Here is a 245,000-nt window from a genome sequence, read left to right as displayed (position 1 = left end):
TTTATATCTCCCTCCTTTTATTAATAACACTATCTCTCTCTCTCTCTCTCTCTCTCTCTCTCTCTCTCTCTCTCTCTCATCTCTCTCTCTCTCTCTCTCTCCTCAGTTGTTTTGGTCGTTCATTACCTCTCATATCGTTTCTTTATTTTCTTATTTCCTTTCCTCACTGGGCTATTTTCCCCTGTTGGAGCCTCCAGGCTTATAGAATCTTGCTTTTCCAACTAGGGGTTGTAGCTTAGCCATTAATAATGATAATAATGATAATAATAATAATAATAATAATAATAATGATAACAATAATAATAATTTAACCTGTTGCCGCTTGCACCAGACCGGTGAGATATCGTAGCATGATTTAGCTATGCTTTGTATTTTCCTATTATTAAATTATTCTTCATCTTCTTCTTCTTCGTCTGCATCTTTTCCCACTTTTATGTGGGGTCGATGTTTCTGGCCAGCTTTCTCCTTCTACCTCTGTCCCCACACTTCATCACCGGTTAATCCCTTTGATCGAAGGTCATCCTTGATACAGTCCATCCACCTTCGCTTTGGTCTCCCTCTCCTTCTCGTTCCCTGTACCTCCATTTCCATCACTCTCCTCCCAATGTACAGTTCATCTCTTCTCATGACATGACCATACCACCTCAGTCTACTTTCTTGGATCTTATCTGATAGTTTTCTAACTCCTGTGGTACAGTTACCTCATTCTGTATCTTATCACTTCTTGTCACCCCAGACATCCATCTCAACATTCTCATCTCTGCCACATCCAGTTTCTTCTCTTCTGTCTTCTTTATTGCCCACGTCTCCGCTCCATACATCATTGCTGGTCTCACAACTGTCCAGTGTACTTTACCTTTCAACTTAACCCCTATTTTCCTGTCGCATAGTACTCCACAGACTTTTTTTTCCAATTCTTCCATCCTGCTTGTATTCTGAGGTTTATTATTATAACTAAACTTTCCTTCCCTTTCATTGTAACTTACAAACTGGTGAAATTTTGTACTAGAAAAAAATTAACATAGTCTCCAAGTCTATAAAAGTGCTAGAAAAAAAATTAACAGTGGAACTGTGTTTATGATGAACAGGTTCCTGCAATATTTTATCATGAATCTTTGAACTATTGAATATAACAGACACCTCACACGTCTCGAACTGTCGACCTAACTACGCCATGACTCCTCGCTGCTGGGAGGAAGGGCGATGGTGGCTAGTACAACACATAAATATACACTACTGGGGTCTACGCAATGTCAGGCAGGGCAGCTAATCTGGACTACGATCCACCCCAGAAGCCAAATCAAAGTCCCTCAAAAGAAGGCAACCGTGTTACCCCATACGAATGGGAAAAAAGCATGCTAATAGTAGAAGATTTGAACTATTGAATATATTATTTTGTCTCTGTATTAACTGAATGTTTTCTCTTTCCAGATCATAAAAAACATGGAGTAATACTCTTTTAAGTTGGTGTCCAACTTACCCAGGCAACCAGCAATCAAGTGAAAAGGATGAATGTATGGGATTTGGCATGGCGTCTTACCTTTTGGACATGGATGATGCTCCCATCAGCCAACTCATTGGACTGTGGACGATGCGATAGGGGAGCTAACGAGCTGACATGTCCCCATAGCTTTAGCCCGGATCATTATGTGATCAAACTCACGGACGTTCGGGAATGGCCGAGAAGTAGTTTTCATTTGAAGTGTAAACATGATGCCCAGTCAGTTGACTTCTCATATATATCTGACTGTGACTTCTCTACTGTTAAATATGTTGAGTTACAGTGGTGCCCAATGCCTAATGGTTCTTTCAGCGAGATGTTTGAGCAGATTGGAATAATAGCTAAGAATGTGACGTCTCTTTCCTTTGTGAATCTTGGGCAGAGATATGAAAATCTTCAGGAATGGCATTTGGAAGGGTTAACAAATTTAAAAGCACTAGAATTTAAGAACAACGGTTTTACGTCCATACCTCCTCATGTCTTTGATAATACCCCAAAGCTGTTGCATTTAATGCTTGTAGAGAATCAAATGGAGACCCTCCCAGAGTCGCTCTTCCATAATACGAAAAACCTGACTAGGCTGGAGCTGCAGAATAATGGAATTGTAAGTCTCCCAAAAGGTTTGTTTGCCAATCTTACCAACCTTAGAAATATTAGTTTATGGGAAAACTTACTAAGTCAAATCCAGCCCGAGTTGCTGTCAGACTCACCAAAATTATGGTCTTTAGAACTCACCAAGAACAATATATCACAACTTGATCCAGATGTCTTTTCTGGGCTTCGAGAGATTAGGAAAATTCTAATTTCAAATAACAAATTAGAGACTTTCCCGGAAAGGGTCTTTCATGAATGTCCCAATTTAGAAAGATTGGAATTTGAAAACAATAGAATAACTGATCTACCAGATGATATTTTCAGTGAGAATGTAAACATCAAGAGATTAAACATGGACTATAACAGATTAACTCGATTGCCAGAAAAATTATTCACTAATATGAAAAATTTAGAGAATTTGAAGATGAAGCGAAATGCAATAAAATCGGTTCCGTTGGGGTTGTTTGAAGGATTAGAAAAGCTACAAGTACTGGACCTCCAGTCCAATATTTTGGAGGACTTACCGCCTGGCATTTTTGATGATCTAATTTCAGTTGATCTTTTAATCCTACAGAACAACTCTCTGAGAGAATTACCTGACGAAATTTTCGCAAACTGCGAATCTCTTACAGATATTTATCTGAGCTACAATAAATTGAACACCCTTCTTCCTACAATGTTCCCAAACTCCAGTCTTGTGTCTGTAATTGATCTAAGCAACAACAACCTCTCTTTCTCGTCTTCCAGAACAGAACTAACACACTATAACAAGACAATCACAGTGCAAGACTATTTCCCTCTGGCTCGCATGACGGGGTTGACCAGACTCCTTCTGAAAAACAACCAGATCACTGAAATGCCCTTAGCATTAACCACAGAGTTTGAGAATCTATCAACCCTTGATCTGAGCTACAACAGCATCAGTTACCTGGACCACCATGATCTAACCTTCAAATCCAGCAGTTTGAAAATAGACTACAGATATAACAACATTAAAGTCATCAATTTGAATTACATGAATTTCTCTACTGATACAAATAGTAGAGTTGAAATATACGTTTCTGAAAATCCTCTGGTTTGTAATTGTGAACTATATAAGTTTGCAGAGCTTACACGGGGAAGGCTTGGAGATGACACCGCATTGACTGTTGCAGATGCAAGTCAAGTCCAATGCTCCTATTCTGGAATGACTTCTTATGTCACATCTATTGATCCAACATCTCTGACATGCAAGTCGCAGAAATGCGTCCAAAACTGCACGTGCATGAAACGAGCACATGGCAAGATGTTCGTCGTTGACTGTTCCTACCAAAACCTCCAAAGTATCCCTCTACTGAAAAAAGAACATATACCAAAAGATGATGATTATGGAGTTACCTTGATACTAACAAACAACAGCATCACTTCCTTAGATGGCCTTGGAAAAGGGGAGTACACAAATCTCGTCAATTTGACCATCCCATACAATAAGCTGAGTTTCATCAGCGATACCTATCTGCCCAAACCCTTAAAGGTGCTCAATGTGCGAGGAAACAACATCTCGTCTCTAACAACGTCAGTGATGAAGTTCTTCAATTTATCTGATGTTCAGCTGAATTTAGGCAATAATCCCTGGAGGTGCGACTGCAATACTCTGGAATTACACAGATTCCTGGTTGACTCTGGTCAAAAGGTAAACAAAAAATCACCTTGGTATTACCTCTTAATATTTATACCTTTGCCTTTATTGGATATAATTGAAGTTAAAACCACATACAGTAATACCTCTGGAGTGGCTTTCGTAACACGATTTTTTGTTTGTTCCGTAACCGAAATACAAACCACGCTATTTACATTGGGTTTACCTTTTAGCGTAGCTGAAATGGCGAGCCATTAGAATTTAACGAGGGTGTATTACCCCCGCGCTAGTTAGCGGGGGTTAGGGGAGTGGTAGTTAGCTACCCCTCCCCCCCTCACACACCGGTGAACTGCTTCACTTCACTTTTGGCTCGGAGGATGGACAGACGTGCCTGTCTTCGTCCTCGCTTGGCAGCATTATTTGTTTTGTCTTTACTTAATCACTTACTTTTCTTTTACTCAATATATATATGTAAACATTTTTTCGTGTTTATGTATATATTTGAGTATAGAAATCAGTAAGTGTCCTTTTCAGAGTTTGTGCTTGTGTGTGTAGTGTACGATATCTCCGTGGAGCCCTCGGCAGTTAGGCCACCATGGTGTAATTTCATGGGTCGCGATCGAGTTTGACTACGGTCTTTCTCTCTCTCTTGAGGTCGTTCACCCTTTTACTACGTTACTTTTTCTACGTCTGAGTAGCTTCCTTCCCTTGTGGGTGGGGTTGCTACGCCGTACGTTTTGTCTCAATTAGTTTATGAATCTAATTGTGTTTGTTGATTTTAAAGCTTTGTAGAACGATTCCTTTCGGGGTTTTCGTTCTTTCTTTAGTGTTCATTCGTTTTTAAATTACATAATTACATAGTTACATAATTATAATTGTTATAATTCTGTTTTGGTTATAGCTCTCCTTCCGTGAGTGTAAGTGGTTGTGAGGGCACGTGCCTGTTGTGTCATTCTTGTTCCTTTCCCTCGGGATTCCTCTTCGGAGCCTTCCCGGTGGAATGAATGTTAACTAATGATTTTTGTTTTTATTTTCCACAGTTACCGATCTAGTTCGTTTCTGTAATGTGATAACGGAGTGAGCTGTCTTGTTGAGGCCTGGGGATTCGGCTGTTGCTGCATCCCCTATAGACCTTCGTCAGGGGCGTGTCTCCTTCTCCTGGAAGTTCTCCCGTGATGATTGACAGCTCTCCAGTTCATTTTAGAACACTCAGGAGGCTCGCCTCCTTGGGTGGAGAATTTTCCTTTCGAGGGAAGTTTTCCTGTCCAGGCTTGAGTTTTTCCCCTGTGGGGGTTCTTCTCTTGCCTTTTTTCGTGCGACTATGCTCTTGGTGCTGAGCGGTCGCACCTGCAGTTAAGCTCAAGGGGCTGGGCAACTGCAGGAGCCCCTCTTCGGAGGATTGCTCTTTTTAGGTCACTGGCTGACCCGTCTCTTCTACGAAGTGTTTCTCTTTCGTTCGCGAGAGAGTACACTCATAGAGACTCCTCTTCGGAGGACTCTTCTGCTGTTGTTGCTGTTGGCCGCCTTTGTCGTAAGGCTCACCATCCGCTACGTTGTAAGGGCCTCCCATCTCCCTATAAGGGTGCTAAGAGGCGCCTTTTTGAATCTCCGTATGCAGCCTGCAACTTCTTCTTCTTGACCTTCCGCCCCTGGTGCAGATGGACAGCAGTCTGACCTCGTCTTCCGATGAGCAACGGTCTTCCGACGGGCAACGGTCTTCCGACGGGCAACGGTCTTCCGACGGACATCGGTCTCCCGACGGACAACGGTCCCTTCGGGGCAAAGGGTTGCCTCCCACGGGGTTGCTTCCCTTGCGTGTCAGGGTTCCCCTGCGCGCTCTTCTGCAGTGTTCTCTCCTGCTCAGTGTTAGCGCACAGGCGCTCTCCTGCTCATCAGCGCTTTCCTGATCGCTAGCGCTCTCCTGTTCGCCAGCGCTCTCCTGTTCGCCAGCGCTCTCCTGTTCGCCAGCGCTCTCCTGTTCGTCAGCGCTCTCCTGATGATCGTCTCTGCTGTTTCTGTTGGTTCCTGTTACGCGCCCTGTGCGCCCACGTTCGCCCGCGCAATCTAGAACTTCGGTTCAGGTCTTGGACAAGGACTCTTCTTCTACGCACAGGCTTCCACGCGTTGCCTTCTGCTCGCCAGCGACCTCAGACGCGTCAACGTTCGCCTGCTCGTCAGCGATCTCCTGCGCGTCAACGATCACCATCGATCTGCCACGCGTGTCAGTTCCCCTGGACACCATCAGTAGCGATCTAGCGCTCGCCTGCTGTGGACCACGATCTCCGGTAGCTGAGTCTTGCCGTAGATCTTCCTCCTGCTCGCCAGCACTCACCTTTACTTCTGTACTTCTGTGCACCAGCTTTCTTCAATCGCCAGCGCACATCTGCGCGCCCTTTCCTGCCACGCACCAATGGGCGCCAACGGTTTTTCCTGACCGTCCAGGATCGCCTGATTAACAGCTTGCTTCAGTGCTCACCTTCCTGATGCACCTGCGCGCCATCCCTAGTCTCTTACGCGTTAGCGATCGCCTATGCGCCCGTGCTATTCTTCGCCTGCGCGCTAGCGTTTTGTTAACGCATCACCGCTCGCCAACGCGCCTTCACTCGCCTACGGGCCATCGCTCGTCAACGCGCCATCGCCCGTCAACGCGCCATCGCCCACCTACGCGCCATTGGTCTCCTGACCACCTGCGCTCACCCATGTGCCTGCGCGTCCACACGCCCACGTGCCCGCGAGCACATGCGCTCCAATGTTCGCCCGCGCGCGAACCAACGGCGTTCCGTCGCGCAAGCCGACGGCGTTCCGTCGCGCGAGCCGACGGCCTTCCGTCGCGCGAGCCGACGGCCTTCCGTCGCGCGAGCCGACGGCCTTCCGTCGCGCGAGCCGACGGCCTTCCGTCGCGCGAGCCGACGGCCTTCCGTCGCGCGAGCCGACGGCCTTCCGTCGCGCGAGCCGACGGCCTTCCGTCGCCCGAGCCGACGGCCTTCCGTCGCCCGAGCCGACGGCCTTCCGTCGCGCGAGCCGACGGCCTTCCGTCGCGCGAGCCGACGGCCTTCCGTCGCGCGAGCCGACGGCCTTCCGTCGCGTGAACATCGGGTTGATTCCTGCAGTATCCATTGATCGCACGCCTGTGAACTTTCGGATTCCGATCACCAGCTCTCGCCCTTCCTACCACGCTCGCCCTCCTTCTGCGCTCCTGCGTGCCCGCACATGGGCGCTTCCACGTTCGGCCACACGCAAACCATTGATTTACCATCGCGCGAGCGCCATGGCGATTGCGACCACGATTCCCGTCGGGGTTTCGCAACATGGCCAGCCTGGCGAGTCTTCTGGAGCGTATTTCCAGAACACGGTCTTCACCCCGTAAACGCAGAGCACGGCACATGCAAGAGCAGGAAGAATCTTCAGGGAGGTCTGAGCAACATTCTTCTTTCCAGAACCTGGGTTAGCCCTTCCTCGTCATTCCCTGGAAGGGTCTTGCCAGGGAGTTTTCCGTTCGAGATTTCTCCGTCGGGCAAGGGGTACTGGTTTACCCCTTCCTTTTCTCCATCTCGTGGAAGGGGCTTAGCAGGTCCTTTCCCTCCTCGGTCGCGACCCGAGGTTTTGTACAAGGAAGCTCCAGGAAGGTCATGGGTACTTTCCTCCTCTCGGGCTCTAGCACCTTGGCGTTTCGTCGCCAAGTTTCGATCTTGCGGGCAAGCTCGAGGTTGGACCATCTAGACGCAGTGTCAGAGGGCTTCCTCTCGAGTGTCTCATCCGTGGATGTCGACAAGCTCAGACACTCTTCCATCCTTGGGAAGAGCTTGTTTGTGCCCAAGGACAGAGACATGGACAGCGGTTGTGCGGAGGAAGTCGACTTCCGTTTTCACTCCTCCAAGGCGCTTTCTTCCAGACCCTGCAGGCCTCCAGCGCCTCTTCTTTCAGCCTCGTCGGCCTAAGTTATCGGACCGGCTACGGCAGCTAAGAAAAGGTGTCCAATAGCAGTCCCCTCCTGTCAGGGACAGATAGCACGGGAAGCTCTCCTGGGGGGGCATAATCCTAGAGGGAGCGGCAGAGTTCACAAACTCTAGGATTGGCATCCCCCCCTTGCAGGTCTCACGCTGGGAGGTTGCCTAAGGTTACTCATCCGGATAACAGCTTCCCGATGCCGATTCCTACACGATCTCCGTGATCAGCCAAGGATATTGCGCCTCGCTCTTACCATCTCTCCGTCTCTGTCAGCGAATTCAGTGTCATTAAACCTCTATGGCATGGGGTCGGCTAGAGTTTTGCCCGTTTGGGCAGAATGATCCATGCCTTAGGAGAAGGTCCTCCATAGGATCGTCGACGGCTTCACCCCCCAGCTTCTTCAGTCGATCCTTTCTCATAGGAAAGCATCTGAGACGGGAATTCCGTGGTCGACCTCTCAGCTCTGTTCAAGTTTGTCGAACAAACTTCGTCCAGCGTGGGACAGCAGTATCGATGAGACTGGTAACGAGGCGGCAGGTCTCCTTAGGCCCCGGATCGGAAGGACGGGTACTTCCAGTTTCCATTCCATCCATCTTCCAGGAAGCTCTTGGAATTCAGCCTAGACTTAAGATGCGGTGTGGCGATCCCGCCGCGGCATCGCAGGATTTCCTCCAAAGAACTCTCCCTGCTTTCCTCATGGCCGCTCGGGAGCAGGCTTCCGCCTCCTTAGCCTTTTGGAGGTCTGGTCAACTCCGGTAGGCTCGGGTTCGACCTTCTTCGACGCCGGGACAGGCTTCCGGGTCCTTACCATGAGTGAGGGATCATGGTAATTTGCTAGGAGCCTTCTCTACTTCTGCCTCAACGTCTGGGGTATCTAGCTTATGATATTGAGTCAACGACCTTACCACGTTGGAATCACCGCTTCTCGTCCGATCAGCGTAGTTAAGCAACTTTGGGCTGGTCAGTACTTGGATGGGTGACCGCCTGGGTACGCCAGATGCTGTTGCCTCCTTCTCCGAGCCTTCCCTTCAGTTGACTGTGGCAAGGCTGAGGAGAGTCGCAGTACCTGTTCTCAGTCAAGCAGAGCTTTCAGCCCTACCTTGGAACGTTTCCTGGGTTTCTTTTCCTCATTGACCCGTCTAAAGTCCCGAATGGTTGCCTCAGGATAAGTTCCCTGTGGGGCAGCCCAAGTTCCGGTGGTATCAAAGCAACAATTAACTGGACTTACTGGCCCCTATGGGACCATCGGAATGTTTAGACCTGCAATGGGTGTTGACCTATGGAACCTCTTGATGGGAGTGGATATTCTTGTCCTTTCCCCACATTTTGATGCTGTTCTCGGACTCGTCAAAGAAAAGGGGGGGGGGGGGGGCGCATGTTCTGGTTCAGGCCTATGGTCAGGACCTGAAGGATACCTCTCCATCATTCAGGCAGGCTTAGGGGCCGTAGTCTGGCCCCTCTACAGATCCTACAGTTCCTGCCGAGTCGCTCCGTGCGCGACGACTTCATGGTACTGGCGTATTCCAACCAGCAAGGGATGCATTTTCATACCTTCGCATCTTGGAGTAGAGATACTGAGATGATCCGAGGTCCTCTCTATACCACTATCGGCTCGCTCATTCCGGGCAGAGGAATGTTCTCTCCGACGATCTGAGCAGAGCCTCGCAGATAGAGGGTACCTGGGGGTCTTTGGCCTTTAGTGGCCAGCAAGTCCTGGCCTGGGGGACCTGGTCGCGACAGCCTGGAACTTCAAGCTTCTGCTGTTCTTCCCCCCAGTCTCAGACCCCAAGACTCTTTGGCAAAATGCTTTCCGGTGATGGTGGGACAACATCGACGCCTGCGTCTTCCCACCATTGTTGTCTGTTGAGAATGGGTCTCAACAAGACCAGGTTGTCTGTCAACCTTTCGATGGCCCTGAGAGCTCCACTGTGACTATACGCGGAACGGTTTCCGGACCCTCTGCTTCCCCTGACGAAACTCCCAGGAGAGCTTCTCCCACGGCACAGGCTACTCAAACAACCACACTACAACATCTTTCACGAGCCGTGGCATCGCTTCGGCTTCGCGCCTGGAGACACTATGCCGCCTCCTCAAGAAGAGACAACCCGCTACAGTCGCGGAGCGGAGGTCGCGTCACCTGCGATAGTCATCCGCAGGGGTCTACCAGGTGAAGTGGAGTCTTCTGTGGTTGGTGTCGTGGGAGAGATACCTCTTCCCTTGAGGCCTCTGCTCCAGCAATAACAGACTTATTGCTTTTCGGCGGGAGGGAACTCTTTTTCGCTCTCGGCAATGAAGCCTGTCGCTCAGCCTTTCTCTGGCCTTCAGGCTGAAAGGAATAGACTTTTTCCTTCCCGCTGGACCTTTCTTCGCTCATGCGAAGCTGCGAATGTCCCTGCCCCCAGTCGGAGTGAGACCTCCTCCATGGAGCATGGTTCGGACTTTTTAGTCCCTTAAGAGATCTTCTCAAGAACCATTACATCAGGCCTCTGATCGTATTCCGTCTTGGGGCTCCTGCTCACTCTGGCCTCGGCCAGTGTGTAAGCAATCTTCTTGGTCTCGTATGACTCCGCCCTTTCTAAGGGATAGGGGAAGGTAACATTCAGGTTCGCTCCTGAGTTGTTTGCTAGACTCAGAATCTTGGGGTCCCGGCCCTTCGGTCCAACTCCTTCAAGATTTCGAGTCACCATTCTGTATCAGATGACCCAAACCTTCTCCTTCTTGCCAGTAAAGGAATCGAGGGGTTATCCTTGGGAACAGCTGCAGTTTGTCCTCACGTGCAGCCGGGTTGGGAGCACAGGAAGGACACAGGGGAGAGTCTCCAGTATACCTCTTCAGCTCGGACTCAAGGACATTCATCTCGACCTGAATCCCGACCCTCCTCCATCACGTCGCCCTACAGCACGATGTTGGATACATCCCAATGTCCTTCGCCTTCGAGTAGTACTACTCTGTGACGCAGGTGCTACAAGCTGGAGTCTGGAAGCGTCTAATGACCTTCGCAGCCCGCTTCCTGCAGGACGTGACCCACAGGAGTATCGATACGTTTCTATCGCTCTGTGGTAGCTACACAACAGCTGGTCTAACCTCAGGCTCCTTTTTGGACAGGTAGCAGAAGGTTGAGGGCATTGTTATCAGGTTTTAGTCTGCATGAACGAAAGAAGTATGTCTGACCCTTACTTCTTTCTTCATCGTCCCCTCTACTGGGGAAGCAGCATCCTGGTCTCTGCATAGCTGACCTCAAACCTCTGCAGGTAAACCATGCTTCCTTGTGTTCCGAGTATTGAGTCAATACTGTCGCGTCCCCCATACCCTGACGAGGTGGTATTGGGAACATCCTAACCCAGAGTTCCTTCTGGAACTCCAGGTCAACTGCCTAGGACGGGTCACACTTCTTCCTTCACACACAAGCTTATGTAGGCCACACGTTTCCTTGCGGAGCAAGGAACTTGTGAGGTGCAGGGACTCCTTTTCTCGAGTGCGACTCACTCGGATTCTGAGTCCCCGGGTAAAGCCAAAGCCAGTATGGCTGGGGACTTTCCACCCTTCCTAAGGGGTAAGACATCCAATGTAAATAGCGTGGTTTGTATTTCGGTTACGGAACAAATGACAAATTTGGAGTTGATTTGTATTTTTCCTAACCATACAAACCTTAGCTATTTACACATATTTGCCCGCCAGCCCTGTCCCCCAAGACAAGTCCTACCTCTAAGTGAAGTGAAGCAGTTCACCGGTGTGTGAGGGGGGGAGGGGTAGCTAGCTACCATTCCCCTACCCCCCGCTAACTAGAGCGGGGAGGTAATACACCCTCGTTAAATTCTAATGGCTCGCCATTTCAGCTACGCTAAAAGGTAAACCCAATGTAAATAGCTAAGGTTTGTATGGTTAGGAAAAATACAAATTATCTCCGAAATTGTCATTTTTGTATGAAATAGAATCAAATACATTTTAATTATTCAATATACTTAACCTGCCATTGCGAATTAAGTTTCGTATCCTGAATATTTTTTCGTAATATGAGGTGGAAAATCTTTGTACGTCAGTTCGTATGATGAGTTTTTGTATTCAGTAAAGAAACTTTTGTATCCTGAGGTATTACTGTATATTACTTTAATAAATTTTCTAATATATTCTTGTATGGTTATACTATGTACTGTTTATACTATAGTAAATGTAATGGAGGCAATTTCTTATACATCAACAGGTTTTAGACATCCATGAGATAGGCTGTTCCAACTTTAAAGACGAAGGCCTTATCAATTTGAATGAAGAGGATCTGTGCCCGCTCATAAAGCAACCATTTGTAATTGCTAGCATAACAGCTGCTAGCATTATTTTACTAGTGATTGCTATCTTAGGTAAGTACAGTATGCCATTTCAATGTCCTTTTAGATTTTATTCATTGTTGGGCATGCCCTTCACTCTCCCAAGAGAGATTAGCTTACCAAACGTTCATCTGGGCTCACGAGGCACTAGAAGAGTTGGAAGACCCAGGCCTAACATTGCTGAGGACTATGAAGCGTGAAGTAGATGATGAATGGAGAAGTATTGATTTAAAAGATCAGGATAGAGATGACTGGAAAAATCTAACTGATGCCCTTTGCGTCAACAGGCGTAGGAGATGATGATGATGATGATGATGATGATGTATTTGCGGATTGAGTGACAAATGGTATTTAAGACTGAAAACCTGGAACTAGACAGAACCAAGAAGTTTGCCTAGCAGTAGGCAGAAAGTCCTCAACTTACAAACTTAATAGGTTTCAAGCTGTTTGTAAGTCGAACTTTGATCAATTTTGTCCTAGGATAGACTTTATGTAACTCGCATACCTATGATTTTCAGCTGCAAAGGTCAACAAATAGTCCCTTTTCACATTGCATATGTCGTCTTCTGTAATGCATTAAATTATATAAGGTCACTCCAAAATCAAACCCTTGTTCTTGGGTAGTGACATAGCCTCTGTACCATGACCTTCCACTGTCTTGGGTTAGAGTTCTCTTGCTTGAGGGTACACACGGGCATGCTGTTCTATCTTGTTTCTCTTGTTTTTTTTTTCTTAGAGTTTTTATAGTTTATATGTAAAGGATCTAACATAAGACATGAATGTAAGCTTCATTACCGATAGATAATTGAGAAAATTCTTCCGCTAAAGCATTTCAGTCTGATATAGGGTGCAAATGTTCAAGTTTAGGCTATAATAAAAGTTCCTTGCTGCTTATCACTTTATCATTAGATGATGGGGCTTCTTATACTGCATTTCACAGTATCTGATAAATTAATTCGTTAAGTTTATTTATTCTAATTTTGGATCTTGAAACTCACTTACAACTTTTACCCCATCATAGTGAGGAAGGAGATCAAACAAAGTTACTTTTACTGTTATGTATTATCCATAGACCTTAGGATATTCATTTTACCCCTTTTACAGTGATATGTGAGTATATGAACTGTTTAATTAATGGCTTTAATTTCTTTTTTATCGTAGGAACTGTGAGTTTTTATAAATTCAGGCAAGATATAAAGGTTTGGCTGTTTACACACCGACTACTTCTTTGGGCTGTGGCTGAAGAAGAAAAGGATGGAGACAAGAAATATGATGCCTTTGTTAGCTATTCTAGTAAAGTAAGTTATTGCAAATTCCTATTTTAAGATTGACTAATTTCCATAAAGTATTCTAGTAACTTAAGTCTTCGCAAATTCCCACGTTAGGATTGACTTATTGCCATAAAGTATTCTAGTTACCGAGTCTTTGCAAATTCCCATGTTAGGATTGACTTATTGCCATAAAGTATTCTAGTTACCGAGTCTTTGCAAATTCCCATGTTAGGATTGACTTATTGCCATAAAGTATTCTAGTAACCTAGTCTCTGAAAATTCCCATGTTAGGATTGACTAATTGCCATAAAACATTTAGGAGTTTGTGAAATACAGCTTCAAAGAATAGAAACAAGAGACCTAGCTTTATATCAAGTGTCCATATACCTTAACAGGAAATATAGATTAGCTGCCATTCCACTCTTTTAATGTTGATTCGAGTTGTGACCAGACAGGAGATATTTATATATGTACGAGAGTATTTTGACCGCTGGAAATACTTCAAAACTGCACATTTAATTAGTTACTACCCGTATTGAAATCCTGATTGCAACAATTTTTCTCTAATTAGAATAACTCCAAAGTCACTATTACAAAATTCTTACCAAAGAAATTCCGGCATATCCCTTATGTTATATAGAATTTAAAATCTTATTTTAGCATTACATTAATTGCTTAATACATGTATGTTTAACACTGTAAGTGCATAGTGCCAATTACAAACCTGGTTTTTTAACATATTTGGAATTGGCTATTTTTAACCCCCAATAACAAATTTATATAGTTTGCAGTAGTTAAGTCATTTAATTACACACTGTAATTCTGATAGTTTAAATTATTGGTACCTTTATTGGATTTGTCTTACTTTCACTTGAAACATCTCGATAGGAATTTGTCTTCAAAAGTTAGAACCTGAGCTTCTTACTTTACAAGTGGTGTGAAAGTATTTGCTATTTATTCTATTGCTCAAAAGCAGTTAAGGTATCTTTACCCTTGATTATCTATTTCAATAATATATACTAGCGGAACCCGTGTAAATTACACGAAATTATATTTTCAATACTAATTATCTTGTTCCTAACCTATACATGTTTGAATAAAATATCCCGAGATTAATTTTATAATCTACATACATACATACATACATACATATACCATGGCACTTCCCCCAATTTTTGGGGGTAGCCGACATCAACAAAGAAACAAAAACAAAAAAAAAAGAAACAAAAACAAAAAGGGGACCTCTACTCTCTACGTTCCTTCCAGCCTAACAAGGGACTCAACCGAGTTCAGCTGGTACTGCTAGGGTGTCACAGCCCACCCTCCCACATTATCCACCACAGATGAAGCTTCATAATGCTGAATCCCCTACTGCTGCTACCTCCGCGGTCATCTAAGGCATCGGAGGCAGCAGCAGGGCCTACCGGAACTGCATCACAATCGCTCGCCATTCATTCCTATTTCTAGCACGCTCTCTTGCCTCGCTCATATCTATCCTCCTATCACCCAGAGCTTCCTTCACTCCATCCATCCACCCAAACCCTGGCCTTCCTCTAGTACTTCTCCCATCAACTCTTGCATTCATCACCTTCTTTAGCAGACATCCATTTTCCATTCTTTCAACATGGCCAAACCACCTCAACACATTCATATCCACTCTAGCTGCTAACTCATTTCTTACACCCGTTCTCACTCTCACCACTTCGTTCCTAACCCTATCTACTCGAGATACATCAGCCATACTCCTTAGACACTTCATCTCAAACACATTCAATTTCTGTCTCTCCATCACTTTCATTCCCCACAACTCCGATCCATACATCACAGTTGGTACAATCACTTTCTCATATAGAACTCTCTTTACATTCATGCCCAACCCTCTATTTTTTACTACTCCCTTAACTGCCCCCAACACTTTGCAACCTTCATTCACTCTCTGACGTACATCTGCTTCCACTCCGCCATTTGCTGCAACAACAGACCCCAAGTACTTAAACTGATCCACCTCCTCAAGTAACTCTCCATTCAACATGACATTCAACCTTGCACCACCTTCCCTTCTCGTACATCTCATAACCTTACTCTTACCCACATTAACTCTTAACTTCCTTCTCTCACACACTTCCAAATTCTGTCACTAATCGTCCAAGCTTCTCTTCTGTGTCTGCAACCAGTACAGTATCATCCGCAAACAACAACTGATTTACCTCCCATTCATGGTCATTCTCGTCTACCAGTTTTAATCCTCGTCCAAGCACTCGAGCATTCACCTCTCTCACCACTCCATCAACATACAAGTTAAACAACCACGGCGACATCACACATCCCTGTCTCAGCCCCACTCTCACCGGAAACCAATCACTCACTTCATTTCCTATCCTAACACATGCTTTACTACCTTTGTAGAAACTTTTCACTGCTTGCAACAACCTTCCACCAACTCCATATAACCTCATCACATTCCACATTGCTTCCCTATCAACTCTATCATACGCTTTCTCCAGATCCATAAACGCAACATACACCTCCTTACCTTTTGCTAAATATTTCTCGCATATCTGCCTAACTGTAAAAATCTGATTCATACAACCCCTACCTCTTCTAAAACCACCCTGTATTTCTAAGATTGCATTCTCTGTTCTATCCTTGATCCTATTAATCAATACTCTACCATACACTTTTCCAACTACGCTTAACAAACTAATACCTCTTGAATTACAACACTCATGCACATCTCCCTTACCCTTATATAGTGGTACAATACATGCACAAACCCAATCTACAGGTACCATTGACAACACAAAACACATTTTTCAATATTAAACTTACCCGATAATCATGTAGCTGTCAACTCCGTTGCCCGACAGAATTCTATGGAGGGATACGCCAGCTATCACAATACTAGAAGGGGGTGTACTCACCAGCGCCACCTGTGGCCAGGTACTACAGTACTTCTTGTTGACACCTCCTCAATTTTTCCTCTGTCGTGCTTCCGGCAAGACGTTCTGGGATACGCTTATGATCTTGGAGTATTTTCACGGCTTTTGGTGAAGTATTTCTCTCAGATTTCGGCTGTCGCTTTACTGGAAAACTTCTATATTAGCTTAGATAGCTATTATTTAGTCCTGATTAACGGTTAATGATCTTTTTGCTTGATTTGGAATCCCCACTTGGCTAACTCTTTTGATTCAAGATGTCTGACATTTCACAAGCCCCTCCTCATAGACGATGTAGGTCTTGTAATAGGCGTATTCCGAAGGCCTCGGTAGATCCTCACACCGCTTGTTCTGACTGTAGGGAAAGGCCCTGTCAGTTAGAAGATCGATGTGAGGAATGCGCCGGACTTTCGGAACTTGATTTTGTCCGATTTCTTAAGTATTCAACCAAGTTAGAGAGAGAGAGAGTTAGGAGGAGTTCTTCTCGCTCTTCACTTTTTTCCTCACCTCATGATCCCCTACCTTTTCCTCCCCCTGTAGTGGCTACCCCCGAACCTACTATTTGCCCTCAACCTGATATGTCTGTTGTGTTGCGTGCCATTCAGGCTTTAGGCGATAAAGTAGAGTCAGTGGTTAGTGTTCATAAGTCTCTTATGGCCGAAGTCAAGGAACTTAAGGTCAAGAGTGCAGTGGGTGGTATTAGTGCCAGTGCTATGACGAGTGCTAGTGTCAGTGCAGTGCCAAGTGCTAGTGTCAGTGTCAGTGTGGTGCGTGAGGGTACTTCTGTGCGTGCCAGTCGTCCTCCCAGTCCGGGACCTCTTGCAAGCTCCCAAGCCCAGGGGAGAAGCAATGTCGAAGGGCAAAAGGGTTCGGCAGGCCTTGATCGGCGCACAGAAGTATCCTCGGTGGTTGCGGGCGTGTCTTCTAGAGACCGTCACTCCCACCTGCAGACGATTGAGCCCGTCTTTTACTCGTCTGCTGAAGAGTTGTCAGGCAAGAAACGTTGGACTCAGGTCTCAAGACCACTCAAGCGCAGAGTCCAGACCTCAAGAGCTCAACCTGGCTGCAGTCATTGGATCAGCTCTGACTCGCCGCAGTCATCAGTTGAGTGCACTCCTCCTAAGAGGAGTAAGGTACTGCCGCAACAGATCTCTGCTGTTAAGGCTTTACCTCAGCAGACCTTAGTGTCTGCAGACCCCAAGTTGACTCTACTGCAGTCCATGCAGTCACAACTGACGGTCTTGATGCGTGAGTGTCAGGCTGAGAAGGTTACACCTCCTCCTGCGATCGCTCCGCCTAACCGCAGTACTGCCTGCCAGGCGTACGATGTTGAGGCTCCTCAGGATACCTTAGCACGTTCTGAGTTGACTGTTTCCAGTGGTGTGCAGCTCCCTCCGCCTTCCTTAAGGCAACCTCAGCAATGGGAACAGGAAGCTTATTCCTTACTTCCTCCGCTTCCACTTGCAGTTCCACCAGTGAGGCAACACTCTCTTGAGGTACAACAACCTCTCCCATCCATGAGTCAGACTCCTCAGCTCTCGCTGCAGCGACCTCAACCCTCCTCAAGGCAAGCACCTCAACACCTTAGCCTTGCGCCTCAGGAACCTCAACTCGCGAGACAATTACTGCGTTCTGCGCAGCCTCTGCCTCATCGCTCACAGCTCACACCTCAGGAACCTCAACTCGTTCCTCAGGAACCTGCTACTGCGCATCCACCAACCACACAGCAAGCGCAACTCTTGAGTTCAGACACTCATGCCAGGAGTCAGCCCCCTCCACCCATGCGCCTACCTTCTGCTACTTCTTTGGATCAGCCTTTGCAGCCTGAGCCTCAGGTGTTCCCTCAACAGAGACTTGAGGAGGAAACCACAAGTGTTTTTGTTCCAGCTCGTGCTGATTCTGCTGTTCAGCATACCTTACCGATCTCTTCGCTACACTCTGGTGATGAGGTTTCTGATGATGAGGCTGCACACCTTGATCCCTCATCAGACGTGGATGAATCCAAGTCTTCTCCGCCTCCTATTGACTTTCGTAAGGTCTTGGCTCTTTTAAGAGAGGTATACCCAGACCACTTTGTCTCTGCTATCCCCCGCTCTCCGCCATCTGAGTTTTCACTGGGCATGCAGCCAGCTAAGTCTACGTTTACTAAGCTCGTCTTAGCTAGGTCCTCCAAGAGAGCGTTAAGGATTTTAGGGGAGAGGTTGCAGTCTAAGCAACAACTTGGAAAGACTTCGTTCATGTTTCCTCCGACTAAGCTCACCTCTAAAGCGGGCGTTTGGTATGCTACAGGAGAGGAACCAGGCTTGGGAGTACCTGCCTCTGCCCAGGCTGACTTCTCAAGTCTGGTAGACTCTCCTCGTAGAACAGCAATGAGGCGCTCTAAGGTTTGCTGGACCTTCTCAGACCTTGATCACTTTCTGAAAGGTGTTTTTAGAGCATTTGAGATGTTCAATTTCCTAGACTGGTGCCTGGGGGCCCTTAGCAAGAAGACCTCCCCTGCGGACAAGGACTCTGCCATGCTCTTGATGTCCTGCATGGATAAGGCCATTAGGGATGGATCTGGAGAGCTTGCTTCGATGTTTGTGTCAGGGGTTCTTAAGAAAAGGGAGCAGCTTTGTACCTTCCTTTCCTCCAGCATCACACCTTGTCAAAGATCTCAACTCCTTTTCGCTCCGCTCTCGAAGTTCCTTTTTCCCGAAGAGCTTGTTAAGGACTTGTCTGCGGCCCTGATACAAAAGGACACCCATGATCTTGTGGCCTCATCGGCTCGGAAGACTAAGGTTGCTACCTCAGTCCCCAGGACTTATCGCACCCCAGTGGCTGATACCCCTGCCACGAGATTTATTCCGCCCTTTCGTGGTAGAGCCCCCAGCCGAGGAAGCTCCCGTCCAGACTCTTCCAGGAGCAAGTCTAGGAAAGGTTCCAAGGCCTCTAAAGGAAAAAACTGACTCTCAACATCTCCAGACAGCAGTAGGAGCCAGACTCAAGATCTTCTGGCAAGCCTGGGAAAAGAGAGGTGCAGACGCCCAGTCTGTCAGTTGGCTGAGGGAGGGTTACAGGATACCATTCTGCCGCAAACCCCCTCTGACCACATCTCCCATCAACCTCTCTCCCAACTACAAAGAAGAGGACAAGAGGCTAGCGTTGCACCAGGAGGTGTCGCTCCTTTTACAGAAGAAGGCAGTGGTTATAGTCCGGGACCATCAATCCCCGGGCTTCTACAACCGTCTTTTTCTGGTGGCCAAGAAGACAGGAGGTTGGAGACCGGTGCTGGACGTCAGCGCGCTCAATGCTTATGTCACCAAGCAGACGTTCACGATGGAGACGACGAAGTCGGTCCTAGCAGCGGTCAGGCAGGAGGACTGGATGGTCTCGTTGGACCTGAAAGATGCTTACTTTCACGTTCCTATTCATCCAGACTCCCAACCTTTCCTGAGATTTGTTTTTGGAAAGGTTGTCTACCAATTCCAAGCCCTGTGTTTTGGCCTAAGCACAGCTCCTATGGTGTTTACGCATCTGATGAGGAATGTAGCAAAATTCCTCCACTTATCGGACATCAGAGCCTCCCTTTACTTAGACGACTGGCTGTTGAGAGCCTCCACGAGTCGTCGCTGTCTGGAGAATCTCAACTGGACTTTGGACTTAATCAAAGAACTGGGTCTGTTAGTCAACCTAGAAAAGTCTCAGCTCATTCCCTCCCAATCCATTGTGTACCTGGGAATGGAGATTCGGAGTCAGGATTTTCGGGCTTTTCCATCGGCCCCAAGGATAAGCCAAGCCCTAGATTGCATCATGAGCATGCTGAAGAGGAGCAGTTGCTCGGTGAGACAGTGGATGAGCCTCACAGGGACTCTTTCATCGCTGGCCCTGTTCGTCGAGCTAGGGAGACTCCACCTCCGCCCTCTTCAATTCCATCTTGCAGCTCATTGGGACAAGGGTTTGACTCTCGAAGCAGTCTCTATCCCAGTCACCAAAGAGATGAAGACCACTCTCTTGTGGTGGAAGACCAATCTCCTTCTCAAGGAGGGCCTATCGTTGGCTATTCAGACCCTCAATCTTCATCTCTTCTCGGATGCATCGGACTCGGGCTGGGGCGCGACCTTGAACGGACTGGAGTGCTCGGGAACGTGGAACGAGGAACAGGGAACGCTCCACATCAACTGCAAGGAGCTTCTAGCAGTTCACTTGGCCCTGTTGAACTTCAAGTCCCTCCTACTAGGCAAGGTGGTGGAGGTGAACTCCGACAACACCACAGCCTTGGCTTACATCTCCAAGCAAGGAGGGACCCATTCTAGGAGCCTATACGAGATCGCAAGGGACCTCCTCATTTGGTCAAGAAGTCAAAACCTCACTTTAGTCACGAGGTTCATTCAGGGCAACATGAACGTCTCAGCAGATCGCCTAAGCAGAAGGAATCAGGTCATTCCCACGGAATGGACCCTCCACAAGAGCGTGTGCAACAGACTCTGGACCTTGTGGGGTCAGCCTACCATAGATCCGTTTGCCACCTCCATGACCAAGAGACTTCCGTTGTACTGTTCCCCAGTTCCAGACCCAGCAGCAGTTCATGTGGATGCTTTTCTGCTGAACTGGTCCCATCTCGACCTTTACGCATTTCCACCGTTCAAGATAATAAACAAAGTCCTTCAGAAGTTCATCTCGCACGAAGGGACACGGCTGACGCTGGTTGCTCCCCTTTGGCCTGCAAGAGAATGGTTCACAGAGGTACTTCAATGGCTGGTCGACGTCCCCAGGACTCTCCCTCTAAGAGTGGACCTTCTACGTCAACCTCACGTAGACAAGTTGCACCCAAACCTCCACGCTCTTCGGCTGACTGCCTTCAGACTGTCGAAAGATTCGCTAGAGCTAGAGGCTTTTCGAAGGAGGCAGCCAGTGCGATTGCCAGAGCAAGGAGGGTTTCCACTCGTAGAGTCTACCAATCTAAGTGGGAAGTCTTCCGGAGCTGGTGTAGAGCCAATGCAGTATCCTCTACCAATACCTCTGTGACCCAAATAGCTGACTTCCTATTACATCTTAGGAATGAGAGATCCCTTTCAACCCCTACGATTAAAGGGTACAGGAGTATGTTGGCTTCAGTTCTCCGCCACAGAGGTTTGGACCTTTCTTCCAACAAGGACCTTCAAGACATCCTTAAGTCTTTTGAGACATCTAAAGAGCGTCGTCTACCCACTCCAGGCTGGAACCTAGACGTAGTCTTAAGGTTCCTTATGTCACCTAGGTTCGAACCTCTCCAGTCAGCTTCCTTCAAGGACCTTACCCTCAAGACTCTTTTTCTCGTCTGCCTTGCAACAGCGAAAAGAGTCAGTGAGGTTCATGCCTTCAGCAAGAACATTGGTTTCACGACCGAATCTGCAACATGTTCTTTACAGCTCGGGTTCTTAGCTAAGAACGAACTTCCTTCACGTCCTTGGCCTAGATCGTTTGAAATACCTAGCCTCTCCAACATGGTAGGTAACGAGCTAGAGAGAGTTCTTTGCCCTGTCAGAGCTCTCAAATTTTATCTTAATAGGTCAAAACCTATTCGAGGACAGTCAGAAGCCTTATGGTGTGCCATCAAGAAACCTTCGAGGCCCATGTCCAAGAATGGGGTTTCGTATTATATAAGGCTTCTGATTAGAGAAGCCCATTCTCATTTAAAGGAGGAAGACCTTGCTTTGCTGAAGGTAAGGACCCACGAAGTAAGAGCCGTAGCTACTTCGATGGCCTTTAATAAAAACCGTTCTCTGCAGAGCATAATGGATGCAACCTATTGGAGGAGCAAGTCAGTGTTTGCATCATTTTATCTTAAAGATGTCCAGTCTCTTTACGAGAACTGCTACACCCTGGGACCATTCGTAGCAGCGAGTGCAGTAGTAGGTGAGGGCTCAGCCACTACATTCCCTTAATCCCATAACCTTTTTTAACCTTTCTCTTGAATACTTTTATTGTTGTTTTTATGGTTGTTACGGTAGGCTAAGAAGCCTTCCGCATCCTTTTGATTTGGCGGGTGGTCAATTCATTCTTGAGAAGCGCCTGGGTTAGAGGTTGTGTAGAGGTCCTTTAGTAGGGGTTGCAGCCCTATATACTTTAGCACCTTTGAGTTGATTCAGCCTCCAAGAGGAACGCTGCGCTCAGTAAGGAAGACGAACTTAAAAAGAGGCAGAGTAACGGTTCAAGTCGACTTCCTTACCAGGTACTTATTATTTCATTGTTATTTGAGATAACTGTTATATGAAATAGGGATACTTAGCTATCCTGTAATCTTGTACACTGGTTTTCACCCACCCCCCTGGGTGTGAATCAGCTACATGATTATCGGGTAAGTTTAATATTGAAAAATGTTATTTTTATTAGTAAAATAAATTTTTGAATATACTTACCCGATAATCATGATTTAATTGACCCTCCCTTCCTCCCCATAGAGAACCAGTGGACCGAGGAAAAATTGAGGAGGTGTCAACAAGAAGTACTGTAGTACCTGGCCACAGGTGGCGCTGGTGAGTACACCCCCTTCTAGTATTGTGATAGCTGGCGTATCCCTCCATAGAATTCTGTCGGGCAACGGAGTTGACAGCTACATGATTATCGGGTAAGTATATTCAAAAATTTATTTTACTAATAAAAATAACATATTAAACAATCTCACCAACCATTCAAGTACAGTCATACCACCCTCCTTCAACATCTCAGCTCTCAGACCATCCATACCAGATGCTTTTCCTACTCTCGTTTCATCTAGTGCTCTCCTCACTTCATCTATTGTAATCTCTCTCTCATTCTCATCTCCCATCACTGGCACCTCAACACCTGCAACAGCAATTATATCTGCCTCCCTGTTATCCTCAACATTCAGTAAACTTTCAAAATATTCCGCCCATCTTTTCCTTGCCTCCTCTCCTTTTAACAACCTTCCATTTCCATCTTTCACTGTCTCTTCCATTCTTGAGCCAGCCTTCCTTACTCTCTTCACTTCTTTCCAAAACTTCTTCTTATTCTCTTCATATGAATGACCTAATCCCTGACCCCACCTCAGGTCAGCTGCCCTCTTTGCCTCACGTACCTTGCGCTTTACTTCCACATTTTTCTCTTTATATTTTTCATACTTCTCTATACTATTACTCTGCAGCCATTCTTCAAAAGCCCTCCTTTTCTCTTCCACTTTTACCTGCACTCCTTCATTCCACCATCCACTGCCCTTCCTCATGCTGCCTCCAACAACCTTCTTTCCACACACATCACTTGCAATCCCAACAAAATTTTCTTTTACTAACTTCCACTCCTCCTCTAAATTGCCAGTTTCTCTTACTTACACTTCGTCATATATAATTTTCAACCTTTTCTGATATTTACTTTTTACCCCTGGTTTTATTAGCTCTTCAACCCTCACTACCTCCCTTTTACATCCACCTACTCTATTCCCCCATTCTTTTGCTACAACTAATTTTCCTTTCACCAAAAAATGATCAGACATACCGTTAGCCATACCCCTAAACACGTGCACGTCTTTCAATCTTCCAAACATTCTTTTAGTTATCAACACATAATCCATTAATGCCCTTTCTACTACTCTTCCATTTGCCACTCTTACCCATGTATACTTATTTTTATCTTTCTTTTAGAAAAAACTATTACTTATCACCATCTCTTGTTCAACACACATATCTACCAGTCTCTCACCACTTTCATTTTCACCTGGTACGCCATACTTCCCAATGACACCTTCTACCTCTCCAGCGCCCACTCTAGCATTTAAGTCACCCATGACAACTACATAATTCCTTCTACCCAGTCCTTCTACACACCTAGTTAATTCATTCCAGAACTCATTCCGCTCTTCTTCACTTTTCTCACTACCTGGCCCATACGCACTGACAAACGCCCAACATTCCCTACCCACCCTAACCCTTACCCACATTAACCTAGATGATATCTCCTTCCATTCCACTACTTTACCTGTCATCCATTCACTCAGCAATAAAGTCACACCCTCTCTCTCGCTCTTCCCCTTTCAATCCCAGACACTCTACCAGACATTTCACCAAACATCACTTCACCCTTTCCTTTTATCTTCGTCTCACACAAGGCTAATACATCCATCCTTCTATTCCTAAACATACTTCCAATTTCACATCTTTTACTCTCTATCGTACTACATCCACGCACATTCAAACACCCCAAAACTAGAGTGCGGGGAGCAGTCACTCTCCCCCCAGCTCCATCTCTTTGTTGATGTCTCACAGGATGTAGATACAGGAGAGGAGGTTCCTAGCCCCCTCGTCCTTGTCCTCGTCTAGGTTATGGAAATTGTTAGAACTCAATTTTTTGTCTAATATTTAAAAAAAAAAGATTCAGGTGCTAAAGACAAAATTGGGAAAACTATATAAGATGTGCTTTGGTTAAGTAATCAAAGTCTAATGCGAATTTGTAAGAGTATACCATGAAATTATTTCCGTTTTCTGTAAAGCGTGAGAGACAATAAATAAACAACACACACGCTATCGTATTAATATCTAGATACTTTCTGAAAATGTCATGTTGAATGGTTTGGCCAAGAATACAGTGTATGATTTTCCTTCATTTATTCCAGGATGAAGAATTCGTCAACACCATTTTAGTTCCGGGTCTTGAAAACAAGGACCCCAAGTACAAGCTTTGCCTTCACTACAGAGACTGGGTCCCTGGAGAATACATACAAAATCAGATCCATCATAGCGTGGAAGAGAGTCGCAGGACAATTGTCGTCCTCTCCCCCAACTTCATCGAAAATGTTTGGGGCCACTTGGAATTTAAAGCTGCGCATTCTAAAGCGCTCAAAGACAAAACAAACAGGATTATCGTGATTGTTTTAGGAGAGGTAAGCCTAAATCCTTTTTAGTTATATCACTCTTCCTGAAAATTGATTTCTTTTTGAAAGAATCCCTAATAAAATGCCATTGGAATTAGCTATAGTATAGTATTCACTGAATAAATACTGGTTCTCTATATAAATAAGTTTTCCAAGACAAAAAATTGCAGTAAGTAATATGTTTTGACATTAAAGTTGTTTCTCACACTACATTACCTCATACCAGTACTTTATTCTGAAATTTTTGTTTACTGATGAATTGGAATACTGCATATAAGCAAAAAATTCTAAATAATTAATTAGTATAAATATATACTGTAATAGTCATCATACTTTGCGGGTGAAGTTTAATCGAGGCCATTTGCCCCCTGTTTCTATGCATGAAATTTCAGTTAGCCCAACTCACAAAAGTGTGGTATTGAGCGCATGAATGTTAGGAATAGATTCATAATAATATTTATTTAACTTTCTTCCGACAATCTAGCAAGTTTAGAAGCAAAGTGAATATGAATAATACTACAATTTTTTATGTGTATTTTTACTAGCTTTATAAACTCGGGGCATTTACCAGCCGCCCATTGAGATACTACCGCTAGAGTTATAGGGTCCTTTGACTGGTCAGACATTACTACAGTAGATCCTTCTCTCTGGTTACGGTTCTTTCCCTTTGCCTACACATACGCCGAATAGTCTGGCCTATTCTTTACAGATTCTCCTTTGTCCTCATACATTTGATAACACTGTGATTACCAAACAATTCTTCTTCACCCAAGGGATTAACTACTGCACTATAATTGTTCAGTGGCTACTTTCCTCTTGGTAAGGGTAGAAGAGACTCTTTAGCTATGGTAAGCAGCTCTTCTAGGAGGACACTCCAAAATCAAACCATTGTTCCCTAGTCTTGGGTAGTGCCATAGCCTCTGTACCATGGTCTTCCACTGTCTTGGGTTAGAGTTCTCTTGCTTGAGGGTACACTCGGGCACACTACTGTATCCAATTCCTCTTCCTCTTGTTTTGTTAAAGTTTTTATAGTTTATATAGGAAATATTTATTTTAATGTTGTTACTGTTTGTAAAATATTTTTTTTCCTTGTTTCCTTTCCTCACTGGGCTATTTTCCCTGTTGGGTCCCCTGGGCTTATAGCATTCTGCTTTTCCAACTAGGGTTGTAGCTTAGCAATTAATAATAATAATGGTGTTACTTCTGGTTTTGTTTTCTATGGCCAGACAGTCCATCAGTAATTGGTAGATTACGTCAAATTTGCAGCAAATATTTTTATGTTGAACAGGCTGACATGTCTTTTTATAGTTTATTTATGAAATATCAGTTTTAATGTAATTGTTTTTAAAATATTTTATTTTAATCATTCATTACTTCTTACATCGTTTATTAATTTCCTTTCTTCACTGGGCTATTTTTCACTGTTAGAGCCCTTGGGCTTATAGCATCTAGCTTTTTCAACTAGGGTTGTAGGTAAGCTAGTAATAATAATAATGTTGCATTGCTAGGCAATAACTGCCCATAATGCATCCCACTTGTATCAAGAGTTTCCTTATAACACTCCTCTGGTCAGACTTGCTGAGGCGGGACTTTTGGTAAATGACTCAGTTTTATATAGCTAGGAAAAATAAAAATTATATAGAATTTGTACTGTAGTTTATTCCTATGCGGATACAAACTCCCGAGTCATTTAATGGGAGTGATCCTTAAGGGGGAGGAAGTCTCTGTGAGGTAGAAGGTCTGCCCTCCTCTTTTTTTTTTTTTTAAAGTTATAATTACTATAGTAATAGCGATTTGTGCTTAATGGAGCCAGCTCATACAAGGCAGGACCTTCTGTTCCATTCTAGAGAGCTTTGCAAGGGTGAAGTGATATGAACATCAAGTGGCTTTTAATATGTTCAATATATCAGCCGAAGAAACATGAGGCATTCTTACCTGCATCAGGGGGATTTCAAGTGAGGGTTTGAAGTTCAAACAAAATCGCCATTTGCCTTTATACTGTACTGTACTCATAAACACCCTTATAATGCAGAGAATAACTACTGCCTGGGATAGCAACAGTTAGTTGTCCCATGAGAGCTTAACCTAGACTATTTGTTGTGCAGCAACAATGGTTCCTATGAAAAAGGTGTTTAAGGGCCTGTACGTGAAATCTTCAAGGTGGTGGTTCGTAACAGTGATTTGTGTCTTCCAGACTCTTGCTTTTAGAACTTGAGCTACCGAGTGTTCTTTGCGGAACGCTAGGGTTGCAGCAAGCCCACGTGTATCGTATGCTTGACGGACCCCCGTGGAGACACTTTCCCTGAGGATTTATTGGTTCTCATGATAGTTTCTCTCAAACAGAAAGAAATGGTGCTTCTGGAAACTTTCTTTTTGGAATAGCCAGTGCTCACAAACAGATTGAAGATTCTAGGTCTAAGATACAGAGTCCTTTTAAGATATTTACTTACTGCTCTTACAGGATATAGTAATATGTCATCTAGGTCGTCAGTTACCTCTTTGAGACAAGATCGTGAAAGAGTCAAATCTGATATCATTATCAACTGGATTTTTGCCCCCAATTCAGTAACAAAAGACAAAAATATTCTCTCCACCCTCTGGAATGTGACGTAAGATGAGATATACCATGCAGTTCACTCATTCTCTTGACCAAAGCTAAGGCAAGGAGGAAGACTATCTTTAGGTTAAGATCTCTGTCTTAGGCTTTATGCATAGGTTCATATGGAGCTTTCTTCAAGGCCCCGTAGGACCTTAGTCACATCCCAGGAGAGTGGTTTTAGTACTCGATGAGAGTGAGACTGCTCAAAACTCCTCATAAAGGCTGAGAGTTCCCAAGAATCTGAGAAGTCCACTCCTTTCAATTTGAATACTTGGCTCAAGGCAGATCGGAAGCCTTTCATTGCAGTGCCTGAAAGGGCCATCTTGTTCCTCCTCAGAAACACAAAAGTCTCCAATCAGGGGAATATTGGCCTTGAGTGGAGCAATATTCCTCCGGCAGCACCAATCACAGAAGATTTTCCACTTAGCTGGTAACCTGCTGTGGAAGACTTTCAGAGGTATCCGGAAAGCTGCTTTGAAAATCCTTTCTTTAGGAGGAGGAGGTGGATAGTCTCCAGCCATGAAGGGATAGGCAATGTACCGTCATGGAATTCTCCTAAGTGAGGTTGCCGTAGCAGTTTGTCCATTATGAAAGTTATTTGGTATTTCTGTAAGTTACAGCAGGTCTGAGAGGCAATGTACTGCCATAGAATTTTCTTGGAATGTTAGGATACCGTAGCAGGTTTGTCAATTCTGAAAGTTCTTTGGTATTTCCGAAAGTTCCAGCAGGTCTGAGAGGCAATGTACTGCCATGGAATTATCTTATGTTAGGATGCTGTAAAAGGTTTATCCATTCTGGAAGGTCTTTGGTATTTCCGTGATAAGTTCCAGCATGTCTGATGTGAGTACCACTCTGCTCCTGGCCACCTTAGGGCCACTAGCATTACTCTGACTCCCATGGATGTTTGGATCCTGTTCAGTGTCTGATGAATCAGACAGAACTTTTGGAAGCCATAGAAGTGTAGACCATCTCAGGGGAGTTGAAATGAATCTTCCATCACTGCAGCTTGGTCTGGGACTGGAGAGCAATATACCGGGAACCTCACAATATCACAAGTCTCTTTGCCACGAGAGAAAGCAAAGACTACTCTGAACCAACTGTTGTCCCTCAATATTGCAGATGGTCTGCAATGATGTTTCTCTTCCTGGGGATAAACCTCGTCGAGAGGCATTGCCTGGGACTTTGTCCACTTGAGAATCTCTACTGCTATGTTGCATAGGAGAGGCTACACCTTGCTTGGAGATGTAGGTCACTACCACGGAGTTGTCGCTGATCAACACTACAGAGTTACTGCTCAAGTCTTTGCGAAGTGGTGTAACACAAGTTGTGCCACTTTCATTTCCATTTTTGGAAGTTTATAGAAGCTTGTCCTCATCTGGCTACCCATGTACACTCTTTGGTGTAGACGCAACAGTTCCTCCTGTACTTATACCAGATGGCTCTGTCACTCATTGTCCAAAGGAAAAGGCAACCCTTTTGGCTTTAGAGTTTGAAAGCAGAGTAACAAGGAACTTGATCTTCCTCATTCTTGTTTTCCCGAGGCTAAACTAACTAGCTTAGCTTTTCAATCTTGTGAAATTAAGTAGGCTGACATGTCTTTTTATAGTTTATATATGAAAGAATAGTTTATATATGAAAGATCTGTTATAATGATGTTACTTTTCTTAAAATTATTTTATATTATTTTATTTTAATTGTTTATTATCATTTTATTTATTAATTTCCTTATTTCCTTTCCTCACTGGGCTATTTTTCCGTTGGAGCCCTTGGGCTATAGCATCCTGCCTTTCCAATGAGGGTTGTAGCTTAGCTAGTAATAATAGACCTGAGATCTGTTTCTTTCCCAGGTGAGTGCCCCATCCCTGTCGAGATGCCATCTGTGAACCGCATGTCCTGTTGGGAGGCGCTTGAAGGGATATTCCTGATAACAGGTTCTCCTCGTTCAGATACCACAGGAGGCCCGGTATCACCTCTTGAGGTGCTTGCAGCAGGATGGTCTGAGGCTTACGACCACTGGGTCTTTAAAGCCCACTGCACCAAGTGCAGATCCAAACTTCCCCAGGGGAACAAGTTCTTCTAACAAGGAGAGGTGACTTAACAACCTCTGCCAGGTCAGGAGGACCCCTTTCATTAAAGTTGCTACCAAAGTCCTGAACATTGACGTTCTTTTATCTGTAGCAGGGAAGGCTTTGGCATGCAGTGTTTATGTCCATGCCCAGATACCTGATGAATTGGTTGAGGATTAGGCTGGACTTCTGCAGGTTCAATTGGATCTCACGCCCTAAAGTGATCTGCAAGAGAACCCAATCGTCTAGGTAATCTCAAGAGCCCGATGCCCAGACTGAGACAAGGGTAAAAAAAAATGGTGAAGCCCTGAAGGACTGTAGACAGGTCAACGGACAGCACCTAGAACTGGAACAGTTTCTGTCAAAAGGGAAACCTTAGGTACATCCTTGTGGCAGGATGGGTGGAGACCTGATAGTAAACATCTTTCAGGTCTATGGTCAGATGATAGTTATTCTTCCTAATGGCCTGGAGAGCAGAGGTTAGTGCTTGCATCTTGAACAAAACTGCAAAATGGAGAGGTTCAAGAGCGAGAGGTCTATGACAGGGTCTCCAACCTCCCGTCAGCTTCTTTACCAGGAATAAGTTGTTTGAGGCAAGCCTGGAGAGTTTTAGAAGACTTTCTCCACTGCTTTTTGGCTTAACGACATGGAGACTTCCTCCACTAGGAGTAGCTCTTTTGATCATTTCATATACAGTAATATGGTTGGATACAATTCTTCGTCAGAGGAGTCTATGAAGGGGATCCGATATCCTGAATGGAAGACTTCTACCGTCCAAGGGTCGGTCCCTAGTCCTGCCACCTTTGCAAAGTGCTTTGTAGGCATCCCCCCACCAGTGGTAAGCATAACACGTCACCAATTCCTCTCCGACGAAAGTTAGGTCTAGGTTTCTGCCTCCCAGGCTGTTGTGCATTCATGGGAGGGAGGAGACTTCTCTGTTGGAGTGGTTGCCTAAAAGGAGAGTTCTTAGTCTGTTTCTGAGGAGTGGACAACTTTGGAGCCGCTGCTCTGCTCACCATGGGGCTCTGTCCCAGTCTCTCTTAACTTCTTGATAGCCTTATTCACATCCGAGGACTGACAAAGGGAAGGAGCATCTCTAGGGGACAGCTGTCCAGAGCATTTAACTAAGACAGCATCACACTACTTACAGAACAACTTCCCCCAACGAAAACATTCTGGTGGAGGAGGAATGCTATTGCCTTAATGCCAGATCTTGAGAGGTCCTTGAACTGTTCCCGTACAACTCATCATTGAGGTTCCTAGTAACGGCAAAGCGAGTGCCCCAGATCAGTGGTCTACCCACAAGCAATTCTGAATGGCTGACATGGTGACTGAAATCGTGGCTGGTGAAAGTTCGGTAGTTTTTCTGCTGGAACTGAAGGTGATAGGCTCCACATTTAATGTAAAAACGTCTGCCGTAGCAAAGGTAATGGCAGAAATTTTGATGATCTACTCGCTTTCAGCAAGTTTTCAGTAACGGAGACTTGAGTGTTAAAAAACTCAAGTTTGTCCTTAGTCTGGCTGGAAAGGGCCACATCAAACCTAAGTTTGGGGATCTGAGACTGTGGGAAGGTAGCTCCAATAGCGCACATCTAAACCTCTTAAATGGCAATTATGCTCATGATCATACATCAACTGAGCTTGTACTCACACACACGTGATAATATCCAGGCGAGAATGTAGACTTAACAAAGGTCTTTACTTTTCCTTTCCCTTGAGTAATAACGAGGAGGGGGCGAAAATTCAGTTTGCTCCCATCGTAAGATTGGTCGCCTGTCTTGATCGTGAAGCCGAGGAGTTGAAGTCTTTCTCGGAACTCTTTATGAGGCGAGAGGTCTTAGTGCGCTGCCATCTTTAATGCCTACGGTCAGGGCCATGTCTATGTCGTCTGCCTATCTGTTCTTCTACGTCCGATGGGGGAGTGATCCTTGGGAAGGGGGAGAAACTCGCACCCCTTGTCTGCTTCCTGTACCTGTAAAGAATCATCTGAAAAAGAGTTAAGTGTTCTGAAGAATGCTTATCATGATAATCATGATAGTTGGACAGTGTAAGAATGGTGTCTAGATGATTAGTGGGTTTGTCCCTAGTGAAAAACAATAGGTTCCTATTTGGGTAGGGGCGAGGTTTTATCTCTATTTTATAAAACTGGGGAACTCCAGATTTATTTTCTTGGACCTGTCGGCCTTCCCAGACTGCTGGGGAGTAATTTCACACGCAATGACGTCTTCATGTTTGGATACATAGACACTTTCAGATCTTCCAGTAAGGCTGCCTTGGTACAAGGCGAAACGACAGGCTTCACTCTAAGGTCCTTCAAGGAACGAGATGCTTTCACTGACCTAATAGGAGACACATTCAAGGGGGTTAATAACTTATCTGCATAGTCTGACAAATACAAACTCCCACTCAATACAGTGGTGTGGGTTAGGGAATCTAGACAGAACAGCATAATATGATGTACATTAGAAGCATCAAGTGGATCTGGCTCAGTGAGCACAGCTGCCATAGCTAGGGGATCCACAATAAGAACAGAGTCAATTTCATAATGCACTTTAAAACCAGGTGCGAAAGTGATAATGAAATTATGACCATCGTCCCCCGTGACAGAAACCCCATAGAGCTCCTGACATGAAGAACAAGGGAGATAACATCTGTAGCCAAAACTATCCTTTAGTTTCTTCTCACTGCTTACCGAAGGGAAAGGAGAGCGATCTCTTGGCTCGCTTATTTTGGCGAGAACGACATCTATCCCACTGGGAAGATGACCACTCCATACAATACTCGCATGGAGATTCCAACATACCTCTTTTTCCTCAACTCGACGGACATACCAGGTGAGGATCCATTTCAATCCTGCTGGTTAAGGTACCACATGGGCGACCAATATGGCCCGGGTAGGAAAGCATTTAATCTGATGTAGTTGAAAGCCACACACCAACTCACAAATAATGGTAAAGCAAGTGACAGGAAATGTCAAAGATACAAGCAAAACAATAAAAGGATGAAGAGCAGCAATGAGTCATGGAAAGCAGTTGCCTAACAACGCAAGATAATGTATCTGCCAATTACTTTTTTGTTGTCTGGCCATAGTAAACTAAACCAAAGTAATCCCATTAAAATGACTCTTTAGTTTGTATCTGCGTAGGAATACACAGATAAAAGCTATACATGTAGTGACTCAGGACTGAGGAAGTGGAGACACCTCCAACCGGAATAACTTGAAGTCCAAGACCAATTTTAAATTTATATTGCCACCTGGCTTTTGTTTGAGAGTCATGAATTTGGGGAAGTCTCAAAATTAAGTTCGCTTTATGGTATAATTGTTTCACTTTAAAGCAAATATTTAGGAATACCATAGTTTTTATAACATTACTTTGCTGGCATTCAAATCACGTGTTTATATTCTGTTCGACTGTAAATCACTAACGTATTTTTCTATTCCTAGGTACCACCAAAAGACGAATTAGATGAAGAGCTGAGGTTGTACCTTTCCACAAGGACTTACCTGCTGAAGAGCGACCCAAAGTTTTGGGAGAAGTTACGATATGCCATGCCTCACCCTCCAGATCTTATTAAGAAAAAAGAAAAGCAAGAAAAGATTGAACTAAGATGAAAGGAGAATAAAACTGCGTTAGATAGTGAAATGAAGCGTAATAGTACGTATTAAAAGTTGCCAGGTGCTCGACGTGACTTATGGAGTGAAGAGCGAGTGATATACTTTAGTATACTTGAAAATCTCAGGGTTGGTTGTTATTTTTGGTGTTGGTACTTGAAGGAGCTACAGCATTGACTAAACAATGACTAGGTGTATATTCTTGCTCATAATCAATGCCATTGTATTATAAAAGAAACTAGATTGGAAAGCTGTCAAACTAGTTTGATGGTGACATTGTAGAAAATAACGTGCTTTACACGTACAGCTTACGTGTGCTTACAATACCTATTCTGGATACATGATACCATACTGCCACAAGTGCTTTTACGTACAGTACTATGAAATAGTACAATACCCATTCTGGATATAAAATACTATACTACGATAAGTGCTTTAAGGTACAGTACTATGAAATAGGACTGATGATATTTCATCAGAATTTAGATTACATTTCTATGTAACAGATTATGAAAACTTGATTATAGCACTTGTAAAATATTGTAATAGTTTGCAACGAAAACAAACTAGGTTGTGTTTTGTAAAGTTACACAGGTATATATCAGATTTACAATATAGAATACTGAGCAAATATGCTAGATTTTCTGGTGTGAATACAAATGACTACTAGATAGTGGGCGATAGGAAAATTATAGCCATATCTAAATATGTAAAGTATTTGCTCAAACTCAGTTCAAATAAATATAAGTTTTTAAAGTTTTCAAAACTGATTTATAGGAACACTATTGGGCAAAGGGTTGAGCATAATACGGCTTAACTACTAGGCCTTATATAAAACCCCTGATATACAAAACTATTACTAGCTGTGGAGGTAATGTAGAAGGACTGTTCACACAGTATTTAAAGTTGATCTCTGAGTAAACATTGTTCATTAATGTACATTTGTAATAAAATATAGAAATTGATTTTTTTTTGTATTCCTAATGCTAGAACAAAAATTCTAGCTTTGTCTTGAAAAAGTAGTTCTTTGCCAAATAAAATTTAATACCCTGGATATCAAAACTTAATCATTATGTACAGGAATCAAAGATAAATCTACCAGGTCCCCACCTGAAAATTCAAAGACATTAGTGCAATTCTCAGCCTCACTAAGGAGGGTAGGAGACACTAAATTTTTTTGATGCACAAAAGATTGGTTGCCATCCTGTTATCGGTACCTCTGGAAAACTCGATAATGAAGGATCGGATGGTAAGTTCAGGGGTATAAAAAGGATGCTTCAATTTGCCTCCTTTCAAGGAGTGAGCTGTTGGAAGGGAACAATCCATGTAACCTTTTTCCTGCAGCATTTATAGTTCTCCCATTGGGAGAATGACAACTTTGGGCAGATATCACAAAGATCATTTTTACATCTCTTTCCTCTACATGTAGCACAAACAGGACGAGGATCAATTCCCACCAGGCTTGTGAAGGTGCCACAAATGTGACCCTTCAAGACTTACAATCTCTCAAACACTTGAGGTTTAACATTCTGAGTAAGGAAAAGTTCCACACTAAAAACTAAAGGAAGGTTGGCAACATTCAACCATTCGCCATCATAACCAAGTGCAGAGAACACACACAACCGTACAATATTGCATGGCCAACAATAATCATTCAATCTGGTCATAAGAGCTGCACCACAGCTAATCAATTAAATAAAGAGGGTTTGTATTTAGATAGGAACAAACTAGTTTTACAAAAAAGCAGCCAAATGCATAGACTATGTCACAATTATCAAAATTACTTTTTAACTTTTATGAATTAGTGACCACTCAGCAAACTTGGACAACCAGATGGAAGAAAGGAAATTGGAAAAGATCCACATTAATTTTCAAATAATAATACTTCTGACAGTTTCTGTCAATTCACAGTATTATGTGGTTGTTTTGCCGATGTGAAATCCTTATATGGCTGGTGTATCTCTAGTAGATAGGGTTAGGAACGAAGTGGCACCCTAGTAGCACCAGCCGAACTCTGTAAGAGTCCCTCGTTAGGCCGGGAGGAACGTAGAGAGGAAAGGTCCCCTTTTTTTTCATTTGTTTGATGTCGGCTAACCCCCAAAAATTGGGGGAAGTGCCTTGGTATATGGATGGATGGAAAACACCTTGAGTGAAAGCTTGTTCATGAGTGGAAGATCCAGAGAACAGTATAGATACCTTTAGTACAATGTCCCAACCCTAAATTATTGATACAAGATCAGCGTCCAAACTTCCTCCCCTTGCAACCAGGAAATAGACAATGGCTGCAGACGACTCGCCATGTAGCCCTACGGATGGTAAGGTCGTGATTAACAGTGAAATCTATAATGCCGAGAAAAGCTCTCAACTCAGGATCCACAAGTTACTTTACTAAAATACCAAAGAAAAGACATTTACAAACTAATGCTACTTATCAATTGTTTAAAAAGATTAGGACACTGAAAAACCAAATTTATCTTAATTTTTTATTAAGAAATGAATTTCCACTAATCTGAACAAAAGAGTAAGATAAAGATATATGGAATGGGAATATGATTTTACTTTATTGATACACAGCCTAGTGCTAAAGATAAAACCTAAAAATGTTCAACAAGTACATCTAAAGTCAAATAATATCCAGATGCTTTACATGTTGATGAAACTAAATTTTAAGAGCTCAATGTGAACTACAATGTCACACCAACATACACATCAACTGGACTACTGAGAAATGTGTGCTTTTCAAATAGAAGTTTAAAGTTTTAAGACAATGTAACAACACTGAAGTTACCTACCGCACAGGTAAAAAAAAAAAAAAAAAAAAAAAAAAATATGATTTAATTTGATTAATTTCCTAATTATCCTTGAGAATTTGATATGAAAAATGAAATGATGAATGATAACACTAACGGAAAGATATCTATGAAATTATGAACGTGATGATGACGTGACGACACTCAATTTACGGAGACTCTACGATGCGGCCGACTCCAACTCTGAAGCGGGAGTTTCTGGCTCCTCGTCATTGTAAATGTTCTCTGCCATTTGCCAGACCTTGAAATGAAAGAAAACAGTAGGATGTAATTTAAAAAAAAAAAAAAAAATCAAATTATTACTACCCTTATTATTTTTAATATTACTTCCTAGGCTACAACCCTACTTTGATAGCAAGATGCTATAAGCCCGGGGGCTCCAACAGGGAAAATAGCACCGTGAGGAAAGGAAACAAGGAAAAATAAAGTATTTTAAGAAGAGTGTGAAGAAAGCTCTGGGTGATAGGAGGATAGATGTGAGAGAGGCAAGAGAGCGTGCTAGAAATAGGAATGAATGGCGAGCGATTGTGACGCAGTTCCGGTAGGCCCTGCTGCTTCCTCCGGTGCCTTAGATGACCGCGGAGGTAGCAGCAGTAGGGGATTCAGCATTATGAAGCTTCATCTGTGGTGGATAATGTGGGAGGTTGGGCTCTGGCACCCTAGCAGTACCAGCTGAACTCGGCTGAGTCCCTGGTTAGGGTGGAGGAACGTAGAGAGTAGAGGTCCCCTTTTTGTTTTGTTTCATTGTTGATGTCGGCTACCCCCCAAAATTGGGGGAAGTGCCTTTGGTATATGTATGTATCAATATAAACTAAAAAAAATTCAACAAAACAAGAGGAAGAAAAATAAGAGAATAAGTGTGCCTGAGTGTACCCTGAAGCAAGAGAACTAACCCAAGACAATGGAAGACCATGGTACAGAGGCTAAGGCACTACCCAAGACTAGAGAACAATGGTTTGATTCTGGAGTGTCGGTCTCCAAGAAGAGATAAAGTGAGATTCTAAAATTGAATTTTGAATAAATAAATGGAGGAAATAAAAGATGGAAGACCATAAACTAAAAAATCTCACTGACAATCAGCTAAAAATTATTTCCTTGCAACCTTCCATAACTGGAGAAAAAAATAAAAGCAGGTTTCCATAACCTACTACAGTACCTCTATTCGTAATAAAATTTATAATTAAATTAAAACCACCTCCAGCATGGCAATCACCCAACGCTTGTGCCTCTACTTGAAAATTTATGATGAAATTAAAACCACCTCCAGCATGGCAATCACCCAACGCTTGTGCCTCGACTTGAAAATTCTCTATAGGAATATTCAGGGAAATCAGATTAAAAGATTCTGAAGAAATCTCAAGAAGCTAAGAATTTAAGGACTTTTAGAATTCTGCTTTTCCAACTTGGGTTGTAGCCTAGCTAGTAATAATAATAATAGAGTAAATGAGTAAGAAACTAAAGAATGAAACAAGAATGGTGTTAACCTGCTCAACAAAGAATATTACCACCACATTTGAACTTGGACAAGATGATGTCCCTCTACTAACAACAAAGCATGTGCAGATTGAAATTCTGTTAAGACCTCATAACCCTTTTACCCCCAATGGACATACTGGTACGTTTCACAAACTCATCCCTTTACCCCCTTGGACGCACTGGTACGTCCTTGCAAAAAAACTGCTATTTACATTTCTTTTTGCATATTTTTGATAACTATGACAAACTTCAGGCATTTTCCAAAAGAATGAGACCAACCTGACCTCTCTATGATGAAAACTAAGGCTGTTAAAGCAATTTTAAAAATATATATTGCAAAATGTGCTTGAAAAAAAAAAAGAGTGGGGGGTTAAGGGTTGGAAAGTTACAAATAGCCTGGGGGTAAAAGGGTTAACTATTTGACAATGAAAATCATGCCACTATGTCCCAGCTAATATGATACTTTTAGTATACTATCAGGTTAACAAAATCTACTGAATAACATCCCAAAACAGCATACAAGATACCTTGGACACTACATAAGCAGAAATCTAAAAGACAAACCTGCATTATGTTGTCTTCACTGACAGAACAGATAACCCACGGTTCATTTGGATTCCAGGAGAAATCGGAAATCTTGGCAGTGTGGCCGCCATGGATAAACTGAAAAATGAAGTGGCAATTACTAGATATTACTTAAATTACATCCTAAAGAACTAATGACAATCAATGGGGACATTCAACAGAAAAGTCAGTCAAAACCCTTGGCTCTATTAAGCACAACTTGCAACTCCGTTCTCAAAAATAAGAAGTTATCTTGATTAGGATCTCAAAAAAAAAGTTTAGATTAGGATCTCAAAAAAAAAAGTTTAGATTAGGATCTCAAAAATAATCAGTTATCTTGATTAGGATCTCAAAAATAATCAGTTATCTTGATTAGGATATCAAAAATAAGTTATCTTGATTAGGATCTCAAAAATAAGAAGTTATCTTGATTAGGATCTCAAAAATAAGAAGTTATCTTGATTACGATCTCAAAAGTAATCAGTTATCTTGATTAGGATCTCAAAAAAAGTTATTTTGATTAGGATCTCAAAAATAATAAGTTATCTTGATTAGGATCTCAAAAATAAGTTATCTTTATTAGGATCTCAAAAATACTTACAAGAAGCTCTGGAGGTCCATCTTCCGCATCCTCAGCACTCTGCTCTTCTCCAATTTTACTCAGATCCCACACGTGCAATCGCCGATCGGTACCGGAACTAGCCAATATGGTTTCATTATGTGGTGACCATTGAACCTGAATGGAATAATTGTAAATACAGGGGTATTGTACTTAACTTCTCACGCTAGAATTATAGTCGTATGGAGAGAATTTTCCCAATTGCAATCATGTACTACAATTACAAAGAAAAAACGTAACGTAAAACCTTAACTTATATAAGAATTCAGGCCAAGGTCAACTAATAAATTTAAAAGTACTTTTCCTGTGAAGAAAATTACCAAACCTAAAATCATTAAAAAAAATAATTTACAAATATTTAGTACTGAATTCATAAATCTTTAAAGAAATATTTAGTACTGAATTCATAAATCTTTGAAGAAATCATAAATGGAAAGTGGGTTTCAAAATAAAATTCTGAGACCTCCAACTGGCCAAAATAAATAAAAACAAGGGTTACCATCCATCAACAAACTAAGGAACAAAACTCCCGCCCCTTCACGACCAACTTTTCTCTTTTCACTCTCGGATCCTGCCGAGTCCTGCCACAACTACTGTAAAAAACACCCTCAGCCGCTCCAACTCGGTCAAGCTCACCTGGAACACCTCGTCTTTGTGCGACTCAAACGAGTGGAGTTTTAGCTTGAGGTTGCGCAGGTCCCACAAAGCAACGGTCTGTAAGGAGGCGGGTGGAAAACGATAGCAGTGAGGAGGAGTCGCACTCACACGCTCACCACACACAAGGTCACAAAAGTTTACTAACCTGGAAGATTTCGTCCTTGTGCATGGCAAATGAGTGAAGCTTCAAGCTCAGATTACGTAAATCCCAGAGAGCGACCGTCTGTAAGGGAAGTTGCATGTTGAACCGTTCCAAGAGCAGAGTTCTCATGCTTAGCTACATATCAAAAACTAAAACAATTGAGCTTCCCTTTGATATCAATGACATGTACATTAAGTTTAATATTACAGTTCTCAATGGGATTTCACAAATTATAAAAAAAAATTATATTTGTTCTACTTGAAAACACTTAAAAGATTTAAAAAAATTGTATTTATTCTACATGAAAACACTTAAAAGATTATACACAAATAGGAACTGGAAGGGTATGAATTAAAGAGGCAAAATGACATCTATTAATACATTGAAGGAAAAAATTAATAAAATTGGTAAATTATGATACATTAGTTCACAAACCTTTAAAAGATACCAGTTAGTTTAAATGCTTCAATTAAAAAAACTTAAGATGAAGTCTACTCTTCACATAAGTAGTATTAATTTAATACTAACTCCATCATAAAAAAAAAACTGGCCTTATACTGTGACTTAAGTCTCCTTATAATGCTACAAAGGACTTAACAGCAAATTTAAAACTTTTAACCATAATTCACAATATTTCTTATTCCATACAGTACAATGATGTGTTGTTAAATATAAGAACCTAGATAAATTCAAAGGAAAAGAGGTAAACTAAATTGACAGAAAAAGTCAAAGGCTCAACAAGTATCTGATGCAAACCGAGATAAGCAAGAGGAAATAAAAAGGGAAAGAAATAATGAAAGAATTAGGAAATGCAATTATAACATCAAATCAAAGCAATTTACAAAAATGCATACAGGTATACTGGAATTTGGAAAATGTAATACAGTCGGCCCTCTTTTATCGTAGGTTCTTTCTTTGAGGTTTATTTTTTTTTGCGACCGAGAACAATGCAATACCTATTAAACAAAATCTCATAAATATTGTGATAAAATTCAAGCTGGGCGTTGATTTCAAATAGCCTGCGCTCCCAAGTACCGCGAATAACAAGGGCCGACACAGTTAATGCTTTAACTAGTCCCTTGAAACCCCTCTTTCTAAAACTCTAGAACACTAAATTAATACTTATGAATTTACACATTCAGTGAATATATTGCTTGGCTTCATTCAAATATTTTTATAACATTTTCCACGTAGATCTTACCCGTTACACCAACTTTAAATTGAACACACTCCATGTACACACTAACTACGTCTGCTTCCATTCTATTGTGCATCAACACTTTAGCTCACCCTAGTAAAGCAATTTTTCTTTATGGGTAATGAAATCTGATCCCTTCCCAATTATTAACCACATGCTTTTTTGTGCCTTACTCCAAGCGCCTTGCTGAAGTAACATTTGGCAATAACTCATATTTGTATGCTCTAACAACTCTAGAAGGTAGCATTAGATAAAGTTTTTACTCTAATAATGGTTTTTGATTGGCCAAGTGTACTGCTGCCTGATCATGCGTCTTCCTTGATCTAATCTCAATTTCTTATCGAATTTCTCAGGAAATACCTCCACGCACATAGTAGAGGTTCTCGAGTAAGCCTGCAATGCCTTAGCATGTTGTTAGCCATGTGAAGCGTGCAAGATTTGGGATTATTTTCATTGTGACAAGACCTAGTCTCTTCCTTGCTACAGGATACTGCTTAACTATCCCAGTTTCAACACTGGCAGAAGTCACAACATTCAAAACATGTTAGCTATCCAACTTGTTTTTGAAGGCAGTGGGCAGCCAATCTCTCAATGCAATGCAAGACATTCATACCCGAGCTCTTACAAGGGAAGGAAGACAATGGTCATCTCTGGCATAGAGAGCTAGGTGATTTTGAACTTTCTCACTTACCTCCAAGTACAACAGCCATTCCACCACCAATTGATATATTTAAATTTGATTGAAAAAAAAAAACTTGCTGTCAATAAGACCTACACATTTAATCACCAGGTCAAACTACATACAAATTCAGCAAGCCCTGTGCCAGAGCTGACCAAGAAAGTGGTGATCTTAGCAACTTCATGAACTGCAAAGTGGGTAGAACAGCCAGCCCTGTTAGTTGCCATTATGGTCTCGTAAGGGTTAGGGATCAATAGAACTTCTTTTAAGCACTTGCCCTTTTAGTTCATGGCAAAAATGCAAAGGGCTGGACACAGTACCCAAAAAGAAACAACTCTCCACAATAACAGCATCCTTAGATTTTGACACTTTGCCTTGTTTACTTTTTGAGCACCCACATAAAGCTTAACTAAAGTACTACATGACTCGTGAACAAAAGGTCCAGGAAGGTAAGGAAACTACCTAGACTCTACAAAAAGGTAATTTAGAGGGTTAATTCCTGCATCTCAGAAATATACCTTACAGTCCTACAGAAAACAGCTAAAACAAGCAGTGCAGCCCCAACTGAAGCATCATTCCAACAATCAACTACCTCACAGCGGTATCTCTCGACTATCTTAAAATTTTTCTCAGACCAATGATGGCTACTAGACAATTTCATAGGGTGGGAACTCTGGGGAGGATAGCAAAAATTCTAATCAACCAATTTTCATCCTACAGAACCCGAAGTCAGTACTAAAGCCAAGCAAGTGACTATTCAGACCTACAGATGATTACAGCCCACTCCTGAAGGGTTTATGCCAGGCTTTAGGTAACCTTTCATTCTTTTTCTTAGATAGCAACTAATGAATTTTACCAATACTAGGATATAAGAACGAAGCAGTACTTTTACACTATGTGAAAGGTTAATTATGTTGCAAATCTTGTAACAAGGAGTTATCTGCCCTCAACCAACACCCGCACTAACTCTGTTCAGTTGTTTCAATGCACAGAAATTATTGTAGCTGTAACTTAGTCGAAGCACACCTCTACGTATTGGGAGTCGAGACTCAAAATAACAGGTTGGTGTAACCGAGATAAGCTTTACACGAAAATGCACCCTAAGATTATTGTTTGTACAAAGAAGTTTTATATTTAACAAAAACTACAATTTCAGTTAATCTACACAGTTAAGTTCACTAGTCTCGCTTTTATCTTTCTTGCGTTAAAAAAAAAAAGAAAAGAAAGTTAACAAGATAACAGATCAACAGATAATCTTCGACTTTTATGTCCGATTTAGTTTATATCACTTGCTGGTGACAGACATTTTACGTAGATTTTCTCAACGAATATAGTAATGTACTATACTGGAATTTTCTTTCTTGGGAACTGGGTCACAATATTTATATATATAGGAGGAACCATCGAATGGTGTCTAATACCAAAGACAATGCTACGTTACAAAATTGAGTAATAAGAAAAGAAAAAATTTCTTACAGCTATCTACAGTCAATTTTTCTTAATGAGGCGCATTTGCACCGACTCGCAGCGGTGCCCTTTTAGCTCGGGAAAAGTTTCCTGCTATCTGATTAGTTAGAATTATCTTGTCCAACCAATCAGCAATCAGTTAACTTTTCCAAGCTAAAAGGGCACCCCTGTGAGTTGGTGCAAATCTGCCTCACTAAATATTCGACTACAGTATAGTGAAAACCATTTAACATTGAGCAATGATATCACAACAAATGGGCACAATAAAAACATTTGTAACAAAATACTACAGTACTTCAAACAAGTAAAATTCAAACGTTAAACGGGGTCACTTACAAACTATATACGGCTTTTAGAAGACCTCACGGCACCCAATTTCACGAACGTTACGTACCTTATCTGCACTACCCGTTGCCAAGATAAACTCTGAATAGGGGTTAAAAGAAAGGCAGTTCACTTCCGCTGTGTGTGCATCGACGGTGTGTGAAGACTTGTTGGTGTTGTTGCTTCTCGTGTCCCAAATCATCAGCTTTTGGTCATCTGCTACGGACCCAAACAAGGACTCGTGCAAGAGATGCCATGCCACATCCTTCAAAAAGATCAAATTTAATCTTAAAAAATAATTACTGGAGAAAACTAAATCAATTAACCCTTTTACCCCCCAAGTTATTTGGAACTTTCTAAACCTTAACCCCCAGGAGTTTACTTTTTCAAGCACATTTTGCAATATATTTTCTTAAATTGCTCTAACAGCCTTAATTTTTGTCATAGAGAGGTCAGGTTGGTCTCATTCTTTTGAAAAATGCCTGAAGTTTCTCATAAGGTTATCAAAAATATGCTAAAAAATGTGAATATCAGTTTTTTTCCAAGACTTACCGGTACGTCCATGGGGGTAAAGGGAAGAGTTTTGTGAAACGTACCAGTACGTCCATTGGGGGTAAAAGGGTTAATAGCATTTTGGCAACATTTGATACTAGTTTACCTCCCAAAAATTTAACAAAGTCAATACCTCTACAACAGCTGTGTGGCCCGTGAAGATAGTCTTGGCATCAATTACTCTATTCTCCTTTGGAGTAGCATTAATGTCCCAGAGGCAAATGGTGTGGTCGTCCGAAGCACTGAGGAGATAGCCGTTAAGATTGGGATTCCAAGATAGACCGTACCCTTCCTTTTGATGTCCACGAAGCCTGAAAAGATTGAAAGCTACGATCAGAACTTCAGACTCACGAGTTTCAACGGGATCGAGTCTAAATGTCGCTGGTTAGCACAAGGGGAAACGATGAAAGACTTGTTCAGAAAAAAGATTGAAAGCTACGATCAGAACTTCAGACTCACGAGTTTTAACGTGAACGTCTAAATGCCGCTGGTTAGCACAAGGGGAAACAATTGAAGACTTTTTCAGAATCAAAGTTCCAATATTATTTCCAAATTTGTATTGCATAGGAGTTACTGCTAGAAGTTCCCCTCCATAAGCAGTATGTATAGTTTGAACAGAAATTGTTAAAATTCATAAAAACACTACTGTATTTACAGTTATAACCAGTCTCAGATGAATAACTACCATATAAAAAAAAACACCAACATCGAAGCCTAATTTCCCTGCAGATTTCAAAAGCACTCTTCCCTCATCAGTCGAATTTTTGTACCAACCTCATGAATAATATATTTTTACAATTGGTCATCTGCTTGATGCATTTTTGACCGTTACTGTTGGTGCAAACTATAATTGCGATTCCCCAAAACCCGTAAAATACCATTGTGGAGATGCAAGTGTATATAAAACCACAAAAACAGCAAATTACTGTACACAAATAGATGTGCATAAACCACAATAAATCCAATTGGAAAATACATAACACACACACTACCAAGTCTTCCTTACTTACATGAAGGGGCAAGACCAAAGACACTTGGACTTGAGTTACATAAGCAAGTTGTCGTTCACTTGCCCCACTTAAATCATAAATTATTAGTAATTTGTATTTTTCCTAACATACTTACCGAGAAACACTTTCTTAGGAGGAACCTGGAACCTCCTCTCAAACGACCAGAGTTTTGTGTAGTTTACCCTACTCCCATTTTCTATAATGGTAGGCCTAGCGGAGGAAAACGTGAGGGCAAACCAAGGTAGGCCGTATGCTTTCTTAAGTCGTAATCTTCAGTAAGTTTTCTGGTCGACTAGCACACTATCATTTCTTGAAGGACATTCTACAGTGAGTAATTATAGTACACTACAGGAAATCATTACATTAAAAATTCTATCTTATGCTAACCTCAAATCTGGATGACACTCCCCGGAAGGATCTGGCTTGGAAGGATGCTTTGTATAATCAAACACCAGGACATCGCTCGACGGTGTCTTTGTCGCAATGACGCAAGGGTTTTGAGGCATGTACCGTGCACGATTCACCTCCCCTTCGTGGTTGATCTTGATTTCAATTTCAATTTTCCCACTCACGGAACCAAAGCCGCCAAATTCTGAAAAGGTAAAAAGTTGCGAGTTATACACCTCCCCACTCAATGAATCCAATATACATAAAGTATTGGTAAGGATTGTTTTAATTTTTAACCCTTTTACCCCCAAAAAGGATGTACTGGTACATTTCACAAAAGCCATACCTTCACCCCCATGGACGTACTGGTACGCCCTTGCAAAAAAATGCTATAAAAAATTTTTTTTTCATATTTTTTGAAAATTTTTTGATAAAATTCAGGCATTTTCCAAGAGAATGAGACCAACCTTACCTCTTTATGCCAAAAATTAAGGCTGGTAGAGCAATTTAAAAAATATATACTGCAAAATGTGCTGGGAAAAAAATAACCCCCTGGGGGTTAAGGGTCGGAAATTTCCAAATAGCCTGGGGGTAAAAGGGTTAAAATATTCAGTAAAACATTAATTCAAGGTATCTTCATGACAAATCTGACCACACAATACCTCCTTTTTCGTTGTCATAGTGCGAAGCATCAAACTGTGCATCTTCATTTGGTAGCTGGACAGACGCAATAAGGAGATGGTTTTGCTCATCACTGGTGTGAGTTCCCAAGATCAATCTATGGACACTGTAATCTTTTCCCTCTGGCCTGAAATGAAGATAAATTACTATAAGACTATAAATTATTTGAGCAATTATAAATGCCACTTGAGATCACATATAGGAATACACATGTAAAAAATCTGAAATTACAGTATTGAACGTCAAAAAGGCTTTTTCCTCCGGCCTGAAACTACTATAAATCTCCAATATCTGGCCTATTTTCTCATTGTCTAATACTTAGCTAGTTAAGGACATTCCATATGTATGTATTACATTTAATGAAGTGAAAATTTATGTACTAGTTAACTAATTAAGTACTGTAATTGTACGGTACTGTTTGTTAATAACTGAATGAGCTTTACATATCACCAGACAAAACGTACCGTATTGCAAGAATGTGTTAATCTGTGAAAATTTTACGTACAAATAATTCAAAGCCAGACATTAATTTACTGTATCAAAGTAACTAAACTATTAAATTATATTAAGAAAATCATCTGATAACTCAAACAAATAAAACAAATTTACTCGAGACCTAAGCGATCAAAAAGTACTACAGTACATGCAATATACAAGGGTACATAAAAAATCTTTAACCATTGCACAATATACATACTTTTTGAATTCTATACATATTAACTGAAGTGTGTACTTGCATTAGCCTAGATATCAATTAAGTCTAAGAAAACTTGACCGAGATAGTACGGCCATGTAATAATAGCCTAGATACCAATGAAGTCTCTTGACCGAGATAGTACGGCCATATAACAAAAGGAGGTAAAACCAATCAAGAGAGCCCAGTACATGCCAGTAAAGGGAAGGAGTGTGGAACATCAGTGGATCGGATAGACGGATGTGGTAAGGAGAGATTTGGATGTGGAAGAGGAATGAGGGAAAAGATGCAAATAGAAATAGGAAAGAGGGAAGAAGATGCAAAGAGAAATAGATGGAAAATAGTAAAACTCGAGAAGCCGATCTTGCAATACCGCCAGATTAATAAGGTCGAAAGAAGAGATTGACAACCTCTTGGAATACTGCAGTTAACAAAACATACCTGGTCACATCTGGCAGCCATTGAGCTGTTAGAGATGGCCACTCCAGAGCATGGGTCATAACCAAGTCGTACAAAAAGGGAGTGTTTTTCTTCCATATTTTGTACTCCTCGTTAATGACTCTCTCTTCTACGGCATCGTCAAAGGTGTCTGCAAAAAAATTGTTAGCGATTATTAGCTTATCAAGTAGAAATAAACATATAAAGCACATGACATTTCTTCAAATTATTGTTTCTATAGATTAATAATTTGTTTGGACATTTATAAGGGTATGTGGATGGCTACATTTACATGCCAAAATTTAAGTTATGTAATTTAATTAGGGAAAATTAGTGTACTAGTTTACTAAATATATACTACTTGTACGGTATTCGTACGTCTCGATCAAAGTTGCATGATCATATATGGAAACAATTTTCATTTTACAGATATATCAGGAAACAGTAGCAATTTCTTTTACAGTATATATTATTTCCTACTACTGCAAACGTCATAGGCGAAACATTCAAGTGAGATTAGAAGGCACTAGAAAGAGTTGGAAGACCCAGACCTAAATGGCTGAGGACTATGAAGCGTGAAGGGGAGATGATGAATGGAGAAGTATCGATATACAGTAAAAGCTCAAAATATAGAGATGACTGGCAAAATCTAACAGAGGCCCTTTGCGTCAATAGGCGTAGGAGACGAAGACAATGATTAAACACATTCATACGTTTGCTGAAAAAAAAAATGCTATATAGTTACAGTACATGAAATGCCGTTTCTGAAAGGTAGAATTTGACTCGACTTGAATACAGTAGCAGTCCATTCTTGACGAGCATTCGATCCAGGCTTTTAACAGGCCGAGTTTTACCGTTTTCGCCAAAATCGAAGATTTTGCGAAGGGTATGTATTCACCCCTGACGTCGTTTAATTGTTTGTTTCTTAGTTGGTAGTCATGTTGGGTATGACCCAAGGATCAATCTCCAATATTCTGGAAGGTAGCCAATTAAACTTTTGGTGTGAGGTGGCAACCCTACCCCATGTGCCAGGGGTACCCAGCCACCTATAAATATACTTACAGATCAGAGAGCTAGTCGTGTGTGCAAAGTATCAATATAATGATACCAATTTCCTAATATCGCAAGAGGGTCTGCCCCTCTCTTTTATTCTTCTCCTGTACTTCTCTTTCTCCCTATTTCCTAAATCTTTCCCATCCCGAGTACCTGCCTTTGAGCTATAAACTGGATTGTATCCAGGGGTACTCTTCCTTTCCCCATATTCCCCACTTCCCTATTCTTATTATTGTTGTTGAGCTAATCACTTTCTTTTTGACAAGTAGAGAGCAGTTGTCTTCTCTCTCTCTCCTCTTCAAGGTTTAGCCATAGTACAGAATTATGTGAGGGGGGCCACCAAGCAAAATATTTCACTTTTCCCCCTTCCATACAAAATTTTCCAATAAGGCCCTGTACTGTCCAAACCCATTATCTTACGATATCACAATATCAAACTTTTAACGTGGTTCTCCTACATACAAGCCACGACCATGAGGGCAAAATCTAATTCTGTAGTGAAATCGCGTAACACAAACGACAAAAATGGTCAGAAGTCAATTACCTCCAAAATATTTGCAGACATGTTTGGCTCAGTGATGTTTTTCAAGTGACAATGAGATCTAATGATGTTACGCAATTTTTTAGCAATTCATTATGGATAACATATAGTTTTCATTCAGTATCATTGAGGAAATAGTGATGTTTAAATTTCTAGTTTAACAAATCATCTACGATTTTGGATTTGAAGCCTACAGTACTGTATACCAAAAACTACTATCGCTGACAGTGATGCCATGTTCAATGCAAGACCTATTCATTCTTACTGTAATGGTATACAGTACTTAATTATTTCAAGGCATAAATCGTTAGCTTTTGTGGTACCCAAATCCCAGTATTGACTTTTTTAGTTCCAATGCGTGAAATTATTTTCTTTATCGGTAAATTTAATGCTATACAGTTCAGTACTTGCAACTTTTAATCAAGAATAAGATAAAAATATTAGGCACACCTAAATTAAAAAGGTAGTTTTTAAAGGTCTTCAAAATAGCCAAATATCATAGATCAGAACAAAAACAGCCAGGGCACCCACTGACATATGTTAGGTTAGGTTAGGTTGCAGCCCTGTACCTCACACGACAAGCGATACGACCTCGTACGTCGAGTTAGGTTACAAGTTACAAGGCAGCCTTGTATTTTACACACACTATGCTTTCTCTCACCGTAGTCACAAGCCAGAAACCACTTGGACCAGAACAAGCAAAAAACAAACTTGTTTGTGAAGGCAAACAAGTTTCATAACTTATCATTGGCTACCAGTACCCTAACTGCAATATTTTGATAGAAAAGCTGTTGTCAAGATCCATATTAGAAGCCAGTATTAAATTGATGGCAAGTACCCCTTATTTATCATTTCATACAACTCTAAATCAAATCATATGACATTAACCAAGTCGGTCACTCGACGTGTTTGCCTTCAGATTCTGGAAACATAGCATGTTAGTTAATAGAGGGGTATATGCAGTTTTCAGAGTTTTTGTGCTGATGTACAATTGGTTGTTTTCGCGCGCCTCGGCCCGGGAAATAACTTGGGACTCGTGACGCCCCCTATTCCTCAAGGGAGTCGAGTATGTCGGGTATGACATTTCCAATGGAAATGGTCAAATTGTAGTTCACTTAATATACAAAAATTTTAAAATGTTGCAAATCCTGCCCTGATCTAAACTATAAAATATATTTTCAAATAATTAACCTAACATGCATTTTCTGCATTTAACTAAAACTACAAGAGACCTCAAACACAGGTCATAAATTGTCAATATTCTTAACAGACTACCCATTCATTTATATCATCAGTATCAGTGTCACATGCTAGAAGTTACCGTCGACCCAATAAAGGAAAAAAGAACTACGCATTGCGCAGTAATTAAACCCAGAAAACTGCTTATAGTCCTCTCTATAACATGTTACACTTTCAGAAAGGGATAACAAACAAATTGATTAACTTATCTGATAAAATGTCACATGAATTATTCCGTGTTGTATGAGACTGACAAATAAAGAGCCTACTTACCACCAACCTTCGGACGGGTACCTTTCCGTACGCTTGCCAACTGCTTTTCCGTCTCGGACACCACGTCTTGTGCGGTGGTAGCCATTGTTAAGTTATTCAACTTGATTGTCTTTTCATTCTGAAAGCATAACGTGTATTACAAAGAGAGCTATGAGCAGTTTCCCGATTGTTTACAGAAGTTGTGCCTTGCACGGTGTCATATCATGAAACATTGGGCCCGGGGAACACCTGGGCCTTGGCACCCGTAGATGACCAAACTGACAATTTTGGAAAGTTTGTAGATCCGCGGCCATAGGTTGGAACAAACATGGAACAGGGCGAAATCAATCCCAAGTTACTAAATCAAGAGATTTATCTAAACTAAAACAACCCACTTATAATATTATCTATGTAAACTTCATTACTAGGGATGAAAATGCCCTCGGCAATCTCCCAGTTCACTCCTAGGACATTACTGGGCGTGTCCACTATTCTACAAACTACACCAGATCTGTCCAATACAATAGCATGCTATCCATCAGCAGGACTTTATTATTATTGCAATGGTATACACATATTCCAGACATAGCACGAGGCCTAAGGAGGCATTTCCAATTGTAGGTCCCTCCTAGGCTGTTAAAAGGATGGTTATTATGTTTTTGCTCTAGTATAGAACAATATGAGTTAGAAGACAAACTGACAACCAAATACATGACATAAAACATTTTTAACCCATACCTTATAAGGAGACACTAACATCAGTGCCTTTTGTATATCGCTGCCAGTTCTTCCGTGCATTAAAAAGGGACACCGACTAACGTAAACTTTGCCCTTAACCTAACCTAACCTATGCTAATCTAACGAGGTGGGGGGCTAACGGCCCCTACAGTGTCATTCTTAATCGGCCGTTATCATACATACAGGTGCCCACTTTCACACATACACCCAACAACATCCTAATTCCTAATTTAATAAGTTCCTCGTGTTTTCATTAAAAATGGACATCAACTAACCTAAACTATCCCCCCTAACCTAACCTACAAGCCGTGCTCTTACCTACTTAACTAATGGAGGGAGGGGGGGGGGGGGCTAACAGCCGCTACGACCCCCCTTACACTGCCGTATTCTAAGTTAGACATAATAATACATACGGGTGGCCGCTATCATACATACACCACCTACCAAAATTATGCAATGCTATTGTTTTCTTCTAGTACTTTTTCCCATGTGGTGAAGTTTTAAATTACGAAAAATTGAGGAAAATAGCTTTACATGGAGCCTTTGTATATCAGCGGCATTTCTCCGTGCATAGAATATGAACACCAACCAACTTTAACCTCCTCTCCTAACCTAACCTACAAGCCATGTCCTTACTACTTGCCTAACGCCACCCTGCGACCACCATCCACTGCCAAGAGCCTTTGCATATCAGCGGCCAGTTCCTCATGCATTCCTTTAAAATGGACATCAACTAACATAAACTATCCCCCCTAACCTACCCTACAGTGTCCTTACCTACTTACCTAATGGGGGGGGGAGCTGACGCCCCCTAACACTGCCGCATTTTAAGACATAATACATGCAGGTGGCCGCTTTCATACATACACCCCAAATTTTCTATACGAAAAAGCTTTTTGGAAGGGAAGTTTTTCCCGTCTGTTACTATAATAAAACCGATTTTATAAGGTTTTTTCCTAAGCGAAAACTTATTACATTTCCGGTTAAATAGGATGTTTAAACTATAAGATAGTTTTTCTTGAAAATGACATTTTCGAGGCTGACAATTATTTAAGCGAGATAACCACAATTTTACCGTTCATAGGGGTCAAAATGGAGCAAGATCGAACAGAGGCCCTTACCTGTTGCCATGTCTAAGACAAGAGATGACAGTAGGATATATGATATAAGAGGAACAGAAATCCAGATATAAAATACGTCCCAACAATGAATTTTCCTCCGCCTTAACGAGTTTGTTTGGTTATAATGACGTCGCCACAACTCATACGGTAAGAAAGCCTTTGTCCGATTAATGGCGTAATTACATCGTAATTTCAATATTTCTAGATTACAAAATAATCTAAAATGCAATACTTAACTCTAGGAATTACCCAGAGGAATATATTAATAAATAAACCCCGTAATTACAAAGATCAAAGTCTACGAAAGCCTTTGTCCGATTAATGGCGCAATTACGACGTAATTTCAATATTTCTAGTTTAAAAAACAATCTAAAATGAAGTTCTTAACTCTAGGATTTACCCTGAGGAATATATTAATAAATAAACCCCTTAATAATAAAGATCAAAGTCCAGACTCAAATTTATTTTGAATCAACAACAAACGAAAAAGGCTTCGCCAGCCGCCAAACATAAAACTATCAAACGGTAAAACTCCCATATTTATGATTAAAAGGACAGTTTTACCTTCTGCCATTGAAAAATAACACCAGTATGTTTATATATTACCTTTGGCTGCTTCTTTCTCAGTCATTTTTCTCTGGAAATCACACAGTTTTATGAACAATCCAACCCGGCGCAATTTACGATCATATGGCGGGAAAGACTCTGTCTGCGCATGCGCACTTTGCCTCTTCCTATAATTATTATCAGGAAAGTAAACTATTTTAAAATATTCACACCGGTCTTTTATAATATTCTCAATTTAATGATTTATAATTACCGCTAAATTATTTTCCATGTACTTATTTATAATTATAAGAAGTTTTTTATGCAATAATACATCCATATATGGCAGATATTTAACAAGAAAAGCTGTCATGGAAAATACTATTTTAAAATATTCGCACCGGTCTTTTATAAAATTCTCAATTTAATGATTTAAAATTACAACTAAATTATTTTCCATGTACTTATTTATAATTATAAGAAGTTTTTTATGCAATAATACATCCATATGTGGAAGATATTTAACAAGAAAAGCTGTCATGGAAAATACTGGAACGCCCACAAAAGCCCGCGAAAGGAGTTTAGGGAAAAAATATGACAATGTTTTGGAAAAGTTCCAAAATAGTTGAAGGTGTAAAAAGCTTCAGCGCAAAATGAATATACCTTGAGTTTACATTTCATATTGCATATATATTGAATCAGGGTGATTTCGACTTATTTTCTATAGAATTTAGGTATCCATTTCATGTTCCGTTGTCAAAAACAAATGTGTTCATATTTTTGTCCTGATTGTATTGGCAGATGCAACATGTGCAATAAACAGTAAATGTTGCTTATAAATCTAACTGGAAAATTATATAATTTATTCACAATGACTACAACGGATTTTTACTTTTGACTCTCTCTCTCTCTCTCTCTCTCTCTCTCTCTCTCTCTCTCTCTCTCTCTCTCTCTCTCTCTCTCTCTCTCTCTCCTGATAATACATAAATTGTCGTTAGAGACAGACCAATACCTTGGAGAAGTTAGAGTCCTATAGACACTTATGACCAGCGCCCAAGCCCCTCCCCACCCAAGCAAGGACCAGGGAGGGTCAGGCAATGGCTGTTGATGGCACTAGTAGGTAGCCCTATAGGGTTCCCCCAAATACCCCATCACTTGCTTATAAGGATAGTTGCAGCTTGGGGGATCTCGAACCCCCGTCCACTAGACCACTAGGCAGGAACGTTTTCAGAAGGCTACTGGAACTCTAAAATAAATTGTTTGATTCTATTGTAAGGAGAATGAAACTTTCCTTGGGTAGAATTTTATATATCAGTGATTCTCGGCCTGACAGTTTAAGCTAGAATATTTGGACTGTAGACTACAGAAGTATAAATAAAGTGTACCAAGAAAAAAATATTAAGTTATATATTCAGATGTTAATGAAAATGTTTATCTTAGGTAAACAGGATTTTTAAAAGAAACTTGGAAACTAGAATAGGCCTACTGCAATAAGACTGTGTTGATAATAACTTTAGAAGATTAATTAATAGGAAGAAAAATGCCTGTGAAATACTATGTGGCTTTTGTCACTACGATAGATCAAAATCTATTTTGTTGAACAGGTTAACATAAGTCTCGTTCAATAGTTTATATTTAACATTTTAACATTGTTACTGATCTTATAATGTTTTATATTTGTTATACATTATTTATATACAGTTTATTTGCTTTTTTCAATTTCCACTGGGTTGCTTTTCCAATATTATTATTATTATTATTATTATTATTATTATTATTATTATTATTATTATTATTATTATTATTACTTGCTAAACTACAACCCTAGTTGGAATAGCAGGATGCTATAACCCCAGGGGCTCCAACAAGGAAAATAGCACTGTGAGGAAAGGAAACAGGGGAAACTAAAATATTAAAAACAGTAACATTAAAATAAATATCTCCTGTATAAACTATAAAATTTTTAACAAAACAAGAGGAAGAGAAATAATAATAATAATAATAATAATAATAATAATAATAATAATAATAATAATAATAATAATAATAATTTTCTTATCTTCAGTGTGCTAATATTTTCTCTAACCTTCTCATTTTAAGTGCCTGCAATTAACATCTAAAAACATCATCTCATTAAGCTGAATAATGAAAATCGTGAATACTTATTACATAATTCTGATATTCTACATTTCCCCACCCTTTTACCTCAATTTGATAAAGTACCATTTTTCACATAAGCCTAATTAACATTGAGTGAATCAGGTTTGTTTATGCAATCAATTTAGTCATCAGAATATATGAGTATGGACACAAGTGTTATACAAATTACAGCTTGTAACCAAAGTGCCGGGGTGAATGTATAAACCACGAATGTACAGTTGGCTCCATTAATTCCGGTACACTGACGTCTCCTTAGCCTTCTGTGAAGTGTACAGGAATTACTGAAGCCAACTGTACCAAAAGTCTGTGAAGTGTACAGGAATTACTGAAGCCAACTGTACCAACGGTTCTGCGAGCGTCATGTGCAACTGAAATTTTCCCTCTGTTTGTTGTTGTTGTTGTTGTTGTTATTGCATTATATCCTTCTACCTTACATTAATTCGTACGTCCTGTTTACCATGTTGCTATGCAACCTCATGTACTGGTTATTTCATAGTGCAATTGTGGACAGTTGGTCGCCAAATGGTATCACAGGCCACAGCACCAAACATTCCTTGAAAATATTCTGAGTCCTTGTCAAAAGATCCTTGATTTTCGTTTGTTTTTGTTTTTCCTTATAGAAGTTCGTAAATCCAGGAAAGAAGAAAATATTCTGAGTCCTTGTCCAAAGATCCTAGATTTTCATTTGTTTTTTGTTTTTTTTCCTTACCGAAGTCAAGGAAAAACATTTTAAAAAAAGACTCTTCAACCATCAGTTATTTAAATTAATTGCAGTAAAATAATAACAAAAGCTTTCCTCTCCACATAAAACAAATTAGAAATATATATATATATATATATATACATATATATATATATATATATACATATATATACATACATATATATATATATATATACACACACATATATATATATATATATATATAACGGACGAAATATTCAAATTGTACCGGTGTTATGCATTCCTTATAGGCCTAATAAAAATTATCATTATGTATACCTATGTGCACAAAAACGAACATAAATAGTTAAAGCTTAATCATAAAAATGCAAATTGGGTTTATTCAATATTTTATGGCGAATTATAAACTATCTTTATCCATCTGAGGAAAAAATGTATCTAGAACTTGAACACTTGCGATATCAACACAGGTGTTTAAAGAGTTTTAATGACTTAAGCAGAGTAATCACTTAAAAAAAAAAAAAAAATATGTGTTCAATCTTATGTGACATTTCAGTGAAAACTTTTTGCAAAATTTCACCGAGTATTCATAGGAACACATTTCTCTTAAAATATTTCATTCTAATTGCTAATTACTTCTCTTGAAGTTCATTTATTTCCTTTTTTCCTTTCCTCCCTGGGCTATTTTTCCCTGTTGGAGCCCTCGGGCTTATAGCAGGATACATTTTCAACTAGGGTTGTAGCTTAGCTTGTAATAATAATAATAATAATAATAATAATAATAATAATAAAGTTTTAAAGGTCACTCATATATGGTAGAGGCAAAGGACAGTGACTGAACAGAGAGAGAGAGAGAGAGAGAGAGAGAGAGAGAGAGAGGTTGTATTAATTCATATAATTGCCACATATAGTACATGAAAATAAAGTCACGCTCCTATTTCACAAGTGAAAGTAGTCTCTCTCTCTCTCTCTCTCTCTCTCTCTCTCTCTCTCTCTCTCACGTTTTTGAAGCTTCACTGCCTTTAGCCTACAGTATAAGAAATCCGGTCTAAGACAGTATCAGCCGTACCGGTAGGCCTATAGATTATATTATGTGTGTGCGTGGTCACGTTTACCAAAACAAATAATAGGCCTAGAGTTGTGCAAACTATTGTATCTAATTTCTCTTCCTCTTGTTTTGTTAAAGTTTGTATAGTTTATATAGGAAATATTTGTCTTAATGTTGTTACTGTTCTTAAAATACTTAATTTTTTCCTAATTTCCTTTCCTCACTGGGCTACTTTCCCTTTGTATAGTTTATATAGGAAAAATTTACTACAATGTTAATGTTCTTAATATATTTATTTTTTCCTTATTTCCTTTCCTCACTGGGCTATTTTCCCTGTTGGAGCCCGTGGGCTTCTAGCATCCTGCGTTTTCAATTAGGTTTGTAGTTTGGCAAGTAATAATAATAATAATAATAATAATAATAATAATAATAATAATAATAATAATAATAATCTTTTTCTCTCTTGGCTAAACAGAAAAGCTGTAGATACAGAGACAAACAGAGACAAACAAACAAACGCACCCAGACATGATCAACAGGTTTGCTGGTGTATTGACCTTTCATACAAGAATGCTTCGTAGAAGCGATGGCAAAGAAAGGCTGAGTGTCTACCGTTGGCCTTTTTTTTTATGAAACTTATGAATTTATCAAAATTTTGTGTTGTTTATAAAGTTTTATTATCTATTGTTATTATATGTTTACCTAAATGGTTCACACTATACCTTGGAGAAAATCTAAGCTACTAATTCACACTTTCTTAACTTTGGAGATTATTATTAAGCTACTAATGAAAGCACAATGGTTGAGGAATAAATATAGGCCCATTTGTAAATACAGAAATCTAACAATAGCCATATATAACAAATAGCGAATTAAATGTACAGTAACAAACAAGAAAACCTTGGAGAAAATCTAAGCTACTAACTCACACTCTCTTAACTTTGGAGATTATTATTAAGCTACTAATGAAAGCACAATGATTGAGGAATAAATATAGGCCCATTTGTTAATACAGAAATCTAACAATAGCCTTATATAACCAATAGTTATAAATGTACTGTAACAAACATTTTAATTAGCTATAATAGTCTGCTACCTTCGACTGTTGCCATGCTGTGAGTTGACATTTCTTGCCCTTCAGAATTCCGAAGTGAATGGAAGAAATCAAGTGTACTTTCGCTAATTTAAATGCTTAAAGGCCACCCATGTATGGCAGAGGCAAGGAACAAGACAATGCCCTTATAGACTGACCATATATACGTATGATCAGCCCCTCCATCAAACTAGGAACAAGGAGGGCCAGGCAATGGCTTCTGATGACTCAGTAAGATCTATAGGCTCCCCAAGGATGGCGAGCTTACAGACACTCTTCAGAAGGTAGTTGAACTATTAAAACAATAAGAAAAAAGTTCATTAATAAAATCTTCATTATTTTCTCTCATTGCATATTCATTAAGATATATCTTTGATTTCTTACAAACGCCAGACATGTCTAAGAACATATCTGAGGCCTTTGTCCTGCAGTGTATTAGAAAAGGCTGCATGTGTTGTTGGCATTATATATACATATATATATATATATATATATATATGGATTTTTTTTTTATTATCTATACCTCCCAAACTTTATTATCATAAGTCTCAGTCTAGAGATAAAAAAAAATAATATACACTTAAGAGAGGCACTTTAAACTTATCTCTTTCTCTATCTCAAAACTGCACTCACTGCAAATGCATTATCAAAAACACCAAGTTTATAAGTGAAAAAAGTATATATCAGCTGTCTATGACCTCGTCTGTTAAAAATATTAACTGAAGTGGTACAACCTGTCTGTCTCTACTCGGGATTTTCCTATTGTTTGAGGCTACATCTGAACGAGTCTCACAGACAGAATATTAATGTTGCTGATATTCAATGAGACATAGATGTTCTTTGTGGATTATACATTCTATTATACACATGAAAGACTCATTCCCCAGTATATTTGCTATGTATGTGTGTAAGCTATCTGTGTTTGTGTATGCATGACTGTATATTTCTATAAAGTGATCTATTTCTCTCAAAACCCATTATAATTAATTCAAATTGCATAAAGCAAAGAGAAGTACCCAGATCTACATAACAATGTTTGCTTAAACATCAGAGAAAAAGATGTTATAGCTGAGACAAGAGTATGCCTATCAGCACGAGTTTTTATGGAATAAATTGAGGATGGACCTGTACAAGATCCCCTCTCTCTCTCTCTCTCTCTCTCTCTCTCTCTCTCTCTCTCTCTCAAGTACGTAGGCCTATCAAAACGTGCTTTTATGAAATAAATTGAGGATGAACCTGTACAAGATCTCTCTCTCTCTCTCTCTCTCTCTCTCTCTCTCTCTCTAGAGTACGTAGGCCTATCAACACGTGCTTTTATGGAATAAATTGAGGATGAGCCGGTACATGATCTCTCTCTCTCTCTCTCTCTCTCTCTCTCTCTCTCTCTCGAGAACGTAGGCCTACCAACACGTGCTTTCATGAAATAAACTGAAGATGAGCCTGTATAAGATCTCTCTCTCTCTCTCTCTCTCTCTCTCTCTCTCTCTCAAGTACGTAGGCCTATCAACACGTGCTTTTATGGAATAAATTGAGAATGAACCTGTACAAGATCTCTCTCTCTCTCTCTCTCTCTCTCTCTCTCTCTCTCGATAGAGATCGGGGTATTCAAGTCTCACCTTGAAATCACCAAGTTGTAAAACCAGTTCTGTGTGGCAGTGACTGCTCCCCTAACGTCTTGTCGTTTAGTCGTTGCCAATTCTGGAAAACCTGCAAATGTGGAAGACTGTTCTCATTCCTGCGAAAATTTAGGTCTAGTGATATTTGATTCAACTTAGCTTAAAGCTAAACTTTACGAATAATGGTTTTCCAGTTGTTGTAAGTCGAATTTTAGTATATCTATTCTCTGGTTTACTTATTTTACTTTTAACACTTTCCTAGTCCTATGCCACACGTGGAAAAGTCCTTTGCCTTACAGGACCTACACGATTTGTTTGTATTATATATTCTAAGTATTTAGAGTATCGTATATATTATAGTGTATACCGTGTTAATTGTCAAATCCACATTATCGAAGCACTTAGAAAACAAGAAAAACTCAATGATCTTTAAGGCTTTAATATTATGTCTTCTGGATTTCTAGTGGGTACTTATTATATAGCCTTGAGACAACATATTTGAAAGCCCTAGAACATATATTAGACATACATAATGGCTCCAATAACTTAAAAACTATCTGTAACTATTATCGTGTTGACACGATCAATTGGCTGCACGATGTGTAGCAATTCTCTTAGATATTTTGGATAAAATTATTAAATATTTGTCCATACTTCTACTCAACCTAGTATGTTCTTAGAGCGTTTTAAAATGAGATCATGGATTAATTGTTCTCATTCGTAAACTAAGTTACCAGTTTGGTATCCCGAACTTTTAAAGATAATGATCATAGCTCTCTCAGTGAAAATGTTCCAAGATTAATTTTATCTGGGGGGCCTAGTATTGAACACATTTAATTAATTTCCGACTAATATTCATTACCATTGAACTATTTAGGTAGTTAAATATGCCTTTTTCAAGATTGAACAAAATTCTTCTGGGTAACATTTTCTATCCACTGCTTGCTTATCTTACCACTCTCATCTTTACAAAGTTCAAATTGTGTTTTTTTTACCTTTCCATAAACTGGTATTTACAATGAGGATGACATTTCAAGTTAACTGTACCTAAAAACTCTCTCTCTCTCTCTCTCTCTCTCTCTCTCTCTCTCTCTCTCTCGTTTCCTGCCTTTATATCAGTTTAGCAAAAGCAAAATTATTATTCCCATTAACATAATTATACATACTGTATATATGTGCCACAATTCTTAATATCATATTTGCAATATCTTTTGCAACATTACTCGACTGCGCATGTATATATATATATATATATATATATATCCTACAAGCGTTTAAACAGCTCTCGTCTATTTGTTCTATAAATATAACTGAAACAGGTGTTCACGACATGCGCAGTTAATGTGAGACAAAGACTATTGTATATTGTAAATAAAAGCATGTGAACTGTGTGCTTACACACACACACACACACACACACACTCAAAGAGCAAAGGAAAGAACAATGATGGTAATGACACTATGAGACAGAAGAACAACATGGATACGAGAACAAACTAAAGTAGAAGATATTTTAATAACATAAGAAAAAGAAATTGACATGGAGAGGATATATGATGAGAATAACAGCTAAGAGATGGACATTAAGAATAATAGAATGTGCCCCTAGAGAGTACAATAGAAACAGGAGAAGGAGGAGAAGACGATGGATTGACCAGCTAAGAACATTTGCAGTTATAGACTGGCATAGAAAGATCATTAACAGACATAAGTGGAAGGATATGTCCTGAGGCCTTTGTTCTGCATTGAACTGGTAACGGCTGATGATGATGATGATGTGTGAGTGAGTGAGTGTGTGTGTACTTGCAACATTTCTCGTCCTCTTGCTGCTCCCCACATTCAGGCAAATGAGATCAGCATAAGGATGAAAATTGCTTAATGACAGTTGACATTAAATGGACGATTAAAACCAGGAAACTGATAATGATGAAAATACGATTTACTGCAACACCCCACCCCCCTGGCCCTCAATTAAAGCCGTGAGCAGTCAATGACTCTCTCTCTCTCTCTCTCTCTCTCCCTCTCTCTCTCTCTCTCTCTCTCTCTCTCTCTCTCTCTCTTGATCATCCTACTTATACAGAACCATGATCTGTCTGACACGGATTACGATGTAGTGTGTATGAACGAAGATGTATTGATGTCCTGTAGGCCTACATGTCCATTTCTTCTTTTTTTTTTCTTACATGTTAGAATATTCTCTACATTAGTTTGTTCTCATACCCATGTTGTTCTTTTTACGTCTCTTAGTGTTTACTGTACATGAGATAATTTATACAGGTATAATGAGAGGAACTTAGTTATTCATATTTGCTCCAATCATATGATGTAAGACCCTGGATGTCCATACCGATGGCAGATGTCAATGTTTACCAAATACAATCAAGTTCTTATATACATAAGAAGACATCCTTATATCTCACTGTACTTTTGCAAAATGCAGGATTGCCTACAGCGAGTTACCTTTGAAATAGACTCTTCAAGCTGAAATAGGCCTGGGTATAATAAAATTAATAATAGTTTTAAGTTTTATTCACTATGTTCAATGCGGACGTATCATGCATAGGCCTACTTACACAAGTGCGCAAGATACGTGCACTAACTATTGTTCGCACATGACTTACGTCACGTGTTTCAACAACTCTCTCTCTCTCTCTCTCTCTCTCTCCTCTCTCTCTCTCTCTCTCTCTCTCTCTCTCTCTCTCTCTCTCTTCCTTTATATAGCTTGTTCACATTTGCTATGTGAATACCTTTCTTACCACAGTTTTATCTCGATTTGAGAGTTAAAAAGATAAATTTCTAGACTCACACATTAACAAATCAGCTAAATTTAAGCATATCATGATAACGTACAAACAGAGAACCTGCAAAAAGCATGAACGAATAAAAGCTTGACTGAGGCACCTAATTCAATTACGGCCACCCCTGGTGACGTCAGTGTGAGTAAAAATGGAACAGGAGATGCAGTGATTAGGGGATGAAGTGATAGTTTTTAGTGATGTCATCACATTTGATTGTTTAAAATGATTTAATATGAGTAGGCCTACATTACGTCATAGTTAAATAGATGTATACTTTTTTTATTTGAAAGAACAGGGGATAATATATTTAACAGCAGGAAGTTGTTGATACTGCAAGAAACCTCACCAAGGTCAAGGAACTAAATTTGTCCTCTCGAAGCTGGCACTCAACTGAGTATGAACTCTAGTTGTTAAATGTAAAAAAATTCACAACTATGTACGCCTAAACCATTTCTTGGATTGGTTAACAACATAGAAATAGTCTCAGAATATCCATTAGTTATCAGTTGATCATCCTAATAAGTGGCTGCAGCAATGAGTCGTAGACAGACGATAAAACAATCATCAAGTGGTTGGCTGCTCATCATGTTAAGTTGGCACCACGTGACATCGAGGTGGTAATCTGACATCGTACATCAGGCAGGCCAGTTCAGTTCTGTTCAGTTGTTGGGGGGAGGGATTCGCCTTTCCATCGGCACCTTTTTGGTTTTTATTCTTCATTCTAATTCTTTTATTTTCTTATCTCTTTTTTTCCACATCTGATAAATATATTCTTCTCTTTCCTCTATTCCCTCTTTCTTAAACAGCACGTTTCATATTATCTTCTGACATCGTACATCAGACAGGCCAATTCTTCGCCTTTCCAATGGCACCTCCTTGGTTTTCTTCTTTATTCTATTTCTATTATTTTCTTCTCTCATTTTTTCCACATCTGATAAATATATTCTTTTCTTTTCTCTATTCCTTCTTTCTTAAATAGCACGTATCATATTATCTCCTTCTGACATCGTACATCAGGCAGGCCAGTCCACATATCCAAAAACACCTTGGTTTTCTTCTTTATTCTAATTCTATTATTTTCTTCTCTCTTTTTTTACACATCTGATAAATATATTCTTTTCATTTCTCTATTCCTTCTTTCTTAAATAGCACGTTTCATATTATCTTCTTACTATCGTACATCAGGCAGGCCAGTCTACATATCCAAAAACAATCGAGAAGCTGATTGGTCCAATGCGCAGACGATCCGCACCTTCTTTGTTTTTATTCTTCATTCTAATTCTTTTATTTTATTCTCTTTTCCTTTCTAAATCCGTTAAATATATTCTTTTCATTTCTCTATTCCTTCTTTCTTAAACAGCACGTTTCATATTATCTTCTCCTGACATCGTACATCAGGCAGGCCAGTCCGCATATCCAAAAACAATCGCGGATGTGATTGGTCCAATGCGCAGACGATCCGACCAATCAGCTTCCAGATACATAAATCTCGACCAATCAGCATCGAGATACATAAATCTGCCACGCGCAGCTGTAGTCGAGACTATGTATCCTAAGTGAGAGTCCAAAACAAACAAAAGAGAAAGGGAAGGCTATTTACTCGTGGACATTTTCTGACAGAACCTTGTAATTACGAGTAATTTCTCCTTAAAAAGTGTCACAGGGATTTAATTATGAGCTGACTATTCGTTGGAGGAGCTATTGTTTATGGAGTGTCATTTAATTCATCATTTAATTGATGAATTAAGGCTCAAGAGTTGGAACTTGAACCTTCTCGACGGAGTTATTGAAAGAACATTCACGTCTTCCTGATATAGAAAAAAAGGATTTCATCTATATTTCGCAATGACCAGCTATATAAAGGGTATCTACGGCTATATAAGACCGGTGAGTTGGTAATATCGTTTCTTTTCTGGTTTATTATTAAGCCATTAGGCATATTTTGATATGAAACTAATTTTTTGGGCAAATTTCTTGTAACCAAGGGAAATAGGCATAAACAATTTAGGTATGGGATTGACAGGAGCGAATGGATTGACTGATGAAATATATTTTTGTGATTAAAAGTTTATTTTCTAGGGAAATAAACTAATGGCACTGATTAGGGGAGACCCTTGCTTGTCTAGGTTAGGTAGCGTTCATTTTCAGATGAAGCCAATCTTGGTATTGTAACTCAGAAATACATATGGGTAAAGGACAAGGTGATTTAAGCTAGGTTAGGTGTGGGTACTTAAGTTTGTATGTATCTCCTTTAATTTCCTCATAACAATAGTATATCATTGACCACAGTCGTCATTGTAAGAGGGTTGTTACAGATCTTGATTCATGTTATTTACCTTAAAGATACTTGTTAACCTTTAATCAAATACAAAAAAGAAAATGTAGGGTAAATTCTTTGAAGAATTGAGGACAATAAGTTTCCACTAGCCTATGGCCCACATTTGGAGTAATTATGGCCAACTCAATTGCATAGAATGGGCACCTCACATATGGTGATATCTCCGGTAAAATTATATTTACAGACAGGGAAACATTTCGAACAGAAAAAATAAAGTATCTCCTTCCATTGTCCCTCCTGGACCCTTATTTTCTAAACCTGACAGTGCTTAGACTAAGGGCAGGGTCCAATACAAAGAAGGTTAATTTAAAGTAGATGGTGACTTTGCAGGAAATGATTTTGTAGGAGCTGCCAGTGAAACAGGTTAACATATCCTAGAACAGAAATTTTTTGTTGGAATTGTTACATTATAGAGTCCTGAAAGTATGGTTGTAAAATATCTCGCCTCGGTCACTCACTCCTTCCATGTCTCTATTGCCTGCGATCCAGAGCCAATATACACTCACGAAGGCGATGCTCGTAATCGCGAAGGCAGTGCTCATGATCACGAGGATGACATTCCCGACCACGTGGGGGGATGTTCACTATCGCGAGTCTCATGCTCATGTTCACGGGCTAGGCACATGATGTTCACACTGTTCACGATCATGAGCTACGCTCTCACGTTCACAAGCTAGGCACATGATGTTCACACTGTTCACGATCATGAGCTACGCTCTCACGTTCACAAACATAAGGTTCACGATCGCAAGTGGAGCGTTCATGATCAAGACTTAAGCATTCCTCTTCACGTAGAAAAGGTAGATACTCGCGTTCACCATCCATGTGACGTTCTACAGCTCGTACTTCTCCTTAACGTCCTCCAACTGAACCTGATTTTTCTATTGACCAACCCTTAGAAAGAATTCGGGTTAAGCTACCCCCAGTGCCCTTCAGTTAGAGTTGTCAGGTGTATGAGGACAGAGGGGGATACAGTAATCCCTCGCCTATCACGGTTAATGGGGACCAGAACCAACCGCGATGGGTGAAAAACTGCGAAGTAGGTTCCCTCCCTATTTTTGGAATACGTACATTTTTTTGTGTGTACATGTATATGGATATATAATGACAATAAGTGTATATTAACCCTATAAATGCATATGTTATCATTAGAACATTAAAGAATCATGTAAATAAATATTGATAATATAAATTATATACTGTACATAAATTAAAGTACTGTACTGTTTAAATACAGTATTTAATACATTACGTATACTGTATGTACATTTACATTTATACATAAATAATATGAATAGAGTGTAAGTGTACATGTACATACATATGTAGATATAAATAGTGTATGTGTATATACTGTATATATGTTTTTAGAACTTTTATTCTTATAACAAGATAGGTAACTCGCCTCTAACAATGACGATGATCTTGATAAATGATGATGATCTTGATAAATGACAATGAAACACCTGTGCAGTATGATAGAGGTGAAGAAGATGAAGAGATGATTTACTGCACAGGTTAATGAGAGCTTTACTGCTCCTCAGGTGACACCTCATTGTCAGTTGATAGAGGCAGTGGACCATCAACGACAGCTTCCAATAGAGCTGGAGAAACTGCAGGAGAGGCGGCGTAGTGGCTCCGTGAGAAGCTGGAGAGGCAGCAGGAGTAGTATCTGATGCTTCTGCAGAAGGTTTTCGGCGCACTAAGAACATCGTGATTGGAAGTTGTTGACGTTCTTTTATCTGAGCAAAGATGCTCTTGTACAACGCTCTTACACCGTCAATACGGTTACTAAATTCGATGGCTCTGCCCATGTTATCATCGATTTTCTGCGCCCTTTGTTGCAGAGCCTGTGCCATGTTGCAGAGCTCTTGCAGGTTGTCCAAGGTAAGGCCACGTTCTTCAGCTTCGCCGTCGTCGCCGACATCGGCTGCCTCTTCTTCTTCCTCACTCGCTGATCTTGTCATTTCGACAAGGTCCTCGCCGGTTAGGGGCTCCGAGTGGCACTCGATCAGTGAGTTGACGTCATCCGTCGTCATGTCAGAGAAACCGCCGTTGGCTACTAACCGTGCCAGTCTCACAGCCTTATCTACGGCGGAGTGGTGAACCTCGTTCGGCGTAAAGCCCTCGTAGTCATAAACAACATCAGGCCACAATTTTCTCCTACTTGCATTCAATATTTGCTGTTTCATCTCATTAAGAGCTTTCTGAATGTTGACCAGGCACGTTGCAATGTTGTATTCCCCCCAATATCTCTTGAGGCTGAAGCCCTCGTCATCTTCATCGATGGAGGAGATGAGGCCCTCCATCGTGGACCTCGTGTAGATGGCCTTGAAGGCCCAAATGACCCCCTGATCCATTGGTTGTATGAGGGAAGTGGTGTTGGGGGGCAGGATCTCCACTTGGACCCCGTCATAATGCAGACCCGTTGCATGTCCACCTGCACAGTCCATCAAGAGGAGGACTTTAAAGGGCAGCCCATTTTCCACGAGGTACAGCTTCACCTGTGGGATAAAGCAGTTCACGAACCAGTCGAGTGTGAGGGCTTTAGTTATCCATGCCTTTTTATTACTCATCCAGTAGACGAGCAGCAAGGCTTTGTTTTTGTTTTTCAAAGTCCGAGGATTCATGGACTTGTAAATTAAGCCGGGCTTGAGCATGAAGCCCACGGCATTCCCGCACATGAGGAGAGTGATGCAATCTTTGTGGGCCTTGAACCCTGGCTTCTTTACTTCGTCCTTGTAAAGGAACGTCCGGGACGGCATCCTCTTCCAGAAGAAGCCAGTCTCATCCATATTAAAAGCCTGCTCCGGGAGATAGCCACCTTCTTTAATTAATTTTGGGAACTTGTCCTCGACGTAACGAAGAGCTGCCTCTTGGTCTGACGAGGCGGCTTCCCCAAACAAAGGAACGCTGCGAAGGTCAAACCTCCTCTTAAATTTCTTGAACCAGCCCTTGCTGGCAACAAAACCACGTTTTTCTCGTTGGGCAGGATCATCATCTTTGTTGTCATCATCACCTTCGTCGTCTTCGTTAGATTTTCCTTCAGGAACTAGGCTATCATACAGGGTTTTGTCTTTCGTTCGAATCATGTTGGTATCGAGACTAACCTTTTCCCGACAGTCTGACATCCACATTGATAATGCGTTCTCCATTTGCACAATTGTCTTATTACGAGGAGTTAAAACGTGCTTAGTGTCCTTGGAGAACGTTATTGAGGCAGTTTTATGTATTTTCATTTCATCCTTTTTTTATGTAGCGAACCCTCGATTCATTCACTCCGTAAATGCGGGCAACAGACGCATAGCTACTGCCTGCCTTAAGAAGCATGTCCAATAATTTTACTTTCTTGTTCACCGTCATCATTTTTCTCTTCTTGGGTTCACTAGAGGATGAAGAGGGTAGAGGACATTTAGGAGCCATTTTCAAGGGTGTCACAAGCACTATTACACTAAAAATCACAAGAAAACAGCTAAAAGTTCCACGCGGCAAGGCTAAGCAACACAAGTGAAGCGAGAGAGAACAATGAATGCGGTCTCCCTTCGCGGGGTGCACGGCAGGGAGAGATCCTGGGTAAAGTGTGTCTGCGGCTTGGCTAATCAGCTTGCGAGATTCTGGAGCTGAGAGGGCCAGCGAATCAGAGTGGTGGATTTTCAGTTGCGCACCATCTCTTGTGTTAACCCTTTTACCCCCAGGCTATTTGGAAATTTCAAACCCTTAACCCCCAAGGGGTTATTTTTTTCCCAGCACATTTTGCAGTATATATTTTTTAAATTGCTCTAACAGCCTTAATTTTTGTCATAGAGAGGTCAGGTTGGTCTCATTCTCTTGGAAAATGCCTGAATTTTTTAAAAAATTATCAAAAATATGAAAAAAAAAATTTTATAGCATTTTTTTGCAAGGACGTACCGGTACGTCCATGGGGGCAAAGGGATGGCTTTTGTGAAACGTACCAGTACGTCCATTGGGGGTAAAAGGGTTAATACCTGATGTTCTACTGTACTCTCTGCCTTCTGCTAGCGCCCGCGTAACTCTTGCCCCATTTTTAAATATTTAACTTAGCCGGTGAATATATAATAGCTGACACTCCGGCGGCTCGACAGAAAAACACAAAAACTTGCGAGCGATTGCTATGAAGGTTGCGGGTGTGCCCACCAGCGCCAACTATCGGCCAGATACCGCATATACTGTACATGTAAACAGCTCCAATTCTTCTCTGTCGGTCTGATCGACAAGACGTACCATTACTCGCTGTTAACCTGGAGTTTTTCAACAGTCTTGGTGAAGTACTTCCTTTTGGTTTGAGCTTTCGCAGTGCAGGTGTTTTATCTTCAACTTAAACTATTGAACTCTTTTTTGGATAGATTTAATTGTTGATTACTTTGGATTGTTTTTTGGACTTTCTTTGACTTTTCAAAATGGCCGACCTTTCCCTTAATACGGAAGTGTGTTTTAGGCTTTTAGCAATTATCTTATCACGTTATAAATTGTTGTTGTTAATTATAGATTTTCCTCTATATATTTTATATCTCACCCGCCTTTATTAGGCCTCTTCGATTAGCTTTCCATTTATACTAAACATCAATATAAATTTTAATGTTTTGTTTATATGCGGCCTTACCTATTCCTCCCTTAGTCCGAGAGTAGGCGGTCCTAACTTGGAAACCGAAGTTAAACAACGTTGAGCCCATTCAACTTTTATTTTTCAATATTAAACTTACCCGATAATCATGTAGCTGTCAACTCCGTTGCCCGACAGAATTCTATGGAGGGATACGCCAGCTATCACAATACTAGAAGGGGGTGTACTTACCAGCGCCACCTGTGGCCAGGTACTCAATCATTTGTTGTTGACACCTCCTCAATTATTCCTCTGTCGTGCTTCCGGCTAGACGTTCTGGGATACGCTCATGGTCTTCGAGTTTATTCATGGATATTTGGTGAAGTATTCTCTTAGATTAACGGCTGTCGCATACTGGAATCCTTTTTATATTAGCTAGATAGCTTTTATATAAATACTGATTAACGGTTAATGAATTTTTGCTTGTTTTTGGATCACCCTTTGACTTACTCTTTGAAACAAGATGTCTGACTTTTCGCAAGCTCCCTCCCATAGACGATGTAGGTCTTGCAATAGGCGTATTCCGAAGGCCTCGGTAGATCCTCACACCGCTTGTTCTGACTGTAGGGACAGGCCCTGTCTATTAGAAAATCGGTGTGAGGAGTGCGCCGGACTTTCGGAATTGGATTTTGTACGTCTTTTAAAATATTCATCTAAGTTAGAGAGAACTAGAGTTAGGAGAAGTTCTTCTCACTCTTCTATGTTTTCCTCACCTCATGATCCCCTACCTTTTCCTACCCCTGTAGTGGCTACCCCCGAACCTACTGTGTGCCCTCCGCCTGATATGTCAACTGTTTTGCGTGCTATTCAGGCTTTAGGAGATAAAGTAGAATCAGTGGTAAGTGACCATAAGTCTCTGATGGCTGAGGTTAAAGAACTGAAGGTCAAGAGTGCAGTGGGTGGAAATAGTGCCAGTGCTGTGACGAGTGCTAGTGTCTGTGCAGTGCCAAGTGCTAGTGGTGCCAGTGTGGTGCGTGAGGATTTTTCTGTGCGAGCCAGTCGTCCTCCCAGTCCGGGACCTCTTGCAAGCTCCCATGCCCAGGGGAGAAGCAATGTCGAAGGGCTTAAGGGTTCGACAGGCCTTGTTAGGCGCACAGAATTATCCTCGGTGGTTGCGGGCGTGTCTTCCTTAGACCGTCACTCCCACCTGCAGACGATTGAGCCCGTCTTCTCGTCCGCTGATCTCCATGCAGGGAAGAAACGTTGGTCTCAGGTCTCGAGACCGCTTAAACGTAGAGTTCAGTCAGCGAGTGCTCAGCCAGGTTGTAGTCATTGGCTCAGCTCCGACTCGCCTCTGTCATCGGTCGACTGTACTCCGCCCAAGAGGAGTAAGGTTCTGCCTATACAGACCCCGACTGTGACTTTACCTCAGTCTGTTATCGTTTCTGCCGACCCCAAGTGGACCCTGCTTCAGTCCATGCAAGTTCAGCTTTCGGACTTGATGCGTGAGTGTCGGGCTGAGAGTGTTGCACCTCCTCCTCCGCCTACACTCCCTCCACCTGTTCTCGCTCCGCCTGTGCTCGCCCAGCCTGCACCTGCTCCGCCTGTGCTCGCCCAGCCTGCACCTGCTCCGCCTGGTCGCAGCACCATCTGCCAGGCGTACGATGTTGAGCCACTTTCGGAGTTTGCTGTTCACAGTGTTGTTCAGCCTCAGCCTTCTTTAAGGCAACCCTTGCTTTGGGATCAGGAGAGTTACACTCTTCCTTCTCCTCCCCTTGCTGCTCCACCAGTGGTGCAACTCTCGGTTGGGGTACAACAACCTCTCCCCTCCGTGAGTCTGTCTGCTCAACCAGCGCTGCACCGAGTTCAACCCTCATCTAGGCAAGCTCCTCTACACCATGGACTTGCGCCTCAGGAGCCTCAGCTTGCGAGAACTTTACCTTGTTCTGCGCAGCCTCAACCTTCTCATGCTCCACTCATCTCTCAGGAACAGGAACGGACTAATCCGCCTCCGTCCTCCGCTCAGCTTGTGCAATCCTTGGGTTCAACTCTTGCTAGGAGTCAACCTCCTTCACCCATGCACCTGCCTTCTGCTCCGTCTGTTGTTCAGCCTATGCAGTCTGTACCTCAGGTTTTCCCTCAAGATGAGGAAACCTCTGTTATTGTTCCTACCCGTTCTGACTCTGCGGTTCAGCATTCTGGTCCTTTTGCTTCACTACCTTCTGCTGATGAAGTGTCGGATGATGAGGAGGCACACCTTGATCCCTCATCAGACGTGGAGGAGTCTAAGCTTTCTCCATTGTCTGTTGATTTTCGAAAGGTCTTGGCTCTACTCAGGGAGCTTTACCCTGACCACTTCGTCTCTGCTGTTCCCCGCTCTCCTCCATCTGAGTTTTCGCTAGGCGTACAACAAGCTAAGTCGAGCTATACTAAGCTTGTCCTAGCTAGATCCTCCAAGAGGGCTTTAAGGATCTTAGGGGAGTGGCTTCAGTCTAAACAACACCTGGGCAAGACTTCCTTCATGTTCCCTCCAACGAAGCTCGCTTCGAAAGGTTGCGTTTGGTATGCCACAGGGGAAGCACCAGGCTTGGGAGTACCTGCCTCTGCCCAGGCTGACTTCTCGAGTCTGGTGGACTCGCCTAGGAGGACTGCGATGAGACGCTCGAAGGTTTGTTGGACCTTCTCAGACCTGGATCATCTTCTGAAAGGGTTGTTCAGAGCTTTCGAAATGTTCAACTTTCTCGACTGGTGCCTGGGAGCCCTCAGCAAGAAAACATCTCCTGCGGACAAAGACTCTGCCATGCTAATTATGTCCTGCATGGATAAGGCTATCAGGGATGGATCGGGTGAGCTAGCGTCGTTATTTGTATCAGGGGTGTTGAAGAAAAGGGAACAACTGTGTACCTTCCTCTCAGCCAGCATTACACCGTGCCAGCGGTCACAGCTCCTTTTTGCTCCACTCTCAAAGTTCCTCTTTCCCGAGGAGCTAGTTAAGGACTTGTCGGCTGCCCTGATACAGAAGGACACGCACGATCTTGTAGCCTCATCGGCTCGTAAGTCTAAGGTTACCACCTCTGTCCCCAAGACTTATCGCTCCCCAGTGGCTGATACCCCGGCCACTAGGTTCATACCGCCCTTTCGTGGTAGAGCCCCCAGCCGAGGAAGCTCCCGTCCAGACTCTCACAGGGGCAAGTCTAGGAAAGGACCCAGGACATCTAAGGGAAAGCACTGACTCTCAGATTCTCCAGACAACAGTAGGAGCCAGACTCAAGATCTTCTGGCAAGCCTGGGAGAAGAGAGGTGCAGACGCACAGTCTGTCAGTTGGCTGAGGTACGGTTACAGGATTCCATTCTGCCTCAAACCGCCTCTGACCACATCGCCCATCAACCTCTCTCCCAACTACAAAGAAGAGGACAAGAGGCTAGCATTGCAACAGGAGGTGTCGCTACTTGTGCAGAAGAAGGCAGTGGTTATAGTCCGGGACCATCAATCCCCGGGCTTCTACAACCGTCTCTTTCTTGTAGCCAAAAAGACAGGAGGTTGGAGACCGGTGCTGGACGTCAGCTCTCTCAACGAGTATGTCACCAAGCAGACGTTCACAATGGAGACGACCAAGTCGGTCTTAGCAGCGGTCAGACAGGAGGACTGGATGGTCTCGTTGGACTTGAAAGATGCATACTTTCACGTTCCCATTCATCCAGACTCCCAACCTTTCCTGAGATTCGTTTTCGGAAAGGTTGTCTATCAGTTCCAAGCCCTGTGTTTTGGCCTAAGCACAGCTCCTATGGTCTTTACTCATCTGATGAGGAATGTAGCGAAATTCCTGCACTTATCGAACATCAGAGCCTCCCTCTACCTAGACGACTGGCTGTTGAGAGCCTCCACGAGTCGTCGTTGTCTGGAGAACCTCTCTTGGACTTTAGATCTAATCAGAGACCTAGGTCTATTAGTCAATATAGAGAAATCTCAACTCATTCCCTCCCAATCCATTGTGTACCTGGGAATGGAGATTCAGAGTCGGGATTTTCGGGCTTTTCCATCGGCCCCCAGGATAAACCAAGCCCTAGAGTGCATCATGAGCATGCTGAAGAGGAGCAATTGCTCAGTGAGACAGTGGATGAGTCTCACAGGGACCCTCTCATCTCTGGCCCTGTTTGTCGAGCTAGGGAGACTCCACCTCCGCCCTCTTCAATTCCATCTTGCAGCTCATTGGGACAAGGGCTCGACTCTAGAAGCAGTCTCTATCCCTATCAACCAAGAGATGAAGACCACTCTCCGGTGGTGGAAGCACAATCTCCTTCTCAAGGAGGGTCTATCATTGGCCATCCAGACCCCCCATCTTCATCTCTTCTCGGATGCATCGGACTCGGGCTGGGGTGCGACCTTGGACGGACGGGAATGCTCAGGAGTATGGAACAAGGAACAAGGATTACTCCACATCAACTGCAAGGAACTGTTAGCAGTTCATCTTGCCCTGTTGAACTTCAAGTCCCTCCTGCTAGGCAAAGTGGTGGAGGTGAATTCAGACAACACCACAGCCTTGGCTTACATCTCCAAGCAAGGAGGGACCCATTCGAGGAGCCTTTACGAGATCGCAAGGGACCTCCTCATTTGGTCAAGAGGTCTAAACCTCACACTGGTCATGAGGTTCATCCAGGGCGATATGAATGTTTCAGCGGATCGCCTCAGCAGAAGGAATCAGGTCATTCCCACGGAATGGACCCTCCACAAGAGTGTGTGCAACAGACTTTGGACCTTGTGGGGTCAACCTACCATAGATCTGTTTGCCACCTCCATCACCAAGAGACTTCCGCTTTATTGTTCCCCTGTTCCAGACCCTGCAGCGGTTCATGTAGATGCTTTTCTTCTGAACTGGTCCCATCTCGACCTGTACGCATTCCCTCCGTTCAAGATTATAAACAAAGTTCTGCAGAAATTCGTCTCGCACGAAGGGACACGGCTGACGCTGGTTGCTCCCCTTTGGCCTGCAAGAGAATGGTACACAGAGGTACTTCAATGGCTAGTCGACTTCCCCAGGACTCTACCTCTAAGAGTGGACCTTCTACGTCAACCACACGTAGATAGGTTGCACCCAAACCTCCACGCTCTTCGACTGACTGCCTTCAGACTGTCGAAAGATTCGCTAGAGCTAGAGGCTTTTCGAAGGAGGCAGCCAGTGCGATTGCCAGAGCTAGAAGAATTTCCACTCGTAGAGTCTACCAGTCTAAGTGGGAGGTCTTCCGAAGCTGGTGTAGAGCCAATTCAATATCCTCTACCAATACCTCTGTGATCCAAATAGCTGACTTCCTTCTTCATCTTAGGAATGAGAGATCCCTTTCAACACCTACGATTAAAGGGTATAGGAGCATGTTGGCCTCAGTCCTCCGCCACAGGGGTTTGGACCTGTCTTCCAACAAGGACCTTCAAGACATTCTCAAGTCTTTTGAGACGTCTAAAGAACGTCGTCTTTCCACTCCAGGCTGGAATCTAGACGTAGTCTTAAGGTTCCTTATGACATCTAGGTTCGAACCTCTCCAGTCAGCTTCCTTCAAGGATCTTACCCTCAAGACTGCTTTTCTCGTTTGCCTTGCAACAGCTAAGAGAGTCAGTGAGGTTCATGCCTTCAGCAAGAACATTGGTTTCACAACCGAATCAGCTACATGTTCTTTTCAGCTTGGATTCCTAGCAAAGAACGAGCTTCCTTCACGTCCTTGGCCTAGATCGTTCGAAATACCTAGCCTCTCCAACATGGTAGGTAACGAACTAGAGAGAGTTCTTTGCCCTGTCAGAGCTCTCAAATATTATCTGAAGAGGTCTAAACCTATTCGAGGACAGTCAGAAGCCTTATGGTGTGCCATCAAGAAACCCTCGAGACCCATGTCCAAGAATGGGCTTTCGTACTATATAAGGCTTCTGATCAGAGAAGCACATTCTCACTTAAAGGAGGAAGACCTTGCATTGCTGAAGGTAAGGACCCACGAAGTAAGAGCTGTAGCTACTTCGTTGGCCTTTAATAAAAACCGTTCTCTGCAGAGCATTATGGATGCAACCTATTGGAGGAGCAAGTCAGTGTTTGCATCATTTTATCTGAAAGATGTCCAGTCTCTTTACGAGAACTGCTACACCCTGGGACCATTCGTAGCAGCGAGTGCAGTAGTAGGTGAGGGCTCAGCCACTACATTCCCTTAATCCCATAACCTTTTTAACCTTTCTCTTGAATACTTTTTTTGTTGTTTTTATGGTTGTTACGGTAGGCTAAGAAGCCTTCCGCATCCTTGGATTTGGCGGGTGGTCTATTCATTCTTGAGAAGCGCCTGGGTTAAAGGTTTGGTAGAGGTCCTTTAGTAGGGTTGCAACCCCTTGTACTTTGGCACCTTTGGGTTGATTCAGCCTCCAAGAGGAACGCTGCGCTCAGTAAGGAAGACGAACTTTAAATAAAAGGCAGAGTAACGGTTCTATTCGACTTCCTTACCAGGTACTTATTATTTCATTGTTATTTGAGATAACTGTTATATGAAATTTGGGATACTTAGCTATCCTTTAATCATGTACACTGGTTTTCACCCACCTCCCTGGGTGTGAATCAGCTACATGATTATCGGGTAAGTTTAATATTGAAAAATGTTATTTTTATTAATAAAATAAATTTTTGAATATACTTACCCGATAATCATGATTTAATCGACCCTCCCTTTCCTCCCCAGAGAGAACCAGTGGACCGAAGAATAATTGAGGAGGTGTCAACAACAAATGATTGAGTACCTGGCCACAGGTGGCGCTGGTAAGTACACCCCCTTCTAGTATTGTGATAGCTGGCGTATCCCTCCATAGAATTCTGTCGGGCAACGGAGTTGACAGCTACATGATTATCGGGTAAGTATATTCAAAAATTTATTTTATTAATAAAAATAACATTTTCGTTAAGTTTAAATCATTTGCTCTGTAAGAGTTATTAAATGAATTTTTTTTATTAGATATTTTATGAAAGATTTTCTTTGAATAGTCTTCGTGCTGTTTCAAAGATGAACTAACGTTTGGTTTATTTATGCTACGCAGTTTGCGCTCTATCGTTACGATAGAGAAAGAGAGAATCACGGTTTCACTTTGCAGAAAGAGTAAATCGATTTTGACGTTTTGTTCATTCTTCTTTCAAACTGAAATGTTTTAAATACTAATTTAAAGGAACTTGTTAATTTTCAATTTCTTAGTCCTTTCAGTTTTTTCCTTTGATCAAATAACCTGTTTATTGACGAAAGGTGAGTGGGCTTTTCTCTTCGGTGTGAAATCAAGAGAGAGAGAGAGAGAGAGAGAGACGGAGAGGGAGAGAGGAAGAGAGAACGTTCCGATCTTTATTCTCGTCCCAAGCGAGTAACGTTGTTCTCGAGTCAGTTTTTTTTACTCTCGTCCCAAGTCTGTACGGGGAGAAAGGATAAAACGTTTTTAGTTTTTATTCTCGTCCCAAGGCACTGTACGGTGAGAGATTGAAAACGTAGTTTTGAATGAACTAGTGTTTAGTCTCCTCCCCAGTCACTGATCCTTTTATCTTTGTATATTTCCGTTTTATTCGATATATATGTTTACTGTTTTTTGCTTGTATTAATGTGCTTACATTATACGACTTATTTCGCAATTATAACCTTTTGATGTAGGGGAGAATTGCGTGCTTCAGGTAGAAATCAGTTTTTATTCATGCCTAATGTGAAATTATTGAAAAATTCGATTTCAGTGAAGTAAGTGCAAAAACAGAAAATTGTAGTGATAAAGTGATAATTGCGCAAAGTGTTATCAGTGTTGCGACAGAGGGTTCGTCTGTTCGTGCCTGTCGTTCGCCTAGTCCGAGACCTCTTGCAAGCTCCCATGCCCCAGGGAGAAGTAATGTCGTTGGACTTATGGGTTCGAGAGACTTTAACCAACGAACAGACGTTCCCTCTATGGTTTCAGGCGTGTCTCGTCAAGACCGCCCCTACCATAAGACGAGCGAGACAGTTTTCTCCTCGTCATCCGAAGGCTTATCGCGTAAGAAACCGTGGAGCAAGGTTTCGAGACCCTTAAAGCGAAAGTCAGTCCCTTCAGGACAGGTCCAGCGTCCTGGTTGTAGCCATTGGGACAGCTCTGACCCTGTGCAGTCATCGTAAGACTGCTCGACGCCTAAACAGAAGCGTAACACAGGCTCCGAGAGTCTTAGTGTAGGCAAGGTTTTGCAGTCACAGACGTTACCCTCGTCTCTTACCGCACCCGTTCCCGTTGATCCTAAATGGGTTGTACTGCAAGACATGCAGAATAAGCTTGCCTCTCTTATGGAGGACTATTCTGCTGAGCAGGTTCACGATGATCCTCGCCGCTTAGCTGATCGAGATCCTGGCCGTCAGCCGCCCAAACGAGCCTTTGCTCATCCTGTTGACGTTGACATTAAAAAGTCACGTCAGTCACGTTTTGTAGAGCCTCACTCGATGCACTCCTGTGTTGACTTTCAGCCGCTTGTGGACGTTCAGCCGCTGCCGCATGCTCTTGTTGACGTTCAGGACGTTCGCCAACCAGCGAAGTTGACTTGTTTTGACGTTGAGCGTCAAGCACCGCAGTCAAGAGTTGTTTTGACTGCTCAGTCTAGGCAGTCAAGGCAGTCTCGAGTTGACGTCGAGCGTCCTCCCGCACCTGTTGTTGTTGCTGGTCAGTCCTTTAAGCAGTTACATGACATAGCGTCCTTGACTGCTACTGATGCTCCTTTGCGTGTGGACTCTGCTTGTCAAGCATTGCCACCACGGCAGGTCTCTCCCTTGCTTGAGACTCGGCAATTGTCGGACAGGTTCCTTCAGATGAGGAAGTTGCTGATCCCCCTCCTACTGATATTCCCTTGTGGACTCTGTCAGACGGAGAGGAGCCTAAAGCTGCTCAGCCCTCTATGGACTTTAAATAAATCATGCTGATTTTTAAGGATCTTTGTCCGGATCATTTTGTAACTTCTTGCTCCTCGTTCGCCTAAACGTCAGAGTTTACACTAGGCCTAGCTACTTCGAAGACGTTGTTTTCTAAGCTAGTGCTCTCTCGCTCTTCTAAGAGAGCTTTACGTTTGCTAGGCCACTGGTTGATCACCAGGAGGAGTTTGGGGGAGGCAGCCTTTGCTTTCCTTCCCTTTTAAACTGGCTTATAGAGCGAGCGTCTGGTATGACGCGGGAGAAGTTCTCGGCTTGGGAGTTCCTGCCTCTGCCCAGATAGACTTCTCAAACCTCATAGACTCTCCCTGGCTCCTGGCCATGAGACGCTCCAAGATTTTATGGTCGGCTTCAGAGCTAGACCATCTCCTGTTAGGAGTTTTTTCGAGCGTTTGAAGTTTTGCTGTACAATTATGTCATGCATAAACAAGGCTATCAGGGATGGCTCCAATAATCTGACAGCCACGTTCTCTGCAGGAACAAGACTATCAGGGATGGCTCCAATGATCTGGCAGCCACGTTCACTGCAGGAGTACGTAAGAGGCAAGTGCGCTCAATGTGTTCATTGTCAAGACAAACTTCACGATGAAGTCTACCAAGCTGTCTTGACAGCATTAATGGAAGGCGACTGGATGGTCTCTCTCGACCTTCAGGATGCATACTTCCACATTCCTATACACCCGGATTCCCAACCGTTTCTGAGGTTTTTTACAGGAATGTGGTGTACCAGTTTCGAGCCCTGTGCTTTGGCCTCAGTCCTGCTCCTCTCGTGTTTACGAGGCTCATGAGGAATGTGGCAAAATTCCTCCATCTATCGGGAATCCGAGCCTCCCTCTACTTGGACGACTGGCTTCTCAGAGCATCGTCCAGTCTTCGCTGTCTGCAGGATCTACATTGGACGTTGGGTCTGGCCAAGGAGTTGGGACTTTTGGTCAAGCCCTGCTCAAAGTCCAACTAATGCTGAAAAGAGAACGTTGTTCAGTCAGGAGTTGGATGAGTCTCGTAGGGACTCTCTCATCCATGGAGCAGTTTGTCTCGCTAGAGAGACTACACCTTCGGCCTCTCCAGTTCCATCTAGCCTCTTACTGGAACAAGGACAAGACGTTAGAGACGGTATCAATCCCAGTCTCCGAACCAGTAAAGGCATGCCTGAAATGGTGGGACAGCAATATCAGTCTGAGAGAGGGACTATCCCTAGCAGTCAAGAACCCAAACCACGTGTTGTTCTCAGACGCGTAGGATTTGGGTCGGGGTGCGACCCTGGACGGTCGCGAATGCTCGGGTCTGTGGACCTCAAGTCAGAAGAGCATGCACGTCAATGGCAAGGAGCTATTAGCAGTCCACTTGGCCTTGATGAAATTCGAAAGCTTTCTTCGAAACAAAGTGGTAGAGGTCAACTCAGACAACACCACAGCTTTGGCGTACATCTCCAAGCAAGGAGGCACACACTCCCTCACGCTGTACGAGATCGCAAGGGACCTTCTCATATGGTCAAGAAATCGAGGCATCTCCCTGTTGACGAGATTCATCCAGGGGGACTTGAACGTCTTGGCAGACTGTCTCAGTCGGAGGGGTCAGGTGATACCCACGGAATGGACCCTCCACAAGAACCTCTTTGCCACCTCGTTGACCAAAAGGTTACCACTCTATTGCTCACCAGTCCCAGATCCAGAAGCAATCCACATAGACGCGTTTCTACTGGATTGGTCTCATCTGGACTTATATGCATTCCCACCATTCAAGATAGTCAACAAGGTACTGCAGAAGTTCGCCTCTCACGAAGGGACAAGGTTGACGTTGGTTGCTCCCCTCTGGCCCGCGAGAGAGTGGTTCACCGAGGTACTTCAATGGCTGGTAGACATTCCAAGAAGTCTTCCTCTAAGGGTAGATCTCTTACGTCAGCCCCACGTAAAGAATGTTCATCAAAGCCTCCCCGCGCTTCGTCTGACTGCCTTCAGACTATCGAGAGACTCTCAAGAGCTCGAGGCTTTTCGAAGGAGGCAGCCAGTGCGATTGCGAGAGCTAGGAGAGCTTCTACCATCAGAGTATACCAGTCGAAGTGGGAAGTCTTTCGAGACTGGTGCAAGTCAGCATCTGTGTCCTCTTCCAGTACCTCTGTAGCCCAAATCGCAGATTTTCTTTTACATCTGAGAAATGTTCGCTCCCTCTCAACACCCACTATTAAGGGCTACAGGAGCATGTTGGCTTCGGTCTTTAGACATAGAGGCTTAGATCTTTCCAACAATATAGATCTCCAAGATCTCCTTAAGTCTTTCGAGACCTCTAAGGAACGTCGTATGGCAACTCCTGGATGGAACTTAGACGTGGTCCTAAGGTTCCTGATGTCGGACAGGTTTGAGCCATTACATTCAGCCTCCCTGAAGGATCTCACCCTCAAGACGCTTTTCCTAGTGAGCTTGGCTTCGGCTAAAAGGGTCAGTGAAATTCATGCCTTCAGTAAGAACATCGGCTTTTCCACAGAGAAAGCCACATGTTCACTTCAACTTGGTTTCCTAGCCAAAAATGAACTGCCTTCTCGTCCTTGGCCTAAGTCTTTTGATATACCTTGCCTGTCAGAGATCGTAGGCAACGAACTTGAAAGAGTACTGTGTCCAGTTAGAGCTCTTAAGTTCTACTTAGCTCGTACTAAGTCCTTACGAGGTGGATCTGAGGCCTTATGGTGCTCAGTTAAGAAACCATCTTTACCTATGTCAAAGAATGCTTTGTCATATTTTATCAGATTTTTAATCCAAGAGGCTCATTCTCACTTGAATGAAAAAGACTGATGCTTGCTTAAAGTTAAGACGCACGAAGTAAGAGCTATAGCAACTTCCGTGGCCTTTAAGCAAAATAGATCTCTGCAAAGTATTATGGACGCGGCCTTTTGGAGAAGCAAGTCGGTATTCGCGTCATTTTACTTAAAAGATGTCCAGACTCTTTACGAGAACTGCTACACACTGGGTCCATTCGTTGCAGCGAGTGCAGTAGTGGGTAAGGGTTCTACCACTACATTCCCTTAATTCCAATATCCTTTTAATCTGCTCTTGAAATGTTTTTTAATTGGGTTGTACGGAAGGCTAAGAAGTCTTACGCATCCTTTTTGATTTGGCGGGTGGTCAAATGTCATTTCTTGAGAGTGCCCAGATTAGGGGTTTGATGAGGTCCTGTTGTATGGGTTGCAGCCCTTGATACTTCAGCTCCTGGGAGTCTTTCAGCATCCTAAGAGGATTGCTGGGCTTCGTGAGGAAGACAGACTAACAAGGCAGAGTAATCGTCTAAGTCAACTTCCTTACCAGGTACCTATATATATTTGGGTTTTGTTATGATATAACTGTCAAAAACTCTAAGCATATACGCTGTAAACTTAATTATTTCTGGTCTCTACCCACCACCATGAGTGTGAATCAGCTATTATATATTCACCGGCTAAGTTAAATATTTAAAAATGATATTTTAATTATAAAATAAATTTTTGAATATACTTACCCGGTGAATATATAAATTAAAGGCCCCCCCTTCCTCCCCGATAGATACCCAGCGGGATGAGAAGAATTGGAGCTGTTTACATGTATATGCGGTATCTGGCCGATAGTTGGCGCTGGTGGGCACACCCGCAACCTTCATAGCGATCGTTCGCGAGTTTTTGTGTCAGCTATTATATATTCACCGGGTAAGTATATTAAAAAATTTATTTTATAATTAAAATATCATTTTTTCTAATTTTTTATGAATATTTTTGAAAATCCGCGGTGCACTGAGACCGCGAAATGGCGAGGGATTACTGTATGTAAAGAATAAGCCAGACTATTCGGTCAAAGGACCCAATAATTCTCTAGCTGTAAGGTCTCAACAGGTGGCTGGTGCCCCAGGCAACCTACTACCTACAAGATTCGGTTAAATGGTAGAAGGCCCTTTAGGCAGCATCTCTTTAGGCCATGAGTTGTTTAGGCCACAATTTTGAGAAACTGTGATGTGATATTAATGTATACAGTACTGTAATTGTTTAATGAATAAATAGTAATCACAGCCTTAACAAGTCTCGCCCTAAGGGATCACTGCCTAAAGTTATCATGGCTTAAACTACTTGAACTCCACTTAAGTAGATTAAAATCAGTAAGTTAACATTGTTTTCCCTATATATATCTAATTGCTTATTCTGTAAATTTCTTTTTATGTCGACAATGAAAATTAATTTCGTTAGGAAATTTAATTATTTCTGCCAAGGTTTGTTAGTGTAGGCCTAAGTTCCATTATATGAAAATAACAAATAGATTCCAGCACATACACATAGACAGTGGTTCCCCAACAGCCAAATCTCTGCATTGATAATGTTTCTTTAACTCTGCTGTGCATATTCCTTTCAAAGGAATCAAGTGTACAGTATACAGTATAGCTAGGAAAAATACATTTGTTCCGTAACCGAAATACAAACCACGCTATTTACAGAGGGTTTACCTTTTAGCGCAGCTGAAATGACGAGCCAATAGTTTTAACGAGGGTTAATTACCCCCGCGCTAGTTAGCGGGGGGTGGGGAAGGGTAGCTTGCTACCCCTCCCCCCTCCACACACCGGTGACTTGCTTCACTTCACTTTTGGCTCGGCGGTGATCAGACGTGTCTGCTCATCGCCCTCGTGACAGCCTTTAATTTTCTGCTTTTTCTTTTCAGCGTGTGTGTTGGTTGGAAGTTGACCTTCAGTTATTTCTTTACAATGCGTACATGCCCTGGAGTTGCCGGTCGTCCTTGTGGGACTTTCATGTCGGACGTAAATACGGATCCGCACACCCTCTGCCCTCAATGTCGGGGCCGACGGTGTGACCAGGAGAACATGTGCAGGGAGTGGTCTGCCTCCCAGTGGGAGAGGTTTGGCCGTCGGCGTAAGAAGAAGTCCAAGAGAGACCGTTCTCCTCCGGGGTTAGCCTTGAAGGAGGAAGGTTCCCGGGACTCTTCTTCCGCCGCCCAAACCTCCTCCGAAGCTCCCCCTCGTCCGCCTCCTAAGGAGAGTCGGCCGAGTGGGAGCGCAGGCCCGTGTTCTGTTTCCCGACCTTCGGTGGGGGGAGAGGGCGTCGCCTCCCATAGCGAGGCGGTTCCCCCTCCTCCTCCGGGGGAGGTTATTGATAATGCCTTATCCAGTGATGATCTTTTACAGATTTGGTCGTCCCTGGGGCTTAAGGGCTTGCCCTCCAGGGTCGCTCTTATTGACCTTGTCTCGTTGGGGGCCGCTGTTAAGCAGTCGCCGGCGGTAGCAGAGGTAGACCCTCTGTCTATTGTCGACGTCGTGGTGACAGAGGTCTCCGACGTGGCTGGGCCTTCCCCCGCAGGTGCTGTTGCGGGTGATGGTGCTAAAGGCTCTCCTCCTCCTTCCGTACATCCTTCGAAGGGGGAAGTGAGTCCTTCGGTCTCGGCTGCTGCTCAGCTTCCTTCTGAGGGAAGTGCTTTAACGGAGACTCCCCTTCGGAGGACCGATGGTCCCGACGATCTTCCCCGAGGCCGCCTCCGCCGTAAGGCTCACCGTCCGCTACGCCACAAGGGTCTCCCTTCCCCTTACAGGGGGACTAAGAGGCGCCTTTTTGGGTCTTCATCCTCCGGGGGGGACTCTCCTCGTCAGCCGCAACCTACAGCTCCGCCCTCCTTGAACCTCTCTGCAGACCGCTCACCATCTCCTGCCAGATCTTCGCCTTCTGGGGAACTCGTCACCCGACGGGCAACGGTCCCTTCGGGGCTAAGGGATCCTTCCCTTACGCGAGCAGTGCTAGCGCACAAGCGCTCTCCTGCTCGCCAGCGCTCTCCTGCTCATCGACGATCTCCTGCTCGCCGACGCTCACCTGCTCGTCGGCTCTCTCCTGATGTTCGCCCCCCTCGCCAGCGCGCTCCTGCTCGTCAGCTCTCTTCCGAGCGTCAGCGCTCATTTGAGGACCATCGCCCTGCGGTCTCTGATCACCCTTTAGTTCCTGCTGAACTCCCTGCTCACCATCTGCCTGGTCCTGTGGCTACGCAACATCGTGCTGCGCATGTGTCAAAAACACATGTTCGCCAACGCGCCAGCGATCTCCCAGTTCCTGCTCGTGAACGCGCCGCGCCACCTGTCCTTTCACATGACACGCATCGACCTTCTGCTCGCCAGCGATCACCTACGCGCCAGCGTTCACCTGCTTGCCAGCGCGCACAGGCGATCTTAGTATCGCCTATTCAACAGCGACAGCTAGCGCGCCAACGTTCTCCAACGCTCCTGAAGGAACATGGTTCGCCAGCTTCTAGCTCGCCATCGCGCGATCGCCCGCCTGCGCATGCTGCTCGCCATCGCTCGCCATTGCACGATCACCCTCCTGCGCATGCTGCTCGCCATCGCTCGCCCCTGCACGATCGCCCTCCTGCGGATGCTGCTCGCCGTCGCTCCCCCCTGCGGATGCTGATCACCATCGCACCCCATCACGCGATCGCCCACCTGCGCATGCTACTCGCCATCGCTCGCCATCACGCGATCGCCCTCCTGCGCATGCTGCTCGCCCCTGCACGATCGCCCTCCTGCGGATGCTGATCACCATCGCACCCCATCACGCGATCATTCACCTGCGCATGCTGCTCGCCATCGCTTACCATTACGCGGTCATTCACCTGCGCATGCTGCTCACCATCGCACGCCAGTGCGTCGACATACCACATCGCGCCATCGCCAACTTGAGCGACTGCACTCACCAGCCCGTCATCGATCGCCTGTGGATCTACATCGCCAGCGATCTTCCTCACCTACGCGGCAGCGCGTTCCCTCGCCGTCGCGCCAACGCTTGCGTTCGTCGCCTCGGACACGCGTTCATTTACCTGCCCACCCTCGCGCCCACTCGCCTGCGCGCCCGCGTGACCGCTCGCCTGTGCGCCCGCGCGATCATCCGCCTGTGCGCCCGCGCGATCATCCACCTGCGCGCCCGCGCTCCCGCGTGACCATTCGCCTTCGCGCGATCATCGTTCGCGGCGAATTCCGCAGCCGGTGGTAACAGCAGGAACGCGTGCTCCTAGACGGCACTCGGGATCACCTCCATCCAAACACAGGTTGGTAGTGCAGGACGAGGAGAGGTTAGTACATCATTCTTCCCCACCTTCTTTTCAGGCAGGTACCGTCGTGTCCACTCCAAAGGATCGCCCGATCCCTTTCCCTTTAGGGAGGATTTCGGACTCGGTGTCCTTGGAGCAGCAGACTTGGTTTGGTCCTCTGGCACGGGCATTAGTGAGGGTTATGAAACCAGCACTCGCCGGCCAGGGTAACAAACCAACGGCTGTCTCCTACGCTGAAGAGAAAGAGAGGAGTGGACTTCGTGGTGACTTCCCCCAGGGCGAAGTTGGTTCCCAAGAGGTCGGTCACGAAGGTCCCTTCTCCTGCACGAGTACTCTCTCCTTCTCCCGTGGACGAGGCCTTTCCGTCCTCAGGTGAGTCCAGTGGGGCGGTAGTCTTCTCCTCGGCACCAGGGGGGGAGACTTCGCTTCAGGCAGGAGAATCGTCTCGTGAGGAAGGGGCCCCTCGAACCTCGTTGTTGGGATCCTGTATCCCTCCCAGGAGGGAATCCAAGGATTCCAAGACCGTCCCTAAATCCTCTGCAAGGATTCGTCAGGAACCCACGACTACCCAGGGGAATGTCCACGTATCACCCCAGGAAGAGATTCCTGGGGCAGGAGACTTAGCTGCCAGCCCGCAGGGAGGAGAACAGCAAGAATCCGAACATGCCTTCTGGCAGGTCCTAAGCCTGATAAGGCAACTTAACAGGCTTACGGATCCAGTCATCGCCCCCCGTGAAGGCAAAGACACGATTCTGGATGAAGTGTTTGACGTTCGGAAGGCCCCTAAGACCAGTGCAGCTCTGCCCTGGTCTCGGGGGCTGAAGAGTGCCAGGGCTAGGCCCAACGCTCAGCTCGCACTTCTTGCCGCCTCCAGTCGTTCCACTGCCGGGAACAAGCTCATCCCTCCTCCTCGCCTCCAGCAGAGGAGGTATTTCGAGATCCTGGGTGAGTACAACCTCGCTCTTCCTCTCCATCACTCTGTGGAGGAGCTGGTGAAGGGAGTTCCCCTTGAGAAACTCTCTGCCCGGCAGGTGTCATTCTCGGCGGCAGAGATCCTTAACCACGAGAAGCTCGCTAAGTGTGCCATGCAGGCCACTTCGTGGCTGGACTTCTGGCTAGGATCTCTGGGCATCCTATTGCGATCGGAGGACTTGTCCAAGGAGACCAATAGGAAGGCCCTAGAGATCTTCTTGCTCTCGGACACCCGCTCCATCGAGTTTTTGGCGCACCAGGTTACCACCCTGTGGGCCAACTCGGTGTTGAAGCGTCGCGATGCTGTGTTCGAGAGATTCCATCCGAAGGTCCCCTGAGTAGATGTGTGTAGGCTCCGACATGCTTCCCTTCTGGGGGAGAGCCTGTTTGAGCCTCAAGACATGGAGCGAATGGCTGAGAGGTGGAGGAAATCCAGCACGGACTCCCTCCTCCACAGGGCCCTTACAACTCGGCCCTATAAGCCTCTAGCCCCACCACAACAGCAGCAACAGCCTCGTAAGGCTCCCAAACAGGCACCGGCAGCTAAGAAAGTGGTGTCTAAGCCCCAGCCCTTTCCAGCCAAGGTCAAGAGGGGCGGTAAGTCCTCCAGGGGAGGCAAGACTCCTAGGGGTGGCGGCCGTGGCCGCAAGCCCTAGGGGTGGCAGTCCCCCTGCATGTCCACCTGTGGGGGGATGCCTTCAGCGTTGCGTCCGCAGGTGGCAGCAACACGGGGCCGATGCTTGGACGGTCTCTGTGATCGGCCAAGGTTGTCGCGTCCCGTTCACAACATCTCAACCTCCCCTGACAGCGAATCCAGTGTCGTTGAGCTCCTATGCCACGGGATCGGCAAAGGGGCTGGCCCTTCAGGCCGAAGTCGAGACCATGCTCGAGAAGGGTGCTCTCCAGGAGGTCGTGGACGGCTCCCCAGGCTTCTTCATTCGATTCTTTCTTGTAGAGAAGGCTACTGGAGGCTGGAGACCCGTCATCGATCTCTCAGCTCTGAACAGGTTTGTCAAACAAACCCGGTTCAACATGGAGACAGCAGACACGGTCAGACTTGCGGTGAGACCACAAGACTTCATGTGTACACTGGATCTAAAGGACGCGTACTTCCAGATCCCAATCCATCCGTCTTCCAGGAAGTACATGAGATTCTGCCTAGACAAGATCTACCAGTTCAAGGTGCTGTGTTTCGGTCTCTCCACAGCTCCTCAGGTGTTCACCAGAGTGTTCACCCTGATTTCATCTTGGGCGCACAGGAACGGCATTCGTCTCCTTCGTTACCTGGACGATTGGCTGATCCTAGCAGACTCGGAGTCGACCCTTCTTCGGCACCGAGACAGGCTTCTGGATCTTTGCCAGGATCTGGGGATCGTGGTAAACCTCGAAGTCCTCTCTGCAGCCGTCCCAACGACTGGTTTATCTAGGCATGCTAATAGACACCAATCTCCACAAAGCCTTTCCATCAGACGACTGGATAGCAAGGCTGAGGAGGGTGGCGGAACCCTTCCTCAGGCGAAAAGAACTCCCCGCCCAATCGTGGTTGCGTCTCTTAGGCCACCTATCCTCCCTGGCCCGTCTGGTTCCAAACAGCCGCCTCAGGATGAGATTCCTTCAATGGCGGCTCAAGTCCTGGTGGAATCAAGGATCCGATTTCCCGGACATTCTGATCCCAATGGGGTCTCTGGAACAGACGGACTTGCGGTGGTGGCTGGCCGACGAGAACCTGCGGAAGGGAGTGAGTCTTCTCGTCCTCCCCCCTGAATTGACTCTGTTTTCGGACGCGTCAAAAGAAAGGTGGGGGGCGCACGTTCTGAACCAGAGGGCCTCAGGCCTTTGGTCAAAATCAGAAAAGTGCCTACACATCAACCTGCTAGAATTGAAGGCCGTCTTTCTGGCTCTTCAGCAGTTCCAACGGTCCCTGGCGGGTCACTCCGTGGTGGTGATGAGCGACAACACCACGGTAGTGGCTTATATCAACAAGCAGGGAGGCACTTTTTCGCAACAGCTATCCCATCTTGCAGTAGAGACTCTGAGGTGGACCGAAACCCACTCGATAACACTATCAGCTCGCTTCATTCCTGGCAAGAGGAATGTGCTTGCCGACAGTCTGAGCAGGGCTTCGCAGATAGTGAGTGCCGAGTGGTCTTTGGATCCTCAGATAGCCAACAAAGTCCTGACTTTGTGGGGTTCCCCGACTGTGGACTTGTTCGCGACAGCCTTGAACTTCAAGCTGCCCCTGTACTGCTCACCAGTCCCGGACCCCAAGGCACTCTGGCAAGATGCTTTCCAGCAACGGTGGGACAACATCGACGTGTACGCCTTCCCACCGTTCTGTCTGGTGAGAAGGGTGCTCAACAGGACCAGACTATCAGTCAACTGTTCCATGACTCTGGTAGCTCCGCTATGGCATTACGCGGAAGGGTTTCCGGACCTTCTGCAACTCCTGACGGAACTCCCAAGGGAGCTTCCTCCACGACACGAGCTTCTCAGACAACCCCACTCCGGCGTCCCTCACAGGGCCGTAGCCTCGCTTCGGCTTCACGCCTGGAGACTATCCAGCGTCTCCGCGGAGAGAGGCTTTTCGCAACAGGTTGCGGAGCGAATGTCTCGGCACCTGCGAAGGTCCTCTGAGGGAGTCTACCAAGCAAAGTGGAGAGTCTTTTGTGGTTGGTGTCGTGGAAGGGGTATCTCTCCACTCGATGCCACTATTCCAGCAATAGTGGACTTCCTCGTGTATCTGCGAGAAGAAATGCGCCTTTCTGTCTCGGCAGTGAAAGGTTATCGCTCAGCCTTAAGCTTGGCCTTCAGATTGAAGGGCGTGGATATTTCTTCATCGCTAGAACTCTCTTTACTCATACGTAGCTATGAGCTTACCTGCCCCCAGTCGGAAGTGAGACCCCCTCCTTGGAACGTGGTTCGAGTCCTCAGGTCTCTTAAGAGACCTCCCTTCGAGCCATTACGCCAGGCCTCCGATCGCCACCTGTCTTGGAAGACGGCTTTCCTACTCGCCTTGGCTTCGGCCAAGCGAGTTAGTGAACTTCATGGTCTCTCGTACGACATCGCCCATTCAAGGGGATGGGGGGAGGTAACGTTCAGGTTCGTCCCTGAGTTTGTGGCCAAGACTCAGAATCCTGGAGTGCCGGATCCTCGGTTCGACTCTTTCAGGATCGCGAGTCTCCGTTCTGTAACAAACGACGCAGACCAGCTGCTACTATGCCCAGTGAGGTGTCTGAGGCACTACTTGAAGAGAACGGCTGCAGTCCGTCCTCATGTGCGAGCTTTGTTTGTGAGCACAGGCAGGACAAAGAGGAGGGTCACCAGGAACACCATCTCAGCTTGGATTCGAAGGGTTATCCACCATGCCCTGAATCCTGACCCTCCTCCGTCACGTCGCCCTCGGGCCCACGATGTCAGGGTTATTGCTACATCCCTGGCCTTCAAGAGAAACTTCTCTGTGATGCAGGTACTTCAAGCTGGGGTCTGGAAGCGTCAAACGACCTTCACAGCCCACTACCTGCAAGACGTGACCCACAGGAGCCTCGATACGTTTTCTATCGGCCCTGTGGTGGCTGCACAACAGCTGGTCTAACCTCAGGCAGTAGGTTGAGGGCGTTGTTACCCGGTCTTAGTCTGCATGAATGAAAGAGTATGTCTGACCCTTACTTCTTTCTTCATTCTCCCCTCTCTTGGGGAAGCAGCATCCTGGTCCTCGCATAGCTGACCTCGACCTCTGCAGGTAACCCATGCTTCTTTGTGCTCCTAGTATTAAGCTTAATACTGTTGCGTCTCCCATACCCTGACGAGGTGGTATGGGGAACGTCCAATCCTAGAATTCCTATCTGAAGGTCTCAAGGTCAACTTCATAGGACGAGTCACACTCTCCTCCTCACACTGCTTATGTAGGCCACTCGTTCCTAGCGATGCTAGGAACTTGTGAGGTACAGGGACTCCCTCTCTCTAGTGCTGCTCACTGAGGGATCGAGCCCCCGGGCAAGCCGAAGTCAGTAAGGCTGGGGACTTTCCACCCTTCCTAAGGGGTAAGTCACCCTCTGTAAATAGCGTGGTTTGATTTTCGGTTACGGAACAAATGACAAATTCGAAGATAATTTGTATTTTTCCTAACCATACAGACCTTAGCTATTTACACATATGTGCCCGCCATCCCTGACCCCCAAGTCAAGTCCTACCTCTAAGTGAAGTGAAGCAAGTCACCGGTGTGTGGAGGGGGGAGGGGTAGCAAGCTACCCTTCCCCACCCCCCGCTAACTAGCGCGGGGGTAATTAACCCTCGTTAAAACTATTGGCTCGTCATTTCAGCTGCGCTAAAAAGTAAACCCTCGGTAAATAGTAAATAGCTAAGGTTTGTATGGTTAGGAAAAATACAAATTATCTTCGAATTTGTCATATTACTGTTAAAAATTTGGGATTTTGCATCAAATACGCTTTTTCTTTTTGCATATAGTATCCTAATAGCTTTAGTATTAACAATGCGTAATTACTAGTTGCCTAAGCATGGCAGACATTGTACATTCATCATCATCTCCTCCTACGCCTATGTACGCAAAGGGCCTCGGTTAGATTTCGCCAGTCGTCTCTATCTTGAGGTTTTAATTCAATACTTCTCCATTCATCATCTCCTACTTTGCACTTCATAGCTCTCAGCCATGTGGGCCTGGGTCTTCCTAGGGCCTTGTGGAGCCCAGCTGAATGTTTGGTGAACATAAATCATTTGAATTCTCAAATTTAAAATCTGGTCATATCACTGTAAATGAAAATCTATTCCTACAACAAAAATATTTACTGTCATTCCGATATTCTGCTTTTGTTTGTAACTACGATTTCCTCCTCAGGGCTCCGACGTGAATTCTGCCGTTCCGTCTAATCCGTCCAATCCTAGTTCGCCTACTAGTCCGAATCAGAGCCCCCCGCAGAGTCCAGTATCACCTTCAGGAGGTCAGCTTGAAACCCAGCAGCAGCAACCACCTGCAGGGTACCTGAGTAGAGCAGTCTCTGGAGTTGCGTCGGGGATTTACGCTGTAGGTGAGTCAGAGATTGCGACCAAATTTGTTGTCGAAAGTAACTTTATCATAAACTAAATGAATTTAAAGTAATTTTGTAATTTAAAGAGGTTATGTGTGCTGTGGCCGCGGGGGCATATAAAAATTAGAATAGCGCCAACGTTATCCCTACGTGTCGTAAGAGGCGACTAAAAGGGACGGGACGAGGGGGCTGGGAACCCCCTCTCCTGTATCTACATCCTGTGAGACAGCAACTAGCAGTACCAGCTGAACTCGGTTGAGTCCCTTGTTAGGTTGGAGGAACGTAGAGAGTAGAGGTCCCCTTTTTTGTTTTTTCATTTGTTGATGTCGGCTACCCCCCAATATTGGGGGAAGTGCCTTGGTATATGTATGTATGTATGCTGTACTAACCTATCGGCTTTATCGTCTTATTACATTTTGTGATTAGTTTTTGATAAATACAGAACTGTATCAGCACAGTAATGATGTTATACGTATGAAACACATAAGATGAGACATTTATTATTTAAATACCACCAGCACAAATGCACACGTAGCAGTTACATAAACTGAAGTGTAAAGATAGATTAGTGGATATACTACAGAATATCATGTACTACTGTTAATTATAAGGTGGATTTCAAGGCATTAATGAGTTTGCAAAGAAAATTACCCTTTTCAATATCAAGACATGATATTCTAGGGCGCAGAATCAAACAGTCACAATCACATACATGTACTTTCTGACAATTACAAAACAGATTGGCTACAAATTATTTAGATGAATCTTTCTAGTGGGTATACCTTAATGTGGTGAAAAGGTTTTTGTATTGCCTTGATCAGCAAAGCTGTACTAGTCAGGGCCACCCATACTAGGTTGATTTGCTGTGATCGATCAGACTAAAATCCCCCACCATTACCAATCCACAGTGGCCAGCATGGTGATGAAAATGGCCATACCCCAGACATGAAATTGGATATGTCTGATACCTTTTCCCTGCAGTAGACTAGAATGGCTGCATTTGTTGTTAATGCTAACCTTTATTTAAGTTACAAAACCCAATATGACTAAACCTTTGAAACTAATGAATTCTGAATGATTTAGAAACTGATCCACAGTATATGACCGTACCAACGTAGATGACATAGTTACTATCCCAAAATGTAAAACAACTACTTTGTGTTTGTAAATGAACAAGTTACTTTCATTTTGATTTCATAGTACAAGATTCATGCTGAGAAACTAGAACTTACCTGGTCCCCACTAGCTTCAACCCCTCATATATGTTGGTGATTAGCAAGGTACGAGAATTAATTTTTTCTTGATCCTCTCTTAGACCAGGAAAATTAAATTCCTTGGAAGGAATGAACACGTCATTAATTTCAGGTGGACCACCTCTTAACCAACGAGTGCCCCTCATACATAATGGGAGAAGGTTGTTATTTGAGTATTAATGAATACATTAAATTTTACGATGGTTTTTGTATGAACAATATAAATTATCTTTAATATTTGCTATTTTCTCTATCAACTTTAGTTTGAGTCTTTTGGTCTTTAAATAACTTGGAAAATCTTTATAAAGGGACTTCTCACTAGGCCAAGATCTTGTGTTTTCCCCATTTTAGGATTTGAAAAGATATTTTGACATTATTGATTGCAAAAAAGGTTTGTATTATCTCGCCGATCAATTTCATCACCACATTTTATTTCGGGAAAAGGATCTCCATTTTTTACTTGTATAATTTGTCATTATTTTGTTGCAGGACTTAGATTAAGCATTTTCTAACACAATTTTTGGTGATAAGGTTATCATATTCAGTTAGTTAATGTCGTTATACAGGTCCTCGACTTACAAACTTGATAGGATCCCAGGAGCTGTTTTTAAATGGAATTTTGTTAAATTTTGGCTTATGTAGCCCTAACCTTACTCCCATGCCTAGGATTTCCAGCTGTGAAAGTCAACAAATAGCCCTGTTTCATATGGAATAAATGTCAGGTTATTGCAAATACCATTTGTTCCGTAACCGAAATACAAACCACGCTATTTAAATATGGTATTACTTTCGGCGTAGCTGAAATGACGAACCATCAGATTTTTAACGAGGGTTAACTACCCCCTCACTAGTTAGCGGGGGTTAGGGGTGGGGTAGCTAGCTACCCCTCCCCCCTCACACACCGGTGAACTGACCCACTTCACTTTTGGCTCGGGTGATGGTCAGACATGTCTGCTCTCACCCTCGCATTGACAGCCTTAATCTTTTTTGCTTTCTCTTTCAGTTTGTCTGTTTGGAAGTTGGCCTCTCTCCTTATCATGTGGAAATGCCCTGGTTTACCCGACCGCCCTTGTGGGACTTATATGTCGGCGGTTGAGACGGACCTTCGCACCTTGTGTCCGTTCTGCAGAGGTCAATGGTGTGATAAGGATAAAGTGTGCAGGGAGTGGTCTACCTCCCAGTAGGAGAGGTTTTCCCGGCGACGGAAGAAAAAGTCTAAGCGGGATCTTTCTCCTTCAAGGGCTGCCTTGAAGAAGGAAGGTTCCAAAGACTCTTCTTCCGTTGCCCGAACCTCCTCCGAAGCTCTCACTCGATCGGTCTCTCATGAGAGGCCGTCGAGTGGTAGCGTAGGCCGTTCTTTTGTTGACCGACCTCGGGGTTCGGGAGAGGGAGTTGCCTCCCATAGCGAGGCAGCTCCTCTTCCTCCTCCGGGGGAGGATTTATCTATTTCTGCTTCTATTTATAAGGATGATTTATCGCAGCTTTGGGGTTCCTTGGGGCTTAAGTGTTCTCCCTCCAGGGAAGCCCTGTTTGACTTCATCCAGTTGGGCGCAGCTGTCAAACAGTCGCCGGTGATAGCGGAGGTTGACTCTGTCTATCGTCGACGTTGTTGTGGCAGAGGCTTCCGACGGGTCGGGTCAAACCCCTGCCTTGGGTGCTGATGTTGCTGAAAACTCAGTTCCTCCCTCCGAACATCCTTTGAGGAAGGAGCTGGGTCCAACGGTCTCTCATGCAGGTGATTCTCCCCCTCGGGGGAGTTCACTGACAGAGACTCCTCTTTGGAGGACCGACAATGGTGTTCCTGCTCCCAGAGGACGTATCCGTCGCAAGGCTCGCCCTCCTCTTCACCGTAGAGGTCTTCCTTCTCCCCACAAGGGAGTTAGGAGATGCCTCTTCGGCTCCTCGCCGTCCCCCGCAGAGGATCCTCCTTGTCGTGAGTCGACCGTTGCAGCCACATCTCTGGACCTCACTGCAGATCGTTCGCGATCTCCTACGCCTGCCAGACCTGCTGACACTCCTTTACCGTTCGTGGCAGCTGATGCGCAGTGGGCGCCCTCGCACCCCGTTATCCAACGGGCACCGGTCCCTTCAGGGCAAAAGGGCTTGTCTCACAATGTGAGCAAGTCCCTTAAGTGCCAGGTTTTACCTGTGCGCTCACGTTCTCCTGCGTGCTCGCGTGCAGCTACGCGCAAGCCTTCTCCTGTTCCTGCTGTTGCTGAGTGTCATCCTGTGCCGGAAACAACGCGCCTGCGATCTCCTATGGCAGAGCCGACATGTCAGCGCTCTCCTGCTCGCCATCGATCTCCTGCTCGCCATCGATCTCCTGCTCTCCTGCTCGCCATCGATCTCCTGCTCTCCTACTCGCAAGCGCTCTCCTGCGCGTCAGCGATCTCCTCCTCGCCAGCGCACATCTGCGCGCCCTGACCCTGATACGCGCCCACGATCTCCAGCTCGCCAGCGAACTTCCCCTGCGCGTAACTACGCGCCATCGCTCGCCCGCCCACCACGATCTTCAGATCTGGGCGTAGGAAGGAAGCCTCGTCCTTCTCCTTCTCGCCAGCGTTCACCTGCGCGCCCTCAGAACTTGCCATCGCGCTCAGTCACCTTCGAGCCCACAGGTTCCAGCTCCTACCGTGCGCACTTCCAGAGGTGAGCCACCGCTCGCCGGCGCTCCGTCGTTCGCCTACACGCCGTCATTCTCCTGGTCGCCAGCACTCGCCCATGCGCACCCTCGCCCGCGCCTCCATCTCCAGAACCTGGGATTGTTCCATCGTGCTAGCCCAAGCGTGATTCCCTCTGGGTTTCGCAACGCGAGCTTCCTAGCGAGTCTTCTGGAGCGAGAGCAGTCAGGTCATCTTTCTTTGTCTCTCTCTCTCTCTCTCTCTCTCTCTCTCTCTCTCTCTCCCCCCTCCCCCCCCCCCGCAAGCGCTGAACAGCGCACTCGCAGGATGAGGGGAGATCTTCAGAGAGGTCTAGGCACCAATCTTCTTCCCTTTCTTTTCAGGCAGGCCCTGTGGTATTTACTCCGAAGGATCGCCCGATCCCCTTCCCTCCAGCGGGAGTCTCTGACACTGCGTCTATCAGTAAGCAGCCATGGTTTGGGTTCCTTATCAGAGCTGTCGTCCAGGCTGTTAAGCCTCCCTTCGCTGATTTGGGTCTCAAACCAACGGCAGCTCCGACCCCACTGAAGAGGAAGAGAGGAGTAGAGATCGTGGTGACTTCTCCCAGGGTCAAACTGGCTCCTCAGAAGGCCGTAAGGAAGGCTCCGTCCCCCCCACCGACGTTCTCTCCTTCTCCTGTGGACGAAGCTTTTCCGTCTTCAGGAGAATCTACCGAGGTGAGACCTTCTCCCACCACACCAATGGGAGAGACCCCTAAGAACACCATCTCAGCATGGATTCGCAGTGTCATCCTCCATTCCCTGAATCCAGACCCTCCTCCGTCACGTCGCCCTAAAGCACACGATGTCAGAGGCATCGCTACGTCCCTGGCATTCAAGAGAAACTACTCAGTGACTCTGGTTCTACAAGCTGGGGTCTGGAAGCGTCGGATGACCTTCACAGCCCACTACCTGCAGGACGTGACCCACAGGAGGCTCGATACGTTCTCTATCGGCCCTGTGGTGGCTGCACAATAGCTGGTTTAAACCTCAGGCTCCTTAATGGACAAATAGCAGAAAGTTTAGGGCATTGTTACCCGGTTTTAGTCTGCGTGAATGAAAAAGTATGCCTGGCCCTTACTCTTTTCTTCATCCTCCCCTCTCTTGGGGAAAGCAGCATCCTGGGTTCTCTGCACAGCTGACCTCAAACCACTGCAGGTAAACCATGCTTCCTTGTGTTCCTAGTATTAAGATAATACTGTCGCGTCCCCCATACCCTGACGAGGTGGTATTGGGAACGTCCTATCCTAGAATTCCATATAAAGGATTCCAGGTCAACTTCCTAGGACGAGTCACACAAGCTTACGTAGGCTGCAAATTTCTTGCAGAGCAAGGTATTTGCGAGGTGCAAGGACTCCTTATCTCGAGTGCTACACACTCGTATTCTGAGTCCCCGGGCAAAGCCAAAGCCAGTAAGGCTGGGACTTACCACCCTACCTAAGGGTTAAATCACCCTATTTAAATAGCGTGGTTTGTATTTCGGTTACGGAACAAATGACAAATTCGTAGATAATTTGTATTTTTCCTAACCATACAAACCTTAGCTATTTAATCATACTTGCCCGCCAGCCCTGTCCCCCGTGAAGTCCTACCTCTAAGCGAAGTGAATCAGTTCACCGGTGTGTGAGGGGGGAGGGGTAGCTAGCTACCCCACCCCTACCCCCTGCTAACTAGCGAGGGGGTAGTTAACCCTCGTTAAAAATCTAATGGCTCGTCATTTCAGCTACGCCGAAAATAATACCGTATTTAAATAAGCTAAGGTTTGTATGGTTAGGATAAATACAAATTATCTACGAAATTGTCATATTGCTTACTGTATTACTGTATATTATATAATATTGTTTTATAACAGCATTTATTTACCCTATTACTGTATACAAACATTTGATACAGTATCTGAGATGTATGATTTCTGTTGGATTTGTTTGTATCTCCGAATGTTTGCGAGTTGAAAACTTCTGTACATTTTATTGTATTTTAACCCCAAGATTGTTCTCCTTCAGGGTCAACCACTGTTGGCGCTGGCGTAACGGGTGTCAAATGGGTCGCAGGAACAACATACAATGTTGGTGCGGGTGTCGTCGGAACAGCTGGGACCGTTGTCGGAACTGCCGGGTCTGTTGTGGCTGGAACAGCCGGAGTAGTCGCTAGTTCAGTTGGGACTGGTGCCTCCGCAGTTATTTCAAAAGTTACCACGAAAAAGAAGGAACACACTGATTAACCTTTTCATATTTGTTCATACTTTGTAAGTTGACCGTACATTGTCTTTTGTTGTTTTTAATATTTTTTGTTTGTCTGTAGTTGAAAGTTTACCTTTTCATATTTGTTCATACTAGGGCCCTCACATACTTATCTGCTGCCCCAGGGCAAAGTTCCTAGTGACCCCCCCCCCTCACTCCCACCCCTACATTCAGCCCCAACCCACCAGTTCCAATTCCACCCCCTTTTTAAATCACTTCAATCCATTTGCTGCCCATGGCCCTGTACTGTATATAGAAACCTAACTATACTGTAAGGCCTAGTTACAGGATATTGAAATATATAATAACAGATTAATAACACTGGTGAAAAAGTCCCCCCCCCCCTGCTATCCCCCATGTATGGGCCCTGGTTCATACTCTGTAAGTTGACCACACATTGCCTTTTGTTGTTTTTAATATTTTCTGTTTGTCTGTAGTTGAAGGTTTCTTTGATACTTTTAAGTTACAACCTTTTTTTTTTTGTAGAGCATTTAATATCAATTTTTTTTTATTATGAGCCAATTGTTTGGGATTTTTAAATTTAATAAGGATTCTGAAAGAATCTAGGTACTGTATTCTGTAGTTTAGAACAGAATTCAGTAAACTCTCTCCAAAAACTAACTGTGCACGTTATGATCAATGCTTTTTATTAATTTGTGAGCGTTGTGATTTTTCAGGCATGTTGGCTGAAAAACATTATCTTTCCTTGAAGTGGGTCTCAAAATTATTCACTGAAAGTATGCACCAATAGTTTTTGGAATATATAAACAATTACAGTTATTTCATGCTTTTCTGTACTTAATTACTGTCAATGCATATACAGTGTATGATGTAAGATAATTCTCTTGATCCCATTTGCCATCTCTTTTCCTTACTCTCCCTTTTCTTTTCTCTTATCCCTATTTATTCTCAGATTTTTAAACTACTTCTATCATGGTTCAGATGTGCATTATCACTCCAATACCCTAATAAGAGATTTTGACAAAGGAAAAATCTATTTCTGGGCGAGGGACCTGTGTCGCTCCGTGAAATGCTCCTTATAGCACCATTTCTAAGGTATAAATACTACTAAATATACCAGAGAAAAAAGTTGCATGGATTGCCAGGAATATACCCAGCTCACTCGCCCTTATAGTGTCGGTATAGTAACAGGGACGTGTTAAAACTACTATCAGAGGTCCCTTACCAAATAGTCTTCTCCTTCCTCAACATCCCCCGTTACTACGAGGGGCCGTTCTACATCCGACTACCCGCTACTACTACTACTACCCACGCGACTCCCAGCATTCCTTTCTTAGCACCGTGATATCCACACGTATGTCTCATTCTTTCTTGCCTCCATCTCTCTTCATCACAACCCATTTCCTTCCTAACTCTGTTGCCTAATGTTTCAAGGTAAAGGCAGTGGGTGTAACAAACCCGGTGTCCTGGTCTTGAGGCTCTGTGATTTCCTAAACTATGCCTTGTCAGTTGTTCCGTAACTGACATACAAACCACGCTATTTAATAGGGGGTTATTACTATCGGCGTAGCTGAAATGATGAGCCATTAAAATTTTAACGAGGGTTTACTACCCCACCGCTAGTTAGCGGGGGGTAGGCAGGGTAGCCTGTACCCCCCCCCCTCACACACACACACACACATCTGTGCTTGAGCTCACTTTTGGCTCGGAGCGAGAACGGTTGTTCCTCTCTCTCTCCTCGCCTATTTTGGACTGCCAGCGAAGACAGTGGTGTCTAAGCCCTTTCCGGTCAAGGATAAGAAAGGCAAGAAGTCCTCCAGGGGAGGGAAGAATCCTAGAGGGAGCAGCCGAGGCCACAAACGCTAGGATTGGCAGTCCCCCTGCATGTCCGCCAGTGGGGGAATGCCTACAAGGTTGCGCAGACAGGTGGCAGCAACTCAGGGCCGATTCCTGGACGATTTCCGTAATCAGTCAGGGATATCGCGTCCCGTTCACAACATCTCTACCTCCCCTGAGGACGAATCCGGTGTCATTTAGCTCCCTTGCCATGGGATTAGCAAGGGGGCGGGCCCTTAGGGCAGAGGTCCAGATTAAAGCAAACTCCGTTCAGCATGGAGACCACAAACACGGTTAGACTTGCAGTGAAACCGCAAGACTTCATGTGTATACTGGTTCTGAAGGACGCGTTCCTCCAGATCCCAGTCCATCCGTCTTCAAGGAAGTACTTATGATTCCGCCTAGACCACAAGGGGTACCAGTTCAAGGTGTTGTGTTTCGGTCTCTCCACAGCACCACAGGGTTTCACCAGAAGTGTTCACCCTAATATCATCGTGGGCACACAGGATTAGCATCCGTCTCCTCCATTATCTGGATGACTGGCTGATCCTAGCAGACTCGGAGTCATCCCTTCTTCGACACCGAAACAAACTTCTAGGACTTTGCCAGGATCTGGGGATCGTGGTAAATCTCGAGAAGTCCTCTCTGCTTCCCACTCAAAGACTGATTTACCTAGGCATAATTATAGACACCAATCTCCATAAAGCCTTCCCACCAGACGACAGGATAGCAAGGCTGAGACGGGTGGCAAGCCCTTTCCTCAGACGAGAAGAGCTTCCAACCCAATCGTGGTTACGTTTCCTTGGTCACCTTTCATCCTTGGCTCGTCTAGTTCCCAACGATCACCTCGGGATGAGATCTATCCAGTGGCGGCTCAAGTCCCGGTGGAATCAAGGTTGTGATTCCCCGGACGTCATGATCCCTATGGGTCCTGCGGAACGGACGGACCGCCAGTGGTGGGTTAGAGACGAGAACCTACGAAGAGGAGTGGATCTTCTCGTCCTTCCCCCAGATTTAATGCTGTTTTCGGACGCTTCAAAGAAAGGGGGGGGGGGGGGGGGGAAGCACGTTCTGTACCACAGGACCTCAGGCCTGTGGTCAGAATCAGATAAGTGCCTCCATATAAATCGTCTAGAGATGAAGGCCGTTTTGTTGGCCCTTCAGCAGTTCCAACAATACCTGGCAGGTCACTCTGTGGTGGTGATAAGCAACAACACCACAGCAGTGGCTTACATCAACAAGCAAGGAGGTACCTTTTCGAAACAGCTATCCCATCTTGCAGTAGAGATACTGAGATGGACCGAAGTCCGCTCGATTCTACTATCGGCGGGTTTCATTCCAGACAAGAGGAATGTGCTCGCCGACAATCTGAGCAGAGCGTCTCAGATATTGAGTACCGAGTGTTCTTTGTGTCATCTAGTAGCCAACAAAGTCCTGACTTTGTGGGGTTCCCCGACTGTGGATCTGTTCGCGACAGCGCTGATCTTCAAGATTCCACTGTACTTCCCCCCAGTGCCGGATCCCAAGGCGCTCTGGCAAGATGCCTCCCAACAACGGTGGGACAACATCAACGTGTACGCCTTTCCCCCGTTCTGTCTGATGAGGAGGGTGCTCAACAAGACCAGAATATCGGTCAATTTTTCAATGACCCTCATAGCTCCGCTATGGCATCACGCGGAATGGTTTCCGGACCTTCTGCAACTCCTAACGGAACTTCCGAGAGAATTCCTTCCAGGACACGATCTACTCAGACAACTACATGCCAGCATCTTCCACAAAGCTGTAGCTTCGCTACGACTTCATGCCTGGTGACTATCCAGCATCTCCTCGCTGAGAGAGGATTTTTCGCAACAAGTTGCGATTAGGATGTCTAGACATCTGCGAAAATCATCCGCATCTGTCTACCAGGCAAAGTGGAAAGTCTTCTGTGGTTGGTGTCGTGGAAGGGGTATCTCTCCACTCCATGCCACCTTTCCAGCAATAGCGGAGTTCCTCGTGTATTTGCGGGAAGAAAATGCGCCTTTCAGTCTCGGCGATGAAAGGCTATCGCTCAGTCTAGCCTTCAGGCTCAAAGGAATGAACTTTTCTTCCTCGCTGGAACTTTCCGTACTCATACGAGGTTATGAACGTACCTGCCCTCAGTCGGATGTGAGACCTCCTCCATGAAACGTGGTTCGAGTTCTCAGGTCTCTTAAGAGACCTCACTATGAACCATTACACCAGGCTTCAGTTCTCCACCTAGCTTGGAAGACGGTGTTCTTACTAGCTTTGGCTTTGGCCAAGCGAGTCAATGAACTTCATGGTCTCTCATATGACATCGCCCATGCAAGGGTATCGGGGGGATGTAACGTTCAAATTCGTCCTTGAGTTTGGTGCTAAGACTCAAAATCAGGGGGTGCCGGACGCTCGGTTCGGCTCCTTTCTGTAACAGATGTCCCAGACCTTCTCCTACTGTGCCCAGTAAGGAGTCTGAGGCTATATCTCAGAAGAACGGCTGCAGTCCGTCCCCAGGTGCAAGCATTGTTAGCACTGGGAGGATTAAGAGAAGGGTCACCAAGAACACCATCTCGGCATGGATTCGTAGGGCGATCCATCTGTCCCTGAATCCAGACCCTCCTCCGTCACGTCGCCCTAGAGCACATGATGTCAGAGGCGTAGCTACGTCCCTGGCCTTCAAGAGAAATTTCTCAGACCCAGGTCCTTCAAGCTGGGGTGTGGAAACGTCAGACGACCTTCACAGCCCACTACCTGCACGACGTGACCCACAGGAGGCTCGATACGTTTTCTATCGGCCCTGTGGTGGCTGCACAACAGCGGGTTTAAAACCTCAGACTCTTAGTGGACAAGTAGCAGAATGTTGAGGGCATTGTTACCTGGTCTTAGTCGGCATGAATGAAAAGATTTGTCTGGCCCTTACTCTTTTTTTCATCCTCCCCTTTCTTGGGGAAAGCAGCATCCTGGGTTCTCTGCACAGCTGACCTCAAACCACTGCAGGTAAACCATGTTTCCTTGTGTTCCGAGTATTAAGATAATACTGTCACGTCCCCATACCCTGACAAGGTGGTATTGGGAGAGTCCTAGCCTAAAGTTTCCTTCTAAGGGACTACAGGTCAACTTCCTAAGATGAGTCACACTTTATTTTACCTTCACACACAGCTTGTGTAGGCAGCAGTCCTTGCGTAGCAAGGTTCTAGCGAGGTGCAGGGACTCCTTATTGCTGAGTGCGAACACACTCAAATATTGAGTCCCCGGGCAAAGCCAAAAGCCAGTACTGGCAGGGACTTTCCACCCTTCTTAATGGGTGAGTCACCCCTATTAAATAGCGTGGTTTGTATGTCAGTTACGGAAGAAATGACAAATTCGTAGGTAATTTGTGAATAGTGGCTTTCACGCGCCTTTGCTTTATACACGACACCCACAAGGTGCTCGCGCGAGGGTAGTAACCTCTGCATTCCATGCTTTTATCTTTCTCTGGTATAATTGGAAGATTTTATCAGAAAAGTGTATTAGAAGGACCCCTTTTCACCGGGCGCCACAGGTCTCTCCCCAGAAATAGATTTTTCCTTCGTCAAAATACATTTTTTCCTAACTATACAAACCTTAGCTATTTAATCAAACTTGCCCGCCAGCCCTATCCCCCTTGAAGTCCTACTTCCAAGTGAAGTGAGCTCAAGCACAGGTGTGTGTGTGTGTGGGGGGGGGGGTAGCAGGCTACCCTCCCTACCCCCCGCTAATTAGCGGTGGGGTAGTAAACCCTCGTTAAAATTTTAATGGCTCGTCATTTCAGCTACGCCGAAAGTAATAACCCCTATTAAATAGCTAAGGTTTGTATAGTTAGGAAAAATACAAATTACCTACGAATTTGTCATTTTTATTTCATTCTTTAAAACATTTTGTGATTTGTTGTCTCAGACATACACTGTAATTTGCCACTATACTAAATGCGTTACTATATTTTCTTTCTACTGTATTTACATATCTATTTCAAGGTTCTGGATTCTCTCTTCCACCTGTAAATGTTTTTTTAGTTCCTACAAGAATACATACCTTGTCCTTTACTAGGGGTATGGCTCAGCAAAGCTGGAACTAGGTTGAAAATATTTGTAACGAGGTGTAGATATTTACTGCCATGTGACTTTAAACCCCACCCACTTGACAGCGCACAGCTGTCGCTTTTACTTCGGCCGCAGAGCAGTATGAATGTACAGTAGAACCTCAGTGACGGCCTAATAGAGGAGAAGGACTGTCAGTTATTGCCGAGAGAGTCCATTACAGTACATCATCATCATCCCCTTCGACTATTGACGCAAAGGGCCTCGGTTAGATTTCACCAGTCGTTTATGTCTTGAGCTTTTAATATAATACTTCGCCATTCATCATCATCTGCTTCATGTTTCATAGTCCTCAGCCATGTAGGCCAGGGTCTTCCAACTCCTTTAGCGCCTTGTGGAGCCCAGTTGAATGTTTGGTGAACTAATCTCTCTTGGGGAGTGTGAAGAGCATGCCCAAGCCGTCTCTATCTACCCCTCACCATGATCACATCCACATATGGCACTTGAGTAATCTCTCTTATAGTTTCATTTCTATCTGCCATTTAACTCTCAGTATCAGTACAGTATATCGAAATGAGGTTTCCCAAATCATAAAATCAAGCAAAATCAAACCAAATCATAACATACCAACACCTTATGAAATATTTTTATTTTATGCCGTGTTTAAAATATTGCTCCGATGTTTAGATCTCAGAAGCTAATCTCGTCTTCAGTTTGACGAAAACTTTGACTTCTCGTCCTTGATTTGTGTATTAACCTGGTACCACCATTCACCAATCTCATTGTATGTGTGGTATGAAATATAATTCTGATATTCCCAGATTGTACCATCCCCCCACAAAGTACTAGATAGAGAAAGTCTTCAATTTACAAACTTAAAAGGTTCCAAAAAGCTGTTTGTGAATTGAATTTTGTAACAAAAAATTTCTTATAGTAGGCCTCATCACATGCCTATGATTTTCAGCTGCAAAAGTCAACAAAGAGTCCTGTTTAATATTGCTTTACTGTATTAAATTATATATTGTTGTATTACAATATTTCCTTATGAATTTTTGAGGCTGCTATGGTTGCCACCTTGCACCAAAAAGTCTAATTGACTACCTTCCAGCTTTACCGAAAGACAGATCCATATATAAATAATTCCAGGTTTGTGTTAGGGAAAAATACTAATTATCTACGGATTTGTCATGTTTGTAGGTTAAGGACCTTCTGTGTGTAGTTAATTCAAAGGGGTATCTTTTCTTATTTCCAAAGTTTTAATCTGGTCGTGACCTACTTTTGTAATGCTCTTCTAGTCACGTTGAAGCGATGGAACTAAGGAAGTTCAAACTCGTTGCAAATATTTTTTTTTTTATTGAAGGTTAACATGAATCTGTTATCTTATATCATTTTACTTAACCCTTTTACCCCCAAAGGACGTACTGGTACGATACACAAAACTCATCCCTTTACCCCCATGGACGTACCTGTAGGTCCTTGCAAAAAACTGCTTTTTACATTTTTGCATATTTTTGATAACTTTATGAGAAACTTCAGGCATTTTCCAAAAGAATGAGACCAACCTGACTCTATGACAAAAATCAAGGCTGTTAGAGCAATTTAAAAAAAACATATTGCAAAATGTGCTTGAAAAAAAAACGCCTGCGGGTTAAGGGTTGGAAAGTTCCAAATAGCTTGAGGGTAAAAGGGTTAATCTTATGTTTTTACTTATTTATATTTTTTTTTCTATTTCTCCTATATACAGTAGTTTGTTGTACTTTTCTAGTTATTTTTTCCTACTGAACTGACTCCCTATCGGGACCCTCAGCTTGTAGAACCTTCTATATCTAAGTAAAGTTATTGCTAGACTTTTAATGATAAAGATAAAAATAGTTTTCTTATGTATAAAAATGGGGATTTTATATAACATCACTAATTATCTCCACTCTGATTGAGTTAGTCACTTTTTTTCCAGAGTCAATACTGGATTCAAATTACCCCCCGACAGGAGTTGAATCTTTTGCCCCATATTGTGACTCATTCATCAAGTGTTTGGTAGTCAATACCAGTATATGCTTCCCCACTTTGAACCAAAGAAAAAGGCTATCAAAGATATTGGTTTGTACTGTATTATCAAATAATTAGATTAATTTCAAATGATTATAAACTTCTTGAAGGACACTCCAAAATCAAACTATTGTTCTCTGGTCTTGGGTAGTTCATAGCGTCTGTGCCATGGTCTTCCACTGTCTTGGGTTAGAGTTTCTCAGGCACACTATTCTATCTTATTTCTCTTTCGTTGGTTTTTTTAAAGTTTTTGTAGTTTATATATGAAAGATTTGTTTTGGTATTGTTACTGTTCTTAAGATATTTTATTTTAATTGTTAATTACATATCTTGTAGTTCATTCATTTCCTAGTTTCCTTTTCCCTGTTGGAGCCCTCGGGCTTATAGCATCCTGCTTTTCCAACTATGATTGTAGCTTAGCAATTAATAAACAGATTTTGAAGCAAAGCAAAAAATCTATTTTTGGGTGAGATGGCCATGTCGTCCTAATGGACCTGTACGCTTAAAGCGTACAGGTTCATCAGGACGACATGGCTTGAGACCAAACATGATAATATAAGTATATAGTCGGAATGTTTGTATATCTCAAAACTTCTTTTTTAATTTTCAGTCTGTCACAGGAGACGGTGTTATTCTCTACACCGACATCTCTATGTTGAAGTCAACCACGAGTGGCCTTTTTGCCCCTCTATCTGATTTTGAGTTCATCGCTATCAAAATACAGGTATTTTGGGTACTGCCAGTCTTTGAATTCAGCCTTGGTGGCATTATCTCTGTTGATTGATTTTTAAAACACGAGCTATTAGTTATCAGTCTTTCTTTTACTGTATTGATGGATGTTTTATTCTAGTGATATTTTCTATTTTAAGCTGTAGGCATATTTTAGAAACTGGCGTGATTTTTGGAATGGAAACCTTATCGAATTATTTCATTCCTCACAATTTAAGATATTTTCTATGATTGCTTTGGATAAAATAAAACCTATCAGAATGAGTTATCAATACGTCTTCTCTTTTTCTTCACTTTTTCACTAGGCTTAAGCGAAATAAATTACATACTTTTTAAAATAAAGAAGTCACCTTATAATTCTTTAACTGAATTTCATTGGTTAGAAATGAAGATTTTGGATGTCTTAGTTTAAATTTTAAGTTATACAGAATCAATTGTTCAGTAGATTGTTTTCTGTCTATGGATGAAGTCGAATCGTCTGGACGCATGCGAGAGATATCTTGGTAAATATATTTTTGGTGGTTTTTTTTTTTCATTGTTTTTTTAAATGTTTATAAATTCGGTGAGAAAAGAGAAAAAATATTTTGGTTATATTTCTTGAAAAACTTATACACAAATGATTAGCTAAGAATTACAATCTCCAAATGCCATTACTTTTGACATTACAATATATGTTATTTGAGAGGCAATTAAAAATTTACATTAATCTTGTATAAATCTTTTTGGAAGTACACAAATTAGGGTATTTTATACATTTTGTACCATTTATGTAAACATTAAGAGATTTCCAATCTTTTATTTTAAATCTGAATTTTATTTTTCTTGAAAGTGTTATATTGGGTAACTTTTAATGCCATTATATATTTTGGAGGCCGATAAGTTTCAATATAGCAATTTTATTGCATCATAAATTGAAAATTATTTTATCTATGATCAATTTTGAAATAGATTTTTGAATAGGACCAATGTATTATAGTTTTGGGAGGTTTGGGGGAGCCTATAGGTCTATCTGTTGAGTCATCAGCAGTCATTGCCTGTCCTTTCCTGGTCCTAGCTTGGGTGGAGAGGAGGCTTGGGTGTTGATCATATATGTTCAGTCTCTTGGGCAATGTCACTGTCCCTTCCCTCTGTCATTCATGAGCGACCTTTAAACCTTAATGTCAAGAAGCCCCCTTTTTTTTATTTTGTTTCCCAGTGTTTAAGATTAATTGAAGAGAATTATTTATGGTCAGTCTCTAGGGCATTGTCCTACTTGCTAGGGCAATGTCACTGTCCCTACCCTCTGTCATTCATGAGCAACCTTAAAACCTTTCTGTCAAGAAGCAGCCTTTTTTTTTTTTATCTTGTTTCCCAGTGTTTGAAATTAATTGAAGAGAATTATATATGGTCAGTCTCTAGGGCATTGTCCTGCTTGCTAGGGCAATGTCACTGTCCCTTCCCTCTGTCATTCATGAGCGACCTTTTAAACCTTCGTCAAGAAGCAGTCTTTTTTTTTTTTTTTTTTTTTTTTTTTTTTTTTTTTTTTTTTTTTTTTTTTTTTTTCCCCAGTATTTAAAATTAATTGAAGAGAATTATATATGGTCAGTCTCTAGGGCAATTTCCTGCTTGCTAGGGCAATGTCACTGTCCCTTCCCTCTGTCATTCATGAGCGACCTTTAAAACCTTAATGTCTAGAAGCCCCCTTCTTTTTTAATCTTTATTCCCAGCGTTTAAAATTAATTGAAAAGAATTATATATGGTCAGTCTCTTGGGCATTGTCCTGCTTGCTAGGGCAATGTCACTGTCCCTTCCCTCTGTCATTCATGAGCGACCTTTAAACCTTAATGTCAAGAAGCAGCCTTTTTTTATCTTGTTTCCCAGTGTTTAAAATTAATTGAAGAGAATTATTTATGGTCAGTCTCTAGGGCATTGTCCTGCTTGCTAGGGCAATGTCACTGTCCCTACCTTCTGTCATTCATGAGCAACCTTTAAAACCTTTCTGTCAAGAAGCAGCCTTTTTTTATCTTGTTTCCCAGTGTTTAAAATTAATTGAAGAGAATTATGTATGGTCAGTCTCTAGGGCATTGTCCTACTTGCTAGGGTAATGTCACTGTCCCTACCCTCTGTCATTCATGAGCAACCTTTAAACCTTAATGTCAAGAAGCCCCCTTTTTTTTTATCTTTTTTTCCCAGCGTTTAAAATTAATTGAAGAGAATTATTTATGGTCAGTCTCTAGGGCATTGTCCTGCTTGCTAGGGCAATGTCACTGTCCCTTCCCTCTGTAATTCATGAGCGACCTTTTAAACCTTTGTCAAGAAGCAGTCTTTTTTTTTTTAATCTTGTTTCCCAGCGTTTAAGATTAATTGAAGAGAATTATGTATGTCCAGTCTCTAGGGCATTGTCCTACTTGCTAAGGCAATGTCACTGTCCCTTCCCTCTGTCATTCATGAGCGACCTTTTAAACCTTAATGTCAAGAAGCCCCCTTTTTTTTAAGCTTGTTTCCCAGCGTTTCAAATTAATTGAGAATTATGTATGGTCAATCTCTAGGGCATTGACCTGCTTGCTAGGGCAATGTCACTGTCCCTTCCCTCTGTCATTCATGAGCGACCTTTAAACCTTTATGTCAAAAAGCCCCCTTTATTTTAATCTTGTTTCCCAGTGTTTGAAATTAATTGAAGAGAATTATGTATGGTTAGTCTCTAGGGCAATGTCATTGTTCCTACCCTCTGTCATTCATGAGCGACCTTTTAAACCTTCGTCAAGAAGCAGTCTTTTTTTTTTTTTTATCTTTTTCCCCAATGTTTAAAATTATTTGGACTAGTTTGAGATGCCTACAACAGTGAATTTGCTACAGGGAATAGTTATGGTTTTAATAAAACATATATAAGAATTATTGATATACTGTATGGTCTATCATTATGATAAGAATCTCAAAGAATTATATTATTGTGCCATATGAGTAATTTTAATTTCATGATTGAAGATATTTTTGATGGAGTACCTTATTAATAATCAAAAATATATACTGTACCATAGAATTTTTATTTTGTTAGTAACACTGTATAACTATGCCTTAAAAAAGTTGTAATATCACTGTACTGTATTAAGATTTGCAATGCTGTGCATGTTTTCTGTAGATAATGTACTCTGTGCTGTAAATAGATAAAAAACTACATAAATAGATAAACTGTAGTTTCAAATGTTTAAGAAATATTGGAAGGGAAGTATTAGCACCAGAACACGCTTTTAATCAAGAACCAAGACAGGAGTGAAGAAAGATACTTCTGCCGTTAGGTGCTTTTTCTTGCACATGGGAAGTACAAAAATTGTCTAATTAAATAATGTGCAATATTTTTAGTTAAAATATTTTAACATGTGATTAGAAAACTAGTTTATTATATGTAGTCCCTTGTATTTTAAGTTTTGTATGCTTTTCAACCAATTGTGTTGCCATCACAGCGCCTTCTGACCAAGTGGGAGCATTGATTCGATGAGGAATATCAATTTAAAAGTTAGAGATTATAAATACAGTATATATTTGTATATATTTTTAATATTGCATCATATAATACAGTAGATAGTTTGTACCCATATATGTCTTTTACTTGATTTTGTCTCTATCAAGGAAGGTGGAAAGGAATGTAATGTATTCGGAATTGAAACCAGTGCAATATCTTCATTGCTGTTGACCATGAGAACCTTAAAGAATTTAGACACTTCTGAATAGGTACAGGAATGGAACTATAACAGTGATTTTGTAAATGCATTTTCTGCAGATTGCTTTCCTAGCTTTTGTAGAATTGCATTAACCTTTTTCCAGTTAAAGTCATGGCTTTGTATTTTAGAGGAGTTACAGTGTAGTTGCTGTTCATCTGTTGGGTTATTTATTTTCGGTCGTAAGGTTAGGGCAGTTTGCGAGTGCGCTTTTCTCTAGGACATTGCTGCTACTCTTAGTATACTGTACAAGCAGTCTCATGAAATAATGCTTTAGAAACTGGTTCGTGTTATTGATACAGATTTTCAATAGATATATTTCTAACTTTTTGATTAGATATAGTTTTATATTAGATATAGTTTTATAGTTTATTGTTCCTCTCTATGCTAATTGGTTTCTTAAAATCTCAGTTAATTTGTTTCTCAAAGTAAATTTATTTGTTGAGATATACTAAAACTCTTATTTCAATTATTTTTTTTTTCTAAGCATTGCACAGATTGTATATTGAAATGAACTGTAATTGTACAGGGTATTCCTAACGAACAGTAGATCCTGTCCTCTATTGTTCTTTCATCTTTTATCTGCCTTAGATAAAGAATGTGAGGTCTTCAGATTCTCTGTATAGTGTACTAGCAGTCGGGTAAGAGTGGTTGTTAGCGAGTGCAGGAGAGATACTCGAGAGAGGAAGTGTAGCAACTGTTTGATCATTCAAGCTCTCTTTCTGTAATGGTGTTCATAGAAAGTAGACATTTTTTGTGCCCTTTAGCCTTTTCCCACAAGTTGTCCAACTTCTCAAACTTTTATCTTGCTCCAATTTTCACCTGGGTATACATCCTATTGGAGGTACGAGACTTGTTAAACTAATCTTTTAGTTTGATTATCTTTGAAAAAGTATGTTTCTTTTATTGTTGCTATAAAATCTGAAATGAGGAAACTTTTATAAAAGTTACTAAGATAGTTATATTTCTTAGCTGGAGTGATATATATGTAAAGATAACCAAATTATTACTCTAACTTGAGTACTGACAATCAATTCCTAAGTAAACTTTACAGTAACTCTCATATTATGAATAACATGAATGTTTGTCTACTGTATATATCATCATCAAACTCAACCTTGAAGTTTATAAAAAACCTTTCAAGAGTCCATTGCAGCTTTTCAATCTTTTCACGCAAATCTATAAAGGTTGATAACAGCGAGTGCTTTAAAAGATACAGTAAAGATGCCGTCAAATTTACTTCCGTAATTGTTGGATCAGAATTTTGTATCAATTAAGTTTTCCATCACAAATAGCGAAACACTTATCACTGTGGATATTTCTTGTATAGTACTGTTGAGCACATTTGTACATATTACTTGTTAACAGTAACATGCAAATCTCAGAACATCAAAATGAGTATAATATTACTACTACATAATTGACTAATATATCTACATAGCAGTATTTATTCATGGTTTGAGTCTGTCTGTGTGAGAATTAACATGGGTCCATCTCGCATCTCAAAAGTCATGATCATCAGTGAATATTCAAATCCTAGCTCCCACCATATGTGCTAGTTCCTAAGTGATATTGACCTGTTTGTCCAGATAGTCATATTGTTAGTGGTAGGCCACAGAATGTTCTTGAAATAATCCATATTTTTATGGTCATATTATGTACAGTACTGTAGCATTTGTATAATTCACACTGAATGAAGTGTCACTCGGGTTGCCTCCCCACTAGGTATATTGATATCTTTTTAAGGAATAATTAATTTTTTTTCTATACAGATGTCACACAATGACTATATCATTGGGGTCCCTCTTCTCTTTATTACAGATGTTTTGTGAAGAGAATTGTCAGTGGTGGTCATTTTTGCCTTTTGAGCACCGAAAGGCTCTTTTAAAATTTATGTTGTTTTAACAAATCTTATCCAGTATGCATTTGCTTTAATGCTTCAAGTGGATTACAAGAAAAGTAAAAACATGTTTTCTTGATTGGTAACTTTTTGTTTGGTCGTCGTTCACACTCCTCGGCCCTAGTGTACCATAGCCACCAGCGTTTACTGGTAACCTAGACACCTTTCTTTTTCCTCAGTTGGAAGGACATTCTCTTCTTATTGAGCTTTTTACTGTGCAATTAAGTGAATTGAGAAATTTTTGGATTACTGTACTCTACATTTAGTCTCTAGGTTATCATTTTCTTTCTACTTGATTCAGAAGGTATATATTACTCTTCTGGTTTTGTAAACCTAAATTTTATTTCATGGTTATAAACGTGCCTTGTTTAAACCAGTCTGTACAAGCACAAGTTAGTTATGTCAATTATAGCTAATAGTTAGCCCTTTTATGATACTTTTTATGCATTGTAAAAGCTAATATTCTTACACTGATAAGTTCAGGAGTTTTAAAAGTTAAGGAATATTGTAAATTTTGTGGTGCAGAATAGGTACTATGAGTATTGGAGATTATTATAAATTATTATTACTTGGTAAGCTACAACCCTAGTTGGAAAAGCAAGATGCTTAAAGCCCAGGGGCCCCAACAGGGAAAATAGCCGTGTGATGAAAAAAAATTTATATTTTTAGAACAGTAACAACTGTTTAGTATTAGGAGGGGATAGTTAAATAAATTTTAAATTGCATTAGCCACTAAAAGTTCATCTTTTTGCTTGTTCTTTCCACTTTCAAGGATCCATTCCTTTAGCTGCTAGTTTATGCAAAGAAATTAATCAAGTACCTGTTTAATCAATTATCCTTCATTATGATTATATAATTTCACCCTAACAAGAATGAGTTTATGATCTTTTTGTGTGCTTTTCAAAGGATGTCATTGCCACCTATGAGCTAAAACATATTTCAAAGCTCATTTAAATTTGACGTAATTTCTTTGCAATCTGGTAAGAGAGAATTTAGTACTATTTTAATATAAATTAATACTGCATTCTATGATTTTTTTCAGATTAATTTTACCAACCATTACTAGTTTCTTGTAGAGAACAAACTTTTTCTTGTATTATGGATATTCTTCAGTCGTTGCTGGCTCCACTTCATGAAAAAGTGTGTATTGTACTTGGTCCACCGAGTGGCAGCCCCTCTCTTTCTACAGCCATCAGGCAATTTATAGTCTTATTTTTGTTCCTTGGATATGTTTGTGGTTTGTATGTACATTTCTTAGTCTGGAAGATGTTAAGCTTAGTATAAAATTTGGAGATATTCAAGCAGCATTAATTCTGGTGATAAGTTGTTCCGAATTGAATGAGTACAGTACTTTTATGAACTTTTTGTTGTTCATCACTGAGGATATGCCTGTTAACAAGAATGCCCCAGTTCTGAGAATCATAGTTGGCCTCCTTTTCAGTGCGAGAGCTTTATGAAGAAAGTTTATTTTCTTCGGGGAGTATACTCCATCCCCAAAGGAAGTTTTTGGCACTTCCTCTCTCTCACACTCATGCACCCTGTGCTTTCCATTTTTCACCCCAGCATTTAACCCACTCCCCTATAAGTGGACTAGATGCTGGAATGATTGACAACTAATGTCTTTCCACATAGTCCGGTGGATGTAGGAGACAAATATTGTCAACTATTTTCCCACCTATGATGGACTTTTTACCCCTGCCTGTTATTGGCGATGGTCTCATTTTAGTGAAGTTGGCTTCCCTCCCTCGAACTCTTTACATATTCAGTACATATTTAGTGGTTCCTATAGGAGTCTTTCACAGCTACTTCCTCTGTGCGAGCAGCGTCATCAAGCTCTCAACCATGGGCGTAACTGATAGCACAAGTGCTATTGGTGGGAAGAGGATGTGAGAAACATCTCCCTCTCCCTTTTCTTGTGTGTGCCCTTCTGCCCAAAAAGAAATAATTATTCACCATTGCCAGTTGCAAAAAGTCTACAGCATCTTATTGAGTTTTCCTTCCCCCACCCCAGTCAAATCATTGAGCCTGAAGATATTGTTGTAGTTCCTTTCAGAGGTTTGGGAAGGTGTTTTCCATAGGTAGAGTGAAAGTAAAGTTTTCATGTTCTTAACTTGCGATGCTTCGATGTCCCAGTGGGTGAAGGTTGGGAGTCCAAATAGGATTATCATCTACTCTCCATTGCATATAAGATTTAATTTTTGATCCTCTTCCCTGGGACATTGACAATGTCATCCTGTGTGCATATGTACAAGGACATAGTCTTAGTCTTCTGTAAGTGAGAGGACATTCAACTGGCGTTCTTTATCGATGGTTTCGGCAGCCCCCGGATGGGTGCAGTACACAACCTTTCCAGGACTGTGCTTTTTACATCCTGAAGTTGCCTGAAATGTGGGGGCATCTGCCCGGTAGCTGGCCATCTATGTTCAGCTGTCACCCACGTTTTGAGACTACATTCATGGGTCCATCCAAGCCCCAAAATGTAAGCACTTGCTGTCTTGTGATCTCCAGAGAACATTTCAATGCAACTATAGCCCCTCGTTAGGGCAAAGTGACACGATGGTGTTTAAGACTGAATGTTTTGGCATCTAGACTTGAGCATTCACTCTGTTGATTAAGCTCTTGTAAGAACCTGTGCAGGGACAAAAATATTAAATCCCTAATATCAGTGTGGTGTGAACGATCAAATGGCAAAATTAAATCTAAAAATAAAATTTTCTTGAAGCATCAAAGCATATGTATATGGGCAAGTATGGTATTGAAGTAAATTTTCAGAAAATTTGTTTTACTTTATACATTAATTTAATCTAACCCTAGAAATGAACACCAAGCTTGTGCTGTAACAAGAATTATATTTAAATATATAGGTATTAGAGATAAAATCCCATTCAATGTCTAATTAGTTTGCATTAATAGCACAGGTTAAGGATCATAGTTTACTGTATTTTGTATCCAAAATTTTGGAATTTTAAAATTTAATATATTTAAAAGTGATGTAGTACAAACTACTTTTGTAGGTGACATCTGTAGAGTTTAAAATTTAATCTTTTACACAACTGTTAAATCCATATGTTGGTCAGGCAAAAACCTTAATATTCTAACATTGAATCGACATACTGATGAGTTATGACTTTAAATGACAGTACAATTGGTCATATTGAGTTTTCATGTAGGCCAAATTTCAAACTAGTTTTGAGATCTGTTATTCGCCCTCTCCCCTATTGTAGAAGGTGCTAAGAGTTCAGTTTTTGTCTACATTGATGTTTGGTGACTATACTGTACTTAAATAAAGCTGGGCAGTAATGCTTTTAAAAATAAAGCATTATAATGTATAATTTGACTTGTGTCTGTAATAGGATGGTAGTATTGAAATTTTTAAAAATTTTATCAGTAAGGTTATGTGTTAGGTTAAGTGTGTCGTGTGAATGTTTGCATTCTGTGGACACAAAATTGTTAAAATATGATCAAAGTTTTATTAGCATAAATTATTTTGTAAGAACATTGTATGAATTGTAATAAATAGCAACGAAAGCATTAATATTTTATAAACCTCAAAGGACAATAATACAGCTATTCCATAATACGTGTTGTATTAATCTATGTATAAATGGGTTCAGGTACATTCTGGCACGTAATAAAATATTATTTTTTTTCCAAGCAACATACACCAAATATAAAATTTATTGGATATTAAACATTTTGTACAGTGAGAAGCTAAACGTCATGCCAAGAACATAAGGTAATTTATGTGAGAAAAATATACAATAAATATACTTTGGGACTATCAAGTGTTAATTACAAATTGCTCTTCCTCAGACCAAGTTAAATAAAGGGTAGAGATGACATTTCACCAAGAGAGGGAATGCCGACATTACATAAAACCAAACTTACCAACCCAACCATTAAAATCCGTATGGTTCATGCATAACCCACCTACATCAAGACAAAGAATACAAACTACTGAACAATTGTTTTAGCAGTTTTGTGCAAAACAATATTCAGTAAGAACTTTTTGCATACATACACAGTATATATTCTATAACAAAAAGACTAGTTAACAAAAAATTATATTAAAGAAAATTAGCAAAATAACCATGAAAAAAAACAGCAAGCAAAAGCAAGACAAAATCTTCAAAGCTGCCAGAAATTTTAGATAGACCTGTTCAAGAAAAAAGTTTGCAATAGAAAAATAAGTAAACATGAAAGAAAAAAAGTTTGCAATAGAAAAATAAATTATAGTTTCCACATGGAAATACAGTTTTCTTACTATGCTATCATCAAACCTTTCCATGTACAATATAGTTTGACCACAAAATGACATAGTTTCAAGATTATGAATTGGGTTACAATCCTGACATAAGTACATGTTTACTTCAATGAGGATACTACTAAGTTTTATTCCCTGCCACTAGCACAATCATTGGGTGAATATACTTACAGATTATTATCCCTGTTCAAAATGAACATTCATATGAGGCAAGCTTAAAAACGACAGAATGCCAATAAGTGGAGTATAAAAATGAATGGTAAAATTTGTGAAAACAAATCTGTAAGGGAGTGGACCTCAAAACAATGCATCACTGCTGCCCTAAGATATATCAACCTTGAGATCAAATATAACAAATATATTTAGTTTGAAATCTTAAGTGATAAAACACAACATAAATCAACATTTTACGTAAAAATATAACCTATATTTACCTAACAAAAATTCAAGCTAGGAAAGCCTTAAGAGGTAACAAGATTATGAACATTACATTTACACTTTATTAAAAAAAAAAAAAGTTATCAATATCCTAATTTCTTTATCTTGAAACCTACCTTCACAAGAGAACATTCATTTAACAGAAAATAAACTTTTAATCAATTTCAGAGAAATGCTTGCTTGAACAGAATGCACCATTTTTCAAATGAATATATTATCAACATACCAATACGTTAACAGGGATCAAGAGGGTAATGCAAATTAAATTTATAGATTAAGAGTATTATTTTTAAAATTTAGAAGTTACACTTCCTTTCAAAATATGATTACAAGTAGTGACTCTATATATAAATTTTCGGTAGAAAATAGTTCTTGTATAGTCGAAGACATGCGTGGGTGCCCCAAAACGCTTTGGTACCAGAAGGAAAGTTTGATTACGGATTGCCTAGCTGTATAAAGAGGGAGATGAAAGGGAATAGGGTTATGATGCAATATTCTAAAGGATCAATTAATTCAATTTGAGCATGAGTGTCCAAACATCAGAAGTCGCCTCTCTAAAACAATGTTCAAATTTATACATGAAAACAAAAACAAGAGGGCCGAAATCTAAAGCCTACAGATCTACTCTTTGGGGACCATTAAAAACTGTAAACAAGTAAATGCAATTAATAATAGCCACTTCTGGTAATAACTTTTTAAATGCTAACCACTTATGAATAGCCAAACTGCCTATAGTTTTTTGTCAGTCAATAAGTACAAAAACCCAACTTGCAATTTAAAATAAATTTCTCCCCATACAGTATAGAAAAATTAAAATTTTCCAAAAAATTTTCACAACAGAATACAGGAACACTAATCAAATCATATATAGTACACTTCACTGCCCCCCCCCCCCCCCCCCCTTCCCCCACTACCACCAAAAAAGAAAATTTGAATATTTGCTGCATATATGTATCAATGCAACATTACTGAAAATTAAACATATTTTACCATTAAATGTGAAATTGGAACCATATCCAACAAAGGTAAAATCAAGTTTATGGTTATCATAAATCCAGATTACTCTGCTAAATTATCTCGGCAACAAAAAATAAAATAACTAAATTATGGTAAACTAAAGTCAATTTTTTTTAGCGAGGCAGATTTGCACCGACTCGCGGTGTCCTTTTAGTCAGAAATGTTTCCTGGTCGCTGATTGGTTGGACAAGATCATTCTAACCAATAAGGTAGCAGGAAACTTTTTCCGAGCTAAAAGGGTACCGCTGCGAGTCGGTGCAAATCTGCCTCATTAAAAAAAATTGAGTATAGGTTTGCATGGTTTCAATCCTTTCCTGCAGGAAACCAAGCTAAGATTTAAAAATGAAAGGGTATTTCTATTGAAACCGTTTGTAAACATTTGTAAAGATTCATGGAATGATATTTAGTTACCTTTATTAGTAAAAATTTCTTTGATATTTGTTAAAAGTATTTTGAATATTTTTTCACATAAAATTTGATTGTAGATTCATCGCCAAGCTGTTTTCAAGGCTGTAAAACCTTGAAGACAGCTATAAATGAATGGTTGAAATAGCTTATTGGCAAAAAATAAAAGGGAACATAAGTGATTGTTCCCGAGTTGAGGAGGTTTGAGACGAGACAGAAAACTATGCATTAATATTCAAAAGGAAATACATTCTAGCTAGACTGTGCCAACTATAAATTTATATATAATTTCAATTGATAGACATGGAAAATGGCTATTGGTTGAACAATACAATATGCTAAAAGGCCGGCAGACACACGAATTTCAGTAGTAAACAGTTCAACATAGAATCTAAAATATTGATATCTAGTCAATGAAAATAAATTTCAGGATGGATGGATTAAGACTAATTATTAAAATTTCATCGTATCCAAATGAATATTAAAGAGCAGTATTCATAACATTAACATGAACCCCTTTTGTGTACAGGTATATTGAACAATTTCTTTTCATAAAAACTGATGGCAGACTTTTGTTACATAATATAATCTGATTATTAACCCTTTTACTCCCAAAGGACGTACTGGTACGTTTCACAAAATTCATCCCTTTACCCCCATGGACGTACCGGTACGTCCTTGCAAAAAACTATTTACATTTTTTTTTGCATATTTATGATAATTTTTTGAGAAACTAAAGGCATTTTACAAAAGAATGAGACCAACCTGACCTCTCTATGACGAAAATTAAGGCTGTTAGAGCAATTTGAAAAAAATATACTGCAAAATGTGCTTGAAAAAAAAATAACCCCTGGGGGTTAAGGGTTGGAAAGTTCCAAATAGACTGGGGGTAAAAGGGTTAAGCTTTATAATCAAGAGCTGTATTTCACATTTAAGTTACAAAATATACAAAACATGAAGAAGTAAAACCTGCAAATACAAATAATGATACACGTACAAAATCGGTAAAATGTCCTTTTGTTTGTAATCAAACCATAGTTCATACATGAGGAAGACTCGCCAAATCCCAACAACTGTTGTCACCATATCACCCAGAGTTGATCACACTTGGAAATGATACAAAACTATCAAAGTGACAGACCAAACTACATGAATATATTTCAGAAACTACTCGACAAAATGATTATGAAGGCAGTGAGGCTACAACCATAATAATGTCAAGAAGTTTAATCATAACCCTCTACTTAACAGTGGAATAAGAGAAAAATAATTTTCTAACGATACACAAAAAAAAAAAGACAGCAAAGAAGGCATGCATGACAGAAGCGAATAGTCCGTATTATATACATAAAAGGGGATGGCACACTAATGAAGAAGCTTTTGAAATAGCTGTGATGACAAGGAAGCTCTCAAAACCCCTTAGGGGGCTCATCCCCGAGTCAGCAGATATAGAGAAATAGGATATTAACTGTTGCCGTAACTCTGATTTCTCCCTCATAGAAGAAAAAGATTGTTGGCGAAAAACCTCCTCACAGATGAAACCGCTTACAATCTTGAAGATGATGTAAAGACAGAATAATAAAGGAAAGTGGAAGATATTGCTATAAGATAAAATCCTTTCATACTAATTAAATACAAATACCATAAACCTGAAGTTAAAGGTATTACTTTCATAGAAAATAATAAGAATCTATTAAAAATCTCAATTAAATCTAACACTATTCTAAAATAATTTTTCCATGAACTGAGAGATTGGTCCAACAATTTTCTCCTTTTTACAACGACTTTTCCTTATTTTTAATCTTAATTGGAAGTCTTCTTCACAAAAGTTAATTAAATTCTTTAAAAACTGTAATAAACTATGAATAATAGCTAAGTTGCTGCTACTACTTTGGGAATTAGTCTTGCAACATCAAAAATGTCCCCACGAAAGTATAATTTCTTAAATAAACAAACAATACATGCGTAAAAGAACAGGATGATTGTGTGAGACAAGATGCTACTGCCACAAAAGCAGCTGATTAATTCGCTGAGTAAAAAGATCTGGAAAATCACATGATTGATACATTATTTTTTCCGTTCCCAAACTCTGGTTTTCTTTATAGTAAGAAAAAGTGTAAATATTATTAAATATATTTCCTGAAATGTAATGATTCGGAATAGCATGCTACTAAATGCACTGACAAGTCAAAAAAAAATATTCGAGACAGGTGAATCATAAAACCGCAAAAGCTAATTCAAAATAAAACTATAAGTACCATTTACCTAATACCGCATGAAGAGATTGATATTTAAATTATAAAAACATGGAATAAGAAAGAAGACCAACTTGAAATGTATCTTAACAAGAACAAGTTGAAAAATAAAATGTTCAACCATAAACTTGAGAAGTCGGTATCAATTTTAAATCTACAGTACACGGATGGTTAAACCACTTGCATGCACAGTCTGTATACTGTATCTCAAATAAAATCCCTAACACTGTATGTTTTAATTTCATACTTTCACTCCATAACTTTTCAAGTACTACTACTTAAGGAGTGAAGCAAAGATTTAATGCTCTTGCAAGCAAACCATGATTCACTACACCTTTTAGATTTGAACAGACATTTAAAAAGGCTCATGGGAAAACTGGTTAGGGTGACTTTTTTGTGTTGTAGATTTACACCAAAACTTTGCAATTTTAAGAAAAAAGAAGTATGGAATACAAAATTTGGCATGACAAAATAAGGCACTATACCTCACTATTTATAATACAAATATATAAAAACTCACACAAGTCATCTCTTCTTAAATCTTCCTTTTTTAGCATTATTACAATTATCAACCTGGATGTTATCGGCTATCGTAATGTGAGTAATATCTGCACAAATGTTCGGAGATTCATTGTCAGTAATCGCAGGTTCATCCTGCACTGCAGTCTTGTGTGAAGCATTTTTGACGCGACCCTTTCTCCTGAAATTGAAATAAACTGCTTAAAAAAATGTTCTTTAATAAATTGACAACCATTTCTATCACAGCATGGTAACCTGATACAGATTAAATTAAAATTTTATACATTGTTCTCTAGTTTAGGAAAAGACCTTGGCCTTTTTGAGTGGCATTCAATATCAGCCTAAACTAAGCGAATCCTAAGGACCCACTAAGGTCATAAGCCATGAGAACACCTGCGGCACTAGACTTAACACGGCCATGGAAAACATCTATCTCCCCCTTCTGGACTAATGCCAAAACAAACGAAGTGTCTCCATCGAGAATTTCTGATAACAAGAAACTTCAGCCTTGCTATATCCAAACCTGATCACTATTCCCCCTGTAGCTTTTCTATAGTCTTGATCTCTCAAAAAGCTAGAATTTTGTTCTGTGATATCAAGATAGAATCAGGTTCTGTGATACCAAAGTCTTTTCTTCTAGCTTCTTGCGATATCGTTCTCTCAACCAAATCCAGGTTAAAGAAGGCTCAAGGACATGCAATAGAGAACCTGTATATCAGTTGAGAATGAATCAGTAAACTTCTATTCGGCTTCGCTCAAAGATTCACTCTGCCCGTGCACAGGATACTGGAGGATGAACATACTGTATTATTATTATTATTATTACTATCCAAGCTACAACCCTAATTGGAAAAGCAAGATGCTATAAGCCCAGGGGCTCCAATAGGGAAAAATAGCCCAGTGAGGAAAGGAAATAAATAACTGAAGAGAACAAATTAACAATAAACAATAAATAATAACAATGAATAATTCTAGTAGTTAAATATACATGTGTACAGTATATGTATCATCATAGCTTCAGACATGTCATATTATTCCTGTCTGTTTATGGTCATTTTATAGCAGTCTATACCTGCAGATTTCCTAGCTCGTCAATCCATCGTCTTTCTTTCCCTGGTTTGTTTGCAACCTCTAAGGACCCATTCTGTTATTCTTTCTGTCCACCTACTACTAGTCATTCTCATTATACTTTGTGCCATGCCCACGTCCGTTTCTTCTTCTAACTAGTTGTTAGAATATTCTCTACTTTAGTTTGCTCTTATAACCATATTGCTCTTCTTCTGTTCTTAGTGTTATTCCCATCATTATTTTTCCACACACACATATACAGTATATATATATATATATATATATATATATATATATATATATATATATATATATATATATATATATATATATATAAAGGATTTTGACGAAGGAAAAATCTATTTCTGGGCGAGGGACCTGTGTCGCCCAGTGAACTGCTCCTCTAGCACCATTTCTAAGGCATAGTTATCGCTGAAAAAAGATGCATGGAATGCCAGGAATAAACCTAACTCGTTCACTCTTTGAGTGTCGGTATAGAAAACTTGGGCGTGATTGAACCACGACCATAGATCCCTCACCAATTAGACCTCTCCTTCATCAACATATCTCCCCTCTCTACCCCTACATCTCCCCACCCCCCATCCTCATTTCCTCCTCAGCACTTGCGTTGGTCAGACGTGTTTTGTTTTGCTTGTGTGCTTTGTGTTTTTTGGAGCATGTATATGTATATATTTTCACCTCTCTTTGAACATAATACCCAGGGATTTTTCACCTCTCTTTGAACATAATACCCAGGGATTTTTCCCCTCTCTTTGAACATAATACCCAGGAATTTTTCACCTCTCTTTGAACATAATACCCAGGAATAAGGAGAACCAATTCAGTAAAATTTTGAATGAAAGAAAAACATACTTTGTGGGCGTAGCCTGCGATGGTGCTGCATATTCTTCCAGTTCTTCGTGATGTCTGACACGGGATAGAAGGGTTAGCTCTAAACAGTCCATAGCAAAGTCCCCGGGTATGCTATTGTCTAATTGCACGTTATATGTATTTGCCTGAAATAAAAAGATAGAGAGACCATAAAAAATAACTTAAAATACTGTTGTGTCATTCAAAGTCTAATGGCAATCTGTATTATGTACCTGAGCAATAATAAAGGTGTGGTGATGGAACAATGCACGCAAACACATACGGATTACTAAATGAAATAAAATGGAAAGTGCTATTTTAAAGAAGGTATTACCTCAGTATGGCTAAGGTGCATCGTGGAAAAAAATAACTTTATCTTTCCTTCTAACATTACAAATTTACTATAGTTACAATAAAGCTATTCCTTAAAAAATATATACAATTTGGTGTCAAACTTAGTTGAAATATGGTAGCAAAATGTAAAATGTTTAATAGAATATCAAAATTTATGAAAAGCTGAAACAAACTACAATAAAGTTAAAGGCAAAGCAGTAAACAAATGCAGACGATATAGTTAAATTCAATCTTTGATCACTGTATTTAATTCAATTACTTTACGCTTGATACTAATTCAAGTTTAAAACAATCAAATACTGTGAAGAAGAATAGGAAAATGCCCTAGAAGACCACATATACATATGAGTGCCCAAGTCCTCTCTCCATCCCAACTCGGACCAGGGAGGGCAAGGCAATGGCTGCTGATGACTCGGTAGGTAGACCTGTAGGCTCCTCCAAACCCCCATCCTTAGCTCACAAGGAGGGTAAGGTTGCAGTGAACAAAAGAACTAACAAGTTTGAGCGGGACTCGAACGCCAGTCTGGCATTCGCCAGGCAAGAACGTTACCAACAGGCCACCACAATATAATAACATATATTATTACCCAGCTTGAGGTGTTGAAGAATGACTTCCCAAAAATCTGGCAAAATTATTAATCTGGGTCGGCTCTTGAACTGAAGGGGTCAGACTATCGATGGAGGACCTGTACTTATTAATCAAGAATGTCAACTATTCACAAGAAATATGAGGAAACTATAAGGGATAACTAGGACAATAAAGCACAGGGTGTGTACTTTTAAGGAATACTGTAAGGGATAACTAGGACAATAAAGCACAGGGTGTGTACTTTTAAGGAAAACATTAAGGGATAACTAGGACAATAAACCACAGGGTAAGTACTTTTAAGGAAAACTTTAAGGGATAACTAGGACAATAAACCACAGGGTATGTACTTTCGAGGAAAACATTAAGGGATAACTAGGACAATAAACCACACGGTATATACTTTTAAAGGAAAACCTTAAGGGATAACTAGGACAATAAACCACAGGGTAAGTACTTTTAAGGAAAACTTTAAGGGATAACTAGGACAATAAACCACAGTGTGTGTACTTTCAAGGAAAACTTAAAGGGATAACTAGGACAATAAACCACAGGGTGTGTACTTTCAAGGAAAACTTAAGGGATAACCAGGACAATAAACCACAGGGTGTGTACTTTCAAGGAAAACTTAAGGGATAACCAGGACAATAAACCACAGGGTGTGTACTTTCAAGGAAAACTTAAGGGATAACCAGGACAATAAACCACAGGGTGTGTACTTTCAAGGAAAACTTAAGGGATAACCAGGACAATAAACCACAGGGTGTGTACTTTCAAGGAAAACTTAAGGGATAACCAGGACAATAAACCACAGGGTGTGTACTTTCAAGGAAAACTTAAGGGATAACCAGGACAATAAACCACAGGGTGTGTACTTTCAAGGAAAACTTAAGGGATAACTAGGACAATAAACCACAGGGTATGTACTTTCAAGGAAAAAATCAAGGAATAACCAGGACAATAAACCACAGTGTGTGTACTTACAAGCATAAGGCAAGAAAGGAAGAGTCTAGACACTTCTGGTGCGTCTTGATTTTTGGCAACTGTCTGGAAAGGAATAGTTTGTTTTCTTCCATTTTCTGGAAAAAAACTTAGGACCTGCAATATAAAGAAAAATCAAATCAGAAAAATACTATTAAGTAGATCTACGTTTATTATTATTATTACTTGCCAAGCCACACCCTAGTTGGAAAAGCAGGATGCTATAAGCCCAAAGGGCTCCAACAGGGAACAGCCTAGTGAGGAAAGTAAATAAGGATATTAAACAAGAAGTAATCAACAATTAAAATAAAATATTTTAAAGAACAGTAACATTAAAATAAATAAATAAAGGCCAAATTTATAAATGTATTATGGAATTATTTAAATTTCTTGACTAATTTAAAGTAAAAATTTACTTGATATATTATAATTATTATTCTAGGGACGCTATTAATCAGCCCAATAAGTCATAGTCGACTAACATTGAATAGAAAAAATATTTATATGAATGAAAGTAAAATATACATATAAAATATAATGGATAAAAATATCACTTGCATTAATTTACCGCACAAATAAAGGTCACTAATTAAGTCTTATTTCTAAACTAGTGACTGATGTCCAAGCAACAATAAAATCAGTTTCCATTTGATCTATCTCTCTCTTGACCTTATCCGGTCTCGGGGCGTTTGTCACACGACCCTTGTTTACGTACTTACTAGCTACTGTGAAAGCCTTCTAATAAAACAAAAACTTTTTAAAAATTCACACTAGTCTCTCCTCAATCACATAAACATTGGATCTGTTTAACCCTTTAACCCCCAAAGGACGAACTTGTACGTTTCACAAAACTCATCACTTTACCCCCATGGACGTACCGGTACGTCCTTGCAAAAAACTGCTTAACAATTTTTTGCATATTTTTGATAACTTTATGAGAAACTTCAGGCATTTTCCAAAAGAATGAGACCAACCTGACATCTATATGATGAAAATTAAGGCTGTTAGAGCAATTTAAAAAAAATATATTGCAAAATGTACAGGTACTTGAAAAAAATATTGCAAAATGTACAGGTACTTGAAAAAAAAAAAATGCCTGGGAGTCAAGGGTTGGAAAGTTCCTAACAGCTTGGGGGTAAAAGGATTAAGGGTGGCATAGGATATTCACAGATCCTCTAAAAAATTCGGGTACCCCTAATCTGATAAGCAGTACATATTGTGATTAGCAATCCATTTTTAAAATAATCCTAAAAAGGATTAAAACATTCCCAGTAAAAATTGCAGTAATATATGTGCATAAGATTAACTACAAATGACACATGCTCTTAGAATGGAAGTCATTCGCAACTTAATGTATCTCTTTACTAAAGAGAATTTTCTTTATCTTATAAAGATGATATAACTGATAAATTTTAAAGCCATTTGAGCAGTGCAATCCTCTTAAAACATTAAGTCTAACTTTATGATACAAAATCCACCAATCAAGCCTTATGAATTCCAGTACTTCAGGGATAAATCATGTCACATCTATGATTCAAACTGCAGCTTTAAAAGTAAAAATAATCAATAAAATAAGACTTAACAGTCAACAACTTACCTGAGATCCATAACTGTGGATATCAAACTCTCGTCTCCGTTCTTCCTCTTCCAATTTTGGTAAAATAGCTTCTCTCCATTTATTTACTCTCTTGGTCAAGTCTGACGAATTAATGTGATCCTGCAGAGAGAAAATATCTACAGTATAAAGGGATTTTGACGAAGGAAAAATCTATTTCTGGGCGAGGAACCTGTGTCGCTCCGTGACATGCTCCTTAAAGCACCATTTATAATAGCATGCATATAACACATGTTGTACGACCACTATAAAGCTTTAATGATTTGGGAACTAGAGTCTTACCTGAGCATTAGTGATATACTCCGAAACCCACTTCTGTACCAATGCCTCATATTCACTTCCTGGTTCATCGAACTGGCTTTCATTGAGTCTCTTGTTCCCTTCTACGGGATTTGGAAGATCCGTTGTATCGTGAGGATTAGGGAACAACAATGGAGGCTGAGGTACATCATCGCCGTCATCATCTGTCGAAGCAAAAAGGGATTTTGACGAAGGAAAAATCTATTTCTGGGCAAGGAACCTGTGTCGCCCAGTGAAATGCTCCTCTAGTTATTGCTGAATATACCAGAGAAAAAGAGATGCATGGAATGCCAGGAAAAAAAAATACCTTCATTAGTAGGTTTGATTACACTCCTACAAAATTAGTCTTGAAAATTAGATTACAGTATACTTGAAAACAGTATTCAAGAATTGTATCTAAGGTATTCCACAAAGGGGTGTGTCCTTTTAGTGCAACTTACGAAGCACAATTTAGACAATGCTGAACGATTCTTGCACTAATCCCCATATGCCAGTGACATTGCTTCTAGCCTTTTACCTTTCATCCGTTCCCTTTTGGTCTCTACCAACACATTTGTTCAACTTTCCATTGATTTTATTTAAAATTGAAAAAATATAAGGCATTCCACTAATAAAACTAGTTTGCCAATTATACTGCAATAAAAATATTAATATTCTTGATTTAATTCTAGAAAAACCTAATAAAAAATTAAGAATGGGGTTATATATATTGGAAGGTTAGAAATAAAAGCTACAATTAAAGAATCAGTCAAGGAAAACATACTTAGTGAGGTCTTACAAATATCGAACTCCCCATAACAGTACAGTACTGAAGAAATAGGATATAGAGAAAATTATTTGTACAGTAGTTATACAAATATGTAAAAGTTTTCATTAAAAGAAGGAATTACTAATTACTAATTATCAAGAATTCTAATGCCTACCACATTAGTGTCATGTATGTCTATAGTCCATTTCTTTTAGCGATGCATATTTGCACCGACTCGCGGCGGTGCCCTTTTAGCTCGGAAAAATTTCCTGATCGCTGATTGGTTAGAATTATCTCGTCCAACCAATCAGCGATCCGGAAACTCAGAAACTTTTCCGAGCTAAAAGGGCACCGCTGCGAGTCGGTGCGAATATGAATCGCTAAAAGAAATGAACTATAGTTATTATGACTCCTCATACTTATGTAGCTACAGTGTATGTAACAATGGACGAGGAGACATACCATCATACTATTAAAAAATGAATCTCTAAGAACCTACCCAAGTCAACGGCAGCATCATCGTATGGTAAGTCCTCCAACTGCTCATCTAACTTTTGTTGCAATTGAGTCTCTTCATTCACCTTCTGCACCGCTTCCTCAGCATCTTGAGCCATTCCATCCTTCAATAAATCCTTCACTTTCTTTTGTTTAGAAAGATGCAATCTTTTGGTTAACTCTTTGTTAGCTTCTTCACTAAGCTCAGGTGGTACCTGAAAAAGACAGATTTGAAAAGTAATTTGTGTTGTTCCGAGCTATAAAAACCCCAAGTCCTTTAGAATAAGGATTTGTCTTTAGAGGTAGTGAAACAGCCATTAAATTAAGGTAGGTGGTTAACGATAGGAAGCGCGAGGTGAAAGCACTGAATACCTGCCTGCCATAGAATTTCTATTTTTATCCTTAGGTTTATAATTGAAGTAGGTGGTTGAGGAGGTAAATTTTATCTAATAATCACACTTGTATAGAGGAAAAATACAAATTTCTTTAAAAATTGTATTTTTTTCCTAATACAAACCCTTCATACTTTAAAATAGGGACTTGCTCATTGGTGGGAGTAAGTCACCTGGAAACAAACTGAATGGTTTATTTCTTCTTAGTAACATACGGGTGCAAGGGAGGCGACTCTGACATAATGTTAGGACATTGGTCAGTCCTAGCTTAACGGGAAGCAACTACTGGGATACAAAAAACCTCTTTCAGTAATGGAAATGATGCTGGTGGCATCAAACAAGGCACGAGAGAAACGTTTGGTAAGCGACCCATCCTTCCCCTTAACAAAAGGATGAAAAAGTTCCTTCTTGAAGAAAGGTGCTCCACCATATAAATCACTGTTGCGACAGCTGCATCTCCTCGAGAGGGTAACAAGAGGGATAAGAGCAAGCCCTTCTACCTCACATCGATACTCATGTCAAATACATTACTTAAGAAATGTCCAACGAAGGAACTAGAGGAAGCAAAAGAGATTGCAGATTGGTAGTGAAGGAAGAGAGAAGGTGAACTCTCCTCCACTTGCCAAGCATTCGTTCTTGTTGTTACAGAGGAGTCATAATCTGGGCTACTGATAATGACTGCATTCCCTCTGAGGAGGAAGCTACAAGATCTCCCTTCACCACAACACAAACAACCTATACAGGGCATTTTGTTACAAGAAGACTACTGGAAACACTCTCAGACACTGCAAAATAGGATCACCACCTGATGAACACTATCAGTGCCGTGAGAGCCTACCAGTCGAATGATTTTCACTATCAAGCACGCAGGTACAGGCGACACTGTTCGAATCTTGTAACTCTCTTTCCCAAGGCAGAAAAACTACTACAAGGTGAGACCAGTTATGTTTCGTTCATTTTCCTGATCTAAAAAGTGAGAACAACACTCTTGGGAGGGCTAGTTAAAGTCACCCCTTCACAAAGGTAGTGTACACAATACATGGGGGTTTCAAATGTACCCCCATTAGGATAAAAATTAATTTCACAACATACTTACCTTTCTGAGCACTTCTAGTTACAAATGAGAGTAGGGAAAAAAATATCACCACTGAATGTAAGATAATATCCAAGTCAAGAGAGCACATCGGTATATCCAAAAACATTGCCGCCAAGGATAAAAGTCTCCATTCTGTGACAGACAGATGTGTTGGGCTTCTACTCGTGTTACCTGCCGTTAACCAACTACTGTACTTTGTTAATAATTCAATGGAAATTCCAGTGCCCCTGAAGATATATTCATTTTCTAAGGGACTCGGTTACTGTTTCCATTTATCATTCTAAATGTCATTCATGTATTTTTTTTAGCCCTTGTTATATTTCCATATCACATTTTTTCTTTCCTGAATTGACTTTACTACTTCTTTAGCAAAGGTGAGTGACTTAGGTGCTTGTGTTCAGTACTGTACACATGTGTGCTCCGACTTGCATCAAAAGGGCGTAGAAACGGATCTCTGTTGAACCCCCAAGGACCTACTTTACATATAATTTCTTAGCATAATTATAATATTCGGAACTAGTTGGAACAACTGAAAAGATTAGTTATAATTTGATTGAAAGTGACTATTGTGAAGGCACATAAAAGTACTGTGGAGTCTCGGGTTGTAATGGAGATACAATCCTACGACGTGTGAGTTTTGATGATATTCGGGACACACATTAATACTGTACTTCACTTAAGCACCCAAGTCACTAATCTACGTAAATACAGTAGAGTAAAATACAGATATAAAAACACATTTAGAAAATAGAAACATAAGCAATACTAAAAAACATGAATATAAAATAATGTGGGAGATGATGAATGGAGAGTTATTGAATTAAAAGCTGAAGATAGAGTCGACTGGCGAAATCTAACAGAGGCCCTTTGCATCAATAGGCGTAGGAGGTGGTGATGATGATGCTGATAAAATGATACATTTAAACTTACCAAAGTAAATAATATAATTCCTCTATGGGAGAAAAGTTGTATTCAAGGGACTTTGTTAGTAGAAACTGTCATAATGCAAGTACTTAATACAACTGATGGGAGTGGGGTTGAACTATTTCTCATTGAAAAAACAAAAGATACACGATTACGAATAAATAGAAAACAATTGCTTATTCAAGATTACGATTTAATATACACAGTACACAGAAAAACTTACATTTTTGTTGTTTGCGTCGATTATATTAGCCAAACTTTTTGATATATACGACTCAACGGATGGTAGAGTTTTATCATTTTGCTTGTTATCCGACTCCTTTTCATCATTCTTACTTTTTCGACGAGATCGTGTGGACTGAAAGAAAAGAAATGAGATAATTCTTAACCACATATGAGAGAGAGAGAGAGAGAGAGAGAGAGAGAGAGAGAGAGAGAGAGAGAGAGAGAGAGAGAGAGAGAGAGAGAGAGAGAGAGAGAGATTGGGGATATGATTATAGGATTGCTAATATAAAATCTTGATGTACTATGCTGTACTAAAGTAATGTATACAACTGTACTATTAAAGTACAGGGCATAGCATTTCTGTAGTATACTGTATTATACATTTAGAGCACAATAATAGTACTGTATTAAAGGATATATCTACGGTATAAGTAACAAAGGCAAAAGTAAATTAACATCTGTAGAGTTTAGGGTCTCCTATTATCTGTAGAATTCCATATCCGACAGATGAGGATGGCTAACTGTATTAACCCTTTTATCCCCAAAGGACGTACTGGTACGTTTCACAAAACTCATCCCTTTACCCCCATGGACGTACTGGTACGTCCTTGCAAAAAATGGCTATTTACATATTTTTGCATATTTCTGATAACTTAATGAGAAACTTCAGGCATTTTCCAAGAGAATGAGACCAACTTGACCTCTCTATGACGAAAATTAAGGCTGTTAGAGGAATTTGAAAAAAATATACTGCAAAATGTGCTTGGAAAAAAAAAAAAAAACCTGGGGGTTAAGGGTTGGAAAGTTCCAAATAGCCTGGGGGGAAAAGGGTTAAGGAAGCAGTAAATGAATTTCATTATAATGATTCATTCTTTATAAGAAACTCTACTTTTCTTATCCATCTATACTATGATTTCTTTATATCTTCAACAATTAGAAATACAACATAGAACAAGATATAGAGAATTCATTTCATGTTAACTACAAAAAGAAAACTGTAAAAATGTAGAGAGAGAGAGAGTTAACCTTACTTTCTGTGTTTTCTGGTGACAATTACACGGCATAGGTTTCCGGAGACGTCCTGCTCTTACGGGACGCTTAGCTGGAGCCTCTGCGTGTGGATCTATTGGCTTCCATGGCTCACTCAGCTTCAACGTGACTACAGCCTCCTTTTCTCCACCCCGTTTTCTTAACCTATAACTGTAAGAGAAAATTAAATTAATATTCATAAAAAAAAAAATATGTAAGGATTTTTTTTTTTTAAATATCCAAGCACTGTTCAGAATGCCATTAAACCTTTAGATTGGATTATGTACAGCTTCAACGTGACTACAGCCTCCTCCTCTCCACCCCTTTTTCTTAACCTATAGCTGTAGGACAAAATTAAATTAATTCTAATTAAAACCAAAAGCGTGTAAAGAATTTTTTTTTTTTAAATATCCAAGTACTGTACAGAATGCCCCTAAACCTTTAGATTGGATTATGTAGTTCTTATAACAATATATTTCAGTTTTTTTTTTTTAATGGATTATTAACTGACCAAGACACCTGTTTGTTATTAAAATTAGATAAAAAAGTGAAAAAAAGAGAGAGAGAGAGAGAGAGAGAGAGAGAGAGAGAGAGAGAGAGAGAGAGAGAGAGAGAGAGAGAGAGAGAGAGAGAGAGAGAGAGAGAGAGAGAGAGAGAGTATATATAAATTGGCTATACAGTGTTCCTGTCATAGTTTATTCTATTCAGGACTCGCTGCCACCACCCCCAAAGCTGAAAAACATCGAAGTAGATACAGAAAAATACAGAAATTTTTTCCATCATTTTCATAAAATGTTCATATTTTTTATTCTCTTCATAAATTTAAGCTTTTATAAACAATCCTATTAGTCTCATAAGCTTTTAAAGCCAAAACTTACTTCTACTGTAGAAACATCGCTATGTGTATACATTAATGAAAAATTTAAATCTGAACACATATTAACTGTCTACAATACTGCTTGGCCAGACTACATAGTCAACCAAACATAGATGTCAGTTTATAGTGGACAACAGGAATGACAAGTGCTTGCAGACATTATCATTATAATTATTAACTAAGCTGCAACCCTAATTGGAAAATTAAGATGATGTAAGCCCAAGGGCCCCAACATGGAAAAATAGCCCAGAGAGGAAAGGAAATAAGGAAATAAATAAACGATATGAGAAATAATTAAAAATTAATAAAATATTCTTAGAATATTTTATTTTCTTTTTTTCCTTTCCTCGCTGGGCTATTATCCCTGTTGGAGCCCCTGGACTTATAGCATCCTGCTTTTCTAACTAGGGTTATAGCTTAGCATGTAATTATAATAATAATAATAATAATAATAATAATAATATAACATCAAACAGATTTCATATATAAACTATAAAAAGACTTATGTCAGCCTGTTCACATAACATTTGAAGTTCTACCGATTCAACTACCCGATTAAGAAGATCCTTCCCTAACTGGTCACAGCTAGAATAAAACTTCTAGAATACTGTGTAGTATTGAGCCTCATGATGAAAAAAGCCTGACTACTAAAATTAACTTTGTATGCAATGCTTACCGTCCATTTGGAAGATCGATGACATCAATGTTGTTGTTTTCTTTCTCTTCTTTGTCCTTGTTGGCCTTTTCTTCATTCTCTAATTCCATTGGCTGAGGATTTTCATTTGGCGGCTCAACCGCTCCTTCTTCTTTGTTAGCTTCCTCGGGGCCATCTATGGAATAACGTCAAGTGAGGAATATTCTATAATTATATTTAAAAGATAAAAACCTGGCCAAAAAAGTTATAATAATGCACTTGCAAATAATAGAATACAATTTTGTTAATTTAGTTATAGTTAACCCTTTTACCCCCCAGGCTATTTGGAACTTTCCAACCCTTAACCCCCAGGGGTTATTTTTTTTCAAGCACATTTTGCAGTATATTTTTTTGAATTGCTCTAAAAGCCTTAATTTTTATCATAGCGAGGTCAGGTTGGTCTCATTCTCTTGGAAAATGCCTGAATTTTCTCAAAAATTATCAAAAATATGCAAAAAAAAAAAAAAAAATTATTAGCATTTTTTTGCAAGGACGTACCGGTACGTCCATGGGGGTAAGGGGACGAGTTTTGTAAAACGTACCAGTACGTCCTTTGGGGGTAAAAGGGTTAATTATAAATTCTCCCTATAGTGGGGTGCCACTTATGGATGTTTAACAAGCCACACTGTATATGGTAGTAAGGAATGTAGCATCTCTTTTAATCCCCAATGCATTGCTTTCTGTATTTTCCCTTTCATCTATTACAGCTTAACAACCCAACATTAACTTTGCAAACCTTTAATACTTTCACTTGTCATTTCAGACATTGCAAAATATCCATCTTACGTCATAAAAGAGAAAGAGAGAAATTAGCATTACTTTCTTGTGGTGTCTCAGTTTCTGCCGATTCCACTGGTGACGGAGGCGCATCATCTACAGGGGCGTCAGGCAAATCACTTTCATCCTCGGATTCCTCCTGTAAAGATCAAGCGAATAGTGCGAAGAAATATTCAAACATTTACGAACATGAGTTACATGAACCATAAACTCTCTATCTCTTGGAACAAAAATATATTAAATATTTGAAAATGATATTTGGATGTTAATGTTAGCCTTTTATATCACAGGAAACACTTTCCAACCTACCTCAATAGTTTATTTGCTACCTATTCATAGAAAATTTTCTCCTTAAATGATTTATTTTCAATTTCTCTTTTCCAGTTAACACTACATAAACTATTTGTGTATTTGTTTTTTCTTTTTTCCTATACAGTTCCGGAGTTTAAAAATAAAAAAAATCTAATACTCTCCAAGCACCAACTCTCAAATTATCTATTTACATCTCTCTAATATTCTATTTTTACAGACGTACTTATTTCTTACCTCTAAAATATTTGCTGGCAGATGCGCATTGTCCTGTAGGAGTTCAGATGGAAGTTCTAAGCACAACATTCCTCTCATAGTCATGTATGAGCGATTAATTCTAAAGTCATCTTTTGCACCAAACATTTCATTGTTCTTCATAAAAAGATTTATACGATGCTGGGACTTCTCTCCTTCTTTTTCGACGAGATGGAGGGGCGTAGCTGGTAAAAACCTGTCATGAAACAAAAAACCATTTAAAACAGTCCCCTTTCCTTAATCATCTTCTAAATCCTGTTAACCTTCATATATGGGGAATTATTAGTACATAATAGAGGACGTTATTTACTTCATTAACTCATTTTTAGACATAAAAATGTCACTTTTCCATTTGCAAATTTCTAAGAAGTAAATGTCTTAATACCAAAGTTCAGATACTGTAGTCTAGAACTCTTAGTCGATTGTAGTATTCGTGTGACATTCATAAAAATATAACTCCTAATAAATCTGTATTGGGCTGCATTGAAATGCAACGAATACAATAATTTTCGGTACACCTTTGACCATAAACTGGTCTTAAATAGAAATTCCCATGCAGTCATAAGTTTTGAAGGCTTTGAATCCTTGCTTGCTGCCTATTCAGCAATGCTCCATTTATGTCGGCCTTTACAAGCTTTAAAAATTTCTACTTTATACCAATAATATTTTCCCCTGGTGAGTTACTCTTCTTGCCCTCTAACTGATAAATATAAGAAGATCGTCGACTTACAAACTTCATAGGTTACGAGAAGCTGTTTGTAAATTGAATTGTTTGCAAGTAAAATTTTGTTAAATTTCGGCACAGGGTACGTCTAACTTAACACACACGCCTACAATTTTCCGTCGCAAAAGTAAAAAAAATAGTCCTGTTTCATATGAAATAAATATCAGGTTATTGTAAGTGTAGTTTCGCTTACTGAATGTTTATATACTACAGAATTGCATTACCATGCTACAGTAGTGTATAAACTTTAGATACAACGCCTGAAATTTATGATTTCAGTTGAAATTGATTTTGTATCTACGAGCGTTTGAAAACTGCGAACTTTATAATTTTCTTAACTCTAATAATCTCATATTTAACAGAAAATAAAACACTTACTTGAAACCTTTCCTTTTACTATCCTCCTCATCGGCATCGTCCTCATCATCTTTCATGTCGATATTCCTCCCTTCGGAGATTTCATCGACAGAAGTGAAATCCCGCGTTGCATCCATGTTTGCCCTTCCCCCTCCCGCATCCTTCGTCCCAGCGGGACCTTCGGACGCCTCTACAGTACGTCGACTCGACAATAGATCCAGCATCTGGAGGACCATTTGCCACAAGAATTCAACCTAATATAAAAAAAAAAATTAAAAAATTAATAATTTCAATCCTTACCACAAGATTCATACTACAGGGTTATATTTGCTATACAAGTTATCATTGTCCCCCCAGTGATAAGATTCACCGTAATAAAATAAAAATTAAAACAAGATTGATTCATGGGTTTTATGCAGGAAGGGAGGCCGAGATGGTATGGACACCTGATGAGAGATGAGGACCACGTTGGGAGACATACTATGGAGATGGAGGTTCAAGGAAGAAGAAGAAGAGGGAGACCAAGAAAGAAATGGAGGGACTGTGTGAGAGGAGACTTACAGGAGAAGGGGATTGATGAGGCAGAAGCGCAGAATAGAAAAAGATGGAAACGGCTCATCCGCAACGGCGACCCCATATAAAAATGGGAACCAGCTGGGAAGAAGAATTCATGAGTTTTATGTCTACATCCCTCCTCCCTGCTTTCCACTTTTATCTACAGTAATCCCTCACTATATAGTGGTTCCCCTAACAATCCCTCAGTACATAACAGAATTAGAAAAATATTATATGTAAATCCATATTACGGACTCTTTTACATCGTGGGTTTCTGAGGGCAGATAAATTTTATGTTTTTCATATTCAATTAATTATTTTTATACTGGTATTTTGGGGGTTAAAATAAATACTCGTAAATGAATTACAGTAATAAGGCATATACAGTACTCATAAAACACTTGAAATCTCACATATTGTATGAGCATCAAATTTTCCTTAATAGAAAATTATTTCATCATGTATCAAATGTATCATGCGAGTACCATTTTTGAGACCAAAATTACCACTTTATCCCAATTTCCAGTTAAAAAAGCAAAAGATAATGAATGATAAAGGTATCATTATTGAACAAAAAAAAAAAACAGCTGTTTAGTTATGAACAACTAATTTCTATAATAACAGCTATTTTGCTTGCATTTAAAACTTCATTATTATTATCATTACTAGCCAAGCTACAACCCTAGTTGGAAAAGCAAGATGCTATTAGACCAAGGGCTCCAACAGAGAAAAATAGCCCAGTAAGGAAAGGAAATAAGGAAATAAATAAATGATAAGAACAAATTAACAATAAATCATTCTAAAAACCGTAACATCAAAACAGATGTGTCATATATGAACTATTAACGTCAAAACAGATATGTCGTATATAAACACTAAAAACACTTATGTCAGCCTGGTCAAAATAAAATCATTTGCTCCAACTTTGAACTTTTGAAGTTCTACTGATTCAACTACCCGATAAGGAAAATCATTCCACAACTTGGTAACAGCTGGAATAAAACTTCTAGAATACTGTGTAGTACAGTATCGAGACTCATGATGGAGAAGGCCTGGCTATTAGAATTAACTGCCTGCCTAGTATTACGAACAGGATAGAATTGTCCAGGGAGATCTGAATGTAAAGGATGGTCAGAGTTATGCAAAATCTTATGCAACATGTATAATGAACTAATTGAACCTTTGTACAATGGTAAACAATTACAGAAGTTGGTAAAAATGTTAAGTAGAATATGACTGATACATTATTACCTAAAAGTGGAAGGAAAGATCAATGATTTCCCAAGCTTTGTAATCAAGCATCGTAAAGGTAAAAACCATAAAATTATTGTGCTTTGGCAACAGGGATGATACACCTTTAAACCTCGATATACTAATAACATCCAAAGTAAAGAAAATTTGAGTAAAATATTTTTACTAAAACCTACATACTTTTATAAAAAAATAAAAGTGAGCTCAAGTACAGCAATAATTATTCAGTATTTTCCATTAATTACTCAATTTGGAAAGCGAAGACAGTAGTCTTGAAAAGCTTATAAGCTCAAACAATGGAAAAGAAGTACATTCGCTATTTCTTTTTCATAATACGATACAATGTGTGGGGTAACTAGAAGTGATAAGATACGAAATGAGGTAATTAGGGGTAACACAGGAGTTAGAAAACTATCAGATAAGATCCAAGAAAGTAGACTCAGGTGGTACAGTCATTTCATGAGAAGAGATGAACATTATATTGGGAGGAGAGTAATGGAAATGGAGGCACAGGGAACGAGAAGAAGAGGGAGACCAAAGCAAAGGTGGGTGGACTGTATCAAGGATGACCTTCGATCAAAGAGATTAACCGGTGATGAGGTGTGGGACAGAGGTAGATGGAGAAAGCTGATCAGAAACATCGACCCCACACAGAAGTGGGAAAAGATGTAGACAAAGAAGAAGAAGAATACGATACTATGTGAATATTGCATGCATTATTAATGGAAACAGTTCAGTGAAATATCAGTGTTATTAAAATCCTGTTTATTTTAGACAGCTATACTTTTTGGCCACAATACATGAACATAAATATTAGGTCAACATCGTAGTTAGGCCGAGCAGTACATAAGTTAACGCGTGTTCAGATTTAATTTTTTCATTTACGTATACGTAAAGATGTGTCTATACTTGAAACAATTTTTGGCGTATAAAGTGTTTCAAGGGTGTATATTACGATTATATGTGTTGAACAAAAACTATTTTTAAAGTAATTTATATTTTTCCTAACTATACAAAACAGTGTCTTTTAATGTGTACAGTATGGATTCAGCATAGCTATCAACAGCTGTTAAAATTTGGCGAGATGCCAGTAGTTAGTTCCCACTTTACTCTTGAACCTAGGACTTCCGTGGTCATTTTATGAATGGTAGAGGCAAGGGACAGTGACATTACCCTGGGTAGCAGGACGATGCCCTAGAGACTGACCATATATCCATACGGTCATCACCCGAGCCTCCTCTCCATCCAACCTAGGACCAAGGAGGACCAGATAACAGCTGCTGATAACTCAGCATCCTTAACTCGCAAGGATGGTGAGGTTACAGACACTACAAGAAACTATCCAGCGGCACTTGGACCCCAGTCCAGGAGATTGCCAGGCAGGGACGATTCCAATAGGCCACCAGAAGAAGGGTAGTATAACTTTCCTAAGTGAGTATGAAGATGAAATAGATGTTAAGCAAGGTCACCAGCAGGGACTAATAGACGGTCCAGGAAGAACCTTATCCATGAGGAGGACATGTTGTCAATGTATGGTTACTTATGAGAAATGGATTTGCATACATTTTGCTATCCAGAAGATACTCCTAACCAAAATTTTAAAGTAATTAGTATTTTTCTTAATTATTCAATCCTGAGACCTATAACAGCATGTGGACATCTGCAGGTTTGTACAGAAAGGTGTCACACAGCTGCAAATCCTTCCTTCCTTCTAAATATCCTTTGCACACTACGATTTCCAGGTACATCTATCTAAAAGAAAAAGATTAAAATGGCGGCTGAAACCAAAGTGGGAGATCAATGGCATGTCGGAAAGGTGGAGCTTACCGACCACCTTCCAGCAAACTACCGCCAACTCATTAAGTTTAAAAAGAAAGCATACTCTCATTAACGGACGAAGGTTTGTATTCTTGCAGAAACCAATAGTCTGCACATAAGATAAAAATCACAAGGTAACAAAAATTGCCATAACATACCTTTTTACTATACACTGTAGCTGAACCTTGAATCAACATAGCTGCTTCAGCAAAATTCATCATGGTTTCCCCTCCATCAAAGGTAATTTGAACCTCTGCTAACTCTTCCAAGTACTCTTCTAGATACTACGGAGAAATTTTAAACAATTTTTAGCATTAATAAATACAAACTTCTTATTGATGGAAAAATAACATGGTATTATATTTCATCTTATGTATAATTATGTATGATGGAACAACAGGACTATAATCTAAAATATACCCAAAAAGATTTTGATACTGTCAATAGGAGGGACTTGAAGTATGAAGCAGTAACAAGGAAAAAAAAGAGTATAAATAACATTCACCATTTCAATAATATCCCACAAGTCGCGTCTATTATATCCAAAGTGCGAGCTTCTTGACCTATCGAATATCCTTAGTCCCCAATTTGATATATTGTACACTTTTATTTTATCATCTGAACAATTTAAGCATTTGAAACTTCTATTTAGTTCCTAAAGCGGACGTCAACAAGTGGCACATAAGGTATAGGGGATCTGTCTCCTGATAACCACCTAACAATGAGGCATTTAGAACAAGAAATATTTCAATAACTGAAGACATATCTAGCTAATACTGAACTAGGATATTAAAACAAAATAAATGAAGAAACCCAAGCACTGTATCAATATTCACAGGTGGTTATTTATAAATTACATGAAATAGATTTGGTAAGGATAAATTTTAAGTTCCTTAACTATGAATAGTGTACTAGAGTAAAATTAAGGTACAATAACATATGTAAAGATTCACTGCTTGCTAAAATCAAACAAAATGAATGGGCCAATGTTAAGAGATGGGACATTCCCATATAGTTTCAGACATAACTGTACCCCTGATTTTCTTATCTTAGGAAGAACATGTCAGAACTTTTTATCAATATTTGTCACCACTATACTGTAATAATATTTATCTAATGTGAACAATGTTGAATATATGATTATTGTATTTAACAATTTAATCAAAACAATAAGAATAACAATGATGCAACATAAAATGAATCTTAGAACCTTACTTTAGCTATATCTACTTCCCAGTTCTTGGTCAGGTCACGAATTGGATTGAGAAACACGGAGAACCGTGCTTCAAGGTCCTGGGTGGGGGACGACTGTGGGCCTCGTGGCATTTTGGCAAAAGCAGGAACGGCATGCACTCACCAAAACTGTTGAATAAGACAAGAAATTATTATCTATCACATGGCGTATAAAACTAATTAGAGAACGCATTTCTTTCATATGGATTGGATTGAATTTAAGTATTACTGTATAGGCTAATAACCAAATTCTGCGAAGTTTATTCAGAGCCATAATGTTAAACATGTTAAAAATAAATAAAAAAAAAAATTATTAAATGGAAAAATATTCATATTCCTAAATATAACTACAGGTAAAGTGGAAAACACATGTACACTTCATTAAAAACACACATACAGTGAACCCTCGCTACTTCGCGGTTCGACCATCGCGGATTCACCACTTCGCGGATTTTTTCCATAACCCATATATATACAGTAATATATATATATATATATATATATATATATATGTATGCATGTATTTATGTATATATGTAGGTATGTATATGTGTATACATATAAATATGTTATTTTCATTAGTAAAATAAATTTTTGAATATACTTACCCGATAATCATGTAGCTGTCAACTCCGTTGCCCGACAGAATTCTATGGAGGGATACGCCAGCTATCACAATACTAGAAGGGGGTGTACTTACCAGCGCCACCTGTGGCCAGGTACTCAAGTACTTCTTGTTGACACCTCCTCAATTATTCCTCGGTCCCACTGGTTCTCTATGGGGAGGAAGGGAGGGTCAATTAAATCATGATTATCGGGTAAGTATATTCAAAAATTTATTTTACTAATGAAAATAACATTTTTCAATATTAAACTTACCCGATAATCATGTAGCTGATTCACACCCAGGGGGGTGGGTGAAAACCAGTGTACAAGATTAAAGGATAGCTAAGTATCCCATATTTCATATAACAGTTATCTCAAATAACAATGAAATAATAAGTACCTGGTAAGGAAGTCGAATTGAACCGTTACTCTGTCTCTTTTTTAAGTTCGTCTTCCTTACTGAGTGCAGCGTTCCTCTTGGAGGCTGAATCAACCCAAAGGTGCTAAAGTATACAGGGCTGCAACCCATACTAAAGGACCTCATCACAACCTTTAACCTCGGCGCTTCTCAAGAAAGAATTGACCACCCGCCAAATCAACAAGGATGTGGAAGGCTTCTTAGCCGACCGAACAACCCATAAAAAGTATTCAAGAGAAAGGTTAAAAAGTTATGGAATTATGGGAATGTAGTGGCTGAGCCCTCGCCTACTACTGCATTCGTTGCTACGAATGGACCCAGGGTGTAGCAGTACTCGTAAAGAGACTGGACATCTTTGAGATAGAATGATGCGAACACTGACTTGCTTCTCCAATAGGTTGCATCCATAACACTCTGCAGAGAACGGTTTTGTTTGAAGGCCACTGAAGTAGCCACAGCTCTCACTTCATGTGTCCTTACCTTCAGCAAAGCAAGGTCTTCTTCCTTCAGATGAGAATTTGCTTCTCTAATCAGAAGCCTGATGTAGTAAGAAACTGAGTTCTTAGACATTGGTAGAGAAGGCTTCTTGATAGCACACCATAAGGCTTCTGATTGTCCTCGTAATGGTTTTGACCTTCTTAGATAGTACTTAAGAGCTCTAACAGGGCAAAGTACTCTCTCTAGTTCGTTCCCCACCATGTTGGACAGGCTTGGGATCTCGAACGACTTAGGGTAAGGACGGGAAGGAAGCTCGTTTTAGCCAAAAAAACCGAGCCGCAAGGAACATGTAGCCGTTTCAGATGTGAAACCTATGTTCCTGCTGAAGGCGTGGATCTCACTTACTCTTTTACCTGTTGCTAAGCACACGAGGAAAAGAGTTTCTAATGTGAGGTCCTTAAAAGAGGCTGATTGGAACGGTTCAAATCCTGATGACATTAGGAACCTTAGGACCACGTCTAGATTCCAGCCTGGAGTGGACAACCGACGTTCCTTTGAGGTCTCAACAGACCTAAGGAGGTCCTGTAGATCTTTGTTGGAGGAAAGATCCAAGCCTCTGTGGCGGAAAACCGCTGCCAACATACTTCTGTAACCCTTGATCGTAGGAGCTGATAGGGATTTTACGTTCCTTAGATGTAACAGGAAGTCAGCAATCTGGGTTACAGTGGTACTGGTTGAGGAAAACTGCATTGGCCTTGCACCAGCTTCGGAAGACTTCCCATTAAGACTGATAGACTCTGAGAGTGGATGTCGTCCTTGCTCTGGCAATCGTTCTGGCTGCCTCCTTCGAAAAGTCTCTAGTTCTTGAGAGACTTTCGATAGTCTGAAGGCAGTCAGACGAAGAGCGTGGAGGTTTGGGTGTACCTTCTTTACGTGAGGTTGACGCAGAAGGTCCACTCTAGGAGGAAGAGTCCTGGGAACGTCGACCAGCCATTGCAGTACCTCGGTGAACCCTTCTCTCGCGGGTCAGAGGGGAGCAACCAACGTCAACCGTGTCCCTTTGTGAGAGGCGAACTTCTGAAGTACCCTGTTGACAATCTTGAACGGCGGGAATGCATACAGGTTGAGATGGGACCAATCCAGCAGAAAGGCATCCACGCGAACTGCTGCTGGGTCTGGAATCGGAGAACAATACAAGAGGAGCTTCTTGGTCATCGAGGTAGCGAATAGAACTATGGTTGGCTGACCCCACAGGGCCCAAAGTCTGCTGCAAACATTCTTGTGAAGGGTCCACTCTGTGGGGAAGGCCTGACCCTTACGGCTGAGGCGATCTGCCATGACATTCATATCGCCCTGAATGAGCCTCGTTACCAGCGTGAGCTTTCGATCTTTGACCAAATGAGGAGGTCCCTTGCGAACTTGAACAACTTCCTCGAATGAGTCCCTCTCTGCTTGGAGATGTAAGCCAAGGCTGTGGTGTAGTCGGAGTTCACCTCCACCACCTTGTTAAGCTGGAGGGACTTGAAGTTTATCAAGGCCAGATGAACTGCCAACAACTCCTTGCAATAGATGTGAAGTGTCCTTTGCTCCTGATTCCATGTTCCCGAGCATTCCTGTCCGTCCAGTGTCGCACCCCAGCCCGTGTCCGATGCGTCCGAGAAGAGACGGTGGTCGGGGGTCTGAACAGCCAAAGGTAGACCTTCCTTGAGAAGAATGCTGTTCTTCCACCACGTTAGAGTAGACCTCATCTCTTCGGAAACAGGAACTGAGCCCGTCTCTAGCGTCAAGTCCTTTATCCAGTGAGCAGCTAGATGATACTGAAGGGGGCGGAGGTGGAGTCTCCCTAACTCGATGAACAGGGCCAGCGATGAAAGTGTCCCTGTTAGACTCATCCCCTGCCTGACTAAGCATCGGTTCCTTCTCAGCATGCTCTGGATGCATTCTAGGGCTTGGAAGATCCTTGGGGCCGACGGACAAGTCCGAAAAGCTCGACTCTGAAGATCCATACCCAAGGAAACAATGGTCTGGGATGGAACGAGCTGAGACTCCTCAAAATTGACCAGGAGGCCCAGTTCCTTGGTCAGATCCATAGTCCATTTGAAAATCTCAAGACAGCGACGACTTGTGGGAGCTCTTAAAAGCCAGTCGTCTGACGGAGCCGGACACAAGATCATGATACTGCTGCACAGTCTGTAAACTGTCAATCATGGGCAAGCGAGGAAGTACAGTGACAACCCGAATCTGTCTAGACTATCTGGGTCGTACAGACAACTCCTTAACGGGTTGCTGAGGTTGCCGCACTGCGTCACAACAAGTCCCTTCTGTTGGTTGTTGAACGTCTTCCCCGTGACACATTGACTCCGTAAACAAAAAATCCTCTAACAAGGACTAAGCTTGGACTGCATGTCATGCAACACAGCTCAAGGTCTATGGGAGCAGGTGTGGTAACAGACGGGATTAGCGGCTGAAGTGGAACCATTACCTTCCCTGTAAGCATGTAATGCTTAAATAAAAGTCCATAAGAGGTTATGCAGCTAAAGGCTCCCTCCAAATGACAGAGTCCTCAAGGGAATATCAGAAGGAGGGAGAAAAGAACTTTCTCATCTACAGGGACCTTATCCTAGAAAAGCTAAGTTCTCTGAGTGAGGGTTCACTGGTGTAAAAGCAGCAGACTAGAAGGCAACGTTATGAAACTGCTTGACAGTCTAGTGAGTTGGCAACAACCCAAGATATGTTGAGAAGCATGCGGTAAGGTATGCAGAGCATGATGAATGCAGAGTATGCTGTATGCAGAGCATGCTGTATGTAGAGCATGTTGTATGCAGAGCATGCTGAATGCAGAGCATGCTGTATGCAGAGCATGTTGTATGCAGAGCATGCTGAATGCTGAGCATGTAGTAAGCAGAGCCTGCTGTAAGGAAAGCAGAGCGTGTGCATGGCGTTTAACATTCTTAGAAATTCCATGACCAGTGCTAGAGTGCTTTATGCATGCTTGCATGGGGTTTAAAAATCAACATAATGTTTACCTTACATTCATAACTCATGATTCATATTTTTGCCATGGTTTGAAAATGGAGGTAAGGTATGCTGAACAGCAGAGTCAGAACGAGCTGGAACAACAACAGTGGAAGGTGCAGAAAGTTCCTGTTCCTGTGGAATGAGTGGAGCGTGAAGAGACCGAGGTTGCGCAGAACAAGGTAAAGTTCCCGCAAGCAGAGGTGTCTGAGGTGCAGGAACAGGGTGCACGGGTTGAGCTCGGTGCAGCAGCTGAGGAGACTGACTCACAGGTGGAAGAGGTTGTACTTCCACCGAGAGTTGCACCACCGGTGGAGCAGCCAGGGGAGGAGGAGGAAGAGTGGAGTAATCCTCCTGATCCCAAACCGAAGGTTGCCTTAAAGAAGGCTGAGGCTGAACAACACTGGGAACAGCGAACACAGAAAGAGGTTCAACATCGTACGCCTGGCAGAAGGTGCTGCGACTGGGTGCAGCGAGTGCAGGCGGGTTGAGCACAGGCTGAACGGGTGCAGGTGGAGGTGCAACACTCTCAGCCCGACATTCACGCAACAGGTCCGAAAGCTGTGCTTGCATGGACTGTAGTAGAGTCCACAACATCGTACGCCTGGCAGATGGTGCTGCGACTGGGTGCAGCGAGTGCAGGCGGGTTGAGCACAGGCTGAAAGGGTGCAGGTGGAGGTGCAACACTCTCAGCCCGATACTCACGCAACAGGTCCGAAAGCTGTGCTTGCATGGACTGTAGTAGAGTCCACAACATCGTACGCCTGGCAGATGGTGCTGCGACTGGGTGCAGCGAGTGCAGGCGGGTGCAGCACAGGCTGAACGGGTGCAGCCGGTTGGTGCACCACCGGTGCAGGCGGGTGCAGCACAGGCTGAACGGGTGCAGGCGGTTGGTGCACCACCGGTGCAGGAGGAGGAGGAGGTGCAACACTCTCAGCACGACACTCACGCATCAGGTCCGAAAGCTGTGCTGCATGGACTGTAGTAGAGTCCACAACATCGTACGCCTGGCAGGTGGTACTGCGATCAGGCGGAGCGAGCATAGGCGGGGGGGAGTGTAGGCGCACTCTCAGCCCGACAAAATGATGACTGAGGAGAGTCAGAGCTAACCCAATGACTGCATCCGGGTTGTTGAACTTTACTTCGTACGTCTGGCATAGGTCTGGACTTTACGTTTAAGAGGTCTAGAGACCTGAGACCAGCGTTACTCTGCCTTATTTTCTCCTCTAAATCTCTTCTGCAGACGAGCAAAATAAGGGCTCAATCGTCTGCGGGTGGGAGTGACGGTCTCGGTAAGACACGCCCACAACCACCGAGGATACTTCTGTGCGCCGATCAAGGCCTGCCGAACCCTTTTGCCCTTCGACATTGCTTCTCCCCTGGGCTTGGGAGCTTGCAAGAGGTCCCGGACTGGGAGGACGACTGGCGCGCACAAAAGTACCCTCACGCATAACACTGACATCAATCACTTATCACTTTGATTTCTGTTTGCACTTATTTCACTGAACTCGAAACTTTAAGTGGTTTGTACCTGAAACACGCAATTCTATCCTTCTCAAAAGTTAGTAATTGCGAAAACAGAATTACAATGTAACAGAAAAATCTAATGAAAGAAAATTCAGTGGCTGGAAAGAGACTAAACACTAGATCACTCTAGAAACGTTTAGTTTCTTCCCCTAAAGAGACTAGGGATAAGAGCAAAACGATAACGACGTTACTCGTACGCCTGGCAGGCTTGAGGGAAACGTTTATCCTCTTTCTCCCTCCGTCTCTATCTCTCTCTCTCTCTCTCTTGACTTAGAACCTGAGAGAAGAGCCCAATCATATATATCGTTAAAACATATTATTGTTAAAGGAAAAAACTGAAATATTTCCCAAAAGTTCCTTATTAGGATCAAAACCATTAAGTTAAGAAAGAATGAACAAAACGCTAGACACGGTTACTCTTACTGCAATGTGAAACCGTGAACATTCTTTCTCTATCGTAACGATAGAGTGCAAGTTGAAACGTTCTGAACGTCAACAACTGCCGAGACAAACAAAACGTTAGTTCAACTTTGAAAAAGTACGAGACTATCAAAGAAATTCTTTCAAAGACCTTAAAATAGCATAATATGTTAACAGGTAAAACCGAAATGACGGACTCACGATAATTAACTTCGGTACCAAGAAAAGACCGCCTACTATTAGGAAGGTCGAATATAAACAAATATAAAAATTAATTTTAATAAGTTTATAATAAAAGGAAGTTAATCGAAGAGGCCTATAAGAGGCGGAGAGATATAAAATAAATCTATAACTTTTGTTAAGCAAAATTAAGAAAGAGAGTCTATACTCTCTTAGACACCAACACTTCCGTCTAAGGGAAGGGTCGGCCATTGAAAGGTGAACGAGAGTTCATACTCTCTTCGTCACCAAAATTAATCAAATTAATTCCAAAAGCTAACTAAGCTAAAATAGAAGTTTCCAGTAAAGCGACAGCCGAAATCAAAGAGAAATACTTCACCAAAGTCGTGAAAATACTCCAAGAACATAAGCGTATCCCAGAACGTCTTGTCAGAAGCACGACAGAGGAATAATTGAGGAGGTGTCAACAAGAAGTACTTGAGTACCTGGCCACAGGTGGCGCTGGTAAGTACACCCCCTTCTAGTATTGTGATAGCTGGCGTATCCCTCCATAGAATTCTGTCGGGCAACGGAGTTGACAGCTACATGATTATCGGGTAAGTTTAATATTGAAAAATATATATATATATATATATATATATATATATATATATATATATATATACAGTGAACCCTCGTTTATCGCGGTAGATAGGTTCTAAGGGAAAAGTATGGGAAATATGTCTGGGTAATAAGCAAAGCTCTACCTCCAGTTTGTTTCTACATTATGATCAGAGATAAATGTAAACAAAACATTGGTTGCCATTTTTTATCGTGCTTTTTAGCATGTTTAGGAAACGCATGATATAAAATCACCTTTAATATTTGTGCCTGTTTTAGTTTAGGGTACTGTAGTACATGCATTAAGTGTTCTGTACATTAAAGGGTAGTTTGTTAACAGTACTACGTACAAGGGAAGGTTTTAAAAGTCTGAATATACATGTTGAATAAATAGGTAAATATGGTGTCACTACTTCGCGGATTTTCACCTATCGCGGCCGCGACTGGAACCTATCTACCGCGATAAACGAGGGTTCACTGTATCGTAAATATCAAACAAAAGTGTCTACATCAAGACTATCTCAATATGAATTTACCAAGGAGGTGACAATAATCTATCATAATGTGAACACTCCCGTGCACTGCTACCATCCACACCAAATCATTCATAAACAAATACAGTACTGATAGAGATGAGAAGATCTCAGCCCTCCAGTAGCCATTAAAGGAAGACCGAAGTTCAATCTGACACCAGTGACGAAAGGAAATAAATAAATACATAAATAATTTATGCACCAGTTCTCGGATGGGTGCTGTTTTGGTGTGCGATCTCATTTATGGCGTAATCTCAGAAATTATTCTTATATAATACTTAAATTTCTAGCCAAATACATGAATCATATATTTTTCCTACTCGTTATCTTATGTTCTATGCATTTCTGACCTTGATTATAAGGGCAAACCACCCGTTCACGAGTTTTTGGACCCCCTTATATAATTAAAATTATGGGGGACACCAGTGGGAAACCGGGGTTTTTTGGCTGGGGAAATGTCATAAACGAGTGATTTACAGCAATAATAATGGTCAGAAATGCAAAATAAGCACGATAACCAGTTGGGAAAATATATGGTTCATGTAAGTGGCTGAAAATAGGCCAAACATGATTATTTAACACTTGATATTTTTAAAAGGGTACAGAACCTAACCTAACATAGTAGTTCCCACGTCACAACCCCTAGCCGGGGGCCGAGCCCACCGGACCCCCTTTCTAGGTCACAACAGCTAGCCGGAACCCCTTCCCTGGTTACAAACTAAAATTAAATTACAAATAAACCCTTACATTATAAGAAGGTATATCACAAATAATTCTTTACCTTATGATTCACACCGTCTCTCTTTTTTTTTTTGCCAATCTTTGCAGAAGCTTTGCAATAGAAATGTGCTGGTCTTCCCCAGAAATTAAGTCAGAATCGGACATTTGATGCCATATTTTGCAGTTATTTTTCAATTTGACATAAGCAACAATAGCTTTACAATGAACGGAGTGCATTTCCATCATAATCAATTGCCGACACAGATGAAATTACACTATATTTCAAAATAGATTGATATACTTCACACAAATTCCCTCTTGGAGACGTCTTTAAGTGATGGCGCCTTAACTCAAATTGAAGGGAAGGGTGGGAAAAAAATGGCTGTTGTAAAATTACATCTGGGAACTTCGGCATAAATATTTGGACGCTCCTAATTGGTATAAAAAAGTCAGGTAATGATTACTCCTTACAAAAAATCAGAAATGCTAGCCAAAGCAAATGCAAGCAACGCTTGCGCAGTAACTCGACATAAGTCTCCCAGATGTGAACAATGGACTTAAGAGTGAGAGATAGACATCACATTTTAATAGACCGATACATAAGTTATTATGGCCCAGCCCCTATTAAACATATAGAGAAAAATACAAAACTTCCTGTCCATTTCTCATGGCAAATTTCAGTTTCGCTAGTACTTAAACTATCATATATTTACCAAAATGTCAAACTAGCTAGCACTCGTCCATTCCTTATAGCAAATTCGGGGTGTATGTATGATAGCGGCCACCTGCATGTATGATTACGGTTAACTTAGAATACGGCAGTGTAAGGGGGATCGCAGGGGGGCGTTAGACCCCACCCGGTTAGGTAAGTAGGTAAGGACACGGCTTGTAGGTTAGGTTAGGGGGAAAAGTTTAGGTTAGTTAATGTTCATTTTTCATCCAAGCGGTAGGAAATGGCCGCTGATATACAAAGGCCCCGCAAATTCTTCCTTCAGTAGTAATTAAAATATATATTAACCCAAAACCATTGAAACTGACAGAAGGGGTAAAATTTGTTTTGACCACCTTAGCCGCTTATTTATACCTTGTAGGCTTATTCTACAATGGCTGACATATACCTGGCCTAAGGCAGGCCTAATAGTATAGCTGGTCAAAGCTAGGCCTAATAATAAAATCCTCCCTTGAGGGTAAACAAAATAAAAATCATAAACAATATGCAAATTGTCTCTTGCATTAAAAGGCCTTCAAAATACCGTAGGCCTAATACAGTTCACAATGACCCTAAGCTTCCTGATTTTATTATTTTTCCGGTCAGGACAAAATTTTCCCACAAAAACAAATATACTTTTTATTATGAAAAAAACTCATTTTCTTCAAAAATTACATTTATTTTTTAGGGATAATCATAAAAATGTTTCACCGAGAGGAATTATAATTTTACAGCTTTCCTTAGGCCTATAACGCAACTTTCCGGTCAGGGAAAAATTTCCTAATAAAACATTCTATTTTTCCATTAGGAAAACTTCAGTTTTCTTCCAAAATAACATTTACTATTGTGGCTAATAATGAAAAATGTTTCCCTTCACGGAACTACAATTTTAAAGCCTTCCTTAGGCCTATAACGTAACTTCATACGAGAAAGGCCAGACGTGTAGGCCTCACAGGTCACTGGCAACAACTACACACACAAACAACAACCTCACAACATCCAGAACTATCGCACAACAACATCACCGACGATTAAAACATTTCCTTTTCGACCATAGGCCTAAAAAAACACCAAATCTGGATTTTAACACTTCGATGCAACCGATGTTTACCCGCCAAAGAATTGTAAACACTTGAATTTCCCTTATTTTGACACCACATAGGCCTTCGCGTCTGCAACAGCGCCTTTCGAAATATGAACTCACCGATAAAAATCCCGACACGGCTTTTAAAATGTCACTCCGGCTTTAAATCGCGATTTATTCCGACATTTAAAGGAAATCGGTATAACAACACAGCGCCATGTTGATCGTCACAGTTTGAAGCAGGGTTGCCAGATTATTTCGACTGAATTATCGTACATGAACCTTATAATTATCGTTTTTTTTTTTAACCAAAATTATCGTTCACACTTTCTACATAATTATTAAGGAGTAATATAACTTATTTCAAGGTATTTTATTATAATTGTTTAATAAAACACACATACACATTTGTATGTACCTAAGTTATGTATCGTACATCGTACCGGACCCAAAATAATCGTACACGTACTATAATTATCGTACGAATGGCAACCCTGGTTTGAAGTTGCGTGAATGAAGGAAAGCGGATGGAAACATTCGCTTATTTTCATTAATATCGGTGTTTTTGGGTGTAATAATTAGCATAAAATCGCATTATTATTTTTTTTCGTTTCGTATTATATATTTTTTAGGTTATAAGAATTTAAATTTCATTTAACCTACCTATTTTTCAAAACTTATCCGTTATTATTTTCAGGTGTGTATCCGAACGCACTACAATGGCTTCATGTTCAAGCTATCATATTACTTGCGGAATTCTATTTTTCTACATTAAGTCTTCTTTATTATATTTATTTAATTTATTTATTAGTTATAATTAAAACAAAATCATTATCACTAACTGTTAATAAAGTCTGAATTATTTTAAATTTGAAATAGAGAGCGTTCGAACGAAATGCGAGTAATATGTGTAGTAAACAGAAGCGCGTCTAATGTTTATATTTACCATTAGCTCATGTTTCTGCTTAGTAATTAATAGCATTTTGCTTTACTCGAGATTCCTTTACTCTAAAAGAGTATATGATATTATATAAAGAAGTTAAAAACTTATTTTATGACGCCATTGCACGGAAAAACCGTAAACTCATTGTACCCAATAACTCTTTCTCTGTCTTCATCCGGTAGAATGTGCTTAATGACGTCACGTTGCATAGAAATGTAGTAACTTTAAAAATTATATTTCTGTAAAATGGCAATAAACAATAAATCACTGTTTAACCATGGGGGATAAAATACTTCATTTTATTTAACAAATAATCTCTCAGCCATTCATAAATTGACAAGTGTCAATCGATTGACGTGCGTTTTATGTTGCCTTGGTTATACAAAGAAAGAGGCTATTTCAGCTGATTAAAAATTAAACAGTGGTTCTTTTGGGCCAAAATATTATGATTCTTATATTTCTTATTTTTTTATTAAAGAAATGATGCATTGCACGAACAGAAGCGAGTAAAAATTATATTTCTTGGTAACCATCAACGATGTTTTAGCAATTTCTTTTGGATATTCGTTAGGCCTAATGTTGTTTTACCATCTGGGCCTTTAAAAAAAGAAAGATACTCTTTTTACACTTCGATAATTTTATTGTGTTTTCCCCTAATTCTATGCAGATTTTATACTAAATTCTAACTCCCTGTAATATCCATTTTTTGTCTGGTTATTACAACCCTTATCCTAAGTGCAGGAAAATTTAAAACTAAAAATCAAGGGCATTAATGTACTAGAGGAAATATCTGAGGCCTTTGTCCTGCAGTGGACTGGAAACGGTTGCATTTGTTTTTGTTCTTATATATATATATATATATATATATATATATATATATATATATATATATATATATATATATATATATATATATATATATATATATCCATGCATGCATATGAACGTGCGCGCGCACACACACACACACACACACACACACACATATATATATATATATATATATATATATATATATATATATATATATATATATATATATATATATATATATATATATATATATATATAGTATGTCTGTGAGTGCATGCGTGCATATGTACGTATGGATGTACATACACACAACAAAAACAAATGCAACAGTTTCTAGTCCACTGTAGGACAAAGGCCTCAGACATGTTGTCTAGGGTTTGGCCAGTTTTCATCACACTGACTAGTGCAGATTAGTGATGGTGGGAGATTTTCATTTGATTGCTCACAGCAAACCAACCTAGTATGGATGGCCTTTGAAAATATTCTAGTTAATGCACTGGATATGGAAAACTTCTAAACACAAAAACTATTAGCATCAACTTGTTGCATCTTATACGTGACATCACAACACACAACTGTAGTCAAATCATACAGTATTTCTTTTAATTACTAAATAAAAATTCAAAAAGTTTCTTGAGAATATTTTGCATAACTTGCAGTTTTCATTTGCAAGGAAAAACATCTTGAATCTTCTTCTTCCCAATTTTATCCCTACATTAAGGGGTAGGTTGCCTGATGCGCCCTCTCCGATGCCTTCGACTAAAGGCATCCTCTTCCACCAAACCTCTTCTCTCCATATCATCCTTCACCTTATCTCGCCCTCTAATTTTTCTTCTTCTTCTTCTTGACCACCGTTATCCCTACATTAAGGGGTCGGTTGCCTGATGTACCCTCTCCAATGGCTTCGACCAAAGGTATCATCTTCCACCAAACCTCTTCTCTCCATATCATCCTTCACCTTATATCGCCATCTAATCCTCTGCCTCCCTCTTGATCTTTTCCCCCTTACAGGAATAAATCCTATCCAAATGAAAATCAAAATCACATAACTTACAGTAAGAAGAAAGGCTCAAAGTCATCAACTTTATGAAGTCAATGCCCTTGGTGAAAAAATGTTAGCTAGCCACATATAAAAAGATGTGGGAAGCAAGCAGGGTTACAAATACAGTGGACAACACTACACAGAATGAGAGATAGGATAGGGAGCTCATTTGAAGATTTAGTATTTTCTTAAAATTTCAAGCAAGTTGATGAAGCCCTGTTTAAAAGAAAAAAATATTAAGCATTGTAAATTTAAGGTAAGAATTGCTGAAATAAATAAGAACACCATAAATGAATTTTAAACATGAGTAGCCTTTCATGTTTAATGCAATTCAAAATAAATTGCACCACACAAAGACATTACATCTTTATATATTGAATCATTCTTCAAAAAATTTAGAGATGCTCACTTTGACACTTCATCAGTTACCTTAACATTACAAATAAAGTAACACATTTAGACATTATTCATTTCTTCCATTAATGCTTTACAAATGCAGTTACAAGGGCATAATCCACAGCTCTTGCAATGTTCTCATAACTACCTCATGGGGAATTCCTTATGTAAACTTGTAGAATTTTTAATTTCCAACTCTCCAATATGGATACTTGAAGTAAAACATAATAGGCAGATTTCATTTCAGTATCCACAACTTGATCAGACTTCTTTCATACCAAGAAGTGGAGGTGAAAGTGAAATTTGAGTTCTAATAGTGCTTTCTATGGCCTTACCAAGGGAGTTAACCAGGAAGAATATACAGCATCTTTAACATTAGATAACGTAGTTCTTTATCTATGCAAATATTTGTGTGGGAGGTCATAAAGGAGCAAGAAGTTTACTGCAGAGGAGCATATCCAAAAAATTGACAACCATCACTATCCTATCAAATTCCTGCACTGAATAAAAGATAGTGCTAAAGCGATGTGAGATTTTGTCCTCAACTATCAGGAATACAATACCTCAGCATAATTAATTTTGTTTGAATATCCATGGATTTTCAATTACCTGAAAGACAGCATGGCCCCCACTTAATATCTCAGATGTCAAAAGAACCGCGAGTTTTCCCTTTGCAATTTCGATGATGTCCATATGATATGCTAATCTGACAAGTGGATATTATAAATTATATTTCTAAATACTGTATATCAATATATATGTATAGGTATTTCAGTGAATCATAATTCTAATTATTACATTAATAGGAATATATATATTAACCTTTGATTATCCCTACTGTACAAGAAATGTCTTTCAGCATACAGTGCAGAATGCTGGGTTTAATTTTCGGAGAAAAGTCCAGGAAAGAAGAAATGAAATATGGCTTTTCTTCCTCTACACCTCTACAAGCTTCCAATTACATACTGTACATTGTAATGAAAGTTGCACAAAGACCTTTCAAGGGTATATCCAAATTCACTGCTGTAACATAAAGGTCGCTCATAAATGGCATGGGACTGTGACAATGCTCTAAAGACTGACCGTATATACAGTACTGTACATATGATCGGCAGCCAAGCTCTTTCTCCACCCAAGCTTGGACCAGGGAGAGCCAGGCAGTGGCTGCTGATGACTCAGCAGGTAGATCTATAAGCTCCCTGGAGCCCCGGGCCCCTTCCTTAGCTCAAAAGGATGGTGAGGTTGCAGATACTACAAGAAACTATAGAGCTTAAGTGGGTATTGAACCCCCTTCAAGCATATCACCAGGCAGGAATTAAATTTCCTTTCTTATCAAATATGTTCTTGATTTTCATTATCAACTGCTTCACTGTATCAACTATTTTACCAAAACAAATGGGACGTTCTCAACTCATGAAGTAGCACAAAAAACTCGTTTTCATGCAATAAGAAAGTTCCATCAAGTACACTAAAATCAGGTTACATAAAAATTAGATGAAATGAAAATGTTTCAGATTCTGACAAAATTTTATTAACAGACCTGTTCAAATCTTTCAGTTGAATCTATGACATTCAAATACATTTTACAGATAATATAACGCATTTACTACATTCAGGAGCTGGATTTTGAAGGGGTAACCATTAAATATCCAAGGCTTGGTATAGGATATCAAATCTTAATTCAGTTTCCAAAATAATAACCATTTAAATGCCTATAGGTAAAATTCACCGGTATACAGATGTAACTTCAAAACCTAATATGAACTCTGGTTACCTGTGGTATTGGAAGCAATGCAAGAGAATTGACGACATTAAAGTAACAACTCTATGGCAGTTTGTTATTGTGAAAGAGCTGTAAACATTCCAGCACAAGGAATTACAAAAAGTACATGTGTTATGCATACAATAATAATTACGGTATCCTACGTATTAATGGTATAATAAAGCTGTTACGTCTCGACAGTGTAAATTGATAAAAACATAAAAGTCATTATGAAATAGGGTACCATACTATTTCTACAAAAAGACAATCAAAGAGAACAGGCTTACGTTTGGCAATTCACGGCAACGTAATATAAAATGACCCAAGCGCATACAACACGTTTCTCATCGGATGTAAATATGGGTGAAATTCTTGTATCACAGTTCTTGGACTGGTGGTCACAAATAAAGCTGCATTCTCAAAATAGAACTGGTGAACTCAACACACCCCATACACAATCATTCACTTCAATTTCTTTGGTGCAAAACTTTGGCATTAAGACATTTAAAAAGTATTTCATAAATTCACCGATAAAGTAGGTGAATAGCAAGACATCCTTTCTCTTAAAACTTATAATCTATACATAAACACAGTAAGATAGACTTAGTACAAAAGATATATAAATATATAAATAAATGTGTAATTATATAATTATAAATAAAATAATCTATCCACTTCCTTAGTATCTTAAACCCACAATATTCTTCTTTCCAGAGTTTACGGAATTATTTACAATAGAATCAAATAAATAATTCAACTCCATAATGGCAAAAATAGTGTGCATTGTTAAACTCTTTATAAATTACACTCGCATGTCTCTACACGGAATGGTTAAGGAGTCGCTCCCTTTATATCAAAATATGCATTCAGCATACATTCATCCTCAGCCAAAAGAAAAAAAAAAGCTATTTGGCATCTTCAAAAATACTTTTGCCTTACCATTACAATAGACATGTACAATATTTTGAAGAAGACAGCCTTGTTCATAAGGCTTTCCCGTAGAGATTCGAGAGGAGTATTATCAAGGAATGTAAAACCCGACTGTTTTCTGATCCCTCTGACCATTGGAGACGCCTCCAATTTCTAACAAACTTCGAAGTAGTGTATCTAAAAATGGGAATAACAAGCTTTGGCATTGCAACTTGTACAGAGTTAAAAATTTAAGGCCTTACTGTAGCACTTGTTATATAAGTACAGTACTGTACTTTCTTGAGTAATCACCATTCTTTCTATCAAAACATTACTATATAAATAAATTCTAAATACTGTATAGATGTATGCATAAATAAATCTGGAAATAAACTAACGTAAGTATAGTTTGTCAAAAATCCTACTTATGCAATACAACAACACTTTAGACCTGGGCTGTCAGATTTTCCACTTCTTTTTTTATATTTTCTCGAGCAGTTTTTTCTCTGTCAGCCTGAAACTCCCTGGTTGCGTAAATATTGGGCATCAACAAAAGGCTCTTCAGAATCTGCAAAGATAGAAATAAATACACAATGTATTCCAAACTTTTCTCCTCCTTAAGGGGTGTTACTCCGCCCCACTAAAACAATGTTAATTTCTGCGTTACTTCAATCTCTTGCTACTTTTTGTTTCACGGTCGATTTTTTTAATTTAAGAAACCATTTGAAAGAGAATTCTATGTTCTAAAAGTTGTACACTGGAAATTTTCTTTGAATTTTTATTTGCTTATATATACAATATGCTGTTCCGTATATTATTTTATCAATGTATAGAATTCACTTTCAAAGGTGACTATTTTTCATATGGAAGTTTTTCATTGTCAAAAAGTGAATGTTTATCATTTTTTCAATGTATAGAATTCACTTTCAAAGGTGACTATTTTCCATATGAGAGTTTTTCATTGACAAAAAGTGAATGTACAGATTGTAGGCTATAAAATGCCCTATACAGTACAGTATTTCATATTTGACTGACAAAAATCGATCAATACTAAAAAAAGTAGCAGCAAATTTTCTTCGAACATTTTGTGTTTTGAGAAATTGGGCTTCAAAGCTTATAGATAGAGATAGGTTGAATATACTTTAGGACGAATAAGTATGGGTTTTTAACAGTATATCTCCTCACAACTCGAGATCTTAAGGACATAATCACTATATCTCAAGGTTATTTATTAGGCAGTGATGAGCACATTCCCTCAAATCCAGAAATATATACGCTTTATGTACCAAATGCCTACACAAGTAAGATGTTGCTGGCATGATATATTCTCATCTGCATACTTTCTGGGAAAAGTTTACCCTTTAGGCATATTTAGTTATCGTCTAATATCTTATGTATCTTTCAGATAGCTATAACATTAAAATTGTAAATATATAAACGAGTAAAGAAATACCGACTTCAATGTTTTTCTTTCGTATGCAAAGTACTGTATGGGGTTTTAGCAGTAATATTCCCCAACACTGGAGATCACAAGGATATAATCATCATATTTCAAGGTTATTTACTCCCTCAAATCCAGAAATATATACACTATATGTACCAAAAGCCCACACGAATAAGTCATTGCTAGCATAATATACAGTATTCTCCTTTGCATATTTTCTGGGCAAATTTAATTATTGTCTCTGTCACTTTATGCATCTTACAAGACTTCGTGTAATGAGGTAACGATCGTCAAGTTCAACAATTCATTTCATTGTATTTATGTAATGAATGTAAAAAACAAGTTAAAATATACAAAAAATCTTAAAAACGTACTAAAATGTGAAATGACTACATAAAAGTAAAATCATCAGGACGTTGATTATATAGAAGTGACTGAAAAATATCTCCTACAGTTTTTTTTATTACACTTACTGTTCTCCATAGAACCAGAAAGTTCAAATAATAAAAAAAAATGAAATGAAAAGGTAAAGAAAAATTGTAATGATGGTGAGTATAACAATTTGACAGAGGAAACGAAAAGGAGAATTGTGACATAGGTGTTGACAGCACTGCAATCCCAAATACGAGGCAACAAGCTATACGAACAAGTGGATAAGTAGATCTCACACGTTATTGAATACTGTAATGAGTCTCACGACATTTAAAACTATAGAAAGGATTTTGACGTAGGAAAAATCTATTTTTGTGTGAGGTAGCCATGTCGTCCTGATGGGAGGTCCTTCCGGCAGCTTCCTATTGTATAATTTCTGTGAGTGATATTACAAGAGAATTACCGTCAGGTATCACAGGGTTCTAAACCCCGGAACGACCATCCTAAGATATCGTGTATAATCAGGGATGTATCCGTAGATAACCATAGATATCTGCACCCCGAGCAGACTTAACCCAGTCTAGGAATCTAGGGAGAAGGATAGGTGAGGAGCCGTTACATATCCTCTCCCCTCATGGTGCTGTACGTCACTGATAACGTCATTCCTTTGTTCGCAGCGATCCTACTTTATACGTAGTTTTTCGAGTGAGCTTATTTCAGCTTTTTTGAAGTAATTTAGTCGTTCCGGGGATAAGAACCCCGTGATACCTGACGGTAATTCTCTTGTAATATCACTCGCAGAAATATTATACAGTACGAAGCTGGAAGGACCTTCCATCAGGATGACATGGCTTGAGCCCAAAAATATGGTAAAAAATATTATCAATAAGAATGAGAAGAAAGAGCAATAATCACTCACTTTGAGTCTAAGTTGATTGTAAGCTGTTGTAGGCAGATGTATATATTCAGCTTGGATTTTAGTGGTATACTGCTCATACTCCGCAGGAGGACCTCCTAACACAGCCATGGTAAAGTCCAAGAAATAATGAGCGTCTTCATCTCCTGATGCTCCCTCCGTCATGTGAGCGTCAGTCAAGTTGCTAACTGCAGCTTCCAGCAGGGATCGCACGGCAGACACAAAAGGAGAATCCTTTGCAAAAGAAAAAATTTTAATTTATACACAAAGTACTGTGAAAGTGTATTTGTGAGTTTAAAGAGACATAATTCAATGGGATTCCATAAAGAAATCAACGACGACTTCAAGGTGTCTCATAGCATTCTACGCGAGAACATATTAACAAATTATAATCAAGTTGATTAGCCGTCTCATAGCATTCCATGCGAGAACATATTAACAAATTATAATCAAGTTGATTAGCCGTCTCATAGCATTCCACACGAGAACATATTAACAAATTATAAGCAAGTTAATTATTTCAATACTCACCCCAATTTCATTAACCTACATAGCTTCTTGATATTTTTGGTAAATTTTGGGGTAAACGAAGATGCACTATGAACATCAGGCAAGTATAGAGAGAAAATATCTTACATCTTCCTCGACTACAATATTCATCATATAGTAATGTTCCAAGTGTGCTGTTAATTCCAAATATTTTGCCATTTCTTAATGGACACAAATACATATATGCATAGTAATGTATTGTATATTTATGCAATAATAACCCTCTTTACATCAGTTCTGACTCTGTGTTGCTCATACGCAAGAATTAAATCCAAAAATAAAATCCAAGTTACATAGTTTTACTTTACCTTACCTCGGTCTCTATGTCGTACATCACATGGAAGCTTATTAGTGTACTTATGTGCTTTTATAAAATAATGAGAGCTTGTTTTTTGTGTTAATTACTTGCATCGGAAATACTTAAGTCACTTTATAGGACAAAAATCCAACCTACGAATGAATAGAAGATATTTTCTAGTGTTTTTCATTATATTTTCAAAACCAGAAAGGCCCATTAGTTTTTATCTGATTATTATGAACTTTTAAGAGTATTTTCTGCAGTGGAGGATGGAAAAATACACTTTCGATCGACCACAGTTTGCAGACTAAACTATCTCGCTGCTTGTTGTGAAGATGAATGAATAAGATTAGGAAATGGCACCATCTCTAACAAAGCTCCATGTTTAATTTTTCCACCTTTCATTTTGAAATCAGTACAGTACTGTAGAGTAATTCTTTTAAAAGCATGATATAAACTCAAAAGTTAAAGACCTGTTAGATAAAATAGTAAATTCTAAGCTAACAAAAAATATACATCAATTTATACAATACTGTGCCTTGAAAAGGAGCACATAAAGGATAAAGGTTAAAGGTGTCTGGTTTCATTTCCGGTTCCATCAGAATAGATGCTCACCAGAACGTCAGCCGGGCAAGCCCAACCCCCCACTGTGGTGCCCTACCACAGCAGTAGCCTCCCCAGTAAACAGCTTAAACTCACGGTCCTGGGCGGGGATCGATCTCTTGCCACGTTACCACTGTACTAGTTTACTTTAGATTAAGAATTCAGTCAGTTTCATTCCACTCCAATGAAATGCAAAACGAAACTAAACAGGACATTACCTGATGACCTTCTCCTGCCTCAGATATGAACTCTTCAAATTTCTCTACGTTTTTGGTGTCGGCATCGCCAGAACGAGGATTATAATCTAATCTGAAAGAAACACCTTGGGTAAAATATAATAAACAAGTAACTAATCTGTCTCTTTTAACCCTTTTACCCCCAGGCTATTTGGAACTTTCCAATCCTTAACCCCCAGGCTTTTTTTTCTTTTTTTTAAGCACATTTTGCAATATATATCTTTTAAATTGCTTTAACATCCTTAATTTCCGTCATAGAGAGGTCAGGTTGGTCTCATTCTTTTGGAAAATGCCTGAAGTTTCTCATAAAGTTATCAAAAATATGCAAAAAAAAAATTTAAGTAGCATTTTTTTGCAAGGACGTACCAGTACATCCATGTGGGTAAAGGGATGAGTTTTGTTAAACGTACCAGTGCGTCCATTGGGGGTAAAAGGGTTAACAGTTATGATACAATGAGCAGCATATTCATCTTGAAAAGTATCTACAACTTCTCTGATTATTTTAATATTTACACCAAACAACCAACTCTTTAAGCCTTACATTCGGTTAGTGTCCAATGGATACATATCTTATCCGCAATGTGACATAAAATTATTCTGCTTTGATCAGAAAAATCTTTTCTCATTCGGAATAAAGGGGCAACCAAAGTGTATTTGTTTTATTCATTCTCTGTATCCATACTGTATTCAGGATAAAAATAATTGTTGTTGCAATAGGAGCTGTAGCTGCTTTAACTGTACAGTATTGCTTTTGTATATTACAATAATAAAGCTTGATAAAGAGAACTTTAGTCCATAGATGGGCTGGACTCTTTCTTGAATACCAGTACATTACTATAACCAATAAAATCCGCTCTATCATGAAATTCAGAAAACACAAGGCTTTTCCGTAGGTCTCACTCCTACGTCAACAATGTTACTTTGAGCTCCAAACTTGGCCTATGCAAGTAAAGATGGTTTTAAAAGATTAATCATGTTAACATCCATCTGACGAAAAATTTCAGTTTTAAAGTTAAACATGATTACTTATATAGAATACATGTCAAACAAAGGTTGTTACTAAAATACAGATCTAATTTTTACTTTATAAAAATACATTCATGATTAGTTCTAAAAAGTATTGTTTGTGGAGTACTTACTTGTGGAAGAATATAGCTAACGCTACAGCTTGGGGATCGGTCAGTTTTTCCTGATACTGGTGATAAAGACTGAACAGCTGCGATAGGTATGCATGGCCATGGTAGACTCGCCCTTCCTCTGTGTACTGGCGACTGACAGCAGCCCACCAGCGTTCACTCACCGCACCGGGAGCAAAGCTTGTTGCAGAATCCCATTCACTTCTCAGATCTTCCATACTTAACTAGGGGCTTTTTTCTGCACGAAAGGAAATTAAAACTACCATCACTTATTTTGTTTCACCAATATCTCTTACATAAATGAGGAATAACTAAAATGTCTTTAAAAATTCTTAATACAAAGTTTGCTACCATAAAATTGCCCACTTTCATTTTACATGAAAAGGCAATTTATTTCTATATTAACCTGATGTTCATATTACCCATAAAATCCTTAAATCTAAAATGTGTCCCATTTTCATTCACTTTAACCAATTCATGCCCTTTTACAAAGGAACAGAGCCCTCTAGCAGTGGCCTAAGTGGAAAGAGGCTCAGGTTGTAGCATTAGGAAATGTATTTTTCCGTTTTGAAGTGGACATTATCCCTCGTCATGACACTATGAGTTAGTGGGTAAGAGGGTGGACGTGTACTGAACATCAGGTCAGTATAGGAATAAATTTATTATTAAAATTATAATTGCTTCTATCAATCTCCCCTGAGGTTTATATTGCTCAAAACCACACCCTGTTGAAGGTGAGGTGCAATTGTAGGAAAGAGTGATGATTTTTTGTATAAGTAATGTAACAAGGTTAACCCTTTTACCCCCAAAAGGACGTACTGGTACGTTTCACAAAAGCCATCCCTTTACCCCCATGGACGTACCGGTACGTCCTTGCAAATAAATGCTATAAAAATTTTTTTTTTCATATTTGTGATAATTTTTTGAGAAAATTCAGGCATTTTCCAAGAGAATGAGACCAACCTGACCTCTCTATGACAAAAATTAAGGCTGTTAGAGCAATTTAAAAAATAATATACTGCAAAATGTGCTGGGAAAAAATTAACACCCTGGGGGTTAAGGGTTGGAAATTTCCAAATAGCCTGGGGGTAAAAGGGTTATGATTATAGACCTAGTCTAGATTACTTGTCTAGCTTACTTTTATGAACCGTTTAAATTACAGTTTGAAATACAGGATTCCAATTTTTTTCTTCTACAGTACCAGTAAACAAAAATGCAGTACTCTACTATAGATTGGCGTTTTAAGATAATGTCTTGCAAACACCTATTTGGTGTACCATTGAGTTGCTGCTAGAAACTTTCCAAAGAAAGACTTCTACAAAAACTCAGGGAAGTAACTGCACTCCGTAGCATTATGTATCTTTACTCTCAAGCACTGAGGACTTTTAGATCTACAGGTAATTCCTTGCGCGCTTCTGTGATTTAATTTCAACAAGGAATGCAAGAGCATTTTTGGTTAGCGGGTGATTATGGGCCCTTAGCTCACTGAAATTGTGATATGCAAGGGTTTACCAGCAGATGGAATTAATGTATGTAAAGATTTCAAGGCTCTGTGTGAAGCCTTTGATGGAGCGTAGTGTACGTTCAGAACTCTTACTGAATGAAACACTATTAGAATAGCTAGGAAGGAAGATTCATCCCTTTTGGACGAGTTTGATATTCGCCCCAAGGAGAGGAAAGACTCGAAGACGCTGGGGGATGGGGTTAGGTTTGTCAACGAGTTGAAAATGACCAGAATTACCAGGATTACAGGAGGATTCAGTAGACTTCTGAAGTTTAAAGAAAGGAAACAAGTGATGTCAAGTGCTTACAAAGCTCATCACTATGAAAAAAAGGCAGAATTTATTTGTTGTCAATAAAAAGGGACAGCGGTACTAAGGTGGACACTGTACTGTACATCGAATCCAAACCAACATGAGCACATCTAATAAAACCTTCCTCAACATAGTATCCCAGGTTCTCTCTGAGTAGAAGAATAGGACCCTCTCTCCCTTAACATTGCATACACTTAGCATATTGCTACATTCAAGTTTTGATTCATCCATAGAAAAGGAATTACTAGAAGAACTCAGCATTTGTAAGGAACAATCATAGGTTCCTTTGCCATCAATATCATGGAATGGAAAAGCTAGAACAAATCAGCAGCCAGAAATTATATAACCCGAAAGTCACTAAAATACAAAGGACAACAGATCCAATTGTGAGGTGTCCAAATAGAATGGAGAAAATCAATCCTTTGGCAACTGGTCATGTCCAGAATGCACAAGCCAAGAAAAGACACACAGAGACCAGTGGCAATTTGGAAAACCTGAATTGTGGAGATCATTTGCAAGGTGTTTATGCCCATAACAATCTTATCTTTGTATTGCTCAGCTGGGACGAGAGGGTCTCTCAACGTCAATATGATCACACCACTCGCTGACCGTACGCTCCATTCTGTTCCTCCTGTTGGGTTGTCGTCTCTGGAACCCTAAGAGGAGGGAAGGGGATGAGGGTAACGGCAATCATCCTGAAGAAGGGTGCGCATGTACAGTCTCTGAGTCTGAGCAGTGATAGCAGGTATGAAAACACCCTTACAGTACTGTACCACTTAATGAACGTATACTCTGGGAAGGAGATGTTCCCGATTACGAAACTTAAGGTCTCATATAAGAGGCGGGAGCATACCGAGATTGTCTACCTAAATGAATACATTATCGGTACTCTTGGTGATTCTCTCAACACTCTTCAAAGTGTTCGAGTCACCGAAATGTCCAAGGAATGACCTGGGGTAGCCGAGGGATGAGGGCATCTGCTAACATCCTAACTAGTAATGCATACTGCACTGAAATGTATTTCTGAGAATGAAAAAGTTCCCAGTATGAATCTTAGCATTCTGTACAAGGATAGTCTTCCCCAGTGTGTACATTGTAAGTATATACTGTATGCGCTGGAGAAGGGGAAGCTTGATATGATGCTATTCTTACCACGATATCATGCAGTGGAGTGGTCATTGTCCTTGAAACTCGGTGCAATAAGCTGTACTGTGCCCTTGTGACTAATTACTCTCCATCTTCGAGACAGGAAATTTGAAGGCACGACAAAAGGTGAAGAAGTTCAAGAATATGAAGAGTATACACATCAAGAACACACTTGCAAGCGGCTACACGGGGAGGCAGTAAGGGTAGATACCATACGAGTGGGAGACCTTGGGTGTCCCAGTGCCTAAGGTTCTGGTTCATGGAGATCTAACAAATGGATCTAGTATGTGGGGATACACAGCTTGTGGTATACAGCAAGGTAAAATTGTTCTAAAACAGCATGTCTAGAAGAGTCTATCATCATTGTAGACCATGTGTCTACTGGTTCCTTCGAAGTTCAGCTCCCATTCTTTCAGTTGCTTTCTTACTTTTATCAAACATGAGCTAAATAAGACCTCATGTTTCCCTTCTATCGGCATCTGCGGGAGCTTATTTCTCGAAAACAACTTGCCATAGGGTTACTTTGGTCAACCTTTTGCTCAACCGCAACCCTGACCTTTAACCTAGGACTTTCAAAATTGAATCACTTCCATGTCTCAACATAAAAAATAATTCTTGAAAGTTTCACTACTCTATGAGTAAAATTGAGGCCAGGAAGTTGTTCACAAACAAACAAACAGACAAACAGGGGCAAAAACATAACCTCCTCCCAACTTTGCTGGCAGAGGTAATGAGAGATAGAGAGACCCTATACAACTCTATTAAACTAACATAATAAATGAGGTATACAAGCAGAAGTTATTTTTCTAAAATGCATGGTTTCCTAGGTCAAGTTTGGGGAGGCAAGTTCAACACAACCAGATCCTCAATGTTACAGATCAACCGATGCCCTAGGTTAGGTTAGGGGAGGCAAGTCTAGGAAGCAACTCTAGATTCAACTTTTCCAACACAAAACTATAAGTAAGGTTGGGGGTGCTCCAGTTAAGTAAGCACCCTTAGATAGGTTAGGTTAGAAAGAATCTCTTTATTTTACTTGTTCCTACTCACCAAACAAACATATTCTATCTACTCGCTGCAGTCCCCTTATACTATTAAATCTAGTTGGCATTTTATTACTCAAATGTGTTACACAGTTTTAAATGCTTCATTCATCATTTTATAGCACTGCTAAACAATTAAACCCTTACTTGTTTTTATTTGAATTTAACACAGAAAACGCCATGTGGATCTCTTCTACAGAAATACCGACACTACACTTAACCTAAGGGTAACCATAGTATACATGAGAATCTGAGTATATTCAATATAAAAAATTCCTTGGAGAAAAATTTAATTAATAAATCAATGGCAAAATTAATAATAGCACTAACCAGATTACAGTAATTGCATTAGATGAAAACTCCCTGTTTCCTACAATTAGGGTTACAACTTTGTTAGGCACAGATGGTAGGGATCATTATCAAGTGTCATCATACATACATACATATACCAAGGCACTTCCTCCAATTTTGGGGGGTAGCCGACATCAACAACGAAACAAAACAAAAAGGGGACCTCTACTCTCTACGTTCCTCCAGCCTAACAAGGGACTCAACCGAGTTCAGCTGGTACTGCTAGGGTGCCACAGCCCACCCTCCCACATTATCCACCACAGATGAAGCTTCATAATGCTGAATCCCCTACTGCTGCTACCTACGCGGTCATCTAAGGCAGCAGCAGGGCCTACCGGAACTGCGTCACAATCGCTCGCCATTCATTCCTATTTCTAGCACGCTCTCTTGCCTCTCTCACATCTATCCTCCTTTAAAAAATTGCAAAATAATCTGTATGACCAAAGTATAGCAAGTAATAGTCGGTTTTATTATAGTTCCAGATAGAAAAAGCTATTCTCCTAAAACACAGGGGTTTCCTATAGAAAAAAATTTTTCTTTGAAAATGACACTTACTTTCACCGCAAAGAGAAACTTGATGATTTAAGAAAGGTTTTTCTTATTCTGCAAGCGAAGCAAGTGCACATCGGAGCAAATACCATTACTGTAGATTCCTAAAAAATATCCCGTTCTTAGATAATCTAACAGGTTTTTGGTTCATTTTCTGTTGAAATGGTTAAATTCAGTGAAGCATATTATACACTAAGGGGAAAACTATTTTATTTTGAGCAGAATTTTGTTCCGTCCATACATATAATTTCACCAAACCATTGCATAATAATCAGCGTGACCGAAGTATAGCCAGTAATAGCCTAACATGAAGAAACTGTCTACTATGGGCTAGTCATTCCTTGCTGGTCTCTGGATCTCTCCTTACCTTACCATACTACGGTGAATTAATTATCAATTAAATAGAGAACTTATGGATCATAATACTAAAGTATAGTTCAATTAAGTAGCATGTATTTAGAAATAAACATAATTGGAAATAGAAAAACTCTACGGGAATTACACCATGTTTCACAGTACTGTCCCATACCTATCAAAATTACCTATCTACTTATCTTTAACCCTATGCTAATAATATGCCTGAATATATAAATGAACAATTAATAAATACAGTACATAATACCTGGAAATGAAGGTAAATTGCAATTATATCAACGAGAACTGGAAAAGCAGTGATCAGTCTCCACTTCTGGAAAAATTTCTGGAATTCCTGAACCTTATGCTAATAATACGCCTGAAGATATAAATGAACAATTAATAAATACAGTACATAATACCTGGAAATGAAGGTAAATTGCAATTATATCAACGAGAACTGGAAAAGTAGCGAACAGTCTCCACTTCTGGAAAGATTTCTGGAATTCCTGAGCCTTATGCTAATAATAAGCCTGAAGATATAAATGATCAATCAATGAATACAGTAAATAATACCTGGAAATGAAGGTAAATTGCAATTATATCAATGATAGCTGGAAAAGTAATGATCGGTCTCCACTTCTGGAAAGATTTCTGGAATTCCTGAACCTTATGCTAACAATACGCCTGAAGATATAAATGAACCATCAATAAATACAGTAAATAATACCTGGAGATGAAGGTTAATTGCAATTATATCAATGATAGCTGGAAAAGTAACGAGCAGTCTCCACTTCTGGAAAGATTGTCTGTCAATACCTGTGTAGCAATTCCTGGAAACCTGACCGGGTGACAAACGATATATTTCTTTTTAAAATATATTCTCAATTAAGAATTTAATTCCTTTTAATATAAAAATACAATTGCACAAACCTTATTCAATTAAATCTTTCTCAGATGCTGGAATTAAATAGGAATGGCAGATGAGGTGGGTCGAGATTCCAGAATCAAAACAATGCGAATTCCAGACTTCTTGCAGACGCCCACTATCAATATCAAACAAAACAAGTTTTTTTTTTCTTCTTTTTTAGATTTTTTGGCATAATTTTAGAAAAAGTGCTTCAAAAATTGTGATTGTTTTATAATATATTGTATAATATTATAATGTAAATATTTTTTATTCCAGAAAGAGCTCTTGCAAAGTATGGTGATTGTTTTGCAATATGTTGTATAATACTATAACGTAATTCTTAGTCTATTCCAGAAAGAGCTATTGCAAAAAAATATGATCGTTTTATAATATCTTGTATACTATAATATAATTCTTAAACTATTCCAGAAAGAGCTTTTGCAAAATACGGTGATTGTTTTACAATATCTTGTATAATACTATAATGAAATTCTTAGTCTATTCCAGAAAGAGCTATTGCAAAATATGGTGATTGTTTTACAATATCTTGTATAATACTATAATGTAATTCTTACTCTATTCCAAAAGAGCTCGTGCAAAATATGGTGATTGTTTTACAATATCTTGTATAATACTATACTGTAATTCTTAGTCTATTCCAGAAAGAGCTTTTGCAAAATATGGTGGTTATTTTGCAATATCTTTTATAATACTATAATATAATTCTTAGTCTATTCCAGAAAGAGCTATTGAAAAATATGGTGATTGTTTTGCAATATCTTGTATAATACTATAATGTAATTCTTAGTCTATTCCAGAAAGAGCTATTGCAAAATATGGTGATTTTTTTGCAATATCTTGTATAATACTATAATGTAATTCTTAATCTATCCCAGGAAGAGCTATTGCAAAGTATGGCGATTATTTTACAATATCTTGTATAATACTATAATGTAATTCTTAATCTATTCCAAAAGAGCTTGTGCAAAATAGGTGATTATTTTGCAATATCTTGTATAATACTATAATGTAATTCTTAATCTATTCCAGAAAGAACTCTTGCAAAATACGGTGATTGTTTTGCAATATCTTGTATAATACTATAATGTAATTCTTAATCTATCCCAGGAAGAGCTATTGCAAAGTATGGCGATTATTTTACAATATCTTGTATAATACTATAATGTAATTCTTACTCTATTCCAGAAAGAGCTCTTGCAAAATATGGTGATTGTTTTGCAATATCTTGTATAATACTATAATATAATTCTTAATCTATTCCAAAAAGAACACTTGCAAAATGTGGTAATTGTTTTGCAATATCTTGTATAATACTATAATGTAATTCTTAATCTATTCCAAAAGAGCTCTTGCAAAATATGGTGATTGTTTTACAATATCCTTTATAATACTATAATGTAATTCTTAATCTATTCCAGAAAGAGCTCTTGCAAAAAAATATGATCGTTTTACAATATCTTGTATACTATAATGTAATTATTAATCTATTCCAGAAAGAGCTCTTGCAAAATATGGTGATTGTTTTGCAATATCTCGTATAACACTATAATGTAATTCTTAATCTATTCCAGAAAGAGCTCTTGCAAAATATTGTGATTATTTTACAATATCTTGTATAATACTATAATGTAATTCTTTATCCATTCAAGAAAGAGCTCGTGCAAAATATGGTGATTATTTCACAATACTATATCTTGAATAATACTATATTGAAAATCTTATTCTACTCGAAAAGAGCTCTTTTAAAATATGGTGGTTATTTTACAATATCTTGTATAATACTATAATGTAATTCTTAGTCTATTCAAGAAAGAGCTATTGCAAAATATGGTGGTTATTTTACAATATCTTGTATAATACTGTAAGGTAATTCTTAGTCTATTCCAGAAAGAGCTTTTGCAAAATATGGTGGTTATTTTACAATATCTTGTATAATACTGTAAGGTAATTCTTAGTCTATTCCAGAAAAAGCTTTTGCAAAATATGGTGGTTATTTTACAATATCTTGTATAATACTGTAAGGTAATTCCTAGTCTATTCCAGAAAGAGCTATTGCAAAGCATGGTGATTGTTTTACAATATCTTGTATAATACTATAAGGTAATTCTTAGTCTATTCCAGAAAGAGCTTTTGCAAAATATGGTGGTTATTTTACAATATCTTGTATAATACTGTAAGGTAATTCCTAGTCTATTCCAGAAAGAGCTTTTGCAAAATATGGTGGTTATTTTACAATATCTTGTATAATACTGTAAGGTAATTCCTAGTCTATTCCAGAAAGAGCTTTTGCAAAATATGGTGGTTATTTTACAATATCTTGTATAATACTGTAAGGTAATTCCTAGTCTATTCCAGAAAGAGCTTTTGCAAAATATGGTGGTTATTTTACAATATCTTGTATAATACTGTAAGGTAATTCTTAGTCTATTCCAGAAAGAGCTATTGCAAAGCATGGTGATTGTTTTACAATATCTTGTATAATACTATAAGGTAATTCTTAGTCTACTCCAGAAAGAGCTTTTGCAAAATATGGTGGTTATTTTACAATATCTTGTATAATACTGTAAGGTAATTCCTAGTCTATTCCAGAAAGAGCTTTTGCAAAATATGGTGGTTATTTTACAGTATCTTGTATAATACTGTAAGGTAATTCCTAGTCTATTCCAGAAAGAGCTTTTGCAAAATATGGTGGTTATTTTACAATATCTTGTATAATACTGTAAGGTAATTCCTAGTCTATTCCAGAAAGAGCTTTTGCAAAATATGGTGGTTATTTTACAATATCTTGTATAATACTGTAAGGTAATTCTTAGTCTATTCCAGAAAGAGCTATTGCAAAGCATGGTGATTGTTTTACAATATCTTGTATAATACTATAAGGTAATTCTTAGTCTATTCCAGAAAGAGCTTTTGCAAAATATGGTGGTTATTTTACAATATCTTGTATAATACTGTAAGGTAATTCCTAGTCTATTCCAGAAAGAGCTTTTGCAAAATATGGTGGTTATTTTACAATATCTTGTATAATACTATAAGGTAATTCTTAGTCTATTCCAGAAAGAGCTTTTGCAAAATATAGTGGTTGTTTTACAATATCTTGTATAATACTGTAAGGTAATTCTTAGTCTATTCCAGAAAGAGCTTTTGCAAAATATGGTGGTTATTTTACAATATCTTGTATAATACTGTAAGGTAATTCCTAGTCTATTCCAGAAAGAGCTATTGCAAAGCATGGTGATTGTTTTACAATATCTTGTATAATACTATAAGGTAATTCTTAGTCTATTCCAGAAAGAGCTTTTGCAAAATATGGTGGTTATTTTACAATATCTTGTATAATACTGTAAGGTAATTCCTAGTCTATTCCAGAAAGAGCTATTGCAAAGCATGGTGATTGTTTTACAATATCTTGTATAATACTATAATGCAATTCTTAATCTATTCCAGGAAGAGCTATTGCAAAGTATGGTGATTGTTTTACAATATCTTATATAATACTATAATGTAATTCTTAATCTATTTCAGGAAGAGCTATTGCAAAGCATGGTGATTGTTTTACAATATCTTGTATAATACTATAATGTAATTCTTAGTCTATTCCAGAAAGAGCTCTTGCAAAAACAATTACGATCGTTTTGCAATATCTTGTATAATACTATAATGTAATTCTTAGTCTATTCCAGAAAGAACGCTTGCAAAATATGGTGATTATTTCACAATACTATATCTTGAATAATACTATATTGAAAATCTTATTCTACTCGCAAAGAGCTCTTTTAAAATATGGTGGTTATTTTACAATATCTTGTATAATACTATAATATAAATCTTATTCTAACACTGGAATGGGAAGACTGAAGGTTCTATATTATGCAAAATTGATTTTTTGTAAGTATTCTGTAAGTATTTGTAAGTATTTATTTAAATACTTATTCGTGACATTTCATTGATCCACGAAAGGAAGTGTTATTAAAATTTTCTCTTTTTATTTTTTTAAAAATTCCCTGCGAGAATTGTGATAAATGGGGGAAACTAAAGATGTTGGTATAATGAAAAATGGTAGAATATTGTTTTGGGGGAATTATGAAGTATGGGAATTTAAAAACGAGACTTATAATAGCACAAAATGTGTAATAGCAGTGATCTAACGTTAAAAATTGTTCCACGGTCCACAATTGATAGACATTAATCAGAAAGATCTTTATAGAGTTCTTTCAGCCTGTAACTGCATTTTCTTTATACCCTATTTTTATTCTCTTCCTTTTTGCCGACTAACATCTAGCTTTTACTTCATAGTGTAACAGATGCATTCTCCTCCAGTTGAACTTAATGGGTTATTCATAGTTTGTGCTCAGCAATCTGGTCCACATTACAGTACTAGCTTTAAGGGCTGTTATCTGGTCCTATCACACATGGAAATCCTGTGTCCTACGGGACCTAATAAATGTTTTCCTTATAGGTATTTAGAGTATCACACAACCTTGCTCCAAATCACAAGTACACGCAAAAATAGTTGATTCAGTATGTACTCTTGTGCGCCATTCTTACAATGTTGTAAAATTATATCTATATTGGATATTTTATGTTCCACTGTACAGGACCAAGAAAGTGGGACATTGAGCATTAAATGGCTCACACAGTTAACATGGTGGTGTCTATTATTCATACTGTTGTTAGACTGTGAGCATGGTGTCTCGAAGCAGTCTTCCGATGGGGCATAGCACTAGGGTTAAAAGCCACCTACGAATGACAGAGGCAAGGGACAGTAACAATGCCACAGAGACTAACCATATATTGGGCTAGGAACTTGCCAATCTCATGCCGGAGCTTATTGTAAATTTGACAATTGGGATGTTGTGTTCATATCGAGATTCCATCCTCCACTGGTGTTCTCTTGTGACTCATATTTTCTGTTATGAGTTTCACCATCTCTCCTCTACAGTTTAACTAGGGGCATTGGGCTGATGACAGCCGTGCTTTGTTCACCCCACCCCCATCCATTTCCTGAAGAAGGTCAGTATGTCTCGCTCATCAAGTTAGAACTTTCCTCCTCTGGAATCTGCTCTGGGACTCACACCTAGTTATCACCAAAGGATATCTCTTCTAGTAAAATTGTCAGAGGCAGGAAAGTTCTTATGGCTGCTTAAGGCACTAGTCTCCAGCTACTAGCTACCAATAGCTGGATGCTGGCAATAATTATTAGCGGCCTCTTTTTACTGTCTCATCATCTATTGTGTCCGTCTCGTCTGAGGGTTCTGATCTGCGGAAATTAGTACTACTGATAGATACTTGTCGAGCTTGATGATACGTCAGCATGGCAGTTCCTCGTCCCATACAAGTACTTGGTCTGGAATTTGAACTATAGAGGCTTCTCTTTAAGTATAAGGATCCTGCAGTTAACAAAGTCTGCAAGAGTTCTATCCTCTAAAAGCTTGTGGAGTGGAGAATAATCTACAAACACAGTGAGGTTAGGTTATCTCAATAGGAACAACCTAGCCTTTTGTTCACAACAATTTACCTTGCCTTGTCAAGCAGGAAACAATGAGTACCTCAACAACATTGCTACATAAGTCAATTCTCTAGCATCTCTTTCATCAGAAAGGGAACTAGATACTGGTACGACTGCATTGCTCCTAGAATTTAACAAAGCCTATGCCATAGTCGGTAATGGCAGCCAGGGGCTATCCTTTACCAGGTGTTAACCCAAAACTTCACTTGCAGATGATCATACTAATATACTTGCTTCTCTGTTAGCTTATTCAGGAGCTTCCTAAATTGGCCCATGGCATATTGTCAGATATGGTAGGATTAGCCGGGATTTAAAAGTTCTTTATAGTGGAAAGGCAGTCACTGGTAGAGTTATAGGTGTCCCAACCAAGGTGGAAGCCCATGAACTCAAGGGTCCAGTTCTTAAGAAGGGACTTCTTAAGAACTGGGCCCTTTCTGTCTGTGTCTTGCGAGCGGTGTTCTTGTTTACGTACAAGACTAGGAAGAAGATTGTGGGTTAAAATGTTTCCTCAACCCTTGCATCTTGTACAAAAAAGTGTTACATCTATACACACATTTTAGTTTCTAAAGGGCATCTCTTATGACATCGATGCTCGTTGTATATAGATATTGCTAGTAAAAGTGACTCAGGAGCTTCCTTTGACACTGGAAACGAGTACCCTATGTAGTGATAGACGTAGTGAGAACTAGCTTTCTTCATCTAGCTCTACCAGATGAAAACCCATTGGGTGTCAATAAGTCTTGAAGCAATGTAAGAAGACCCCGGATACTATTTCAAAGGATGCTAGAGTCTTGATGTGTTTCAATAAGGCAAAAAAACATTAAGGCGCTGGTAGTTCACTCCGCACCTTTAGTTGACCAGTCTTCTTGGTGACTACTATCATTCTAGGACACCATTCCATTGCCTCCCTTGCAGAAATAATAAAGGGAAACCTATTCATAGCTAGCTCATAGAGTCTGCAACAAAATATTTGATCATATGAGAAGTATTGTTTGAATATTTGTAATTTTTCAACGTGGGGTGCTATATTTGTAGTAGAACTGTGAAATTTTAAATTTTGCTTCTTGGCATGTACTGTTATTGTTATTTTGGTATACAATTGATTTTGAGTTATTTGTAAAAGTGGTTGTTTGGCAAAATAGGAAACATCAATTGCTACTTATAGGCTTATTTTCAAACAGTAATGGACGTGGATTAGTTATCAGTGTTAATTTGAATATATTAAACTATGTCTGCTCATAATTTTGAGTAGTACCATAATACTTTATTTAACCTTTCATTATTCTTTGACTGGTTCTTGTACTGTTTTGTCTTTCTCTCCACATCAGGTTTAATACTTCTTTTTTCTTTTCTATATTTGTTTCAATAAATAAAGACAATCCTACTATTTTCTTCAGGTCTTCATGCCCTTAATTATGTGTGCAAATTGAGAGAAGATGAAGCGCTGTCCACTTTGTTTACAATTTCTGGACATCGCCGTCGTCAATCTGATCATTCTGATGTTTATAAATAGATAATGGCATCTCAGTCCAATAACAGAGGTGGTATGAGTTTTATGTTAATTGTGACTAATTTTTAAGAATTAGTATAAGAACATTATATTTAATTTACGTAGATTAAGGTGTGGATAATTTAACAACGCTACCAGTCATCTCGGTCCATGGTAGACTAAATTTGACGGTATATATACGATTCTATAATTTCTAGCCCAATTCACGTACCATATATTTTTCCTATTCGCTTTCTTATGTTTTGGAACCTTTGTAATTCGCAGGAACAGACTGGAAATCACATTTTACAAGGGAAGCACAAATGTACACCACCTAACCTAATGTTCGCCACCTAACCTAACCTAGGAGTCATATCCATACCTACTTACTTACCAGGGGTCTATGCTCCACTCCAGCCCCCCCTTAGACTTCCATGCGGAGCATTTGTATATCCGCGGCTAGTTCCTCCCACGTGCATAGAAAATGGACACCAACTAACCTAAACTTCCCCCACTTAACCCAACCTACAAGCCGTGTCCTTGCCTACTTACCTATCGGGTGGCTAACGTGCCCCTGCGACCCTCCTTACAATGCCGTATTCTTAGTCAGCCGTCATCACACATACAGGTGGCTGCTATCATACATACACCCCCTCCCATATTTTTAGCTCACCCTGACTTTAGGAACTACATTCACCACTGTGTTTTATCCATAACTGACCATAAATATTGGGGCAAACCACCTGTTCATAAGTTTTTTTTTATTATTAACACAATTATGAGGGACCTCCAGAGGGAAACCCAGCTTTTGGGTGGGGGAAAAACACTAAAAACAAGTGATTTACTGCAATTGGAATGGTCCAAAATGCATAATAAAAACCAGATAACCAGTTGGAAAAATATGTGATTCATGTAATTGGCTGGAAGTTAAAGTATCATAATTACCTATACTGTAATTCATATTACATTCCCCAAATGAATTTTGCTCAGCCTAGGTTTGTTCTACTTGCAAATACAGTCAACATAATCTCACTGGACCTCTATTTATGGAAGTGGTACAAGGATGAGGTGCGCACACCAATCACGTTGGTCATTTCGTTGATAATTTTTACTTTCTGATGAGCATCAATAGCTACATACTGAACGAAGTGCGTTTTGAATATAAATAATTGAAATGAATGAAATTACAGTAAATTTTGAAAGAGATTCAACTTTTATTTTGTAGACATTTTCTTGTGACAGTAGTCGTGCTGGAACTGATGCGGAGAGTGGAAAAAAATTTCCGTTGTAGAATAATTTCCAGATACTTGTGCATAAATATTTGGAGTCTCTTAATTGGTTAAAAAAAAAAACTGATGAATTGAAAAAAAAACACAAAGCTCCCCAAAGCGATTTAAACCAACGCTTGTATTCACCAGTCTCCTAAAGCTAAACAATTGATTCAGACTCCAAAATAATGGTGTTCACATTTTAATCTATTGATATGTAAGTTATGATGTCCCAGCCCCCATAATCATAAAGAGAGTAATGCCAAAGTAGCAAGCACCCATCCATTTTTTATAGCCAATTCCAGTTTTCCTATAAATTAATATATCATATATTATCCAATTTTATATAGGCTATTCCTGCTGGTATATTTAGCCTTTACTAATGGAAACTATGGTAAAGGTACGGGCTGGCTGGGTGGTATTGGTACATGAGAGGACTATATTAATTAAGTGTCTTTATAACTAGAAAATTACAGGTATCTGACAGTTTTAGTAATCAAAATCGTTCAAAGCCCCCTAAAATGTACTAGAAGCACCTTGTATTTTCTCCTTTAAGATTATTGGTAATACACTTTTACAATGCATCCTATGAGGACCCCCCATCGATAGGTAAGGATAAGACGGTTTAGGTTAGCTGGAGAATCTTAGGTTAGGTCATATATCTATACGTCTCCCATGTAAAGCATGAATTTTCAGGTGTAACTTCTTGTGTTTAACAGCAGCTTTGTAACTTAAAAAATATAGGTTTCCGAAAGATGTTATTATTAAAATTGTTCAAAACACTTAAGAGTAATTCTGAAACACTTCATATTTTTCAATATTAAACTTACCCGATAATCATGTAGCTGTCAACTCTGTTGCCCGACAGAATTCTATGGAGGGATACGCCAGCTATCACAAAACTAGAAGGGGGTGTTCTTACCAGCGCCACCTGTGGCCAGGTACTCAAGTACTTCTTGTTGACACCTCCTCAATTATTCCTCTGTCGTGCTTCTGACAAGACGTTCTGGGATACGCTTATGTTCTTGGAGTTTTTTCACGACTTTGGTGAAGTATTTCTCTTTGATTTCGGCTGTCGCTTTACTGGAAACTTCTATTTTAGCTTAGTTAGCTTTTGGAATTAATTTGATTATTTTTGGTGACGAAGAGAGTATGAACTCTCGTTCACCTTTCAATGGCCGACCCTTCCCTTAGACGGAAGTGTTGGTGTCTAAGAGAGTATAGACTCTCTTTCTTAATTTTGCTTAACAAAAGTTATAGATTTATTTTATATCTCTCCGCCTCTTATAGGCCTCTTCGATTAACTTCCTTTTATTATAAACTTATTAAAATTAATTTTTATATTTGTTTATATTCGACCTTCCTAATAGTAGGCGGTCTTTTCTTGGTACCGAAGTTAATTATCGTGAGCCCGTCATTTCGGTTTTACCTGTTAACATATTATGCTATTTTAAGGTCTTTGAAAGAATTTCTTTGATAGTCTCGTACTTTTTCAAAGTTGAACTAACGTTTTGTTTGTCTCGGCAGTTGTTGACGTTCAGAACGTTTCAACTTGCACTCTATCGTTACGATAGAGAAAGAATGTTCACGGTTTCACATTGCAGTAAGAGTAACCGTGTCTAGCGTTTTGTTCATTCTTTCTTAACTTAATGGTTTTGATCCTAATAAGGAACTTTTCTTTTTGGGAAATATTTCAGTTTTTTCCTTTAACAATAATATGTTTTAACGATATATATGATTGGGCTCTTCTCTCAGGTTCTAAGCAAGAGAGAGAGAGAGAGAGAGATAGAGACGGAGGGAGAAAGAGGATAAACGTTTCCCTCAAGCCTGCCAGGCGTACGAGTAACGTCGTTATTGTTTTGCTCTTATCCCTAGTCTCTTTAGGGGAAGAAACTAAACGTTTCTAGAGTGATCTAGTGTTTAGTCTCTTTCCAGCCACTGAATTTTCTTTCATTAGATTTTTCTGTTACATTGTAATTCTGTTTTCGCAATTACTAACTTTTGAGAAGGATAGAATTGCGTGTTTCAGGTACAAACCACTTAAAGTTTCGAGTTCAGTGAAATAAGTGCAAACAGAAATCAAAGTGATAAGTGATTAGCGCAAAGTATGTCAGTGTTATGCGTGAGGGTACTTTTGTGCGCGCCAGTCGTCCTCCCAGTCCGGGACCTCTTGCAAGCTCCCAAGCCCAGGGGAGAAGCAATGTCGAAGGGCATAAGGGTTCGGCAGGCCTTGATCGGCGCACAGAAGTATCCTCGGTGGTTGTGGGCGTGTCTTACCGAGACCGTCACTCCCACCCGCAGACGATTGAGCCCTTATTTTGCTCGTCTGCAGAAGAGATTTAGAGGAGAAAATAAAGGCAGAGTTACGCTGGTCTCAGGTCTCAAGACCTCTTAAACGTAAAGTCCAGACCTATGCCAGACGTACGAAGTAAAGTTCAACAACCCGGCTGCACCCGTTCAGCCTGTGCTGCACCCGCCTGCACTCGCTGCACCCAGTCGCAACACCATCTGCCAGGCGTACGATGTTGTGGACTCTACTACAGTCCATGCAAGCACAGCTTTCGGACTTGATGCGTGAGTGTCGTGCTGAGAGTGTTGCACCTCCTGCACCTGTGGTGCACCAACCTCCTGCACCCGTTCAGCCTGTGCTGCACCCGCCTGCACCGGTGGTGCACCAACCTCCTGCACCCGTTCAGCCTGTGCTGCACCCGCCTGCACCGGTGGTGCACCAACCTCCTGCACCCGTTCAGCCTATGCTGCACCCGCCTGCACCGGTGGTGCACCAACCTCCTGCACCCGTTCAGCCTGTGCTGCACCCGCCTGCACTCGCTGCACCCAGTCGCAGCTCCATCTGCCAGGCGTACGATGTTGAACCACTTTCGGAGTTTGCTGTTCACAGTGTTGTTCAGCCTCAGCCTTCTTTAAGGCAACCCTTGCTTTGGGATCAGGAGAGTTACACTCTTCCTCCTCCTCCCCTTGCTGCTCCTCCAGTGGTGCAACTCTCGGTTGGGGTACAACAACCTCTCCCCTCCGTGAGTCTGTCTGCTCAACCAGCGCTGCACCGAGTTCAACCCTCATCTAGGCAAGCTCATCTACACCATGCACTTGCGCCTCAGGAGCCTCAGCTTGCTAGAACTTTACCTTGTTCTGCGCAGCCTCAACCTTCTCATGCTCCACTCATCTCTCAGGAACAGGAACGGACTACTCCGCCTCCGTCCTCCGCTTAGCTGGTACAATCCTTGGGTGCAACTCTTGCTAGGAGTCAACCTCCTTCACCCTTGCACCTGCCTTCTGCTCCGTCTGTTGTTCAGCCTATGCAGTCTGAACCTCAGGTTTTCCCTCAAGTTGAGGAAACCTCTGTTGTTGTTCCAGCTCGTTCTGACTCTGCTGTTCAGCATACCATGGTTCAACCCCATGCAAGCATGCATTAAGCACTCTAGCACTGGTCATGGAATTTCTGAGAAATGTTAAACGCCATGCACACGCTCTGCTTTCCTTTCAGCAGGCTCTGCTTACAGCAGGCTCTACTTCCTACATGCTTCTGCATACAGCATGCTCTGCATTCAGCATGCTCTGCATACAGCATACTCTGCATACATCATGCTCTGCATACCTTACCGCATGCTTCTCAACACATCTTGGGTTGTTGCCAACTCACTAGACTGTCAAGCAGTTTCATAACGTTGCCTTCTAGTCTGCTGCTTTGCACCAGTGAACCCTCACTCAGAGAACTTAGCTTTTCTAGGATAAGGTCCCTGTAGATGAGAAAGTTCTTTTCTCCCTCCTTCTGATATTCCCTTGAGGACTCTGTCATTTGGAGGGAGCCTTTAGCTGCATAACCTCTTATGGACTTTTATTTAAGCATAACATGCTTACAGGGAAGGTAATGGTTACACTTCAGCCGCTAATCCCGTCTGTTACCACACCTGCTCCCATAGACCTTGAGCTGTGTTGCATGACATGCAGTCCAAGCTTAGTCCTTGTTAGAGGATTTTTTGTTTACGGAGTCAATGTGTCACGGGGAAGACGTTCAACAACCAACAGAAGGGACTTGTTGTGACGCAGTGGGCAACCTCAGCAACCCGTTAAGGAGTTGTCTGTACGACCCAGACAGTCTAGACAGATTCGGGTTGTCACTGTACTTCCTCGCTTGCCCATGATTGACAGTTTACAGACTGTGCAGCAGTATCATGATCTTGTGTCCGGCTCCGTCAGACGACTGGCTTTTAAGAGCTCCCTCAAGTCGTCGCTGTCTGGAGATTTTCAAATGGACTATGGATCTGACCAAGGAACTGGGCCTCCTGGTCAATTTTGAGGAGTCTCAGCTCGTTCCATCCCAGACCATTGTCTCCTTGGGTATGGATCTTCAGAGTCGAGCTTTTCGGACTTGTCCGTCGGCCCCAAGGATCTTCCAAGCCCTAGAATGCATCCAGAGCATGCTGAGAAGGAACCGATGCTTAGTCAGGCAGTGGATGAGTCTAACAGGGACACTTTCATCGCTGGCCCTGTTCATCGAGTTAGGGAGACTCCACCTCCGCCCCCTTCAGTATCATCTAGCTGCTCACTGGATAAAGGACATGACGCTAGAGACGGGCTCAGTTCCTGTTTCCGAAGAGATGAGGTCTACTCTAACGTGGTGGAAGAACAGCATTCTTCTCAAGGAAGGTCTACCATTGGCTGTTCAGTCCTCCGACCACCGTCTCTTCTCGGACGCATCGGACACGGGCTGGGGTGCGACACTGGACGGACAGGAATGCTCGGGAACATGGAATCAGGAGCAAAGGACACTTCACATCTATTGCAAGGAGTTGTTGGCAGTTCATTTGGCCTTGATAAACTTCAAGTCCCTCCAGCTTAACAAGGTGGTGGAGGTGAACTCCGACTACACCACAGCCTTGGCTTACATCTCCAAGCAGGGAGGGACTCATTCGAGGAAGTTGTTCGAGATCGCAAGGGACCTCCTCATTTGGTCAAAAGATCGAAAGCTCACGCTGGTAACGAGGCTCATTCAGGGCGATATGAATGTCATGGCAGATCGCCTCAGCCGGAAGGGTCAGGTCTTCCCCACAGAGTGGACCCTTCACAAGAATGTTTGCAGCAGACTTTGGGCCCTGTGGGATCAGCCAACCATAGATCTATTCGCTACCTCGATGACCAAGAGGCTCCTCTTGTATTGTTCTCCGATTCCAGACCCAGCAGCAGTTCGCGTGGATGCCTTTCTGCTGGATTGGTCCCATCTCAACCTGTATGCATTCCCGCCGTTCAAGATTGTCAACAGGGTACTTCAGAAGTTCGCCTCTCACAAAGGGACACGGCTGACGTTGGTTGCTCCCCTCTGGCCCGCGAGAGAATGTTTCACTGAGGTACTGCAATGGCTGGTCGACGTTCCCAGGACTCTTCCTCCTAGAGTGGACCTTCTGCGTCAACCTCACGTAAAGAAGGTACTCCCAACCTCCACGCTCTTCGTCTGACTGCCTTCAGACTATCGAAAGACTCTCAAGAGCTAGAGGCTTTTCGAAGGAGGCAGCCAGAGCGATTGCCAGAGCAAGGACGACATCCACTCTCAGAGTCTATCAGTCTTTATGGGAAGTCTTCCGAAGCTGGTGCAAGGCCAATGCAGTTTTCCTCAACCATTACCAATGTAACCCAGATTGCTGACTTCCTGTTACATCTAAGGAACGTAAGCTCCCTATCAGCTCCTACGATCAAGGGTTACAGAAGTTTGTTGGCAGCGGTTTTCCGCCACAGAGGCTTGGATCTTTCCTCCAACAAAGATCTACAGGACCTCTTAGGTCTTTTGAGACCTCAAAGGAACGTCGGTTGTCCACTCCAGGCTGGAATCTAGACGTGGTCCTAAGGTTCCTAATGTCATCAGGATTTGAACCGCTCCAATCAGCCTCTTTTAAGGACCTCACATTAAAAAACTCTTTTCCTCGTGTGCTTAGCAACAGGTAAAAGAGTAAGTGAGATCCACGCCTTCAGCAGGAACATAGGTTTCACATCTGAAACGGCTACATGTTCCTTGCGGCTCGGTTTTTTTGGCTAAAACGAGCTTCCTTCCCGTCCTTGCCCTAAGTCGTTCGAGATCCCAAGCCTGTCCAACATGGTGGGGAACGAACTAGAGAGAGTACTTTGCCCTGTTAGAGCTCTTAAGTACTATTTAAGAAGGTCAAAACCATTACGAGGACAATCAGAAGCCTTATGGTGTGCTATCAAGAAGCCTTCTCTACCAATGTCTAAGAACTCAGTTTCTTACTACATCAGGCTTCTGATTAGAGAAGCAAATTCTCATCTGAAGGAAGAAGACCTTGCTTTGCTGAAGGTAAGGACACATGAAGTGAGAGCTGTGGCTACTTCAGTGGCCTTCAAACAGAACCGTTCTCTGCAGAGTGTTATGGATGCAACCTATTGGAGAAGCAAGTCAGTGTTCGCATCATTCTATCTCAAAGATGTCCAGTCTCTTTACGAGTACTGCTACACCCTGGGTCCATTCGTAGCAACGAATGCAGTAGTAGGCGAGGGCTCAGCCACTACATTCCCATAATTCCATAACTTTTTAACCTTTCTCTTGAATACTTTTTATGGGTTGTTCGGTCGGCTAAGAAGCCTTCCACATCCTTGTTGATTTGGCGGGTGGTCAATTCTTTCTTGAGAAGCGCCGAGGTTAAAGGTTGTGATGAGGTCCTTTAGTATGGGTTGCAGCCCTGTATACTTTAGCACCTTTGGGTTGATTCAGCCTCCAAGAGGAACGCTGCGCTCAGTAAGGAAGACGAACTTAAAAAAGAGACAGAGTAACGGTTCAATTCGACTTCCTTACCAGGTACTTATTATTTCATTGTTATTTGAGATAACTGTTATATGAAATATGGGATACTTAGCTATCCTTTAATCTTGTACACTGGTTTTCACCCACCCCCCTGGGTGTGAATCAGCTACATGATTATCGGGTAAGTTTAATATTGAAAAATGTTATTTTCATTAGTAAAATAAATTTTTGAATATACTTACCCGATAATCATGATTTAATTGACCCTCCCTTCCTCCCCATAGAGAACCAGTGGGACCGAGGAATAATTGAGGAGGTGTCAACAAGAAGTACTTGAGTACCTGGCCACAGGTGGCGCTGGTAAGAACACCCCCTTCTAGTTTTGTGATAGCTGGCGTATCCCTCCATAGAATTCTGTCGGGCAACAGAGTTGACAGCTACATGATTATCGGGTAAGTATATTCAAAAATTTATTTTACTAATGAAAATAACATTTTTCCAAACTATTAGTGTTTTTTATTGTATTGTGTATGCCAATTTACTAGCTGAGTCATAGATAAGAGGAATTTTAATCCCATTTTACTAAGTCAAAAAGATATGACCAAACCTAAGGTACTGCCACTAACCTAACCTATGACTCCCCAAGTTACCTCTACCAAAATCATCTTAGGTATTAGTTTGTAAGAGGACAATATTAGTTTGAAACTTACATAAATGTAAAGTTTTTCAATCACTTTTTTTACATAACCTATATTTGAAATTAAACGATAACCTAGATACTTAAGTTACAGTAATTAGCGACTCCAAACTCCAACATCTTTGAAAATTAATTTCCCATTTCCTATACCATTAGAACCTGGTTATCATTTGCAATCACCTTCCAAGTAACTATTTTGAACTGTTTTCACTATCACAGAACTTTTTTAGGCCATGAATTAATTATTACCTTCACTTCTATAGTGATGGAGATCTAGTGTCCCAACAATTTTCGACTGATTCTGTATTTTAGACCTCGCAGATTTTTGACGGCACTGGGGTTTACCCTGTCGGATTCTGTCTTTTGGAGTCCCATGCATCCTGCATTGGGCAGAAAGGATGAGGACTTCTTTTGTTCTAGGTTCATTCAGGGTTTCCATGAATTCTTGGTTTTCAATATTAAACTTACCCGATAATCATGTAGCTGTCAACTCCGTTGCCCGACAGAATTCTACGGGAGGGATACGCCAGCTATCACTATACTAGAAGGGGGTGTACTCACAAGCGCCACCTGTGGCCAGGTACTACAGTACTTGTTGTTGACGCCACCTCACTTTTTCCTCTGTCGTGCTTCCGGCAAGACATTCTTGGATACGCTTATGATTTTGGAGTATTGTTCACGGTTTGGTGAAGTATTTCTCTAAAATTTGCAGCTATTCGCTATACTGGAAACTTCTATATTAGCTTAGTTAGCTTTTGGAATTAAATTGATTAATTATGGTGACGAAGAGAGTATGAACTCTCTTTCACCTTTTAATGGCCGACCCTTCCCTTAGACGGAAGTGTTGGTGTCTAAGAGAGTATAGACTCTCTTTCTTAATTTTGCTTAACAAAAGTTATAGATTTATTTTATATCTCTCCGCCTTTTATAGGCCTCTTCGATTAACTTCCTTTTATTATAAAATTATTAAAATTAATTTTTATATTTGTTTATTTTCGACCTTTCCTAATAGTAGGCGGTCTTTTCTTGTACCGAAGTTAATTAACATTGAGCCCGTCATTTCGGTTTTACCTGTTAACATATTATGCTATTTTAATGTTTTTGAAAGAATTTCTTTGATAGTCTCGTACTGTTTTCAAAGTTGAACTAACGTTTTGTTTTGTCTCTGCAGTTGTTGACGTTTCAGAACGTTCAACTTGCGCTCTATCGTTACGATAGAGAGAGAATTTTCACGGTGTCACGTTGCAGTAAGAGTAACCGTGTCTAGCGTTTTGTTCATTCTTTCTTAACTTAATGGTTTTAATTCTACAAAGGAACTTTTCATTTTGGGAAATATTTTCCTTTAACAATAATATGTTTTAACGATATATATGATTGGGCTCTTCTCTCAGGTTCTAAGTAGAGAGAGAGAGAGAGAGAGAGAGATAGAGACGGAGGGAGAAAGAGGAGGATAAACGTTTCGTTCAAGCGAGTAACGTTGTTATCGTTTTTACTCTTCTCCCTAGTCTCTTTAGGGGAAGAAGGTAAACGTTTCTAGAGTTTTTTCTTGTTCTCAAGCTTTATGCGGTGAGAGAATTTAAACGTAGTTTATTTGATCTAGTGTTTAGTCTCTTTCCAGCCACTGAATTATTTATCTTTCATTAGATTTTTCTGTTACATTGTAATTCTGTTTTCGCAATTACTAACTTTTGAGAAAGGATAGAATTGCGTGTTTCAGGTACAAACCACTTAAAGTTTCGAGTTCAGTGAAATAAGTGCAAACAGAAAATCAAAAGTGATAAGTGATTAGCGCAAAGTGTCAGTGTTGTGCGTGAGGGTACTTCTGTGCGTGTCAGTCGTCCTCCCAGTCCGGGACCTCTTGCAAGCTCCCAAGCCCAGGGGAGAAGCAATGTCGAAGGGCAAAAGGGTTCGGCAGGCCTTGATCGGCGCACAGAAGTATCCTCGGTGGTTGCGGGCGTGTCTTCCAGAGACCGTCACTCCCACCTGCAGACGATTGAGCCCGTCTTTTACTCGTCCGCTGATCAATTGTCAGGGAAGAAACGCTGGACTCAGGTCTCTAGACCACTCTAACGCAGAGTCCAGTCCGCGAGTGCTCAACCGGGCTGCAGTCATTGGCTCAGCTCTGACTCGCCGCAGTCATCTGTCGACTGCACTCCGCCCAAGAGGAGTAAGGTTCTGCCGCAACAGATCTCTGCTGTTAAGGCTTTGCCTCAGCAGACCTTAGTGTCTGCCGACCCCAAGTTGGCTCTACTGCAGTCCATGCAGTCACAACTTTCAGTATTGATGCGTGAGTGTCGGGCTGAGAAGGTTGCGCCTCCGCCTCCGCCTGCACTCGCTCCGCCTGCGCTCGCTCCGCCTGACCGCAGTACCGCCTGCCAGGCGTACGATGTTGAGCCACGTTCTGAGTTTACTGTTCCCAGTGGTGTACAGCTCCCTCCGCCTTCCTTAAGGCAACCTCAGCAATGGGATCAGGAGGCTTATACCTCTCTTCCTCCGCTTCCACTTGCTGCTCCACCATTGATGCAACACTCGGTTGAGGTACAACAACCTCTCCCATCCATGAGTCAGTCTCCTCAGCTCTCGCTGCAGCGAGCTCAACCCTCCTCTAGGCAAGCTCCACAACACCTTAGCCTTGCGCCTCAGGAGCCTCAACTCGCGAGACATTTACTATGTTCTGCGCAGCCTCTACCTCATCGCTCTCCGCTTGCTACTCCGCTTCCGCCAACCACTCAGCAAGCGCAACCCTTGAGTTCAGTCACTCATGCTATGAGTCAGCCACCTCAACGCATGCATCTGCCACTTTCTCCTCAACTTGAGAAATTACAAATGACAATAATAACACCTCATTACTTTCACACAAACATTATGATAATGGAGGTTATTTGTCTTACTTATATAAAAATATATATGTATTCCTTGCAATATATTTTTAACAATATCGCAAAATATGGCAAAAATATCTTCAAAACAAAAATGAATCATGAGTTATGAATGTAAGGTAAATATTATGTTGATATTAAAACCCCATGCAAGCATGCATGAAGCACTCTAGCACTGGTCATGGAATTTCTGAGAAATGTTAAACGCCATGCAACACGCTCTGCTTACCTTACAGCATGCTCTACATACAGCATGCTCTGCATACAGCATGCTCTGCATACAGCATGCTCTGCATACAGCATACTCTGCATTCAGCATGCTCTGCATACAACATGCTCTACATACAGCATGCTCTGCATACAGCATGCTCTGCATACAACATGCTCTGCATACAGCATGCTCTGCATTCAGCATGCTCTGCATACAACATGCTCTGCATACAGCATGCTCTGCATTCAGCATGCTCTGCATACAACATGCTCTACATACAGCATGCTCTGCATACAGCATGCTCTGCATACAACATGCTCTGCATACCTTACCGCATGCTTCTCAGTCATACATCTTTGGTTGTTGCCAACTCACTAGACTGTCAAGCAGTTTCATAACGTTGCCTTCTAGTCTGCTGCTTTTGCACCATTGAAACCCTCACTGAGAGAACTTAACTTTTCTCGGATATGGTCCCTGTAGATGAGAAAGTGCTTTTCTCCCTCCTTCTGATATTCCCTTGAGGACTCTGTCATTTGGAGAGGAGCCTTTAGCTGCGTAGCCTCCTATGGACTTTTATTTAAGCATAACATGCTTCCAGGGAAGGTAATGGTTCCACTTCAGTCACTAACCCCGTCTGTTACCACACCTGCTCCCATAGACCTTGAGCTGTGTTGCAAGACATGCAGTCCAAGCTTAGTCCTTGTTAAAGGATTTTTTGTTTACGGAGTCAGTGTGTCACTGGGAAGACGTTCAACAACCAGCAGAAGTGACTTGTTGTGACGCAGTGCGGCAACCTCAGCAACCCGATAAGGAGTTGTCTGTACGACCCAGACAGTCTAGACATCTTCGGGTTGTCACTGTACTTCCTCGCTTCCCCATGGTTGACAGTTCACAGACTGTGCAGCAGTACCATGATCTTGTGTCCGGCTCCGTCAGACGACTGGCTTTTAAGAGCTCCCACAAGTCGTCGCTGTCTGGAGATTCTCAGATGGACTATGGATCTGACCAAGGAACTGGGCCTCCTGGTCAATTTTGAGGAGTCTCAACTCATCCCATCCCAGACCATTGTCTCCCTGGGTATGGATCTTCAGAGTCGAGCTTTTCAGGCTTTTCCGTCGGCCCCAAGGATCTTCCAAGCCCTAGAATGCATCCAGAGCATGCTGAGAAGGAACCGATGCTCAGTCAGGTAGTGGATGAGTCTAACAGGGACACTTTCATCGCTGGCCCTGTTCATCGTGTTAGGGAGAATCCACCTCCCCCCCTTCAGTATCATCTAGCTGCTCACTGGATAAAGGACATGACGCTAGAGACGGTCTCAGTTCCTGTTTCCGAAGAGAGGAGGTCTTCTCTCGCGTGGTGTAAGAACAGCTTTCTTCTCAAGGAAGTCTACCTTTGGCTGTTCAGAAACCCGACCGCCGTCTCCTCTCGGACACATCAGACACGGGCTGGGGTGCGACTTTGGACGGACAGGAATGATCGAGAACATGGAATCAGGAGCAAAGGACACTTCACATCAATTGCAGGAGTTGTTGGCGGTTCTTCTGGCCTTGATAAACTTCAAGTCCCTCCAGCTTAACAAAGTGGTGGAGGTGGACTCTGACAACACCACAGCCCTGGCTTACATCTTCAAGCAGGGAGGGACTCTTTCGTGAAGTTGTTCTAGATCGCAAGGGACCTCCTCATCTGGTCTAAAGATCGAAAGCTCACGCTGGTAACGAGGTTCATTCAGGGCGGTATGAATGTCATGGCAGATCACCTCAGCCGGAAGGGTCAGGTCATCCCCACAGAGTGGACCCTTCTCAAGAATGTTTGCAGCAGACTTTGGGCCCTGTGGGGTCAGCCAACCATAGATCTGTTCGCTACCTCGATAACCTAGAGACTCCTGTTGTATTGTTCTCCGATTCCAGACCCAGCAGCAGTTCACGTGGATGCTTTTCTGCTGGATTGGTTCCATCTCGACCTGTATGCATTCCCGCCGTTCAAGATTGTCAACAGGGTACTTCAGAAGTTCTCCTCTCGCAAAGGGACACGGCTGACGTTGGTTGGCGCCGCTCTGGCCCGCGAGAGAATGGTTCTTAGAGGTACTGCAATGGCTGGTCGACATTCCCAGGACTCTTCCTCTAGGAGTGAACCTTCTACGTCTACCTCACGTAAAGAAGGTACACCCAATCCCCCACGCTCTTCGTCTGACTGCCTTCAGACTTTCGAAAGACTCTCAAGAGCTAGGGGCTTTTCGAAGGAGACAGCCAGAGCGATTGCCAAAGCAAGGAGAACATCCACTTTCAGAATCTATCAGTCTCAAGGGGAAGTCTTCCGTAGCTGGTACAAGACCAATGCAGTTTCCTCAACCAGTACCACTGTAACCCAGATTGCTGACTTCCTGTTATATCTAAGGAAAGTAAGATCCCTTTCAGCTCCTACGATCAAGGGTTACAGAAGTATGTTGGCAGCGGTTTTCCGCCACAGAGGCTTGGATCTTTCCACCAACAAAGATCTACAGGACCTCCCTAGGTCTTTTGAGACCTCAAAGGAACGTCGGTTGTCCACTCCAGGCTGGAATCTAGACGTGGTCCTAAGGTTCCTTATGTCATCAAGATTTGAACCTCTCCAATCAGCCTCTTTTTAGGACCTCACATTAAAAACTCTTTTCCTCGTGTGCTTGACAACAGCTAAAAGAGTAAGTGAGATCCACGCCTTCAGCAGGATCATTGTTTTCACATCTGAAACGGCTACATGTTCCTTGCAGCTCGGTTTTTGCTAAACGAGCTTCCTTCACGTCCTTGGCCTAAGTCGTTCGAGATCCCAAGCCTGTCCAACTTGGTGGGGAATGAACTGGAGAGAGTACTTTGCCCAGTTAGAGCTCTTAGGTACTATCTAAAAAGGTCTTAACCTTTACGAGGACAATCAGAAGCCTTATAGTGTGTTATCAAGAAACCTTCTTTTCCAAGTTCTAAGAACTCAGTTTCTTACTATTCAGGCTTCTGATTAGAGAAACACATTCTCATCTGAAGGAAGAAGACCTTGCTTTGCTGAAGGTAAGGACACATGAAGTGAGAGCTGTGGCTACTTCAGTGGCCTTCAAACAGAGCCATTCTCTGCAGAGTGTTATGGATGCAACCTATTGGAGAAGCAAGTCAGTGTTCGCATCATTCTATCTCAAAGATGTCCAGTCTCTTTACGAGTACTGCTACACCCTGGGACCATTCGTAGCAACGAATGCAGTAGTAGGCGAGGGCTCAGCCACTACATTCCCATAATCCCATAACCTTTTAACCTTTCTCTTGAATACTTTTTATGGGTTGTACGGTCGGCTAAGAAGCCTTCCACATCCTTGTTGATTTGGCGGGTGGTCAATTCTTTCTTGAGAAGCGCCGAGGTTAAAGGTTGTGATGAGGTCCTTTAGTATGGGTTGCAGCCCTGTATACTTTAGCACCTTTGAGTTGATTCAGCCTTCCAAGAGGAACGCTGCGCTCAGTAAGGAAGACGATCTTATTAAAGGCAGAGTAACGGTTCAAGTCGACTTCCTTACCAGGTACTTATTATTTCATTGTTATTGTGGATAACTGATTATATGAAATACGGGATACTTAGCTATCCTTTAGTCTTGTACACTGGTTTTTCACCCACCCCCCTGGGTGTGAATCAGCTACATGATTATCGGGTAAGTTTAATATTGAAAAATGTTATTTTCATTAGTAAAATAAATTTTTGAATATACTTACCCGATAATCATGATTTAATTGACCCACCCTTCCTCCCCATAGAGAACCAGTGGACCGAGGAAAAAGTGAGGTGGCGTCAACAACAAGTACTGTAGTACCTGGCCACAGGTGGCGCTTGTGAGTACACCCCCTTCTAGTATAGTGATAGCTGGCGTATCCCTCCCGTAGAATTCTGTCGGGCAACGGAGTTGACAGCTACATGATTATCGGGTAAGTATATTCAAAAATTTATTTTACTAATGAAAATAACATATTTCGTCCTTTTCCAGAACTCCAAGGGTGTTGTTTTTTATAACCCTTCAGATAATGAGTAGGGTCCCCAGGTCTTTTCTATCCTTCCCTCTCTCTGGCAAAGTTATTCCCTGAGTTATATAAAAATGACGATTTAACAGTAAATGAGCATTACGTGATATGAAATGTTAGATACTCTGAATGAACAAGGTGAAACAACAGTGGAGGTACTGTAGAGAGTAGGGTTTCCCTGGTGTATAGGACCGGAAAAGCAGCCGTCAAAGTAAAGTAAGCAAAGTACAGGTCATAGCCTTCTGTCCTTGTACCCCTTTTTGTTCTTTTGGGCCTCTTACAAATGGTTCTCAGAACTTTTGGAATCTCTGTTCTTCTCTCTCAGTCCCCTTTTTACTGATGTTTCAGGGGCACTTTACACCTTCGCTTCTTGCCCAGATTCTGTCAGGAGATTTGAGAGTCAAATCTCTTGGTCCTTCAGTCACCTGTCTTACTTTTTCAGTCAATTGTTCTTCCCTTATTGGTCCTTCTGTCACCTGTCTTAATCTTTCAATCAATTGTTTTTCTCTTATTGGTCCTTCTGTCACCTGTCTTACTTTTTCAATCAATTGTTCTACCCTTATTGGTCCTTCTGTGACCTGTCTTACATTTTCAATCAATTGTTCCACTCTTATTGGTCCTTCTGTCACCTACCTTAATTTTTCTGTCAATTGTTCTTCCCTTATTCACTCAAAATACTACAGTACCATACACCTTCCCTGGCATACTTAGTAACGTGAGGCCCCCGTAATTCTTAGTCACCTTTGCGCCTTTATATGCTGGAATAATTGCTCCTGTCACTCATTCCTTTGTACCATTTCCCTGAGCAAAATGTTCTTTACAATCCTAACATTATCATAATGCAGCATGTTACTTGTAATTCCATATATTTCTGTTGGTCTTTAGAAAAAAGATGGGAATATGTTGAGCACATGATTGCAAACTCTAGGAATGATCATGCTTATACCGTACATAGGGTATATTTTTGTACCGTCTATATAGAGTATGTACCATATATGTTGTGTGTGTTTTAGTGGTATTCTTGGTCCATTTGGAGCTCTTTGGGTGAGTTCTAGAAATATAATTCCATAGTACTTCTTAAAAAAAAAAAGAATTATAAATTCTGGAGTTATTCCTTATAAGGGAAAAGTCATACACAGAAATAGTTGTTAATGCATGTCTGTTTGTCTGTTTTCATAGTAATCTTCAATTCGCAGATAACAACCCGCAAAGAAAAATATTAGAAGAATTGCAGTTAAAAAAGCAGTTGATTCTCAAGCAAGGAGCATCTCAGCCTTTGAATACACCAGCCACATCAGCTCAACCTACGGTAAGAAAATTCCTTCTCTTTCTCTTTTAGAAGTACAGGTATAATCTTGATCTTTTTGTGGGTAAAATATATCAATTGTAGGAGTATGCAATACCAAATACGTTTTCTTTTTTTTTAGATTTTCATACTCTTTTCTTATAATGAAAATTTTAGTTATGTCATGATACTTACATTAATATGAAGGCATCACCAGTCAAGCAAATTACAGTTGTTCCGTAACCGAAATACAAACCACGCTATTTAATATGGGTATTACTTTCGGCGTAGCTGAAATGATGAGCCATTAGAATTTTAACGAGGGTTTACTACCCCTCCCCCCCTCACACACCTGTGACTAGCTCACTTTGCTTTTGGCTCGGGTGATGAACAGATGTGTCTGCTCCCACCCTCAACGGACCCTCACACCTTATGTCCTTTTTGCAGGGGCCAACGGTGTGACAGAGATAAAGTGTGTAGTGAGTGTAGGGAGTGGTCTACCTCCCAGTGGGAGAGGTTTTCCCGACGCCGGAAGAAGAAGTCCAGACGGGATATTTCTCCTTCAAGGTTTTCCTTGAAGAAGGAAATTTCCAAGGACTCTTCTTCCGTAGCCCGAACCTCCTCTGAAGCTCCCACTCGATCGGTCTCTCCCGAGAGGCCATCGAGTGGTAGCGTAGGCTGTACTTATGTTGACCGACCTCGGGGTTTGGGAGAGGGAGTTGCCTCCCATAGCGAGGCAGCTCCTCCTCCTCCCCCGGGGGAGGATATTTCTGAAAACAATGTTGCTAATGATGATTTGTTACAGCTTTGGGCTTCCTTGGGGCTTACGGGTTTGCCCTCCAAGAAAGCCCTGTTTGACTTAATCAGGTTGGGGGCTGCTGTCAAACAGTCGCCGGCAGTAGCAGAGGTTGATCCTCTGTCTATTGTCGACGTTGTTGTGGCAGGGGCTTCCGACGAGTTAGGTCAAACCCCTGCTTTGGTTCCTGATGCAGCTGAAGGCTTATTTCCCCCCTCCGAACATCCTTCGAGGGAGGAGCTAAGTCCAACGGTCTCTCCTGCAGGTGATTCTCCCCCTCGGGGGAGTTCACTGACAGAGACTCCTCTTCGGAGGACTGATGATGGTCTGCCTGCCGCCCCCAGAGGACGTATCAGACGGAAGGCTCGCCCTCCTCTTCGCCGTAGAGGCCTTCCTTCTCCCCACAAGGGAGTTAGGAGGCGCCTCTTCGGTTCTTCACCTTCGCAGTCCCCCGCAGAGGATCCTCCCCGCCGTGCACCGACCGTTGCAGTTGCATCCCTGGACCTCTCTGCTGATTGTTCACGATCTCCTTCGCCTGCCAGACCTTTGGACCTGCCATCTCCGTTCCTGGCTGCTGACGCGCTGTGGGTGCCCACGCACCCCGTTATCCAACGGGCTTTGGTCCCTTCGGGGCTAAAGGGGCTTTCTCACATTGTGAGTAAGTCCCTTAAGCGCCAGGTATCCCCTGCGCACCAACGTTCTCCTGCGCGCAATTGCGCACAAGCGCTCGCCTGCTGTGAAGTCTTCTCACCGTAGACCTTCACCTTCAGAGACACCGCCCCAGCGACCTCCTGCAGCTAAGACTACGCGCCAGCGCTCTCCTGTTCGCCAGCGCTCTCCTGTTCGCCAGCGCTCTCCTGCTCGCCAGCGCTCACCTGCGCGCCAGCGCTCTCCTGCTCGCCAGCGATCTTCTCCTCGCCAGCGCACAACTGCGCGCCTTCATCTGGATGCGCACCACGCGCGCCCACGATCTCCTGTTCGCCAGTGCTCTTCACCTGCTCGCCAGCGTTCGCCTGCGCGCCCACGATCTCTGGATCTGGGCGCAGGAGGGAAGAACTTTGCTTCTCCTTCCCTTCAGCGATCTCCTACGTGCTGTCGGACCTCGCCTGCTCGTCAGCCATTGCCTACGCGCCATCGTGCGCAGTCACTAGTTCTTGCTGTGCGCCCTCCTGCGTGCCCACGCGCTAGGGGTAATCCCCTGTGCGTGCTCGTTCTCCTAGAGCCCGTCGAGAGCCTGCGCGTCTGCGCGCCAGCGAACAATCACCTCCGCGCGCGCAAGCACTTGCACACCCTTCTGCGCTTGCTCTTCCTTCGCCAGATCGCGCAACTGCGTGTCACTGATCTCCTGATCGCCCGCGCGCTCCATCACCTGTGCGCCATCGCTCGCCAACGCGCCCACTCGCCCTCTTATAGATCGCCCGCGCGCCCCCTCGCCTGTGCGCAGTCGCTCGCCTACGCGCCTTGCAAGCCGTCGCTCGCCATCGCGCCATCGATCGCCAACGCGCCATCGCTCTCCTGCGCGCCCACGCGCGCCCACGCCATCATCTCCGCGCCCGCGCGCAAGCCAGGCAAGATCCTATCGCACGAGCACCAGCGCGAACCCCAGCGCGATTCCCATTGGGAGGCACAACGCGAGCCACCGCGTGAGCCTACAGGAACATCTGTTCACGTTCCCCCCCTGCAAGCGCAGACCAGCACGCTCGCAGGAGGTAGGGAAGTCTCCAGATAGGTCCAGGAACCAACCTTCTTCTTCTTCCCTTTCTTTTCAGGCAGGCCCAGTTGTCGTTTCTACTCCGAAGGATCACCCGATCCCCTTCCCTCCAGAGGGAGTCTCTGACAGCACAGCTGTCAGTAAGCAGCCATGGTTCGGGTCCCTCATCAGAGCTGTCGTGCAGGCTGTCAAACCTGCCTTTGCTGAGATGGGCCTCAAATCAATGGCGGCTCCGACCCCACTGAAGAGGAAGAGAGTTGTAGAAGTCGTGGTAATTTCTCCAAGGATCAAGCTGGCTCCTTGGACATCCTTAAGGAAGGCTCCCCCCCCCCAGACTTTCTCTCCCTCTCCTGTGGACGAGGATTTTCCGTCCTCAGGGGAATCTTCCGAGGTGAGGCGTTCTCCCATCGCACCAATGGGAGAAACCCCGCCTCGCGCAGGAGAATCGTCCCGGGTTGGGGCGGAGAGGAGCCCTCAGACGTCGTTGTTGGAGTCCTGTATTCCTCCCAGGAGGGAACCTAAGGACTCCAAGACAGTCCCCAAGTCATCCTCAAGAATTCGCCCAGAGCCAACAAGACCCGCAGAGAACGTCCACGTGTCCCCCCAAGAAGAGCCTTTGGGGACGGGAGACTTTGCTGCCAGTTCTCCAGGAGGGGAGCCACAGGAGTCAGAGCATGCCTTCTGGCAGGTTCGGACCCTGATGAGGCATCTCAACAGGTTTCCTGATCCTGAGATTCCTCCTCGAGAGGGCAAGGACACGGTCCTGGACCGAGTCTTTGGCACTCAGAAGCCCGCTAAGGCGGGCACCCGCACCATTGAGTTTCTGTCCCACCAAGTCTCGAACTTGTGGGCCAATTCGATCCTGAAACGACGTGATGCGGTGGCAGAGAGGTTCCACGCGAAGGTCCCAACCGTCAAGGTCAGCAGGCTCAGACATTCTTCCATTTTGGGGAAAAATTTGTTTGAGCCTAAAGACGTGGAACAGGCAGCCGAGTGGTGGAGGAATTCCAACCAGGATTCCCTCCTTCATAGGGCTCTTACATTGAAGCCCTATAAACCTCCAGCACCTCAACAACCTCACCCGTCCAAGACGACGAAACCGGCTGTGGCAACAAAGACAACGGTGTTGAAGCCCTTTCCTGTCAAAGACAAGAAAGGCAAAAAGTCCTCCAGGGGAGGCAAGAATCCTAGAGGGAGTGGCCGAGGCCACAAACACTAGGATTGGCAATCCCCCTGCATGTCCACCTGTGTGGGGGGATGCCTTCAAAGTTGCGCAGACAGGTGGCAGCAACTCGGGGCCGATTCCTGGACGATTTCCGTAATCAGTCAGGGATATCGCGTCCCGTTCATAACATCTCTACCTCCCCTGACAGCGGATCCAGTGTCGTTGAGCTCCTTTGCCATGTGATCGGCAAGGGGGCAAGCCCTACGGGCAGAAGTCGAGACCATGTTAAAGAAGGGCGCTCTCCAGGAGGTCGTCGACGGTTCCCCAGGCTTCTTCAGTCGACTCTTTCTTGTAAAGAAGGCGTCTGGAGGCTGGAGACCAGTCATCGACCTCTCAGCCCTGAACAGGTTTGTCAAACAAACCCCGTTCAGCATGGAGACGGCGGACACGGTCAGACTTGCGGTGAGACCACAAGACTTCATGTGTACACTGGACCTGAAGGACGCGTACTTCCAGATCCCAATCCATCCGTCTTCAAGGAAGTACTTAAGATTCAGCCTAGACAACAAGATTTACCAGTTCAAGGTGCTGTGTTTTGGTCTCTCCACAGCACCTCAGGTATTCACCAGAGTGTTTACCCTGATTTCTTCGTGGGCACACAGGATCGGCATCCGTCTCTTCCGTTATCTGGACGACTGGCTGATCCTGGCAGACTCGGAGTCGACCCTTCTTCGACACTGAGACAAGCTTCTGGGACTTTGCCAAGATCTATAGATCATGATAAATCTCGAGAAGTCTTCTCTGCTTCCAACTCAGCGACTGGTATATCTAGACATGATCTTGGACACCAATCTCCACAAAGCCTTCCCATCAGACAACAGGATAGCAAGGCTGAGGAGGGTTGCAGATCCTTTCCTCAGATGAGAAGAACTCCCAGCCCAATCGTGGTTACGTCTCCTCGGTCACCTTTCTTTACTGGCCCGTCTAGTTCCAAATGGTCGCCTCAGGATGAGATCCTTGCAATGGCGATTAAAGTCCCGGTGGAATCAAGGACACGATTCCCCGGACGTCGTCTTGGTCCCTATGGGTCCTGCGGAACGGACGGACCTTCAGTGGTGGGTGATTGACGAGAACCTACGAAAGGGAGTGGATCTTCTCGTCCTCCTCCCGGATTTGATGCTGTTCTCAAACGCCTCAAAAAAAGGGTGGGGGGCCCATGCTCTGAACTACAGGACCTCAGGCCTCTGGTCAGAATCAGAAAAGTGCCTCCACATAAACTTGCTAGAAATGAAGGCCGTATACCTGGCACTTCAACAGTTCCAACAATACCTGGCGGGTCACTCCGTGGTGGTGATGAGCTACAACACCACGGTAGTGGCTTACATCAACAAGCAGGGAGGTACCTTTTCAGAGTAGCTATCCCATCTTACAGTAGAGATACTGAGATGGACCCAAGTCCACTCGATTCCATTATCAGCTCGATTCATTCCAGGCAAGAGGAATGTGCTCGCCGACAGTCTGAGCAGGGCATCTCAGATAGTGAGTACCGAGTGGTCTTTGGATCGTCTAGTAGCCAACAAAGTCCTGACTTTGTGGGGTTCCCCGACGGTGGATCTGTTCGTGACAGCTTTGAATTTCAAGCTTCTGCTGTACTGCTCCCCAGTCCCGGACCCCAAGGCACTCTGGCAAGATGCCTTCCAACAACGGTGGGACAACATCGACGTTTACGCCTTTCCCCCGTTCTGTCTGATGAGAAGGGTACTCAACAAGACCAAAATATCGGTCAACCTTTCGATGACCTTGATAGCTCCACTATGGCATCACGCAGAGTGGTTCCCGGACCTTCTGCAGCTCCTGACGGAACTCCCGAGAGAACTTCCTCCTCGACACGAGCTACTCAGACAACCACATGCCAACATCTTCCACAAAGCCGTAGCATCGCTGCAGCTTCACGCCTGGAGACTATCAAGCGTCTCCTCACAGAGAGAGGCTTTTCGCAACAAGTTGCTGAAAGGATGTCTCGACACCTGCGATAGTCATCCGCAGGGGTCTACCAGGCAAAGTGGAGAGTCTTCTGTGGTGGGTGTCGGGGAAGGGGTATATCTCCACTCGATGCCACTATACCAGCAATAGCGGAGTTTCTCGTGTATTTGCGGGAAGAAATGCGCCTTTCAGTCTCGGCAGTGAAAGGCTATCGCTCAGCCTTAAGTCTTGCTTTCAGGCTCAAAGGAATGGACATTTTCTCTTCGTTGGAATTTTCTCTACTCATACGAAGTTATGAACTTACCTGCCCGGAAGTGAGACCTCCTCCATGGAACGTGGTTCGAGTCCTTAGGTCTCTTAAGAGACCTCCTTTCGAACCATTACGCTAGGCTTCTGATCGCCACCTGACTTGGAAGACGGTGTTCCTACTTACTTTGGCCTCGGCCAAGCGAGTCAGCGAACTTCATGGTCTCTCGTATGACATCGCCCATTCAAGGGGATGGGGGGAGGTAACGTTCAGATTCGTCCCAGAGTTTGTTGCTAAGACTCAAAATCCAGGATTGCCGGACCCTCGGTTCGACCCTTTCCGGATTTCTAGTCTCCGTTCTGTAACAGATGACCCAGACCATCTCCTACTGTGCCCAGTAAGGAGTCTGAGGCTCTATCTTAAGAGAATAGCTGCAATTCGTCCTCGGGTGCAAGCATTGTTCGTGAGCACGGGAAGGACGAAGAGGAGGGTCACTAAGAATACAATCACAGCGTGGATTCACAGGGTTATCCATCCTTCCCTGAATCCCGACCCTCCTCCATCACGTTGCCCTAGAGCACATGATGTCAGAGACATTGCTACGTCCTTGGCATTCAAGAAGCATTACTCAGTGACGCAGGTTTTACAAGCAGGGGTTTGGAAGTGTCAAACGACCTTCACAGCCCACTACCTGCAAGACGTGACTCACAGGAGGCTCGATATGTTTTCTATCGGCCCTGTGGTGGCTGCACAACAGCTGGTTTAAACCTCAGGCTCCTTAATGGACAAGTAGCAGAAGGTTGAGGGCATTGTTACCCAGTTTTAGTTTGCATGAATGAAAAGGTATGCCTGGCCCTTATTCTTTTCTTCATTCTCCCCTCTCTTGGGGAAAGCAGCATCCTGGGTTCTCTGCACAGCTGACCTCAAACCACTGCAGGTAAACCATGTTTCCTTGTGTTCCTAGTACAGTGAACCCTCGTTTATCGCGGTAGATAGGTTCCAAACCCGGCCTTGATAGCTAAAGATCCGCGAAGTAGGGACACCATATTTACGTATTTATTTAACATGTATATTCAGACTTTTAAAACCTTCCCTTTACGTAGTACTGTTAACAAACTACCCTTTGATGTACAGAACACTTAATGCATGTACTACAGGACCCTAAACTAAAACAGGCACAAATATTAAAGGCGATTTTATAACATGCGTTTCCTAAACACGCCAAAAAGCACGATAAAAAATGACAACCAGTGTTTTGTTTACGTTTATCTCTGATCATAATGAAGAAACAGACGCATTTACACATCTATGTACTGTATGGGTTAGTTTTTGCATCGACAGCAATCTTACCAAGTATTGATTATATGTTGATTTTGTTATTACCAATGTTTTACTTATTTATATAATGTTTTTCTCTATGACGCCGCCTGAAACGGAAACCTTCCATTTGTTTACTGTACGCTCCATCTTCGATCGTAATAAACAAACGAAGGCATTAAACGCGCATGATGAAAGTGATAAATAATGATATTAAAAGCTTTTAGTAAATATGTTATTACAAATATTATTTACCGTATCTATATAAAATCCTACATACTTAGCAAAGCAGGAAAACAATTTTTTTTCTTTTTTTTTGGCGTTTAATCAACAATAACAAACTGCCGCTAATGACCGAATGTTAATTTACGATAATTCTAAACTGTTACTAAAGATGATTCTCCATTCCATATCCAAAATACTTTTCCTAACTTCAGTTATAAGTCATCTTATACCCCCCTCAATTATGAAACCATCTAAAAAAAAAAAAAAAAAAAAAATGAAGAAACAAGTACTAGGCCGATTTTTAAAGTTGTCGAACAATTAAGTTACCGCTATAACGTTCGATGTGACACAGTGTGAGATTGGAGAAAGTAAGGAAAATTGAATCATGATTGATTTTCAATATAAATGAAACTTTGTGAAGCAGCAAAGATTTCATATGTTAGTGAGATAGAGGTAAGGAATGAGAGAGAGAGAGAGAGAGAGAGAGAGAGAGAGAGAGAGAGAGAGAGAGAGAGAGAGAGAGAGAGAGAGTGTTGTTTTAAATGTAATAAACAAAAAAATATGATAGGTTATAACACATTGGTGCTTATGTAATATCAACTGTATAGATGGTTTGAATAAGTTAAGAAATGGTATAAACAATACTTCGTACGCGCATATTCTTGAGACCGGCAGCTAGACGTCAGCTGATCTGATCACAGCCAAAAGTAAAACAAAAAGAAGTCAACAATACAGTGAACCCTCGCTACTTCGCGGTTCGACAATCGCGGATTCACCACTTCGCGGGGTTTTCCCATAACCCATATATATATACATATCGCGGATTTTCCGGAAAATTCGAAAATACCGCGAAATCTGAAGATAACCAAATACGATATTTTGTTACCTGTAATTCCATTAATACTGTGATTATAGTAATATCTGCTCTTACTGATTGTTCATTGCATTACATATGATATATAATTCAGCACAGAAAGAAATAAAACACGAAAAGAGAATGTGATCATACGATAATTCAGTACGTAGTAAAATTAAATCGAACATGAAACGCAAATCAGATGCAGTCATACCATATTAGAATGGTGTGTACTGTAATGGATGTGCTTCTTTTCCATGAATCTTTTGTATGTATACGTACGTAGTACAGTACTGCATCCAATAATATTCTTTGTTGCAAAAATCACATTTCGAATAAGTACTGTAAGCGTACGAGAGAGAGAGAGAGAGAGAGAGAGAGAGAGAGAGAGAGAGAGAGAGAGGCGTAAAATAGCGTACGTACGTAAATTTTTATTATTATTGTTATTATTATTATTATTGTTGTTGTTGTTAATAAAATTATTATTGTTTTATTATTAATCATTATTATTATTATTATTACTGTACAGTATTATTATCATTATTTATTATTATTACGGTATTGTACTTAATCTACGTACGTTCAGTGTGCGCGGGACATCTTCTATGAGTAACCAACGCACCATAGTACTGTATAAGACGGGTTGTGATTGGTTCAAGCGCTGATAGATGACGAATCAAAACTCAAGTTTTGTTATCTAGCCTGTGATTGGTGTTTTGCCCGCATCTCCAACCCGCAGCATCAAAGTTCTCGCGGGACTGATCGTTCACTTTCTCTTTCCGCGTATTGCTGAGTAGACGTTCTTAAGTTTGTGAAGTTGAATCTGTGCTGTGTGCGACTGTTTTAAGTTGAACTTTTTGTTGAACTTTCTGTTACAATGGCTCCCAAGCGTTCTGCTTCTTGTAAGGCTGGTAGTGAGCCTAAACGCCACCGAAGAATGATGACGATAGCTGAGAAGGTTACGCTTCTCGACATGTTAAAAGATGGTAGAAGTTACGCGGCCGCCGGCCGCCATTTTGGCATCAACGAATCCACCGTTCGCTACATCAGGAAGGACGAGGCGAACATTAGAAAGACTGCTGCAATCCCCTCTAGCAGATCAGCGAAGCGAGTCGTTACAACGCGTAATAAAACGATCGTACGCATGGAAGGTGCTTTAGCTGTGTGGATTGCCGACTGTCGGAAGAAGAACATAGCGTTGGATACGAACACCATCCGAACAAAGGCTTTGAGCTTGTATGAGAATTTTGCGGCAAAGGAACCTCATGACGACGATGGCGACCATGCTGAAGAAGATGATGATGTAGATGATCCTCAACCAGGGACCTCCACTGATTCCCAGCGTCAGAAACAACGTTTTTCCGCCAGCAAAGGATGGTTCGCGAAGTTTCAGAAACGCTTCGCCCTGAAAAGCGTTTCCCTGCATGGGGAGTCTGCTTCCGCTGACACTGCCGCTGCTGAAACTTACGTGAACCAGACTTTCAAGAACATTATCGCTGAAGGTGGATACAAGCCGGAACAAGTGTTTAATATGGATGAAACCGGCTTGTTTTGGAAGAGAATGCCGTCGCGAACTTTCCTGTTCAAAGAGGAAGCCAAAGCCTCTGGCTTTAAGGCATTCAAGGATCGCGTTACCCTCGTGATGTGTGGCAATGCTGCTGGATTTTTGTTAAAGCCGGGGCTTATTTATAAGTCGAAAAATCCTCGCGCTTTGAAAAACAAAAATAAGAATCTCCTTCCCGTGTACTGGATGCATAATCAAAAGGCATGGATTACGAAGATGCTGACCTCCAACTGGTTCCACCAGTGTTTCATCCCGCAAGTCCATGAATATCTCTTAGAGAAGGGCTTGCCATTCAAGATCCTTCTCCTTATGGATAACGCTGGTGGACACGCAACTGACCTGTCGCGTGAGGGCGTTCAGGTTGAGTTCCTGCCACCCAACACCACGTCATTAATTCAACCAATGGACCAGGGGGTTATCAGGGCGTTCAAGGCCCTCTACACGAAGAATACCTTGGCGGACCTCGTTGCGTGTGTGGATGCTGCCCAAGATGACGAGGATGAAGACTTCAACTTGAAGGCGTACTGGCGGCAGTACACCATAGCCACGTGCCTGCAGAATATTCAAAAGGCACTTCAAGAGATGAAACCTGCAACCGTAAATGCGAGCTGGAAGAAGCTGTGGCCCGATATTGTTTACGACGACAAGGGATTTACTCCGTCGGAAATCCAACACTCTGCAATACGGAAATCTGTGCAGTTGGCTGCCATAATTGGGGGTGACGGGTTTGGCGACATGACGACTGAAGACGTCGACGAGTTGTTGGACTGCCATTCCCAGCCCCTAACTGACGCAGATCTCGAAGACCTGACGAAATCGGCAAGTGAGGAAGAGAGTGAGGGTACCCAGGAAGAGACCCAAGAAAATGTAGAAGAAACGGGCTTAACATTAGAACGGCTCGCCAAGTTCTGCAACCATATGAAGGAGGCGAAAGAAATGTTGCAAGAGTGGGACGAGGATATGGTTCGCGCGATGCAATTCTGCAACAAGGTCGATGACATCACGACTCCCTACAGGATGCTCTTGGATCGAAAAAAGAAGCAGCGGCAACAACTTCCGATCACAATGTTTTTTCAGCCTCGCAAAAAAGAGCCAGTTCCTCCTGCTAGTACGCCTTCGGAAGAAATTGAAGAAGTTGAAGAGGTGTCCCAGGAAAAGACACCTCCGTCTGAAGAGACGTAAAATACTATCATTGACTGCACAGTAGAACACATCATCAGCTTCATCATCATCATTTCTACTGTGCAGCAAATTCATCGCCATCGTCATTCAAGTTTTTCTGGAACTTCTTTCGTGGTGAGTACAGTAACAATCTTTATTTTTTACTTTAACCTGTTTTATAGTTTAGTACTGTACGTACTGTATGCATTAAGTTAAAGGGAAGGTTTTAAAAGTCTACATGTTGTAACCTATCATATTTTTTTTGTTTAAAATTTACATTTACGTACGTAAAACAATCTCTCTCTCTCTCTCTCTCTCTCTCTCTCTCTCTCTCTCTCTCTCTCTCTCTCTCTCTCTCTCTCTCTCTCTCTCAAATTGTTTTCCTGCTTTGCTACGTACAAGTACTGTATAATTTATATTTGTAAGGTAACATATTTTGTAAATGCTTTGTACTGTAAATACTGTATGTACTGTATCATTATTTATCACTATCATCATGCGTGTTAAATGCCTTGTTTGTTCTGAGCGTGGTTGTTTACTGAGCGTACACGCCGTCGTTTCAGGCGGCGTCATAAAGAAAAAGATTTCATTTGGAAGTCCTAAGAAAAATACGTAAACTAAAACATTGGTAATAAAAAAATCAACATACAGTACTGTATAATCAATATAATCGATGCAAAAACTAACCATACGTACATATATGTGTACACTAAATGAGTTTGTTTCTTCATTATGATCAGAGATGAACGTAAACAAAACATTGGTTGCCATTTTTTATCGTGCTTTTTAGGTGTTTAGGAAACACATGATATAAAATCGCCTTTAATATTTGTGCCTGTTTTAGTTTAGGGTGCTGTAGTACATGCATTAAGTGTTCTGTACATTACAGGGTGTAAAGGGTGGTTTGTTAACAGTACTACGTACAAGGGAAGGTTTTAAAAGTCCGAATATACATGTTAAATAAATAGGTAAATATGCTGTCACTACTTCGCGGATTTTCACCTATCGCGCCCGCGTCTGGAACCTATCTACCGCGATAAACGAGGGTTCACTGTACTCGATTTTTAAAAAAAACACCCGAAATTTAAAAACAAAAGTACAGTACACGCTTTCTTAATGTGCTATTAACTATTTAAAGAGTAGCAATTTTCTAGAATAAAATGATGTTTCCCCCTAAAATAGTGGTTTGCTGATGAAATCGGATGCCTTATTTAATGAAAAAAATCCACAAAGTCGTGAATCCGCGATGGTCGAACCGCGAAGTAGCGAGGGCTCACTATTAAGATACAGTAATACTGTCACGTCCCCATACCCTTATGAGGTGGTATTGGGAACGTCCTATCCTAGAATTCCATCTAAAGGACTTCAGGTCAACTTCCTAGGACGAGTCACATTTCATTCCTTCACACACAAGCTTATATAAGGCCACGGTCCTTGCAGAGCAAGGCACTTGCGAGGTGCAGGGACTCCTTATCTTGAGTACTGACACACTCAGATACTGAGTCCCCGGGCAAAAAGCCAAAAGCCATTAACGGCTGGGACTTACCACCTTACCTAAGGGTTAAGTCACCCATATTAAATGGTTATGTGCTAACTCATACCCTTTGAACAAGTAGTTAAAAACTTATCAACATTTGCAGTTTAATTTTAAATTGGTCATTGAAGCTGATCTATATTTTGAGCTTTCGCAGTACAGGTGTTTTTTCCTCAACATAAACTCTTGAACTCTTTATTGAATCGGATTATTTGTTGATGACTTGGATTGTTTTTGGAATTTTCTTTGACTAATTCAAAATGGCTGACCCTTCTCAAGTACCTAGGTTTCGAAAGTGTAATGCTAGGGACTGTAATAGGCGTCTTCCAAAGGCTTCTCTCGACCCTCATACTGTTTGTTCCAATTGTCGGGGTAAAACCTGTCAATTGGGAGATCGGTGTGAGGAATGCGTGGGCCTTTCGGAATTCGATTTTATCGAATATGATAAGTATACACGCAGACTAGAGAGAGATAGGGTAAGGAGAAGTTCTTCTAGGTCCGTAGATTTTTCCTCTCCACATGCCCCTGAACCTAATCCTTCCCCTGTAGTGGTTGTTCCTAACTCCCCTTCTAGCACTCAGGAACCGTCGATGCAAGTACAGGTGTTTTTTCCTCAACATAAACTCTTGAACTCTTTATTGAATCGGATTATTTGTTGATGACTTGGATTGTTTTTGGAATTTTCTTTGACTAATTCAAAATGGCTGACCCTTCTCAAGTACCTAGGTTTCGAAAGTGTAATGCTAGGGACTGTAATAGGCGTCTTCCAAAGGCTTCTCTCGACCCTCATACTGTTTGTTCCAATTGTCGGGGTAAAACCTGTCAATTGGGAGATCGGTGTGAGGAATGCGTGGGCCTTTCGGAATTCGATTTTATCGAATATGATAAGTATACACGCAGACTAGAGAGAGATAGGGTAAGGAGAAGTTCTTCTAGGTACGTAGATTTTTCCTCTCCACATGCCCCTGAACCTAATCCTTCCCCTGTAGTGGTTGTTCCTAACTCCCCTTCTAGCACTCAGGAACCGTCGATGCAAGACATGTTACGTGCTATCCATGCCTTGGGGGAGAGGGTTGAAGCGTTAGCAAGTGACCGTAATCAACTCATGGCTGACGTTAAGGAACTTAAGTGCCACAGTGCCACGGCGGAAAGTGGGAAAGTGATTAGTGCGCAAAGTGTTGTGAACAGTGTTGCGACCGAGGGTTCGTCTGTTCGTGCCTGTCGTTCACCTAGTCCGGGACCTCTTGCAAGCTCCCAAGCCCAGGGGAGAAGCAATGTCGTACGACTTATGGGTTCGAGAGGCCTTGATCAGCGAACAGACGTTCCCTCTATGGTATCAGGCGTATCTCGTCAAGATCGCCCCTACCATAAGACGAGAGAGCCCATTTTTACCTCGTCTTCCGAAGGCGTTTCACGCAAGAAACCATGGAGCAAGGTTTCTAGGCCTTTGAAACGCAAGTCGGTCCCTTCAAGACAGGTCCAACGTCCCGGATGTAGTCATTGGGACAGTTCGGACCCGTTGCTGTCATCGGATGACTGCTCGCCGCCTAAGCAAGGCAAAGTTGTGCCGTCTCAGACGCTAACCCCGGCTGTTACCGCACCCGCTTCCGTAGACCCTAAATGGGTTATACTGCAGGACATGCAGTCTAAGCTTGCGTCCTTATGGAAGATTACAACGCAGAGAAGGTTTCCGTTGAACCTAGCCGTTTATCTCATGGAGATCCTGGCCGTCAGCCACCCAAGCGTTCTGTTGTGCGTCCTGTTGACGTTGGTGTTGCCAGTTCACGTCAACCAGTTGGGGTTGTACCACACCCGATGCGGTCTCGTGTGGACTTTCAACCGAATGTGGACGTTAAGCAACTCACTGATGCGCCTGGTGACGTTTAGGACGTTCGCCAACCATCAGAGTTGACTTGTTTTGACGCGGTGCGTCAACCTCCGCAACCTAGAGTTGTTTTGACTGCACAACCCAGGCGGTCTAAGCAGTCTCGGGTGGACGCTGTGCGTCCTCACGCACCTGTTGTTGTTGTTGACAGTTCCCAGACTGTTCAGCAGTTTCAGGACGCTGCGTCCTGCTCCGTCACTTATGCACCACTGCGGGCGGACGCTGCGTGTCAAGCATTGCCTACCCCTTTGCTTGTTTCTCATCAGTTATCAGATGAGGAACTTTCGGATGAGGACGTTGCTGACCCTCAGCCTGAGGATCATCCTTCAGATATTGATGAGCCTAGAGCAGTTCCGCCATCTATGGACTTTAAGAAAGTCATGCTCATTTTTAAAGAGTTGTTCCCTGAACACTTTGTCTCTGTGGCTCCTCGTTCGCCGCCGTCTGAGTTTGTTTTAGGCGTTCCTGCTGCCATGCCAGCCTTTACAAAACTCGTTCTCTCTCGCTCATCCAAGAGAGCTTTACGGCTGTTAGGCGATTGGTTAGAAACCAAGAGGAGTTTAGGGAAGACTTCCTTTGCCTTCCCCCCAACTAAACTCTCGTCTAGATCGAGCGTCTGGTATGCCACGGGAGAAGTTCTCGGCTTGGGAGTTCCTGCCTCTGCCCAGGGCGACTTCTCAAGTCTTGTAGACTCTCCCCGCCGCCTAGCCATGAGATGCTCGAAGATTAGTTGGTCATCCTCAGACCTGGACCATCTACTTAAGGGCATCTTTAGGGCTTTTGAAGTTTTTAACTTCCTTGACTGGTGTTTAGGAGCCCTGAGTAGGAAAATCTCATCAGCCGATAGAGATGTTTCCTTACTCATTATGTCCTGCATGGATAAGGCCATCCGCGATGGATCCAACGAGCTCTCCGCCTCGTTTACGTCAGGAGTCCTAAAGAAACGAGAGTCTCTGTGCTCTTTTCTGTCAGCAGGAGTGACGCCCTGTCAACGATCTGAGCTACTCTTTGCCCCTTTATCTAAGTTCTTGTTTCCTGAACTTTTAGTTAAAGAAATATCGTTGTCCCTTGTGCAGAAGGACACCCATGACTTGGTTGCGTCCTCGGCTCGCAAAGGGACCCCTTCGTCTGCCTTGTCTGCTAGACCTAGGATAGACACTCCAGCGTCCAGGTTTATTCCGCCCTTTCGTGGCAGAGCCCCCAGCAGGGGAAGTACTCGTGCCGAAGGGAAGAGAGGAAAGAGGAAAGGAGCCAAATCCTCGCGAGGCAGAGTCTGACTGCCCGCAGCTTCAGACAGCAGTAGGTGCCAGACTCAAGAACTTCTGGCAAGCCTGGGAGAGGAGAGGCGCAGATCAACAGTCTGTGAGGTTGCTCAGAGAGGGGTACAAAATCCCATTTGTACGCAAACCTCCTCTAGCGACGTCCCCCATCGATCTCTCTCCCAGGTACCGAGAGGAAGCAAAGAGACAAGCCCTGAAACTAGAAGTGTCTCTTTTGCTAGAGAAGGGAGCGGTGGTCAAAGTCTCGGACCTTCAATCACCGGGGTTTTACAACCGTCTCTTCCTAGTACCGAAGAAGACAGGAGGTTGGAGACCGGTGCTAGACGTCAGTGCTCTGAATGTCTTTGTCACAAAGACAAAGTTCACCATGGAGACCACGAAGTCAGTTTTAGCAGCGGTCAGAAAGGGAGACTGGATGGTCTCTCTCGACCTAAGAGACGCTTACTTCCACATCCCCATTCACTCAGATTCCCAACCTTTTCTGAGATTTGTGTTCGACAATGTGGTGTACCAGTTTCGGGCCCTGTGCTTTGGCCTAAGTCCTGCTCCTCTCGTGTTTACGAGGCTTATGAGGAATGTGGCAAAATTCCTTCATTTATCGGGTATCCGAGCCTCCCTTTATTTGGACGACTGGCTTCTCAGAGCCTCGTCCAGTCATCGCTGTCTGAAGGATCTCAATTGGACTTTAGATCTGACCAAGGAATTGGGACTTCTGGTCAACTTGGAAAAGTCCCAGCTGATCCCATCCCAAACTATTCTGTATTTAGGGATGGAGATTCGCAGTCCAGTTTTTCTGGCTTTTCCGTCGGCCCCCAGAATAGATCAAGCCCTGCTCGTAATCCAAAAGATGTTGAAGAGAGAACGTTGCTCAGTCAGGAATTGGATGAGTCTGATAGGAACTCTATCATCCCTGGAGCAGTTTGTCTCGCTAGGAAGGCTACACCTCCGACCTCTACAATTCCATCTAGCTTTTCACTGGAAAAAGGACAAGACGCTAGAGGCGGTCTCGATCCCGATTTCCGAAACAGTAAAGACTTGCCTGAATTGGTGGAAAGACAATATCAGTCTACGAGAGGGACTTCCCCTAGCAGTTCAGAAACCAAACCACGTTCTCTTCTCAGACGCATCGGATTTGGGTTGGGGTGCGACACTGGACGGTCGGGAATGCTCAGGTCTGTGGACCTCAAGTCAGAGGAGCATGCATATCAACGGCAAGGAGCTTTTGGCAGTTCACCTGGCCTTGATAAGCTTCGAGAGTCTCCCTCTAGACAAAGTGGTGGAGGTCAACTCGGACAACACCACAGCCTTGGCGTACATTTCCAAACAAGGAGGTACCCACTCTCTGACACTGTACGAGATCGCAAGGGACCTGCTCATCTGGTCAAGAGATCGAGGCATCTCCCTAGTGACGAGGTTTATCCAGGGCGACTTGAACGTTCTAGCAGATTGTCTCAGTCGGAAAGGTCAGGTAATTCCAACCGAATGGACCCTCCACAAGGATGTGTGCAAGAGGCTTTGGGCGACTTGGGGTCAACCCACCATAGACCTCTTTGCAACCTCGATGACCAAGAGGCTTCCAATCTATTGCTCTCCAGTCCCAGACCCAGCAGCAATACATATAGATGCCTTTCTCCTAGACTGGTCTCACCTAGACCTATACGCATTCCCACCATTCAAGATTGTCAACAAGGTACTGCAGAAGTTCGCCTCTCACGAAGGGACAAGGTTGACGTTAGTTGCTCCCCTCTGGCCCGCGAGAGAATGGTTCACCGAGGTACTTCGATGGCTGGTAGACTTTCCAAGAAGTCTTCCTCTAAGAGTAGACCTTTTACGTCAGCCACACGTAAAGAAGGTACACCAAAGCCTCCACGCTCTTCGTCTGACTGCCTTCAGACTATCGAAAGACTCTCGAGAGCTAGAGGCTTTTCGAAGGAGGCAGCCAGTGCGATTGCAAGAGCGAGGAGAGCTTCTACCATTAGAGTTTACCAATCGAAGTGGGAAATCTTCCGAGACTGGTGCAAGTCAGTATCTGTATCCTCGTCCAGTACCTCTGTAGCCCAAATCGCGGACTTTCTCTCATACCTGAGAAGAGTTCGCTCCCTTTCAGCTCCCACGATCAAGGGCTACAGGAGCATGTTGGCTTCGGTCTTCCGGCATAGAGGCTTAGATCTTTCCAACAATAAAGATCTACAAGATCTCCTTAAGTCTTTTGAGACCTCTAAGGAACGTCGTTTGGCTACACCTGGATGGAATTTAGACGTGGTCCTAAGATTCCTCATGTCAGACAGGTTCGAGCCTTTACATTCAGCCTCCCTGAAGGATCTCACTCTTAAGACTCTTTTCCTGGTGTGCTTGGCCTCAGCTAAAAGAGTCAGTGAGCTTCATGCCTTCAGCAAGAACATCGGTTTTTCGACAGAAAAAGCCTCTTGTTCTCTTCAACTTGGCTTCCTAGCCAAGAATGAACTGCCTTCTCGTCCTTGGCCTAAATCTTTTGATATTCCTAGCTCATTAAAGATCATAGGCAACGAGTTAGAGAGAGTATTATGCCCCGTTAGAGCTCTTAAGTTCTATTTAGCTCGTACTAAGCCTTTAAGAGGTAAATCTGAAGCGTTATGGTGTTCGGTTAAGAAACCATCCTTACCTATGTCAAAGAATGCTTTGTCATATTTTATCAGATTGTTAATACGAGAAGCTCATTCACACTTGAGTGAGGAAGACCGATCTTTGCTTAAGGTTAAGACGCACGAAATTAGAGCTATAGCAACTTCCGTGGCCTTTAAGCAAAATAGATCTCTGCAAAGTATCATGGACGCGACCTTTTGGAGAAGCAAGTCAGTGTTCGCGTCATTTTACTTGAAAGATGTCCAGACTCTTTACGAGGACTGCTACACACTGGGTCCATTCGTAGCAGCGAGTGCAGTAGTGGGTGAGGGCTCAACCACTACACTTCCCTAATTCCATATCCTTTTAATCTTTCTCTTGAAATGTTTTTAATATTGTTTTTTGGGTTGTACGGAAGGCTAAGAAGCCTTTCGCATCCTGTTTGATTTGGCGGGTGGTCAAAGTCATTTCTTGAGAGCGCCCAGATTAGGGGTTTGATGAGGTCCTGTTGTATGGGTTGCAGCCCTTGATACTTCAGCTCCTGGGAGTCTGTCAGCATCCTAAGAGGATCGCTGGGCTCCGTGAGGAAGACAGACTTACAAGGCAGAGTAATCGTCTAAGTCAACTTCCTTACCAGGTACCTATTTATTTTGGTTTTGTTATATTGATAACTGCCAAAATGAAAAAACTCTTAGCTTATACGCTGTAAACATATTAACTCTGGTCTCTACCCACCTCCTTGGGTGTGAATCAGCTATTATATATTCACCGGCTAAGTTTAATATTTAAAAATGATATTTTAATTATAAAATAAATTTTTGAATATACTTACCCGGTGAATATATAAATTAAATGACCCTCCCTTCCTCCCCAATAGAGACGCAGCGGGACGAGAAGAATTGAAGGTTTTGTTTACATTCAAGAGTGGTATCTGGCTGACAGTTGGCGCTGGTGGGCACACCCGCAACCTGCATAGCGATCGCTCGCGAGGTTTTTTGAGTATGTTGTCTGTCGAGCCGCAGAGTTGCAGCTATTATATATTCACCGGGTAAGTATATTCAAAAATTTAGTTTATAATTAAAATATCATATTTGCTGTTAAGCAAAATCCAGGAATTGTATCCTATCCTGAGCATTTACGCACAGTCCAAGTAGTCAGCATCCAATTCTGCTTCTCCTCATAATTGGCTACACCTTTCCAACCCTTATTTTAGACTTGGGTAGGCTAATTTCAATAAGAAGTTTGATAAGGATTCACAGAAACTTTCTTGTAAATCCAACTACTCTAAGACAACCCTTTGCTTGTCTTTGGCTATTATGGTAAATCCTGCAGAGCTAGTTTCTACTCTTGAACATATTTCAGAATTGACTTATTGCTGTCTTGCTTTTCTGTGTTAAGTATGATCCTTTTGGATAAATTTTCTAATTTTATATTGGGCTGTCTTTGTTATTTCTGTATTTTGTATAAGACTATGGCAATGAAGTGGTATAGTATGGTATGTTATTATCGTTACTAATAAAGTAATTAATGCAGATTTTTGTCGTTAAGCTATTTTCACCAAGTTCTAATTGTATCTAATTATGTTTATTTTTGCTGTTATCAACAGTGTATTATATATAAAATATGTTATGATGTTTTTACTGTTTTTAAAATATTTTATTTTAATTTTCATTATTTTTGATATCGTTTATTTATTTCCTTTTCTCATTGGGCTAGTTTTCCCTGTTGGAGCCTTTGGGCTTATAGCATCTTGCTTTTCCAACTAGGGTTGTAGCTTAGCTAATAATAATAATAAACCTAGCTAGAAAAATAGAATGCTACAATGCCAAGAGGGCTCGCTGCAGTAGGGAAAGCACCCAGTGTGGAAAAGCAACGAAAAATAAATAATGAACCAAAGGGGAGAGTAACGAAAAGTCGAATTTAAATAAATTCATAGTGTACAGTAATAGAAAAATTATGAAGCAAGACTTATGCGTACCTGCTCAACATGAAAGTTTTAGCATAAAGTTTCTCCCGTTCAACTATTTGATTAGGAAGGTCAATAAAATATTTAGTCATAGCCAGAATAAAAAACTTAGGTTATTGTTTAGCCTTCTTCCTCAAGAAATAAAATTCAAAGTTGTTAAAACTAACACACAGCTTGGGAGCAGGGATCTCCAAAACGTCTGACATCTTCAAAAACACTGAAACACAAAGCTATGTAAACAACATGTCTGAATCTCACTGGTGCTAGAAAGGAATGGGGGAAGAAGCGTGGGAAGTGGTAGGGGTGGGGGGAAGGGTAATCGTAGAAGAGGGCAGTAGTCGGATGTAGAACGGCACCTCGTAGTATCGGGGGATATTGAAGAAGGAGAGGACTAACTGGTGAGGGACCTCTGGTCGTGGTTCTAACATGCCCCAGTTACTATACCGACACTCAATTAGAGTGAGCGAGCTGGGTTTACTCCTGACATTCCATGCAACTTTTTTCTCTGGTATATTTAGCAGTATTTATATCTTAGAAATGGTGCTATAAGGCGCATTTCACGGAGCGACACAGGTCAAGCACAGAAATAGATTTTTCCTTCGTCAAAATCCCTTTGCTAGTGCTATATGGTGGATGGTATAGCCTGGGAAGATATAATGTCTAGTTCTTAATACGAACAACTGTGTTAGATCCCCAGTCTGATAAGGAAGTAATAATTCATTTCAAGTTTAATGAGATGTTTTCATTTTTGTTTTAATACAAAACAAAAATAAAAATTAAAACTTTTGATGATCCTTGAACACGTACCTCATTGTACTGGGAAGGCTTCAATTGGTATACAGTATTTATTTGTATATTGCTTTCTGCTTACAACTCCCTTTGATTCACACTTTATTTTACTCGTTTATAAATACAGTAGAAATTTGTCTTTTTCCAAGTTTATGAGTTTGTCTAAGAAATTATAACTTTAGTGACTGCTCAATGGGTATGATTGATTCCTTTATTTAATGAAGGAAATTAGTAAATTTTTATTCATTTCAAATAATTATTCATTAACATGTGGTTCACGTTTTATTTTATTGTTACTAGAAAATTCATCCTTATCAGCTCTTGTTAGTCCACTGCAGGACAAAGGCCTCTGACAGGTCCTTCCACATGCGTCTCTATGTAGTGTTTCTATGCCAGACTGTACCCGCAAAGTTTCTTAGCTTGTCGATCTACTGTCTTTCTTCTGCTTCATTTGTAATCTTTAGGCAACCATTCCGTTATCCTTTTTGTCCTTTTATTATGTCATTCTCATTACAGTATATGGTCCTCCCCACTTCCATACAGTACTTGTCCCGACCACATCCATTTCTTTTTCTTACATGTTGTTAGAGTATCCTTTAGTTTGCTCTTGTATCCATGTTGCTCATTTTGTGTCTCAGTGATATTCCCATCATTATTCTTTCCATAGCTCTCTCAGTTGTAACTAGCTTATGTTCTAAGCCTTTAGTAAGGCTCCAAGATTAGTACAGTATCAATTAAATGTTTTCTATGTTGGTGTTATTTATGATTTGGGTGTAAATTTCACCTTGGCTTATGTATAATTAAATTGTGGATGGTGCTATTTTTTCACTGTTTCTGGTGCCTCGAGAAAATGATTCCTCACAAAAAAATAAGTATTACTGTGCAAGGGACAATATGACATGTTTTTTATGTATCCTTTAAATTTGTTATACCTGTACATATATATATTTTTTTTACCCTAGGGGTGGTCCTCTGGCACCGACGGACATATTGCAGGGAACAGCCAGAGATCTAGCTTGGTACAGGCAACATCTTCCAGCTTTGGGTACTTCATTCATCAAGACTCATCTTTTGGGAATTTCATATTGCCAGTTTTACCACGACTAGAACCAAAGTGATAAAACTCGTCATTGTATGTATATGCCTGTTGCTATTTCTTGCATAGCATTTAGTTATCACTTTTATAAAGGTTTTTTTATACATATAAGCCAACATGATCAAACTCAAGGAGTTGGAGGGATGGCTTCAGGAAGTAGAAGGATTTGAAAAACCAAAGGTTCAGTTGGAGCAGTACGAAACTCCAGCGCACATTGCCTCAAGAATGATTCATACTATTGAAGCCTCATTTGGAGATCTGGAAGGGAAAATCGTCGCAGACTTGGGTTGCGGATGTGGAATGCTGACGATCGGTGCTGCAATGGTGGGAGCTGGCATAACTTATGGGTAAGATATAATGATAGCATTTTACATTACCAATTTACTTATAATTATTATTGTCTACAATATAGTAATAGGATTTTATAGTACTAATTTTCACAATTATCATTGTCCAATTTCAAAGAGCTTTACAAAAAAAACACAAACCTTAAAAGTGCTTTATATCTTTTATTGGAAAGTTTAACATACTGTACAAAATTATCAATAACTACTAGCAATAATGGTTTAGGAATGCTGAAGCTATTTATGTTTTATGTTCAATTACAATTAGCTCAGCAGTTTTAGTTTTTTTTTGTTTCAAACTGTGCAAAATATTTTTGTGATCCCAATAGTCTGGTTGTCTTTATATCATGTTGACTTTTTTTGCACACTCCAGAAGGCCAATCTGTCAACACAAGGATTGCATCTGAGAGGTCTTTATTAAAAAAAATACTAATAATAATCATATACAAATGTATATTTTTCTGTATTTATATATATTACAGTAACGTAGCAAATATGGTAACTAGCCAACTTCATTACAGTATGGTACATGAAACTACAAAAATCATATTCTTTTAAGATACAAAACCATCTGTGCAAATCGAGTGATGGTGTCTTTTATTGACCTATTTCAGTTATAAAATGTTTAGAGATATATATGTAGAGTCATGAATATGAAGTACCACTTTGCACATATTGTAGTCTAAGGAACTTTAATGTAATGCATTCTTTTATTACCAAATTAGTAGGTTCTGATAAGGCAGTGGTTTGTATTTACTAGGAATAGAATTTACCATGAAATATTTGATTTTGTATATTCTAATTAACACTTGTTCAATGAATCATTATTTTGATTTTTCCCAATATTCTTATGCTTTAATGCTTCAAGCAAGAGTTTATTACTATTAAAAAGTGAAAACGATTGTTTTCCTGGATTTTAATTGGCCATCTCGGTAGTTCACACCTCTCGCTCTTCTTCCCACCCCTTCTCTCCACTTCCTCAAGGTCTCTAAATTGAACCAGAAAACCTCAAATCAATCAATCAATCAATCTCTAAATTGAAACTATTATGCAGCCAGGCTTTCTCCATCATGAGGCTGTATACTACACAGTATTCTAGAAGTTTTATTCCAGCTGTGACTAAGTTGTGGAATAATCTTCCTCATAGGGTTGCAGCAAATGTTTTCATTTTGACCAGGCTGACATGAGTCTTTTTATAGTTTATATATGGCATCTGTTTTGACGTTATTACTGTTTTTAGAATGATTTATTATTAATTTCTTCTCATCATTTATTTATTTCCTTTCCTCACTGGGCTATATTTCCCTATTGGAGCCCTTCGGCTTATAGCATCTTACTTTTCCAACTAGGGTTGTAGCTTGGCTAGTAATAATAATAAGAGATTTAACTTTTACATTCCATAGAAACTCCATATTGCTACTCCGCATTGGGGATATTTTGATACCCTGCCGTTCGTATCCCTTACTCCAAGGACCAAAATGTAAAGGACCAGAGCTCTTAACCCTTTTACCCACAATCTATTTGGAACTTTCCAACCCTTACCCCCCAGGGGTTATTTTTTATTCAAGCACATTATGCAGTATATATTTTTCAAATTGCTCTACCAGCCTTAATTTTCATCATAGAGAGGTCAGGTTGGTCTCATTCTCTTGGAAAATGCCTGAAATTTCTCAATTGAAAAAAAAAAAAAATTGAAAATAGCAGTTTCTTGCAAGGACGTACTGGTACGTCCATGGGGGTAAAGGGATGTGTTTTGTGAAACGTACCGTTACGTCCTTTGGGGGTAAAAGGGTTAACATGGCAGAAGCTGTGAAATCTGTACTGTTGCCATTAACTTACTTCACTCTCCACGTCTGCGGATCCCATTTGCGATTGGCTCAGTCACTGCCATTTGCCTCTGCTGTCATTACTGACAATTTCTTTGCATATTTAGTATGAAAACAGATGTTACCTTCTTCAAGAATCTAATAAAAAAAGTGTTTTTCATCAGTCACAGCTTACACTTCATTTTCCCAATCCTTTGGCAGTTTTGTTTCCTACTCCTGGTGTTTGTACATGCACCTGGATTTGCTCGAGGGCCGCATGGCACATATGTTAGTTTTTAACCCTCTCTTGACTTTGGTAACGGATCATTGTTTATTGCCAATAATAAATTCCCTTGGCTTTTAAGGCTCCTTGTTTTGGTGCTTTCATCTACTCTGGGTTTGCACGTACACTGTTAGTTACTCACAGTTTTGCACCTACCTATGGCTTGCTTGTATGCCTGTGAAAACTCCTGTTTCAAAGATTTAATAGCTTGAAAACAGGTTTAGAGTGCTTGTTAAAGACTAGTAATTTTTATAAAATATTTTATTTACAGTACAGTAGAGTTTACTATACGTACATAAGAATATTGAAGAAAACAAATATTTATAAATATTATTTTTCAATATTTAACTTAGCCGGTGATTATATAAGCTGCAACTCTGTTGCTCGACAGAAAACTCTACGTTAAAAATCCGCCAGCGATCGCTATGCAGGTAGGGGGTGTACTTCAACAGCGCAATCTGTCGTGCAGGTACTCAGTACTCAATGTAAACAAAGAACTCAATTTTCTCTCTGTCGGGCTACCGGCAAGACCTACTAATTCGCTGTTGCTAACTGGATTTGTTTTCACAACTATTGGTGAAGTACACTATTCTAGTTTTGAGCTTTCGCTATGCAGGTGTTTTATCTTCATCTCAAAACTTGAACTCATTTTGGATAGATTTAATTATGGTGACAAAGAGAGTATGGACTTTCTTTCACTTTTAAATGGCCGACCCTTCCCTTAGACGGAAGTGTGTTTAGGCTTTTAGTAATATCACGTTATAGATTTTCCTCTATATATTTTATATCTCTCCGCCTTTATTAGGCCTCTTCGATTAACTTTCCATTTTTTATAAACATATAAAATAAATTTTAATGCTTTGTTTATATAGACCTTTCCTGAGAGTAGGCAGTCCTAACTTGGAAACCGAAGTTAATCAACATTGAGCCCTTTATATCGTCTTTAGCTTTTAAAGGATTTAAAACTTTTTAAATGTAATATTTTATGAAAGAATTTCTTTGATAGTCTTCGTACTGTTTTCAAAGATGAACTAACGTTTAGTTTTTTAGACTACGCAGTTGTTGACGTTCAGGACGTTCAACATGCGCTCTATCGTTACGATAGAGAGAGAGTGTATCACGGTTTCACTTTGCAGTAAGAGTAAATCGATTCTGACGTTTCGTTCATTCTTTCTTAGCTTAAATGGTTTAAATTCTAAATTAAAGGAACTTTTTATTTGGAAAACCTTTCAGTTTTTTCCTTTAGCCAAATAACATGTTTTTTTTGACGATATATAATTGGGCTTTTCTCTCAGATGCGAAATCAAGAGAGAAAGAGAGAGAGAGATAGAGACGGAGGGAGAGAGAGGAGAAAAAACGTTCCGTTCAAGCGGGTAACGTTGTTCTCGTGTTACTCTCCTCCCTAGTCGCTGTACGGGGAAGAAGGTAAAACGTTTCTAGGGTTTTATTCTTGTCCCCAGGCTATGTGCGGTGAGAGATTGTAAACGTAGTTTATTTGAACTAGTGTTTAGTCTCTTTCCCAGCCACTGAATTCTTTATCTTTATATATGTTTTCTGTTTTTGCTAGTATTAATGAGCTGCATTATACGACTGTTTTCGCAATTACTACCTTTTAATGAAGGGTAGAATTGCGTGTTTCAGGTAGAAATCAGTAAAAGTTTCGATTTCAGTGAAATAAGTGCAAAACAGAAAATCGAAGTGATAAAGTGATAATGCGCAAAGTGTTACAGTGTTGCGTCCGAGGGTTCGTCTGTTCGTGCCTGTCGTTCACCTAGTCCGGGACCTCTTGCAAGCTCCCAAGCCCAGGGGAGAAGTAATGTCGAACGACTTATGGGTTCGTCAGGCCTTGATCAACGAACAGACGTTTCCCTCCGGGGTTTCGGGCGTATCTACCAAGATCGCCCCACCCACACAAAGACGAGAGAGCCCATTTACTTCTCGTCTGCGGAAGAGGTTTCTCGTAAGAAACCATGGACCAAGGTCTTGCAGCTTATTAAGCGCAAGTCGGTCCCTTCCGCGCAAGTCCAACGGCCCAGTTGTAGCCACTGGGTCAGTTCGGACTCGCTGCAGTCTTCCGACGACTGCTCACCTCCTAAGAGAGGCAAAGCGGTACCGCAACAGGCAGTAACACCGTCTGTTGCCGCACCTGCTACTGTAGACCCTAAGTGGTCTTTGCTGCAGACCATGCAGACACAGTTAACATCTTTAATGCAGGACTTTCGTGCGGAGAAGGTTGACGCTGCACCCGTTAGCCTACAACCAACCACGGTTGTGCGTACAGTAGACGCTGAGGCTACCTGCTCCCGCACTCCGGCTGTGAGAGTTCCACCACCCATGCGCAGTGTACCCTGCCAGCCGCACGTTGACGTTCACAGACGCACGCTACCCTCCGTTGACGTTCGCGAGTTACCACAACAACAGGAGGGTGGGGTTAAGCTGCTTTGTTTTGACGCACCTCCGCATTTTAGAGTTGTTTTGACTGCTCAGTATAGACAGTCAAAGCAGTCTCGAGTGAACACTGTATGTCCTCACGCACCTGTTGTGGTTGACAGTTCAGTTGTTGACAGTTCACTGACTGTCATGCAGTTACATGACGTTGCCTTCTGGTCTGCTACTAATGCACCAGTGCTGTATGTCCTCACGCACCTGTTGTGGTTGACAGTTCAGTTGTTGACAGTTCACAGACTGTCAAGCAGTTACATGACGTTGCCTTCTGGTCTGCTACTAATGCACCAGTGAGAGACTCACTGAGATAACCTAGCTTTTATCGGACAAGGTTCCTGTAGATGAGAAAGTGCTGTTCTCCCTCCTACTGATATTCCTTTGAGGACTCTGTCATTTGGAGAGGAGCCTTAAGCTGCTTAGCCTCCTATGGACTTTATTAAATCATGATGATTTTTTAAGGATCTTCGTCCGGATCTTGAAACTGCTGCTCCTCGTTCGCCTAAACGTCAGAACTTACACTAGGCCTAGCTACTTCGAAGCCGTTGTTGTTAAGCTAGTGCTCTCTCGCTCTCCTAGAGAGCGTTACGTTGGCTAGGCGACTGGTTTTTGCACCAGGAGGAGTTTTAGGGATACAGCCTTTGATTTCCCTTCTTTTAAACTGGCTTATAGAGCGAGAGTCTGATAGGACACGAGAGAAGTTCTCGGCTTGGGAGTTCATGCCTCTGCCCAGATAGACTTCTCAATTCTGGTAGACTCGCCCTGGCGCCTAGCCAGGAGACGCTCCAAGTTGTTTACAGGTCAACTTCTCAACTTTTGTCGAGCCTTTGAAGTTTTGCTGTACTATTATGTCACACATAACAAGGCTTCCAGGGATGGTAAATGGTTCCTCCTCAGTCGCTAACCCCGTCTGTTGCCACACCTGCTCCCGTAGACCCTAAATGGGCTTTGCTGCAAGACATGCAGTCCAAGCTTGTGTCCTTGATAGAGGACTTAAATGCGGAGAAGAACCTTCTGGCCAACAACCTTCCAACCGGTTGGTTGTGCGCCCTGTTGACGCTGAGGTATCCTACTCGCGTCTGCCAGTTGAGGTGGTTCCTCCACCGATGCGACCCAGTGTGGGTTGCCAGTCGCACGTTGACGTTAAGCGACGCTCGGAGGTGGTTGTTGACGTTCAGTGTGTCACTAGGAAGACGTTCAACAACCAGCAGAGGTGACTTGTTGTGACGCAGTGCGTCAACCTCAGCAACCCGGTAGGGTGTTGACTGCACAACCCAGCAGTCTAGACAGTTTCGGGTTGACGCTGTACTTCCTCGCGCACCCATGGTTGTTGACAGTTCACAGACTGTGCAGCAGTGCCATGATATTGCGTCCGGCTCCGTCACGCATCCACCAGTGCGACCGGATTCAGCGAGTCAGACGTTGCCCACTCCGTTGCCGTTTCCTCATCAGTTTCGGATGAGGAACCCTCTGATGAGGACGTTGCTGAACAAGACGATCAGCCCCCAGCCCTGCTATCCATCCAGAAGATGCTGAAGAAGGAACGCTGCCCAGTCAGGCTGTGGATGAGTCTGGTAGGGACACTGTCATCCGTGGATCAATTTGTGTCACTAGGAAGACTACACCTCCGTCCTCTTCTATACCATCTAGCTTTTCACTGGAAAAAGGACAAGACGCTAGAAGCGGTCTCGATCCCGGTTTCCGGAAAGATAAAGTCTTGTCTGACTTGGTGAAAGGACTATATTAACCTTAGAGAGGGTCTTCCCCTGACTGTTCAGACTACCAACCACGTTCTCTTCTCGGACGCATCGGACGTAGGCTGGGGTGCGACATTAGACGGTAGGGAATGCTCGGGATTATGGAACTCGAGTCAAAGGACAATGCATTTCAACTGCAAGGAGCTCTGGCAGTACGTCTGACCTGGAAAAGCTTCAGGTCTCTCCTTCAAGGCAAAGTGGTGGAGGTGAACTCGGACAACACCACGGCTTTGGCGTACATCTCCAAGCAAGGAGGGACCTACTCTCTGACATTGTACGAGATCGCAAGGGACCTCCTCACCTGGTCAAAAGGTCTAGACATTTCAATAGTAACGAGGTTCATCCAAGGCAACTTGAATGTCATGGCAGATTGTCTCAGTCGGAAGGGACAAATAATTCCAACAGAATGGACCCTCCACAAGGATGTATGCAAGAGACTTTGGGCCACCTGGGGCCAGCCAACCATAGATCTCTTCGCAACCTCGATGACCAAGAGGCTCCCAATATTTTGCTCACCAATCCCGGACCCAGCAGCAGTTCATATAGATGCCTTTCTACTAGATTGGTCACATCTAGATCTATATGCATTCCCTCCGTTCAAGATTGTCAACAAGGTACTGCAGAAGTTCGCCTCTCACGAAGGGACAAGGTTGACGCTAGTTGCTTCCCTCTGGCCCGCGAGAGAATGGCTCACCGAGGTACTTCGATGGCTAGTAGACGTTCCCAGAACACTTCCCCTAAGGGTGGACCTTCTACGTCAGCCACGCGTAAAGAAGGTACACCAAGGCCTCCACGCTCTTCGTCTGACTGCCTTCAGACTATCGAAAGACTCTCGAGAGCTAGAGGCTTTTCGAAGGAGGCAGCCAGAGCGATTGCTAGAGCAAGGAGAACATCCACCCTTAGAGTCTACCAATCGAAGTGGGAAATCTTCCGAAACTGGTGCAAGTCAGTATCCGTATCCTCGACCAGTACCTCTGTAACTCAAATAGCTGACTTTCTCTTATATCTGAGGAAAGAACGATCTCTTTCAGCTCCCACTATCAAGGGTTACAGAAGCATGTTGGCATCAGTCTTCCGTCACAGAGGCTTAGATCTTTCCAACAATAAAGATCTACAGGACCTCCTTAAGTCTTTTGAGACCACGAAGGAGCGTCGTTTGGTTACACCTGGTTGGAATTTAGACGTGGTACTAAGATTCCTTATGTCAGACAGGTTCGAACCGCTACAATCAGCCTCCCTGAAAGATCTCACCTTAAAGACTCTTTTCCTGATATGCTTAGCCACAGCTAAAAGAGTCAGTGAGATTCATGCCTTCAGCAAGAACATCGGATTCTCATCCGAAACGGCTACATGTTCTACAACTTGGTTTTCTAGCCAAACTCGAGCTGCCTTCTCGGCCTTGACCAATATCGTTCGATATTCCAAACTTATCGTATGGTTGGAAATGAACTAGAAAGAGTCTTATGTCCTGTAAGAGCTCTTAAGTTCTATTTAAAAACCTTTACGAGGCCCGTCTGAAGCTTTATGGTGTTCAGTTAAGAATCCATCTTTGCCTATGTCAAAGAATGCTTTATCCTATTTTATCAGAATGTTAATACGAGAAGCTCATTCCCATCTGAATGAGGAAGACCAAGCTTTGCTGAAGGTAAGGACACACGAAGTTAGAGCTGTCGCAACTTCCGTGGCCTTTAAACAAAATAGATCTCTGCAAAGTATGATCGACGCAACCTATTGGAAAAGCAAATCAGTGTTCGCGTCTTTTTATCTTAAGAATGTCCAGTCTCTTTACGAGAACTGCTACACTCTGGGAATTCGTAGCAACGAGTGCAGTAGTGGGTGAGGGCTCAACCACTACAATTCCCTAATTCCATAACCTTTTTAATCTTTCTCTTGAAATGTTTTATTATTGTTTTTGGGTTGTCCGGAAGGCTAAGAAGCCTTTCGCATCCTACTTGATTTGGCGGGTGGTCAAAGTCATTTCTTGAGAAGCGCCTAGATTAGAGGTTTTGATGAGGTCCTGTTGTATGGGTTGCAACCCTTGATACTTCAGATCCTAGGGGTCGCTCAGCATCCTAAGAGGATCGCGAGGCTCCGTAAGGAAGACGTACTTAAAAAGGCAGAGTAATTGTTCAAGTCGACTTCCTTACCAGGTACTTATTTATTTTATGTTTGTTATTTTGAATAACTGCTAAAATGAAATACAAAATACTTAGCTCATAATAATGTAAACATGTAATGCTGGTCTCTACCCACCCCCCTGGGTGTGAATCAGCTTATATGATCACCGGCTAAGTTTAATATTGAAAAATGTTAATTTTATTAATAAAATAAATTTTTGAATATACTTACCCGGTGATCATATATTAAAGGACCCTCCCTTCCTCCCCAATAGAGACCCAGTGGACCGAGGAGAAAATTGGTTCTGTGTTTACATGGAGTACTTGAGTACCTGCTCGACAGATGGCGCTGTTGATGTACACCCCCACCTGTATAGCGATCGCTGGCGTATTTTGTCCTTAGGTTTTTCTGTCGGGCAGCAGAGCTGACAGCTTATATGATCACCGGGTAAGTATATTAAAAAATTTATTTTATTAATAAAAATAACATTTTGCAGTAAAAGATTATGGGATCTCTTGACCACTTTCCTTGTCCTTCTTTACCAGACTTGTACAAGTGTTTACCTCTCTACTCTCGCTTCTTTTGGCATCTCTCTAACTGTTTGTTAATTTTGCCCTGTAGCATTAGAGACTTTAGCTATAGGTGCTCTTTTTACACCCCCGAGATATCCCCTGCATATCATGGTCCAGCAACCTGTACCATGTGTCCTTATGGTGAAATTCATTCTCTCAAATCGTTAAGGAAGACATCTTTTAAGCGAGTGGGGGCTGGTGGTGTAAGAAGCACGAGTTTACAGACATGGAAAATGTTGATGCTTGCATTATACCTCTTACCCCAGATCCTTTCTATCATGATGGGTACCAATTTAAACGGAGAACCTGGATCCACTTCAACCTCTACAGTATTTATTTTCCAACAAGGTTCATGAGCTGTATTCTGCACTTTTACAAATGGAACAAGTGGTAAATTACTACTATATCTTCTAATATAGAATGTACTCAGCCATCTATTAAACAAGCTTAAGGAGAATGACTCGCAACCTCTGGCTTAGAATTTTGGAAATTCAATTGGCTTTGCTTGCCTTTGGCCAAGAAACCTCAAAGAGCTTATTACAATGCTTTGGAGGATCTTTCATCCAGCTCTTTCTTTGATTGACTTCCGTGTTCCCAAAGGAGATAGTAATACCTTTGAAAGGATTATCAAGGCCTACTTTTCTGTGGATTCTTCTCAGAGGGTACTCTAATAACATGAGGTCCCTTATGCCTCCAGAAGAAAGAATCCTAGACTGGCAGCATTCATCAGTCCCATGATTGCACGGTTGCGAGAGGTTAGTGAACGCATTCACTAACCCCATTGAAGAGAAGGGAGCAGCTTCTACTCTTTTTTCAACTAGTTAGTTACAGAGAGATGGAATTTCACTCAGATTTTGGATGTCTTCTGTTCCCTTACTTCCAGTTTATATTTAGGGTCGGCCAGTCATTTTTCTCTAGACAGTTGAGACCCTTCTGACCAAATCTCTTTCACTGTGGCTTTTAGTAAAGCATCCCAATGACATCTTGAGCCTTCAAGCTCTAATGGGAGGGAGACTTGAAAACCTCTGTAAGTTTTACTTTCTCAGATGTTATGGATGGAGGCAAACTCGTCACTGCTTTTGTCAACCCCAAAAAAGTGAATGTTATCCTTTGGCCTATGGAATGCTTACTCTCATATCCTCATTCATCTGTATTAGAGAAATTCCTGAAACTGGTCTTAGTGGAAGAGACCCTATTTTGTGCCCCACACTTTGGCTTAAGCAGAAACATGCACGTCTTCACAAGACTTGGCTCCATTCGAGAGAATTATGCTTCTAGTTAGACAAAATTTGTACCTTGGCAACTAAAGGTTATTCTCTGGTAGAAACAAGGAATAATCTTGTGGTTGTCTTGAGCTTCTGGTAGTATTCAAAGCCATAGAGTTTGTGAAAGGGAAGATCATTGCACTCCCTGCAGACAACCCAACATCTCTTCCTTTAGTTTGCGAGGAAGAGACCATAAATTTCCAGACCCTTTAACCCTTTACACAGGAAATCCTCAGACATACAAAAGCAAGAAATGTCACCCTGATCTCATAATTTGTCCTAGGAAATATTTATGTCCTTGTAGACCAGTTAGGCAGATAGTACCAAATCCTGCCCTTTGAATAATTCTAACCTTCATAGGACTGCCAATGTGACTTCAAGGTAGAATTTAACTAAACCTAGAGGATTACCAGTACCCCTCAAACTAAATACTGTACAGTAGTTTATTCCTAGATACCAAGTTCTGAATCATTTAATGGGGTTACTTATGATTTTGTTTTCTACAGCCAGACAATAAAAAATGAAATCGGTAGATTGCGTCATACTACGTTGCTGGGTACTGCGTATGACAGACTACGCTTGTCTTGAGTGTCTAGCCACAACACTTCTGGCTGTGCTAGCAGTCTGACATCCCTGCCTTCACTCTTACAATCAGACAACTGCATCGCCTGTTCTTTGTACTAATTTACTTGTGCTTGTCGTTGACATTACTTGTCACTTGTGTATTCAATATTTGTGGTTTAGTGTGTGCCTTTCGACTACAGCATGTTGAAATTCTGTGCGTTCCTGTCTCTGCCGTAATTTTGTCACCCTTGTGGAACCTTTATGAGCCTGATAGACATGGAACCTCACCCGGTTTGCCTGTTGTGTCGAGGAAAAAGATGTTAAGTAGAACCCCCATGTGAGTATTATAGGGAGTGGTCATCCTTCCAGTGAGATAGATATCGTTCTCGGAAGCGAGCCAAGAGAGATCGCTCTCCTCCTTCTCTTTTGGAAAGCTGTGAGAAGAAACACAAGGTAGGTTCTGCGTTAAATGTCATTTCCCCACCAAGTTCAGCATGTCACAACCTCTCTGAGGTTTCGGTCATGGAGGATGATGGCCCCAATTTTGTTAACATGTTCTCTCCTAGTGTTAGTAATGTGCATTATGAAATTGGACAAGTTCTTATCGTAGAATCCATGGCTACGGCACCTACGCTCCCTGAGCCAGAACCACCGGATGCTTTTATTCCGGACTACGCTGTTATGTCTACATCCCCTCAGAGTGCACCGAGTGAGTATTTATATCCTTCAGATTATGCTGGTAAGATGTTCCCTTTAGAAGTGTCTCCCATTAGAACAATGAAAGCATCTCCTCATTCTCATAAGGACCTGAGAGTCGAGCCTGTCATTTCCCTTCGTACCAAGACGGCCTTATTTGAAGATCCTGATTACCAGTTTCCAACTCGTACAAATGAGAAAGGCTTGCCTTGTACTCCTAGGGGTACTCGGTAGAAAACTCCTCTAAAGAGCGCCTGGGATGAGTCGAGAGATTTGTTAACTTTTTAGTATGAGGGTGATCGGACCGCTCCAGTCGTGTCCCCCCCTTCTGGAGTTGGCAATGCTTTCATGCTCCTCCCAAGCTTTCTAAAGTGGGGAAGTTGAGTGTAACTATTCCTGCCATGCCAAGCTAGTAGAAATACAAACTACTGTATACAAAAGTTTGTAGTATTTAACATATGAATATTGGGGAAGAATATCTAGCATATGAATATTTGGTAGGATTAAATGCAATAAAGTAGATTTACTGGATAAAATTATTTCTATACTTAGCAATCTTATACAGTATTGGTTACAAACAAATGCTAGCCACTTACACCAGAGGTGAGTTGTGGCTGACTCAGCTACTTAAGATTTTTCTAGTTGTAAGCTCTGTCTTGAAGCATATAAACATAAATTGGGCAAGTACTGAATAACAGCTACTAGATTATATTATGAAAATTTACTTTTATGTATCAGAAGTATTATGCGTCATATGTCATGCATTTCAGTTTTGATATTGACGAAGATGCAATCGAGACCTGCCAGAGTAATGTGGAGAGTATCCTGTCCGACACAGCAGTGGAATTACTACAGGTTGATGTGAAGTCACTAGGAACTCCTGAATGTCGGTTTCACAAGTTTTTTGACACCGTTATTCTCAATCCTCCATTTGGAACGAAACGCAACCAAGGGACTGACATGGAATTTTTAAAGATAGCTCTTTCTCTATCCAGAACATCCGTATACAGTCTTCACAAATCAGCTACTCGTGCACACATCGCAAAGAAAGCTGAAGAGTGGGGTGTTAAAATGCAGGTTATAGCTGAGCTTCGATATAACTTGGATAGTTCTTATAAATTTCATAAAAAAAAATCAGTTGACATTGAGGTAGATTTCATTAGGTTTTATCACAAATAGCATTTAAGGCAAATAAAATCTCTAGTTTTGTATTAATGGCTTAAAAAGTGATGTTGAAAACTTCTGTCAAGAATTCAATTTCAATTGAATAGAAAATTTGTGATTATGATAAAGTACTGTATAATCTAAATATTTCATTGTGTGAATATTCTGTTACAATCATTCCACTTAACCCTTTTACCCCCCTTGGACGTACTGGTACGTTTCACAAAACTCATCCCTTTACCCCCAAGGACGTACCAGTACGTTCTTGCAAAAACCTGCTATTTACATTTTATTTTTTGCATATTTTTGATAACTTTATGAGAAAATTAAGGCTGTTAGAGCAATTTCAAAAAAATATATTGCAAAATGTGCTTGAAAAAAAAAAAAAATCCCTGGGGGTTAAGGGTTGGAAAGTTCCAAATAGGTTCGGGGTAAAAGGGTTAATTATACTTTGCTTTGTATTCTGTCACAAGATTTTCAGTCACCGTCAAACAACATTATGGCTCTCTCACTGAGAAAAGTAAAGCATTTAATCGCATGTGGTAATTTTTTTATATGAATGTTCGAAAACGTACTATTGACAGTCAAGAATTATAGTATTTTATTATCCTCCTTTGTCCTATACTGTATACACAATAATTTACGGATTACAAGGAGATGAAAGTGATTGTGTCGAGCAAATCCAATCTCTATTTGTATACAAATAACCCATTAAATAAAATTTAAGTTTAGGTGCAATTGAATATATTATTATGTCTGACCCTACGGAGTACTTCTCAAATCTTAATAGTCATATACTGACAAAGATAAAAGTGAGAAGAAGCCACACCGAGTACTAGAACCCAGACTTATAATTTTACTAGAATTTAGAACCAAGAATAAAACCGCTTGACAAGTGCCATGTTATCCTGAATTTGTCTGCTCATGAGCTGCCAGGTTGTTAATAATAAACTAAAGAAACAATTGTTGAATAGGAAGGGGAAGTGAATCCTTGAAATTGTAAGACTGGCACTAATCTACATGAATTTGTTAGAAGCCCCAATGGAACTTTCACCAAACCAGAGATTACTCCAGACACAAAATCGGCCATTAATTCAACCAGACTACAGTATTTGGAATGGAATTGACACATTGTGTGAAAAAGAGGTGTAATAGTATACTGATCACTGTTAACTACAACACACAAGGGTGATATTACCAAAAAAATTAGTCAAAAGAATCGGGAAGTGCATCAGCAGTCTTGACCCAGGCTTAAGTTATGAATTAAAGAATGTATGTGACATGAATCAGAATTCTGAAAGGCACAATAGATTCTAGAGCCACACAACCTACACCTTTGTGCTACAATTGAGGGAGAGAAATTGAGTGAATTGAACCGATATTGAAGTATTTGATTCTGCTTGTTTATCTTAAATAACATTAGTATATCAATCTACCATGGCACTTCCCCCAATTTTTGGGGTGGCCAACATCAAAGAAAAAAAAGGGGGGAGGAATTTTTCTTCTTTTCGTTCCTCCCAGCCTGATAAGGGATTCAGCCTAGTTTGGTTGCTACTGCTAGGGTGCCACACAGCTCACCCTCCCCCAATATCTACCACAATGAAGCTTCATATAATACCCTACTGCCGCTACCTCAGTGATCATTAAGGCGAACGGAGGAAGCGGCAGAGCCTATCAGAACTGCATCACAATTGCTCACCATTCGTTCCTATTTCTAGCATGCCCTTCTGCTTCTCACATCAACCTTCCTATCACCTAGAGCTTTCTTCACTCCATCCATCCACCCAAACCTTGGCCTTCCTCTTGTACTTCTCCCATCAACTCTTGCATTCATCACCTTTTTCAGCAGACAGGTTTTTTCCATTCTCTCTACATGGCCATAACCGCCTCAACATATTCATATCCAATGTAGCTACTAATTAATTTCTTACACCTATTCTCACCCTCACTACTTTGTTCCTAACCTTATCTCATCGAGGAACACCAGCCATACTTCATCTCAAACAAATTCAATTTCTGTCTCTCTGGTTCTTTCATTCCCCACAACTCCGATCCATACATCACAGTTAGTAGAATCACTTTCTCATACAACTCTCTCTTTACATTCATTCCTAACCTTCTATTCTTTAACATTCCCTTCACTGCCCCCAGCACTTTACATCCTTCATTCACTCCCTGACATACATCTGCTTCCACTCCACCTTATACTGTACAGCAACAACAGACCCCAAGTACTTAAAATGGCCTACTTCCTCAAGCAAGTCTCCATTCAACATGACATTCAGCCTCGCACCACCTTCCCTTCTCGTACATCTCATAACCTTACTCTTATCCACATACGTATAATTCTCAACTTCCTTCTCTCACACACCCTTCCAAACTGTCACTAATCGACCCAGCTTCTCAGAGTCTGCAACCAATAACAGTAACATCCGCAAACAACTGATTGACCTCCCATGCATGATCACTCTCATCTATCAGTTTCAATCCTCAATCAAGCACTCTAGCATTCACCTCTCTCACAACTCCATCAACAAACCAATTGAAGAACCATGGTGACATCACACAACCCTGTCTCAGCTGCATTCTCACTGGAAACCACTCACTCACTTCATTCCCTACGCTAACACATGCTTTACCATACAATAATCTCAGAAATTATTATCACCTACCAACACATTGCCAAAATAGGAGGCTGGGGAAAATAGCAAAATATTTCATACCAGTATAAAGATACATATCTGACTGGGAAGAGGTGAAAAGAATACAATAAGGATCAACAAAACAATAAAAGAAATTGTAAGTATTAGATTACAGTATTGGTAAAAACTTTACTAATAAATATAATTCTTCTATTCATTTATCTAAACAAGAAAAAATAAACTCTCCGGATATCAAATTTCTATGAGGTATTGCTCTTCTGCAGAGATGTTGAAAAAAAAAAAAGTAGTCAAAAAGTATAAAACCCACTGCTGTATCCTAATCAAGTCTGTAAAATCTAACAGCATAATAAAAAACCAGGTCTTATTCTCTTCATCAATGAGATATTGTGGGAACTAAGAGGTGAAGACTTGAGCCACTAAGTGCTGTTTTTTGCCCAGAAAACTTTCACAAACTGGTTGTTTCAGGAGAGGAATATATGTAAGATATTGAGAAAAAATTCTAGATTATTTATGTAAACCACAAACAGTATCTACCAATATATAAGTGTTTTTTTTACATAATGTACGTTGTATCTATACACTTTATGGCAAATGTTAAGTATAAAAATATAGAGGTACAGTATGTAATATGCTAATACTGTAACTATTATTGTATACCTGTACCATACAACACAGGAATGCGTAATGTATGTACATAGTGTATTGTATTTGTACAAATATGTACAGTACAGTACACAGTACACTTCATGCATACTGTACATTTTACAATATAAAGTGCACATACTGTTAATATTAGTGCACTGATTCAATAACCATCTAGGCTACTTGGATACTCACAGATGCCTCCAGTCTTCTTCACAATTATCCTATTTGGTAATGACACTGACAATGACGTTCTTCGGGTGCCTACACCAATGACCTGAACTATGATGACGTAGGCATCACAGCAGCAGATATTCACTTGAAGAAATGGCAGGAGGATTATCTAGATCTGTGTCAGTTGCTTAAAGGCTTAGATATAGATAGTTGCTAAGAGGGGAAGACATAGATGACATCGGGATGTTGCAACGAGCAGATGACAAAGGAATATGTCACGAGAGAGGAGCAGACAAAGCATTGCGTTGAAAGTTGTGGGTCGAGAGAAGATTAAGCAGAGTTGTTGGGCGGAAGCAGACACTGCTGACGGTAATGCTTTGTCTACTGTTCCCCTATTAGTATTTCCTTTTTTTACTTTGGAAAAGAACATTGAGATATCATACTACAGTAAACAGTATAGTAGTTAACTGTTGTGTTTGCCTTTTCACTTTGTCCTTGCTTTTTGCAAAGGTAACAGTTTTTTCATAATATCTCCTGTCACTTTAATTCAGGGCTGAATAAGAGGTTCATTATTCTTTTCTTTTGGCCCCTTTTAAATTATGCATTTTATACGCCACTTAATTTGTCGAAAGCAAAGTTTTGCGGCTCAAATCCTTGCAGTCTTCATCTCTTTCTTCTGTCATTGACTGAATGAGTTTTCTAACTTTGTATTCATGAACTCTTTCCTAATGTTCTACATGTTTGACATCATCCACGGGGTCCTTCATTCCGTCGCCAACATCATCCATGAGGTCCCTCATTCCGTCGCCACCAGGCAGTCTTGCCATCTCAAGTGTCCTTATGACTTCACCTTCCATTTGTGGGATGTCTTTGATGTCATTAACATCCTCTGACTATAAATTCTTTTCGCAGGATTGCTGGTTTTTAACTGCTACTCGTCCATGCTCCTTTAACATATGTAAAGGTATCTTTAACTAAATTAATACGTGTTAGTACATACTATAGTGCAATCAAATCAAACAAACCTGGCAAAGGCAATGGCATAATAAATGAGAATTACAATTTAGTTTTCTATATAACTGTACAAAGTAGACTCCTGATCATGTAGGTTCTACTACAGTATGGTAGCACATGAAATAAATATGTATTCCCTTGTATAGTCCTTATATTATTATTTTTATTTAAAACGTCCATGTTCTTACCTGCCGAGTGTAGATGGCTTTTAAGCACTTGACAATACCTTGATATAGACATTTTGTGTAGCACAAATTAGACTTTAAAGTTTTATATTTCTCAAGTCTTGTAGATATCTAGCAGCACTGCTGATAATAAAAAGCAGCTCTTCCTTTGAAGTTATGCTTCAACCTCAGGAATGAAGCATTTGTTAAACCACTGCTTGAAGAATAAGCGTCATGTTGGGCCGAGGGATTTTATGAATGCCAAGTCTCATCACCGCTGAACACTTCCCTCGGATCATAATTGCGATTCAAAATTTTGAGAAGCTAAATGGGAGGAGATGAGAGTAACCAAATAATCATCAAAAGAAAAGTGGATAGAAACAAATATTTTCTTCAAAGATCCTTTGGTACTCCACAATATGCTGTGCAAGCCAAACTGTAAGCAGTAACCACTGGGGACCTAAAGTACAAAAGAAAATAAGTTAATATTCATCAATTAAAAACATTGTGATTGTTTGTACTGTATTGTAATGTTAATATTTTCAATAAGTGTTCCACAAAGTTCTACTTCAGTAATGAAGATGGATTTTATTTTTAAGAACAAATTTTTTCGGGGGCACCTTGTCAAATATCACAATTTTGACTGAGAATCACATTTACCTCTATTACATCTATTACATACTAATAACTGGTAACATAACTTAAAAACAAGACAACTAAGCCAACCTCATAGGATTGTGGTGGCCGATGTGGTAACGTTCCTGACTGGTGAAAGCCAGACTGTGGTTAGAGTCCCACTCAAACTCGTTAATTTCTTTGGTCATTGCAACCTTACCATCCTTGTGAGCTAAGGTATACCCACCGAGTCATCAGCAGCCATTGCCTGGCACTCCTTGGTCATATGTATATATGGTCAGTCTCTAGGGCATTGGCCTCTGCTATTCATGAGCAGCCTTTAAACCTTTAAAAAGTCAATACATATATTTTGTGTATAATCTTATTTTTAAAATGACTTTATATCATTTGAATTTATGCCAATCCACACACAGAGAAACATATGCTGTTGTCCGTGGTGGTGGAGCTAGAGATGGGATGCATTATATTGTATGAAAATAAAAAACCTTGTTCATAACAATATCTTTTATTTCACTAAATGAAGCCTGCAGTCCTTACAATAACCATACAAAAGTGCATTATCTGTACCCAACTCCTTTTAACAGCATTTTGATGAGGGACATTAAGTTTAGCGACTTAAATGATACTCTTACAATGGACTTTACTTTGAATGCTGTCGTTACATGATAAGTACAATACAGCATTTTATCACAACTTAAAATACGACCACTACAAACGAAAAAAATTCTCAAGTTCTCCGATACCTTTAATCCTCTGAAAAACAATGATCGATTACTTTTGATGTGAGAAGTCGCTGTTAAGTGCCATTTGAGAATATATTTTCCTATCAAAGGACTATACAAAAATACCATAATTCAGCTTCAGCTAAAAAATATTAATAGAAAACATCCACATATGCAACAGGATACTCCAGCAATCATGGAGTATTTGTCAAGTGAAGCTAGAGAAACTATCATACAAAAGCACAAATGATATTAAAATCAACAGAAATGAGCAAATGTCAGCCTATTCGAGAAAGAGGAGGCAATACACGGAAAGATGAAGGAAAAGAGGATGAGGAGGAGAGGGGAAGGAAGATGGGGGTAGAATCATAATCACCACCTTAAAATCTTTATATAATCGCTTTTTTCCGTTTTTTTATTCCTTTCAATTCTATTCCAAGTGTGGCACTTAATAAGACTAAGAGTAACTTAGATGGGTACCGAACCATTTCCACCATTTAGCATCATACCTCCTATCTTTAGTCCACAGAAAAGGTGATTGATTATATGACAATGAGATATGTACAATGAATCCTTGAGGCAATATACTATTACTTCCACCTCACTAACTAGCCCACCACTTTAAATCAAACTTGAAAAATCAAATTTGAATTCAAACGTGATCACTGATTGCTAGATTCATCCTGATATAATATCGATATTAACAGCAGAGATCTGCCTGCGACCAAAGTCAAAAAGGAGAAGTCAATGCATCTTAACTTTATAGATCCAAGACATATTTCGTAAACGTACACACTGGGTATATAAATCCCTCAGTTTGGATGGAATTAATATTTGTGAAAAATGAAGCATACAACTCACTCACTCACTCTCTTTAACTTACATATAATTTCCTTGCATTCATTACTTGCGCTTTCACGACACACGCTGCTCTTCCTCTATCAAGCCAAAACTGAATCTTTTATAGTGTGATTAATGTAAAGTAATTCGACTCTTGAAACCATCGACTGCTATAAAATAACGTACAGTACATGAAAAAAGTTTCTTTCGTGAAGCTTATTTTCAAGATGTGTTTAACAACCAACCAGCCAACTCTTAAATAAACAAAAAATAATCAACAACTTCTTGAATATTCATTTATCTTACTTTGAACCTCTTACGATGATTTGTCAATTATCCTAGGTCTTAGTGATATGGTACAAACACCACGTGTGACAGTGAATCCATGATAAAAAAGCATGCAATGACAGCACATACTTCTAGTACTGTATCCCACCACTACAAAAAAAAAATTACAAATAAAAAATTTAGTTTTATTGTACATTATTGTCACCATGAATCGCAAGCCATAACGAATGTACAGTAACTCCTTGGTGCGATTTTATCTTACCTATCCCACTGTACAGCATACAGCATCATTATCTAGGCTCTGTTAATACAGCTTCAATTGTAATAAAAATAATTCATATAAACTTGTAAAATATAGCACTTACCATCAGAAATAAATATCTGCACTTTACTAAACTACTTCCCCTCCCCCCCCAAAAGGAAAAAGAAAAGAGCTACCTTCACACAACACATTCACACTTTCATTCAACCTTCAAAAGCTTTCATTAGAAGGAACTAAAGTCACCAATCTGGTGGAGTTGACATCATTCACTCACTCACTCTCCCTCTCTCTCTCTGCCATTCACACAGGTTGCCTGAAGTGTGGGTATTCAACATCAAATATAAAGTGACATATTTGAGGATGAATGCTACTTGTTGTGAAGATGCAAATGGAGGCATTTCCAGGATAATAAGTCATAATGGTCACATACATAATAATAAGGAGTTGCATAATAATGCAAAGATTCAAAAGATGCAATGGGGCTAACGTGGCTATGATCATGTTGCGGGTGCGTGCATATCTTCCTATTAATGTTTATGTAGGGTGCATGGTGAAATTATGTTTTGTATGTCTTTAATGTAAAGCATGAATGTAGAAGAATGATGAATCTGGGTATGTGTATGCACGCAAGTATATTAACATGAATGTGTCCGAGTGTAACTGTGGGCTCATGTTTGTGTGAATTTGCATGAAGAGTTTACCTCACACTTCAATCCTGCCCGAATTCTTAAGATTCTGACATAGTCAGTTACTGTGAAAAAGATCTAATTTTCAATGGTCAATAATTAGCGCACTTTTAACTAGTTACTAAATTTGTTGGTTTTTCTATGTAATTCTATTATACATAAGCATTCGGGGTCATGAATATCATTCACAGTGAGGACACGAGCCTATCACGATTCACCATTGCCGCTGTCATCACCATCATCGATTTCTGGAAAAATAATAAGAAAGGGGTAAGTATTGGCAGAGCAAAGAACGTAAACAGACGATGTGAGCACTGGCACAGGGAAAATTCAGTCCTACATTGTAAAATCAAATATAAACAAACGCTTTACTTGCATTCATAGTACTGTGCCTATATCTATTTGACTTCTCAATTATGAAAAAAAATATGCAACAAATCTTTTCATTGCTAAATGTTAATTTTTCAAAATGCATTTATATAAAAATTGTTTTTATCAATGCTCTTCAAATGACCACAAACAGAATTTACAATTCTTTAAACCAGGGATGTCAAACTCATGGCCCGGGGGATGGTATTAAGTGGCCCGCGAGGTGATGAGATTTTTCAAATATAGTTACTATAATTGTTATAACTGAGGAAAATGTAACTAAAGAGTTATTATCATTACTTGCTAAGCTAGAACCCTTGTTGGAAAAGCAGGATGCTAAGCCCTAGGGCTCCAACATGGAAAATAGCTCAGTGAGGAAAGGAAATCAGGAAATATACTATGAGAGAAGTGTAAGAATAATAACATTGAAATAAGATGAACCGAAATACTGTATCAGTATTTACAGTTAGTACTAAATTTGTGATGGCCCTAAAGACCATAAACAAGTGCATGGCCCTTAAAAGGATTTGCGCCAAACCAATTCAAATACCGAGTTACTTTTGTCTACTTCAAGATGGAATGAACTTAAAGAATAGAATGTGGTGCTAATTGCAAATATGATATATAATTACAGTACTGTACACTATGAGTAATGGAAATATTCGTACACCACTGGCTTCATAATTATGACGTGTGATTAATATACATTTACCCGTCAAACCTAAAAATAGATTCTTCATCATTTTTGTTAACATATTTTTGGTTTCTACTAACAACCTTATATTGTCAAAAAAAAATTTTGGGGATTACTGTCGAATTTTTCCAAATTGAATAATACTTATGACAAAACATACACTGTATGCATATTGATAAAAATATTATTATTATTATCATTACTTGCTAAGCTACAACCCTAGTTGAAAATGCAGGATGCTATAAGCCCAGCAGCTCCAACAGGAAAAATAGCCCAGTGAGGAGAGGAAAAAAGGAAAAAATATTTGAAGAAAAGTAAAATTAAAATAAATATCTCCTGTATAAACTAAAAAAAACATTTAAAAAATAAGGGGACGAGAAATAAGATAGAATACTGTGCTCGATTATAAGGCCATGAAATAAAATAACAAAAAAATAATTTTAAATATAAAATACACAAGTACTAAATAACATTACAACTCAAATGCTAGACAGGTACTTGCAAATGATGTAAAATAATCTTTGCAAGCATAATGATTAAATTTACCACAAAACTGGTATCAAACAAAATAACTTCTCTATAAGGATGGTGAAAAATCTGAGAAGTTCAGATTTACAAAAAATGAATTAGACACATTCAAGCAACGAGTGTCTGGGACACTTATTTGTGAATTCAGGGTCATTATAAGTTCCCATTAACCTGTATTCAACAGAGTATGAGCTTGCAAACAATGCTCTTAAACTTTGGGCTATGCCATGGCTTTGGTAATCTGGTTTTTCATGATCAAACAAGTTTCCATTATACATTTGCAGAGGGTTAAAATACATATAGGATGAATCTTCATGAATTTTATATTGATATCACAAATTGACAAAAGTTCATGTTTTTATTAATCCATGATTTAAAAGTACCACTTCATCTAGATTTTATCTTGGTTCCTGAAAAAATAAAACTAGAATTACGAGTATCACATCACGAATAAGACAATGAGGTTGCCATCATCTGCAGAGCTGTCTGCTAAAAGCACGGGACACATACTGTAATTATCTAAACCTGGTGGTCTTGGTGTATCAATTTCTTGGGTCTGAGACACACTGTTTCTTCATCACGGATTCGATCAGATAAACTTAATATCATAATAGCATTATTGCTTATGTTGAAAGGTCTTGTAATTCTAAATTACCTTGGATATGCTAGCTAAGATATCAAAACCTAATGTTTCATTGCGTGATTTTAAAGTTTGTTTTTACAACGTTTTCCTATAAATTGTACTAATTCTGAATAATTTATACAAAATAAAATAATACAAATTTCCATCTAAAACTTCCTGCATATTTTGCTTTTTAAATAACTACTGTATACTACAGTCCAATAATTAATAAATAAAACAATGAAATTATCAATATTGTGATATTTTACATTAAGCGATAGATAAACAAGAAAAATTAAATTCAAATGAAAACACTAAAAACTTAGGCATAAATAATTTCCGAGCATTTCCAGTTAATATATGCAAAGTAGATAATTGTTTATTTCCATCAATTATTACTTCATTATTACTCTATCTTACTTCATTTCTATACATGGGTATTGTATTCCAAATACAAAAGTTCTTTGGTCTATAGCTAGATGGCTTGTCCCCAGACATCAAATGCTTATTAAGTAAGTTAATATGATAAAGAAATGCTAAATAATTCATGGAAAATCAAGTAGACAACGTACACACACGGTATCAGTGTCGACGGAACCTCCTCCCGCTGATATCATATCAAAACAAAATGAAGTACATATTCATCCAGAGTCATTGCATAATTTCAGATACAAAAGAACTTCTGCTGAAATAATTTCCCATACAAAAGATCTTTTGCTAATATATTATCCTAATCTAATGACTGAAAGATAACTATGTTCCAAAGTTTGCAACATCCCTAACAGAAGCTGACGAGCCAACTTCCCTTGCGAGACAGCCATTACAACTTTCCAATGATTCTACAGTAAGATTAATGTATGAGGAAATACCTAACTTGACCTTAAGCAACATATGACTTGGCAAAAAAACACTTTTTGTTCTAGATCCAAGGTTCAATTTGAACCTCCAAATGTCTATTCTCTTGAAGGAAAACATGCGGGAGACTTAAAAATGTTTATCAACCCTTTATCAGATTATGTTTTGTGTTTTCATTTAATAAAAAACTAAACCTAGAATATACCAATAAAATAAATAATCCACTATAAACTTCAGACTAATTAAAATGACTCACCATTATCCGAGAGATTCTCGTCATCATCCTCGTCATCATCATCAATATCATAATCATCATCGTAAAAATCAGCCATATCAACAGACTCTGTATCAGGTTTTACTTTGGTTTTTATACAGTAGTCTTCTAAAGTCGTTGGAACAACAACGCCGTCTCTCTCAGCCTCAGAGCGGGATGATAATACTTGTTTCCTGTAAGGGGAATAATAGGCATTAGCCAATGTTCCTTCAACAAGAGACACAAAGGTTAGTGTAATAGATTCAATACATGGGATGTCATTATTACTTTGGGAGAGATTTTTTTTATAATTTACAAAGAAGATCAATAATACAACAGCAAAACTTAGTAGATTTTTTCCTAATAATGTACAGCTTTTCACCTCTGAAATTAATTACAAGTAAAGCTGTAACCCTAGTTAACCCTTTTACCCCCAAAGGACGTACTGGTACGTTTCACAAAAGCCATCCCTTTACCCCCATGGACGTACCGGTACGTCCTTGCATAAAAATGCTATGAAAAATATTTTTTTCATATTTTTGATAACTTTTTTTAGAAAATTCAGGCATTTTCCAAGAGAATGAGACCAACCTGACCTCTCTATGACAGAAATTAAGGATTTTAGAGCAATTTAAAAAAATATACTGCAAAATGTTCTGGGAAAACAATAACCCCCTGGGGGTTAAGGGTTGGAAATTTCCAAATAGCCTAGGGGTAAAAGGGTTAAGAAAAAAAACTTATAAAGCCAAAATGCTCCATTAGGGAAAGCCGCCCATTAGAAAGGAGAAAACTATGATATAAAATTAATTATAAATTGGTAATAACAAATTGGGGGAAATAAAACATTAACACAAAATACACTGAGAGAAAGAGAGCACTGTAACTGTAATGATGACTCTGAAATTGAAGATAAAAGATAAAAATAATAAGTAAAAGGCAACCTATTGATATACTACCAGACATTCTTAGCTCCTCTATTAAGGCTACCTAACACACCGTCTGGATAATATAAAAAGTTTAAAGCAAACTGACAAAAGTGTGCTTGATTGTACAGTACGTTCAAGCAAGAGAACTCCAACCAAAGGGAGTAAGTGGATGGCTGTGGTATAGAGATTATGACATTACCCAAGATTAGAGAACAATGGTTTGATTTTGAGGAGTACTTCTTGAAAAGCAGGTTCCCTCTACTACAAGTAAACAAACAGTTGCAGTAGCTACCTACTTGAGGGACAATGTATGTTTAGTGTTCATAGGTGTGTGCTTGGATCACTTAAATAAGCATGACTGCATTTGTAATTATGTGGATGCTGGATTTCTGAAAATATCTTTGAACTATCACTGAAAAATGCTTCCTACAAACTTCACAAGAAAAAAAAATTACACCAAGAACTCATTAATGCTATATAAGTGAATTTAACTTCATGAGTATCTTCTCTTAAGCATGCATTTTCCAGCTATATACCACTTTACAAGATGGTTAAAGGCAATTTTTGTCATTCTATGAACTATCTTATTAAAGAAAATTAGCCCTCAGTAGAGCTTAAAACTAATTTTTAAATAAGCTATATAACTTACTTTCTTCCTATAGTAGAGTCTTTCCCAAACCATTTGAGGAAATAAGTGGAAATCAGACAAATCTAAAGGAGCCTCTTACGAAGCCTGTACGAGTTGAGGGCCTCGTACCACTCGCCTTGGTTTCCAATTGAACTTGCTCTAGTGTTTTGCATAACTATTTCTTTATCTTTAATAGAGTATTCATATAATGCCCTTACTTCTATTATGATCTACCTGTATTGGCAATTCTTTCTTGTACACACACCTCAATAAATTTTGGAAACTTTATTTGCATGAACTACATGTGCATCCTAATCTCAAATATTCTTAAGTAGATATTTTCTCAATACACAAATTATTTTTCAACAATTATACCTGAAGAATGAATCGGCTATCATTTCTCTACGTCTCTCTCATTGATTAAATAATGGATTCTTTCAATTATTTCATGCAAGAATCCCCTCATAACCTAGTCTAAATATAACAAATAATTTGTATTTTTCCTAACAAACAAACCTGGAGCTATTTATAATAGGGTATTACTTTCGGCGCTGCTGAAAGACGAGCCATGATAACTTTAGTGAGGGATAACTACCCCATCCGCTAGTTAGCGGGTGGGGGGTGGGGTAGACTGGCTACCCCGCTCACTCACACCTTTCGGCTGAGTAACCACTTTGCTTTATGGCAGGACTTCTCGGGGGACAGGGTGGCGGGCCAATTTGTATAAATAGCTCCAGGTTTGTGTGTTAGGAAAAATACATATTATTTCCAAATTTGTTATTTGTTTCGACACATATACAAACCTTCGCTATTTATAATAGGGTGACTTACTCTTAGGAGGGAGGAAGTCCTCACCAACTGGCCTTGGTCATGATGTCCTGGAGTTCTCTCTATTTCAATCTGTGATCGAAAGTAGAAGGGACCCTACCCTCGCTAAAAGAAAGTGCCGATATGAGGTAATGTACTGATAGCGGCCTACAGAAGCTTATGTGTAAGTGGAACTAACAGTGTGGCTTGTCTTTAACATAGGAACTCGAGTATTGAACCTAATGTTCTTAAAGACTTACCCGATACCTCCCTCTAAAAGGTATTGGGGATGTAACAAAGTATTCTTCTATACTTAGGAGGCACAAGGGAAATGGGTCTTACCTGCAGCGAGGTGAGGTCAGCTATACTGAGGCTTGTGGAGCTGTTTTCTCCAGAGGGGAGAAAGTGACAGGAAGAAAGGAGCCAGGCATTCTTACTCATTCACCCCAGACTAATCCAGGTAGCCTCAGCCCTCAACCCTCTGCTACTTGTCCATCAAGGAGCCTGAGGTGTTTAGACCATTTGTTTTGCGACCACCACAGGACCAATGGAAAAGGTCTTCATGTTCTTGTGGGTTACGTCTTTGCAGGTAGTGGGTCGTGAAGGTCGATTGATGCTTCCACGTACCCACTTAAAGTATCTGCACCACAGAGTAGTTTCTTGAACGCCAGGGACGTAGCAACGCCAGTGACGTTACGAACTCTGGGTCTTAGGACAGAAGAGAGTCTAGATTAAGAGTAACCTCAATTGCCCTCCGATCCCAGAGGGGAAGGAAAACATTGAGGTCCTCCTCTTGACCTTCCCCGTGCTGGTCAACAGTGCCGACACACGGGGGCGAGCTGGTATCGTTCTTTTAAGGTAACCCTATAGACTCCTCACTGGGTAAAACCCCAGTTGATGGGTTTCCGGTTACCGAACGAAGACTTTATTCGAGATGGGCTGCACCTAGGGTACAGCACACTCAGATCTGAGTCTTGGCAATCCACTCAGGGACGCCACTGAGGATTACTTCTCCCCGTCTCCTAGGGTAGGAGACATCAGAGGTTGGATCATACAACACACTAACTCTCTTGGTCAAAAGCCCAAGTGAGTAGAGAGGGCGTCTTTCGTGTGGAAGCGATCTGATGCTGGGCCTAAGGTTCGTAGAGAGGGGTCTTCAGAGACTGAAGGATCTGAACCGCGTTTCCATTAGGAAGTTGAGATCTGACGGGGACAAGTTATCTCAAACTTGCATAAGTAAAGGCACCGATGGGAGAGAATCCCCTTCCACGACATCAGTCACAAAGGACCGAACACTTCGCCTGGAAGACCAACGCTGAAAAGTGTCTTAGGTGCCTCGACATCTTTTCCGTAATCTGTTGCAAAAAGCCCCTCTGAGAGGGGTGGTGTAGGATCGTCTCAGGCGAGAAGTCGAAGCAAAGCTACAGCATGATCTTCCAAGCAGCCACATGCTAACGCTTTCCTAAGCTGTCATTTTCATTCAACCCTGAAACTTTCTTAGTTCGTCAATCCATCGTCTTCTCTTCCTTCCTCTGTTTCTTTTGCAATCTCTAGGAACCCATTCTGTTATTCTTAATGTCCTTCTATTATCTGTCATTTTCATTACAAATTATGTTTCTGTCAGTCCACACCCAGAAACTTTCTTAGTTCGCAAATGCATCGTCTTCTCTTCCTTCTTCTGTTTCTTTTGCAATCTCTAGGGACCTATTCTGTTATTCTTAATGTCCTTCTATAATCTGTCATTCTCAGAATTGAAAAAAGAATCCGTTACCTTTGAATTCAAAAATAAAGTGTTGGCTTAGAATTGAAAAAAGAATCCGTTACCTTTGAATTCAAAAATAAAGTGTTGGCTTAGAATTGAAAAAAGAATCCGTTACCTTTGAATTCAAAAATAAAGTGTTGGCTTAGAATTGAAAAAAGAATCCGTTACCTTTGAATTCAAAAATAAAGTGTTGGCTTAGAATTGAAAAAAGAATCCGTTACCTTTGAATTCAAATATAAAGTGTTGGCTTAGAATTGAAAAAAGAATCCGTTACCTTTGAATTCAAAAATAAAGTGTTGGCTTAGAATTGAAAAAAGAATCCGTTACCTTTGAATTAAAAAATAAAGCATTAGCTTAGAATTGAAAAAAAGAATCCGTTACCTTAAAATTTAGAAAATTAAATAAACTCTAATCAAATTAAGTCATAAATGAAGAAAATATAAATATTAAATTTATGAGAAACGAGGAGAAATGTCCTTCGACAAGAAAATTTTTCATGTAGAGAGAGAGAGAGAGAGAGAGAGAGAGAGAGAGAGAGAATGTTATGGTTTATTTTCTAGTTAATAATAATAATAATAATAATAATAAGATGAAGAAGAAGAAGAAGAAGCAGGAGAGAGAGAGAGAGAGAGAGAGAGAGAGAGAGAGAGAATGTTATGGTTTATTTTCTAGTTAATAATAATAATAATAATAATAATAAGATGAAGAAGAAGAAGAAGCAGAGAGAGAGAGAGAGAGAGAGAGAGAGAGAGAATGTTATGGTTTATTTTCTAGTTAATAATAATAAGATGAAGAAGAAGAAGAAGAAGAAGAAGCAGGAGAGAGAGAGAGAGAGAGAGAGAGAGAGAGAGAATGTTATGGTTTATTTTCTAGTTAATAATAATAATAATAAGAAGAAGAAGAAGCAGAGAGAGAGAGAGAGAGAGAGAGAGAGAGAGAGATATTAGACTTTGTCAACCTAACGAAGAAATTGTATAAGAAAATCTTCATCTGATGACCTGTAACAGTATATTTTAACCGAGATTTTTCGATTAAAATTATTAGCGCCCAACCTCCCTTTCCACCCAAGCTAGGACCAGGGAGGGCTAGGCAATGGCTGCTGATGACTCAGTACGTAGAACTATCCCCTCCCCATCCTTAGCTCAAAAGGATTGCCAGGTCGCAGATACTAAAGGAACTAACGAGTTTGAATGGGACTCGAACGCCAGTCTCGAGATTAACAGGGAGAAGCCTTATAAATTCTATAAAAAAAAAAAAACTTATGAAATCATTTAATTTGTATATAAAAAAACACTTTACGACCAAAATTAGAAAATAATTAAGCTATATTAATTCACCAATCCTCTAATTGGACTCCACACGGCACTAGGAGAGTTGGAAGACCCAGGCCTACATGGCTGGGGATTATGAAGAGTGAAGTAAATAATGGATTGAGAATTGATTTAAAAACCAGCAAAATATAACAGAGGCACTCGGAGAATTGAAAGACCCAGGCCTACATGGCTGGGGATTATGAAGAGTGAAGTAAATGATGGATTGAGAATTGATTAAAACCAGCAAAATATAACAGAGGCACTCGGAGAATTGGAAGACCCAGGCCTACATGGCTGGGGATTATGAAGAGTGCTGTAATGGGCGTGGAAGATGATGGTATGGTAACATCAAAAACACTGAACCAACTTAGTTAAAACAATGATAGATATTCATACATATTATATCGTTGCATAATTTTATGTAAATGAATTATGAAAAACAAACTGAAAATATACGAGCAAATGAATCCCTAAAAAAAAAAAAAAAAAAAAAAAAAGAAATTCTACCATTTGACTGCCACCTATCAGAGAGAGAGAGAGAGAGAGAGAGAGAGAGAGAGGGGTGTTCCAATGTACGGAAAATCAAGATATATATTACTGGTTTATATATTATGTATTATCACCTCCGCCAACGAGGTTGGAAGGACGCTATGTTTTACCCCGTTTGTGTGTTTGTGAACAATTTATAATCAATCGTAGAGTAATGAAACTTGCAGGGATTAACTGTTATGTAAAAAGCTGGAAATGGTCAAATTTTGGAAGGTCAAGGTCAAGCAAAATGTCCAATTCAAGTAATTATCCATAAGTTTGGACATCGTTGTCACACAGACTTCAAACTTGGTTCATATTTGACAGTAAGAAAATCCACGACAATTAATACATGTTAAGGTCAAAGGTTAAGGTCAAGGTTCGATTTGAACGCTTTAATGGTCTGGATTTACCTTCCAGGCAAAGGTTGTGTGGCCGACGTAAACGCCAGACTGGGGTTCAAGTCCCGCTCAAACTCGTTAGTTCCTTTGGTCGCTGTAACCTCACCACCCTTGTGAGCTAAGGATTGAGCCTGTGGGGATAGCCTCTAGGTCTATCTGCCGAGTTATCACCAGCCAATGTCTGCCCCACCTTGGTCCTGACTTGGGTGCTGATCATATGTATATACGGTCAGTCTCTGGGGCTTTGTCCTGCTTGATAGGGTAACATCACTGTCCCTTGCCTCTGCCATTCATGAGCAGCCTTTAAACCTTTAACGGCGAATCCTTCAAAAGAGAGGATATTTAGGAAGTGTTTCCTTAATTCACGAAGGATCTGTGAAGGATAGATACGACTGAAGTCTGTCTCTCTTCTTCAATTGCATAAAAAAATTGTCTTATTAAGAAAGTCCTTTTAGGTG

At 40.9% G+C, this 245,000-nt stretch overlaps 6 protein-coding genes, 1 long non-coding RNA gene and 1 pseudogene across 16 annotated transcripts in view; 4 read left to right on the top strand and 4 right to left on the bottom strand.

Annotated features, from left to right (window-relative positions):
* LOC137652495 (protein toll-like) overlaps positions 1-34,275 on the top strand; it is an 83,635-nt gene extending 49,360 nt beyond the window's left edge. The window contains exons 2-6 of one of the 2 annotated variants that reach the window (XM_068385939.1): positions 1,432-3,767; positions 11,863-12,016; positions 13,145-13,281; positions 24,778-25,044; positions 33,146-34,275. In XM_068385939.1, coding sequence (XP_068242040.1) covers positions 1,509-3,767; positions 11,863-12,016; positions 13,145-13,281; positions 24,778-25,044; positions 33,146-33,313 — 2,985 coding nt within the window. In that variant the 5' untranslated portion in view covers positions 1,432-1,508 and the 3' untranslated portion in view covers positions 33,314-34,275. Of the gene's footprint in view, positions 1-1,431; positions 3,768-11,859; positions 12,017-13,144; positions 13,282-24,777; positions 25,045-33,145 lie in introns of both variants that reach the window. The other variant, XM_068385938.1, reaches the window with a different exon arrangement.
* Positions 8,553-8,670, top strand: LOC137652593 (5S ribosomal RNA; annotated as a pseudogene).
* Positions 34,276-35,782: 1,507 nt separating the features above from the next.
* LOC137652493 (chromatin assembly factor 1 p55 subunit) lies at positions 35,783-52,692 on the bottom strand. 5 transcript variants are annotated; one of them, XM_068385933.1, is made up of 11 exons: positions 52,562-52,690; positions 50,118-50,235; positions 47,015-47,162; positions 45,861-46,006; positions 45,199-45,403; positions 43,935-44,112; positions 43,320-43,514; positions 39,585-39,662; positions 38,765-38,899; positions 38,164-38,262; positions 35,783-36,364 (listed from the first exon to the last, which is right to left on the bottom strand). In XM_068385933.1, the coding sequence occupies exons 2-11, from the start codon at positions 50,200-50,202 to the stop codon at positions 36,284-36,286; spliced, it is 1,350 nt and encodes a 449-aa protein (XP_068242034.1). In that variant the 5' UTR covers positions 50,203-50,235; positions 52,562-52,690; the 3' UTR covers positions 35,783-36,283. The 5 variants fall into 5 exon arrangements, with proteins under 5 accessions (XP_068242034.1, XP_068242035.1, XP_068242036.1 ...); XM_068385934.1 differs by lacking the exon at positions 39,585-39,662 and adding an exon at positions 39,419-39,496; XM_068385935.1 differs by lacking the exon at positions 52,562-52,690 and adding an exon at positions 51,956-52,092.
* A 10,775-nt stretch (positions 52,693-63,467) lies between these two features.
* LOC137652492 (transmembrane protein 263-B-like) lies at positions 63,468-107,103 on the top strand. Its single transcript, XM_068385932.1, has 4 exons — positions 63,468-63,788; positions 90,605-90,794; positions 96,710-96,951; positions 105,452-107,103. Exons 1-3 carry the CDS (start codon positions 63,747-63,749, stop codon positions 96,925-96,927), a joined length of 450 nt encoding a protein of 149 aa, XP_068242033.1. The 5' UTR covers positions 63,468-63,746; the 3' UTR covers positions 96,928-96,951; positions 105,452-107,103.
* Positions 107,104-116,791: 9,688 nt separating this feature from the next.
* LOC137652491 (condensin-2 complex subunit H2-like) lies at positions 116,792-150,089 on the bottom strand. Its single transcript, XM_068385931.1, has 15 exons — positions 149,967-150,089; positions 139,579-139,725; positions 138,522-138,647; positions 134,761-134,993; positions 133,641-133,854; positions 133,137-133,233; positions 132,300-132,453; positions 130,749-130,917; positions 129,716-129,850; positions 127,085-127,295; positions 125,820-126,001; positions 125,520-125,639; positions 123,926-124,039; positions 122,005-122,147; positions 116,792-120,244 (listed from the first exon to the last, which is right to left on the bottom strand). The coding sequence occupies exons 2-15, from the start codon at positions 139,687-139,689 to the stop codon at positions 120,070-120,072; spliced, it is 2,184 nt and encodes a 727-aa protein (XP_068242032.1). The 5' UTR covers positions 139,690-139,725; positions 149,967-150,089; the 3' UTR covers positions 116,792-120,069.
* Positions 150,090-154,559: 4,470 nt separating this feature from the next.
* LOC137652109 (uncharacterized) lies at positions 154,560-167,567 on the bottom strand. Of its 4 annotated transcripts, none has more exons than XM_068385312.1 (5): positions 167,453-167,567; positions 161,269-161,503; positions 160,112-160,202; positions 158,447-158,677; positions 154,560-156,279 (listed from the first exon to the last, which is right to left on the bottom strand). In XM_068385312.1, exons 2-5 carry the CDS (start codon positions 161,481-161,483, stop codon positions 156,157-156,159), a joined length of 660 nt encoding a protein of 219 aa, XP_068241413.1. In that variant the 5' UTR covers positions 161,484-161,503; positions 167,453-167,567; the 3' UTR covers positions 154,560-156,156. The 4 variants fall into 4 exon arrangements, with proteins under 4 accessions (XP_068241413.1, XP_068241416.1, XP_068241414.1 ...); XM_068385315.1 differs by having other exon boundaries at positions 161,269-161,496; XM_068385313.1 differs by lacking the exon at positions 167,453-167,567 and adding an exon at positions 167,250-167,327.
* A 6,820-nt stretch (positions 167,568-174,387) lies between these two features.
* Positions 174,388-227,510, top strand: LOC137652490 (rRNA N6-adenosine-methyltransferase METTL5-like). Of its 2 annotated transcripts, none has more exons than XM_068385929.1 (4): positions 174,388-174,500; positions 191,491-191,603; positions 213,622-214,102; positions 226,372-227,510. In XM_068385929.1, exons 3-4 carry the CDS (start codon positions 213,873-213,875, stop codon positions 226,778-226,780), a joined length of 639 nt encoding a protein of 212 aa, XP_068242030.1. In that variant the 5' UTR covers positions 174,388-174,500; positions 191,491-191,603; positions 213,622-213,872; the 3' UTR covers positions 226,781-227,510. The 2 variants fall into 2 exon arrangements, with proteins under 2 accessions (XP_068242030.1, XP_068242031.1); XM_068385930.1 differs by having other exon boundaries at positions 174,412-174,503.
* A 5,034-nt stretch (positions 227,511-232,544) lies between these two features.
* On the bottom strand, positions 232,545-238,371 carry LOC137652506 (uncharacterized). The gene is made up of 2 exons (XR_011046326.1): positions 238,181-238,371; positions 232,545-235,104 (listed from the first exon to the last, which is right to left on the bottom strand). It is a non-coding gene; the product is annotated as an uncharacterized lncRNA (long non-coding RNA).
* Positions 238,372-245,000: the final 6,629 nt, after the last annotated feature.

Source organism: Palaemon carinicauda, chromosome 13 (genome assembly GCF_036898095.1).
Source record: "Palaemon carinicauda isolate YSFRI2023 chromosome 13, ASM3689809v2, whole genome shotgun sequence".
Taxonomy (NCBI): domain Eukaryota; kingdom Metazoa; phylum Arthropoda; class Malacostraca; order Decapoda; family Palaemonidae; genus Palaemon; species Palaemon carinicauda.
This window is presented reverse-complemented; position numbering and strand designations above follow the sequence as displayed.

What these genes read in the sequence shown, in the direction of transcription:
- LOC137652493 (XM_068385933.1), bottom strand. Translation starts at nt 50,202, where the DNA reads ATGGCTACCACCGCACAAGACGTGGTGTCCGAGACGGAAAAGCAGTTG. An exon ending in GAGTGTCATCCAGATTTGAG is followed by an intron (nt 44,113 to 45,198) that starts GTTAGCATAAGA and finishes CAATCTTTTCAG; the next exon opens with GCTTCGTGGACATCAAAAGG. An exon ending in ACAAGGACGAAATCTTCCAG is followed by an intron (nt 38,900 to 39,584) that starts GTTAGTAAACTT and finishes TATTCCATTCAG; the next exon opens with GTTCAATGGTCACCACATAA.
- LOC137652492 (XM_068385932.1), top strand. Translation starts at nt 63,747, where the DNA reads ATGACCAGCTATATAAAGGGTATCTACGGCTATATAAGACCG. An exon ending in TCTACGGCTATATAAGACCG is followed by an intron (nt 63,789 to 90,604) that starts GTGAGTTGGTAA and finishes TTTCCTCCTCAG; the next exon opens with GGCTCCGACGTGAATTCTGC. An exon ending in GTCGGGGATTTACGCTGTAG is followed by an intron (nt 90,795 to 96,709) that starts GTGAGTCAGAGA and finishes GTTCTCCTTCAG; the next exon opens with GGTCAACCACTGTTGGCGCT.
- LOC137652491 (XM_068385931.1), bottom strand. Translation starts at nt 139,689, where the DNA reads ATGCCACGAGGCCCACAGTCGTCCCCCACCCAGGACCTTGAAGCACGG. An exon ending in CTACAGTGTATAGTAAAAAG is followed by an intron (nt 134,994 to 138,521) that starts GTATGTTATGGC and finishes TTTTTATATTAG; the next exon opens with GTTGAATTCTTGTGGCAAAT. An exon ending in AGTAAAAGGAAAGGTTTCAA is followed by an intron (nt 133,855 to 134,760) that starts GTAAGTGTTTTA and finishes GTTTCATGACAG; the next exon opens with GTTTTTACCAGCTACGCCCC.
- LOC137652109 (XM_068385312.1), bottom strand. Translation starts at nt 161,483, where the DNA reads ATGGAAGATCTGAGAAGTGAATGGGATTCTGCAACAAGCTTTGCTCCC. An exon ending in TTAGCTATATTCTTCCACAA is followed by an intron (nt 160,203 to 161,268) that starts GTAAGTACTCCA and finishes TGTTTCTTTCAG; the next exon opens with ATTAGATTATAATCCTCGTT. An exon ending in ACAATCAACTTAGACTCAAA is followed by an intron (nt 156,280 to 158,446) that starts GTGAGTGATTAT and finishes CTATCTTTGCAG; the next exon opens with ATTCTGAAGAGCCTTTTGTT.
- LOC137652490 (XM_068385929.1), top strand. Translation starts at nt 213,873, where the DNA reads ATGATCAAACTCAAGGAGTTGGAGGGATGGCTTCAGGAAGTAGAAGGA. An exon ending in GGAGCTGGCATAACTTATGG is followed by an intron (nt 214,103 to 226,371) that starts GTAAGATATAAT and finishes CATGCATTTCAG; the next exon opens with TTTTGATATTGACGAAGATG.